This window comes from Macaca nemestrina, chromosome 9 (genome assembly GCF_043159975.1).
Source record: "Macaca nemestrina isolate mMacNem1 chromosome 9, mMacNem.hap1, whole genome shotgun sequence".
Classification (NCBI taxonomy): domain Eukaryota; kingdom Metazoa; phylum Chordata; class Mammalia; order Primates; family Cercopithecidae; genus Macaca; species Macaca nemestrina.
Genome location: NC_092133.1, coordinates 80,439,206 through 80,727,563, shown reverse-complemented (window position 1 = coordinate 80,727,563; position 288,358 = coordinate 80,439,206). Strand labels below are relative to the sequence as shown.

At 39.3% G+C, this 288,358-nt stretch overlaps 1 protein-coding gene and 3 pseudogenes across 12 annotated transcripts; 1 reads left to right on the top strand and 3 right to left on the bottom strand.

Moving 5' to 3' along the window:
* Window positions 1-60,408: 60,408 nt before the first annotated feature.
* LOC105495992 (coiled-coil serine rich protein 2) lies at window positions 60,409-245,165 on the bottom strand. 12 transcript variants are annotated; one of them, XM_011766009.3, is made up of 12 exons: window positions 244,945-245,165; window positions 201,024-202,479; window positions 199,676-199,872; window positions 146,010-146,100; window positions 138,027-138,189; window positions 125,956-126,151; window positions 105,921-106,004; window positions 98,818-98,904; window positions 91,592-91,681; window positions 75,028-75,160; window positions 67,525-67,564; window positions 60,409-61,360 (listed from the first exon to the last, which is right to left on the bottom strand). In XM_011766009.3, exons 2-12 carry the CDS (start codon window positions 202,438-202,440, stop codon window positions 61,297-61,299), a joined length of 2,562 nt encoding a protein of 853 aa, XP_011764311.1. In that variant the 5' UTR covers window positions 202,441-202,479; window positions 244,945-245,165; the 3' UTR covers window positions 60,409-61,296. The 12 variants fall into 12 exon arrangements, with proteins under 12 accessions (XP_011764311.1, XP_024653133.1, XP_011764314.1 ...); XM_024797365.2 differs by having other exon boundaries at window positions 75,076-75,160; XM_011766012.2 differs by lacking the exon at window positions 67,525-67,564 and having other exon boundaries at window positions 75,076-75,160.
* On the top strand, window positions 99,072-99,625 carry LOC105495991 (large ribosomal subunit protein eL29-like; annotated as a pseudogene).
* LOC139356289 (transportin-1 pseudogene) lies at window positions 171,808-173,527 on the bottom strand (annotated as a pseudogene).
* On the bottom strand, window positions 173,535-187,394 carry LOC139356290 (transportin-1 pseudogene; annotated as a pseudogene).
* Window positions 245,166-288,358: the final 43,193 nt, after the last annotated feature.

The following is a 288,358-nucleotide window of genomic DNA, read 5'->3' as shown; positions in this document are numbered from 1 at the left end:
AAACATAGAATGTCTGTCCATTCATTTAGGTTTTATTTAGTTTATTTCAACAATATTCTGTAGTTTTTAGTGTAGAAGTCTTGTGCTTTATTGTGAAAATCATTCCTTAGTGTTATGTTATTTTTGATGTTATTATAAATGAAAATTTTAAATTTCATTTTTTGATTATTCATTCCTAGCACATAGAACTACAATTGAGGCCAGGTGCAGTGGCTTATGCCTGTAATGCCAGCATGTTGGGAGGTGAGAAAGAAAGATTGCTTGAGCTCAGGAGTCTGAGACTAGCCTGGGCAACATAGAGAGATCTCATCTCTAGTGAAACAAAAAAAAAATGTTTTCAATTAGCCAGGCATGGTGTCACACACCTGTAATCCCAGCTACTTGGGAGGCTGAGCAGAAGGATAAGTTGAGCCTGGGAGATAGAGGCTGCAGTGAGCTATGATCATGCCACTACCCTTCAGCCTGGGTGACACAGTGAAACCTCACCTAAAAAAAAACAAAAAGAAATACAGTTGACTTTTTTTTTTTTTTTTTTTTTTTTTGAGACAGAGTCACTCTCTGTCGCCCAGGCTGGAGTGCAGTGGCGCGACCTCAGTTCATTGCAAGCTCTGCTTCCCAGGTTCACACCATTCTCCTGCCTCAACCTCCCAAGTAGCTGGGATTACAGGTGCCTGCCACCATGTCCAGTTAATTTTTTGTATTTTTAATAGAGATGGGGTTTCACTGTATTAGCCAGGATGGTCTCGATCTCCTGACCTCGTGATCCACCCGCCTTGGCCTCCCAAAGTGCTGGGATTACAGGCGTGAGCCACCATGCCTGGCCTACAGTTGACTTTCATACATTAATCTTGCAATATATTAATCCTGCAATAATTCTGAACTTATTAGTTCCAACAGCTCTGTGTGTATGGATTACTTAAGATTTTCTATATACAAGATTATGGCATCTGCATTTATAGTTTTACTTATTTCTTTCCAGACTGGATGCCGTTTAGTTTATTTTCTTGCCTAATCCACTGGCATGATCCTGCAGCACAATGTTCGATAGGTGTTATAAGAGCAAACTTCCTTGTCTTGTTACTGATCTTAGTGAGAAAGCATCCAGTATATCACTATTCAGTGTGATGTCAGTTGTTGGATTTTTGTCAATGCCCTTTATTATTCTAAGAAAGTTCCTTTCTATTGCTACTTTGTTTTCTATATGTCATAAAATAGTGAAATGATTTTGTGAGATTTTGTGAAATGATTTTTCTATGTCTATTAATATCACCATGGCTTTAAAATTCTATTCACATGTTTTATTACATAGACTGATTTTTTTAAAAATGTTAAACCAACCTTGCATTCCTAGGATACATCCCACTTGGTCATGGCATATAATCCTTTTTAAATATTCCTGGATTTGGTTTAACAGTATTATATGGAAGTTTTTTGCATCTATACTCGTAAAAGACATTAATTTGTAGCCTTCTTTTCCTATGCTGTCTCTTTTTGGTTTGGATATAAGGGTTATGCTGGCCTCATAGAATGAGTTGGGAAGTTTTCTATCCTCTTTTATTTTTTGGAAGAGTTCATGAAGAATTTGTATTTGTTTAAACATTTGGTTGGATTAAACACTGAAGCCATCTTCAGTATGCCTTCTACTAAAATAAAAATAGTTTTCATATTTAAAATTACACAGTGTAGGCCAGGTGTGGTGGCTTATGCCTGTAATCCCAGCACTTTGGGAGGCCAAGATGGGTGGATCACGAGGTCGGGAGATCGAGACCATCCTCACTAACACAATGAAACCTCGTCTCTACTAAAAATACACAAAAATTAGCTGGGCGTGGTGGTGGGCACCTGTAGTCCCAGCTACTTGGGAGGCTGAGGCAGGAAAATGGTGTGAACCTGGGAGGCGGAGCTTGGAGTGAGCGGAGATCGCACCACTGCACTCCAGCCTGGGACAGAGCAAGACTCCATCTCAAAATAAATAAAATAAAATAAAATAAAATAACACAATGTAGAAATTCTAAGCTAATTTTAAAAGATTGATAAATAAATGCTCAGATGTGTTTACAAAACTGTATTCAGTCACTGTGTACCTCTCACCTCCCAATATCTTCATTTGTAGGTATAAATTAATAGCTATGATTCTAAGTTGGTAATTTATACTTACGTTCATTGGCTGGAGTTACTATGTGAATATTCCACTCAGCTAAGAGAAAGAAGGGAGGAAAAAATGGAGGAAAATGGAGAAGAAAAGGGAAGAGAGTGGGGAAGGTGAGAAGGGGGAAGGGGGAAAAAAAAGAATCAAATTGTTAGAGGTCATGCTGTTGTTAAGTACCTGCCTGTAAATCAGATCCCAGCAAACCCTCGCTTCTTTCACTCTGGTCCTGTGTTGACACAGTGTCATCCCCTGTGGAAATCTATAGCTATTATAAACTACCAGCTCTTCTCTTCACACTTAAGAGTAAAACCCATTTTCTAGAAGAAGATCTTATAACTGATGCTGCCTTTTTCATCAAACAAATGGTGTGGCTGGCGTCTCACCAAATTGTCAGTGTGATAAAGTGGAAAGAGTCTTGGGGTCAGAAGATCTAAGCTCTGAACAAGATTCTTTCTCCAAAGTTAGGAAACCATTGCATATCACCTTTCCTTTCCAGGTCTCAGTTTTCTCATCATTAACATGACAGGTTGAGCCACACTGGCTATAAAGTAACTTTCGTGATGCTGCATCTGGGGACAGTCCTTCTGTGTCACTGCAGAAATAGTCCTCAGGAGGTAATTTGTTCCATGGTTATAAGAAGGGCCCTTGGAGTCAAAGACACCTGAATTCCAATTCTGGCTCCACATTTTATTGGCTGTGTCACCTTGGAAAGTCTATTAATGCTCTACGAGCTTCAGTTTTCTCATATGTAAAACAGGGGGCATTTAAAAATACCTCCTTTATAGGGTTCTTTTATAGATTCAGTGAGGTAATTTGTTGTGCCAGTAAAAAGTAGGCACTGGAAAAATGTTAGCAACATTGTTAGGTGCTAGGCCCTTTGCTGAAGCTACATAAATAAACAAGACAGGGCCTGCTTTTGAAGAGCTCCCACTCCAACAAAAAAGACAGAAATCGACACAGAAAAGTTTCAAAACAACATAAAGTGTTCTACAACAGAGGTTTGTGTAATAGGTGAAAGATGCTATGGGAACACAGAGGTTAGATCTTGAGGGAGGGAGGGAAGATTTCACAGAGAAGATAACATCCCAGGTGTGCCGTGAAGGATAAGTAGGAAAAAGCCCATGGGAAGAAAGAAGTGAAAAGACATTCTAGATGGAGAGGGCATCCTATGCACAGTCACAGAGGCCTGGAGCAGCAGGAGTGTTTTAAAGAAGAAATAATGTAGTGTGGCTCCAGTTTTAGATAGAAAGAGAAAGATGGTGAGAGATGAAAATGGAGAGAGCAGTATGAGCCAATATGAGGAGGGCCTCGTTAAAAGGTAGAATTTAATTCTGTTTGCAATGAACAGCCCACAAGGGAGGGCCATGGTGAGTGTTGTGTTTGGGGAAGATAGTTTGGAACTGTGGCAGCCTGTGGGTGGTCTATGGGGAGAAGGTTAATAGAAGGAAGGAAAAGAACAGAAGGGAAGTGCTCCCATATGAGGGTGGGTTGTCTGCCACGGCAGTGGAGAAATTGTGGGTAAAAGCATTAAAAGTCCAAGGCCTCCTTCTTCCAGAATCCTCAGTCACCAGTGCTCCAAATGGGATGCTTCTGTTCTACACGGCAGCCCTGGGGAGAAAGGCAATAGGAAATAGTCATTGTTTGAGTGCCATCTATATTCCAGGCACTCACTCACAGAAGCATCATCTGCTGGCTAAGTATAGAAATTCACTACCAGGACACTCCACAGTAACAATAGCTATAGGCGAGATCACTGATGAATGCTAAAAACTAGTGAGAAAAACTTTCGGAAGAAATAAGATATTTGAAGAACCTCAAAGTATCTCCACCAAGATATTTATTAGTTACCCTGATGGTTTTAACATGTGTCCAGAAATTATTCGGTACTCTTCTCTTCAGGAGGTTGGAATTTAATTCTCCTTCTTTTGAGTGTGGACTGGACTTAATGACTTACTTCTAAAGACTAGAATATGGAAAAGGTAAAACAGAGGAAACTGGGAGACATCACCTTAATCAAATGATCTAGGTTAACATAACACATAATAAGTCATGTTGATATCATATACCCTGCAATATGATAAGATAGGAAGGACACTTCACTTCTCATGTATTCATAACTGCAGATTCATCACGAAAGAATGTCAGATGAATTCAAATTCGAGGCCATTCTACAAACTAATTGACCAGTACACTCTAAAAAGTGTCAAGATCATGCAAGTCAAGGAAAGTCTGAAAACAGTCGTAGGTTGGAGCAGGTTAAGGAGACCTGATTAGACCAGTACACTCTAAAAAGTGCCAAGATCAGCCAGGCGTGGTAGCTCATGCCTGTAATCCCAGAACTTTGGGAGGCCGAGGTGGACGGATCCCCTGAAGTCAAGAGTTCGAGACCAGCCTGGTCAACTTGGTGAAACCCTGTCTCTACTAAAAATACAAAAATTATCTGGGCGTGGTGGCACGTGCCTGTAGTCCCGGCTACTCAGGAGGATGAGGCAGGAGAATCGTTTGAATTTGGGAGGCAGAGATTGCAGTGAGCCAAGATCGTGCCATTGCACTCCAGCCTGGGCAACAAGGCAAGACTCTGTCTCAAAAATAAATAAATAAATAAATAAATAAATAAATAAATAAATAAATAAATAAATTTTTTAAAGTGCCAAGATCATGCAACTCAAGGAAAGTCTGAAAACAGTCATAGGTTGGAGGAGACTAAGGAGACTTGACAACTGAAGGCAAAGCAATATCTTTGATTGGATCCTGGAACAGAAAAACAAAACAAAACAAAACAAAAAACGCTAGTGGATAAACTGGGGAAATCCAAATAAAGTCTGTAATGGGTGACTAACTGTCCTGGTTTGCTGGGACTGAGGGGATCCTGAGGCATGGAACTTTCAGTTTGGGGGACTGTTTTTTGTTTGTTTTTGTTTTTGTTTTTTTTGAAACAGAATCTTGCTCTGTCATCCGGGCTTAAGTGCAGTGGCACGATCTCAGCTCACTGCAACCCCCGGCTCCCAGGTTCAAACAGTTCTCATGCCTCAGCCTCCGGAGTAGTTGGGACTACAGGCACACGCTACCAAGCCTGGCCTTCAGTTTTAAAATCAAAAGAGCCCAGTTTGTCTGGAACTGAAGGCTTTCCTAGGATGCAAGGTTTTCAGTGCTAAAAATAAAAAAGAAAGTCCCAGGAAAACCTGGATGAGTTGGTTACCCTAGTAATACAGTATTACAATTGTACCAACGTTCATTTCTTAGCTTTAGCTAACATACCATGGTTGTGTAAGACGTCAACATTTGGAGAAGCTGAAAGAATGTTTACAAGAATACTTTGTATCCTCCTTCTAACTCTTCAGTAAATCTAAAATGAGTTCAAAGTGAAACAAAACAATTGAACTAATTTTAAAAAGTGAGGCTGGTGTGAGAATAAATATAAGTATCCTAGTATCTTCACTTTTCATGGCAAAGAGTTGTCAGATGCAGGCAAGCCTCAAGAAGGGACCAGAGATGGAAAAGTCTGGAACTAGACTCCCCTCTGTCTCTCCAGGCTGCAGGAGCAGATCCCACTCCTCTCCCAGCCCTTTGTCTCTCAGCAGCCCTGCTTCAGTCTTCTGGCCACACAGCTTTCTCTTTCTCCATGCACATAGCTGTGCAGCTCTCCATGACATTTGGTCCCAGCCTCGGCACTCAGCAAGTAAAGCCTCCAAGTCTCACTGTAAATTCCAAGTTGAGCAAAGCTGGGTCTTGTGCTCAGCTCTGACCCCGATCACTGATAGCCAGAGTGTGGGTGATACAGTCTGTGCCCTTCCATCTGCAGAGTCTAAGGAGGTGGGTAATAGGACAGGTAAATGGGTCATCAGAATAGTAATGTTCATAGTGGTAAGATGTGGGAAAAAAAAAAAACACAAATAATGTTAAAGAACAAATAATGTTTGTATTGAGCATCTTAGTGTTGCCTCACGTAAGCAAAGCCATTTTGTAAACAAAAATAAATTTAAGGGGCATACCCATTAATGGTCAAGTCAAATACCAACAGCTGCCGTTCCCTGCCTGAGTCACATGCAGACTCCCATGCAAGACCCTCCACTAGCCCCCTCCTCTCCAGTCTCAGGGACCCTTTCCCTCTGCTTCCAAGTGGCAGAGGAGGGGTGGCCTCCTACTTCCTCTATTTTCTTTCTAGTCTTACTATGATATAAATTCTGTATCTTGCCTTACTCAGGTCTGCCCTTTTAAATCTTAAAAGCCTGTTTGAGGAATCAAATAACTGAAATCTGACTATTTCTTGTCATTTTCCTTCCTACTTATCTTACTTAGCCTGAAGATTATGTGAGCGTCTTGATTGACTACAATCAAGGAACTGGGGAGGGGAAGCATTAAGAGTAATTTTTTGAATTGGACATGCCAAACGTGTGCCTGAAAACATGTTTAATGTGAGGAAAACCTGCAACAGACCTACATGTTTTAAGTGTGTTTAGAGGTGGTTCCATCTCGGAGAGAAAAAATAAATATATTTTGTAATCCCCAGTTACTTCTCTCAAAAGATACAATATCTTTGCCTCTATTCCTTAAGTTTTTTCTTTTCCTTCACAACCAGACAGTCAACTGGTTCAAGCCCAGTGAGCGTCTGATTCTGAAATAAGATTTATTACTTTCAGCATGCCTAACAATTTCCATCTTTAACTCTATTGCTTTAAATTTATGAAACTTACACTTCATATCTGCACTTTCATTTTTTCCATCTTTCCTTCATTTTTATAAAACAGAGACAAAATGCCACCAAATGTTTAAGCAACTGCATAAAGGTGCACCCGACAAATAAGGTATGCTGTGGCCAAAACTGGACTGTTTGCCAGTGGGCAGTGCTAGAAGCACCTGTCGAAAGGGTCATTCATCAGTTGATGAGCAGATGTGTACATTCGATAACACATGGTTTCTTCCCCTTATGTACTGTATTAGATAAGCTTAATTTCATAAAAGTTTTATGCACTCATTGTAAAAAACTAAACAGAGTTGTGTGAAGAACAAGTTAATTCTCCAGCCCTCCCCCATGGCCCTCCATACCCAGTGCCATACATGGAGATAACCAATGTTCGTTGCTTGGTGTGTTTCTATCCACGCTTTTCTCTTTATAAACATAAATGTATGTAAATATATGTACACAAACATTTTGTGCTTTGTTGTGTTATTTTTAATCTCAATGGATTCATACTATGAACATTATCTTGCTTTTTTAGCCACTGGCATATAATGGACAGCCTTTTAGACCTCCATATAGAAATCTAATTAATTTTACCTTATGCACAATATTTCACATTATGGATGCATCATAATTTATTTATCCATTCCTCAAGATGAACCTTCAGATTAGTTCTGGTTTTTTGACACCACTATAAATTGCCTCATCTATTTACAGAAAAAATAATGACCTATTATTTCCGTGAGAATGATGGCCCAAACTGATTTTACTAAATCAAAGGATTTGTGTGTTATTTATATCACTAGACATCCCATATTAGTTTCCCAAAGGTTATAGAAATTCACACTTCCACCAGCAATGTTTCAAAGTGCTTATTTCTCACTACCATGGGTGTTGTTACTACAGGGGTGAAGAGAATTTTGCTCTCCCTCTGAAGGTTTGAGTCTGCTGAAATGAACTGAAAATAGATCAACAGGAGAAAAGGCTTATAAATGTATTAATATGCATAAGCACAGAAGCCATACAAAATATGAGTCTCAAAGAAGAGCCAGATGGTTGAGGCTTAAATACCTTCTTCTTAGGGGAGAGAAAGATGGGTGATGTAGGCAATGTTGAAGGGGTAGTAAATGATTTTCAAAGGAAAGGAATGGGTCCAAAGAGCAGAGAGTAGTTTTTAAATGATTGTTTTAGGAAATTGAATGGGACTGACAAGTTGTGGGAAGGTGAGGGGTAGAATTGCACTGCGAACTAAGGTCATCTAATTATGCAGATGAACTCTTTTAAGGCAATCTCAGAGATGCCCTCAAAAAAAAGATGAAAAGTCTGTCTGGGTATGGTGATGACGTTTAGTCTTTCCTCTTCTCTGGTGGTTAATCTTTCCTCTTCTCTGGTGGTTAATCTTTCCTGGTTATTTAATAAGATTCCTAGGGAGGGGGATTAAGATAATTCCATTTCTTTTGGAGAGAAGTTTCTTCAGTCAGATAAGGAAATTCCAGAGAGCCTCTCCCTGCACTTTGGGGACAGGGGAGAAACAAAAGAAGATTAGAAAATCCTCGGTTCTGAAGCAGCTTCTAAGATCTTTCAATTTATTTTAATTCAAAGTGCTCAGCATGCCAAAGCACCATACCTTTGGGTGTTGTTTTCTGAGCATCAACATTATCAATTGTTTTAACATTTGCCAATTTAATGAGTGAACAATGAAATCTCATCCTTTTCATTTGCATTTACCTGCTTCATTAGTGAGATTAAGCATCTCTTCAAACGTTAATTAGCTAATGCTGTGAATTGTCTCTTCCTAGTCTTAGCCAGGTGTTTTTTCTCCTGTTGAGTTGTCTTTTTCTTCCTGTATTAGTTTTCTATTGCTACCATAATACATTACCATAAACTCAGCAGCTTAAACAAAACAAACTTATGTTCTAGAGATCAGAAGTCCAAAATCGGTCTCAACTGGACTAAAATCAAGGTTGCAGCCAGATTGTGTTTCTTTCTGAGCATTCTAGGGCAGAACTTGTTTCCTTGCTTTGTCCAGCTCTTCAAAGCTACCCACATTCTTTGGTTTAGACCTTCTCATCATCTTCAAAGTCAGCAATAACAGGGCAAGTCCTTCTCACACTACTGTCTCTTTTGTTCTCTGCAGCCAGAAAGGCTGTTGCACTTAAGGTTACATTAGATTGAGCCCACCAGGATAATCCAGGATAAAAAATCCTGCATCTCAGAGCCCATTAATCACATCTGCAAAGCCTTATTCATAGGTCCAGGGGATTAGGGCATGGACGTCTCGGGGGCTGTAACTCTGTCTAATACACCGATCAATGTATGGAAGCACTTTTTTAAAAAAATATAATCTCGTTGGCATAAATGTTGCATACATTCTTTAACCTACTATTTGATCTTTCATATTGTTTATGACTCTACCCTTTTTACCATGACATCTGCTCTCTTCAGACTTGCAAATAACTTTACATTTTACCTTTCTTGTTGTGGCTGTGTACTTTTGAGACAAAAACAGTTTCCTGAATTTCCTAACTTAAAGCATATGTAGCATGAAGAGCCAGAATCACAATGTCAGTGATTTTCACACCCTCACCAGGTGTCTGATGGCCAATTTAGGTGACAATTGGAATTAATCCTGACAATGGGGTCATTTGGGTAGACTTGGATTAATCTGAATACCTTGGACTCTCAAATTCTTCTGAGTCATCCTTTACCAATAGAAGTCTCCCATGTCCCCTCAGTTTTGACATGCATAGCTCTGCCTTGCTTCAAGACCCTAAGCAAGGCAGGGTCTTTCTGTGTTACCAGAAAGGGGTCTTAATCCAGACCCCAAAAGAGGGTTCTTGGATCTCACACAAGAAAGAATTCAGAGCAAGCCCATAGAGTGAAGTGAAAGCAAGTTTATTGAGAAAGTAAAGGAATAAATGGGTGACTACTTCACAGGCAGAGCAGCACCGAGGGCTACTGGTTAACTATTTTTATAGTTACTTCTTGATTATATGCTAAACAAGGGATGGATTATTCATGAGTTTTCCAGGAAATGGGCAGGCAATTCCTGGGACTAAGGGGTCCTCCCCTTGTCAGACCGTACAAGGTAACTCCTAGACATTACCATGGCATTTGTGAACTGTCGTGGTGCTAGTGGGAGTGTCTTTTAATGTGCTAAAGACACACTAAATTATAATGCTATGAGCATTATAATTACCATATAATGAGCAGTGAGGATGACCAGAGGTCAATTTCATCGCCATCTTGGTTTTGGTGGGTTTTGGTTGGCTTCTTTACTGCATCCTGTTTTATCAGCAGGGTCTTTTTGACCTGTATCTTGTGCTGACCTCCTATCTCATTCTAACCTATCTCAGGAGGTTAGAATGCTTAACTTCCTGGATATGCAGCCCTGAAGACCTCATCCTTATTTTGACCAGCTCTTCTTCAAGATGGAGTCGTTCTGATTTGATTGCCTCTGACAATTATCTTACCTGCAATCAACAGGATCATAATTGTGAAAGGAGTCTCATTCTCCAGCCCCCACCACTCCTTCTTGCTAGAAAACCCATAATTAGGATCAGATCTCAGCCTAACCTGGGGGTATGGATATAAATATGACATTAAAAAGGACCTAACACCCTGAATTCCAATCTTCTGCTAATTTATAACAGCAAATACTTACGGATTATTTATGGAAGGGATACTAAGGGAACTAGACCAGGGAAGAAAGAACATAATTGTGATCCCAGACTAATATACCCATATAATTACTCTAACTAGACATTCTATTGCAATATATTAGATAAAGCAGCGGCTCTGTTAGACTTCAAGACTGGTAGCCTAAACTGTGGATTCAGTGATGGCCTGTATTAAATCAAGTGGAAGTGCTAAGATATTTTGGCATAATTTTCTTGGAGAAAATAACTCAAAGATTAGAAACATAGGAATGTTGCAGTGGATTTACATGTGTGATCTACTCATGCATAACCTAAATACGTCTCCCAGGAGACACAGAGAAACTTTATTTAATGAGGCATTAAGAAATATATTTATGGCCAGTCACCGTGGCTCATGCCTGTAATCCCAGCACTTTGGGAGGCCAAGGTGGGCAGATCACCTGAGGTCAGGAGTTCGAGACCAGCCTGGCCAAGATGAGAAACCCTGTCTCTACTAAAAATACAAAAATTATCCAGGCTTGGTGGCGGGTACCTATAGTCCCAGCTACTTGGGAGGCTGAGGCAAGAGAATAGCTAGAATCCGGGAGGCAGAGGTTGCAGTGAGCTGAGATCACACCACTGCACTCCAGCCTGGGCAACAAGAGCAAGACTCTGTCTCAAAAAAAAAAAAAAAAGGAGAAGAAGGAGAAGAAAGAAGGAGAAGACAGAAGGAGAAGAAAGAAGGAGAAGAAAGAAGGAGAAGAAGGAGGAGGAGGAGGAGGAGGAAGGAAGAAGAAGAAGAAGAGGAAGAGGAGGAAGAAGAAGAAGAAAAAGAAGAAGAAGAAGAAGAAGAAGAAGAAGAAGAAGAAGAAGAAGAAGAAGAAGAAGAAGAAGAAGAATCATTAGGAACACCAGCATCATTATCAAAGCTTAGTAGTGGCTGTCCTCCACTGGCCAGGGGTGACATTAGTTGATATTGCGACAGAAATGGAATCCTTTCTTTCAGTAGAGGTGGGGTATATTGCAGTGTTTCTCAGACACTAACATGCATCAGAATCACCTGGAGACTTGTAAAAACAGATTGCTGGGCCCCACTTGCAAAGTTTCTTATTCGGGAAGTCTGGGTGGGGTCCGAGAATTTGCACTTCTAACAAATCACCAGGTGATGCTGATGTTGTTGGCTTAGAGCCCACAACTTGAACCAGAGAGCATACTTGAAAGGAATAGAGGAAGCAGAGGCACTCAACCACAGAGATAAGGGAGGCGCAGGTACAGTAACTGGCAGCAGATTTAAATTATTTCAAAATGTTTTAACCCATGCAGATAACCGTCAGTGGTCAAATCATCTTACTGTTCCTGTGACTGAAATAGACTGGGAGACTACCAAAGTCCTATTTTTTTCTGTTCAGTTAATCAATAAACAAAAAAACAAAGATTAGGTCTGGTGACAGCACAAAGATTCCTGGCCTCTTATCCAATTCTCAGCATTTTGCTACTTCACCGACGTGGAGCTGCTTGACTGAAAGGGAATCCAGCTCCCATGTGGCAGAGTCCTAGGACACTGCCACAAGTGTGCATAGTAATTCCTCCTTCATACCCGCCATGGGACCTGCAGGCACAGGGCTGATGGTGCGTGGAGAAGGGACTGCTCGGGCTTGTCAGAGATCACTGGGACATTGGCTCTAATTGGACAGTAACCCCCAAGGACTTAAAACACCACTGCAGTTCAACTGTCGAACTGGGGGTTTTGGAAGACAGGTGATACAGAGAGCTTCTGCCTCAGTCCATTTTCACTGTTGGCCAGTGTCCATAAACCCGCTCTGTAGAAGTTTACCCAGTTACTGAATACAAAATACATGCTTTCAGTTCTCACCATGTGGAGCTCTGCTGGTTTAAAGCCCATAATTACTAAGGAAGAAATCTTTCTACCAGAGGTCACTGCAAGTTGAAACTTCCGCTTGGCAATTTTGAGCTCCACATGCCACTGAGTTAGCGAGCAACAAAGGAGACTGCACAGGCTGGGTTCCCTGCTCCTAATTATCAAAGAGAAATGGGGCTGCTGATACCCAATAGGGACAAGGGGGAGAATGTCTGAAACAATGGAATATATGTTTATTTATATATTTTTATATGTATTATATATTATTTATATATACACACATATAAATAAAATAATTGCCAACTAAAAATTTTGCAGCCATCATAAAAGTCTTTTATGTCCTTCAAAATAAAGACGAAATAGATACTATTTTTCAGATAATAAAAAACCTAACAGACCCTTGTTGAAACACTAAACACTAAAGGAAAATGAAGCAGAAGAAAAACAATTCTAGATGGAATCATAGATTTCCAGAAAGAAAGTAAAAGCATTAGAAAGAATATTATAAACACATACACACACACAAATACGCACACAGATCTAAATGAACACTGACTGTATGAAACAGCAATAATTATGATGTCATGTGGGGTTTAAAAACAGACATGCAATTTTTAAGATACGTGAGAATAAATAGTACAAAAGGCAAGAGATACATGAAGTACTTGAAAGCCCTTGAATTACCAGAGTGTGGAAGATCATTTTTACTAGGATTTAATAAGTCAAGAATGCCTACTGGAATCTAAGGTAACCATTTTTTTAAAACTGCAAAAAAGATAAGCCTATCAAACTAATAGAGAAGAATGGAACAAATAAAAACTATTTGATGAATCTATAAGAAAGCAAGAAAGGAAAGAGAAAGAAATATAGAGCAGGTGGGGCCAATAAAAAAAGTAAATAAGGCCGGGCGCGGTGGCTCAAGCCTGTAATCCCAGCACTTTGGGAGGCCGAGGCGGGTGGATCACGAGGTCAGGAGATCGAGACCATCCTGGCTAACATGGTGAAACCCCGTCTCTACTAAAAATACAAAAAACTAGCCGGGCGAGGTGGCGGGCGCCTGTGGTCCCAGCTACTCGGAGGCTGAGGCAGGAGAATGGCGTAAACCCGGGAGGCGGAGCTTGCAGTGAGCTGAGATCCGGCCACTGCACTCCAGCCTGGGTGACACAGCGAGACTCCGTCTCAAAAAAAAAAAAAAAGTAAATAAGATAGATTTAAACTCAAATATATTAGTAATTATATTTAAAACAAATTAAATATTCCAATTAAGAGGTAAAGGTTATTATTTGGATTAAAACTCAACTATTATATACTTTTTTACAAGAGATACACACAAAATATGTGGATATTAAAAAGATGAAAGTAAAAGAAAAAAAAGTACCATGCAAACCCTAACTTAAAGAAAGCTGGTATGACCGCAGCAATTAATACCAGACAAATTCACGCCTGTTAATACCAGCACTTTGGGAGGCCAAGATGGGCGGATCCCGAGGTCAGGAGATCCAGAGCATCCTGGCTAATACGGTGAAACCTCGTCTCTACTAAAAATACAAAAAAATTAGCCATGCGTAGCGGCGGGCGCCTGTAGTCCCAGCTACCCGGGAGGCTGAGGCAGGAGAAAGCGTGAACACAGGAGGCGGAGCTTGTAGTGAGCCCAGATCGCGCCACTGCACTCCAGCCTGGGTGAGACAGCTAGACTCCAGCCTGGGTGAGACAGCTAGACTCCGTCTCAAAAAAAAAAAAAAAAAAATCAGACAAAATGAACTTTAGTCACACCTGTAATCCCAGCACTTTGGGAGGCCGAGGCAGGCGGATCACGAAGTCAGGAGATCGAGACCATCCTGGCTAACACGTTGAAACCCCGTCTCTACTAAAAAAAATACAAAAAATCAGCTGGGCGTGGTGGCGGGAGCCTGTAGTCCCAGCTACTCGGGAGGCTGAGGCAGGAGAAAGGCGTCAGCCCGGGAAGCGGAGCTTGCAGTGAGCGGAGATCGCGCCACCGCACTCCAGCCTGGGCGACAGAGCGAGACTCCATCTCAAAGAAAAAAAAGAAAAAATGAACCTTGGGACCCACAAGTGATAATGTGGGGTATTTCATAATTATCAAAAAATCAACAAGCAGTACAATTGAAAAAATATATATTTGTATGCGCCTAATGGTATGCATCAAAATAAATAATTTAGTAATTAACAAACCTAAAAGAAAAAAAATGAGTCCATAACTGTAGTGTGAAATTTTTAATATACTTCTCTCCATAACTGAAAGAGTAAATAAACAAAAATTTTTAAATGAGAATACTTAAACAATCTGTTTAGTATACATTACCTGACATATATAAGATACAATAACCTAAACTGCAAAGTATACCATTACTTTCAAATGCATGTAGAAAATTTACCAAAATCTGGCCAGGCACGGTGGCTCATGCCTGTAATCCCAGCACTTTGGGAGACCAAGGCAGGTGGATCACCTGAGGTCAGGAGTTCGAGACCAGCCTGACCAACATGGTGAAACCCCACCTCTACTAAAAATACAAAAATTAGCTGGGCGTGGTGGCACATGCCTGTAATCCCAGCTACCCAGGAGCCTGAGGCAGGAGAATTGCTTGAACCTGGGAGGCAGAGGTTGCAGCGAGCCAAGATCGTACAATTGCACTCTAGCCTGGGCAACAAGAGCTAAACTCCGTCTCGACAAAAAAAAAAAGAAAAGAAAATTTACCAAAATCAGTCATATACTAACTCACAAAGCAAATACCAACAATTTTTAAGAAATTAAAATCTTCCAAAGTATATTCCTTAACTGTAATGGAAATAAACTAGAAATCACTTTTTTAAAAAAGCTAACTAGAAAATTTCCAGATGTTTAGAAGTTAGGCAGTATAATTCTATATAGTACATAAGTGAAAGAAAAAGTTACAAAGGAAATTAGAAAACATCTGGAACTGAATGGCAATGAAAACATGACATATCAAAATTTATGGGATTCAGTTAAAGTTATGAATAGAGGAAACTGTTTACCATTAAGTGAACATATGAGAAAAGATGAAATGCCAAAAGTCAAGGCTCTAAACATCCATCTCAAGAAGTTAGAAAAAGAACTGCAAATTAAACTCAAAGTGGAAGAAAATAATAAAGATAAGAACAGAAATTAATAAAGTGGAAAACAAATGTAGAACAGAGAAAAATCAAGAAAGCCAGAGTTCAAAATCAAGGCTTGCCCTTTGAACACTTGAATGAGATTTGTAAATTTATAAATCACTGGAAAAAATTAATCATTAAAAAAAGAAGGTGCAAGAAACTACTATCAGGAATGGAAAGGGGGATTAAAAAGAAAATTAAGTGAAAATAATGTATAATCTGTTGTTGGTACATTCACATATTTAGATAAAAAAATGAATTTATAAGAAAAAAAAGAAATAGAAATTTGAATTGTACTATAAATTTTAAAGAAATTAAACCCATATCTGAAAACCTTTTATCAAAAGATTTAGGCTTAGATAACTACATTGGTGAATTTTTCCAGATATTTAAAGAAAAATAATGCCAGTCACACCCAAACTTTTCCAGAGAACAACAACTGGGAAACACTTCCCTACTTGTTCTATGTAGAAGTATAATCTTATATTCCAAACCCTGACAAGGTTATTATAAGAAAAGAAAATCACAAGCCAATCTCTCTTAAAACAGAATTGAAAGCATTACAAATCTAGCAATTTATAAAAATAATAACACATCACAACCCTAGATGTGCATATTCCAAGACAGGGAACTTAACATTTAAAACTCAATTAATTTAATGTACCACATAAATAGAATAAGGGAGAAAAATCACATGATCTTTTTAATAAGCAAAGATAAATCACTTGATAAATTGTATATGTATTCATAATAAAATCTTTTAGCAAAGTCGAATTAGAAGGGGACCTTCTTCATCTATTAATTTATAGATACAAGAAACCTACAACCAACATCACACCTAACAGTAAAATCCTAAAAGCTTTTCCCCTAAGATTAAAAATAAGACAAAAATGACTGGGAGTAATGGTGCATGCCTGTAATACAAACTACTTGGGAAGCTAAGGCAGGAAAACTGCTTGAACCCATGAGGCGGGGGTTGAAGTGAGCCAAGATTGCACCACTGCACTCCAGCCTGGGTAACAGAGCAAGAATACATCTCAAAAAAAAAGAAAAAAAGAAAAAGAAATAAGACAAAAACACTTGCTATCACCACTTCTATTCAACATTATACTTGAGATTCTAACTAGTGCAATTAAACAAGAACAATAAATGAAAGATTTAAGAATTGGAAAGAAAGACATAAAACGTAACAGATGACTACATAGTACACAATAGAAAACACACAAAAACTTGTAGACAAACTGTTAGAATTAATAAGCAAACTTAGCAAAATCACTGGAATAAAGCAGTGGTAGCTTTAGATTCTAACAAACAAGTACAGAAAAAAATTTAATATTCCAATTATAATACTGTAAATTTAAAAACTGGAGAATAAATCTAACAAAGAAGGTACAAGAATGCTACACAGAAAACTATACAACATTTTGAAAAATTGAAAATGATGTAAATAAATGGAGAGATATACCATATTCATGAAGTGGAAGAGAATACTATACAGATGTTAATTTCTCCTGAAATTAACCTATAGGTTCAATGCAATTCCTATCACAATATCAGCAGGGTTTTCCAATTTGGCTTAGAAATTTATGAGCTGATTTTAAAATGTATATGGAAATGCAAAAGACCAAGAAAAGTGAAAACCCTCTTAAAGATTTTATAAAAATCTTGGGAAGACTTAGGAAGAAGAACCAGGAAGATCTTTGAAAGAAAAACTGTGTGGCTGATATGAGCTCCTCAATATCAAGACTTAAAAGCCAAAATAATTAAAGCAGTAATTAAGTCAATGAAATGGAAAATGGAGTCCAGAAATAAAACCCACAATACAACTACTTGGTTTATAACAAAGGTAATATTGCATATCAGAGGAGAATATGATGGTCTTTTAATAAACATGGTGCTGGGTCAACTAGATAAACATTTGGAAAAATTATTGGATCTTATCTTCTGCTTTATACCATCCACAAAGAAATCAAACATGCAGATTGCAGATTTAAAAAGAAACAGTCTGGACACGATGGCTCATGCCTGTAATCCCAACACTTTGGTGGGCCAAAGCAGGAGAATCACTTGAGCCCAGAAGTTTGAGACAAGCTGCGGCAACATAAGGAGACACCATCTCTACAAAATCAAATTTTTTTTTTCCAAAATGGAGTCTTGCTCTGTCACTCAGGCTGGAGTGCAGTGGCACAATCTCAGCTCATTGCAACCTCCACCTCCTAGGTTCACTCAATTCTCTGCCTCAACCTCCCGTGTAGCTGGGATTATAGGCACACACCACCACACCCAGCTAATTTTTGCATTTTTAGTACAGACAGGTTTCACCATGTTGGCCTGGCTGGTCTCAAACTCCTGACCTCATGATCCACCTGCCTCGGCCTTCCAAAGTGCTGGGATTACAGGCGTGAGTCACTGTGCCTGGCCAAAAAAAATTTTTTTAATTAGCAGGGCATGGTGGTATATGCCTGTAGTTCCAGCTACTTGGGAGACTGAGGCAGGAAGATCACCTGACCTTGGCAAGTAGAGGCTGCGATGTACTGTGATCGCACCATTGCACTCCAGCCTGGGTGACAGAGCAAGACCCTGTCTCAAAAATTAAAATTAAAATTAAATATAAACAAAAATTAAAAGAAACACAAAACAATAAGATCCTAGAAGATAATGTAAGATAATTTTTTTTTATTATTGTAGGATAAAAAGAGATTAACTAAACAGGACCCCAAAGGCACCAGCAATAAAGGAAGTAATTGCTAAATTAGACCTGATTAAACCTGGGAACTGCTGTACTCCAAAAAATACCATTAAGAGAATCAAAAACAAGTCACAGAATGAGAGAACTTTTGCTATATGTGTACACACACACACACGTATGTGTATGTAGCAAAAGTTACAATACAATAAATATTATATATGTATAATTTTACAATGGCTTAAATCCAGAATATATAAATATCTCCTACAAGTCAATAGGAATAACACAGATAATGCAATAGAAAAATGAGACACTTGAACAAGTACTTCACAAGAAAGTATAGAAAAAATGGCTAATAAACATATTAAAATGTGTTCAATTTTATTAGTCTTTAAAAAATTATATATTAAAGCCACAATGAAATACCATTTTACACCCATGAGAATGTCTAAATTTAAAAAGGTTGGCAATACTAAGCATTGTTTAGTATAGCAATTGGAACTCTCATATATGTTAAATAAAATATGGTTCAACAGAACCACACTGATATGGTTTAGGTCTGTGTCCTCACCTAAATCTCATGTTGAATTGTAATCCTAGTGTTGAAGGAGGGGCCTGGTGGGAGATGATTGAATCATGGGGGTCAGACTTCACCCTTGCTGTTTTTATGATAGTGAGTTCTCACTGGTTGTTTGAAAGTGTGTAGTACCTCCCCCTTCACTCTCTCTCTTCCTCCTTCTCCTTCTATGTAGATGTGCTTGCTTCCCTTTCATTTCCACCATGATTGTAAGTTTCCTAAGGCCTCCTCAGCCATGCTTCCTATACAGCCCATGGAAATGTGAGTCAATTAAACCTATTTTCTTACTTTATTACCCAGTTTAAGCTATTTCTTTATAGCAATGCAAGAATGGACTGACACACACACAATGGAATACCACTTGACTTTTTAAAAAGAATGAAGCATTTACATGTGCTTGCACAGAAAAAATCCCAATTCATGTTTTTAAATGAATAGAGCAAAAGGATTAAATAGTATATTTCTCTTATGTATTAAAAAGGAAAGGATACAAGTGTGTAAATATTTACATATATTAATACACTATAATTATATAAACCTGTTATGGAAATACACACAAAAACTGTTAGTAGTGGCTAGTTTTAAGGGATAGTACTGAAAATAGAAGAAGGCTGTTACCTTTTATAGTGTTAAATTTACCATGTGTATTTATTTATGGTGATTCATGTATGTAAACCACACAGATATACACAATATACATATACACAAACACATGTACACATTCATGGAGATGTTTCTTGCTTTAATGTCTATACTTTCTTAAAAGGTTTCTATATACTTTTTAAATTTTGGCAGACACTTATAAAAAATAATGACTTGCGTTTTGGAATATTGATCTAATGTCCTACTTCTGGCAATGATTAGATAATAGTCCAATCCACCTCTAAGGACAGGCTTAATTCAGGGCAATAAAACATTTCCTCCCATTTGGGAGCTTAGCCCTGTTTTAAGCAGGTGATCAAACTAACTGCAGAGTGGAGAGTCAAAGCAAGAGTCTAGTTCTGTGGGAATGAGGGTTCAGTTTATAAACTCTGGTCATCTGTGGTTTGTTCAAGCAATTCACACACTATTCATCTTATAAATAATAGAGGTAAACTGGAGAATACAGATCATTGCCCACCACTTAGTACTTCTCTCGTTTTGCTTTTAATCTTTTTCCTGATTCATCCCAGTCCTTCCTAGTTCCTGATTCTGAGTTCACTTTATCTTTCTCTCTGCTTTCTCCTGACTTTTACAACTTTAATAAAGTCTTGTTTTTTAGCTTGTCCTTCTATAAGTACTTTGGTTCATTCTACTTTTAGTTGCATTCTATAGGTAACCATCTCTACTCATTAGGATCCATTTACATTTTATAGTATTTGTATTTGGTCATTACCAAGCCAAGCTGTACAGGCAGGAGAGTTTTGGTACTAATTATATCCAGGCCAAAGTTTGCTTTGTCATAGACCACAGCAATCCCTAGTCTGCTCACAGGAGAGCCTTGAGTAAAGGAATACAAGAACCTAGCATTTGCAGCCAGTTGAACAGACAAAAGGAATAGTGACTATTGATTAATTCTACCATCCATACTTTCATCCATTATATTACTTGGGGAAAAAAAGAAAGAAAATTATCTTGAATTTATATATGACACAATAGTATTCCTTAATAATTGAAGAGACTCATTTTAAAAGTACTGTTATGATGAATTCAAGTGAATGTGATTTGGTGACTGGATACAAGGCAATTATACAAAGATCACCATACTGGTTTGTTGTCATTGTGCTGGTTGTTGTTTTTCCTGTAGCAGTCAGAAATTTTTTTTTTTTCTTTGAGATGGAGTCTTGCTCTGTTTCCCAGGCTGGAGTGCAGAGGTGTGATCTCGGCTCACTGCAAGCTCCACCTCCTGGGTTCACACCATCCTCCTGCCTCAGCCTCCCGAGTAGCTGGGACTACAGGCACCTGCCACCACGCCTAGCTAATTTTTTTGTATTTTTTTACTAGCGACGAGATTTCACCATGTTAGCCAGGATGGTCTCAATCTCCTGACCTCGTGATCCGCCCGCCTTGGCCTCCCAAAGTGCTGGGATCACAGGTGTGAGCCAACGCGCCTGGCCCAGAATTCTTAAATGTAAACAAATAAGTCAAGCTATTTTAAACAGAAATAAAATGTGTTAAAAGATAGGAAAACTCTGGAAGGACCAGAAAATCAGGCCTGGCATTTCGTTAGAGAAAGGCCCCCAAATTACTCCACAGAGCTGGAACAGTGGAGTCACCATGGCCATCCTCCCTGGGCAGAGACGTTGCAGCTTGCCTCGTTGACCCAATGGATGTAAAGCACTGTCTGTCACAATGAGAAAATCTGCCTCTGCAGGCTTCACGTATCTGTCTCAAACCATGCCAGAATGCTTTGGTACGTCTTTCCATGTTAATAGCTTCTGAATCAAAGTCTGGAAAAGTATAACTAAGTGGCAAAGCCAGAGTCAAATGCCTAAGTTTCAGCTACAAGGGAGGCTAGGAAATTTCCATGGAGGAGATAGTCTTTACCTCTCACCATGATACATAAAGTGGGAAATTCCTCAAGCACAGGAAATATGTCCAATGCTTCTGGATGACCAAAGAGAATGAGAAATGTCTACTGTAGTTCACTCCTTTAACTGTCCAACACAGCATAGACCTTCTTCTATACTTAATCTTCCCAATCACACAACAATAATGGTCTCATCTGAAATAATAAAACTATTTACCCCAGAAAAATGTACTCATGTTCCTTAAAGCAAAGCCTTATTGGGTATTTTACCCAGCTCCGTATCTAGGCTCACTGTGTAATGCCCATTCCTTTTCTAGTTCTATATAGTGATATTCTGTATACAATATCCTACATAAAATCACATCAAAAAGAAGATGGATAAAAAATATAATTAAAACATATTATCATATGTATGACACACCAAGGAAAAAATGCCTATATTTAAACTTGCAAATAATAACATGCTTCTACCTAATGTAATGCAACTAGTACAAAGGTGTACTAACTAGTACAAAGGTGTACAAACCCTCTCCCTGAAAAGGGAAGGCCCAGAGACCATAAGTTCCTGTATCCACGTTTGAGTGATACTTACTCTTCATGTTATTTAATTACAATTATATTGTGCTCTCCTGGGTAGCCAAAAGTGATAAGGTAAACTCCAACTAACACACATAACATAAGCCAGTAGAGGGGGAAGAAAGGGGAAATCAATTAATATATTAAAATACATGCATATCAAGATGAGGAAGACTATATATAGACATCATAATCCTCATTTCTTCAACTAGATATGAGGCCATATTTAGTGATTAAAATTTTCCATTACCCATCCCATAATCTTTTTGTCTTCACCAGCCTTTAGCTGACCATGGTTTTTTTTCCTAGGTGTTTCCCAGGCTGGCTTAACTCTGTCCAGCAGTATTTAGCAAGTGTCAGAGAACGCTTGCTGGAAAAGAAGCCCTCAGTGTGAAGCTGAGCAGGTAGAATGTGGGAGACCAGTGCCACCTGCTGCTGACACCTGTCCATCCCATACTCAGGCCTTCTCAAAGCCCAGCTCCTTCTGTCCTACAAATACCTGGAGGGACCCCTAGAATAGGGTGAGGTCTGGTGACCACATGTGATGGCTCTACAGAGAAGAAAATGGGTCTGCCTGATTTGTTCCCAGAACCCAGTGCAATGCTTGACTAGTAGTTAGAAGGCAAGGTGAGGTTTGGGTCGAAAGCATGGATCTGGAGCCGTACAAATCTAGATACGAAGACAATCTCTGATTCTTTGTGAGCTCTGTGATCTTGGCCAAACTTCTTAATGTCTCTGAGCCTCAGCTCTTTGTAAAATAGGAATTAAAATGGCAACTCCTTTATAGAGCTGCTCTCATGATTAAGTGAGATAACGCACACAAGTGTTCAGCATGGTTCTGGGACGCAGTGAATGTTCAATATATTCAGTTAATATTATTTCTTTTTACGGCTATGAGCACAAAATAATTATTTTTAATGAATAAATTTACCTATATTCAGGGAACCTGGAGTCCCTAGCTCAGGTTAAGTGAAGTGCCAGAGTCTGTCCCCAGCCTCTGACAATTTTGTTTTGTTCCTGGAAAGAGGTCTGGGGCTGAAGAGGGATCCTGCCCCAAAGCCCTACCTGTTGTCCTGGGCCCAGGCTACCTCCTCTGAGCTTCTGCATGTCCTGTACTTGGCAATGTTTGGGGTCTGCCTTAGAGGTAAGCATGCCTCTAGGAACAGGGAGCTACCACTGGCTCAATTACTAATCTGACCACCACCTAGAGGCTCAGGCTATTGGGCCCCACTTCCCACCCCTAGGTTTCCCTGTCCCAACCTTGGCTGAGATGTAGAGTCAGACCAGATGCCACCTTCTGCCCCTGTTCTGTACGGACAGATGGCCGCCCTCTCTATACGGGTGTTTCTTACCTCAGTATTAGCATACCTGAGGGCTAGGCAGGTACGGAAGGAAATAGACTGATTCACTGAAAATCCGTTTGCTATGGCCAATGTGTAAATGATTGAGCTACCAAATTATTGAGAATTGATTTTTGTTTTAGTTTCAGTGTCACTTTCTTACAGGTATTTAACCACAAAGCAGCCTGCCCAGGCTTGAAATCCTTGTCTATTTCACGGTTCAAAGGCAGAGCACTTCTTAAGTGGACATCGTTTAACTGTGAACAGTTGGACTTTCTTGTAGATTCCACTTCCTATCTTATTTACTTTTAGGGACATCTGCCTTACTCTTTGCTTAGCTTCTGAGTCTACTTCTACATGTGTTTCTTGCTCTGACAGCAAACTGTCTGCGGCCACCCAGCCTACATATGGTTAAGGGTTGGACAGTGTTCAGGGAATTGGCCATTCAGTAATTTGATGATTCAGCAAACGGAATTTCAGCAAATTAACTCTTGGTGAGTTGGCTTTTGGCAAATTAGCCATTCAATAAATTGGTTTTCTTTGAATTGACCTTGATACATAGGCAATCTAAGTTCCCAGGTAAAAGAATAGAATACTAACTGGTAGCAAAGAAAGAAAGAAAGAGTCACATATTTCTTGTACTCTAAAGGAATTAGGACTCACTAACTCTTAATCACTGTGTGTACCAGCAAGTGGCACACACAGATGTGCAATCTTTTAACAAAGCATGCAGTGGCCACATTACAGCAGCCAGAGTCTGTCTGAAATGATCCAGAAGTCCAGGAAGAAAAGGAGAGGGACTGAGGCCACTTTTTGCCTTGCCACCTAGAAAAAAGAGACTGTGGAAGCCTGAATCCACTCAAGAGTTGGTTGCTGGGGAAAAAAAAAAAAAAAAAAACCTGATTGAGAATCAAATTCAGTGGCTTCACCCTAGACGGCGGGGTCTAATGTTTACAATGTTTGCAAGCTGATAAATGCTGAGCACTTTCCACGCACAAGCACCACCCTAAGTGCTTGCATCAACCTGAAGATAGGTACTGTTATTATCATCCCCACAACACAGATGAGAAAACCAAAGAACAGTGAAGGAACTGACTTCGGTGTCACACAGCTAATGCATGGTGGAACCAGCACTTAAATCTCACGCTGAAGCCACACTTTCCTCTGATGGTAGTCAAAGCTTGGTTTCAGCTCAGAGGGAGGGCTGAGAACCGTGGCATCAGGGCCACAGTCCAACAGTGTGGCACAAAGCCATAGCCCAGGAGTAGGAATAGGAGACCAGAAGGGAAAATGAGGGGAGAGAAAAACAGAAAATGAAAGGTACTGAGCTCCTCCTCTGTGCTAAAAATCGAGGTCACTGCTTTCTTCCCATTAGTCCTAATACTTAGGCAAGATTCCTGTTGCAGAAAGGGGAAACCGAAGCCCAGAGTCAGGGCCCACAGCTGGAAAGTGGTGGAGCCAGGTTTAGCATTCAAATAGGCTTGACTGTAAAGGCTACAGAAAGTGGGCTGAAATGTGAGGCTACACACACTGAGAAAACAGGTGATGGGAAAATGAAAGTATTGGGCATTGAAGGTAAGCGAGGCCAGGTTCCCTCAGAAGAGTGACTTCTTTTCCCAGAAGCAACGAGGAAAAGTCAATTGACCCTGGAAGTATTTCCCAAGGAATAGCAGGATGTTCTAGAGAGAGCCGCAGCCATCTGGAAGATGCCAGGCACTTGCAGCCGTCTAATAAACCCCCTCCCAGCTGTCAAACACAGCCCACTGAGGCATTTAATTTGGCAGAGCAAACATTGGTTATCAGTTAGAATGCTTATCAAATGTCAATTAGCATTCTGTCATAATTGATGTCTAATTAACATACCGTCGTATGTTGTTAGGAGCCAATTAAATGCCTAAACAGTCCTTTCTATTTTATTGCATCAACAAGACAGTAATTGTACATTTCTCAGTTCAGTAACTTTGGAGTTAATTTTATGGTAAGCCTTTTGGAATATAGAAACCCAGAGAGAATTCTCAGGCAGATATTTAATCGATGTGCTGCTTTGATGTTGCTAAAGTTTACCTTATGTTCACTACTTTCCTGAGAAATCAAATTATTCATTTCTAGAAAGGTCAGACTCCACAAGGTGTCGGTGCCACGCTCAGGCAAACATGTACGACAGGAATGAGCTGGACAGGCTGGGGAGGGAAGGGACCGAAGCGTGGCCTCAGCTGTCCTCCCTCTCTGCCAGCCCGAGTGTCTCTGGGAAAGGGCTTGCTAAATGCCTGGGACTTACAGTTAGCAGAATATGGACTCCAAGGTACCCAGGGTGGGGATGTGTACACGGCTGAGTCTCAGGCCCTGCATGCAGAGGACATAATAGGTATGTACATTTCTCAGTTCCATTTGGAGAGGGACCCTGGCACTCTGCCGTCTGTACCCCATGGAAGAGGAACAATAACTAAGTGGGAATTGGAAGCAGAAATCCCCAAAAGCTTAGCAGAGAGGAAATGATTGAGGCACATATCCTGAAGTCTAAGAGACAAGGTTTCAACCTTGGCCACAGAAAGGTGTACTACTTATTAAGTAATTGTCTTTCAGCTCCAAACCCGCGCTTCTATCTCAGCTCAGTGACGCTGAGGATAGGATGCTGCAAACCACATTTCTGCTTTGCCTGTTGGACTTTACCAGTAGGGGGCACTTCAGGGAGACTGGGGAGCGGGAGGATGGAGCAGAACTTGCTCCTTCCCACTGGCTTCTGCTCCTAGGAGCATCACCCCAGCAATGTTTCTTCACCCCAGCAAAGGCAGCTCCTTCCTGTAGCAGCAGCTGGATTCATTCTGCAGTTTTTTTCATCCCATCTACCTTCCCACCCATTGCAGAAACCCAAGCACCGGCCATCGCTCCCTACTGGATCTGAGTTCCAGTTCCAGGGGGCTTTGCCCAAGCCTTGAGTTTAATAATTCCATTCTCTTCCCTTATTCCTCCAGCCTTAGGTGTGAGTGCTGCTTCCTGCAGTCACCACGTCTGTGGTACTTTAGAGTCTGTTTTATGTCCTTTCAGTTATGGAGTTCACAACTTTATGCCTAGTAAACAATCTTTATATTAAATACTCTCTGCTCAAATAACTGCTGTGGTTCTGACTCCCCAGGGGACCCTGACTGATATTGAAGGAAGGACTAGAACCAGAAGGAGGCCTTGCAGAGGGCTACAGGAAACACACTTGTACCAAAAGGAGAAGAACAAACTAGGGGTGAGGGATGGAGGGAAGCGGAGGCGTGCAGGTGAGGAAGCTCACCTGCATTGGGCATTGGGGGAGAGTTACCCTTTAGGGTCAGAACCCAGCTCTGCTCTGTGCTCTCTGTGAAACCTAGGGCAAGTCGCTCCGCCTCTGTCTGCCCACTTTCCTCATTTGTAGAATGGAGATGATACATACATTTGCTACCTCATAAATTTGCTTTGTATATTTGATGATGGTTTCCATGAAAGCGTCTGACCGAGTGCCTGGCAAAGAAATGCTCAGATGTTGCCATGACCATCATGAGAGGCTGATGGGAAAAAGGAGGGTAGGAGAACTCACAGAAAGGGAAGTTACTTGCTCACCTTGGACTCTCACTGGGAAGCATCATAGAGTCCCTTTAGACACAGCTCCTCTGGAGAGCGGGGAGGTGATCCCACCAGCTGTAGCTTCTGAAGTTGCCAACAGGGACTTGTTTTATAAATGAGCCAAAGATGGCCTCTGTACATTAGCCCATAGGTTGCTTATTTCTGCACTGCAGGCTGAGATCTGTTAGCTCAAAAGCATGCCAGCACCCAACTAAAATTTTTGCACATCCAATTATTTTTAAAATAGCTCAAACAAGCAATTTTTTATCCATTTAGAGACTGCTAGCTTTGCAAACCTCCCCCCATCTCACCCAACAGCTGTCACCTCTTGATAAGATAGGGTCTTGCAATTATAAGGCACCAAACTGCTAAGGCCCTTCAGAGCTCTGGGCTCAGAGACTCCCCGCTTTGAGGCTGGATAATCATTTTCTACCCTTTTGAAACATCATGTTTACTATGAACTAAATTATTGCATTATTTGGGTATATTTCAGCAATTTAATATTGTCTGCTGATATATCCACTTCTATACCAGTACCATATTCTTTCAATTATTGTCCCTTTATAATAGAGTACCATATTCTTTCTATTATTGTCCCTTTATAATAGGTTTTAATATCTGAAGCAAGGTTTAATATCTGGAAATTTTTCATATCAAGATTTCAGTGGCTATTCTTCTATGTTCATTATTTTAGATAAATTTTTAAAATGATTAGATTAAATGTTTAAAAAAAGATAATATTTGTCTCTTAATATTTTACTTGAATGAATGCTATTTCTAGATAAACTCAAAGAGAATTGCCACCTTGATAATGTCAATTGTTCTGGTCCCTTCATCCATTTCTTAGGTAAATCACTATTGAGGCCAGGCACAGTGGCTCACACCTGTAATCCCAGCATTTTGGGAGGCCAAGGCAGGCATATCATCTTAGGTCAGGAGTTCAAGACCAGCCTGGTCAACATGATGAAACTCCATCTCTACTAAAAGTGCAAACATTAGCTGGGCATGGTGGCAGTCACCTCTAGTCCCAGCTATTTGGGAGGCTGAGGCAGGAGAATTGCTTGAACTCAGGAGGCGGAGGTTGCAGTGAGCCGAGAGCACGCCATTACACTCCAGCCTGGGCAACAGAGCAACACTCCATCTCCAAATAAATAAATGAATAAATCACTATTGAGGCCTCCTAAGTGCCAGGTACATTGTAGGTGCTGAGACACTGGCCAGCGTCAGCTATGATTGCTGGCCTCTCAAAGCTTTTTGTAAACTGTATTTATTTAAAAAATCATTCACAGGTAGGTAAGAGTTGTATTCTGGCCACAGAGTGGCTGCACGTGGTGCTTGGTAATGAAGGACGTGATGAGGCCTGAATTGGGCTCCACACTTCTCCCAGGCAGTGCTTGAGGGGGAGCTGTTAGTGTGTGTTCCCTGAGAGCACCCAGGGCTGCCTCAGCCAGCAAGTGCATGTTCAAATGGAGACGGCCTGGGAGCCTGTTTAATGATTCAGAACAGGAGCAAGATTTGGAGAAATTGGAAATTAAATGTCTAAATCTGAGTCCTGAGGATTGTGGCTAATGGGCTCACCTTGGGAAGGGGATTGGGATCCTGGCATTTTGTAGAAGTGACCAGATTTCTTACTGCCTTCCAGAGATCTCAGGGCTGCCTCTTGAAGAACTGTTGGCAACAAAGTCAGCAAGGCTTAGAGACTCTTTATGGAGGGTGGAGCCCAGAAAGGGTCCACTAGACTCAGCAGCGCCCTCCCCATCGGCCACCTCCCTGTCCTGTCTGGCTGTCACTACTCTCTATCTGCTCAGACCTAGTGCCTAGGTCCCTGGCAGATCCATCTCCTAAGCAGTCCTGTGCTCATGTAGGTCACCCCCAGGGGCCAGTCAGAACAGTTTCACCGGCTCCAGAGGGCTTGTCTTCTTCATTTCTCCCTTTTCCAGTAAAAATGTATCAAGGGCCGGCCGGTGTCTGGCACTGAGAAAGATTCAGGAATGTACTGATGGATAAGACAAGGTTGTGTATAACAAACAAAGGAGTTGGCTCCAGGGCACAGACAGACCAACAACCCGTTAATTAGGAAAACAAGCAATTTGTGGAAGAGAAAACTTGGATGACCAACAAGCATATGAAAAAAGGCTTGGCCCCATCAGTCACTGGGCAAATACAAACGAACCAAAATATGACTTCATTTTCTCATAGTCAGATTGAACGTGGAGAAAACTCAAGTAATGTTTATTCATGTTTTGTTGTTGATTTTAAGACACGGTCTCACTATGTTGCCCAGGTTGAAATGCAGTCGTACGATCATGGCTCACTGCAGTCTCAACCTCCTGGGCTCCAGGAATCCTCCTGGCTCTAATTCCCGAGTAGCTAGGAAGGCACTTCGGAAGACACCTGGCCTTGACAATGTTTTTAAAGCTGAGGATGCACAGATCCTACATAAAGCCAACAATTCCACCACTAGTGTACCTGCTGATAGATTCTTGCTTTGGCAACAGGAGATACAGGCAAGAACATTCACTGCCGAAGGTGTACAATGTTGAAAAGTCAGAAACAAATGTACTCACCAGGAGGGAAAAGGGTAAGTAACCATGGTTTATTCTTACAATCAAAAGCACTCCATTGTAGTACAAATGAACAAAACATATTTACAGATTAACACGAATAGTTCTCAGAGTGTGAAATCGAATAGAGATTTAACTCAACTTCAGAAACCTGGGAGTAGAGGGGAAGGGAATGGGGGTATTGGGGCTTTAGTTGTATTGTTTTAATATTTTATTTCTTCCAAGAGAGAGACAAAGGTAAAACAAATGTGGCAAGCTGTTATCTATCAGATCTGGGTGGTGAACACATATTTTTAATGTTTGAAAATGTTTCATAATAAAAAAACAGAAAATAATATTTTGGCTGGGCACAGTGGCTCATGCCCGTAATCCCAACACTTCGAGAGGCCAAGGTGGGAGGATTGCTTGAGGACAGGAGTTTGAGACCGGCCTGGGAAACATAGCAAGATCCCACCTCTACAAAAATTCTTTTTTTTTTTTTTTTTTTGAGACAGAGTCTCGCTCTGTAGCCTAGGCTGGAGTGCAGTGGCATGATCTTGGTTCACTGTAATCTCCACCTCCTGGGTTCAAACGATTATCTGCCTCAGACTCCTGAGTAGCTGAGACTACAGGTGCCCGCCACTATGCCCAGCTAATTTTTTTGTATTTTTTAATGGAGACGGGGTTTCACCATGTTGGTTAGACTAGTCTTGAACTCCTGACTTCAGGTGATCTGCCCGCCTTGGCCTCCCAAAGTGCTGAGATTACAGGCATGAGCCACTGTGCCCGGCCAAAAATAATCTTTTTTAAAAAAGTAGCTGGGTGTGGCAGCACACCCCTATAGTCCCAGCTACTCAGGAGGCTGAGGCAAGAGGGTCCCTTGAGCCCAAGAGGTCAAGGCTGCAGTGAGCCAGGATCGCACCACTGCACTCCAGCCTGGGTGACAGACTGAGATCCTGTCTCTAAGAAAAATAAAGAATACTTTAAAACACAGTCCTCCAGGAGCTCCCAGCCTCCTAGGGTCATGAGATAACAATGTGATAAAGAGTTTTACAGGGAGTCAGACCATAGACAAATGCCTGGAAGAACTTGGGGAAAGCATCACAGAAGGGATAGGACAATTTGGGTCCTGAGGGATCCATAGGAGTTTTTTGGTTGTAGGAGGAAAGTCCGGGCCTCTTGGGCAGATGCTCATGTAAAGCAGAAGGATGGAAAAGCATGCTGTTTGGGGGACCGGGATGGGTTGGAGAGGCAGCTGGGGTGGGAGAGTGGAGGCCTAACCAGGAAGGCTCTGAGCCACACTAAAGACTTCCTCCTATGGGACGCTGGGAGAGGAGCGGTATGCGCAGTTTCTCTGTTCCTCGCTTCCCAGACAACAATGATTCAAGAAGGAAAAACAAACAAACAAAAAAACGTGAGCCCAAAAGAAGCTGAGTATGATTCACTGGACTCCTGGCAATGGCTTACAAAAGACCATTGCCTGCAGACCACATGACTCAGGTGGAATCCACAGCCCAGGCCTGGGCAGTCAGAGTATTGCTTCTCAACTGATGTGGTTTTAGAGATGAACACATGGCCCAATCTAAGTCACAGGTAAGGAGCAACACCTTTACTGGGTTTCCTAGAAAGGGACTCTCCCTCTCCCCCTGGAGCCTAACAGGATGTGACTGTCCTGCCAGGGGTAGGAGCCTGAGACCAGACCTGACGTGGAGGAGACAGGAGCGCAAAGAAGGATCAAAAGAAATGGCATCCGTACAGCTTCTTTCAAACCCAAATCAGCCACACCTGAACTCCTCCCGCTTTATCAAGTTTGGATCTGGTTCTCCATCATCTACTTCAGTTAATCTCATGACTTTATCCCTTGTCCAGCTTAGAGTCAGTTTCCCTATCTTCAACTTTGGGCCCCTTAAAGCATGGTCTGCCTCCTCCCAGGCTGATGACCTGAGCTTTGTATCTATCTCAAAGACCCTCCTTGGATAACCCTGGGAGGCTGGCTCGTAGGCAGAGAGGAGAGGAGGTGAGAGACACAGCTTCAAAGACTGTGGGAGCAGGGCAAGGAGGGTTCAGAGAGGGGTACAAATACCGCCTTCTCCCCAAAGCATACAAGTCATCCACCGTTTGTTCAGTCCACGTATTGAACGGGGCCTTCCACAGTGGCTGCATTGCAGCAGGCGTATTTAACATCACCTTTGTCAATCTGTGACAGACATTTCTGCATTCTCTTCTCATCGCCATTAACATAGAAATAGCTCCATAATGACACCAGGCCTTCTCGAGCACTGCTCTCTGCTTATCTCATTATAAATGAAGCTATCTTGTTATGTGGGTAAACTGGAAACGGGAACGTTTTGTATCAGATGTCACGGGGCAATTCTCCCTCATTATTCCATCACGCCAAGAGAACTTGGAGCGGCTGCTGAAATCTGCTCCTGTTTTTGAGCTTTAGGAGCAACATTTTAGAAGAGAAGCAGCTCAGATGTCAGCTGCAGTGAGTCCTATGGGGTCTGTGAGGGGCATATTTCCTAAGAACTCCCTGGTATTGTCTTTGCACAAAGCAATGCCCCAGAAAGACACAGGGCAGTAAAGACTGGGGAGGACTGGAGAGGGGGAGGGGTCCAGGCCTGACCAGAAACCCCACCCACCCAGTCAACCACTGGGTTCAGCTTTGCAGCAAGGGAGGAAGAGGGGGCCGCAGTAGCCAAAGCCCAGCTGGAGCGCCCCGTGACCTGTGGAGGGCTGCTAATGGGTAAAAGTAGAGGCAGAGGCTTGCCAATCTGTCTGTTCGCTCCTTTTCCAGAGTTCTAATTGGGAATCTTCATGGAATGCGACCTGTCCATCACAACTCAGCCCACTGTTCATATAATGGTTTTTCCCGGCTGGTGGCTAATTGCTTTAGAATACCTGTGCTGGGCCCCCGGGTCACCATCCACTGTGTTTTATGGCTCTTGGAAAGGAAACCACTTTATCAGTTGTGTAAACTCGAGGCAAATCAGGATCCTTAGAACATGCTGTTGTACCTGAGCTACAGGGAAGGAAAGCTATGATGCGTGGAAACACTGATGTAACTGGCGGTGGGGTCTTCATGGCTTTGAATGAGACAAGACAGCAGCTCCAGCCTCACCCAACAGAGTAAAGGAAAGAAAATCAGAATCTATCAGGGGGTGTCGATTGTTCCCTAAGTGGAAGCTACAAAATTTGGAGACAATTAATAAGAACGTTGGTATATCAAGTTGGGCCCCTCTACCAAGTCTTTGCAGAATTCCATCCCAGGGTGACGCTGGGTAGCAGCCTGACCCTTCACCTTGTCCTGGTGGTGCAGGGCATTTGTCTGAACTCTGACTGAAGACAGTGTCCTCCCCTGCCTACACACATACACCACACACACACACACACACACACACACACAGCATATACACCATACACACCATACAAGCTCTTAGGAAGACAGACAGCTCTGTGGCTTGCACAATTTTCAAGATAACATTGTCTCAGTGATATCATTTGTATCATGGAATTGGGCATAAGTCATTCAGGCCTGACCGAGAAAAGGACGTTGGTCAGTCAGCTTTGCTGGACAACCTCCACAAGCTCTCAGTGGCATATGACAATAAGCGCTAATTCCCATGCTTGTAAGCCTGGCCCACTGAAGACCACTGACTGCTTGTGGAGGCTGGGCTCAGCAGGGCAGCTCTGCTTCAAGCTGTGGGACTGTAGGACTTGGCTCCCCACTGCAGGCTGGGTTCAGGCCTGCTCTGTGTGTGTTTATTATGGGGTCCAGGATGAAAGGGCAGCAGCTACCAGGAGGAAACGCTTCTCATTTAGGTTCAAACCGTGGAGTGAGGGAATGCAAAGCCAATCTCTCAAGCGCATCGCAAAGCCTCTGCTAACCCTATGACTGCTAATATTCCATTAGCCAAAGTCATCTATCCAAACCCAAAGTCAAGGACCTGGAAGCCTGCTCTGCACGGCCGGAGGCCATGGTGAGGGTGAGTGTGGGATCCTATTCCCCCTATGCCCATCCAGATGTGCAGCCTGCCTGGGGGTGCTGAGCAGTGTTTGGGGACCATGGCCTGTGGGAAGTAGGCCAAGCCTTTCTACCTGAGCAGGGACAGCAGAGATTCCCGGCTCTGTCAATCAATGCCCAGCTAAAGACAGGAAATTGGAGCTGAGTGACACCCAGAGGTTCGGAGAGGAAATGACACGTGGAAAGCCTGGCCCTTAAGTCCAGCCTTTGCCCTGAGGGGTGGGAGCCCATAGGCCTTCCAGCTGGGTGCCCTCAGGAGAGGCCTGGAGAATGGAGGGGAGAACACTTTGTAGTCATCTGGACCTGCCTGCAGCCCCGGTCACCTGGCTGAACCTGGGCAGGGCCGGGCCAGGCTCTTCTTGGAGGCCCCTGAAGACAGGTGCCCTGCACCACGTGGACAGGACCGAGGCTCGGGAATCTCTTGCTTCCCACGGCAACTTTTCCCTCTGGAAAACGGGCGAGACAGAAACGTGTTGCACGGAAGCACCTGGAACGCCGCGCGCCCACGCTTCTGGCCTTGGCTGGGGGCGCCGTCGGGGGTCCCACCCCTCATTCCGAGGGAGACCCCCAGGACCCCCGCGCCCTCCCTCTCCCCCGAGCTTGATTAGGACTTGGTGCCGCCAGGTCGCGGGAATCTTCATCGCCTCTGCAGCCCTGGAGGAGGGCGCCGTTTCCACCCCTCACCACAGGCTGCAGCCGCAGGCCAGGACGCTTAGCTGGCCCTGCTGGGGGGTCCTGGCAGACAAAGTCGTCAAGCGGATCTCCAAGCGCAGCTAAGTTGCCCCTCAGATGCTCAGGCAGGGTCGAGGGACCCGGCCCTGGGATCCCGCGACCCTAACAGGCCGCGGAGCCAGCCTGACCCAGCTCTGGTGAAGCGGTTCCGGAGCGGGAGCCGCGCGACCTCGCGTGGCCATGCCTGGGAACGCAGGTCCTGGAAACTGGCTGCCCGGGGCTCAGGACCGGCTGCCAAGACCCCAAGGAAGGAAACATCTGGAGGCAGGAGGCGAAGTGAGAGAGGCCCCGGGAGCCCCTCGACAGGCCTCACTCACGCTCTGCATGTTGGAAGGCCCTTGACAGAACAGAATCTTTTATGATGGCCAGAGATGCATCCCCTTTGAAAGGAGGGCTGCCAGGTAGCACAGCCCTGCATCCTGTTTCCCCTGGAGACTCACTGAGCACCTAGTCACTCCACGTCTTTGCTCTTCCTTGAGAGCTCTAGCTTGAGCCCGGTGCGAGGCTCCTCCAAGGCTGCCTTGAAGATTTGGGGGCAACCTAAGAGACATAGCCCAGGGTAACAGGAAACAAGACAGTAACAGACAACTAAGTCTTATTCCACAGGAGATGGGGCGTGCCCATCATGAGCCAGCCACCCTGAAAGGCTCTGAAGCTATGTCCTTTGCACGCTACAGGAGGCTTTTGAATTCGACCACCAAAATTCTGACTTACCAAAGGGCAAACCCCACAGTGAGTATTCTGCTCAGCAAGGGGCTTTTGGGTTCCTTCCCTGCTTTAAGCCCAGGAAGAGACCTCACACACTTTATTATTTATTTATTTATTTATTTATTTATTTATTTTGAGATGGAGTCTCACACTCTTGCCCAGGCTAGAGTGTAGTGGTGCCATCTCGGCTCACTGCAAGCTCCGTCCCCCGAAGTTCACGCCATTCTCTTGCCTCAGCCTCCCAAGTAGCTGGGACTACAGGCGCCTGCCACCACGCCCGGCTAATTTTTTTGTATTTTTAATAGAGATGGGGTTTCACCGTGTTAGCCAGGATGGTCTCGATCTCCTGACCTTTTGATCCGCCCACCTCGGCCTCCCAAAGTGCTGGGGTTACAGGCATGAGCCACCGCGCCTGGCGGAGACCTTACATACTTCTTGCTCCCCAACCCTATGCACCTCTGACGTGAGAACTCACATTTAAGGAGGAGTTACTGTGTGGGAGGCACACACACCATTCTGATCATTTGGGTGGGCACTGGTCCTACCCAATTTCATTCAAGAATTGGAGTGTGACTGATGTGGTTTGGCTGTGTCATCACCCAAATGTCATCTTGAATTCTCAGGTGTTGTGGGAGAGACCTGGTGGGAGGTCTCTCACGGGGGCAGGTCTTTCCCGTGCTGTTCTTGTGATAGCGAGTAAGTCTCGTGAGATCTGATGGCTTTAAAAACAGGAGTCTCCCTGCACAAGCTCTGTTCTCTTGTCTACCACCATGTGAGACCTGCCTTTCACCTCCTGCCATGATTGTGAGGCCCCCAGCCATGTGGAACTGTAAGTCCATTAAATCTCTTTCTTTTGTAAATTGCCCAGTCTCAGGTATCTCTTTATCACCAGCATGAAAATGGACTCATACAGTGACCTTAGAGGTACTAAGAGTAAACTGGAAACTTTGAAGAAGTTTATCCAGGCAGGTTGCCTTCACATTTTGGCCAGCTGCCTGGGAGCTTGATGCCGTCTTTTGGATTTAGCCCAAGATTCTCAAACTTGTGATCAATTATACTCCAAGGAATCCATAAAGGAATTTTGCTTTATTTAGTCATTGCATGGAGCATGGTGCACTGGGATATGTTGACAGTCATTTGATGTGATTGTGAGTTTGTTATTGATATAATTGGTGCAGCCAGAGAAAAGCAGCTAAAACTTCTGCAAAATTGACTCATAATGTTGTAACACATAATATGGGGGAAAAAGCAGAATCACAGTAATGACTGGGGACTTCTAGTTCCCATGTGCTTGAAGATGTGTGTGCTTGGGATTTTGATAATTTACAAAGCTTTACGCCCTCATCTCCCTGCTTTCCAGCCTTTTTAAGATCTGAAAGGAAATTTGCAAATTGGCTTCTGAAAGCTACAACTGATACATCAGCAAATCAGAGCTGGCCTTGGCGTGTGAAGTCCAAATCCTGGGACCCAGACCTGGACCCCAGTGATGGAAGGAGCACCACATACCTGGAGACCAAATAATCCTTTTCAAAAGAGACACCCACTTCAGGTGCAGGGTTGGTTTTCTACTTCTGAAAAACAAACTTGCCTTGCCCCGCCCCTCCTTTCCCATTATTGACAACAGCCCAACCCCAATCCCCCCGCCTGCTGACACACAGAGAATGTGTCCCAACTGGCAGAGCAAAGTTGTTTGGGGCCACTGAACACTTTACCCAAATTCAATTCTAAGCCAACCTGCATCTAGAAGACCAAGACAAGTGTTCTCCCCACGATAACACAAAAGATTCTTAGGGTTTTGGGGCATTGCACATGGTGACCAGAGTGCCTCGTCCACCTCTCTCCGGAGCCAGGTAGAAAGAGAAATACTCTCTCTAGAATATTCCTTCTATCTCTAGACTAGAAAGAAATACAGTGCCAGCCACATACGCAATTTTAAATTTTTTTAAAGTCACATTTTATAATGTGCAAAGAAATAAGTAAAATTAATTTTAACAACTTCTTTTTTATTAATCCAGCATGAAATAATTTATTTCAAGATGTAATGAGTATAACGATTATTGATGAGACATTTTACCTTTTTTATATGAAATCTGCTGTGGATTTTATATTTCCAGGGCATCTCAGTTCACACCAGCTGCAATTCAAGTGCTCAGGAGCCACACGTGACCTGTGACTGCCTTATTGGACAGCGCAGGTCTGGAGTGCATCTCTGGATCTCATGGAACAACAGAGCACCATCACTGCCACCACCCAAAGTCCAAACCAAGGGGCCAGGCCCTCAGCGCTGCCTTCGAAACATAACTGAACCAAAACTACCATAAATGTGGGTGGTGCCTGGGCCCAAAAGACCTAGTGGATAGCACTTGCTGAAGCCTCCATGGGGCATTCTCATCCCAGGAATGACTGCTTGGGGAAAGACTGAGCCAGGGCCCCTATCTAAACAGGCATACCTGTTCCATCAGGACCCTTGGTTGGCTTTTCCAGGTAAATGAATGTCCACAGGAGGGCACCTACAACATCTTTAGTGCCATTGTTGTTGAATTAAAAATGAAGTCCAAGGCTGGTCTGGTGATGGATTAATTGACTTTTTATTGTGCAATAAGCAATGGGACACACATTTCATTCTTAGCCTTGGCTGCCAGGAAACTCAGAGCCAAGTCGACTCTCAGTTAAAAGCTATTGCCTCGGTTATTCCTCCATTATGATATCGTTGTTATCCTTTCACTTCTACTTTAATACTTTGAGGATTTCACAGGGTTTCCGCCTTCTGAAACTTTAAGCAACTGTACATCATTTTTAGAAATGGGCAGAAAAGGAAGTTTTCAGATTTTACCACTAGATGGGAGCATTGTACAATAGACTACCGCATTCAGCCTCCCGCTGGCCCTCCCCACTACCACTCCGGCCTATTCCACTACTTTAATAACTCTACGATTTTGGGCCATTGACCTTTAACACTCTGAGCCTCTGTTTTATCAAGTGAAAAAGGAAATGCTATTGTGAAAATGAACTGAGATGAAATATAGCTGGAGATGCAGAAGTAGCCTTGTGATTAAGTACATGGATTCTGATGCAGATGACTTGGTTTCAAATTCTATTTTGCCATTTAATTGCTGTAAGTGCAGGGAAGGTATCTAAGTTCAAGCCTTAGCTTCTCCTCTGTAAAACAGTGAGGCCAGTGCCTGCTTCTTAAGAATGTTGCAAGAATTTGAGGGCAGGGGTCTAAGCTCATAAGCGCATAAAGCGCTTAGAACAATGCCTGGCCACACAGAACATCAAGAGTTAGTAGCAACCATCGTTATCATCATCAACCCATAAAGCACCCACCACAGCACATGGCACTCACGCTTTTAGACCCCCGTGTGACACTCATGTGCCTGTTGGTCTATGAGATGTTGGAAATGAGGCCTCCACGTGGGCTCTTGTTTGCGCCAAGGTGGGAGAACTGACTCCCGGCCCTGGTGCTCTTTGGGGTCAGAAACTGGGTGGGGAGGGAGGGATGTGGTAGGTGTACTGGGAAGAAAGATGTCTCAGAGCAGCTTGTGCTATGGGGAAGGCTTGCGGGAAGTGGGCTGGAGAGGTGAACAAATCTCTTTACGAATGTCATTGTGCAGTGTATTTGGATCCCGTCCCCATTTTTGACAAAGCAAGTGAAGAGTTGACACTATTGTGAACTTTTGGCTCCCAGGCTGTGTTTTAGTTTTTCCACTGCACCCTGCGTCAACACTAAACAAGAGTGGTCCTTCATTTATAATGGCTGCATTTATAAAGCACTCAACAAATATTATTACTGTTGAGTGTGAGAGAACACTCAATAAACATCACATATTATTACGTGACCAGGCTTCTGCATTCCACACCCAACTGGGGGTATAACCCTGGGTTTTCTCCAGCGCGGTCTCCACCTGCAGGACCATAGAAACCCTCAAACTCCCTGTTGTTTCCTTTGAGACTCGCTGTATTTTCTGTTTCCAAGAACAAAAATGATTTTGTTGGATTTAAATATTACAGCAAAAGAAACTCAGATTTGGAAAGCAAAATTAAAATTATAGTATTGAATATTCTTTCTTTAAACTCCACCCCCTCAGATATTCTAATCAACCCTCTGAAGGCAGCTTAACCTTCCCTGAAGCGCCTTGGTTCCATGAGAAGTGATTCCCCCTCAACCTCCATCTCTAAATCTCTTCCTGTGTTAAAAAATCAGTATTAGACATGAGGCCCTGCCTCAGTTTGGGAAGGATATGTCTAAACACCACAGGCCCTACAGTCTGGCATACTCAGCTTCCCAAACCTTCTGTGCTGTATTTCTGAGATTCCCACTGCTTCACTCCCTGATAAGGAATAATGTAAGACTAACTTTATTAAAACAATTTGGGGTCACCATGTGGGGCCCAGATAGTCATCTTTTGCTACAAAGTGTGTTTGGAGGAATAAGGTAGGAATCAGACACAAAATCTTCAGCAGGGCTCTCAGAACTAGGGGTCCCAAATTAGAGGGTACAGAGACCTGGGGCCATGCCCCCTGGCCACGGGAGCCTGTGATGGACATCTGACAGCGAGCACAGGCTTTGCCTTCCCACCCCCTCAAAGTTGGAAGGCAGCTGTGGCTCATTGCTGCTATCCTCCTGGGCCACCACAGGTCACAGCACAGGTCTATGGCCATAGGGAGTCAATCTCTTGGGGGTTCCAGCTTCAGTAGCATCAGCCTCGAGAGAAAAGTGGGGCTATGCAATCAGGTAAGTACAAGGTGGGGAACAAAGGCATCCACATTGAGAAAGGAAAAGTAATACTCTCTATTGTAGATGACAAGCTCCTGTATGCAGAAAATCCCATGGAACCCATAAAAGCACGATCAGGACTAATAAAAAGATCTATTAGTCTGCTTTTATGCTGCTGAAAGAGACATACCAAAGACTGGGTAATTTATAAAGGAAAAGAAGTTTAATGGACTCACAGTTTCACATGGCTGGGGAGGCCTCACAATCATGGTGGAAGGTGAAAGGCACTTCTTATGTGGTAGCAGGCAAGAAAGAGAATGAGCAGGGGAACTCCCCTTTATAAAACCATCAGATATCGTGAGACTTATTCACTACCACAAGAACAGCACAGGAAAGACCTGCCCCCATGATTCAATTACCTCCCACTGGGTCCTTCCCATAACATGTGGGAATTTTGGGAGCTACAATTCAAACTGAGATTTGGGTGAGGATACAGCCTAACCATATAATTCCACTCCTGGCCCCTCCCAAATCTCATGTCCTCACATTTCAAAACATATGCCTTCCCAACAGTCCCCCAAAGTCTGTTTTCATCATCATTAACTCAAAAGTCCACAGTCCAAAGTCTCATTTAAGACAAGGCAAGTCACTTCCACCTTATAAGCCTGTAAAATCAAAAGCAAGTTAGATACTTCCTAGTTACAATGGGGTTACAGGCCCTGGGCAAATAAACCCACTCCAAATGGAAGAAATTGGCCAAAACAAAGGGGCCACGGGCCCCATGCAAGTCCGAAACCCAATAGGGAAGTCATTAAACTTTAAAGTTCCAAAATGATCTCCTTTGACTCCATGTCTCACATCCAGGTCATGCTGACACAAGAGGTGGGCTCCCATGGCCTTGCACAGCTCTGCCCCTGAGGCTTTGCAGGATACAGCACCTCTTCTGGCTGCTTTCACAGGCTAGCATTGAGTGTCTGAGGCTTTTCCAGTTGCATGGTGCAAGTCGTTGGTGGATCTACCATTCTGGGGTCTGGAGGACGGTGGCCCTCTTTTTACAGCTGCACTAGGTGGTGATCCAGTAGGAACTCTGTGTGAGGGCTCCACCCCACATTTCCCTTCTGCACTGCCCTCGCAGAGGTTCTCCAGGAGGGCTCCACCCCTGCAGCAAACTTTTGCCTGGAGATCCAGGTGTTTCCATACATCCTCTGAAATCTAGGCAGAAGTTCACAAACCTCAATTCTTGACTTCTGTGCACCTGCAGGCTCAACACCATGTGGAAGCTGCTAAGGCTTGGGGCTTGCACCGTTTGAAGTCACGGCCCGAGCTGTACCCTGGCACCTTTTAGCCACAGCTGGAGCAGCTGGGATGCAGGGCACCAAGTCCCGGAGTTGCACACAGCACAAGGGCCCTGGACCCAGCCCAGGAAACCATTTTTCCCTCCTATGTCTCTGGCCTGTGATGGGAGAGGTTGCCTTGAAGTCTCTGACATGCCTTGGAGACATTTTCCCCAGTGTCTTGGTGATTACCACTGGACTCCTTGTTACTTATCCAAATTTCTGCTGCCGGCTTGAATTTCTCCCCAGAAAATGGGTTTTTCTTTTCTATCACGTCATCAAGCTGCAAATTTTCCAAATGTTTGTGCTCTGCTTCCTCTTGAACACTTTCCTGCTTCAAAATTTCTTCCACCATGGCTGGGTGCAGTGCCTCATGTCTGTAATCCCAGCAGTTTGGGAGGCTGAGGCAGGCGGATCACCTAAGGTTGGGAGTTTGAGACCATCCTAACCAACACGGAGAAACCCCATCTCTACTAAAAATACAAAATTAGCCGGGCATGGTGATGCATGCCTGTAATCCCGGCTACTCAGGAGGCTGAAGAAGGAGAATTGCTTGAACCTGGGAGGCAGAGGTTGCAGTGAGCCAAGATTGCGCCATTGCACTCCAGCCTGGGCAACAGGAGTGAAACTCCGCTTCAAAAAAAAAAAGAGAGAACGAAATTTCTTCCACCAGATATCCTAAATCATCTCTCTCAAATTCAAAGTTCCACAGATCTCTAGGGCAGGGGCAAAATGCTGCCAATCTCTTTGTATAGCAAGAATGACCTTTACTCCAGTTCCCAACAAGTTCCTCATCTCCATCTGAGACCACCTCAGCCTGGACCTTATTGTCCATATCATTATAAGCATTTTGGTCAAAGCCATTCAACAAGTCTCTAGGAAGTTCCAAACTTTCCCACATTTTCCTATCTTCTTCTGAGCCCTCCAAACTGTTTCAAGTTCTGCCTGTTACTCACTTCCAAAGTCGCTTCCACATTTTCAGATATCTTTACAGCAGCACCCCACTCTCAGTACCAATTTACTGTATTAGTCTGTTTTCATGCTGCTGATCAAGACACACCCCAAACTGGGTAATTTATATTAATGGACTCACAGTTCCACATGCCTGAGGAAGCCTCACAATCATGGCAGAAGGTGAAAGGCACATCTTACATGGTGGCAGACAAGAGAGAGAATGATCAGGGAAACTCCCCTTTGTAAAACCATAGATCGCGTGAGACTTATTCACCACCATGAAAACAGCACAGGAAAGATCTGCTCCCATGATTCAATTACCTCCCATTGGGTCCCTCCCACAACACATGAGATTTATGGGAGCTAAAATTTAAGATGAGATTTGGGTGGGGACACAGCCAAACCATATCATAAGCACAGTAAGTCTCAGTATACAGGATCAATATACAAAAACCAATTGCACTTCTATGTATAAACAATGAACAATCTGAAAAAGATATTAAGGATACAATTCCTTGCACAAAACAGCAACAAAAAATAAAATACTTAGGAATTAATTTATCAAAAGAAGTATAAGATTTTTACACTGAAAATTATAAAACATTGCTGAGGCAAATTAAGAAAAAAATCTAAATAATTTTAGAGACATTTCATGTTCATGGATTGGAAAATTCAATGTTGACAAGATGACTATTCCCAAACTGAATAGATTCCATGCAATTCCTATCAAAATTCCAGGATGCATTTTTGCAGAACTTGATAATATGATCCTAAAATTTACATGGAATTATGAAAGACCATGAATAGCCACATAAATTTTGAAAAAGAAGAGCAAATTTGGAGGACTTTAATTTCCTAACCTCAAAACTTACTGTAAAGCTATAATACAATTATGAAGACAATGTGATCTGGCATGAGAACAGATGTATAGATCCATAGAACAGAGCTGACCATCCAGAAAATAAATTCTTTTATTTACAGTCAATTTACTTTCAACAAAAGTGCCAAAAGAGCTCCTTGGGTAAAGAATAGCCCTATTAACCAATGGTGGTGAGACAATTTGGTATCCACATGCAAGAAGACGAGCTTTAACCCCCACCTCATGCCATACACAAAAACTAACTTAAAATGGATCACAGACTTACATGTAAGAGCTAAAACAATATGACTTTTAGAAGAATGACATAGGAGAAAACCCTCAAGGCCTTGGGCAAGGCAAAAATTTCTTAGATATAACACAAAAGCAAAAAACAAAAGAAAAAACTTGACAAATTTGACTTCATCAAAATCAAAAAACTCTTGTGCCCTAAAAGACATAGACAAGCAACAGACTGAGCAAATATTTGCAAAACACATATCTGATAGTGACTTGTATCTAGAATATACAAAGAATGCTCATACTTGATAAGCAAGCCTATCAAAAACCATGGACAAAGATTTAAATGGATATTTCATCAAAGAAGGTATATGAATGGCTAATAAGCAAAGCACATGAAAAGATGCTCATTGTATTAGTCATTAGGAAAACACAAAGCAAAAGCACAATGAGACACCATTTCACATGCAGTACAATGGCTATAATACAATATACAGTAACAAATATCAAGAATGTGAAGAAATGGGAACACTTATACATTGCTGCTAGGGACATAAAATGGTGAAGCCACCTTGAAAAACAGTTTGGCAGTTTCTTAACAAGTTATGCATAAATTTTTCATATGATCCAGCAAATTGTACTCTTAGGTATCTACCCAAGAGAAACGAAAATATATTGAAATGGCCTTGTTGTCTGGGGTGCCACCTGAAGTTCTTTGTCTCACAGCCGAGGAAATCAAGGACACGTACATGCCAAGGGTGAGGTTACAGCAGAAGTTTAATAAGGGAAAGAAAGAGAGGAAGCTCTCTGCCACCGAGAGGGGTCCTGAGAAAGGGTTGCTGTTTCACAGTTGAATACAGAGGCTTTTAAAAGAAACTAATGAGGGCTACCTGTCTCATTTGCATAAGGCATGAATTTCTGGTAGCTCCACGCCATCCTCCTGAGAGACAGGACTACCTGGATTTCCTAGGCCGCCTAAGAATCCCTAAGCCTAGCTGGGAAGGTGACCACATCCACCTTTAAACAAGGGACTTGCAACTTAGCTCACATCCCACCAGTCAGGTAGTAAAGAGAGCTCACTAAAATGCTGATTAGGCAAAAACAGAAGGTAAAGAAATAGCCAATCATCTACCACCTGAGAGCACAGGGGGAGGGACAGTGATCAGGATATAAACCCAGGCATTCGAGCTGGCAATGGCTACCCTCTTTGGGTTTGCTCCTTTTGTATGGGGGCTCTGTTTTCACTCTATTAAATCTTGCTACTGCACATTGTTTGGGCCCATGTTTGCTACGGCTTGAGCTGAGCTTTCACTCGCCATCCATCATTGCTGTTTGCTGCTGTCACAGACCTGCCGCTGACTTCCACCCCTCCAGATCTGGCAGGGTGTCCACTGTGCTCCTGATCCAGCGAGGTGCCCATTGCTGCTCCCTACTGGGCTAAAGGTTTGCCATTGTTCCTGCATGGTTAAGTGCCTGGGTTTGTCCTAATTGAACTGAACACTAGTCGCTGGGTTCCATGGTTCTCTTCCATGACCCACGGCTTTTAATAGAGCCATAACATTCACTGCATGGCTCAAGATTCCATTCCTTGGAATCCATGAGGCCAAGAACCCCAGATTAGAGAACAAGAGGCTTGCTGCCATCTTGGAAGTGGCCTGCCACCATCTTGGGAGCTCTGGGAGCAACGACCCCCCTGGTAACATTTTGGCAACCACATAAGGACCTCCAAAGTGGTAAGTAATATTGGACCACTTTTGCTTGCTATTCTGTACTATCCTTCCTTAGAAATGGAGGAAAATACTGGGCACCCATCAGCCAGTTAAAAATGATTAGCATGGCCATGGGACTTAAGACTCAGACATGAGGCTGTCTGGGGTAGGGCTTTCTAACAACCCCCAACCCTTCTGAGTTGGGAGCGTTGGTCTGCCTAGAACCAGCTTCCACTTTCAATTTCCCTGGGAAAGCCAAGGGCCAACTAGAGGCAGAAAACTGTCATTTCAAACTCCCGGCATTAGCCGGTTGAGATCATGGCACAGCCAGAAGTCTCTGTTCAATAGTTGCCCATGCGTGCGCCCCTACCTTTCCTTCTGACCCATACCTCCTGGGTCCTGACCACGACTTTCTTGAAAGTGTAGCCCCAAAATTCTCCTTACTTCTGAATCTACTTCCTCCGATCCCTGCCTCCTAGGTACTAATGGTTCAGACTTTCATTTCCTCTAGCAAGTTGTATTTCCAAAGGGATCTAAGCAAGCTGTACTCTGCATCCTTAGGCCCCTGGGCTATGAACCCAGAGAGTCATGTCCCTGGTGTCCCTCCCAATTTAGGCACACAGCTCTTGACATGGGCAGTTATGTGGGACCCATTCCCCACCACCCTTGCCAGGGCCCCATGTTTGTAAAGGGCTAGGAGAAAAGAGAGAGAAAAAGAGAGAGACAGAGGGGAGAGAAAGAGAGAAAGACAAAGAGGGAGTCAAAGAGAGAAAGAAGTAGTAAAGAAAAAAGTGTGCCCTATCCCTTTAAAAGCCAGGGTACATTCAAAACCTATAATTGATCACTGAAGGTCTTCTCCGTGACCCTATAACACTCCAACACTACCTTGTTGTCAGTGAAAACAAGAGCATAGCCTGAAAACACTGAGACCACTGACAACCCGTTGCCTTCCTATCAAAAATCCTTAACCCAGTAACCCACGGATGGCCCAAATGCATTCAATCTGTAGTGGCAACTCCTTTGCTAACAGAAGAAAGTAGAAAAATAACTTTTAGGGGAAACCTCATTGTGACACAACTCACCAGTTCAGAATTATCCTAAGTCAAAAAAGCAAAAAGGTAACTTACTACCTCAAATCTTAAAGTATGGGGCTATTCTGTTAGAAAAAAGGTGATTTAACATTAACCACTGAAAATTCCCTTAACCCAGCAGATTTCCTAACAGGAGATTTAAATCTTAATTACTCTACAAAGGTCTGACCAGACCTAGGAGGAACTCCCTTCAGTATGAGGATTCCATACTTCCTCCCAGGTGATCGAGGAAAAAAAAAAAAAAACCACAATGAGTATTCAGTAATTGATAGGGAGACTCTTGTGGAAGCAGAGTTAGGAGAATTGCCTAATAATTGGTCTGCTCAAACGTTAGAGCTGTTTGCACTCAGTTAAGCCTTAAAGTACTTACAGAATTAAAAAAACTCTATCTCAATCCTGACTCAAAATGTTACCTACACCCTCTCTGAAATGAATTTGCACAAGAACTGTTGTTTATGGGAATGCATCTTGATGGGGCATCTGGGTTGTTATGAAATACTCAGGAACCCAACCCAGCTCTAGGACTCACCCCTGAGACCAAAGGCAATGTTGGGCATGCTGGTAAAGGACTACTAGAATGCAGCAGCTCAGACCCCTTTCTCTGTGGTCAAGAAAAGTGGGAAAAGGGATGCAGGACTGCTACATCGGTGAGCGTAACTAATCCGATAAGCAGAGGTCCATGGGTGGTTACGCACCCTGGAAAGGAATAAGCATTAGGACCATAGAGGGTGCTGACATCCCTATTTTTTTGTTGTTGTGGTTGTTTGTTTTTTGTTTTCAGATGGGAAACATTCCCCCCAAGGCAAAAACGCCCCTAAGATGTATTCTGGAGAATTCGGCCCAGTCAGAGTGTATGTACCTTTTTCCCTGTCAGGCTTGAAGCAAATTAAAATAGACCTAGGTAAATTATCAGATAACCCTGATGGCTATATTGATGTTTTGTAAGGGTTAGGACAATCCTTTAATCTGACATGGAGAGATACAATGTTACTGCTGGATCAGACACTAACCCCAAATGAGAGAAGTGCCACCATAACTGCAGCCCAAGAGTTTGGTGATCTCTGGTATCTCAGTCAGGTCAATGATAGGATGACAACAGAGGAAAGAGAACAATTCTCCACAGGCCAGCAGGCAGTTCCCAGTGTAGACCCTCATTGGGATGCAGAATCAGAACATGGAGATTGGTGCCGCAGACATTTACTAACTTGCGTGCTAAAAGGACTAAGGAAAACTAGGAAGAAGCCTATAAATTATTCCATGATGTCCACTATAACACAGGGAAAGGAAGAAAATCCTGCAGCCTTTCTGGAGAGACTGAGGGAGGCATTGAGGAAGCATACCTCTCTGTTACCTGACTCTATTGAAGGCCAACTAATCTTAAAGGATAAGTTTATCACTCAGTCAGCTGCAGACATTTAAAAAAAACTTCAAAAGTCTGCCTTAGGCCTGGAGCAAAACTTAGAAACCCTATTGAACTTGGCAATCTCGGTTTTTTATAATAGAGATCAGAAAGAACAGGCAGAACTGGACAAACGAGATTAAAAAAAAGGCTACCACTTTAGTCATGGCCCTCAGGCAAGCAGACTTTGGAGGCTCTGGAACACAGAAAGGCTGGGAAAATTGAATGCCTAATAGGGCTTGCTTCCAGTGCAGTCTACAAGGACACTTTAAAAAAGATTGTCTGAATAGAAATAAGCCGCCCCCTCACCCATGCCCCTTATGTCACTGGAAGGCCCACTGCCCCAGGAGACAAAGTTCTTGTGAGTCAGAAGCCACTAACCAGATGATCCAGCAGCAGGACTGAGGGTGCCCAGGGCAAGTGCCAGCCCATGCCATCACCCTCACAGAGCCCCAGGTATGCTTTACCATTAAGGGCCAGGAGGTAAACTGTCTCCTGGACACTGGCGTGGCCTTCTCAGTCTTACTCTCCTGTCCTGGACAACTGTCCTCTAGATCTGTCACTATCCAAGGGGTCCTAGGACAGGCAGTCACTAGATACTTCTCCCAGCCACTAAGTTGTGACTGGGGAACTTTACTCTTTTCACATGCCTTTCTAATTATGCCTGAAAGCCCCACTGCCTTGTCAGGGAGAGACATCCTAGCAAAAGCAGGGGCCATTATACACTAGAATTAGAAGGAAAAATGGTAAATATATATACAGACTCTAAGTATGCTTACCTAGTCCTCCATGCCCATGCAGCATATGGAGAGAAAGGGCATTCCTAACTTCCGAGGGAACACCTATCAAACATCAGGAAGCCATTAGGAGATTATTATTGGCTGTACAGAAACCTAAAGAGGTGGCAGTCTTACACTGCCAGGGTCATCAGAAAGGAAAGGAAAGGGAAATAGAAGGGAACCGCCAAGTAGATATTGAAGCCAAAAGAGTCATAAGGTGGGACCCTCCATTAGAAATGCTTATAGAAGGACACCTAGTATGGGGTAATCCCCTCTGAGAACCCAAGCCCCAGTACTCAGTAGAAGAAATAGAATGGGGAACCTCATGAGGACATCGTTTCCTCCCCTCAGGATGGCTAGACATGGAAGAAGGAAAAATACTTTTGCCTGCAGCTAACCAGTGGAAATTACTTAAAATCCTTTACCAAAGCTTTCACTTAGGCATTGATAGCACCCATCAGATGGCCAAATTATTATTTACTGGACCAGGCCTTTTCAAAACTATCAAGTAGATAGTCAGGGCCTGTGAAGTGTGCCAAAGAAATAATCCCCTGCACTTCAGGTCATACATTTCAATCCCTGTATCTTTAACCTTCTTGTTAAGTTTGTCTCTTCCAGAATCAAAGCTGTAAAACTATAAATCGTTCTTCAAATGGAACTCCAGATGCAGTCCATAACTAAGATCTACTGTGGACCCCTGGACTGGCCTGCTAGCCCATGCTCCAATGTTAATGACATCAAAGACACCTCTCCTGAGGAAATCTCAACTGCACAACCCCTACTATGCCCCAATTCAGCAGGAAGCAGTTAGAGCGGTCGTCAGCCAACCTCCCCAACAGCACTTGGGTTTTCTTGTTGAGAGCAGGGACTGAGAGACAGGACTAGCTGGATTTCCTAGGCCAACTAAGAATACCTAAGCCTAGCTGGGAAGGTGACTACATCCACCTTTAAACAAGGGGCTTGCAGCTTAACTCACACTCGACCTATTGACCTATCAGGTAGTAAAGAGAGCTCACTAAAATGCTAATTAGGCAAAACAGAAAGTAAAGAAATAGCCAATCTTCTGTCGCCTAAGAGCACAGCAGGAGGGACAATGATTGGGATATAAACCCAGGCATTCGAGCTGGCAACAGCTACCCCCTTTGGGTCCCCTCCCTTTGTATGGGAGCTCTGTATTCACTCTTAAATCTTGCAACTGCACACTGTTTTGGTCCATGTTTGTTACGGCTCAAGCTGAGCTTTTGCTGTTTGCTGCTGTCGCAGACCCGCTGCTGACTTCCACCCCTCTGGATCTGGCAGGGTGTCCACTGTGCTCCTGATCCAGTGAGGCGCCCATTGCCACTCCTGATCGGGCTAAAGGCTTGCCATTGTTCCTCCAAGGCTAAGTGCCTGGGTTTGTCCTAATCAAACTGAACACTAGTTGCTGGGTTCCATGGTTCTCTTTCATGACCCACAGCTTTTAATAGAGCTATAACACTCATGGCATGGCCCAAGATTCCATTCCTTGGAATCTGTGAGGCCAAGAACTCTAGGTCAGAAAACAAGAGGCTTGCCGCCATCTTGAGAGCTCTGGGAGCAAGGAGCCCCCAGTAATACTCGTAGTGTGCATGTGGGTCCTTAGCTTGAGTTACTCTGCATTGCTTTGTTCCCCTTACTGTGCATGTGTCAGGGGACAGAATTTTCCATTGCAGGCATATCTAGGCAAATCTCCTGTGTAGCCGCTTTTATTTGTGAGGCTGTGGGCATGTCTCAGGCAAGCCCCACTGTGCAAGGTCCCTTATCTGTGCCTGCAGGCTGTTCTTTTGTCTGAAAGAACTCAACCCAGGACCCTCCCTTAACTGCCTGCCTGATGGGTTTCTTCCTTCCTCCTCTCTCAATATGTCTGAAGACTTACACATAAATGTTGCTAGCAGTAGTATTCATAACTGCCAAAAATTAGAAACAATGTAAATGTCCATAAACTGGTGAATGAATAGACAAAATAAGGTATACCCATATAATGGAATATTATTCAACAATAAAAAAAGATGTGATTCCTGCTGTGATTTTTGGTGAACTTCAAAATCGTTATGCTAAGTGGAAGAAAGCAGACACAAGAGAATACATCCGATATTATTTTATTTATGTGAAAAGTACAGGAAAAGCAAATAAATAGAGACAATAAGTAGATGATGCTTGATTTAATCAAGAGGGGGCAGAGATTAACACTTGGGGTAATGGAAATATTCTAACATTCTAAATGGCAAAGGTTGCACACCTGGTAAACTTACTAAAAAATCTTTTTTTTTTTTTTTTTTTTTTTGAGACAGGGTCTCACTTTGTCACCCAGGCTGGAGTGCAGTGGTGTGATCACGGCTCACTTGACCTCCTGGGCTCAGGTGATCCTCCCACCTCAGGCTCTCAAGTAGCTGAGACCACAGGTGCATGTCACCCCATGCTCAGCTAATTTTTTTATTATAAAAAATCTTTAAATTGTATACTTGGATAGATAAATTATATATGCAAAATGTGCTTCAATAAAGTAATGACTCTTCAAGAAAACAAACAAAAAACAGTAAAATGAGACCACACATCTTTTGAAAACTAACCTACTTAAAAAAAAAATGGTTTGGTGAGCACAGTGGCTCATGCCTGTAACCTCAGTATTTTGGGAGGCCAAAGTGGGTGGATCACCTGAGGTCAGGAGTACAAAACCAGCCTGACCAACATGGTAAAACCTCTGTCTCTACAGAAAAAAAAAAAAAAAAAATAGCCAGCAGTGGTGGCGGGTGCCTACAATCCCAGCTACTCAGGAGGCGGAGGCAGGAGAATCGCTTGAATCCCGGAGGCGGAGGTTGCAGTGAGTCAAGATCGCGCCACTGCACTCAAGCCTGGGTGATAGAGAGACACTCCATCTCAAAAAACATAATTATAAACATTTAAAAAATGGCTTATCTTCTCACCAGTGGCTGTTGAGTGGGGATGGGGATGGGGTGGCTTACACTGCCTGACACCTTATGTGAAGATGCATCTTCAAAAGTAATTTATAATGTGTACTGCAAAGGACTGAGGGAAACTGGGCAAAATTCTTTTGACTGTTGGGAATACTCAGAAGCGGGAGAGACCACAGACAGCACGGATTAAAAGAAGCTAAGAAGAGTGTTCCCATCTTGCCTGCCCTGAGGCAGAAGAGGATAAAAAGCAGCTTCCCCCACAGCCCAAATCCCTGTGCATAGAGCCTGACCTGGCCAGCACAAGTCTCTGCACTCCCCTCCAGTCTGGCAGAGGCAGACAGTGAAGGTACACGGTGCATAAGCACTTGCCTTTGATGTTCTGAACTTGTCACAAGGCGGGGGGTTGGGAGGGGGTGAGGGGAGGGCAATATTCAGAAGAAAGGAAAAAATATATATATTTTTTTTCTTCAGGCAGAGGAAATGGTCACATAACTTTGCAGTTAAAAGTTACTAGAAAAGTGGTGATGAAGTGTGGTTACAGAAAATTAAATATTGATACAAAGAGAAAAATTGTTGTTGTGGGAAAAATTTTCTTTGTACAAAAGAAGCTTGGATTTTAACACAGTTGCTTGCTTTAGGATTCCTTTTCCTATTTTTTTCATGCAGTCTTGTGTTCTATTCCTTAAGGAAGGAAGCTCTGACCAGGCCTTGTGCTCCTGAGAGCTGGGCAACTGGACTCTAGTAGGCTTTCTAGTAGGTCACTTCAACCAGAGTAGCATTTGCTTAGCTTTAAGGAAACCATAAGTAAATGTTATAATTAAAGGTTAGGGTCTCCTTCCATGACTTGAAACCAGTGAGCAGAATTAGATGGCCTGTTCGTTAGCTCATCCCAGCCTGGGAGGCAGGAGGCAGCAGAGCAGTGGCTGAACAAACCAGAGGAATCCTCAATCCTGTAACTAGCGTGTGGGGCAAAGCCCTGGGATCTGTCTGTTCTGGTTTCCAGCACCATCGAGCCATGCTATAAAAATGTGTCCAATGCAATTTGCATTCGGTCACACTATGCACTAAGGTCCAGTTAATATACTAAGAGTTGACATCCCACAGCAAACAGCCCTCATGCAGCAGGACACTGGAAAGGACTTGTCAGTCTATAAAGATTTTGTTTAGGGCACTCCTATTGGGGATGGTGTAGATGGAACTGATGACTAATAAGAAAATACTACACAAAGAACACAGAGAAGGGTCGACGTAAGTAAGGATGAATCTCTCCAAGCTTCCATACTAAGGGAACAAACTATTCAGGTTTGGGAGAAATAGATTTTGTCACTGACAGTGGATGGATCCTGATTCATAAGGTAATGTGTTCCCAACCCCAATTACCAGAACAAAAAGGAGTAAAACAATAATGCAGTCATACTAGTTTTGAGGTCAGGGAGATAGGCCATTTGCTATGTCTTTGCATAAGTGACTTAAAATTTTCTGAAACATCATCCCATGATGACCAAGACCACTCATTAATCTGTGGCAAGAGAGATTAACTATTGGATGCCTATCTGCCAGGTGCTTTACAAATGTTGCCTGGGCAACAGAAATGACCCTGCTATTAAACACACACACAGACATACACAGGCACTTTCTGATTATAAGAGCATAGTCTCACCATTTTTAAAAAACAGAAAATGTGTAAAAAGATAAAAAATAAAATGGCCAATAATTCAGCCACCATTAAGAAGTTATTCTTTTATATAGGTATTTATAAGCATATATGTATTGATATTATACTACATTCATGGGTTTGTAATTTTGCTTTTGTCCTCAGTTGTAATATGAATATTTTGAATAAATACTGTTATAATGTAAATATTTTGAGTAAATATTCCCCAGGAGCATTAGCTGACTGTGGCATCATCTTGTCATACAAATAATTTAATCATTCTCCTACTGTCAGACATTTTTTTTCCAGTGCTCCACTCTTTCAAACAGTTCTTTGCATATAAAGGTATGTAAGTAGCATGTCATTCTGTTTTGCATCTCTTTGACTAATAGCAAAAATCATTGATTTGTACTTTTGTGGTTGGTTTGTTCTGTGACTTCAATAATGCTTCTTGTAATATTCACAAACAGTTCTAAGTCCATGGTCTCGACCTTTGCTTCCCCCTTGAACTCTTCAGGAGCTGTTTAAGGCAGGAAAGCACTGTGTGCTCTGCTTGCCTTCCCTCAGCTGAAATTCTTCTTAGAGTGAGAGTAGTCAGACCAAGGACCAGGGTTCTGAGTGCCCAGGTCTGGCCCAAACCCTTTCCCAAACACCTCCTATGAGCTCTGTCTAGTCCTGAATCTTTGAACCTGGTGGAGGTGGCCCCTGGCAGCAGGGAGTTTACAGCATCTGTGTTTGCATCTCAGCAAAACTGGAACACAATTTAAGAAACCATTTGCATTAACAATTCATCACAGGTCCTATTACTTTTGTTTTTCATTGCAATTCACATTTGCATTTGACCTACTATAAATGCAAAACCTCAGCTAAAACTTGTGAAAATTTTTTAAATTCCTGATAATTCGAAGTATTTTGAACTGATACGTGCTTAAAAAGGTCTCAGGTTCGTTGAAGGTATCGTTACCACTACAGATTATGTGATAGTGGCCTAATTTTTATTTAACTGTAATTAAAAAGAAATCCTAACACACATGCACATTTGTCAAGGATGAATGGTTTTGAAAGCGAGTTCACCTGTGGTCCCAAACGTCTCCTTCCTGCCCAGTGGCTCTCTTACAGTGCTTTGTTTGGGATCCCTCTTGTCATGTTGCAGTTTGATCTCTTCGGTTGCAGGGTCTCTGTCTCATCCACCTCCTGCCACAAGATCGAAACCAGGGCTGTGCACAAAACAAGCATTTCAACCATGTTTCTTGTGGGGAGTAGTTACCTTTCACTTTAGTAGACTGACATTTGAGATACACTTTTGCTGCAGAAAGCATTTGTTCTGTAATCAGTTAAAATATTAGCAAAGAAGGATTATTCATATTCAAAATGGGTGTCTGAATGAATTCATGTGAGGATTAAGGAGTGGGTTGTTTTGAGATCTGGAAAACAGCAATATCATTTTTCAGGTTGAGAAACCAGAGAAGAGACTGTGAGGAACTGTTTCTTCCTCTCTGATTTTTGCACGGGAAAGATGCTAATCTGAGGGCTGTATGTATGGGTGGGTGGGTGGGAGGATTCATCAATGAGGAAAAGGCTTCTCTGGATGACCTAAATTCCTCCTTAGAGACTCCATGGCAAGAAATGGTAGGAAACCAGCAACAACATGAATGAAACTGGAGTTCATTATGTGAAATAAGCCACACACAGGAAGACAAACGTTGCACATTCTCACTCATGTGGAAGATAAAAAAGAAATGATCTAACAGTGGTAGAGAGTAGAATAGTGGTTACCAAAGGCTGGAAAGGGTGGTGGGGAGGCGGGATAACGAGGGGATGGTTAATGGGTACAAAAATACAGTTCAAAGGAATAAGACCTGGTGTTCAGTAGCACAGTACGGTGACTATAGTTAACAATAATTTATTGTATATTTCAAAATAACCACAAGAGTAGATTTGAAATATTCCTAGCATAAAGAAATAATAAATGTTTGAGGTAATGGATATCCCAATTACACGGATTTATTATAATGTATGCTTGTATCAAAATAACAAGTATTTCATAAATATGTATAATTATATATCCATAACAATTAAAAATAAAAATTTAAATAGAAACTGAAAACGTCAAGTAGACCATATTATATTTGACCTATCCAAGAGAATGGGATGGAAGGAAAAGCCTGGACATGAATTTGAATGTTAGACTTCAGAAAGCAACATCTTACGGGTTGAGGTTCTAAAAGGGACGGTGGTCTTACGATAGTTGAGAAGTCTTAAAATTAAATTCTAAGAACCTAAGGTAGAAAGCAGAGTATTAATAGAGGCTAAAGAGGGAGTTCATTCTTGGATAAAATGATAATAAAAGGCCAGGTTTTCTAGGGAAATGAAGGCATGCAACCAAACAAGAATAAATATAATATAGAATCCAAGATGAGAATAGTGCAAGGGAGTTAAAGCCCAGAATGAAATGAAACTGAAGAGGAAAAGTCAAAGGAGATGGGTAGGTTCAAAGGAAGATAATAATCAGGGAATGCAAGGGAAGGGCTCAGCGCTGCAATGGATGGGATGACGTTAAAAATCCCCTAGGGTTCCTAAGCTCCATGAGGCAGAACCTGTATCGTTATCTTTGTACACCCTGCAACCAGCACAGCGAGTGACACAGATAAGACATCCCACCAAACTGACTTAAACCAAGTTAACAAAGGAGGTCAATTCTTTTCTTTAGCTCATGCTTGTCTTTTCTGTAGGGATAAAATATTTTCAAAATGGAAAATGTGCAATCAACAGCATAAATGAACAAACTGAAATGACTACACTTGACAAAATTAAAAGGGAAAATTTTTAGTGTAAGAAAATATTTGCTAATGATAGATGCAGAAGGCAGATAAGGGGGAGGGTTCCCAGAGAATCTCCAACCAGCCTGTGCACTGGGAGAACTAGGTGGGGCCATGGGAAGTTCCAGCCTTGGGCAGGTGGGAGGAGCCTGAGCTCTTCAGCTCACAGGTGTGGTGGCATGGAATCAATCTGTGAGATGGGGGCCTGTTAACAGAATCCCCCCTTGCTTTGCTGAGATTTTTTTTCCTTTTTGCCCAATGAATTCCATTCCCCACACACTTCAATGTGTCCGCGTGTCTAAATGTTCCTGGTCCTGACACAAGAATCCTGATTTAGCTCATCTAAGGAGCAAAATTCTGCAACACTAACAACTCAGATGGCCTTAAAGTTCATACAGGTGTCTTAAGAGGTAATAAATGCTATTATCAAACTTACTATTAATGAAATTTCCCTCCTTTCCCAGAATTCATGTAACCATTTTGGATTAATAACATCACTGCATCAACTTTTTTGTATCTTATTACATACTAGGACTATTGCATCTTTATGACTAAACTGTAAAACTGAAAAAATACGTATTCCTTATTCCTTTTGTTCCTAAAAATTATGTAACATTTCACTAAACACCTTTCTTGCCTCAAGCTATTTTGTATACTGCTTAAAAACAGTAAGACAAAATAATTAAAATTACAAGTGTTTTCTTCCTTGTACAGCATTCTAAATCTAAGGTGCTACTGTTTCTTGAAATGTCCATTAACCATTATCCCAATATTCTAAGATAAAGCAGATATTTTATTACAATGGAAACAAAACTACTAGATCACTTACAGAATTTGTGAAGACACAACAAAATACTGATCAACTCCTGCTCAGTCAGGGCTTGGGGTGTGAAGATGTGTGTGAAGAAGGCAGCATGTAAAATAAAGTGTCAGAGTTGGGAAAAACATAAGCAAATGAACAGTACCTTAGATCTTTGTGGGAAAAAGATATCAAAGAAAAAGTAAACTATGGGAGTCAATGTTGAGAAAGACAAGAGAACTTTGATAATTATGAACTTTATTTTTATTTACTATGCCAACATTTTCAGGAGACACTTTACATCTGTTTTTTAGAATTCATTTTACAAGCAAATTCTAATATACAGTTTGTACTCTAAACTGACTTTTAAAATCAATAGGAAAAACAATACTGCAGATATTATTTTTGCTCTTTGTTAGTAATGACTTAGAGACCTTACATTCTCAGGGTATTATTTTGTTAAGTAAATGCTTTACCAAGGAGAAAGTGGGTGAGCTTATTCCCAACAAGATTAAAACATGTATCTTCAGTTAATGACACAGTTGTAGATTGGTGCCCACCATCAGAATCATTTAATCAAAAGTATTCTCTCAAATTGCTGCAGCAAAAAACTTAAAGGGAGATGTGAAAGATCATTAGAAAACATAATTCAAGCATGAGAATTTAAAAAGTAACAAGGCCGTCATCCCCAAGGAAAAACATCAGGTAGTACAGCTATAATTAATTTTCAAATGTGTGCATAAGCATGCAAACATAACGCCCAAACGAATTATAAACACAAAAACTACTGTGTAAGATGGAAAGTAAATTGAAATGGTGCTGCAGTCTTATTGATCTTAATTGCAAGCCTGTTCGGTGATTTCAAAGTACATCCCCAGTACCCTAGAGACCAGGAAACCAGTATGACAACTCTGCTCAGAAACCAAGAATGCACCCCTGTGTCTGTAACACCATTTATGCTATAGGAACATTTGGAAGTGACAGCTGTAGGGGCATCACGCGCTCTTTGATGTACTGAGAAAAAAGTAAAATACTTATCAGGACAATGGAACATTCAAAGAAAACTTAGTGCTTTAATGGGAAAAGTGACATGCTGGGAATATAGTTCTGTGAACAGCTGTACTGATATCTTCAAACAGCAACAATTACAAATTTATTTCAACAAAGCCATACCCAACAGGAGGCATTTCGATATTTCAGGCACAACTCCAAGCAATTAAGCTCATTTAAAGTGCAAATCTGATATTTTCTTTCATATTCAGATTTTTACTTGTTAAAGTACTTAGTAAATTCTAATATATATATAAATACAATGAACAGTAGCCTATATGCCTGAAAATATTGCACAAATAAAAATGAGACTCCAAAAGAAAAATGTTAGCTGGTCTGTTATTGGAAACAGTCTAAATGACATAACTCTATAATCCTTTAATGCCTTAAAATCATCTGCACCTGTACCAATAAACTCCTTAGGCCAAGCTTTCTTTTAAAAATTTGATATGCATCCCATTAACAGCCAAATATCGAAGTCTGAATACTAATTTCCTCTTTTACAAATGTGAAACTTAACATAGCCTATAAAATTTCTTCCTCAGGACTTAGAATTCATATACTGTAACTATTTTCATTGATATCACTAGAACTAAGACAATAAATGGTTTGTGTTCCTGTGGAGGAGGATTTGGCACAGAGTTGATTTACATTAATAGAAGCAATAAACACAGATCAAGCCAAATCTAAGATGATCTTTGATTATTCAGTAGAGTTACATCCTCACTTCCATTTCAGACTTAACATTTACTAAGGAGCAGACAAGCATGATATTCTTGCAGTTTTTAAGGAAAACTGCAGGTAAATACTTTATGTCATGCAAGCATCCTAGATTTGTTTTCTCTTAATATAGTATGCTTCATAAATATACGAGGAGCCTATCTTCGAAAAGATTAAGACTCAACAAAGGTACAGAAAAGTTGAGCTAATTGGTTAACATTTCTGCAAATCCAACAGGGAAGAAAAAAATAGAGAAAAATGGAATAAATGCATGGAGGAAAAAATGGAGAAAAATAAATGAGTGGAGTCAACATTTTTATGTAATGGACAATAAAGACATTTCCCTCAGACTAGGGAGTTAAAAATAAATTTAAAAATTTAGAACTTTTCCCTTAAGGATAAGGCCAGCTCGTAAATAATGTTTCATAAGGGTCTAAACCAACTTCTAAATAAACCAAAAACCACTAAGTCACGGTATGTTTTACTTTAGGGAAATACAGTATGATTCACATATTTGCAACATGTGAGAATGGTTTTCTTTCTCCTTCAAAATGATAGACTACGTATGCCCACTTACAACTGCAGCCATCATGGGTCAACTCCATAAACAAATAAGTGCTTTGCTGATTTGCCTGACTCTAACAGTATCCGGACTACGTGAAGAATGTTCTGAACTTCACTGCTTCTCCATCAGAAGTGCTGGTACATAAGAATAAGATACTAGATTTGTGTTGCTCACCTCTTACCAAATCCAAGAATGGTTTCCATCCAGTGAATGGCAAATTCATCTGATAGGTAAGGGAATAATGGGTCAAAATGGTAGCAAACACTTCTTTCAAATTTCTACTAAAAGACTTGCTGTTGTTTTTCTTAGAAAGGGGCAATTTCATCAACATACATCTTTTAAAGGAACCTCTAGAAATTTGAGCGACTTTTTGGCCATAATCCTGTTTGATACATTTTTGGTCAGCTGCTCAAAACAAACATTCTCCTTGTAAGGTTATCTATCTGAAAGATACTAATTCATTTAAAGCAGCTGCAGGTCAACAACCTAAAGATGACATGATTTGGGAGAAGAGGAAGGCAGACTTACTGAACTGACAAGTGGCCGAAAGCATAATTAGGTTCGTGCACATGGTAGCATGGAGGTTCCACACCTACCTTCTACAGTGTATTAAAATAAGAATATTGTCTTTGAAATACCTTCTAGCACCTTTTTAATAAAACAAAATTTCCCATCTTCAATTCTATTTTTTTCCAAAATCTACCTTTAAAAAATTGTCTTTCAAAAATACACCATAGATGAGGTGTAGGAGTTGAGGTCAGGAGTTCGAGACCAGCCTGACCAACAAGGTGAAACGTCATCTCTACTAAAAATACAAGAAAATTAGCCAGGCATGGTGGCGCATGCCTGTAGTCCCAGCTACTTGGGAGGCTGAGGCAAAAGAATCGCTTGAACCCGGGAGGCAGAGGTTGCAGTGAGCCGAGATGCGCCACTGCATTCTAGCCTGGGCGATGGAGCAAGACTCTGTCTCAAGAAACAAACAAAAAAACCCGAAAAATCACAGAAAAGGGAAACCTAGGAGACTGGGGAGGGTGGGGGGAATATTATGAACTCCAGCTTTCTCAAGATAGTCTTATTTAAATTTATTTTTCTCAAAATATTTTAACTTGTTTTGCTATAGAAAATAGTTTAAAATCCCTATATATGGTATATTTATATCCCATCAAAGTTTTGTGCAAATGTTTCAAGTTCATTATTTCAGTCTTCAGATATTAGCAGAAAATCAATAAATATAAATATTACAATTAAAGACATAATGCTGTGGAACCTTAAAATGGCTATCATGGATCCATAAGCCCAAGGGTTCAAAACTGAATTATCAGCAAAACTCTAGCACCAACATATGTTACAAATGAATACATCTTTAGGTACAGGTTTCAAGATGTACCTCAAGCTCTCCAAAATTTACCCAGTAACAAATACAAATATAAATGGTATGTGTGTGTACATGTGTGTGTGCGCGCGCACCGCATGTGTCTGTAAAACAAGATGTAAAGGAATATATAACTGATTTGTATGTAATAAGAAACATTTTCAGCCTGGGGAATTTGGGAAATGAATCAATAGTAACATTAGCTGGCTGACCCTGGCAAGTAAAAACAAAACTTACATAGACTTTCCATTAAAAGCCTAATCTCCTTTATTCATCACAAAGCTTTTGCATAGACCTTTTAAATATACAAAACACTGGCCAGAACTCTGCTTACAGACTACCATCTTCCATTATCACCATATCTTTAGTTAAAATAGTAGCCATATTCACAGGAGAGACAAGTGAAAAGGGGTGAGGTTCTGACAACCACAATAAATACAGATCTTAACAGGACTAAACCAGCAAAGCACATTTCTTGCCTGCTCAGTAAAATATTATGAATTGTCTGACATGGAGAGGGATGGATAACATGATTCGGGCCTTTAGCAGGCCTCTGAAATGGGTAAGCAAACTTTCGTGTTTACCTGAGATAATTATGCTCAAATGGCATGTACTTCAACCAGAATATAAAATGAAGGAGCCAAACTAGTAGAAGCTTCCACATTTTAATTTAAGATTTGCAGGCTTTCAATGGAACCTCCACCATGGTAGCAAGCTGCACATAAAGCTATTACAGAACAGATTGTTTTTAAGAAACAAATTGGCAGGTGATGGCTATGTACTTAATGTATCTTTGGTTTAGGAAGACGAGAATATCGATTAGAGGCCAAACAATCCCCAGAATGCAAATTGCCATTTGGATTCTGCATGATTTCTTTTCGTTGTGTTAGTGGCCTTGGTATGCTTGTCTTGGCCTGGAAGCTTTGAGGCTCTAGTTGGGGGCTGTTTGTTTGTTTTTGTTTGAAAGAGCCTGAGGGGGGGCGGAGCTTAGATGCTTTCAGATTCTGATTATTTGCAAGATTTGTTTGACTAGATGTTGGCTGAAGTTTTGCTGAATTACATGTTGCGACTATTGGTGACTTTTTACAAGTGGAAGTCCTACTTGGAGATGATTCAGAAACTGGAGGCGGTACCAAAGAACTCAATATGGATGGCTTTAAAAGCTGCAAGGACTTGGGCTGAGACACATAACCCACTGGCGGAGACTGATTTCTTCCAACTCTCTTAGCCTGGTCTACTGTACTTGACTGGGGAGGTGTCTGAAGAGAAGTGGGTATAAACTGCATGTCACTAATTTGATTGTTTGCCAAATGATAAGGCTCTTGAGCATTTACAGTAATGTTTAAGTTTGCTTCAGAAGGTGTACTCTTAGCCACATCCATTGTTAATTGTGGGCCTGATGAAAAAGGCTGCTGTTCCAAACCATAGTTGCTTTCTTGTTGCAAGACTTGTGTAAAGCTTTCTTCCAGATGCGCAACACCCTGATGCATGTCTTGGATTGCGCATTCACTGTGGGCCTCGATATGTTGTGGCTTTATTAGTTTTCCCTGGGTGTGGTCTGTGGGTCTGGGAAGGCTGCTGGAAGGCTGTAGTACTTGAGGCTGTTAAAATTAAAAACAACATTAGCAACAAGTTATTTTAGAAATTCCACCCAGATTTAATATAAATACCAATTAGGCTATGTTGGTACTTATTATGGCTTTAATATGGAAAATATGTGGAGTTTCTTTTAATTAAAAAATGAACTGCAATATTCAAGCAAATTAGACACACACAAGAGTGATAATGCAAACAAAAAATGATACAGGCAGTAAACACTGAACAAGATCCAAAATTAAATGAGAAAAAGAAAACATTAAAATACTAATTTATTATAGAAAAATTCCTGCCATAATAGATTCGTTAGGTATTTTAAAACCTTAGAGCTTGACAGAATGATTCTATAGCTTTTGGTTTAACCTCCACAAAGCATTCAGGTGTTAACTGTGACCTTCAGAATACTACTTACACTAAAGTTAAAAAAAAAGTTGTATACCACATTAACAAGTGTTCTTCTGTCAAGAATGAAAATTACCAGCAGATAACAAGATTTAGAGTAAATACTATATTCTCAGTTTATGTGAAATTCTATATATTTAACAAATATAGGTCAAGATATTTAGCTAATGCTAATCTCCTTTTAATATTCTTGTTGAAAAGTTTCCAAATAAAATGTTTTAGAGTTTATTTGGTCTGTCTCACTGCTATTATGGCTGACATGTGAAAAACAGATGTACTCTAATCAAAAGTAAACATTCATTTACTCGAATTTAGAATAATCAGCCTTTTGAATGATGGCTCAGACTAAAACAAATGTGAAGTTGTCTTTGACCGGAACTAAAGAACAGAAGCCTGCGACAACAAGGTTCTTACGGTCTATATGCCTCACACGTACTTCCCTGAAGCTCATTGTGTAGTTACGTTTCAAAAAAAATCAGAGGAACTATGCAATTTCCACGACTTGGTGGTATCTAGTAAAAAATACAAATCTTAAAACTATCTTTCAATGGCCCAAATAGTTAAAATACATGGGGCAGGGCCTACCAGGCCTGTCCTGATGCAGTGGTATTTGCTACAAATGCATAAACTCTCTTTCAATCTCTCTTCTGTCTCCTCTCTCTTCTCTCCTCTCTCTCTCTCTCTCTCTCTCTCTCTCTCACACACACACACACACACACACACACACACACACACACTTTCTTTAAATAACGTGGGCCAAAATGTCAAAGACTTTGGCAAAGGGCTTTACAACGTGAACTTCAAAGGGCCATTTCTCACTAATAACTTTTTTTTTGCTAAGCTAATCCATGAATAAATCTACATATTAGCTCTAATTTCCCCAACAGAAGGGGCGGATCTATTTATACTGCATCATTTGTGTTTTTTCAGTTCTTCCACCTCCCTGACCAGCACTGGACAATGGCTGCCCAGGATCAGCAGCCAGGGATTAGATTATGGCTGGATTGGGAGTGACTGAGGGCAAGGCTCATCAACTCATGGAGGATGATTGGCTGTGATGGCATACGGCTGACTTGCCATTAAAAAAAAAAAATCAAGACAGTGACTACTCAAAATTAATCTGTACAGAAATATGTCACATTAAATCATATCGCAGAATGTTTGAAATAAACAAGACAGCTCAATTGCTGCCTCAAGCTAAATATCCCAGACTTTAAAGTCACTGGGTATTTTCACAGTACATCAACACAAAAATTAATAAACTGTCCCGCAAAACAGAAGATACTAAAATCACCACATAATTAAATCAACAGATTCTCCCTGGGGTTCCCTAGACAAAAATAACTGTGCCAAAGTGATCAAAAACCTTGAAAGATTAGTGAAAAAATAGAGCAGGACCATATTAAACAAACGAAAATCTACCAAAGGGAATAAAAAGTAATCAGGAAGGAGGCATCATCAACTGGTTGGTTGAATGGGGATTTGTTTTCCCTTTTCACCCTCAAACATGGTAAGATATTCTAGTGCCAAGTTAAAAATCTTAAAGCAATTTAAGACTTCTGAAAATATCAGTGACAATTTTGGACTTTACTGTAATATGTCTACTGCCAATAAGAAAAAAAGGTATAAACGTGTGCTATCAGTGAAAAGCATAAAAAGATGATTTTTCAATTAAGACAGGTAATAAACTGATTATTAAGACAACCAACCTCCAGAAATGCCCAGGAAAGGGCCACTGTGAACTATAAATTTGTACTGTTTTGTACTCACCACTTGTACTGTTTTGATTACTCACAGTACTCAACTGACCACTGCTTATCAGAGAAATAAATGGAAATACAGCAGAGTCAGAAAGACCAAGCTATTAGTATTAAATGCAATAAAGCTTCATATCAAATATTAATGAATTAGAAAACAGCCAGTTTTTAAAGAATAACAAAATGTTGAGTCAACTGAGAGGAATTTAACAGTTTTATAAATAAATGTCTAAACTACAAGTTAGACATATATACTACTAGTGAATTACATTAACTAAATCAGTGGTTTCCATTGCTAAATAAAATTTTATATTTTTATTAAAAATTAATTTTGGTGGCATGATATAATTTCCCAAATCAATGTCTTATTTTATTATTTATTTGGTAACTATATTTGGAAGATCAATTCCACTACTGTAAAAACAAAAAGTCTCTTTCACGAGGAATAAGAAACACCTATAATGTGAGGAATAAGGAAACAACTTGCTCCTGATATGTGGAAGACTACATGGAAGTGGCTACCCACTAAAGACTGGATTGCCGCTAATTACACCTGCTAGCAAGTTGAACAACAAGCTACCTCTCAACCTCTAGCAAGCAAGGCAGAGATGTGTTCTGATGGCTTGTTGTTACAATTTCCCCAAATTCTAAACATTCAACTGTGTTAATATAAATGCCAGATATTAATTCATCTTGCCCACATCCACTACTACTTCTATGGCCATTAAAAAGATGCCCTCAGACATTTTTAGAGTGTAAATATAAAAAGATTGCATATCCTCACGGATAATATAAATAGGAATGAATATCAAAAACTATACACTTTTTAAATGTTTATTATGTATCATGTACTGTACCAGAAGTGAGAAAATCTGGAGCTGAACAAAACTTTGTTCCTGTGCTTGAGGAGCTTAGTGAGGGAGACAATAAGGTAAAGGAATGATGCGATCATGTCTTAAGCACAACAACATATGGGAACAAAAAGAAAACATGCCTGCCTGGAGAGGTCACAGGAGGCATACCAGAATGGTGAACAATCTGCCCTGAGTTTTAACAGGGTGAACAGGAGTTTATCAAGTAAACAAGAAGGAAAGAATATTCTGTGTAGTGAGCTAGTACATGTCAAACACAAAGGCAAAAAAAGACCATGCCATGTTCCAGTCACTTCAAATTTTAGACTGAATTTGAAAGGCTAGTGCAAAAGCATAGCTAAGGGCCAGCTCCTAAGGGACTCATGTCAGGCTAAGTAGCTATGACTTTGTGTTGTAGATGATGGGAGATGTGGATGAATTTTAAGCAGAGGAATCAGAATATCTAATGTGTGTGTTTTAGAATGATCACTCCAGCGGAACCAGTGAGGAATGTAACCAGTGGGGATGAAATTGTTAGAAAAACCATATCATAAGCTTTTTGGCATAAAATCTGGAGAGGACTGAAAAAGATGTGAAGGTGGGACTGGCAAGATGAGGTATTGGCTTGTATACAAAAAAGGCCTTTGGGGAGGCTGTCCACTAATCCGTGGATTTCATTGCCTCAGAAGCCCACAAAACCTAGAGGGCAAAAGGAATCCCCCCACTACTGGGGGACTTCAGGAAAGATCTCGTATCTTAACTACTCCCTGTAGTCACAAATGAGTAAAACTTTAATCCTGAAACTTGTGGAGGAGTTGGTTACTGAAGCATCAAAACGAGGACCTATCCCCAGACTTACAGAGCTAAGTGCCTCTAACTGAACTCAGCAACTTCAAGTCTTACTTTAATTAGATATGTAAACTTCAGCACACCATTCTGATAATTCTCAGATTAAAGAGTTCCATGCGTCAAGGTCAAGAATGTCAGCAATAGGCACTACAGGGTGGTTGTGCAAAAGGCTTGGTAGACATCTTTAATAATAATCGTAAATGTCTATTTTAGGCTGCTTTACAAAGATAAGCAGAGACTTGGAGCTCCTTACAGGCATGTACTATGCTTTATTCATTTTTTGTTATAGCTGGTATTTCTAGTATTTGGCACAAAGTAGGGATTAAATATATATTTGCTAGATAAATAAATAAGTGAATAAATATTAGTGGTATATTCAAGAATTACTTATTTGGCCAAGAATTACCAAACTGATTTAGGTCAATGATGAAGCATTAATGCTTAAATAAAAACTGGTTTCAAAAAATAAACACTGATGAAAAATAATCTGATAGGAAAAACCCATTGTTCCCTCCAAATAAGTCTGTGATTAGCTTAATGATTCATGTTTAGAAGGATAGCAGGAAATACTGACTGCATGTTATATGCAAGTACCTCTCATAATGACCTTTTAAAAGCTTAGCCACTAACTGTTTTTTATCTGAAGACTAGAAATAGGTTGGGAAAAGTGTCTTAACAAGCATTCAGCTACTAGAAAATTCTAATAATTAAATATGATTACATATGTAAAACATTTAGCATAGGACTTCCTAGCACATACTATGTGCTCAATAAATTTCATCTATGATTATTAAAGGATGTAAGAATGATGAGTTCAAGCCATAGCTATTTTGTAACTGGGTCTTCGAAACAAAAGTAAGTTCTTTAGCAATATAATAATAAACTAGAATATGAGGTTTCTAGGATTCAAAAACATATTTCAATAATGTCAACACTATCTATATGTTCTGAATCCATATCAAGCATATTTGATATGACATAGAAGTCAAGGCTCTTTAATTGCCTTCCTGGAGATAAGAACCAGAGCAAAGACATGCAAGTTTAGAGAGAACTTTCCAATGGCTCTACAAAGGTGGTGGTACAACACAATATTGAATCACTTAGCTTTTAGAATCAGGCTGATCTGAGTTTGAATCCTGGATCTATCACCTATAGATCTATCACTGAGGCGAGATATTGGGTAAAAATAATCCCACTACCCTGAAATGGAATTTCATAATTTACAAAATGAGGGTAATATCAGTATATATACTTCATGGAATTGTTGCAAATAATAACCAGTAACAGTACAATGCCTGACACATAAACACCTGAGAAATGTTACACTCTGGGCTCTTAGAGAACAGTGTTCCCTTCTTCCCAAGGGTATAGATCCAAACTCTTGAGTTTGCATGCATGATCTCTAGTTATCATGAGACTCCTAGGTGAAACATACTGTTCTTTTCTTTCTATAAATGAGTAAACTGGGGTCAAAAAATGTTAACATGTTCAAATTCAAACATTTTGGCAAATGGCAAAGCCAGAATTTGAACCATCAGAGAATTTCTTAAAATACAGCTCTAAAATTTAATATTCTGTGCAATTTGATTAGTTTTGATGAGTTCACAGGCTTTCAGAATATGCAATATAACCAGATGATTATTTTAATATATTTCAAAACACTACAGGCAGATGTAATACCAATATTAGGGAACAAACTTTCCTGGATAATGTCCTATTTCCTTCTTAGATGATCTAGCCTACCCAGGATAACTTTCAGACACTATACTCAAGCCACACTATGGAACAGTATATCTGGAAAGAGGTGATTCCACAGTGACCTATTGGGGGAAACATAATGAACATGAAAAAAGGCATAGTAGTACCCACCAATGAGCAAAACAGTTCACCTTTACTGTTCTACAACACTTCAAAGATCTACAGCATTAGCATACGGAAAGGCACTCACGCCAGTTTTTGAAAGCATTCTTGTTCTAGGGTTATTAGCAAAAGATGGCAGCTAAAATGTCGTCCTGATGGAGTAAAAATATGTCAAAGTGTACCAAGTAGAAAGCAGGAAATGTTCCAAAGTGTAATAATGCTACTGCATGACAGACAGAATTTAGCTAATTTTTCCCGGGTACATACAAGTTTATTGTTATTATTAAATACATTTTAACCATAAAAAGGAAGGTGGAAATAGAGCCATCTGTAACATGCCTGTACTTTCATGCAGGCTCTGACATGCATATCATGCAAACTGGAAAGAAAAAAAACCAAAAAAGTGATTATGGGGAAGGTGGTAGGAAAAAATCCGAAATTGTACTGTACCACGCTTTGTCAGAGAAGTAATGGACTAACTTCTCAACTCCTTGCCAATGGCATAATGGGAGAGCAGAGACAAGAAAAAGACAGGACAATGGCATCAGAGACCACACACAACACCAAGGATTGCCATGACTGGGTGGCAGCCACAAGTATTTGCTTTGCTATTCTTGTGTTTTCCTAGGCATTATTCATTGTTTCATTTAATATATTTGTACATAACAAAAACATTAGATTTATACTTTCTTACTAATTTGTGAGTTAGTACAAATACTCATAAACTCAGAAAGGCATGTGTAAAACTTCTCACACTTAAGAGAAATCACTTGAAGACTCTTACCAAACAAAATATCGAAAATAATTCTGATAAAATTTAATATTCATACTCCAAATACTTAAAAATTTTTAGTCCCAAGTAACCCCTTATGAAGGAGATAGAAATTAATTTTTAAATAATTTGAGAGGCTTCTGCATATTATAAAATTAAATAAGATTAAGTATGTGTTAGATTTATTTATTTATTTATTTATTTTTGAGATGGAGTCTTGCACTGTTCCCTGGGCTGGAGTGCAGTAGTGCAATCTTGGCTCACTGCAACCTCCACCTCCCAGGTTCAAGTGATTCTCTTTGCCTTAGTCTCCCAAGTAGCTGGGATTACAGGCACCTGCCAGCATGCCCAGCTAATTTTTTTGTATTTTTAGTAGAGATGGGGTTTCGCTATGTTGGCCAGACTGGTCTCGAACTCCTCACCTTGTGATCCACCTGCCTTGGCCTCCCAAAGTGCTGGGATCACAGGCATGAGCCATCACGCCCGGCCAGTTTAGTTTTATTACTGCCATTGCATTAAGGACCACTAAAGGTATAATCTGATCTTAATCTGAATATGATGCAAATTATAAGTGAGGCTCTGCACATCAGTATAGAAATACTTAACTGTATCCCTAATACTGTATTACAACTAGATTTAAAGATTTTTGTTTTAGAGATCACATGAAGCCAATCACAGCTTCCAGTGCTTTTTGGGAAACAGGAATGCTCTTATTCCTCTGTATCTCAAAATGGTGCCTCTAGACCTCAGAAAACTGAGATAGCAGATTGATAATATAAATTGTTTATATATAATTTCTGAAATAAAGAGTTCAATGGCTTTTCTAAGTTGATGACTAATTAATCGTTTTTTGGTTTTTTGTTTTGTTTTTTTTTTTTTTGAGACGGAGTCTCGCTCTGTCGCCCGGGCTGGAGTGCAGTGGTCGGATCTCAGCTCACTGCAAGCTCCGCCTCCCGGGTTTACGCCATTCTCCTGCCTCAGCCTCCCAAGTAACTGGGACTACAGGCGCCCGCCACCTCGCCCGGCTAGTTTTTTGTATTTTTTAGTAGAGACGGGATTTCACCGGGTTAGCCAGGATGGTCTGGATCTCCTGACCTCGTGATCCACCCGTCTCGGCCTCCCAAAGTGCTGGGATTACAGGCTTGAGCCACCGCGCCCGGCCGTTTTTTTTTTTTTTTTTTTTTTAAAGTATCACAGTGATTAAGAGGGACTTAAGCATTTACTACAGAGGCACGATCACTTTTAGATGATTAATTTCGTGGGTCTACATCTCAAAGACACAGAATCCATTAACATCTACCTCTCAGACGATGTAGAGTAGTTCAGGAAAAAAAACCTAAATGGCATCATAATAGTATAGTTCAATTGATGTGACCAACAGACACAGTATATTTATCCAGAGTACAAGAATACTGTAAGCATTATGGCACAGGAAAAAAGACTGGCTAAAAAAATCTCACAAGCTGCAAAGCAGATTGTAATAAAATGCTTTATACAGAAAACACTAATGCTGCATTTCTCATAATTCCAAGAAACTAACCCATGCCTATGTTTGTGGAAGGCCTATTGGACCATGAGTTAGATGCACATTTCTAGTCAATTAACCAATGACTATACTAGATAGTCCTTGAAATTGGCTGCAAAAAGGTAGAAAATACCATATTCGATGTTAACCATATTTAAATTAAAAATGAGCATACACAAAATTGAATTAGTAAAGTTTTTTTACTGAGTTACTCAGTTTGCATTTCATTCAACAATATTTTATTTTTATGAAAAGTCACTCCCAGAGCTAATTTCTAAGGAAGCTGAAGCTATTCTTATGTATAAAATTGATTACAGACACATATTGGAGTCAATCAGATTAAGCCTTGTTAATTTATACATTATGAGCATGTTTGACAATTCAACAATTGTCAAATACACATTTGACACATCAAGTGGCCTTCGAAAGTTCATATCCTTTAATTAAATGATATCCTTCCAGGAAGTCTATCTAAGAAAAGAAAGACACTGACACTGATTTATACACAAAGATAAAATGCTTACCAATATTCCTCTCAGTAACTAGAAACAACATTAATGCCCAATAGAAAAAAATCTAATTTAGAATATATCCATATAACACATTATCAAGTGGCCATTAAAATGTTAATTTCAAGGAATATTTACCATATAAAAATGTGTGTATATATATAAAATGATACTATGTGAAAAAAGCAGAATGACTGAAAATACATAAATTCAACTTTATAACATAATATTTAAAAGACTGAAAGGAAATATACCAAAATGTTTCTTCTAATTCCTCCATAGTGAGTCACTACATTACTATTATAAATAGGACAAATGTACATTTTGAAGCAAGAGTCATTGTATTTACAAAAAATATTTAAGGTTCAGACTCTGGAAGTAGAACAGAATTATGGTTTGTTCACTTACCCTGAGAAAATTACTACATCATTTATTGATTTATTATTTATTTGCATCTTCCTTATTATAAAATTAGAATAATAGCTCTGACTCTGAGTTGTTGTGAGAATCAAATAATTTAAATGAAATGCTCAGAAAAGTACTTAAGACATTAAAAAACATAATAGGTATTCAATTAATATTAGTCTTTTCCCCTTTCTTAAAATGTATGGCTAAATTTTAAAAAATATACATAAGAGTTTCCTATAGGAATATTTGTGAAAGTGTAATTTTTAAGTAGCTCTTAGAAAGATTATCCAACTGTATGAATTTTAAAAGAACAATTCTCCAGCCAAAAGGACTAAAAGAATAAGGATAGTGAATTACTACAGTGAGACAGCGCAGTCGAGGATAAGCAGGGAAATGGCAAAAGTGGGCATTCAGTAAGATCAACATTTTGACTGAACTGAGGAAAAGCTGACTCTGACAAAGGGCTCATTAGCCACTTAAGCCACTCTATTAATATTCAACAACAAAAATTTTTTCCTGCCATAGACAATTCTTAGGAGGCACCACTTAAAAATGGTATTTCTGCAAAATAAAAAAAGCTTTACTATGATTATACACACAAAATCTATGCACATTAAATTATCTACACTTCTTAGCCTTCATATTTAAAGTTAGTATATTAAAACCTAAATGCTGATATTTATATGGGCAAAGCAGACCAATGCTTTTTTAACTGCAGGTTGCTAGCAACATTTAAAAAAATAGAATAGAGAGAAAAAATATGAGAGGATCAAATGGTTTAAGAGAAAGTATTGTCCCATGAATCTTTTATCCAAATTTTAAATATACATACACAGTGAATCGGGTTGTAAATACATACTTTCTCTCAGTAAATACATACTGGGCTGTCATGTAAAATAAATTTATAATCACTGCATGTCAAAAATGTTTGTGAAACACCCCCTGAAATTTGTAAGAGAAAGAAGATGTGACACAATATAAATTTGTCATTCTTAATAAAATTATGGTGGACACAACACTACATCAAGAAACTATCAGGCTATTACGACACATATAGATGCATTTACATAATTTTTGTTGTTTTAAAATAACTTTTTCCCTTCCCACTAAGTCACTGCACATGGAAGGTAAAAATAAATAAGATTTCTAAATTTAGCAAGCAAGATACTAAAGAGCAAGTTTTAAAAGCTTAGTGAGACACAATAAGAAATAAGTATTATTTCAAAACATACTTTTTGAAAAGTCGAGTATTCCGGTAAGTACGTGCTCTGGCAAGAAATGCTATTTGGAATTACCAGGAAGGCTTTCTACTTGCCAAAAGCAATTATTTTTATTAAATTTTCCTACTTTGAAGTAGGTTATTTATTATTCCCAATTTTACACAGTTGGAAATTAGAGTAGAAAGACTACACCAATGCCTGTTAAGTGAATTTGTACAAAAGCTCAAATCCCTACTAACAGTAGGAAAGACCTAAACGTAGATATTTTCTGCTAACCTAGAGAAAATTTAATTTGAAATAAAAAAGTATCATGAAGTAGAGACTAGTAATATACTTAAGAAATGTAAGTCAAAATTTCCTAAGAAAAATAATAAAGACCAGAAATTTCCATTTATCTCTATTTTCCTATATATTTTTTCTTTTCTTTTTTTCTTTTTTTTTTGAGACGGAGTCTCGCTCTGTGGCCCAGGCTGGAGTGCAGTGGTGCGATCTTGGCTCGCTCTGCTAATTTTTTGTATTTTCAGTAGAGACAGGGTTTCACCGTGTTAGCCAGGATGGTCTTGATCTCATGACCTTGTGATCTGCCCGCCTCGGCCCCACAAAGTGCTGGGATTTCAGGTGTGAGCCACCGTGCCTGGTCTATTTTCCTATATTCTTAAACACAGTATAAACACTGCTGTCCCCTACAGCTTTCTAGAGTGACAAGGGCTAAATACTCCCTGTAAACATTATCTCCCTCTGAATATTTAGCATGGACTATCTTCATACTAGAAGGTCTACTATACTCCTGTAACTTAAAAAACAAACAGATTGCTCTTACTGAAGACTCACAGCCAAGCTTTACCTGGCCTCCACATTTAGAAGATAAAGGGAGTTCGGGCCGGGCACAGTGTTCACGCCTGTAATCCCAGCACTTTGGGAGGCTGAGCCGGGTAGATCACAAGGTCAGGAGTTCGAGATGACCACCCTGGCTAACATGATGAAACCCTGACTCTACTAAAAATACAAAAAATAAGCTGGGTGTGGTGGCAGGTGCCTGTAGTCCCAGCTACTCGGGAGGCTGAGGCAGGAGAATGGCATGAACCCGGGAGGTGGAGCTTGCAGTAAGCCAAGATCTCACCACTGCACTCCAGCCTGGGAGACAGAGCAAGACTCTGTTTCAAAAAAAAAAAAAAAAAAAAAAGTCACCAAAGAACTTTTTAATGAAACATTGTAATGGAGAAATTTCTCAACTATCTTCCATTACTTAAGTACAATTAACCTCTCCAAACATGAGTACTAGGACCCACATATTGACTAAATGTGGAGACAAGTATCATCTGATTATAAGTTTAGTGTAGGAAAAGATCTGTTTCAAAACCCTCTGGAAAACCACTAGATTTATTCTAATAATTTCATACCTTTCTTTTCTATATTTTATAACTAAAAAAACCCCCTTTATTAGTAAACTGCTTTAGTTGTTCTCAGGGTGAATTCAAAATAGAGTAGTAGTTTAGAGCATATTTCCCCTCTAAAGGAACCTTTCAAGGTCATTAACAGTATTAAAAGGCTGTGAACAGGCCCTCTGGCCATTATTTCACATAAACAGGGTCCTACAAGTCTCAAAGATCAAATCCTAGGGCCAGTGCTTTCAGATGCATAGGCCGTGAGAACCTACTCAGGAAAAGACTCCTATACACACACAAACACACACACACACACACATATATATATATATTTTTTTTTTTTTTTTTTCCTAGATGACTAATACATCCAAACTCTGGGGAATCAAAACTTTCTTTTTGTTAATCTGAAGATGCAGAGAAAGAAGGTTTGATCTAGAGAAGTTAAAAAAAAAAAAAAAAGCAGATCTTACTAGTATTGCAGGAATTGTAGGATAATGCTGCTTCACAGCTGGAAACAAAAAGGAAAGCTCTGAACCCAAGAAGGAAGGAGAAGAAGCACTTGAAAATGGAGAGCCACTGACTCAAGGAAAAGATAAGAAAATTCTAATGCTATACAAATAAACCAATGAAATGGGTGTTTCTGATAAACATGTTTTTAAAAGTAAAGCAGAAACTCTATTTGTAATACAGAATAATTAATCCCAAACTTCAACTCTGTATTACAGCTAGCGAAGGAGAAAGGGGGAGGAACATGGTGACAAAAAAGAATACAGGCTAAAAGGGTGCTTGAGTAAGTACACAGGTGGGTGTGTCAATCTGAGGGGAAATCTCAAACCTTGCTGTTTACTGACCACAAGCCTAAGAACATATTATAATTTGTTATATCTGCCCTTTGAAATTTCAGATGACTTGACTAGCATTTTAGTATGATTCTTTTTGTGTTAGGATTATTTAAACAGAGGAGAAAAGAAAGCAACTTACGTGAAGACCAGAGAAGTAAAAAGGAGGAGTTACTGAGGTGGTGGAAGATAGAAAAGGAGGACAAAAAAACTCCTTTTCTCATTGCTTCCAGTAAACAAATGAACTTGCTACTAAATAACATCATATAAAAGTCTACAGGAACTATTTTTCTTTAAAACAAAAAGTACAGAAGGGAAGGAGAGATGTAGCAGCCAAAAAATAAACTTCATGCCTTCTCTGGAATTCATGTCGATACCTCATACTTTTGGCTAATTCAAGAAATAAAATTTTCTTTAAATAAATCACATTCCTAATTACTTAAAATTTCCTCATTTACACCTTTGATACTTCACATGGAAATGGATAATGAAAAAACCGAATGAATCACAAATCAGGAAAAATCCTTAGAGAAGGCATAAAAGTATCTCTGATTGACTGTATTTATATTTCGTTTTCATTAATAATAGCTTTTTATGGGTGACTTTTCAAAAAAGATAAAATATAACCAACTTACCAGGCATACTTAAGTACATAAAACAAAATAACCCACACTGTTTTGGAAAAGAGATTTAATGTAAACAAAAATTTTAAGGTCAAACAGTAACTAAATCATTAGAAATGTTAGTAAACCATGCATATTCAAAAGCCATTTCTTCTGTGCTGATAAGCTGATAGATTACAAAAAACATCTTAGTTGTTTTAAACCACTTTTAGAAAAAACAATTAGAAATATATTTATTTTAGATGACAGTGAAATGCAATCCAAGCCCTTAATTAGGAAATATTATTTAAAGAAATGTGCAATGGTCTAGTAAGCCTGCTCCCTACACATTATGCATCTGTCCATCATACCATTGTAGATCGCATGTACACTTTTTAAAACAATTAGATAACACAACAATTTTTATTCACATATTTCAAGGTTTGAAAATGCATTAAAGACAGATGCATGTCAGTAGGTCTAGGGTCACTGGCAATAGGTTTAAACAGTATTAGAATGAAATTAACCTCAGACAGCTTCCATAAGGCTCTAAGTAGAGGTCTGTTTACATGCAGTAAAAGGAAATGTTAAGAGAGGAGACCACAGAGAGTGCTGCTTTAGCAGACACCTGCAGAGCACTCAGGATAGAAAAGGAGGTGCTGGGGAGGAACAGGTCATGCAGAAGGGAAGTACCATGAAGGGGAAGCCAGAGCAGGATAGGAGTGAGAGACACAGACTCACTCTGTCTGCGGTGCGGTGGAACAGTCCGTGGGATCCCCTGGAAGGAGCCCTGCCAAGGAGAGAAGGAGGGAGCAGAATACCCACCCTGTGCAGAGAGAGATGGGGTAGGGAGGTATAATAAAAAAGGGAACCAAAAAATAGAGAAACCAAGTCATACTTTGTTTTATTTTTAAATAACACAGAGCAATAGTGTTAACGAGAAGACAGATGTCATTTTTTAAAATACAGGCAGCTCAAATTACTAAAAACACATCATAATCCAAACCCAGTTATTTTTAATATTTTTAAAAATTATTTTCCTCTAATATTTGTAGTACAATGTACAAGAAATAATATATTCTTTCTGGTATACATTACATTTATCATCATATATCTCTTGTTAAAGTAGCAGATTCCAGTCTTCTGCAGAAAAGGAAGGAATTTAAAGGGGGAGATAGATTTTAGGTGTTAAACACACAGAAAATGCAACAATTTGTGAATCAGGAAATACAAAAAAATCATCATCTAAAAATTTTTATTTCAGCTGGGTGCAGTGGGCTCACACATGTAATCCCAGAACTTTGGGAGGGCGAGGCGGGTGGATCACGAGGTCAGGAGTTGAAGACCAGCCCGACCAAAATGGTGAAACCCCATCTCTACTGAAAATACAAACATTAGTCACGTGTGGTGGCAGCTGCCTGTAATCCCAGTTACTCGGGAGGCTAAGGCAGGAGAATCGCCTGAACATTGGAGGTGGAGGTTGCAGTGAGCCAAGATCACACCACTGCATTCCAACCTGGGTGACAGAGCAAGACCCCGTCTCAAAAAAAAAAAAAAAAAAAAAAAAAAAATTTCTTCTGAAATCACAAGTTTTCAGAGGATTAGCAGGTAAAAAAAAAAGAACATTAGCTAAAGTTAGCAAAAGCGACACAGCATTAAAAAAGATTTAGGATGTTGTAATGTGACATGCAGGCCACAGGTTACGTGGGCATGCTTTTTAATTTGAATAACTTGTGGCTTCTTAGCTTTACTTATTTTAATCACAGATTATCAGAACTATGATACTCTCGAAATGTCATTTACTTCAATTTCCTCACTTTACAGCAAAGTTTCTTCAAGAAAGGAACTGTTCAATGTTATACAAAGGGAACCATATTGGGTCTTATGTCCCTAGCCTCCTCACTGACTGAAACATATGCACAAATAAAACTACTGAAACACTATTAAAATATCATCAACGAAAATCAGCCTACAAATCATCATCATACCCAGTTAAATCTGCAAAAGAAATTATGTATATTTTTTCAGACCAATTAATCTGACTTAAAAATAAAGTATTAAAAATTACTGATAATAGTTTATCAGTGTTTACAGATCTTATGAACAGTTTGAAATGAAAAAATTTTTCTCACTTTCCGTATCAACATTCTTTGACTCAGGCATAATCAGATACTTCTTTAAATTTAAGGGTGATCCCACATTGTTCAATATAAAACAGAAACATAAAAGATCCATTTTCTATGTTGATGAAGGGAAACAACAGCTACAAAAACTAAATTAACAATCTTTAGGATAGTCTAATAAATAAAAATTTTATCTTTTGAAATTATCACATATATATATTTTTGCTAATTTGGCAAAAACAGCTTAGAAAATATTGAATAAGCTGATGACCTCAGATGCTCTCCATAGATACTACCTGCTGTTCTGCTGTTTGTGAAATGTTTTGGTTCAAAGGCTTTATACTAAACAGATTCTCAACCAAATCTTCCCTATGCGTTTTGCAGAACCAAGCTTCTACCCACTGTACTACTAAGTAAAGAAACTTTCAGATGGGAACATCATAGACATGCTTAAGAAAACAGTCATAGACTCCTTCATCAAGCAGGTATGTTTACCTTTGCAGGTCTGTGGAAATAGCACTGACCTGGGAGTCAGGGAAACTGTTTTTTTCCTTGCATCTTTCCCAAGCCTCATAACCCTGAGAAAATTACTGATTTCTGGGCCTCAGTTTTCTCATTTGTCAGATGCAGAGGTTGGACTGGTTCATCTCGAAGAACCCTCTTACTTTTAGTTCCTATAATTTAGCTACTCATATCTGTACCCATCTCCACTCCAGCAATTTTATAACTCTATTTTTAATTTTGTAACTCTATATGGCATTTAAAGCAATCAACTTTGCATTAAATTGTCTCTCCTGCTAGATCATTAATTCCTGAAATAATTTAGGTGAAAGTATCTGTCACAGTACCTATAACTTGGCAGGAGTTTTAAAAGATATTCGATGTCCGACCTTCTATAGCCTAAAACTCCCCCAGCATATAGCAGACACTAAGTAACTACTGAATTAAACAAAATTACATTAATTAATTGTGTTTATCTAGAGATGCAGTTGTAGATCTGTCAATCCTGGCCACACGCTATAACCACCTAAGAAATTTTAAAAACAAAAACAATGATATCTATCTTCATTTCCCCAAGACCAACAAATCATAATCTCTGGCATAGGTCTGAGTATGAGAAGGGAAAGACAACTTTGTGAAATAAATATATAAACAGCGCTGCCTGCCACTGCCAAGGGGCACCCATCTATTAGCTTATCGAACAGTTGTATGCCATCTGAGCTTATGCCCAGAAAGATAAAGAATGTTACTCATTTTATTTCTGCCACCTACAATGCTTCCTCCACTTCTCTACCCATCTGTCAAACACCCATGCAGCCCCCTTAGGCTCTTTCAAACCCATTTCCTAAAAGCTTCTCCTGATCCTACCTAAATTAATTATGATCATTCTTGTTTATAAACACCCACAGCAATTGGTGGAATCTTTCTTCCTCTTTTTCTTCACTTTGATTTGCGTATCTTAAAAATTCTTCTACTAAATATAACCACCCTGAGAATAACAGCTCTCTTACTTTTCTTGGTGTCAACTACTTAGCTTCTTTCAATTTACTTATACAGAGTAGAAATAACATACTCTGATCAGCATTTAATAGAAGAGGGAATTCCAGTTTCAAGGAAAGATGGAGTAGAAATACTTCTCCCTTTTCCTGCTGTCAAATACAGCTAAAAACCTTGGGCACTACATATAAAACTCAATACTCCGAAAGGTAGAGAGAAAAAGTGAGACCAGCTTGGGACCCAAGGAAAAATACAGTGATTTTCTTTTTGCCTAATGTATCCTAAAATGAGTGATAGAAGCTAGCACCTGCAAATGCCAAGGAACACACAAAACAATTAAGAAAGTCTGCATGCACTCTCTAGTCAAAGGATCAGGAAAGAGGTAGCCTAGCAATGCAGAAAACTTGTATTCAGTAATCTACCTAACACCACAGAAAAACCTGTGGCCCCAGCCCCCATTCCCATCAGAAAGGGAGGGCTGGGAAGGCCTGGCGTGGTGGCTCACGCCTGTAATCCCAGCACTTTAGGAGGCGGGCGGATCACGAGGTCAGGAGATGGACACCATCCTGGCTAACATGGTGAAACGCTGTCTCTACTAAAAATACAAAAAGTTAGCCGGGCATGGTGGCAGGTGCGTGTAGTCCCAGCTACTCGGGAGGCTGAGGCAGGAGAATGGCATGAACTCAGGAGGCGGAGCTTGCAGTGAGCCGAGATCATGCCACTGTACTCCAGCCTGGGCGACAGAGGGAGACTCCGTCTCAAAAAACAAACAAACAAAAAAAAAAACAGAAAGGGAGGACTGGGGAGTGTAGGCCTCCACCCTTGCATGGCTGTGACATTTTCTTATGTACTTCTTAAAATATGCATAGAAAATATTTAAGAAACTTATAAATGGAGGAGGAAAAGGGACTTAAAGGGATATAAGGTTTCTACATGTAGTAGACTATATATAGTTAAATATAAATGTGTGTGTGTGTGAAATATAATGCCTAGAGTAACAACCAAAACATTATTATAAAGACATAAACTCAAAACACTATATATAAATAAAAATGGAATTATTTTAAAAAGTAACTAATATACAGAAAAGAAAAAGAAAGTAGAAATAAAGAAAAAAGAAAACAAAAATAAATAAAATGGCAGACTTACATAGCAAAAATTACATTAAATATAAAGGGCTGAAATACACCATTAAAAGACAGATTGGTAGATAGATCACGGCCTAACTATATGCAGATTACAGGAAATTCATGTTATGTATAAATATATATATATATTTTTTAAAGTAAAAGATGAAAAAGATATACCACGCCAAAAAAAAAAAAAAATCAAAAGAAATTTGGTGTGCTTATATTACTATCAAATAGACTTCAGAGCAAAAAGAATACCCACATACAGAAAAAGACCTCACAAAATGATAAAAAGGTCAATCTACCAAGAAGACACAGTGATCCTAACAGTACACCAAACTGCAGAAATGTACAGTACTTGAAGCAAAATCTCATAAAATTGAATCGCCAAATCTACAATTACAATTGGAGAGCTCAATACCCCATCCCAACAACTGATAAAAGTAACTAGACAAGAAAATCAGCAATGATATATAAAACTCAAGGACACCACTAACAGCACCTAGTCAATGTTTACAGAATATTCTATCCAACAATAGCAAAAAGCAATCTTTTCAAGCATCCACACAACATTTACCAAGACAGACCACAGTTTGGGCCACAAGACAAGCCACAACAAAGTTAAAATAACTGAAATTATACAGAATGTGTTCTCTGACCACAATGGGATCAAATTAGAAATCAACAATAGAAAGATGACAAGAATATGTCCAAACACTTGGATACTAAAATTCACACCCCTAAGTTATCCATGGGTCAGTCAGAGAGGAAGTCTCAAGGGAAAAAAAAACAAAAAAACAAAACAAAAAAACAAACCATATCGAACTGAATGAAAAGAAAATACATAATGTATAGAAACAGTTGAAAAAATATATAATATGTAGGAAACAGCTGAAGTAGAGACAGAAAAGGGAAAAAAAAATCTTCAATAAGCTAAACTGATGTCTTAAGAAACCAGAGAAAATAAGACCAAAATAAACCCAAAGTAAGAAGAAAGAAAAAAAAATGAGGATAGCAGAAATCAGCAGTTCTGTGGTGTAACCATTCTTTTGCTTCTTTTCTTCTCTAATAAACTCATTTTCACTTTACTCTGTGGACTCACCCAAGATTTCCTGTGTGAGATCCAAGAACCTTCTCTTGGGGTCTGGATTACCCTTTCCGGTAATATATTCCATAATGAACCATGAACAGACAATACTTTGGTCTTCCAAATATCACCTTTTGTCAGGACTCAGAGTTATGAGTGGCTTTCACCACATAGCTGCTTTATGACTGCGCTCCACTCTACCTTGACTACAAGAGACCCTACAAATTAGGAAGGAATATCATTACCCCTATTAAGCCAAAAGATACCACAGAAGATCGATCTTGGTTGCTCTACAACTTTTAGGATTAAGGGTCCCCTTGTAAAGGGGAGAGGGAAATAGAGGCATCCGAATCAGAGCAATTCCATCTTGAACAAGGGCTAGGTAAAATGAGGATAAGACCAGCAGGACTACATTCCCAGGAGGTTAGGCATTCTCAGTCACCGGATGAGTCACTGGATGAGGAGGCTGGCATTAAGATAAACAGTTCACAAAGACCCTGCCGATAAAACATGATGCAGTAAAGAAGCTGGCCAAAACCCACCACAACCAATATGGCAATGAAAGTGACCTCTGGTCATCCTTACTGCTCATTATATGCTAATTATAATACATTAGCATGCCAAAAGACACTCCCATCAGCACCATGACAATTCACAAATGTCATCAGAATGTCCAGAAGTTACCCTACATCATGGGTCCCCAAGCCCTGGGCCACAGACCAGTACCAATTCATGGGCTATTAGCAACCTGGCAACACAGCAGGAGGTGAGCAGCAGGAGGCGAGTGAGTTGAAGCTTCATCTGTATTTACAGCTACTCCCCACTGCTTGCATTGTCACCTGAACTCTGCCTCCAGTAAGATCAGCAGCAGCATCAGATTCTCATAGAAGCAGGAACTTTATTGTGAACTGCACATGCGAGAAATCTAGATTGCTTGCTCCTTATGATAATCTAATGCCTGATAATCTGTCACTGTCTGCCATCACCCCTAGATGGGACCATCTAGTTGTATAAAAATAAGCTCAGGGCTCCCCCTGATTCTACATTATGGTGAGTTCTATAATTATTTCATTATATATTACAATGTAATCATAATAGAAATAAAGTGCACAATAAATGTAATGTACTTGAATCATCCTTAAACCATCCACACCCCTCCAACAACCCTCTCCCCGTCTGGAAAAGTTGTCTTCCACGAAACCAGTCCCTGATGTCAGAAAGGTTGGGGACTGCTGCACTATATAATTTAAAAGAAAGAGAAACCCAAAGTTTTGGGAAATTCTCGTTCCTTTCCCAGAAAACTCATGAATAATCCTTGCTTAGCATATGACTGAGAAAAAAAACCATTAAAAAGAGCCAACCAGCAGCCCTCAGGGCTCTGTCTATGGAGTAACAATTCTTTTGTTTCTTTACTTCTCTAATAAACTTACTTTCACTATAAAAAGAGCAGGCTCCTTGAAATTGAACATAGAAAAATAGAGAAAATCAAGGAAACAAAATGTTGGTTCTTTAAAAGATCTGTAAAATTGACAAACCACTAGCAAGAGTGACAAAGAAAGAGAAGGTAAATTACCAAAATCAGAATGAAACAAGGAAAATCACTATAGACCCTCCAGCCATTAAGGTAATAAAGGAATATTATGAACAACTTTACAGTCATAAATTTGACAACTGAGAAAAAGGGCCAATTCCTCAAAACCACAAACTATCAAAATTCATCCAAGATGAAAGAAGTCATTTGAATAGGTCAATAACTATTAAGGAAGTTGAATTTATAACTTTAAAAACTCCCAAAATAGAAATCTCCAGGCCCAGATAATTTTACTGATAAATTCTACTAAACGTTTAAAGAAGAATTAATCATTAATTCTGGCCGGGCGCGGTGGCTCAAGCCTGTAATCCCAGCACTTTGGGAGGCCGAGAAGGGTGGATCACGAGGTCAGGAGATCGAGACCATCCTGGCTAACACGGTGAAACCCCGTCTCTACTAAAAAATACAAAAAACTAGCCGGGCGAGTTGGCGGGCGCCTGTAGTCCCAGCTACTTGGGAGGCTGAGGCAGGAGAATGGCGTAAACCCAGGAGGCAGTGAGCTGAGATCCGGCCACTGCACTCCAGCCTGGGTGACAGAGCGAGACTCCATCTCAAAAAAAAAAAAAAAAAAAAAAAAAAAAAAAAAAATCATTAATTCTACACAATCTCTTCCATAAAGCAGATGAGGAGAAAACACCTTCCAAAGTATTTATGAGGTCAGATTTAACTTAATACAAAGCAGACAAAGACAATACAACAAAAGAAAAATAAAGAATAAAAAGCATTAACCCCCAGAATACAGATGAAAAAATCTTTAACAAAATACTATTAACTAGAATTCAGGAATATATAAAAAGAACTACATACCATGACTAAAGGGGTTTATTTCAGGCCTATGAGATTAGTTCAGTATTAGAAAATCAATCAGTGCAATCAATAGGCTAAAGAAGAAAACTCATAGGTTCGTAGCAATGACCAAAACAAGAGTAACAAAATCCAACTCACATTCATGATAAAAACTCTTAGCAATCTAGGAATAGAGGGAAACTACTTCAACTTGATAAAAACCATCTCCCAAATATCGAGAGCTAACATCTACTTAAAGGTGAAAGACTGAATGCTTTTTCCCCTTAGATTAGGAAAAAGGCAAGAATCCCCATTCTCATAATTCTTATTCAACACAGTAATGAAAATCCAAGCTGGTGACATAATGCAAAGAAAGGAAATAAAAGACATCAGATCAAAAAGTGAGAACACTGTTACTATTTATAGATGACATAATGGTCAACATAGAAAACCCCAGACTACAGGCCGTGCACGGTGTCTCACGCCTGTAATCCTAGAACTTTGGGAGGCCGAGGCGGGTGGATCACGAAGTCAGGAAATCGAGACCATCCTGGCTAACATGGTGAAACTCCGTCTCTACTAAAAAACACAAAAATTAGCTGGGCGTGGTGGCGGGCGCCTGTAGTCCCAGCTACTCGGGAGGCTGAGGCAGGAGAATGGCGTGAACCCGGGAGGCGGAGCTTGCAGTGAGCCGAGATTGCGCCACTGCACTCCAGCCTGGGCGACACAGCTAGACTCCGTCTCCGGGGGCACGGTGGGGGGAGACCCAAAACTACAGAAAAACTCTCAAAACTAGTAAGTGAGATTACTAAATTCACAAAATTCAAGGTCAATATACAGAAATCGATTTTATTTATTTATTTATTTATTTATTTTGCAAGGGAGTCTTGCTCTGTTGCCCAGGCTGGAGTGTAGTGGCACGATCTTGGCTCACTGCAAGCTCTGCCTCCCAGGTTTACGCCATTCTCTTTCCTCAGCTTCCCGAGTAGCTGGAACTACAGGCACCCGCCACCACACCCGGCTAATTTTTTCTATTTTTAGTAGAGATAGGGTTTCACCGTGTTAGCCAGGATGGTCTAGATCTCCTGACCTTGTGATCTGCCCGCCTCAGCCTCCCAAAGTGCTGGGATTACAGGCATGAGCCACCCCGCCGGCCCAGAAATCAATTTTATTTCTAAGTACCAGCAATCAGCACAGGGAAAGTGAAATTTAACAGTATCACTTATAACCACCCCCAAACATGAAAAAGAAAGAAATGTAAGAAAGCACGTAGTGAACTGTGTTCTGAAAACTGAAAAATGCTGATTAAAGAAATCAAAAAGGTTTAAATTAGTGGAGAGACATACTGTATTCATAAATTGGGAGAATCAACATCTTTACTATTTATTTAAACAGTTTATTTAAACTGTGGTACATCCATATCATGGAATAGTACTCAGCAATAAAAAGAAACAAACTACTGATGCACACAACTACCTGAATGGATCTCCAGGGTGCTATGCTAGTTTTAAAAAGCCAAGCTCCAAAGCTCAACACTGTAAGATAGTATTTATATAAAATCTGAAAATAACAAAATTATAAAGACGTAAAACAGATTTAGTGGTTGCCAGAGGCTAGGAATGGAGAGAAAGTGAGAATGGTTATGAATGTAGAGGTACCACACAAGGGAAAATGCTGTGGTAGTACAATAGTTGTATACCTTAAATATGATGATCGTTACTACACAAGTTATAAAATGGCACAGAAGTGCACATGCATGCACACACACACCATCACTAATGCCAATTTCCTGGTTTTGGTACTGTACTATAATTATGTAAAATGTAACTACTGTGGAAAACTGGTTGAAAGATAAAAAAGATCTCTCTACATTTTTTGCAACTTCTTATCACTCTTTTGTAATCACACTATGGGCAAACTGCTTCTTCTAATGGATACTATAGACAAAGTTTTCAAAAATGCGTTACATAGTTCTGGTATCTGGTATTGAAAAATACAGATTTAGATACCTGTAAACTTATAACCAATAAACCACTCAATTGCTATAATAACTATATTTAATTTGTTTGTATCCTTAAGAAACAATTCTGTTTTTTCGGTTATTGGTTTAACCTGTATCCATGAAAGAAAGTAACACAACTAATGTTTAAAAAAAATAGAAGAAATGAACAAAAGAATTCTTGTCATAAATTCTGCATGCCACACAATGTCTCAGCAACATAGATGGCTCCTGTCAACATTCAGATCATCAAAACACAGGCTGTATTCCATGGCCAATGTCTAATATTGAGTAAACACTGAATAATTTAAAAATAACTGTATGACCAGATCATAAATATTACTTATTTAAACACCAATGTATATATGATTTTCTCTAAAAATACTTTTAGCAGCATTTAAAAATATAAGTAATAGTGAATACAAATAAAAGACCTTAAAGAAGTAATTCCCTCTGGAACACACACACACACACACACACACACACACACACACACACACGCACTCACATGCAACGTCTCTCCAGAGAAATAATGAGCTCATTTAAATTTAAAATCAGGACATTTGGCTGGGCACGGTGGGTGGCTCATGCCTGTGGCTGCAGCACTTTGGGAGGCCGAGGTGGGCAGATCACCTGAGGTCAGGAGTTCAAGACCAGCCTGGCCAATATGGTGGAACCTGGTCTTTACTAAAAATACAGAAATTAGCCAGGTGTGGTGGGATGCACCTGTGGTACCAGCTACTTGGGAGGCTGTGGTGGGAGAATCTCTTGATCAGGGAGGCGGATGTTGCAGTGAGCCAAGATCACACCACTGACTCCAGCCTGGGCAACAGAGTAAGATTCCATCTCAAAAAAAAAAAAAAAAAGAAAAGAAAAAGAAAAAAAATTGACATTTTTGCCACATAAAAATTAATCAGTAATGTTGCCCACTTCCAAATCAGGAAAGATTACGGTCTGAGAAAATGGATTTGGGGGAGATTATTCATAAGATAAATCGTTTGCCTGCATTGTCTTTTGGTTAGCATTCCATCCCATCTCTCAGTCAAGAAAAAATAGAGCGGAGTTCTTTGCTAATAAATTTCCATGGTTGCTAGAAACTAGGTAAAATCTGTCTCCTTTGGAAATCATAAACATTTGATGTGATTTTTATGATGTAACTGTGATAGTTTTCTGCTTTTACTTTTTCTATTTTATAAATATTTATGATGGGAAAATACTTGACTCGGTAAATCTGAGGCCCAAAAACCTAATTCTTTTTTTTTGAGACAGAGTTTCACTCTTGTTGCCCAGGCTGGAGTGCAATGGTGCAATCTCAGCTCAACGCAACCTCCACCACCTGGGTTCAAGTGATTCTCCTGCCTCAGCCTCCTGAGTAGCTGGGATTGTAGGCATGCACCACCATGCCTGGCTAATTTTTGTATTTTTAGTAGAGACAGGATTTCTCCATGTTGGTCAGGCTGGTCTCAAACTCCCAACATCCGGCGATCCACCCACCTTGGCCTCCCAAAGTGCTGGGACCAAAAACCTAATTCCAAGCACAAAAAGGATGGTTGACAATGCTGACCATATTCCAATTGCTGAACTTATATAAATTACATATGCATATCTTTTATACATACCATAACACGGATTAATCTTTCAGTACTATAATTCCAACAGATCACTTTTAATGTATATAAAATCATCTTTTCTTGCCTCTTTGCTATATATAACAGAGTTAGTTCTTAAAAATATGAGAGAAAATTGGCATTAGATCAAATTGTGCCCATTCAGAATTTTAACTAGTAGGCACCTTTTCACACTGATACCAATACAACGGTCTGTGTATTCATACACTCAATTTTCAGAGTAATCCAGGTCAGGTCATTACATGACAGGCCAGGTAGATCCTTTGGGTCTACCCTGTTCTCCCTGCTTAGAGATTCAAGGGGTAAGTAATAAGGCATTTGAAGGTATGAGTCCAGAAATGTTTTTTTCCTAATATTTTGGCTTCTCTGGTTAACTTGAGGTGTTCAAACAAATGGCTTACAAAAGGTACATATCATAAGATTCTACAATTTACTTAATGTGCAAAATATTCATATTTTTAAATACTGATGTTAAATGCTTTTACAACAGTATTGGAAATACATAAAAATAAATTCAGTTCAAGATAATGCTAATTTTTAAGAATATGCTTGTACATGGATCCATACACTATGTTTAAAAATGGTTTCGTAAGTCTTTATGTTTAAAATGAATCTTGATTTCTCGCATAACCAACATCCGCCAGCAGTATTCACAGTAACATCAACTATTTTCATTTGAGTGATTAGGCACCTTCCATATTGTTATTCTTCTTTTTGTGCTACTCATTTCATCATTGTAGCTTGGTATTTTGCCCCTCAGATGAGGGAAAAAAAATTGCCCCACTTTCCTCTGGAGGTATCATTTTCTGCTCTTACAGCTCATTCTTATCTCTTTTCCCTCTTTTTTCTCCACCTAAATCTGAACTCCATCTTTTTTATTTTCCTTCATTTCTTCTGAAAATTGCTTTTACTGACTTGCCCTTTACTTATTGTTCTAGGTGGCTTTCCATATCCATGTAAGTAGATATCATTAGGTCTAGGGCTGCTTTGTCCAAAATGATGTCAATTAGCTACATGTGACTATTTACATTTAAATTAATTACAACTAAAGAAAATGAAAAATTTTCTTCCTTAATTGTATTAGCCACATTTTCAAGTGCTCAACAGTCACATGTAGCTACAGGTACTACAACGGACAGCACAGAAAGTTGTATAGGACTGTGCCGCTCTAGAGTAGGGCATTCTCAATTCTGGAATATGACTTATGGCTGCCCTCTTTTTATAATGCAAGGCTCAGGGGAGTTTATAACACTATATTATTGCTGTCCCAAGTAGAAGATAGATCCCTTACTCCAGTAAGAAGTGTTTCACACTGTGGTCCTCAGTGCTGAAAACACTGTTCTTAAAAACTTATACTTGAAAACATCCTGTATTATGCCTACAGCATGGCTTAGGCAGTTCCCAATAGTAGTAGAAACCTTTGTCTTGCCCTAAATGAAGAGGACCCACAGGTGACTACTAATGTTCTCTTGCTGGGTTTAGTCTCACAAAAAACAACCAATCCAAACTCAAACAGTTTTTCTCTTTATCAGTACAGCTCTAACACCAAAAGCACCTGTAGCATGAAAGCCAAATTTTACTACAGGCAGAAAAAAACTCCTAAAATTCTGAGGATCGATACATATAAAATCAATACACAAAAGGTGAGGTTGAATATATGCAGAAAATAGCATGATAAAATGGTTTTTAGGCCAGGAAGAAGAAAGAATTTGTAAGATAAGAAACACTAACAGGAATGGTCATTATATAAATAGTTGGGAGTGGCTTCCCAGTACCATCTGAAATGACGGTGTGGGGCACAGGGGGTAGCCCTCCTGCCCTTCTATTTCCTCTTTTGTGGAGGGAAATATCAGGGGCTTTTTAAAATATATATATATATAACCTAATGACATCAAATACTTGAATCATACAACTAACATCATGGCCACCAAGCCACTTTCTGATCATACTTTGTTGGTGGTAGTATAAGCCTGTATAAACCTTTCAGAAAAAAAAAAAAAAACTGTAGTAATTTATTTCAAGAACCTTACAAAGACCATCCAGTAAAGGAATTAACTCCTTAACTTGATTAAAGGTAATGCATTCTTCATTTTGGTTTAGCAAAAAATCAAACCAAATAATAATAGCAGCCATCATTACCACTACCTATGTAGGTTAAAATGCCACATATACAACAAATTCCATCTAAATAGATATGACAGATGGCACATACACATATACACACATCACCAAAAAAGGCTGGAAGACCATATATGAAATGTTAACAATGACTGTCATTGGCTTGTATGAGTTAAGTATGTTAAATTTTTCTTAAGTTGTTTTGCTTCTCTATTTTCTATATTTCCTATAGAATAAATATATTGTTATCTCTCAATAAAAATAGACAGGAAAGGAAAAATCCACTTTAGAGTACTTCTCTTTTAAACATATATTTTTTGGCCTCATGTTATTCATAAAGTATCCTTAGTATTCTATTTTTTCATTCTTTTAGTGAGAGGTATTGAATTTTATTATTTCTATTGAGAAAATGACTTATGTAATTTAATATGTCAAAAGATTTCTTCATACTCACATTAGATTGAACCTAACTTGGTTGTAGAGGAGTTTTCTTTTACACTGTTACTGAAACTATGCCTTTTCAACCAAAAATCCTTTTTTCTCAGTAACTTAAAATACAAGTATGTATGTGGTCAGGCATGGTGGCTCATGTCTGTAATCCCAGCATTTGGGGAGGCTGAGGCAAAATGATCACTTGAGCCCAGGAGTGTGAGACCCCTGTCTCTACAAAAAATAAAAAAATTAGCCAGGCATGGTGGTACACACCTGTGGTCCCAGCTACTTGGAAGGCTGAGGCAGGAGGATCACTTGAGCCCAGGAGGTCAAGGCTACAGTGGACCATAACCGCACCATTGCACTCTAGCCTGGGTGATAGAGCAAGATCCTGTCTCAAAATAAATTAAATAATTTTTAAAATACAAGTATGTTTTTATGGATTATCACAGTGTACTGCTAAGTCTTCTACGATGCAGTGCAAACCTGAGCACCTGTTTTTTTCCTCTCAGGGAAGTAAGTCCTTATTATGATCTCTCACTAAGATTAAGCCTCTGTCCTCCCTTCCCAGAGCTATGATTCTTTTCTCTTCTCTATTCCTTCTAGCCCACTCACCTCCTGCAACCATTCAAAAGAAAAGCAACTAAAATAAGACTGCTGTATACAAGTTGTATAAACACTTGCTCAAGTCACTTCTGCATCTTAGCTTCTTTACATGCAGAAAAAGAGTGTGCTTACTATCATTTAAGCATACCAGAGGTTTCTACAAGCATCTTGAGGGATGGAACTGTATCTTCTTTATATTTACACATCCAAATTAATACAGTGCCTGGCCTGAAGTAGGCACATAAATATCTGCTGAATGAGTAAATGCATATCTTTTCTTCCTTTCCCCTGTTCTACTATTATATTTCTTCTTATTATTTCCTGTTGATTCTCTACTTCAGAGATCTTATTTGCAGCCATTAAGTGATACCAAAATCCCCTTGGAAAAATCTCAATACATTCAAATTTTTGCTCTGCTGCTGTTGGCAGCAAACCACTCTCCTTCAAAGGCTCTTCAATGTGCTTTTGGAGAAAAGAACCTAGAACTAGCAGTCAAGAGTCTTAAGTTGTAGTACTAGCTCAGCCACTTTTTAATTATGGAAACTTTGCTACACCAGTTTATCTCCCTAGCTTTTGCTACCTTAGCTACAAAACAAAGGTATTTGGCCAGATGATTCCTATAGTAACAGATAACAGGGAAAGCTGAAGTCTGAGTTTGTTAGGTGTGCTAGGCTGAAAAATGGATCTTCACTTGACCTAAGATCATAGTAAAACTAACTCAAGAATACATTCCAGAACGAGTTACTTTTGTCTGATGAGGAGGAAGACTAACATCCAGTTTCCAGAACAGTGAGGTTGAAGGAGCCAGAGGTGGTATAAAGATTTCCATGAGGATGGCAAAATGGAACTTATCACGCTTAACAGAATCACCAATCTTCTTAGTAGCACAGTTAGAAGACATAACATCCCTATGGGTTAAATGGAGACACCTGGAAAGCCCAAACTTCCATCTAGAAGCAAGGGGCATGGTCTTCTATTAAACAACTGTCTGCAAACAGATGAGCTTCCACCGCCTTTGACATTAAAAAATATTACATCATCTTTGTCTGTTGGTGTCTTTTGCTTTCCACGATTCAAACACAACCTTCATTTTCTTCACCAAGCTCCTTGATTCTTTCAACTAGATTTCCCACATCCTTTGAACCTTATAGACTTACACAGCACTTTACCTACATCAATGTATTCCCAATTTCTTTAAGAAGTACTTATAAACGGAGGAATCCTTCTTTGTCTGTGTATTTCCTTCCCTAATTCCCCACTTCTAGTTCGAAACCCAAATATCTGGGATGAGAGAGGATCATCAAACTTTTGTTGAATAGATTAACTCCTACAATCGTATCTTATAAGAGCACACAAAAAAAATACTTGTTATATGAAAAGAAACAAAACTCTTTTATAAACTTTAAAGGCTTATGGCTAAGCTTTACAAACTAAATTGCTGATTATATTAGCCATTACATTTCTCTGTTCCTTTGTGTTACTAGAATTCCACTCCTAAATATAAGGCAAAAGAAGAGTCAAGGCTGACTTATTAGGCAATCTCTTAATAAGAAATGTCTATTACCTGGCCCCAAACAATAGGAGAATGACTAACGTCCATATGATAATTCTCTGGCTCACGCATATCCTGAACTGAGTTCTCAAGAACTCAAATTAAATGATAGAGTATTTTTAGCACTAAACATGCTTTGAGATACAACATTTCTGAAAAACAAATAAGCACGGAACACACAGGTACTTTCTATTTAAAGTAAACCATTCCCTAGTTCTGCCTAAAACAAAACTTTTATTGTCTGTATCTTTGTGCATTTATATTTCCTAACACCCTCGACATCTGAGTAATTATAATAAACACATTTAAAAAGTTTTAACAAAAAAGGAATATGCTACATCATATATTTTCTAAGTGTCATATGCTGCTAAAGTAGGATGACTGCATACAGGACTGCTGCTTCCTTTAAGGCATGTGGAACTACTCTCACAAATACATGCAATAAGAGGAGAGTAGACACACAAATAAAATGAACCATAGTGTTCAGAATGAAAAAGCTATTAAATGCACATTCACTTACATAAGACACACAAGAGAAGCTTTAGGAAAGCACATAAACACCTAAGAGACAAGCAAAAATAAATTACCTACAACAAAATTAACAGCCATGACAGATTCAAAATTATTAGAGATTGCTGTAAAAAGAGTGAAATAAAACCTCAAAATAGCAAATGACCGGAGAGGAGGCTAAGAGCACATGTTACTTACAGGAATTCGTCTCCAGGGTGTTTGGGTATATTTATCAGCATAAGTGCATTTTTCCTCTTTACATTTTTGGTGGCAGATATGCTGAGTTGCCTAAACAAAAACACAAATTTTTACATTGGTTTAATTCTGCATATACACACCAAGACACACAAGAGAAGCTTTAGGAAAACACATAAACACCTAAGAGACAAGCAAAAATAAATTACCTAAAAAAAAAGTAACAGCTATGACAGGAGGTAATCAGGGCTCTTTTAGGGGGTATGCAACCAAATCAACAAAAAAGTCACACATGGCAAAATAGTTCTGGCTACTTTTTTTGAAAAAAAAAAAACGTTATCAACAGCAAACATTAAGGTCTATTAAGTGGTCTCTCATCTTATTCAGGGAGTGGGTTTGAGAGTCAGCCTCAATTCTAACCTTATAAGGTTAGAATTTTGAATAATCTAAATTACCCTTGGCAATCTCTTATATTGTCCATAAAACATACAATATATGATTTTATGTAAATCAATATATAGAGTTAAGTATATGGATGTAGAACATATAGGAATATTCAGTATATAAAGAATACAACTGCAGAATTTACAGTATTTCCCTAAACTGTCATGGTACTACAGTCACTAAAGCTCAGTTTCTTAAATGCATTTTTTATGGGACTCTGCTGGACACTGAATACCACCAGTCCACTTGTCAGGATGTCTGTTCTCATGTGCCGTCTGATGAAGCCTCTTTCATGATGTGTTGACTTTACTGGACTGAAATATTTTGAAGAGTGTCAGCCCTTTGACAAGATCCATCTGACCATTTCTGTTCACAAATGATTTCTCCACACGATTCCACTCAAAGCACACTCATTTACATAACACAAAGTAACTTTCTCAAATAATCATCACTTTCAAAAAACATCATTAAAATATTGATAAAGAGAATCCTCCTGGCCAGGCACAGTGGCTCACACCTGTAATTCCAGCACTTTGGGAGGCGGAGGCAGGTGGATCACGAGGTCAGGAGATCGAGACTATCCTGGCTAACGTGGTGAAACCCCGTCTCCACTAAAAATACAAAAAATTTGCTGAGCATGGTGGCGGGCGCCTGTAGTCCTAGCTACTTGGGAGGCTGAGGCAGGAGAATGGCATGAATCCGGAAGCGGAGCGCGCAGTAAGCCGAGATCACACCACTGCACTCCAGCCTGGGCAACAGAGTGAGACACCATCTCAAAAAAAAAAAAAAAAAAAAAAAAAAGAGAATTCTCCCTTAGTGAAAATCTAGAAAATAACCACATTATTTGTTAAACAACCTCTCTGGAGGTAGACATACTTTCTCATAGGAAACTAAAAAATTCTTGATTATTGCATCAGGTTAAAATGAGACATTTCTACTTTAATAATATTTACCCATATTCAAAATTTTTCTTAACTGCAATCAGATCATTCCAATTTCCTCATACAAAATAAAATCTAAAAACAAAAATGTCTATCATAGAGACATATTTTCCATTCCTATGAGACAGTCACTGAAACAAAATTCAATATAGGCCGGGTACAGTAGCTCACACCTGTACTCCCAGTACTTTGGGAGGCTGTGGCTGGCGGACTGCTTGGGCCCAGGAGTTCCAGACCAGCCAGGGCAACATGGTAAAACCCTGTATCTACAAAAAACACACAACAAAAACAGTCAGGCATGGTAGCATGTGCCTGTAGTCCCAACTACCTAGGAGGTTGAGGGAAGGATCACCTGAGCTCAGGAGGTCGAGGCCACAGTGTGCTAAGACTGCATCACCACACTCCATCTTGGGTGACAGAGTGAGATGCTAACTCCAAAATAACCCCCTAAATTCAATATATAATTGAGTCAACTTACAGTCTCTTGGAATTCACTGTAATAGGATCAACTTTTAACATATATGAGGGGTATATGATGAACAGAAAGGTAACTTAAAAACACTATTGAAATGAAAGCACTTTACTTATTCCATCCTATTGCAATTCCAGAAATCCAGGTGCTCCTTGATTTATGATGGGGTCACACCTGGATAAACTCAAATATTGCTAAAAACGCACTTTTGACTTGGGATTATTTTCAACCTATGATGGGTTTATCAGGACATAATTCTGTCATAAGTTGAGGAGCTTACTGAATGAGTATCACTTTTGTACCATCATATAATCAAAAACTCCTAAGTAGTGGACTGTCTATAATTTATTTTCTGTTCTATATGCTAACACATGAAAAATAATATTTGGCAAATATAAGAGTTTTCCAAAATTTGGAAAGTCTAGTTTCTAGTGGCACGTCAACATATATAAAATGACTTAACAAATCATTTTCTCACCATCTGCCTTCTTTATTGCTGAGAGACTGTACAGATGCTCACCTTCTATTTGGTCGCATATTTGGGGAAATGTGTCCTAATCTCTTACCCCAAGGAGCTAGATCTTAATTAGTCTGAACCAATGTGATTAATCCCATTCTTCTATGCTTAGGAAGGGACAAGTAACTCAAATCTAGCCAATCAAATAGGAAAGTCGAGGGTATCCGAGAAAGGGTTTGTTGATTTTAAAAACAGACACTGGAGATAATAGGCCCTTAACCTATCCTTGGGTATTACTGTGTGAGAATGTGACACACAGAGCAACAGACATCTTGTGACCATGAATGGACAGCCAAGAGGATTCCAAAAAAATCCATCTGGAACCTAATCAATCATTAGCCAAATGACCAATAAGAAACCATGGAAATGGATGGGACCGATACAATTTCTTGTTGAGTTTACAGCTGTTTTTATTTTTAAAATTACTTTTAGTTAGGAACTTTTACTTGGAACTTAAAACATCATAAGGTATGCACTGATTTACACTGAATGATTTAGGGCTTATATAAGAGTTGCTATTCATCATGTATCCACGGACCAGGCATTAGGTAGTTTACATATGTAGTTCTATCACAACGTAACTATCATAACCCTATATGGTCAGTACTACTTTTTTTTTTGAGATGGAGTCCTGCTCCACTGCCCAGGCTGGAGTGCAGTGGCATGCGATCTTGGCTCACTGCAACCTCGGCCTCACGGGTTCAAATAATTCTCCTGTTTCAGCCTCCCGAGTAGCTGGGACTACAGGTGTACGCCACCATGCCCAGCTAATTTTTATATTTTTAGTAGAGACAGGGTTTCACCATGTTGGCCAGGCTGGTCTCGAACTCCTGACCTCAGGTGATCTGCCTGCCTTTGCCTCCCAAAGCACTGGGATTATAGGTATGAGCCACTGTGCCCGGCCCAGTACTACTTTTATTATCCTCATTTACAGAAGGGGCCTAGGAGAGATTATAGAACTCCCTTCAGAGAACGTGGCTATTAAGTTTCAAAGTCAGGATCTGAACTCAGGTCTGTCTTGGCATTTCAAATATACGATGCTGCTAGCCCACTTAACGTGAGTTCCACTGTCTACGTGTCTCCATAAAGGAAACTCTACACTAGCAATTTCCCAAGATTATTCTGAAGAGTCAATGAGAAATGTATCTGTACTATTATTTAACTATGATATTGCAGTAAAGATAAACAGGCACTCTTAGAATTTTTAAATAAGGTTTGAATAGTTTAACTTCTATGCCTTTCAGTTAATTCTCAAAGCAGTGCAATCTGATTTTAAATCAGCATATTTTGAATACAACACTTTATAATGTCAATGTATTTTTATGAAGGTTTGCATGCAAACATAGGTTGGAGTTGAATGTATATATTTTTAAAAGATAAAAAAGCATAGAAGGCTATAACTGAAAGGGAACTTGGAAATCACCTAGACAAACCTTCATATTTTGGATAAAGAAAGTACTAGAGAGAGGTGATGGAAACTGTCAGTGCCATTACCTAATTAATATTAGAAACAAGTCCTTTAACTCATAGTCTATGATTCTTCTGATTTTTATTCTTATATTAAGAATAGAAACGTAAAAAAAATTAAAAATTTTTAAAATAGGTGATTTTAATTTGATAATGTGAAAAATGCTGTTACTTATCTTTGTTTTCAAATGGTTTGTATCTGTTAAAACTCTATTGGTTTGAACAAGTGACTTTCTCAAGTTCTATAACTAAACTTGATACTATTAAAATCTTTGAGTAATTTCTAATTTTCTACTATAAGAAGGATACTTGGCCACCTAAAACTAAGGCATTCACTTTACAGAGATCACTGCTTGCAGTGAGAAGCAGTGTATCTTTTCTAATCCTCTAAATTTACGTTGAGAAAACCACACTAACATTAGTCTTTACATGAACTGTAAAGAAAATATCAGAGTTCTCCTGGTACGGGGCCACAGCTCCTCTGCAATTTGTAAACACACTAATGAGATTCTAAGGTGTTTACAGAGGGAATTTCTAGCTGAATATACCACAGCTTCCCAAGCAATCCATGGGAAAACTATGCACACCACCTCGAAAAACAGGTGGCAGGCTCTTTTACGATAAATATGATTTCTAGGTTGAATATATTGTGTACAGAGAATTTCAAGGTACCTACTGATAAAGATTAATGCTTTCACTTTTCTTTCTTTAGGATGCTCTTCAATATTTCTTGAATCTTTCTAAAAATTATTTTCAAGGTGAGATACTGTTCAGGACAACTGGTGCAGTCTCTTCAACAAATCAACACACACACACACACACACACACACACACACACACACGAATGGTTCTAAATTAAAAGAGACTTAAGGGATATAACCAGTTGTGCATAGTCCTAGACTGAATTTTAGTTTAGGGACATCAAAGTACAGGATGTTTTTGGAACAACTGAGAAAATCTTAGTATGGACTAGATATTAGAAGATGTTAAGGAATTACTATTAATTGCTTAGAGATGGTAATATAATTTGAGCTATGAAGAGACCTGTTCTTACTTTTTTAAAGATACAATCTGAGGTTAAAAGAAAGAATATGTTATCAAAACTTCACAGCATAAAAAGATTCATCTTTCATTATTTATCATATGTCCATATAAAGTGACCTTTTTCACAAATCTTCGTCTTAAATTTACTTTTCTAATTTTACTACTGCAATCCTAATATTTTTGATGAGAATAATTTTATTCTGTCTCCCCCAATCTTTTATTTTACTTTTTAGACAGAGTCTCACTCTGTCACCCAGGCTGAAGTGCAGTGGCACGCTCTTGGCTCACTGCAACCTCTGCCTCCTGGGTTCAAGTGACTCTTCTGCCTCAGCCTCCCAAGTAGCTGGGGACTACAGGCGTGAACCACCACACCCAGCTAATTTTTTTTTATTTTTAGTAGAGACAGGGTTTCACCATGTTGGCCAAGCTGGTCTTGAACTTCTGACCTCAAGCAATCCATCCACTTAGGCCTCCCAAAGTGCTGGGATTACAGGAGTGAGCTACCATGTCCAGCCTCCCCTAGTCTTTTACGTTCAGCCTTATTGTGCCATTTTCCTTTAGCTAAATTTATTTTATACAAAGCAAGTTACTGGATTTTGCTTTAGATCCTCAAGGGAAGTCTCTCCAAGGCATAAGACTATTTGCAATTACTATTATATTTGTTATATTTGGTCTAATTTCTTTTACTTTAGTTTTGTGCTGTTTTTAAGTTTTCCTTATTTTTCTACTATGTCTTTTTTTTTTAATTTTAACTTTTGCAAGATACTTTACTCCAACTTACTAATAGTTACTTTAAAGCATGTCATAAACATTATTATAATTTATCTAAGTATATTTTTAAAAATTAAAAATGTAGAATATTCATTTGTAGAAGATAAAAAATTCAGTACTTCTAACTTCCTTCAGCATATTCTTTACCTTCTTCCTCAAACTTATTTAATCTGAATATTTTCCAAAATTAATAGCAACTTAAAAATTTAAAATTAAAAATAATTTTTAATTTCAGAAAAATTAAGGATTTGTAAATGCAAAGAAATCCCAACATTAGAATGATATGTAATTTACACTAGGTAAAATGGGCAGTAAGTTTTCTCCAACTAGTGGCTCAAAAGTTTATACCACTTAGTTTCCATTTCACTGCTCATTCATTTTAATCTTTATCTCCTTATTCTTGAGTTATTTTTCAATGTACCCCTCAAATATCTGAAATGTATTAACTGGGTAGCATATCTGTCAAGACATTAAAGGTCAGAATTTACCTTTGCATATAAATAAAAACTTGCTTGGATATAAAATAAGAGGTTCATAACCTCTTCTCTGAATTGTACAAGACACAATATCCTGTGCTCTGTAATATATTTTTGCAAAAATCGAAGCTTACATAATTTCCTTTGTTGTCTTTTTTCCTCTCCCTGAAAGTTGATTGGGTTCTTGTCTTTGGCTTTGAACACAAACACTAGGCCTTATTATTTGCCTGTTTAATTTTGTATGTGACAGGACTTCAATTTGCAATATTATGCTATTTTTTATTCAGATTCATAAATTTTCTTTCTTTAATCATAATATTTGATTTGTCTGCTCTATTTATTCATGAAATAGATCTCTGTGAGCTGACCCCAGTGGTTCAGAGCTCAGTATATCCTTTATATTTTCAGTGAGATTAATATTTCACCAAATTGCTTTGTTAGACCAAAATGTGCTCTTGACTCACAACAAAGATTTCCTTTTGACTGCTGTGATTTTTAGGCCATTATTTTCTTCTTATCATGGTCTTTTATATACAAACTAAATAATAATTAAATTCAATACACCATATTGTTTTCAAATGAGACTAATATTTGAAATTGCACAATTATTAGATTATAAAGATTCAAACATGACTCTGATGGATCATTCAACATCATCCATAGGAAATAAACATTTTCTTGGAATACCCTTCAATCTGACAGTTATGCAGCTACCTAAATCTGAAGACCCAGGCTAATTCTCCTCACAGAGAGAGAAAATATCCTGTTCTCAACTCACTAGTACTTGTTTCTTTAAATATATCTGAAGAAAAGCTATTTACCCTTCTATCAATAAAATGAATGCAAATTGGTGAATTTTAAATACCCAAAACTGAGGTCACTGAATCAATGAAGAACTTTCCAAACCAAATACTTAATATTTAGATTAAAAGTTAAAACACACACATTAATTACAGTGAATATAATCTAAAAATAATATAAAAGTGCAACTTTGAGAGCCAAAAATAAAGCTAAACTCTAATTCTGGCTCAGAGTTTTATGAAAAACACATTTCACCCAGTTTGAAAAGTCTCTACACATTACACGACAATACTTACAAGCTGAAGTTCTAATAGTTGGATCTTTTCATCTTTTTTCTTTATTTCCTCTTTAAGTTGTTTTATTTCATTTAATAAATCTTCAGTCTGAAATATTAAAACATTTTTAGATGAGGTATTTAAAATACCATAATGAGAAGCATGAAATCAATGATGAAGACACAGTAATGAATGAACCATCTGGTCATTTAGGGGGGAAATCCTCTTTTTAAAAAAAACACAAGATTTCATCCAATAATGAAGTCTGGCTTCCGGTTCTAGGCGCTTCGGGAGCCGCGGCTAAAGGTGCAGACATGGCCAAGTCCAAGAACCACACCACACACAACCAGTCCCGAAAATGGCACAGAAATGGTATCAAGAAACCCCGATCACAAAGATACGAATCTCTCGGGGGGTGGACCCCAAGTTCCTGAGGAACATGAGCTTTGCCAAGAAGCACAACAAGAAGGGCCTAAAGAAGATGCAGGCCAACAATGCCAAGGCCATGAGTGCACGTGCCGAGGCTGTCAAGGCCCTCGTAAAGCCCAAGGAGGTTAAGCCCAAGATCCCAAAGGGTGTCAGCCGCAAGCTTGATCGACTTGCCTACATTGCCCACCCCAAGCTTGGGAAGCGTGCTCGTGCTCGCATTGCCAAGGGGCTCCAGCTGTGCCGGGCAAAGGCCAAGGCCAAGGCCAAGGATCAAACCAAGGCCCAGGCTGCAGCTCCAGCTTCAATTCCAGCTCAGGCTCCCAAAGGTGCCCAGGCCACTACAAAGGCTACAGAGTAGGTATCTCTGTCTGCCAACGTGAGGACAGAAGGACTGGTGCGACCCCCCACCCCCACCTCTGGGCTGCCATGTGCATGGGGCTGGGGTCCTCCTGTGCTTTTTGTACAAATAAACCTGAGGCAGGATTTGTTAGCCTCTATGATCCTGGGAAAAAAAAAAAAAAATGAAGTCTGACATGTTGACAATGAGCAACAGTAGCAGCAACAGTTAGCATTTATTGAGCACTTATTAGATGTTAAAAACTAAGCACTTTCAGGTATTTAAGCATTTGATTCTACCCACACTCCTGAGGTAGGTGCTGTAATCCTTTTTTTACATATAAGAAAACTGGGACATAGGTCACAGAGTTAAAAAAAAAAAATCGCATACAAAAAAGCAACTTTAGCTAGACTTCAAGAGATACATAAAACTAGCCTGTGAAAGAAAACAAAGGGCATGAGAAGCAGAGGCAACAGAATAATTAAAGGCACAGAGGCATTTCATGGCTGGTTTAGAAATCAGCAAAAAAGATAAATGTGCCTGAAGGATAACAAGGAAGATTCTTTGTCCATGAGTTACTTTTTGAGGAGTCCCTCCTGAATCAAAGAGAGAACACCTTGTCAATTGGATCTATAAGAAATGCCTAATACTATTAAATGGAAACCTACTGTCAAGTTAAGCAGGAATTCAGTTACATTTCCAAAGTGTTAATCATTACTCTATAGTTAGTCCATGTTGTTTGTGTATCATTATTCAGTTATCCAAAAGAGAAAGTAATATAAGCAAGGAAATTCAAATATAGATGTGAATAATATCTTTCCAGAGGGAAAAACAAGTAAGCAAATAATTAGACTGTGTTACAACAAGCAAAGAATGTCATCCCCTTTAGATACATTGGGAACAAAACCATATATTCTCTTTAACAAAGAGATCAGAAATAGACATTTTACAAAGGTTTGATCATATCACATAAGCATCCCAAACAATGTGGAAGATTTTTAAAATGCTATTATGTATACTATAATTGAAAAAGACTTTATTACATACAAAAAATAATCTTCACTTGAATTTTAAGTTTAGGAATTATAAAAATTCATAAAGATAAAAAAGATGTATTGCAGATCATGAAAGACACATTTTTAAGAATACATTTAGAAGGACACATTTCTAAGTTATGTAGCAAATACAGCTATTCAAAAGAAATTATTTATATTTAATTATATAACATTTTAAAGCATCTTAACAATTAACATTAGTTAAAAGCTATTGAAAAATCCATGCAAATATGACAGAGGATTTATATCTCAAGTATATTAAGAGCCTGTCCAAACATTTAAGATCATTTTTAGGTCTCAACAGACACACAGCCAGTTCTCACAAATACACATATAAATGGTAAAATGTTGTATTTAACTTGTTGAATAAAGTATTGTTTTATAAATATTAAGTTAGTGGTGAAATACCCAATGTAATTAACCAGACTACAGAAAAAATGGCACATCATTAGACACAGCAGTTAACCTTTTTGGACAAAGCTGTATTTTTAAGAGCCATCAAAATACCTGCACTCTGATTCAGTTATCCCATTCCTAGGAATCTATGTGAAAGAATTGATCCTAAGTAAGAGAAAACCTGTAACAAGGTGTTATCTGAAAGTTAACAAGTTTACAATTGTCCTATAGGAGGATAACTGGAATAAAATGTAGCAACTTGATGGAACACTATACAGCCATCATTCATGCAGTCACCAGTAGGTTCTGACAGTGTTACACAAGAAATGGACCCAAAAATGAAACCAACAAACAATGTGCTAAGAACATTAATAGCCAGCATGTATATAGCACTTGCTATATGGCAGGCACTGCTCTAAGGATTTTTTTTCCCACCAAAACCATTTCGTTGTTTTAATTTTATTTTTAATTGACATAACACTGTACATATTCATGGTTTACAAAGTAATGTTTTGATACATATAATGTATAGTGATTAGATCGGGCCAATTAGCATTTCCACCATCTCAAACATTGATCATCTCTTTGCATTGGGAACACTGACTGATTTTATACATAAAGATAGGCAAAGAAGTGACATCACACATTAGGAATGAGGGACTACAGTGGAGTTCCAAAGGATAAGCACAAGATTCAGAAGACAGAGGAGTGTGGTAGGCTTGAAATTTTAGTTAAAGGATTCTAAGTGTCACACAATAATACAAAGGTGAGGGCAAGCATAGCACATCTGGAGAATCATAAGCAGTGTCGCTGTTGCACTTAGGCTCTGATGAATGGTGAGGAGCAACTGGCTAGTAAACTAGGCAAGGGCCAGATCACAGACAGCCATGACTATCACGCATGGCCTTAGCTAGGTAGTGACAGATTTGCATTTGAGATGGCTTTGACAGGTGTTTAGAGGACAAATTTTAACAACAGCAACAAAACTGAGCTAGGCACTTATGAAAATATTATAATAATCCAAATAAGAGTAGAAGCGTGACCCAATAGAGTGATCATACAGATGAAAAAGGAGAGAAGAAATCAAAATTTTGAGATTTTGGCAATTCACTGCATGTGAGAAAAGAACAGAGGAGCATTCAAGGGTGACACTGTATTTCTAGCTTGAGTGACATGGTGAATAGCTGTGCCAACAAAGGAAATGGCGAATACGGAAGAACAACAAGTATGTCCAAAGAGGAGTATGTGTGAGCTTTAAATATATTGTTAGATGGGTGGGTGGGGGGTAGGAGGGAGGTGGGGGCATGGCGGAGTCAGAAGAGATCTTGAGGTTTCTTCAGTTCAGTATGTCAAAGCACTGTATGTTGGGGTACTGGCTTCTGAGCTCAACAGTCATCAATTTTTTCATTAAATAAATAAAATGTTTAAGACATCTCACATACAAATACACACACACACATATATGGGGGGGGGGGTGAGAGAGAGAGAGACTGTGTTAGAGGTACTTATGGGTGGGACACACAATAGAAGTGTGTCCAATGGGCAATTGGATTACCAAGCATGAAAGAGAGGCGTTTTACATGTTATCCATATGTGTCATATTTGAAATTATGAGAGTAAGAAGTTCAAAGAGGACTGGACTAAAGATATAAATTTAACATTTAAAGAAGAGGAGAAAACTACAGGAAAAAATGTTGAAAGGTATGAGGGATTCCAGAGAGAAGTGACACAAAAGCCAAAGGAGAAAGTTTTTAAAACAAAGGTCATGTCAAACGTCTACAGCATTGAAATGGTAGATATTTTCATTGTTCCAAGTTTTCACACTAACTGGAAAGGAGTTTAAAGGGAGTCAAGGAAAAGTGTATTTGATTTACTGAAATTAAGTGAAATATACACATTTACAAATGAATAATGACAAGAAAGTAAAGGAATCACACTCAAGACAGATGAGAGAGGAGGAAGAGATGCAGTTAGGTCATTAAGCAGCAGCGGAAGACAAGAGTTAAGAACACAGAAGAAGAGCTGGTATTACATAGCACAGTGGGCATTTTTATCCTGTAACTGGAACAAAGGAGTAAGAATGAGACAAATATAAGTAAGTTAGAAGGCAAGATGGAGGCCGGGCACAGTGGCTCACACCTGTAATCCCAGCACTTTGGAGGCCAAGGCAGGCAGATCACCAGGTCAGGAGATTGAGACCATCCTGACTAACACAGTGAAACCCTGTCTCTACTAAAAATACAAAAAAAAAAAAAAAAAAAAATTAAAAAAAAAAAAAATTAGCCAAGCATGGCGGCGTGCACCTGTAGTCCCAGCCACTCGGGAGGCTGAGGCAGGAGAATGGCATGAACCCGGGAGGTGGAGCTTGCAGTGAACCCAGATCACGCCGCTGCACTCCAGCCTGGGCGACAGAGCGAGACTCCGTCTCAAAAAAAAAAAAAAAAAAAAAAAAAAAGGCAAGCAGGCAGGAAACATAAGATATTTACTGGATGAACAAACATAAGGCTACCTGCAGAGGTTGAGATAGCTGAGCATGGAGCTTCATAGGGCTATTTGAAAGAGCTCATTAAGGGAATGGGAGAGGGATCTGTCCTGAGATATATAAAAGGACAGATTAGAGGCATGGTAAGTCCAATGGAGACTTTAGATCCAAAAATTTTAATGGCACAAGATGCAGTATTTGTGTCATTTGAAACTGCACTGCTAAATCATTTTGGATGAAAGGTGACATAGTTGGGGATTTGCTGATGAGAATGCAAAAGAGACCAGAATACTGAAGAAAAGAGACAGTATGACCTGTTGCATCTCAGCTTAAATAAGACTAGGAATAATCTGCCTGGAAGGAAATGGAGCAGGGACAAGAAATAAATACTGTGTAACAAAATGTCTATCATATAACATTAAATATTTAGATGAACTAGACAGGAACACTGAAAAAAAGTAAAGATACCAATTGTGTAAAAATGTTGGAATTAAATTTTTTTCTTTAAAACATAATTTCTTGTTTGGGTGTGGTGGCTCATGCCTGTAATCCCAACACTTTGGGAGGCCGAGGTGGGTGGATTACCTGAGGTCAGGAGTTTGAGACCAGCCTGGACAACATGGTGAAACCCCATCTCTACTAAAAATACAAAAAATTAGCTGAGCATGGTGGCAGATGCCTGGAATCCCAGCTACTTGGGAAACTGAGGCAGCAGAATCACTTGAACCCGGGAGGCCGAGGTTGCAGTGAGCCAAGATCACGTCACTAGGCCGGGCGCGGTGGCTCAAGCCTGTAATCCCAGCACTTTGGGAGGCTGAAACGGGCGGATCACGAGGTCAGGAGATCGAGACCATCCTGGCTAACATGGTGAAACCCCGTCTCTACTAAAAAATACAAAAAATTAGCCGGGCGAGGTGGCAGGTGCCTGTAGTCCCAGTTACTCGGGAGGCTGAGGCAGGAGAATGGCGTGAACCCGGGAGGCGGAGCTTGCAGTGAGCTGAGATCCCGCCACTGCACTCCAGCCTGGGTGACAGAGCGAGACTTCGTCTCAAAAAAAAAGAAAAAAAAAGATCACGTCACTGCATTCCAGCCTGGGTGGCAGAGCAAGACTTCATCTAAAAAAATAATAATAAAATAAAATAAAAAATAAAATCTTTATATGTAAAAAACTTTTTCACACACACACACAAAATTCAGGAAAGAGGTCAACTTTGCTTTTAAAATGTCAGTGACAAATTCACAATTTTTTTTTCTAAACTGGGAGGTCATCAGAGATTACGTAAGTCAATGGTTCTCAACTGAGTGTTGAGAAAGAGATGGCCTGCTGTGAACCTGCGGACTTAATGTATTATACTGACAGCAGGATGAAAGCTCGGGGTTGGGAAGTAATTCGGGAAAGGACAGGTAGTCAACAAGTTGAAAAGCCAAGATGAGAGAACAAGATTGACTACTGTACTATACTCTTATGATTTTGATTGCTTTACATATAATCTTCTTCCCAATAAATCACTCTGCAACCTATGAGAAAATAATGCTTTTCTGTCCCACTAATTCCAGGCCTGGCCCCTTGAATTGTTTTGAAAGTGTGATATGTGCCACATCCAAGCAGAATTCACATGTGATCCTATCAAAGTTCTCTTCTCATGAGCATAATAACATCTCCCACAATAGGGACTGATCCTTCATTATGGATCCCAGAATAAAGAAGACACATGAAGCAGAGTCCCAGCTGATCTACAGCCAATATGTAAGTGAAATGTAAATTTCATTATTATAAGCCACCATTACTTTCAGGTTGTTACTGCAGATGACTAGCAAACACTAATAAGTGTACTCTGAAAATGGGATGTAAAAGCTAACTATAACTTGACTTGAAAACATTAAGTTAACCAAGAATCTCTGTGTGTGCTTAAGAAATAAATATGTACTTAAATAGTTGCAAATAGTTGCAAAATAAAAGAGCTTTCTTCAACTAAACATAGACATAAAGATAGTAAGACTTATAAAAAAACACTTTCACAAAAATACATCTGTATTCTGTATTTTTAAACATGAAAAAAGATAGATTAATCTCATTTTTGGTATATTTCTTCAATTTTAGGATTTATATATGAGAAGTACCTATAACCATTTTAACTTTTATTCATACTCATATTTTAAAAACTCAATTATTTATCATTATGAGCAATATATTTTTTTAAAATCCTGCAACAGTAGTAATAAAGGGACAAATCATTATCCGACTGATAAATTCAAATTAAAGCACCACAGAGATATCATTTCAACTAAACAATGCAGCAAAAGTTAAGAACAAACCTGATGCTGTAGGTATTAATACATTTATTATTGTTTTCATTGTCATGGTATCATTATTTTAGTATTTAAAAAGAATTTTGAAAAATCCAGCATGACTACATAGTCATACCTTATATACTTTATCACCATCTTCTGGTTCCGGACTGGACGGCAATGATAGTTGAATATCATGCAATGAACCACTTCCATCATGCTGTCAGAAAGAAGGGAAGAAAAACACTCGATTAATACAGTAATTGTGGACATTCAGTTCAACCTGAATTTGCCCAGACCAAATGCTAGCATGGTGAAGAACAAATGGGAGATAAAATTTTAGAAATCTTCTTTTCCCCTATATATCCTGGTAGAAGGAAATGTGGAAGAAGAAAAAAGGGAGCTACAGCAAGAATAATCTGTGGAAGTAAATAACGGATACTATATAAGCAGTTGAAATAGAGAACCATTAAACACATGAGAAATTTCCTAAAGAATTTTAAGACTGTTTCACCTAAGAAAAATGTAAAACAAAAGTCAACTGAATCTGTTTTGGTTTAGACATGTTTTGAGTACTAGGAGCCATAAACAATAATATTAAATAACTCAATAAGGCTTAGCAGCAAAAATAACTGAATTAAAAATACTAGCTACATGAGGATATATATCTCATAACTCCATGTATATGAAGTCTGAGAAAAGGCAAAACTATGGTGTTAGAAATCAGAAGAATGATGGTAGACTAAAGGGAAGGGGGTTACTGACTAAGAAGGAGTATTAGGGAACCTAGTAGGAAGCTGGAAATGTTCTATGTCCTGAGTGTATGGTAGTTAAACATACATATGAAAAGCTTGTGCTGTACACTTAAGATTGGTACACCTTAACCACTTTACTGGATGTATATCATGCCTCAAAAAAAGGTTGAAATAAAGATTTTTGTTCTAAAACATTATAAAGAAAATAAGATGACAATATTAAGTTCCACCGTTTGCTGAAGTGGTTTAGTAATAAGAAACCACATGCTCAATGGTTCAGAAAGACAGCCTCAAGAAAAATGAACCAGTGAAGAATACAACTGGATGATGTGCTACCTTGATCAGGGCTGAGCCCCTGACCAAGGCAGTACAACTGAGGTTCAACACCTTATTTGTTCATATGACTCCTGGCTGCCTCAGTAAACCTAGTGACTGAATAGCAACCTTCAAGGAACATAACATCGCAATCTTCCTCAGATATATCTTTTCTGGTTCTTCCATGCCATGAATAATGTCTACAACAGGGGAGGTGAGCATGTAGGTTATTTTCTTCTTAACTTATTGTACTGTATACGCACTGACACAGAATCTCTAGGGAGGGGCCCAGAATTTCTAAATGTGTATTTAGGGAAGTTCAAAAGGTAATGCTGATTGACAGTCAAGAGTAAGTGTTTGTCAAATTTCCAGGACAGATAAATTACTTTTCTATGGTGGTGTCAAATGGACATTAAGACTTTGATCTAAGAACACAGGCAACATTCTAATGAATAGCAATATTCTCAGAACACGTTTTTTAAAATTAAGAAATAAAGAAAGTAAAGTTAGTTTTACAGGACTCATCTCAGTAAAAAGTTCATCTTTGTTATTACTGCCTAGACATATAAAAGCATGGCCAGTCCTACCTACAAGTATATTTGAGAAGACAGAGAAACTATAAAATTTGAATTATTTCCAAATATCTAAATGTCTTCTTCCCAACTGCAATGCAGGAACCCCAAGGAATGTGAGACAACATAAGCACATACTGCTTTGCATTAGATGCAGGTGCACTTGTGGGAAGTGTACAGCAGAATAGAAAAAAATAAAACAACAGCATTTAGGATAGAGGAAAAAAGAGAAGTCATACAAAACAGAAAATACCAGGGAGGTCACAAAATACCAAGAACTGAGTAAAGTAACTCCATAAAGCTGTTTGTAAATTAATCAGTTCATCCCTGAGCAGCACTTGCTTGGATCTGATCCTAAACAGTACACAGCAAAGACTCTGAAAAACAACCTAAGATCACTTCCCAGATCCCAGACTAGCCTCTGGTAGATTTATACTCAGAACAGATCTGGAAAGCATGGCAAAAGCTTTGAAAACAGAGCTGGCATTAAAACCATAATCAAGACAGCTAGCTGTACCTTGTAGCCTAAACTCAACCACATTGTTTGCCTGTTTAAAAACAAAATAAAGATTTAAAGAAGATCAGGAATCTCATTATACAATGTTCAAATATCTAATATATAACCCAAAATGACTCAACATCTAAACAAAGGAGAAAATGTCAACTCACAAAGGAAAAGACAATCAAAAAACGCCAACACCAAAAGACACAGAAGTTAGAATTGGAAGATATTTTAACGGTGCTGTTACTAAAATTCTCCAAAAGAGTGAACTCTTGAAGGGACTACAAAGAGGAAATCTCAGGAAAAAAAACAAAAAAACAACAGAATATAAAAAGTACAAACAAATGGAAATTTTAGACCTGAAAAGAGTCAAAAACCAAAATTTTAAAATGCACTATTGATGGGCTAAATACTACCATTTCAAAGAGTGATCAACAAAAATTATCCAATCTGAATGATGAAGAGAAACAAGATTGGTCAAAAAAAATTCACAGAGCCTGCTAAGGAACATATGGGAACAATAACAAAAGAGGTAACGTTTCTGCCACTGAAGTCACAGAAGCATAGGGGTGGGCAGAAAAAAATATTTCAAGAAATAATGGATAAACACACCTCAAATTTGGTGAAAGACACAAACCTACAGATTTGAGAAGCCAAATTTCAAAGAACAAAAAATACACCAAACACATGCTCTCTGAATATAAGAGAATTTAAGTATAAACTAATAACAGAAAGATAATCTCCATACACTTGAAAAGTAGACAACCTTCTAAATCATCCTTGGGTCAAAGAAGAAGTCTCAAGAAAAACAAGAAAATATTGTGAATTGAAGGAAAATAACAGACACAACATAGAGAAATGAAAACACATGCTCACATGAAAATCTGTAAGCAAATGTTTACAGCAGCTTTATTGGTAACTGCAAAAAAATTAGAAAGCAACATAAATACCCTTCAGCTGGCAAATGAATAAGCAAACTGGTAGCATTAAAATAGAACACTAACTGCAATATACAGAAACAAATTACTAATACATGGTACAGCATAAATGAATTTTTCAAGTTGCATTATGTTAAGTAAAAAAAGCCAGACTCAAAGGCTATATATTATACTCAAAAGGCTATATCATATCCATTTATATGACAACCTTTTCATATCAGTGGTTGCCAGGAGCTAGCAGTGGGTGTAGAAATTGACTTTAAAAGAAAATAAGGAATTCTGGGAGGTGACTGTAATAGCTGCACAACTGTCTGTTAAAGTTCATAAAACTGTACACCGAATTCATGCAGGTAGCGGTCTGTGCTTGATTCGAGGGCTCAGCATGGCATTTCCTGTTCTCTCCCCGTGTGGCTGCAGCTCGGGCCTTTGGTTTGACCCAGCCCGACTTAGGCTTTGGAAGAGCTACAGAAAATCTCTAGAAGAAGCAAAGGTGTTGCTGGAGAAGGATACTAGGAAAAGAGTACACGATGCCCTTACAGGTGAAAAATCCAAAATTGAGACAGAAATCCAGAACAAGATGCAACAGAAATCATAGAAGAAAGCAGAACTTCTTGATAATGAAAAGCCAGCTGCTGTAGTTGATCCTGTTACAACGGGACATACAGTGAAAACCAGTAATTATGGATGGGATCAGTCAGATAAGTCTGTGAAAATCCACATTACCTTAACTGGAGTTCATCAAGTTCCCACTGAGAATGTGCAGGTGCATTTCACAGCGAGGTCATTTGATCTTTTGGTAAAGAATCTAAGTGGGAAGAGTTACTCTATGATTGTGAACAATCTCCTGAAACACATTTCTGTGGAAGGTAGTTCAAAAAAAGTCAAGACTGATACAGTTCTCATTTTATGCAGAAAGGAAGTGGAAAAGGCTGGGTGTGGTGGCTCACGCCTGTAATCCCAGCACTTCGGGAGGCTGAGGCAGGCGGATCACCTGAGGTCAGGAGTTTGAGACCAGCCAGGCCAACATGGCAAAACCTCGTCTCTACTAAAAGTACAAAAATTAGCCGTATGTGATGGCAGGCACCTATAATCCCAGCTACTTGGGAGGCTGAGGCAGGAGAATCACTTGAACCCTGGAGGTGGAGGTTGCAGTGAGCCAAGATTGCGCCACTGCACCCCAACCTAGGTGACAGAGTAAGACTCTCAAAAAATAAAAATAAAAATAAAAAAAGAAGAGAAAGAAAGTGGAAAACACAATGTGGGAGGGATTACCTGGCTCAGGTTGAAAAAGAGTGCTGTTCTTACACTGCTAATAAAGACACCTGGGACTGGGTAATTTATAAAGAAAAAGAGGTTTAATGGACTCACAGTTGCACGTGGCTGGGAAGCCTCATAATCACGGCGGAAGGAGAAGCACAGGCATGTCTTACATGGCGGCAGGCAAGACAGCATGTGTGGGGGAAATGCCCTTCATAAAATCATCAGATCTCATGAGACTTATTCACTATCATGAGAACAGCATGGGAAAAACCCTTTCCCCCGTGATTCAATTACCTCTCACCAGGTCCATCCCACAACACATGGGGATTATGTGAAAAAAAAAAAAAAAAATCAATTACAAGGAGAAACCCTCCTATGACACTGAAACAGATGCTAGAGAGGGATTGATGAATATTCTAAAGAAAATATATGGAGAAGGAGATAATGATATGAAGCAAATCATTAATAAAGTCTGGGTGTAACCAAGAGAGAAGCACATCAAAGGAGACAGAATTTTGAGACTTAGAAGTCCTTCTGGGAACTGTATTATGGAAATACAGATGTTGCCAAAAAGGAAATATTGGTGAGCTGCATATATAAATTTGACAGCTATTTACATAGCCTTCTTCTAAGTAAAGGCAATGAATTCATCATTTCCTATGAGAGGATTTATTTAAATAAAATACGTGTATTAAACTGTCAAAAAAATCTGTACACCAAAAGGATGAATTTTACTGTATATATTACATCTCAATAGAAATGCATTAGCTTGAATGATGTCCCCCCTAGAAATTCATGCCCATCCATAACCTGTGAATATGACCTTACTTGAAAATAGGCCTTTACAATGTAATCAGAGAAGGTCATGTGAAGATGGAAGTAGAGACTGGAGAGATGCATTTACAAACCAAGGAATGCCAAGGATTGCTGGTAACCACTAGAAGGTAGAAGAAACGCAAGTTTCTCTTACAGAGCCTTCAGACAGAGCAAATCCCTGATGACAACGCCTTGATTTTGGATTTCTAGCCTCCAGAACTATGACGGAATAAACTTCTATTGATGTAAGCCTCCAAGGTGTGGTAATTTGCTTTGGCAGCTCTAAAAACCTAAGATAAGATTTGATCAAAAACAGCTAAAAGCAAACCAAAAGGAGAGAAAAACACCAGATAAATCTCAACAATCGCACCCACAAAAAGCTGAAATAGCAATATTATTATAACACGAGAAGCAGGGTAGCATTACCGAAGGAAAGTATTAAAAAAGATAAACAAAGAATTCTAATTAGTAATCAGAGGACCAATCTGCCAAGAAGATGTACCAGTCATAAACATGTATATATACCTGATACAATAGCCTGAAAATGTAACAAAAACAGACATTAAAAGGAGAAATTGAGACATGTGTAATTATAGCAGGAGATTAACACTACTATGAGAAATTCACACATCAAAGGCAAAAATTTAGTAAGGATAAACAAGATATATATAGTACAATTAACAAGCCTAATATAATAGATATACTGCTGCCTAAGATACAGAAAGCATATATTCTATTCAAACAAACAGAACCATCATAAAAACAGACCACACTGTTGGCTAGAGATTAACAAACTATGGCTCACACGACAAATCTGGCCAGTTGTCTCTTTTTACTACAGTTAAGAATGCTTTCACATTTCTAAATGGTTGCATTTGAGATGTTTTATCTACATAATAGCCTCAATTTTGTGTCTTGCCCAAAATGGCTAAAATATTTACTATGTGATCTTCTAAACAAAAGTTTTCCAAACCCTGTTCTAGCCCACAAAGAAAATATTAACACCTTCCAAAGAATTTATATCATAGAAATATACTGTTCTGATCAATTAAAAAATTAGAAATTAGACATAAATTAAGTGAAAGCCCCACATACCAAGTTATTATTTTTGAAAACTGAAAAAAAAATGAAATAAAATAAATGCATAGGATAGCCCAAGACAACTAAGAGTTACTAGTGTTTAAGGTATTAACATGCTTCAAAAAATTCTGCTCCTTTTTATTAAACACTCTAGCAGTCCAGAATTTAGGAGATCAAAAAGAGAAAAAGCTATTATTTCCATTAAAGCACAAGAGCCTTAAAGATTAGGAATATAACAATAACTGAATCAAATTAGTTACCCCCCTAATAACTCTGACACTAACCAATGGTTACTACTCTCTATTAATCCATGACTAGAATGAAAGTGCTCAGGCCAAAATTAGGAAACATTTGGTGGGGGCGGTGTCGGAGGGAATCATAAAATAGAAAACATACTCTTTCTAAAAAATACTGAAGAAATAACTTCATGCATTCAATTTTCATGTTTCACATTATACATACTAAAGAGCTAACATTTATTGACTAGTGCTGAGTACTGTTCCAAGTGTTTTGCATAAACATATTTAATAAATGCATAGAAGCAAAAATCGTACAAAAAATCCATAGCAACTGAACAAAAAATAAGTAATTCATAGTTAACCGACTGTCTAGGAATTCTGGGCTGCTTTACTAGGTGAAATGTTTTAGCAGTTTCTACAGGTTCTAGTTAGAATTTCTTAACTCTAAATGCAATTAGGATGCTAATATATTATCAGCATTTTATTAAAGACGGATAAACCTTCCTCTATTGTAAAAGCATTAGAGGACTATTGTCAGCAAACCATCTTCCATTCTTCTTTTTTGACACATCACAACAGTAAATTTTTGTTCTAGTACTGTAATTCTTCCACATGTTAACTTGCTGAAAACCCTGTAACAAACTCCTTCTTACCCAGGTGATTCTTCCATGAGTTTGCAAAAACTGAGATCTTCCTATGAGTTCCAGAGCAGCTGCAATGGACATGGATACTTGAAATGACTAACAAAAATGTTTGGCAGCACTGACAAGTCCCTACTAACAAGCATCATCAGTGATGTCAACAAAGCTGCCTTGTGTTTCAGATATGCTACAACATAATCACAAGAGGCACCCATAATCACAAGAGGAAAGGGAGCAGAGGAAGAGGAGAAAGATGTTTTCTTTCTTTTCTTTTCAAAAGTTTGTTTTTCTTTTTTAAATACAAAGGTATATGGATGAACAATCACATCACATCACACAGTCCAGAATGTACACTAAAAATAACTTTTGAGTAATAATGTAAAATTCAACAGTGGGATTTAAAATCTACTAATTCAAGCTACATTTGAGAGGATTTTAAAAACAGAGACTTACAAAATACCATTTTTTAATAAGTGCTTTAGAGGTGAAGTGATCCTCACAGATGGTCAGGGCAAAGACACTTAGAAATAAAAAACATATCTATCTGGCATCCAAGTTAACTGGAATGTTGTTATACATAAATAGAACCTTTATAATATTCTAAGCAAACAGTATTTACAAATTTTTTTCTGTTTACATTTTTTATTGAACCTACATACTTACGTATCTGTTACATCTGTACATATCTGAACCCAGATATCCCTTCCTGTAGGTTTGTTTTGGCACTTAAAGATATTCCTAATTTCTACTATTTTTCTACATTTGATTTTTTAAAAATATCCAACTCCTCAAGCCATCTGTGTTCTGCTACAGTATAAGAAACTAATTTTTCCTAAACTAATAAATTTTCCTCAGTAACTTTTGCAAAAAATCTTTCTATATGCAGGTGGACGTAATGGTACATGCCTGTAGTCCCAGCTACTTGGGAGGCCAAAGCAGGTGAATCATTTGAAGCCAGAAGTTTGAGGTTGCAGTACTTAATGATCACACCTGTGAATAGTCACTGCACTCCACATTGGCAACATAGCAAGACCCTGTTCTTTAAAAACAAAAACAAAAACAAAAAAATCTTTCTATATCCAATTATTTTTTACTAAATACTTCAGCACATATTTCTATGTTTCCTATTCTCTTTCATTGCTCTAAGAGTCTATTTGTGTCAGTATTATATCCTCCTCAAAAGGGTTTTTTCCCCTTTCTCCTTTTCAATGTACACAAATCTTATCCTTTGGTGTTTCCAATTTTGGAGTCATTTTGATGAATTCCAAAAACAAAGCTGTTGTGATTTTGGCTGCAATTGTATTAAATCTATAAATCGTACTGAGAATAACTGTAGATACACACCATACACTCAAATTGTGTTTTATACAATCTTTATACAACACACAATTTATTACACACTCAGATTGTATCTTACACAATCTTTTTACAACATCTAATTTGTTACCCTTTGCAACACATCATTCTTGTAATTATTTAATTTAATACATGTATATTCCCCTAGACTATAAGCTAGCTATCTTGATTACTACTTTAATATACCTGTAGCATTTATAATATTTAGTCTTCCCATAGAACATAAATGGTTTCCACAAAGTTTCTCAGGTTTATAAAGCACCGTAAATGTCTCTCAGTAAATTTACTGCTAATTTAATGTTTTATTTATACAGTGATAGCTGCCTTATTTACTACTGAAGTCCCAGCTCTATGATTTATTGGCCTTGGAGTATTGTTTATCTACTAGAATAGAGTTTTATATTTTGGGGCGTGGGGTGGGGACATGATCCACAATAAAAATACATTTTATAACACAACCAAGTTCATATATACATGAATAGGTATGTATTTACATGTGTATGCATATATCCATGTGTATAATATAGGGAGATATACATATATCTCTCTCACTAAAAACAAATTTCATGAAAAAGTATTTGTCCTTATTACATATTATGTCCTCTGATAGTTTTATACTGTTTTACTTCATTACCAAAAATTCTAATCATGATGAAAATTCATTTTAAGACCCACTAACCAGTTTTAACTTATAGTTTTCAGAACAATGTACTGGGTACAGGTTAAAAACTGTGTCCTCTTTATTTTTCTCTTGGATCCTTGGTACTGACAGAATAATAATAACTAAACAAACGCAGGTATTGAAGTAAATAAAATTAGCTTTCTGGGGAGCTACATAAAATTGTAAGCAATTAAAAACCCTTGACTTTTATGTTACGGTAGCTGCTATTATTAACTGCTAACGTGCATTAACTGTATTACATGTATCAGGTTATGTTGATACATCAGCATACTATGCTTAGCATTTTAGAATACTATCAGCATAATATGCTTAGCATTTTAAGATACTATGCATGATACTGTGTTAGCATTTTAATGTGTTTTTTGCTTGTTTGTTTGTTTGTTTTGTTTTTGAGATGGAGTTTTGTTCTTGTTGCCCAGGCTGGAGTGCAATGGCGCGATTTCAGCTAACCGCAACCTCCGCTTCCTGGGTTCAAGCAATTCTCCTGTCTCAGCCTCGTGATCATTACAGGCATGCACCACCACGCTCGGCTAATTTTGTATTTTTAGTAGAGACGGGGTTTCTCCATGTTGATCAAGCTGGTCTCGAACTCCCAACCACAGGTGATCTGCCCACCTCGGCCTCCCAAAGTGCTGGGATTATACAGGCGTGAGCCACTGCGCTCGGCCCTACGTTAGCATTTTATGGGAATTACCTCATGCATTCTTCACAAAATTCCTGAAGTAAGAGCTATTACAATCTCTATTATCTCTTCTAGGAAACTGCAGGACAGAGAGTTTAAACAACTTTTCCAAGATTGTACAAGTAGGAAAATTTGCCTGAACCCAAACTCCACCTTGGAATTGTCTATTCTGATTTTTTTCTTGAGACAGACTCTTACTCTGTTGCCCAGGCTAGAGTGCAGTGGTATGATCTTGGCTCACTGCAACCTCTGCCTCCCGTGTTCAAGTGATCCTCCTGCCTCAGCCTCCTGAGTAGCTGGGACTACAGGCACATGCCACCATGCCTGGCTAACTTTTGTATTTTTAGTAGAGATGGGGTTTCGCCATTTTGGCCAGGCTGGTCTTGAACTCCTGAACCCAGGTGATCCACCTGTCTTTGCCTCCTAAAGTGCTGGGACTACAGGCATGAGCCACCGAGCCTGGCCTGATTTTTCTTAATTACACTTATTCCTATTAACTTTCATCATTGAAATGTAGAGATTCAACATGATCCCAATTATCCCACAACTAAAAACAACTTGAATGTCTATCAACAGAAAAATTGATAAAAGTAAAATTGTGGTACATATATGTAGAATGGAGTGCTGTTCAGCAATAAAAAGAAATGAACTACTGATACTAGCAAAACATAGATGAATATCAAAACCATTAAGATGAGTAAAAAATTCAGAAACAAAAAGAGTACACATCATATGGTTCCATTTTGATGAAATTCTAAGAAAGATAAAACTTTAGAACCAAAAGCAAAATAGTGGTTGCCTGGGCCGGGTTTGAGAAATAACTGACTGCAAAGGGAAATGAAGGAACTTTATCACCTACAGAAATGGTCTATATCTTGAAAGTGGTGGTAATTACACAATTGCATATCTTCATCAAAACAAACTATACACTTAAAATGGGTGCAGTTTATTTGAATGTACATTCTGTCTCAATAAAGTTGATACTTTTTAAAAAAATTATCCTCTTCACCTTCCTATCCCTTTCTTAACAAGCCATTAGGTAAGACACGGCAAAATAGGTTTCCACCCCAAAAGCCCAGCAGGAAATTTCAGAGCCTAAGCAGGTTGAAAGAGCATGTCTCCACAGGGAGGCAGCTTACCAATATATGTCATATCCCAAAAGGAGTAAAAACAGCATCCATGAGGGGTGGGGAAACAGCTTGATATTAGAGTCAAACTTAAGTGGAAAGAATAGAGTGTATGTGCATAATCAGCAGCCTGGCATGGGCTATCAAAGTCAAAGCAGAGTGAGGTGGATATCCACACACAGGATGGCCTGGCAAAGGTTGCCAGAGCTCAGGCATGATAATGAGTAAAGGGCCCAATCCCAGGTTTCAGACCCAAAATGGGTAAGGAGGGAATCCATGTGTAGACTCAACTGACGTGCAGTGTCAGAGGCCAAGCAGAGTGAGAAGGTGTCCATCTGGAGATGGAGATTGGCATGGAATATCAGAGCCTAATGGGCTGACAAGGAGTCAGAACTGGAGTAGTATGAGAAAAGGGTACACGGAAGAGTGGGAGCAGCCATGCACGGGGATTCAGAATCTCAGCAGGATAACAAAAATAGCCGGGTGTGGTGGTGCATACCTATAGTCCCAGCTACTTGGGAGGATTGGTTGAGCCCAGGAAGTCGAGGCTGCAGTAAGCCGACACTGCGCCACTGCCCAGCCTGCGTGACAGAGCAACACTCTGTCGCAAAAAAACAAAACAAAACAAAACAAAGCAAAACAAAAACAAAACAAAAGAATGAACTCTTCATACTTTAAGCCCTGAATCCACTGATCATCCACAGATAAAAACAAATAAAAGTGGACCTCTATCTCATACCTTAAATGCACCAAAATCAATTCCAAGTTATTTGAGATTTAATTGTGAAGGTCAAAATTCTTAATTTTTTAGAAAAGAACAGAATATTTTTATGACTTCAGAGCAAGAAAGGATTTTCAAACAAGGATTTCTAAAAGTACAAACCACAAAGAAAAAGTCTGATAAATTCACTATATTAAAAACTAAGAACTTTTTTTCATCAAAGGATATCACAGAGTGAAAAAGCAGTCTACACAACGGAAGATAATATTTGCAACACATACAACCAACAAAGTACTTGCATCTAGAATATACAAAAATCTCTCTCTCTCATACACACAAAAGACACGATCAGGCAACAAACATTCCATAAACATACAAAAAGGTTCAACTTTATTAGTCAGGGAAATGCAAATTAAAACCACAATTAAATGTCACTATATTCTATCCACATGACAAAAATTCATAAGTTGGATAATATCAAGTTTGTATACATGTGAAACAAAGAAAAACAATATCTACTACTTGAGGGGAGTAAAAAAGATTGAACTACTTTGGAAAACAGTTTGGATTTTCTAGGGTAAAAGACTTCCATGCTTCAGGACTCAGAAATTCCAATTCTGATTAGATACTCCAGAGCAACTTTCTCATGGTTGTACCAGGAAAATGTTCATAGGAATATTATTTGTCAGAGTCAAAAAAAAACCAAAAAACAAAAAACTGGAAACAAACAAAATGGACATCAACAGTAAAACAGACAAAGACATTACGGTTTGTTCATAGATTGGAGCACCAATAGAGAAATGAAAATTAATGAAGTAGAGCCAAACATGAATGAACCTTCAAAAAATGTTGAATGAAAGAAGTCTTAGGGGAATTATAATTCCATTTATATAAAGTTCAAAAAGAGGCAAACCTTATATTCATGGAAATACAAACACAGATGGTAAAAATGAGAGGGAAAACTCTAGGTTCTGGAAAGGAAAGGTACTGCAATCAGGAAAGAGCACACAGGAAGCTTATTAATGTCTTATTTCTTAATCTGGGTGGTCAAGAGTACTAGCTCCTTCACATTCTAAGTTAAACTGAACCCTTATGTTGCATATATTCTTATTATGAATATTTCATAAACTCCTTTTTTCTTGGAGTGATGAGAAAAATATGGGAATAGGGAAACATGCATGCTCTGGCTCTTCTTTGGTTCTTTGTTACCACGTGGCAATCATTCAATCGCCTCTTAGCTCTTGGTAAACCCCACTTAGGATGATGCCACTTCTAATATTCCATCACCTACCACTGCCACTACCCGCACTGCCCCCACACACAGTGAACCAGAGAATTATGTGAGGGAAAAATTATTGGTTTTATTCTCAACGTTGGAGGGGAGGGAATAATGAAACGAAACATTTATATATCACATGTGACAGTTCATAAAACACTATTATATACTCCTTTATTTTTATCCCCCAAACAAGCATCCTGAAGTAGACATAACATAAATCATAGGAATCAAATATTCTGCAATGTAAATAAAATGTTAGGAAGAAGTATCAGCATGCCTTTCCATTACTCCATCTTAAATTCTTCATTTCTTATTGCAAGGTCAAAACAGATACGGAATGTGATAAGAGCAAACAAAAAATAATGAAAAGAAATGAGATGGGGAAAGAGTGGGTGGGTATAACTACTTCAGAAAATCTTTGTAGTATCTACTAAAGCTGAATATTTACCTAACTTATAACTAACCCAGCAATCCCACTTATATATACAATAAATACAATAAAATAGAAATACAATAAAATACATTATATTGTATTTAATATTGTATATAATGTATTATAAATACAATAAAAATGCATACATATGTTCACCAAAAGACACATACGAGAATACAGCACCAACACTGTTCATAATAAACAACAAAAAACGAAACCTGTCCAAATATCTATTATAAAACAAATGAAATAAACTGCTATATTAACACCATGGAATACTCTACAGCAATGAGAATGATGCAGAAAATGGATGACTTATGAATATAATCTTAAGCGAAAGAAGCCAGATGTAAAACAAGTATATCCTATATTATTTCATTTCATTTCAAAGTTCAAATACAGACAAATTCATCTATATTTTCAGAAATCCATTGGCCACCATGAGAATGGGCAGAGGCTTCTGTTCTGGTAATGTTTCATTTCTTGCTAGATGCTGGCTACACAGGTATTTTCAGTTTCTGAAAATTTATTAAGATAAATACTTATTAATTATACCCTTTTCTATATGTATATTATGCTTTGATAAGAAGTTTTTGAAACAGGGTATAGAGACTTAAAGAGACAAGATATCACAAAAATTTATCTTTTCATCATGTCCCCACATTCTTCATGTCAGGATCAAAATTCTTATTCAAAACTTCTAAATCAGGCAATAAACTATACAGAGGTATTAAGCTAAAATAATTCAAAAGCCCTGAGTTTAAAATGCATTCTACATTAATACGCAACTGGGTGACCTTGCAAAACACAGTCAAATTTCGGTCTCAGTTTTCTGACCATTAAAATGGAATTACTACTATCGTCCTTCTTATCCTATAATGATGTTGTGATGAGTAGTATGAGGTACCCAAAAGAGATGTTTAAACTATAAAGTAACCTTAATTTGAGTAACAAGTAAAAAAAAAAAAGTAACAAATAAAAAATAGATCAAAGGCCAAATATAATGGTTTACAATTTTTAAAATTTTGTGTGCAGTGAGAACTTTTTTCAAGTGAACTCTTAAACAGTACTATCTAATAAAACAAAGGTTCCTTTGCTTGGGTTTGGCTAAGGCGACACAGAATGATGGTAGAATTAGTGTTGTAGGTTACCTTCACACTCTCTTCTCCCTGCTGTCCCACAAGGTATCTTCTAGAACACGACTATGTGCAACAGGCCTTGGAGTCATATAGATCAGGGTAAAAAAAAAAATCCTGGTTTTATTACTGATTAGTTTTCTGAGCCTCACCCCTTTCAATTATGAGGGTGAAGCCAATCTCACATACTTTTCAGACTAGAGATAATGTATATCAGAGAACCTAGAAGAATGTCCAAATAAATTTAATGACTTTAGCCTAAAATCTGGTTGTGTGCAACAGCCTCCTAAATATTATGACTTAAGTCACTCCCTCTGCTATTCACTTTCTACAAATCCCTTACAGTAATTTTTTTAAAAAATAACAATTTGGCCAAGTCACTTGTCTGGCTTACTACTACCAACAGAACAATGCCCCAGCTACCTTTATGGCACACAAGGTCCTTGACAACCTGCTCTAAATCTATTTCTTCTGCCTCTTCTCTAGCATCCTACATTACTATTATTATTATTATTATACTTTAACTTCTGGGATACATGTGCAGAACGTGCAGGTTTGTTACATTGGTATACACGTGCCATAGTGGTTTGCTACACCTATCGACCTGTCGTCTATGTTAGGTATTTCTCCTAACGCTATCCTCCCCTACCCACCCCACCACTGACAGGCCCTGCTGTGTGATGTTCCCCTCCCTGTGTCCATGTGTTCTCATTTTTCAACTCCCACTTATGAGTAAGAACATGCAGTGTTTGGTTTTCTGTTCCTGTATCAGCTTGCTAAGAATGATGGTTTCCAGCTTCATCCATGTCCCTGCAAAGGACATGAACTCATCCTTTTCTGTGGCTGCATAGCATTCCATGGTGTATATATGCCACATTTTCTTCATCCAGTCTATCATTGATGGGCATTTGGGTTGGTTCCAAGTCTTTGCTATTGTGAACAGTGCTGCAATAAACATGTGTGCATGTGTCTCTATAGCAAAATGATTAATAATCCTTTGGGTATATAACCAGTAATGGGATTGCTGGGTCAAATGGTATTTCTGGTTCTAGATCCTTGAGGAATCGTCACACTGTCTTCCACAATGGTTGAACTAATTTACACTCCCACAAACAGTGTAAAAGTGTTCCTATTTCTCCACATCCTCTCCAGCATCTGTTGTTTCCTGACTTTTTAATGATCGCCATTTTAACTGCCATGAGATGGTATCTCATTGTGGTTTTAATTTGCATTTCTCTAATGACCAGTGATGATGAAGTTTTTTTCAAATGTTTTTTGGCTGCATAATTGTCTTCTTTTGAGAAGTGTCTGTTCATATCCTTTGCATACTTTTTGATTTTTTTTAATTGTAAATCTGTTTAAATTCCTTGTAGATTCTGGATATTAGACCTTTGTCAGATGGATAGATTGCAAAAATTTTCTCCCCTTCTGTAGGTTGCCTGTTCACTCTGATGGTAGTTTCTCTTGCTGTGCAGAAGCTCTTTAATTGGATCCCATTTGTCAATTTTGGCTTTTGCTGCCATCGCTTTTGGTGTTTGAGTCATGAAGTCTTTGCCCACATCTATGTCCTGAATGGTATTTCCTAGGTTTTCTTCTAGAGTTTTATGGTTTTAGGTCTTATAATTAAGTCTTTAATCCATCTTGAGTTAATTTTTGTGTAAGGTGTAAGGAAGGGGTCCCGTTTCAGTTTTCTGCCTATGGCTAGCCAGTTTTCCCAACTCCATTTATTAAATAGGGAATTCTTTCCTCATTTCTTGTTTTTGTTAGGTTTGTCAAAGGTCAGATGGTTGTAAATACGTGTAAATGTAAATGTGTGGCATTATTTCTGTTCTGTTCCATTTGTTTATATATCTGTTTTGGTACCAGTACCGCGCTGTTTTGGTTACTGTAGCCTTGTAGTATAGTTTGGAGTCAGGTAGCGTGAGCATCCTATATTTTTAACATATTCAGTTAATTAACTGATCACTGGTAAGACACTTACCTTTTAAAAAACCCTTTTTTCCCCCCAGAAACAATAATGTGTGGAGAATTAGAAATGAGAAAACACAGATTTTTTAAAAACACACAAAAAAGAAATTACATCCTCACCATCCAGGAATCATCACTAGTAACACCTTAGAGCATACCCCTCTGGAGAAACATACAGATGTAAATATAGATAGATAAATGATCATAACGTACATATAGCCTTATAACCTACTTTTTTCAGTCAACAATCTCCCCTTTCCATTTTAGTAAATTTCCATCTCATCTAATATACAGACCATATTCAAATTTTCCCAACTAATCCAAAAAGTCCTTTATAGCTGATCTGTCCAAATCAATATACAATTCACAATTTCACACTGTATCTACTTGTTCTTTACATTTCTTTTAATGTAGCACCATCACCTTCCCCCACCATCTTTTTAGGACAATGAGAAGCCAAAGAGATCTCACTGCTTTTCCTACTGAATGTCCAACCTTCTGAATTTATCTTCTTCTCATTCTTTTATCACCCATTTTGCCAGATAGAGAAAAGCATACATTTATGACCCCTTACGGTTAAAAATGTGGGAATGAATTTAAAGTCTGTGTAAGAAACGAACATTTTCCCAGTATTCTACTTTATTCCCAACATAAAATCAGGTTTCTTCTTTGGATAAATTACAACCACCTCAGAAGGAAAAACCCTTCACTCAGTAGATGCTGAGGGTCCACTGATATCCATAGAATGCACAAAGTAAAACCAGCCAGTTGACAAGCCTGGCCCATGTACAAAGTCCTGAATAAACAACAAAGAATCATTATAAATTTGAAGAAATATTCCAAAAGAAAGAGAAATCAAAATAAGCATAAAGAACAAAATGACCATTTAAAAAGAGAAAGAATACAGGGAATCAAAGAATTCTCAACAAAATGAAACAGAACAAACAGAAACTCTCTACTTACCATAGTTCCTGAAAAAACAGTTGAATGATATGAATAAGGAACAGCATATACGAAAGTTCTTGGAAATTGAAAATATGATTGCCAAGATAAACAGTTAAATAAAATAGAGAGCTGGAATATCAAGTTGAGAAAATACACCAGGAAACATAACCAAACCCAAAGAAAAAGAAAAATGTATAAGAAAAAATAAAAAGGTGAGGAGATTCAATTCAGAAATTCTAGTTTCTGATTACTAAAGATTCCAGAAAGATAACAGAGAAAATAAAGGAAACAGAATAATCATAAAAATAACAAGAAAATTTCACACTACATTAATCTCCAAAGAGCCTAATAACTGCCAAAACATTAAGTGGAAAACAACCAACCAACTACAACAAAACTCAAATCTAAGGACATCACTGTGAAACTGCAGAATGCTAGAAATAAAAGATTAAAAGTATCCCAGAGATAAAAACAAGCAAAACACAACGTACAATGGATCAGAATGTAGTAGACCATTCAATGGCTAAATAAGATCCTAGAAAAGCAATCCCCTCAAATTTCTAAGGGAAAACTCTCTTCTATTGCAACAAAACTATTTCACACCAATGAAACTTATTAATATCAATCATATGTGAGACCAGAATAAAGAGATTTTCAGTAATGAAGTAACCAAAACAGTATGCCATTCATTAATCCTCTCTTAGGAAGTAAAGATATATTCCAGCAAAGTGAGAGAATAAACTAGGAAGAAAGAAGACATGGCTATAGAAAGAATGGATTCAGTCCCAGATTATGGAAAAAGTAAGTCCCTGCATGACAGCTCTAGAGAAGCTTTGGACAGTAACCTGTTCAGATGAGAACAGGTTGACTGAGGTGGGGAGGGGGCCAGACATACTGTTTTTTCATTAAGCCTTTGAATAGTGTATGAATTTTTTTTTGAAAAGTATATATACGTATCACATTGATTTTTTTAATTCAGTCACATTAGAAACAAATTTAAAGAGGCAATGACACGAAATTTTGAACTCAGTCATCTTTAAACTTCTATTAGCATTTGGGAAATTTTAAAGATGACCTAAAAAGATTTTACAATTTTCTTCTCATACAATTTTTCTTCTCATAATTGTCATCACATAACAAAAAATAGGGTCAATTTTATCCGTGTGTAGTACCTAAGATTTCAGAGGCCATAATGACAGAAAAGAACCATTTACAACTTTACACAAAGAACCTCAAAAAACACTTTTTTATTTTTATAGTACCAATCATTGGTTACCAATTCACCGACTACTACTTGAATTATGCTACTTCTTTCATTATTAGAGGTGGCCTGGTCTTATTAGCTGATATTTAGTCATGCTTCATGATTCAGGACAAAACACCCAAACACAAAAGATGGTACGTGGTATAGCTAGTACAATGACTGGCTCACAGTGGATATTTGACATATTTTACCTATTTCCCACCATTCCCTACCACCTCTCCCCTTAGACACTAAAACTCCTAACCAAAAAATCATCTCCCCAGACCAGCCAGCAGAAAAACACTATATACCAATGTCTATTTTCTAGTTACAGTTAAACTAGGCTGTGAGCTCAATGTCTGGATAATTCAATGATATAATTTATTTCTGCCTCAAGAGAAGTTGAACAATCCCATATCCAAAAAGGATTCTCTACTCTTTTGTTCTTTAGTACAGAAAAGTTTCTTTTCAAAACAGTAGTCAAATATCCACAAGAATGGAGAGGAGTAGTACAGAAAATCCCTGAGTAAGAGAAAACAATTTACCTGACTTTAATAGAATATTTACATTAACCATCATTTCTAACACAGGAGCCAAATTTCACTTCAACTAGCCTTTCATGTCCACATACCACATGTTTTGTTTTGATGGCCACCAGGAATTCTAAGACAGAAAGCAAACTGAGCAGCAGAGAGAAGTCAGGCTGTTCTTTCTTAATTGTAGTTTTAAGCTAAAGTTGGCTATTGTACAAAGTACTAATACAGATTTAAAACCAAATGAAAAGTATCTATGACTTAAAATTAGTATTTTATTCCTTGATTTTCTGCTTTGCATCTGACCTTGTCTGTAAGTGCTAAATGCTTAAACAAACTAAATGCTACTGAATCAGATGCCAGGATCCGACATCGTTATCCTGTGACTTTGGACAAGTGAACTTTGGACAAGTGACCAAGTGACAGCACTGCTATGAGTCTAGATTTCCTCAGAAAAAAAAAAAAAAGAGAGAGAGAAGATTAAACGTGAAGATCCCAACAAAAACTGAATTATATGACTACCATTATGTAAAGCAAAAATTGTTGTTTCTTATTTGTCACTTATTTCAAATCATAGTAGCAGCCCCTGAATACTGAATAACTACTCTGTTTCAGGCATTGGATTAGCCGATTTACAACTACTATTTCTAATTCTCTCAACAATCTTACAATGTAGTTATTATGAAAATAAAGAAACAGAAGCAGAGATTGCCTTACCAAATATCATACAACTCGTGAATACCAGGGACTGTGTAATGAGACCCTCATGCAATATCCCACAGGTTTTTTTCCACAAAACTTTCTATTATATACTATTTACAAGCATTATTCTACAGAAACCTAAAAAAACATTAGGAACCCAAGTAACTATTTAAAAAAAAAAAAACTAAAGTCAATCCATTTTGCAATTCAAAATATCAGAGCTGGAAATGTTCATTATGTACTCACCTGATGCAGGAGACGTTTCAGTTTGAGTAACTGAGTTTTTACAGCAGTGCAATCCTGAACCATGTGCCGAAGGGTCATCTCATCCAGTATCACTGTATTTTCTGGTACATCAACAAACATCTTCTGAGCCTGGAAAAAGGGCATTCCTCCATAGCTTTCAAAATGACCCAAAGGAGATTCTCTATAGGGAGAGCCTCTGGAAGGGAAGAAGGTGGAGGGAAAAGATACACAATACAATTTCAGAAAGAAATAAGGATAATGAAATTATTGCAGTGATTATTACAAATCACTTATCATTATCACCAAGCCTCTGACTTGCACTCACCTCAGTCACTGATATGTTTCCACAAAAGGTGCAGTCAGCTCTAGTTTATTAAAACAATTATCTTCTGTATCCCCCATCCTGTGTGTATTTTACATACTGGAAGAATAAACCTTCTTTAGGAACTGGGATAGAAACAAAATCCTCTGGAAAGACTTTATCTGAAAAAATTAAACTTATTCTTCCTTTTCTGCAATGACTGTTGTTCATCAGTTTTTAACTTTGTTTAATCTCTTAAATTGCACACCTTTTTTAGCCCCATAACAATGCTACCAACATTAACTCTCAATTTGTATACATCCTTGGACTCCCATTTCTTGAAAGTCCCAACAGGCAGTTAAGACGAATTTTTTGTTTTTATATTACTAATAAAGCATGTTTTCCAATAAAGGTTATTTAAGCTTTTGTAAAAGTTTTATATATACAGCGTATTTCCTAATCTTACAGTGCATTAAAAAAATCTACTCTCGGTAAAACCTCGTCCCTACTAAAAATACAAAAAATTAGCCAAGTGTGGTGGCACGTGCCTGTAATCCTAGTTACTTGGGAGGCTAATGCAGGAGAATGCCTTGAACCCAGGAGGTGCAGGTTGCAGTGAGCCGAGATCGCACCACTACACTCCAGCCTGGGCAACAGAGCTAGACTCTGTCTCAAAAAAAAAAAAAAAAAAAAAAACTACTCTAAAATTTTTTACATTTCCCTTCAGTTTCATACAATAACATACATGCCAAATAAGGAAAAAAAAGTAATGTGTTTCATGGGAGTAAAAAGCAAAATATTTTAACCAAAGTATTTTAACCAGAAGTCATAGTTACAGCAATATAAAATGGCTACTTTAATTCCAGTTGGTTCTTAAATTGTGACAAGAACCTTCTTTTTTTTTTTTTGAGATGGAGTCTCGCTCAGTCACCCAGGCTGGAGTGAAATGGTGTGATCTTGGCTCATTGTAACCTCTGTCTCCAGCGTTCAAGCAATTCTCCTGCCTCAACCTCCCAAGTAGCTGGGATTAAAGGCACCTGCCATCATGCCTGGCTAATTTTTGTATTTTTGTAGAGACGGGATTTCACCATGTTGACCAGGCTGGTCTTGAACTCCTGATCTCAGGTGATCCACCTGCTTTGGCCTGCCAAAGTGCTGGGATTACAGGCGTGAGCCACTATGCCCAGCCGAGAACTTCTAATATATGTGAAATCGCACTTGCTGTATCGCAAATACACACACACACACACACACACACACACACACACACAGAGTAGAGACAGGGGTTGCTCAGGCTGGTCTTGAACTTCTAGCAAAATTTCAATATATAAGACACTGAAAAAATATTATCTCCAATATAATGGCTATTTTAAAATGAAGATTAAAGTTAAATTCATAATGCATTAAATGTGCAAAAATTCCAATGCATTAAATTTCAACCATATTGGAAACATAGAAATACGGTTTCTACCAAATTTTCTAGCTTTTAACAAATATTCCCAAATCTCTGAATTCTCAAATATTCAGTATGAGGTAGAGTTTTACCAGATTATTTTTCTCTGAAACTACTTCTCATTAAGTACTTCAGGCCCGACTTTCTTTTAACCCAAGAAAAAGATTTTTAGAAATTTTCAAACTGTTGATCTTATGATGCCACAGACAGCCTGGATCCTATTTATTCTTCAACTTCTTCCCTCACCACACCTGCCTCTCTCAGAGTGACTTCTTAATTCCTACCTAATTACCTGAGATTCCCAAAGCATGCTACAATCTCACCTCCAAACCCACAGCCTCTGAGCAGTCTTTGCCAGTCTCTCCATTCTGCCCTCCACTGTGCGCACTTGACCTAGATAATTCCTCTTCATCTTAAATTAGCTGACACTACTTCAGAGAACATTTCCTTAAATCCCCTAAGGCAGGACTTGGTACTTCCATAGGTGGTTTTATAGAGACCTGTACTGTGTCCCATTATAGTATTTATTACAATATACTTTGTTTGCAATTCAGCCCAAATTATAAACTCCATGATGGAATGAACTGTGTACTCTTTTCCTTTGCATCTGAGTTTTTGGTTTTTTAGTTTTTTTTTTGTTTTGTTTTCGTATTTTTGCACTGAATGCGTAAGAACCACATATTTTAACCACTAGAATTTTTTTAAAGCTTGTATCTCCATGATTCTAAAATTCTGTAGCTGTCACATGACAAAAGCACTGCTTTAGAATTATAATCTGAATAGTTAATAATAAAATTAAAAGGTACTTCTTATTTTGCCAAGTGAGAGAGAGAGATTAGAAAGGGAATATACTAAAGGAGACTGGTCTGCAGGCTACACCATGAGAATCAGGTATGGAATATGGACATACATTGACATAAATGTGATCCAAATGCATGGAATTAAAAAATTTAAAATGTTTTAAGGAAGAGTAGTCTTGTTCATTGACACCAAGAACTGACATCTAGAAAAGCCACAATAGCCAGCTCTCACCTCAGATTTCAGTTTAAATCATATCTGACAGTAATTAGCTACTGAAAATATTTATTATCTTTGGGCCATAGTTTCTTTAACTCTCAATGTTCTCTACTGCTCATTGAACAAAGTTTATATGCCTTAGGTTCCATTTCAAACACCTCCACCATAAGATTCAAAATTAATCCTGTTATTTTTTCCTAGTACTGAAATGCTACTTTCTTCAGAAGCCCTTCCTGATCCCCTCAACTAGATAAAACTATCATTTTATGATCCTTAATTTGTTTCACAGCATCAACTAAAGAAACCTATACACTTTTCAACTCCAATTGGATTGTAAGTCCTTTGAAAACAGAGCCATATCTTACTCATTTTAATATTATCTGCATAGATCATTTGAGTCCAAATTCAGCTGCTACTTACTAGCTACACAACACACAGGGCAAGTTACCAAATCCCTCTATGCTTCATTTCCTAAACTATAAAATGGGCATAATAACAATACTTGTCTCCTTAGGTTAGTATAAGACTTAAATGAGGTAATATATGTTAATATATGTGCTTGGACTAATACATAATATATAGTAAATATTAATAAAAATGACTTACTATCATATTATTATTAATAGTTTCCAACCTCTTTATCTTGAGACATTTCTTCAAATAGAAGTATCAAAAGAATACTACAATGAACAACAATATACCCTTCACCTATATTTACTGTTAAAATACTGACACATTTGCTTTGCATCTATGTATTTGTTGCTAAACCATCTGACAATAAGTTAAAAGTGACATAAAATCCTACTGGGAGAAACAAATGAAGTTTTCTGGGCAAAAAATGAATATAACAGAGAAATCTTAGAGACAGAAAGAGGCAAAGATGGAACAGAAAACAAATATATAACAGGGATTATTTTCAGAAAATAAAAGGAGACTATGAAGATAGGAGGGAGCGGGAACACAGGACAGAAAGATAATGAAGATTTTAATCTCAGAATTTGAGATTTCAGATACTGAGAAGATGATGCAGTTTCCACATAAAAAAATAAATCTTAGAATGGGAGGTAAAATCACTTTCTAAGACTAAAGACACAAATCCAGGGGCAAATGTGTAAGAAGGGTGAGAAAAAATAAGAGATGAAGGGGGAATTACTGGCCATAATTCCCCACATTAAGTTTATAAATTTGTACTTCTGTATAAATTTTAACATTCATGAATTTCTAACAGAAAACTCTGGTAGTGAAAGCAACACAAAGAGTGCAAAGCTGCTGTAGCATGAACACACTAGAATGCTAGTAGCCATGTGTTAATGAAGTGAGATCTTATGTGGCCAGTCAGAGCCCAGACAGGCAGGTAAATATGAAGACATGAACCATTAGAGATATGGGCGAAGGCAAAAATGAGTCCAGTGGTTTCAAAGGCATGAGAAATGAAAGTTCACTGTCTCCAATATTATTTAACCTTGTTCTTTAAGTGTTGCCAATAAAATCAATAAGATAAATATAAAAAAAGGTGTAAACTAGAGAAAAGAATCTTGAAGAGATAACCTTCTTTACCCACTTAAACTGAATTCACATACAGTTCCAGAACCTGATACTAAACCCACAAGCATAAAAATCATTGTTGCATAATTATTTACTGCAGTTTTAAAGGAATTTCTCTAAATTCTATGGCTACACCCATATACTTACAAATAACTTTATTCTTCCCACTCCCAACAGAACTTCTTGATTACTAAGATGTGTGATTTTGTGCTAATCTAAAAGTTCATGATTCATAGGTGAGACTAGCAAGTGCAGATGTTTGTATGTGTGTGTGTGTGTACGTGTGTGGGGTGGGGAGACTTTTCTTCTTCATTTCTTATGTAACCTGAGTCACAGTTTTGTTTTCATAAAATCATTAGTGTTTCGTGACCATTAATAAAAACTTTATACTAAAAGTTAAATGTACAGATTTTTATGTTTGTGGTAATATTATAACACAATCCCAATCAAAATTTCAGCAAGTTATTTTAAGGATATTGGCAAGGTGATTCTAAATTTTTTATTAGAACAGGCAAAAGACCCAAAACATCCAAAACAATATTGAAGAAGAAGAAAGTCGAAGGACTAACACTACTCAACTTCAAGGCTTACTATACAAAGCTACAGTCATCAAAATGGCATGTGTGGTATTGGCAAAAGAACTGACATATCAACTGAATACAACAGACAGTTCAGAAATAGACCCACATATATATAGTCAATTGATCTTTGACAAAGGAGCAAAGACAGTTCAAAACAGAGTATAAAAGATAGTCTTTTCAACAAATGAGACTAGAACAACTGGACATCCACAAACAAAAAGAATGACATTAAATCTTTCACAAAAATTAAGTCAAAATGGATCAAAGACCTAAATGCAAAATGCAAAACTATAAAATTCCTATAATATGAAAAGGGAGAAAATCTAGGTGACCTTGGATTTGGCAATGAGTCTTTTGGATATAATATGAAAAGTACAACCCAAGAAAGAAAATACGGATGTTGGAAACGTTAAAACTTTTTGAAAATCTGTCCTGCAAAAAGTACTATCAAGAGAATAAGTCACAGACTGGAAGAAATCATTTGCAAAACATGTATCTGATAAAGGATTGGTATCCAAAATACACAAAGAACTCTTAAAACTCAACAAGAGAATAAATAACCCAATTTTAAAATGGGCAAATAGCTAGAGGCCATTATTCTAAGCGAATTAATGCTGGACGAGAAAACCAAATACCACAAGTTCCCACTTATAAATGGGAGCTAAACATTGTACTCATAGACCTAACAATGGTAACATAGACACTGGGGACTACTAGACAGGGGAGGGAAAGAAGAGCAAGGGCTGAAAAATTGTTGGGTACTATGCTCACTACCTGGGTGATGGGATCATCTGTATCCCAAATCTCAGTACCACACAATATATCCATGTATATGTGACACAAACCTGCACATATAGCAACTGAATCTAAAGTCAAAGTTGAAATTATAAAAAAATAAAAATGAGCAAAGATCTGAACAGACACATCACCAAAGATGATACACAGATGGCAAATAAGCATGTCAGAAAATGTTCAGTATCATTTATCATTAGGGAACTGCAAATTAAAACAACACTGAAATACCACTACATACCTAATAGTTAATGTTCAAAACACAGAACCAAATGCTGATAAGGATATGGAGCAGCAACAGAAGCTCTCATTCATCGCTGGTGGAAATGCAAAAGGGTAAAGCAACTTTGGAAGACAGTTTGGCAGTTTCTTACCAAATTAAACATATGCTTCCCATATGACCCAGCAATAGTGCTTCTTGATATTTACCAAAATGAGGTAAAAAATGTACGCCCATGCAAAAATCTGTATATAAATGTTTATAGCAGTTGTATTAGTAATTGTTAAAACTTAGAAGCAACCAAGATGTTTTTCAGTAAGTAAATGAATAAACAAACTGTAGTACAGCCATACAATGAAATATTATTCAGTAATGTTTTTTGAGACAGAGTCTCTCTCTGTTGTCCAGGCTGGAGAGTGAGGTGATCTCAGCTCACTGCAGCCTCAACCTCCTGGGTTCAAGTGATCCCCCCACCTCAGCCTCCCGAGTACATGGGACTATAGACACATGCCACCACACCCAGCTAATTTTTTTGATTTTTTTGTCAAGACGAGGACTCAATATGTGCCCAGGCTTTTTCTGAACTCCTGAGCGCAGGCTATCCTCCAGCCTTGGCCTCTCAAAGTGCTGTGACTGCAGGCATAAGCCACTGCACCTAGCCAGTTTTTTTGTTTTTTGTTTTTAATGAGATATCAAGCCACAAAAATATGTAGAGGAACCTTACATGTATTTTGGTAAGTGAAAGAAGTCAATCTGAAAAGACTATCTACTATCTGATTACAGCTCTCTGACATTCTGGAAAAGGCAAAACTGTAGAAACAGCAAAAAGATCAGTATTTACCAGAAGTTCAGCAAAAGAAGGGAGGGATGAGTAAGTGGAGCACACAGAATCTGAAGGGTAGTGAAACTATTCTGTATGATACTGAAATGGTATGGCATTATACATTTGTCAAGGCCCATAGAATATACAAAACAGAGTGAACCCTAATATAAACTATGCATTTTAGTAAATAATAAAATATCAATATTGACTCATCAATTATAATACAATCATGCAAGATGTTAATCATAGGAGAAACTGTATCTAACGGAAGGTGAGAAAGCATATGAGAACTCTATTTTTGCTCAATTTTTCTGTAAACCCAAAGCTGCTCTAAAAATATAAAATCTATTAGTTTAAAAAAAAAGAACGAAAGAAAAATAAAGCATGACAAATGAAGAGAAACAATGCCAGAATGACAGAGATTTCTAAAACTCCATTCCTCCATTAAAGCACTAAGAACACTGGCAAATTTATCAAAATCAACTTTTTCAGAACTCTAGAAGTCAGCCAAATGCTTACGACAACTAAGGAGCATTTAATCAATAAAAACTGCTGAATCTCAGAGAAACAGCAAGCTCTGTGGCATTTTAATTTATCCAATAGCCACACCCATCTCCCTACCTTGGCGGTAGCCTGAGAACCAAAAGCATTCCAACAAGCATGGCAGCTGTGAAATCCAGCAATCACTAGAGATTGGGGGACAAAATGGGTTTAGAACTCTCCAAAAAGCACCACTTCCAAAGAACTGCTATGATCTGATCTCTCTGGCAGCTCCCTAGAAAAAGCCCATTCTCAGGAGTTGGTTTGAGCTGATTCAAAGCTTGTTCATTAATTCCCTTATCCCTAGTGCACTGCTTAAAATCTCAGCTGCCTGAAATGGCAATATCAATTGGGACAAACAAGAAGCTGACCAAAAATCATAAAAGGAAAACCTGAGGAAAGAAACGTCCACAAGACGCTTTGAAATGCTCCAATATAGTCCTGGGAATAGAGAAGAACATATACATGTATAGGCTGTAGATGTACATGCCAAGGAAATACCAGAGAATTCCCTAATCTTCCACCTTTGGCTGACTTTGAAACTGAACAAGCAGGAAGTGAAGGCCAAGGCAGAGCTGCAAACTACTTCCGGGGACTGCAGGTGTGCCTAAGTTGCAAACTACTTACAGGAGTTGTAGGTGTGCCTAAGCAAACACAAAGAGCGCCCTGATGGAGGGCGGGAGACTTATTAGTACGAGGCATTCAATGAAATCTCCTTCCAACCATTAGCTGACCACTAATCAAACCAAGCAAAGACTTCAAATATTTTTTTAAAATACAGACTTTTTACAGAATCTGTCTAGAAAAGTCAGTAAACAACCACAAAAAAACAACAACAAATTCTGGCCAGGGAGAAATCTGATTTAAGTAGTTTTCACATTATTTGTATTGATTTTTTCAAATTTTTTGTGACAAGCAAGGAATGATGCTCATACATTCCCTTAGTTAAGTGGCCACAGTGAACTGAGGAGGGGCAGAAAGAATGTAACTAATGACCAAACATGTCCCAAATTTGATGAAAAACTTTAATCTGCATATCTAGGAGGCTCAACAAACTACAGATATGATAAACTAAAAGAGGGGTATATTACAATTTAACTGTTGAAAGCCAAAGAAAAAGTGAAAATCCTTAATGCAGAAAAAAAAGCCAGTGGGGGTCGGGGGGACTCATCACGTGGAAGACATGCTCAATAACATTAACAGCTGATTTCTCATCAGAAAGCATGGGGGTTGAAATATTACAAGGAACACTGCCAACCAAGAAGTCTACATTTGGCAAAACTATCCTTCAAAATAAAAGAGAAATTAAGACATTCCCAGATAAACAAAAGCAGAGAATTTACTGCTAACACACCTTCCCTACAAGATACAGTGAAGTTAGAGACTTGAACAACTCACTTTCAATAATGGATAGAACAATTAGAGATATATGAGAAAGTAGAAGATTTAAACAACATTATAAACCAACAAGACCAAAAAGACATCTACAGAATATCTATAAAAATTAAATTAGCAATCAAAAAAAACTGCCACAAAGAAAAGCCCAGGCCCAAATAACTTCACTGGTCAATACTACAAAACACTCAAAGAAGAATTCACAGAAATCCTTCACAAACTCTTCCCAAAAGTAGAAGTGAAAGGAATACTTCCCAATTCAATCTGTGTGGTCCTGATATCAAAACAAGACAAGGATATCTCAAGAAGAAAAACAAAACTACAGACCAATATTTTTTAAGAATACATATACACACACACAAAAAAAATCTTCAACAAAATACTAGCAAACTGAGTCACACAACATACCAACATACCAGCACAACACACAACATACCAAATAATTATATACCATGACCAAGTAGACTTTTGCCAAGAAATGCAAGGTTGGTTCAATATCTGAAAAAGTCAGTGTATTACTCCACATTAGTAGAACGAAAGCGGAAAAAAAAGATTATCTCTATAGACACAGAAAAAGTAACTGACAAAATCCAATACCCTTTCATAATAAAAACACTCAACTATCCATAAATGGAAGGGAACTTCAAACTGATAGAAAGTCTCTTTTAAAATCCACAGCTAACATCACATTAACAGTAAAATATTTAAAATATTTATTTTCCCTCTAATATCAGAAACAAGACACACCTATTGGCTTTCACCACTTCTACTCAACAGAGGTTGCAGCCATAGCAATTATGCAAAAGATAAAAAGAAATTCATCCAAAATGGAAAGGAAAAGGTAAAAACTATTTGCAGATAACGTATCTTGTTCACAGAAAATCCTACAGCTGGGGTCCCCAAACCCCTAGCCAGGGACCAGTACCAGTCTGCAGTCTGTTAAGAACTAGGCCGCACAGCAGGAGGTGAGCAGAGGGCAGGCATGCAAGCATTACTGCTTATCTGACAGGAGCTCCACTTCTTGTCATATCAGTGGCAGCATTAGATTCTCATGGGAGCACGAACCCTCTTGTGAGCTGCGCATGCAAGGGATCTAGGTTGAACACGCTTTATGAGAATCTAACTAATGCCTGCTGATTTGAGGCGGAAGAGTTTCATCCCAATCCCAAAACCATCCCCCAACCTCCCACCTGTGGCCTGTGGAAAATCTGTCTTCCAGGAGACTGGTCCTTGGTGCCAAAAAGGTTGGAGACCACTGTCTACAGGACTAAGCAAACAGAGGGTTAAATGACTTGTACATGAACACTGCAGCCACTCAGGACTGCAGTAAAGCTTATAACAAAGAGGGAAAGTGGGCCAAGGGCCAAGCCTTTTTGTAAGCTCCAGGTAGGAACCAGTGAAGAGGAGTTTCACTGAAGAGGGTGACTGGAAAATAAGAATCTTCGGTGTAAAAATGTTCCTGGGGAAGTAGTACATTTGGGAAAGAGCTAGGTTTCAGTTATGATTAGAAGAATGTAGGTGAAGAGATGAAGAATGTGAGTGTGCTAGGATATGCGAGAATTCCAGATAGCATATCAAAAGGTGTAGAAAAAAAGGAGGTCTAGGCGGAAAAGAAAAGAGGAAGATTAGACCAGGTAAAAAGACAGAGGAGTATTACGATGAGAACATGAGTGGATGTATTAGTTCTCAACCACCAGTCTTCCAATACCCCTGAGTAAAGGATAAGGCATGATCCTACAACTAATGACAATAATAATGGGAGTTAAGGGACAGAAGAAAGCGAAGCAATACTCAGGAAGTTTTAGAATGGAAAAAGGTCTTTTGCACATGCAATATTGAAAAGGCCCTGGGGCTAGTACACCCAAACCTTTCTAATATCAAGGCACAGAGAGAGATTAATAGTTTTAAGTTATGCTGGGGTAAGGCTCGTCTTGGAGGAGGTTTCTTTCTGTACCACCCATCCCATAACTTGCTCAGGTGGATCTGGGTGTCTCAAACCCAGCACCAACACCCCAAAGATTGAGAGTTTCAATGAACTGATCAATCTATATCCATTCACAACAAACCACTATACCTCAGCCCAATTGTTGGGAAGTTCTGTGCTAAGTCAGTCAAATTAGCAACCCCTAAGAATGCTGTACATTTTTCTCTCCTCAGTAAGAACCACTTGTGTGCATGATCCACACCATAGTCCCTTAAAATAAACTAAGTATAAGGGATTTGTGATCACGTTTTGGAAAATGGCTACATATTATATCTTTTACCACCTTTTGCAAAATCACAGTACTATATTTATACACAAAAGCACAATGGAGTCCGCCATTTAAAAAATATTTATAATCTATTCATTCTCACACTCATTTGACCGGGGACCCTCTCTTTTTCTACAACTGTTGACATCCAAGGAACAGTTGTTTGAAAATGTTGCTTAACTTTTCTGACAAACTAATTCAGGAAAAAAACACACCCTTTAACTTATGCATACTGTGTATGTTGTAATAAATTGAATTTTATTCTTTGCTTTCACTGCAAAGAATCTTAGAATCAATGTTTTCCCTCACTTTAGGAACTATACAACACCATGTTTTTCTTCCATTATTTCTTTAAACCAGTTGAACTATTTGTATTGTAAATGTGCTCCAAAATGACCTGAAATCCCTGTGGAATGAGATAAGAAAGTGAAAAGGAAAAACTAATAACTTCCATGAGTGCCTACTGTAAACCAGACACTACTCTAGGCACTTTTACCCCTGATTCTCAAACACTGAGAGAGATATTATTAATTATGTTTTAAAGATAGTAAAGTGGAGATGGTTTAAATAAATTATCTAAGCTTGCAAAGCTAATCTGTGCCAGGTCAGGTTTTGATCCCAGGTTTCAGTGACTACGGAGCCTCATTACAAAATAAGATCTGATCAATTTAAAGACTATCTTCTACTTTGAAAAAGAAAAGACTAAACAGTACCTTCAGCACTAAACAGTACCTTCCTCTGTTTTTAATGGTACTTGTGGAATTTTTAAATTTTAACTTATTACATGAGCAAAAGACGACCAATCACTTGGCACTAATTTTAAATATTATTTGGAAAAACTATAAATTTAACAAAATTAACATTTCATCATTTCCAAATGAGAGCTAGAAAATCATACCATAACTTGAAGTCCAAAAAGCAGATATACATAAAGTATTTATATTTATGATAAAACTAATGAAAAAACATTTGGGTCAAAAAGAACAAATTAGACATATTATTCCAATTAGTACCACATAAAACTTGAGTGCTTTTTGGTGCCTCTAAAAACAAACCAGATAAAAACAGGTTTTTTGAGGGTTGTGGAAAAGGGAGAATTATAATTCAAAATCAGAGGACAGCAAATAAAATCTAAGTTAGGACAGTACTTACCTGCTCAAGTCACTTTTTCCATGGTGATGATAGTGGTCAGGGTGGCTGAGATGGTAATGCTCCTGTCCACTCCACCTCTGGGGTGGCCTTTTCCAAAAACCTTCCTGAGGCTGCCGAACATTTCTGTCTGGTCGGTCAAAGCGGTTCATATTGTCACACTCCACTAGACAGATTCAAAAGAAAAAGACTATAAACATGTACATACTCCATAAAAGTTAACTCTTATAGCTTGATAAATAAACGTTGCTGAAAATATAAAAATAATATTCTAAAAATACCAGCCATTTATGTTAATCACAATATCAAGATTTCTAAAAGCATAACCAGTTCTTCTGGTGAAAACTGAACTTAATATCATTAAAAATGAAGTAAATTATAAAACTTTTATATCACAGTCATGTAAACAATTAACTGCCACACTGTTTTAAAACAGGCAAATTATCCTGGAAATCAACATTATACATCTAAACACTCATAATCAGTTTTAGGTGGTTTTTATCACTGTCACAAGTTGGCTCTGATTTCAGAATGAAAATGACAGGAAACAGTAGATTTTTAAGAGAATTCATTCCTATAAATGACTGCTACAATTAATTTTCATTGATTTCCAGAAGCACAAATTAACTTTTCATCACAAACAAATCACACTTTTAAAATTAAGCTCACATTTTCAGAAAGAAAGACGCTTCAATCTGCCTGCAATAGGAGCTTGTTCTAAAGTCTAAAATGCCACTGAAAACAAAGCCAGTACTTTGCAGCAACAAACAGTACACTCCCTTAAATCCAAATACCACAAAAACACGAAAAGAATCTCTTTGAAACACCCCAAGCTTCTTCACTTACCCAAATACTTTTTCCTCACATATCTGAGCACTCACTAAGAGAGTTACTTTGCACAAGGGAGACATTGTGTTACCGACTGCCTACTCAGACATAGTTGCACCCAAGGCACTGCTGAACAGGCCTTCCTTCCTGCTCAACTCCCAGCCCTCCCTGTGGGAAGCAAGCCCAGTTTGCCCTGTGACTCCATCTTCACTCAGTGCTTACATAGCTACTGACTTAGGACGGTTACTAAAAATACTGCTAAACACTAACCCAAGCCACAGAACAGGAAAGGTTTCTCTAGTCTGAGAACTACTACATGAGAAAGTTCAAGTCCTGCATGTTCAGAATTCCTTGTAATAAAAAGCTATAAAAATCAACATAATCCCCATTTAAAAAAACAAAAACAAAAACAAAACCTCGCTTATTTAAATTACTGTTTCACTGAACCAAAAACTTGAATTTGAAACATGACGAGTGTTTCATTACAGTATACGGGATAAAAACAAACTTTGGCATTCCAAAAAAGGATATTGTAGTTTGAAAAGTACAGATGTTCAGTTCTCATATATACTGAATTCATTTTAATGTATTTCTTCGAAATGTGTAACAATTTACACACATTTTTTAAAGGACACTGAAATTTTGTTTATATTCACTAGAATCACCTTAAGAAGAAATATACATTTAATAATGTGAAAAAAAATTTTTTTCATGTTTTAAAAGAAACCTTACATTTGAACTTATTTCAATTTGTTGTCATCTTACAGGAATAAACCAAGTTTTTTTTTTTTTTTTTTTTAAGTTCACTTATAGAAAACTTCACAAATAAAGGCATGGTGACCATTATGTCCAAAAATGTCAGAAGTAGAAAATAAGATAGCAAAAGAAAATTTAAAATAATCATCTCGAGAAGGTTTTTCTTTTTGTTTGATGAGACAGGGTCTCAATCTGTCACCCAGGCTAAAGTATAGTGGTGCAATCATAGCTCACTGTAACCCCAAACTCCTGAGCTCAAGTGATCCTTCCGCCTCAACCTCCAGACCAGCTAGGACTACAGGCATGAGAGGCCATGCACAGTCTTTTGTTTTTGTTTTTTTTTTAAGAGATGGGGTCTTGCTATACTGCCCAGGCTGGTCTCAAAATCCTGGCCTCAAGGGATTCTTCCACCTCACCTTCCCAAAGTGCTGGGCTTACCGGCCTGAATCACCATGCCCAGGCTTCAAGATTTAAAATTGCTTTTAGCTTAGTGCCTTTAGAAACATCATATATAAATTCGTATTTGTATTATATTCATAGATTCAGTCAAGACCCAGTTAAGTATTTCTACATGGTATTAAAATGTTTCTTTAGTTTAAGTAACTCTATATAATGAAGGGATAATCTACATTTAACTGTTCCGAATTCATATTTTTCCTCAATTTAGGCAAGAGAAATTCCACTCACTCCCAAAGCAAGAAACATTGTCAAAAAAACAACTTGATAGGTTATTCGAATGGTATCAACACTGTCCACACAGAGGACGAAGCAAGCAAATCGCGTGAATAGGCCAGGAGATGGGTTAAATATTGTGAGCAATTACAATGTAGAAACTGATGTGGTGCTTTCGTATTTGCTAAAAGTTGTAGGTTCCACATACAGACTCCAAATTGAGGAATCTTTATTGAAACTTGAACTCAAACATGGGCATAATGGCAAGTAAGCACTGGAAGCAAACATTTGCCATAACCACAAAAGACTAATGTTCAAACTGAGACAAAGTGGGCTTAAGCTCTAGAGAAATGACTGCTCCAAGATTCTGCAGAAAGTATCACGTTTAACTTCTCAAGGCATCCATCAATCACGTGTTATATATTTTAAAATGCTGCTAAAAAGATAATGTGGAACAACACTGCTGGTGGTTTCTTAGAAAAGATTAAAGATTTTGAGATGAAATCTAGCTCTGTCACTCAAGCTGGAGTGCAGTGGCATGATCTTTCCTCACTGCGGCCTCCACCTCCCAGGTTCAAGGTATTCTCCTGCCTCAGCCTCCCGAGTAACTGAGATTACAGGCACGCATCACCAAGCCCGTCTAATTTTTTCTATTTTTACTAGAGAAAGGGTTTCACCGTGCTGGCCAGGCTGGTCTTGAACCCCTGACCTCAAGTGATCCACATGCCTTGCCCTCCCAAGTGCTGGGATTACATGCGTGAGCCACCACCCCTGACGCAGAGACTGATAAATTTAAATTTAAAACAGAACAGGTAAGATTAAGAAAGAAAATGAGTCCCTCTGAATGTGTGTAATGCCATAGGGAATGATGGTGGCTTGTGGCAAACTAAAGAAAAAACTGGTGAACCTGAAGGCATCCCAGTTCAAAAATTCAATGTGCTGATCACAACCAGATGCAGATGCAGGCGAGACTGGGCCCTAACTATGAGTTGAGAACCCCTGCTAGAGAAAAATACAGGCCTTCTGAAGGAAGTCTTTAGCATGAGATAAGAAACAAAGAAGAAAAAAGTGTGATTAGCAAAGTACTCTGAGGGGGAAGTCAAGCACCAAATTTTCTGTTTTACCCTTAAGCTCAAAAATAAATTTCTCTAAATATTAAAGGACAACCTGACAAGTGTTTTATTGATACAGGCACTAAAATATCAACCTTAGACCCCACAACTGTTAGCTTACACTCAGGGTCACCAAAACACTCACGTGTGGATTTCTCCATTGGGGATCAGAACATGATACTACAAAGTGTGGCATTTTGGCAAGATGAGTATTTTGAACTAAGGGAAACTGGAAATGCCTCAGAGGCAAGGTCTTTCTGATCTTCCTATCCTCTTGTTTCCTGCCCTTCTTCCTTCTCCAAAGTGAGTTACAGAAACCAGAATTCCTCTCCCCAAGGCAGGTCACAGAAACTAAAAATCCTCTCCCTCAAAGGAAGCCCTAAAACCTAGAAAGATCACTCACTCTCTTTTCCTTTCTTCCTTGAAGACCCTCATTCCAGAGGGGTTCTGCACCATATGTGGGAGGCAGGAATACTACAGAGAATCCAAGAAGAATCTGAACAGACAGTCCTTGCTGGGTCACCCTCCCTGCCCTCAGTCTATCACCATTAGATCATAACCTTTTGTCCAATCACATTTCTATACAGCTGTCCATTCTTTATCAAGCCTAAGCATAAAATCAGAGTTTTCCCTGGGTCTTTGGGTCTTCATTTCTGAAGAATCCCATGTCATGTACAATTTTGATTAAATAAATGTGTTACACTTTTTTGTTAACTTGTCTTTTGTTATAGGTATGTCAGCCATGACCCTTATGATGGTTGAGAAAAAGTATCGTATTTTTCTGCCCCTACATTCTCTGACATGGTATGGCTCTGTGTCCCCACCCATATCTCACCTTGAATTGCAATAATCCCCATGTATCAAGGGCAGGACCAGGTGGAAATAACTGAATCATGGGGGCAGTTTCCTCCATGATGTTCTTGTGATAGTGAGTTCTCATGAGATCTCATTGTTTTATAAGGGGCTTTTCCCCCTTTGCTCAGCACTTCTCTCTCCTGCTGTCATGTGAAGAAGGACGTGTTTGCTCCCCCTTCCACCATGACTGTAAGTTTCCTGCGGTCTCCCCAGCCATGCAAAACTGTAAGTCAACTAAACCTCTTTCCTGTATAAATTACCCAGTCTTGGGCAGTTCTTTATGGCAGCATGAGAATGGATTAATACAATCTCCAAAAACTTTCCTCCAATAACAGTCTCTAAATCCTAGCCCACAAATGTCCAGAAAACATTTGACCAACATTCTCTCCTTCTTTGTGTGACTACATATATCACTTAGTAGGGAAAGATTAACTGCACAAATGCATTCACCGGAACAAAGAGTCTCCTCATGGCTTCTTCCATGAAATGACAATTTAACAACTGTCATTCATAATGAGGTCACAGCAAACTTGTATCCAAATTAAAGATTTCAGTGAGGTGCCACTCTTCTGTGGGCCAAAACTCCACTGGTACTGGTAGAATTAGGGGCACTGAAACCATTCGTTATGGTTCACAGTGAGCAATCTAACTTTTTTTTTGGAGATGGAGTCTCGCTCTGTCGCCCAGGCTGGAGTACAGTGGCACGATCTCAGCTCACTGCAATCTCTGCCTCCCAGGTTTAAGCAATTCTCCTGCCTCAGTATCCCAAGTAGCTGGGACTACAGGCGTGTGCCTCCACGCTCAGCTAATTTTTTTCTATTTTTAGTAGAGATTGGGTTTCAACATGTTAGCCAGGATGGTCTCAATCTCCTGACCTCGTGATCTGCCCGCCTCAGCCTCCCAAAGAGCTGGGATTACAGGCGTGAGTCACCACGCCTAGCCCCAGTCTAAATGTTTATCAAACCTGCATAATATAATCAACAACCAGAACCTATAAAGGACTAAAACCTGTAGTGGAAAGCATATTATAAGACTCCCTAAACCTCTACCAGTCCCTGTAACATTCTCATCTTCCCAGCCAAAAAACTGTAATGGATGTGTATAGTCATTTGGGACTTAAGAGTCATAAAAACAATAATTTCCCACTTTCCTATAGTACCAAACCTAGATATTATTTTATCTTTGGTGCCTCAGGAGGCTACATATTTTAGATCCATGTTCTTACATGCTTTCTTTAATGTTCCTTTACTCGAAATAGCCAATAGTTGTTTGCCTTCTTCTAGAAAAATCTAAAGTACTGTTTACGTGGGATGTTTCCAAGAGTTCCCTCCTACTTTTCACAAGTCCCCAATCAAGACCTCAAAGACTAAATTTCCCTGCGATTGTAGTTTTATCTAATATTTGGGTAACTTTCTGTTGTCTGCTAAAGATAAGGCAGGCTCTAAGATGCTTTCTCTCTGCTTCCACTCAGAAAGGGCATAAAGTTTCCAAGAGAAGTTGTTATAATTCTGTCAAAGTAAAATGCATTACCTAGCATGTGATTTATTCCGAGGAAGTAAATCCCTCACTCCTCACTACCAGCCCTAAAAATTACCATTAAATTTCCCAGATCATCAAGTCTCATTATTCTTCCCCTATAACTTTCCAATGGTTTATGTTTTTCCTCTGTGTTCTACAATATTTTTCTACTTGATCTTTCAAGTCACTAATTTGGATTCAATAGCAGTGATGCTTTCTGTCATTTACTGAATAAACTGTTCTGTTGGGAAATCTTGTCTTTTAACTCCAGAAAAAAATTGTGCTGCAATTCCATCTAAGTGATTATCTCCTTGGACTACTCTAATTCCCAGGGTTCTGTCATTTTCCTTGTTCTTCCTCAGTGTTACCTGTGATTTTTTTCTTTTTCAGCACTAGAACTCAGCTGTTTGCCAGAGCATACTAAGCGACAGCAGAACCACAAAAAGGTATAACAATCTCTATCGCTGTGAGAGAGTAGTGGATATTGTCCTCACCTTCTCATTCTCTCCTTACGGAATTATACATGCAATGTCCTCTATCATGTGCAGAGCCTTCATTATGAAGAATACACTTCCCAGTCCCAAATGTGCTAGGTTTGGCCATGTCACCTGCTTTGGCCAAAAGAATGTGCTTAGAAATAAGTGTCTTCTGTAAATGAAAGTGGTTGTCAGGTTAGCTCCAGGGGTCTGGGTGTTTTTCTTTTTTATTTTATTTCATTTATTTTTATTTTATTTTATTTTATTTTTTGAGGAGGGAGGTGATTTTATTTTAATTTTATGGGCTCCTTTCTCCCTTTTTTTGGTGATCTAATTGCATTGGTTAAAAGCTGCTAAGCAGTTCTTTAGAATACGCTTTCTAACCAAATCTAACCTTATTTAGACAATGCAGATGGACAAGCTTGGATTGTTTGAACTAAAATGGGAACACTAAACAACTATCAAACCCTCACTAATAACACTGTGGCTTTGCTGTCAAGTGTAGATTCCCCACTTCAAAAAATCTTGTGACCATTTGGTATGGTTTATCTGGAAACTTTTGTAAATCTTATGTTTTAGTAAAATATTTTTTGTTATTCTAAAAAAAAAAAAAGTGCTAGCTCTTAGCTAAGACTTTAAGAGACATAATATGCATGTTTCTGCTCATCCTGTTGCATTTCTGCTGTCATGAGAACAACCTGCCCCAAAGTGGTCCTCGTCTCAAAATGAAGAAACATGGAATAGACCTCAAGCCAGTCCCATAGCCTCAGCTTCCCAGCTAATCCTTAGATCCATAAATTAGAAAAATAAATGTTTATTTTGAAAGCAACTGAGATTTTGAGAATGCCATACAGCATTCCGGCAGGAAAAATAAAAGCCTCACCAGTATGACAAATAGAAGCTGGTAGTAAAGCAGTAAAGCAGGCTACTAACACTCCAGTGAAGCATTAGGACAGATACCTCACCTCTCTGAAATATTCCTTGCATTTTTCTAGCACCATGGATAAAAGGATCCCACTCACCATTTTTACTTTATTTCTAGCCCATAGAGGCCTGTGAGACCAGGCAAATGTTGATTGACAGGAAATTCTCAGATTCCTAAGGGCAGCCCTCTCCCCAGGAGTATCCCCATTTCAACCTTTGCCCCCAGGGCTTTTTTATGCTGGTTTCTGATTCTCCAACAGTCCTTAAGATAAAAAAAATCCTACAAGTGCTATGTCATTGGAGCAAAAAGAACCTAAGTCCCCTCTCCCATATGGATTATCTAAAGCCTCACCCCAGCAGTTACTGGGATCTAGAGAGAAAGACAGACTAGAATTGGGAGTAAAATGTACAGAATGATCCATTCAGAAGGTCATCACTTTCCAGAATTAATCTTTATAAAATATTTATCAAATTAAGATATTATAGTGTTTCACAAGTCAGATGGTATGTTTCTGTAAATACATTTCTTCCTCAAATCAATACGAGATAAAGGGAGGAAAAACTGGGTACATACACAGAAAAAGAAAAGACAACTCTTATCTGCAACTTACTTTATGGTATAAAATGTTATTGGATCATAGAGAATTATATCTAAGACTTACAAAATCAGGTTTTAAATATTTAAGTTAGTTTGCAAATGAACCTATTTTATATCACTTAAGACTGATTCTCAGTCTGAAAGGCTCCATTAAGATTACGAAGTCTGCAAGCAACAAATATCAAATTGGCTACAGTCAAGTAGCTCAAGTATATACCTCTGAAGGTTCAATATTGTTTCAACTTACCATTTTCAAGAGGTGCATCCTCAGGCAGATCCACATCAAGCATAAGATCATCATCCTCAAGGTCACATGATTCAAGATTATTCAAAATATCCTGTGAACAAAAGCAGTAAAAAATATACTATAATCTAGCTCTAAGGATATGTACAACCATTATTTTTAGAAATTGAACTATATGATATACTGAATTTGCTCATTATCTGCACTGAAAGAATAGAATAAAACAGGTTTTAAATTTTTTTAAATAAAAATAGATTCAACTAGTTTAAGCTATTTCTAACATCCTTCTCCTAGTCTTCCTCCCTCCTAGTCTTCCTCCCCAACAGATTTTTATTTACATATTAAAAAACTTTAAGTCCATGTTTTTAACATCTTCCCTGGTAACATATTGAAGAATCAAAAATAGTAAAGAATCACCCAAAAGTTATTCATAATTGGTATAAGAGGTGAGAGGCTATGTTTTATTATGTCCAGGGATGGGACCACTTACATAAATAATAAAATAAGTCTTTAATAATGTGGTTATTCCATTTCCTTTACTGTGCCAAACTTACCTCCTGCTACCATTAAGCACTCTGTCACCTCCTTGGCTGGACTCAATTTATTCTTTTTCTATGATAGTACTAGACTATTCAAACTGGCATACGCAGTCCCTGCTGGCTTTTATTTGCAATCTTACCAGCTATTATCACTTCTTAGAAAAGAAGTGTTTTATTTTCAAAGACTATTGTGCTGAAGCCTAAAGAACTGAATAAACAAAAACTAAGGTCAAGGTAATAAACTCAGTTTGACCTATAGCCCACTGGTGAGTCCTTACAATCCAAGAATGAATCCAAATATCATAAGACCTTTCCTTAGTATATACAAGTAAAAAGATCAAAAGTCCAACAAACTTTTAAAAGACTGAGACATCATGGTCATAAAAAACTCTTATAGAAGGGAAATATCTACTTTATTACAGACAATATGAATAAAATTAAAACTGTTTCCTATGTTGGGTGTTCCATGCAAATATGTTCAATTTTGTGTTGGCCCCTCCAAAAGTAACTAGAAAAATTATCTGAAAAACAAAATCTCTGGAAATTTTTTTTTTCATTTTAAAAAACTCTTGCAGAATGTTTGACATGCAATTAAACTGTACACATTTAAAGCAAACAGGAGAGAGTGCCAAGATGGCCAATTAGAAGCAGCTATAGTCTATGGCACTCATGGAGAGGAATGAAAGCAGCGAGTGAATTCACCACCTTCAACTGAAATATCCAGGTTCTCACATTGGGACTGACTAGACAAATAGTTTCACCCACAGAGAATGAAGAAAAGCAGGGTGGGGCAACAGTCCACCTGGGACCCATGTGGAGCCAAAGGAACTCCCAACCTCAGCCAAGGGAAATGGTGAGTGATTGTGCAATCCCACCTGGGGAAACCACACTTCTCCCACAGGTCTTTGCAACCAGCAGAACAGGAGATCCTCTCATAAGACCATGTCACCAATACACAGAGCAGTGTGGAGTCCAGGTAGGGCAGCAGTTCGGGCACACACAGAGATGCAAGAGTTTTGCATATTCCACCCCTGGGATTCCCGGCAAGGCAGATCTGTCCCTACATACCACTAGGAGTGTGGCTGAATCCAAGGATCCAAGCAGCGTCGTTCTGCAGGCCCCACTTGCACGGCACCTTACAAGTTAAGACCCACTGACTTGGAATTCCAGCCAGCCAGCAATGACAGGCCAGAGTCTGCCTGAGAAGGACTGAGTTTCCAGGAGCAGGGGCAGCCACCATCTCTGCCGTCTGGTCAACTCAGCTGATCCAGTCTGCTGGCTCCGGAGAGTCCAGATAGTCCAAACAAGGAAGGGTCCCCCACAATGCAGCACAGTTGTGCTACCAAAAAGCAGCCAGACTGCTTCTTTAAGTAGGTCCCTGATCCTGTTTCTCCCGAATGGATGAGACCACCCAACAGGGTCTCCAGCCACCTCCTACAGGTGCATCCTTCAGGCTGCCAACAGGTCAGTAACCCCTGGAATGGAGTTTCCAGAGGAAGGATCAGGTTGCCATCTTTGCTGTTTCATAGCCTTCACTGGTGATACCTCCAGGTAAGAAAAAAACTGAGGCAACTAGGGTCTGAAGAGGAATGCCAGCAAACCCCAGCAGCCCTTTGGAGGAGTAGCCTGACTGTTAAAAGGAAAACAAACAGAAAACAACAGCAATAAAAACATCAACAAAAAAGACCCCACAAAAATCCCATTCAAAGGTCAGCAACCTCAAAGATCGAAAGTAGATAAGCCCACAAATATGAGAAAGAATCAGTGCAAAAACGCTGAAAACTCAAAAGGCCAGAGTGCCTCATCTCCTGCAAATGACCACAACACCTCTCCAGCAAGGGCACAGAACTGGGCTGAGGATGAGATGGCTGAACTGACACAGTAGGCTTCAGAAGGTGAGTAACAACAAACTTTGCTGAGCTAAAGGAGCATGTTGTAACCTAATGCAAAGCAGCTCCGAATGATAAAACAACACAGAAGCTGATAGTCAAAATAGCCAGTTGAGAGAGGAACATAACTGACCTGATGGAGCTGAAAATCACAACATGAGAACTTCCCAATGTAATCACCAGTATCAATAGCACAACAGACCAAGCAGAGGAAAGAATCTCAGAGCTTAACGACCATCTTGCTGAAATAAAACAAGCAGACAAAATTAGAGAAAAAAGAATGAAAATAAATGAAAAAAATCTCTGAAAAATATGCAATTATGTAAAGAGACCAAACCTATAACTGATTGGGATACCTGAAAGAGATGGGGAGAATGGAACCAACTTGGGAAACATACTTCAGGATATCATCCAGAAGAACTTCCCCCAGGTAGCAAGACAGGCCAACATTCAAATTCAGGAACTGCAGAGAACCCCAATAAGATATTCCATGAGAAGATCAACCCCAAGACACATAATCATCAGATTCTCAAGGTCGAAAAGAAAAAAAAAAATGTTAAGGGCAGCCAGAGAGAAAGACCAGGTCACCCACAAAGGAAAGCCAATCAGACTAATAGCAGACCTCTCAGTGGAAACCCTACAAGCCAGGAAGAGGTTGGGGAACAATAGACAACATTCTTAAAGAAAATAATTTCCAACCCAGAATTTCATATCCAGCCAAACTAAGCTTCATAAGCAAAGGAGTCTGCTTTGCAAGAGCTCCTGAAGGAAACACTAAATACAGAAAGGAAAAACCATTACCAGCCACTACAAAAGCACACTGAAGTACACAAACAAGTAACACGATGAAGCAACCACATAAACAAGTCTGCAAAATAACCAGCTAGCATCATGATGACAAGATCAAATTTACACACAATACTAACCTTAAATGTAAATGGGCTAAATGCCCCAATTAAAAGACACAGAATGGCAATCTAAATAATTAGCCAAAATCCACTGGTATGCTGTCTTCAAAAGACCCATCTTGCATACAGAGACACACATAGGCTCAAAATAAAGGGAGGGAGGAATATTTACCAAGCAAATGGAAAACATAAAAAAGCAGAGGTTTCACTCCTGGTTTCTGACAAAATAGACTTTAAACCAAGAAAGATCAAAAAAGACACAGAAGGGCATTACATAATGGTAAAAGGTTCAATTCAACAAGAAGACCTAACTATCCTAAATATATATGCAGCCAAAATAGGAGTACCCAGATTCAGAAAGCAAGTTTTTAGAGACCTACAAAGAGATGCAGACTCCCACACAATAACAGTGGGAGACATTAACACCCCAGTGACAATATTAGAAAGATCATTGAGACAGAAAATTAACAAAGATATTCAGGACCTGCACTCAGATCTGGATCAAGTAGACCTGATAGATATATACAGGACTCTCCACCCAAAAACAACAGAATATGCATTCTTCTCATGGCCACAGGGCACTTACTCTAAAATTGATCACATAATCAAAAGTAAAACGCTCCTCAGCAAATGCAAAAGAACTGAAATCATAACAGTGTCTCGGACCATAGTTCAACCAAATTAGAACTCAAGATTGAGAAATTCACTCAAAACTACACAACTACATGGAAATTGAACAACCTTCTCCTGAATGACTCTTGAGAAAATAATGAGAGTAAGGCAGAAATCAAGAAGTTCTTTGAAAGTAAGGAGAACAAAAAGAAAACATACCACAATCTCTGGGATGCAGTTAAAGCAGTGTTAAGAGGGAAATTTATAGCACTAAATGCCCACATCAAAAAGCTAAAAAGATCTCAAGTTAACAACCTAACATCACAACTAAAAGGACTAGAGAACAAAGAGCAAACCAACCCCAAAGTGAGCAAAACACAAGAAATAACCAAGATCAGAGCTAAACTGAAGAAGATGGAGACACAGAAATCCCTTCCCAAAAAAAAAAAAAAAAAATGAACGAATCCAGGAACAGTTTTTTGAAAAAGTTAATAGACAACTAGCTAGACTAATAAGAAGAAAAGAGAGAAGAATCAAATAAACATAATCAGAAATGATAAGGGGAATATCACCACTGACCCCACAGAAATAGAAACAATCATCAGAGAATACTATAAATACCTCTATGCACATAAACTAGAAAATCTAGAAGAAACAGATAAATTCCTGGACGCATACACCCTTTTTGGGAGAAAAGTTGAGTAGTTGAGAGAGAAGCTGAGGCAGGGCTTGCAAGTCTGCTGGACTTGCTGGTTCCTTGCTTCTAGCACTCCCATTATCTCAAGTAGCCATATGTTTCTCGTTCACTTAATACACCATTTCCTTTCAACCCCCACATCCTCACCACCTGTGTCTTTGTTTGAGCACCAATAAATAGCATGGGCTCCCAAGATCGGGGCCTTCACAGCCTCCACACTCACAATGGACCCCTGGTCCCACTTCCTCTCTCAAACTATCTTTGTCTCATCCCTTTGGCTCCACTGGACTTCATCATCCCAACGACCTGTTATTGGGTCTGATCACCCCAACAAGCCTCCCAAGACTGAATCAGGAAGAAACTGATTCCCTGAACAGACCAATAACGAGTTCTAAAATTGAGCCAGTAATAAATATCCCACCAACCAAAAACAAAGCCCAAGACCAGATAGATTCACATCTGAATTCTATCAGAGGTACACAAAGAAGAGCTGCTATCAGTTCTACTTAAACTATTCAAAAAAATTTAAAAGGAGGGACTCCTCCCTAACTCGTTGTATGAGGTCACCATCATCCTGACACCAAAATCTGGCAGAAATATAACAAAAAAGGAAAACTTTAGGCCAATATCCTTGACGAACATAAATGCAAAGATCTTTAACAAAATACTGGCAAACAGAATGCAGCAGCACATCAAAAAGCTTGTCCACCATGATCAAGTAGACTTCATGCCTGGGATGCAGGGCCTGTTTCAACATATGCAAATCAATAAATGTGATTCATCACATAAACAAAACTAAAGACAAAAACCACATGACTATCTCAATAGATACAGAAAAGACCCTTGACAAAATTCAACATCTCTTCATGTTAAAAACACTCAATAAACTAGGTAGTGAAGGAACATACCTCAAAATAATAAGAGCCATATATGACAACCCACAACCAATATCATATTGAAAGGGCAAAAGCTGGGAGGCATTCCCCTTGAAAATCGGCACAAGAGAAGGATGCCCTCTCTCACCACTCCTATTCAACGTAGTATTGAAAGTTCTGGCCAGGGCAATCAGTCAAGAGAAAGAAATAAAAGGTATTCAAATGGGAAGAGAAGAAGTCAAACTGTCTTTGTTTGCAGATGACATAATTATATATTTAGAAAAACCCCATCATCTCAGCCCCAAAGCTTCTTAAGCTGATAAGCAACTTCAGCAAAGTCTCAGGATACAAAATCCCTGTGCAAAAATGGCTAGCATTCCTAAACACCAACAACAGGCAAGCTGGGAGCCAAATCATGAATGAACTCCCATTCATAAATTGCCGCAAAAAGAATAGAATACCTACGTATTAATACAGCTAACGATGGAAGTAAAGAACCTCTTCAAGGAGAACTACAAACCACTGCTCAACAAAATCAGAGCGGAAACAAACAAATGGAAAATCATTCCATGCTCATGGATGGGAAAAATCAATATCATGAAAATGGCCATACTGCCGAAGCAAATTTACAGATTCAATGCTATTCCCATTAAACTACCATTGACATTCTTCACAGAATTAGAAAAAAACTATTTTAAAATTCATATGGAACAAAAAAAGAGCCCAGCCAAGACAATCCTAAGCAAAAAGAATTAAATATATAGGCACCCAATACAGGAGCACCCATATTCTGCTGGCATCATGCTACCTCACTTTATATACAAGGCTACAGTAACCAAAACAGCATGGTATTGGTGTAAGAATAGATACATAGACCAATGGAGCAGAATAGAGAACTCAGAAATAAGACTGCACACTTATAACCACATAATCTTCAACAAACCTCACAGAAACAAGCAATAGAGAAAGGACATCCTATTTAATAAATGGTGCTGGAAGAACTGGCTGGTCATACGCAGAAAATTGAAACTGGACTCCTTCCTTACACCATACACAAAAGTTAAGTCACGATGGATTAAAGACTTAAATGTAAAACCCAAAACTATAAAAACCTTAGAAGAAAATCTAGGCAATATCATTCAGATAAAGATTTAGGCACGGACAAATATTTCATGACGAGAATGCCAAAAGCATTACAGCAAAAGCAAAAATTGACAAATGGGATCTAATTAAGAGCTTCTGTACAGCAAAGGAAACTATCACAAGGGTGAACAGACAACCTATGAAATGGGAGAAAAATTTTTGCAATCTATCCATCTGACAAAGGTCTAGTCACTAGACTCTACAAGAAACTTAAGCAAATTTATTAGAAAAAAAGCAAACAATCCCAATAAAACATGGGCAAAGGACATGAACAGACACTTCTCAAAAGAAGACATACATGCGGCCAACAAACATGAAGAAAAAGCTCAACATCAATGATCCTTAGAGAAATGCAAATAAAAACCAAAATGAGATACCATCTCACGCCAGTCAGAATGGCTATTATTGAAAAGTCAAAAAGCAACAGATGCTGGCATGGCTGTGGAGAAAAAGGAACACTTTTACACTGTTGGTGGAAGTATAAATTAGTTCAACCATTGTGGTAGATGGTGTGGTGATTCTTCAAAGACCTAGGGGCAGACATGCCATTTGACCCAGCAATCCCATTGCTGGATATATACTTGAAGAAATATAAATAATTCTATTATATAAGGATATATGCGTGCATATGTTCATTGCAGCACTATTCACAGTAGCAGAGACATGGAATCAACCTAAATTCCCATCAATGACAGACCAGATAAATAAACTGTGGTACATATACACCATGGAATACTATGCAACCACAAAATGGAACAAGTACTTTGCAGGGATATGGTTAGAGCTGGCAGACATTATCCTCATCAAACTAACGCAGGAACAGAAAACCAAACACCGCATGTTCTCACTTACATGTGGGAGCTGAATGATGGGAACACATGGACACACTGCAGGGAACAACATGCACTGGGGCCTAGCAGAGGGCAGAGGGTGGGTGGAGGGATTGGATCAGGAAGAAAAACTAATGGATGCTGGGCTTAATACCTGGATGATAGAATGATCTGTGCAACAAACCACCATGGCACACGTTTACATGTGTAAGAAACCTGCATGTCCTGCACACTTATCCCTAAACTTAATAAAAGTTAACTTAAATAAAAGTCGAAAAAACTAAACTGATAAATGTTAACATTATAGTCATGGTATGGAAACACCATCGAAATCAAGACAACAAACATATACATTAACTCCAAAATGTTCCTCATGCTTCTTCACAAATGTTTTCCCCCATTTGAACATAGTTCTTTGTTAATGAACTAGATGTTAACTGTTTAAAAAAAAAGCAAGCAGCAGTTATCTAAAACAGCATGTACAGAATTACCCATTTTATGAAAATAAAAACACTGTAATATACATAGAAAATAGTTGGAAAGAAACCAAAACACAAATTAACTTTTGGAAATCTCATATTTCCAAAGTGGCTAATGTGATTAATGCCTGTATTCTTAGCACTTTGGGAGGTTGAGGCAGAAGGATTGCTTGAGCCCAGGAGTTTGAGACCAGCCTAGGCAACATAGGGAGATCCCATCTCTACAAAAAAAAACACATTTTTTCTTTAAATAAATAGGCCGGGCACGGTGGCTCATCCCTGTAATCCCAGCACTTTGGGAGGCCACAGTGGGCAGATCACCTGAGGTCAGGAATTCAAGACCACCCTGGCCAACATGGTGAAACTCCATCTCTATTAAAAATACAAAACTTAGCCAGGCGTTGTGGCAGGCACCTGTAATTCCAGCTACTGGGGAGGCTGAGGCAGGAGAAATGCTTGAACCCGGGAGGTGGAGGTTGCAGTGAGCCGAGATCGCACTACTGCACTCCAGCCCAGGTGACAGAGGGAGACTCTGTCTCAAAAAATATAAATAAATAAACATAATAAAATAAAATAAATAGAAGAAATGAGTTTTATTCTTGTTTGGTTTAGAGTACTTATGTTTTCTCATTTATCACAATAAGCATTATGATATAAGTAACTTTATTCCCCCCAAAATCATACCCTCTCAAGAAACATTTGGCTGTTTGTGTATGTATGTCTGAGTATGTGTGAAACAAGACAGTGTTGGGTACCCTGGGCCAGATCTGACAATTAAGGCCACGGCAAAGAATCCAAAGCAATATAGCATTGTGCTCTAAGTCCAGAGCAGGGCCTGCGGAGCAGCACTGAATCAGTAAAAGGAGAACTGTTACCACTGTTAAAAAGATGCCAAACTTTTAATAACCAACTAAATCCTACGTTTTATGTGATTTTCTGTACCTTTCATTTTATAATGAATGGTTAAAACATATAGCCTCAAAGAATGGGAGTGAGTCTACTCTAATTAATGTAAAGGTGACAGAATAATTATGTCACTCTACGAAGTTACTAAAAAAGCCCAGTTGAAAAGGAAGGGGGAAGAGGAACACGAAAGGAAAGAAGGAAGGAAGGAAGAGAGGTAAAAAAACGGAGGGAGAGAGAGGAAAAGAAGAAAACTATCCATATATAAATAAATCCTTATTTATGATGTTTCAAACATTCATCTCATTAGATAAAAATCCACTCTGTAAAATGAGGGAGAAGAAAAGAAGCAGATTACATATGCACAATATGACTACAATTTTAACGCTGAAAAATACATTCAAATATCTGGCAGGTGATAAACTGAAGGACAATTACAATCTTCCAATATGTGAGAACATAAGCACATACTTACGTTTTTTATATATATTTTTTTACTTTTCTGTAATAATAAATTTTTCCTTTATGTAAAAAGGACATAGGGCTTTTATAGTAAGTAAAACTTCATGTTGTATTAAGTCCTGGCACCACTGGGAAGTTCTAATCACACAAAACCAACCTGCATGTGGGAACCTTCAACCCAGCTCATTCACTAACCACGACAAATATCAGTGCCACCCGCCCCTCCCCTCCATGTAAACCATTGTGAGCCAGTGTGGGTGACTGCCCTGTTCTCCCCAGAAAGTCTCATTTTGTGAGTTAAGTCTTTTCAAACACTTTTGGTACATGTGTGGTACCATCATTCTTGGCAGCCAGCCAATTTGGGGGGCTAGGCATTGATCCAGAAAACATATTCTCAGTAATTTACAAATAACACTACTAATATATGCAAAGCACTAATCTGGGTACAGGATATGCCCAGGTAAACAAAACGAAAGAGTTTTAAAAAGTGACAAATTGAGATTTGCACTAGGGAAGTATTATTCTGGCTGCAGTGTATAGAATGGATTTAAGTCAGACAGAAAACCAGGTTTGTCGCTATTGCAGAATCCATGTGGCATATGACAGTGGCCTGATATTAATCAGTGTCAGTGAGAACAAATAAGCAGCAGTTATGAAACATACTGAGGAGTTAGACTCTATAGGATGAAAGTTAACTGAGAAGTAAGCAAGAAGCCATGGATGACTCCTTAGTTCCTGGCTTGAGAAACAAATGTATGATGCTTATTAACTGAAATAAAGCATAAAAAAGGAAGGCCAACCCCAACAAAGCTGGAAAAGATTAAACAAATAAATAAAACAAATGATGGAAGCAAAACAAAAAAAAAGGAAAGTCAACCTCAATAAAGCTGGAAAAGATTAAATAGATAAAACAATAACAGAAGCAAAACTAAAAAGGAAGGCCAGATCTGGAAGAATGTAAAAGAATATATAGTTTTGAAACCCAATTATTTTGATGTGCATGCTGCATCTTTTAGAAGACAAATTCAAATGACAACTGAATATAGCGGTCTAGAGTTAAGTAAAGAGATTTGAATTGTGGGAGTTGTTACCAAATAGATGACAACCAGAAGATGTTGAACAGTAAGTTTGACAAAACACCGTAGAGTAAGATTACTGAATTCTAACATCTGCTTTAGGCAATTCTTCCCTTGCCCATCTTTTGGGGAGGTCTATGTTTAACATCAGATTTTGAGAGGAGTGACATCACAGATATCACTAGAATTAGAGTAAGGGTTCAGGTAACGGGAGAAAGAAAAATTAACTTACTCTAACTTTTCTTCACCAGCTTAGAAATCATCTGCACAGGGTAGAAACTGCATTTTTACAGGAAAAGAGGAAACCATGTAGTGCAGAAATTGGTTAATGTGGGAAGGAGTTTCTATTCCCTGTTTGTTGTGGCAGCCTCTTTCTCTAACTGGCAGTCCTGCACTTATTGGGAGCCAACATCCATATAGACCTGTTCTCCTTAGTAGACCATTAAAATGCAATCATTAATTGGGAGTATGACAATGAAAACCCAAATGTGTATATTCTCTGGCTTCCAGAGGCTTCCCACAAGACTGACTGAAATTAAAACTCTGAGCACATATGAGCAGGTTTACCATAGAACTTCCTTGGACTTTGAGAACACACTTCTATTCAAATAGAATGAACAGTGAGATGGTGGGTTGGTGCTTCCTTCACACATTTCTCCTTCATTATAAATGTTTCTAACAAATGACACCATCATTAGTTTAATTATACTATAAAATTAATTTTGGGGGCTATACAGTTTATAAATTTTAAAGCACAAATAGATGTGTAAACACCAACGCAATTAGGATGCAGAACAGTTTCTTCACCCTCAAAGAAGTCCCTCATACTATCCAGTTATAGTTACACCCTCCTCCCATCCATAACCTCTGTCAAACGCTGATCGGTTCTCCATCCCCATAGTTTCGTCTTTCAAGAATATCAAATAAATGGAATCATATAGCATGCAACATTTTGAGAATGACTTCATTCACTCAGCATAATGCCTTTAAGGTTCACTGGTTTCTTTTTACTGCTGAGTAGTATTCCATTACAAATGTACGGTTTGTGTATCAATTTACTAACTGAAGGATATTTCGATTCTTTCTAGTTTTTAGCTACTATACATGAAGTTATCATAAGCATGCATGTACAAGTTTTTGTGTGAATATAAGTTCTCATTTCTCTATGGTAAATACCCAGGAGTAGGACTGCTAGATGATACAGTGAGTGTTTATTTACTTCTTAAGAAACTGCTAGGTCATTTTCCAGAGTTGTTGTAACATTTCACATATCAATCAGCAATGAATGAGACTTCTAGTTGCTCCGCATCCTCAACAACCCTTAGTTACTGTCAGTCATCTTTATTTTAGCTCTTCTAATAGGTGTGCAATCGTGTCTCAGCATGGCCTGAATTTGCTAATGATGTTGAACAAAGTTTTACATGTTTATGTGCCACTCATATCCTTTTTGGTAAAGTATCTATTCAGGTCTCTTATACATTTTTTGATTTGGGTTGTCTACTTACTTATTGTTGACTTTTAAGAGTTCTTTATACATTCTGGATAAAAGTCTTTTGACAGATACGTGAGTCACAAATATTTTCTCCTAGTCTGTAATTTAACTTTTTAGTGTTTCTTGACAGTATCTTTGGTAGAACAAAGGTTTTTAATTTAATGTAATCCAGTTAATTTTTTATGGATCATGCTTTTGGCATAATTTCTAATAACTTTTCCCCTAATCTCCAGGCCATAGTATTTTAAAATGTTTTCTTACAGTTTTACAATTCACAATTACATCAAAGGTCCATTTTGGAATAATTTTTGTATAAGATGTAAAATTTTAGTCGAAGTTCAATTTTTGTTTTTTAATATATGAACGATCAAATGGTTCCAACAACATTTGTTGAAAGATTTCTCCACTGAGTTTCTTTTAAATCTTTGTCAAAGATCCACAGGCCATCTTTATGTGGTTCCATTTCTTTTCTGGAGTCTCTATTATGTTCCACTGGTTTAACTGACTGTCTCTTTGCCAATGTTACAGTGTCCTGATTGCTGTAGCTTTAAAATGGGTTAGTACAATTCCTCCAGCTTTGTTCTGCTTTTTCCAACAAAACAGATTGGTACTCCTGCTGGGATTTTGATTACTATTTCATCACTTTGGGATTGAGTAATGTCTTCACTACACTAAGCCTTCCAGTCCATGAACACCACATTACTTTATGTATTTATGTAGGTCATATTTTATCTAGATCTTCTTTAATTTCTTTCATAAGCTCCCCATACTCTTCAGTATAGACTTTGTTAGATTTATACATAAGTGTTTTTATAGATGTTATAAACAACGTTGTTATATTTACTCAAGTTTATAACTAGTCATTGATGATACAGAGAAATAAGAATTGTGTGCATTGACTTTATATCTTACAACATTGCTAAACTCATTTATTACTTATAGGAATCTTGTTTTTTTAAGTCAAACTTTTAAAAAAAATTGCCTTTTGAGGACAATGATTCAATTGGAACAGAACACATATTTAGTAGTTCAATAGCTAACTGGACAAACATGCTCAACTGTGGTGGCCCACGAGGTTTGTCCTAAACAAGCACTAATTCCATTTAGTGTGAAACAAAATCAAGCAGCTTGAGCTCCACATCCAGTTTGTCCCAGTGGCATCTGATTGCTTCCTGTCCACTCAGTTTTAAGTAGTTGCATAACTAATCCTGTCAATATTAAACCACACTTAAAATCAAGAAAATGGGAGTAATAAGTCAAAGGACTAAGAAGACCCCTTAAACAACCTTGTTAGTAAGCTGAGAATACTCCAACCTGCTTCCCCATCAACAAAAGAAACTGGAGGGGTTAAGTTTGTTTCAAAGGGGTTGGCATGGTGAAATTATAGTCATTTGATACTGAGGATCAAGGAATGGAGCCCTGTGTGTATCCTGTGGATTTCAGGGGAGTTTAATGAAATCAGAACAGAGGTGGCTCCTTGTGTGCCCACAGGATGTGACCCTTTAGCATCTGGCTACAGAGCAACCCAGGTAATGAATGTTAAATTTAAAGCTAGTCTTACTCCCTCGTGATCTGGTCCAGAAAGTCAAGATGGCAACCCTATTTTCAAAGACCGTTGGTTTAGAAATGAATTCAAGGTGTATTCCCTCTCTAAATCAGTAACTTCTGAATTATTTTCCATACTCTGAACAAAGACAAACTGTCTCCCATTTGTTATCTTCTAGAACACAAAGAGGCTTTTTCCAGCCCAATTTATTTAGCTTGGAGCATTTATATATATTTTATCCAGCTGAACTATTTTAATTTCCACCAGAAATACATGAAATGTTGTTTCTTGGCATTTTCACTAGCATTTGGTATTATCACAGTTTTTTATATTAGTCATTCTATAGGTGTATAGAATGTGATTTTAATTTGCAATTTCCTAAGGGTTAATTATGATGAATGTCTTTCCATGTCCTTATTTCCCATCCATATCTCCTCTTTGGTGAAATGTCAAAAGTCTTTTACTCCTTTTCTAATTAAATTGCTGGTATTTTGTATTGTTCAACTTGAGAGTTTGTTAGATATTTTGGATATGAGAACTCTGTCAGATATGTGGTTTGCAAAGTTTTTCTCCCACTCTGTAGCTTGTTTTCATCCTCTTAATAGAGTTTTCTGCAATGTAAACATTAATTTTAATGTGGACCAATTTGTCAATTTCTTTCTTATGGATTATGTTTTTAATATCAAAGAACTCTGTGCTTAGCCCTAGTTCCTAATGATTTTCTTCTATATTTCTTTTCAAGTTTCATAGTTCACATTTTATACGATCAATGATCCATTTTGAATTAATTTTAATAGGTGGTGAGAGGTTTAGTTTGAGATTTATTTTGTTTTACTTTGTTTTACCTATGGATATCCAATTGTTTCAGTACTATTTGTTAAAACTGCCTCTAAACATTTTTCAGGCTGGGCGTGGTGGCTCACGCCTGTAATCCCAGCACTTTGGGAGGCCGAGGCGGGCGGATCATGAGGTCAGGAGATTGAAACCATCCTGGCTAACACGGTGAAACCCCATCTCTACTAAAAATACAAAAAATTGGCTGGGCGTGGTGGCGGGCGCCTGTAGTCCCAGCTACTCGGAAGGCAGAGACAGGAGAATGGCATGAACCCAGGAGGTGGAGCTTGCAGTGAGCCGAGATCGCACCACTGCACTCCAGCTTGGGTTACAGAGCGAGACTGTCTCAAAAAAAAAAAAAAAAAAAATTTTTCAAAACTCACTTGGGCATATCTGTGTAGGTCTACTTCAGGGTTCTCTATTCTGTTCCATTGATCTATGTGTCTATGCTTCTGCCAATACCACACTCTCTTGATTACTGTAACTATTAAGTCTTTACATCAGGTAGAGTAATTCTTGCCACTTTATTCTTATTTTTCAAAATTGTGTAAGCGACTCTAGTTCCCTTGCTTTTTTATATAAATTTTAGAATAAGCCTGTCTATATCTACAAAAATTTATTTCTAGGGTTTTGATGAAAAAAAAATGCATTAAGTCTTTACAAATTTAGGAAGAACTGACATCTTAACTATGTTGAGTCTTCCATGCAGAGAATGCCATCTGAAAATAAAAATCCCTTTTCTTTCTTTCTCTTGGCTTATTACACTGGCTGAACTTCATGAACTACATTGAATAAGAGTGGTGAGAATGGACATATTTGTCTTGTTCTCGAATTTAGGAGAAAAGCATTTAATCTTTCTTCATTAAGTATTAACGTAATGTTAGCTGTAGGTTTTTTGAAGATGTCAAATTCTTTTCTATTAGTTTGGCAAAGGTCATTAATTGATGTTTTATTTTGCTAAATGAAATTTATTTTCTCCACCAATTGTTAGGATTTGTTTTCCCATAAAACTGTTAACATGATAGATTATACTGATCGATTTTCAACCTTGCGTTCCTAGAATAAGCCCATTTGGCAAATAGTGTTTTGTTTTTGTTTTGTTTCATTGTTTTACATGTTGGTTTCAATTTGCTAACGTTATATTTTTGTTTTGTTTTGTTTTTACACGTTAGTTTCAATATGCTGACATTATGTGAAGACTTTTAAGATTATCTTTATTTTGAATAAAACTCTTCAAGTTTCTCTGTCAACACAGGCTGGGGGCTACCGTTACCAGCAGCCACCAGGGACCCAGACAAAAGAGTGCTCACATGGTATTCACTTGCATGGGTCCCTTCAGGGCAGGCATTGCAGTTACGGGTCAGATTGTAGACAAGGCTTCAATGAAACAAATACAATGTGAAAATTTAAGACTTTTTAAGTACTTACAGACCCTGAAGCATACAGTGAATGCCTTGAGGCCACATGCAGAGCACAGGCTGGTAGAGAGAAAAAGAGAGTTTGGCAACTAGTATTATTGGGAAATAGGGTGTGGTCACTTTAAGTTCATCAGCAAATATAATAAATGAATGGTCCATTTAATGCAAGCTGCAGGAAAGAGAAAGCTGTCTGCTAGGCAGGAGTCATGCCTCTCAATTCTTACCTCTGGCCATTTGGGTGTAGTATAGAAATGGAAACCATGTCAAGGGTGACTATGGCCTGCCTCTGCCTCTGGCACTAGAAAGCGAAATCTGCATTTGAAATGGCTACTGAAGCCACATAAAATTACAAGCACGCACTACGATCTTAATGAGGGATATTGGCCTATAGTTTCCTTTTCATATAATGTGTTTGTCCGGTTTTAGTATGAGGTTATTGCTGGATTTGTAAAATAAATAGGGGATATCTTTCCTTTTTCTTCTACTTTTTGGAAAAGTCTATGTGGAATTACTGTTACTTCTTCATTAATTGTTTGGTAAAATTGGCCAGTGAAACCATGTGGACAAGATCTTTTTTGGAATTTTTTTTTTTCCACAGAGTAAATTCTTTAATGGTTACAGGGCTATTCAAATTATCTATTTCAACTTGAGTGAAGTTTAATAGTTTGTGCTTTTAAGAAATTGGTCCACTCAAGTAGTAAAAATGTATGTGCTTAAGAGTTTCTCATAGTTTTCTCTCATTATATTTTTAATTCTGTGGAGTCTGTAGCAGTACCTTTTTCCTTCAACTCTGCAATCTTTCACTATGCTTCTGCCAGTCTTGCTAAATGTTTATCAATTTTATTGATCTTTTCAAAGACCACCTTTCAATTTCATTGCTTTTTTTCAATTACTTTTGGGCTTTTAATTCCATTAATCTCTGTTTTCCTTATTATTTCCTTCCTTCTACTTGATTTGGAATTAATTTGATTTTTTACTAGTTTCTTAAGGTACAAGCTTTGATTATCAATTTGAGACCCTTCTTTTCTAATGCAAGTATTCATCACTGTAAATTTCCTTCTAAGCACTGTTTTAGTTACATTGTACAAATTTTGATAAAATATATTTTCATTCTCATTCAGTTCAAGCAATCTGTCCACCTCAGCTTCCCAAAGAACTAAGATTATAGGCATGAGACATGGCACCTGGCTACAGACGGTATTTATTTATTTATTTATTTAAGAGACAGAGTTTCACTTCTGTTGCCCAGGCTGGAGTGCAGTGGCGCGATCTCCACTCATTGCAATGGCCACCTCCCTGGTTAAAGCAATTCTCCTGCCTCAGCATCCCAAGTAGCTTGAATTACAGGTGCCCACCACCATGCCTGGCTAATTTTTGTATTTTTAGTAGATATGAGGATTCGCCATGCTGGCCAAGCTGGTCTCAAACTCCTGACCTCAGGTGATCCACCCACCGCAGCCTCCCAAAGTGCTGGGATTACAGGCAAGCGCCACTGCGCCTGGTCTCAAATGGCACTTTTAAAGTGGTAAAAGAAAAAAACTGTCAACCGATGGCAAAAGAATTAAGTCAGATCATTACCTCACACCATATACAAAAACACAAAATGGACCAATGGCCTAAATCTAAGAACTAAAATCATATAACGCTCAGAAAGAAAAAAAAAAGAGGCTGGGTGAGGTGGCTCACTCTGTAATTCTAGCACTTTGGGAGGCCAAGGCAGGCGGATTGCTTGAGTCCAGGAGTTCAAGACCAGCCTGGGCAACATAGCAAAACCCCGTCTTTTTTAAAAAACAAACAAAACAAAAACATAAGGATAAATCTTTGTGACTTTTACTTTGGACTGGCAATGAATTCTTCAATATGACATTAAGAGCATAAGCAATGACAACAACAAAAATAGATAAAAATTGGACTTCATAAAAATTAAAAACTTGTATATCAAAGGACATTATCAAGAAGCCTACAGAATGGGAGAAAATATTTGCAATTCACACATTTGATAAGAATCTAGTACCAAGAAACTCTTACAATTCAACAACAAAAACACAAACAGCCCGGTTAAATGGGCAAAGGACTTGAAAAAACATTTCTCTAAAGATATACAAATATACAATAAACACACAAAAAAGTTCAACCTCATTTGAGAATAAGCAAATCAAAAGCACAATAAAATACCACTTAACGCCCAGTAAGATGGTTACTTAAAGAAAAAAAGAGAAAAAGAAAATAACAGTGAATATATTTGAAATTTCCATAAAGGGTTAAGTGATTGCCTGGTTTAAAAATAAGCTCTATGAAATCTCTCAAAAAAAAAAAAAAAAAAAAAAAGGCCAAAAAAGGTAAAAGAATAAAGGTTTAAAAAATAAATGAAAACAAAGAGAAAATTTTAAAAGTCTCAACAGAGATATAACAGCCAATTATTAGAAGTTCTAGAAAAGGGGCACAGAAACAATGGAAGGGATATAATAATTAAATATGAACATTTTCCAGATTTAAAAGAATAATAGAACAACTTCTCCATTTAGGAAGGGTTAAAAAATGTCATTATCTTATTTAAAATTACTAACTGGTAGGTAACCAAAACATATTTAGTGAAAATAAATAAATCCAGACTAACACTCATCCCCAGTAACTTCTAATCCAGTGTTCCTAACTCCCACTATCATTGTGACACCCAAAAATTCCTACCCCGAGAGATTTCAGGTATAGTATTGCTACAAAACTGTTTCTGGAAGTGTGGGAAATACGTATACACCATGGAATACTACTCAGTCATAAAAAAAGAATGAGCTCATGTCTTTTGCAGCAACATGGAACTAGAGGGTATTATTATAAGTGAAATAACTCAGAAACATAAAGTCACATACCACATGCTCTCACTTATAAGTGGGAGCTAAACAACGGGTACAGCTGGACATACAGAGTGGAATAACAGCCATTGGAGACTACAAAAGGTGGGAGGATGGGAAGGAGGTGAGGGTTGAGAATTTACCAATAGTTACAATGATCACTATTCAGGTGATGGGTATGCTAAAAGCCTAGATTTCACCACTACACAATATACACATGTAAAAAATCTGCATCTGTATTCCCAAAATACATAAAAATTAAATTTAAAAAATCTTTCTGGAAAATAGGATGAGACTGTGACTGTAACTCTCTGTAAAACTCAAATGGCCAGATGTGGTAAGAGTGACCGACTTTAAACAAGCTTACAAAACATCACCAGAATACAGGCAATGTACAGATGAAACTTCCTTAAAATATATTGGTTCCCTGATCAAGAAAACAGAACAGGGCTCTGTGAATATGTCTACATAAATTCTTCACTTAAGAATACCCTATGAAACAAAATCATTACTTTAAAAAAAAAAAAAAGTATATTCATCATTATTGGTATACTTCAGCTATAGTTCAATTCTTTACAAATTTTTCTTCTGTTCTCAATAAATGACCTTAGATTTTTCTCTATCCTTCCCTGGAACAAACCTACCTTAAGACCCAGGAACTTTAAAAATAAACAGGTATAAATTCAAAATCTGGGAAATAAAGAGGAAGAAATTAGTAGGAAAGCACGTAGCTCCTTTCAAAAGGCACAAATAAATACTGTTTCATTTTGGGGTCTCGAAACTGAAATTATGGCTTCTCATTAAATATTTTAAGAATTCTACTACAATAAAAACAGGAGTTCCAGAGAAATGAAATAATTTTCCTGATAAGCAGAATAATCCCTGTAAATACGATACCTTACATGGCAAAGAGGGAATTATGGTTGCCAGTCAGCTGACCTTAAAACAGGAGTATTATCCTGGATTATCTGAGGGGGCCGAATGTATAATAATCACTCAGAATGGAAGAGGGAGGCAGAAGAGAGACAGAAGGAGAATGGTCAAAGAGGTGCGGTGTTGCTGGGTTTGCAGACAGAGGAAGGAAGTCATGAACCAAAGGCAGTTTTTAGAAGCTGGAAAAGATAGGGAAATGGATTCTTCCCTCAAGTCTCCAGGAAGGCACTTAGCCCTGCTGACATCTTGATTTTAGCCTGCAGAGACATGTGTCTGACTTGTAAGCTAGAGGATAGTAAGATAACAAATAGTGTGTTGTTTTAAGCCATTGTATTTGTGGTAATTTGTTATAGCAGCCAGAGAAAACGTACACACCCTGTTTCTCAAATGCTATAATTAGGCTTATTTGTTTCTACTGTTTTAGAGTCATTCCTATTCTTACCGCATTCATTTTCCATAATTTAAATATTTGTTCCTTCCTTTCTGTGATGCCTCACAGAAGGCTGAAACAGAAGAAACAGACCACTACAGAAGCACATGAGCGCCTGAAAAAGGAGAAGAGTCAGGTGTGTCTGGTGAGACTTCTAATGGTTGCAGTCATGTAATATGTTCCGTAGACCTCAGCAGTAAGCTCAAATCAAGTTTTGATTGACTGGACTTTACTTAAGCCTTTTAAAATTTACTTTTTTACTTCAGCCTTCACAGGTTTCAGATGAGTAATTTTAGCTATACTGATTACAAATGGGTGGCAGATTTCAGTTAACATATATATTTAATAAATCAAAATGCCAAGTGCATTAGTGGTATGTGTAGTCCTTTTGTTAGAGAGAAAATGAATGTATTGAGTGACCTCAATTCCTTTAGCAGTCAGAATTTCCTTATTTTAGGTTCAATTTTCTGTCCTCAAATCAGTCAAGTTACAGTGCATCCATGAGTGCCCATTTAACCTGAGAACAACCCCATCACACTTTTGCATATTACATCAAGTGAAGTTTCAGTAACATTTTTGAAAAGCTTTTCTTTTTGTTCCATTTTACTGCAGAATTTCATATCTTAAGAATATTATACTTTGGGGGAGGTGGTAGTAAAAATATCATAGGATGATTTTATGAGTAGATTATGGTAATACCAGAGATTTATTAATCAATGCACTTAAGATTTACCAGTTAGGTTTTAGGTAAGAGTAGAAAGTGACTGAAATGTTCTAGGAAAATAGAATAACATGCGTAACAACTATCATACAGTAATACTGACTAGTATTTTTATATGCAGAAGTTTCTAAACAACTGAATAGGAGCTGGTATGGACACAAATAAGGTGGTAGATGTGTTTTTTATCTAAATTACAAAAATAATAATGCTATACACTAGCATAGTCATTATGGCAGTTTATAATTGTAAAATATTGGAAACAATCTTGATGCCCATTGTTGGGACAGTAATTGAATAAACAATGCACAGTCTACAAAATAAGTAGTATACAGTGGTACAAAAAGAATAAGGGCAATCTTGGCCAGATGCAGTGACTCACGCCTGTAATCCCAGCACTTTGGAAGGCCAAGATGGGTTGATCACTTAAGCCCAGGAGTTCGAGACCAGCCTTGGCAACATGGTGAAAACCCATCTCTACCAAAAACACAAAAATTAGCCAGTCTCGTAACCCAGTCTCAAAATAAATAAATACATACATAGGCTAAAATTTTAAAAATAAAATATTTTTTAAAAAAGAAGAAAAGGGAAGATCTCTTCGAAGTAATATGAAATAAATGAGTATTTACTTTAAATAAACCATGATGTGGGCAGAACCCAAAATGAAATACAAATAGCAACAAATGAACCTAAAAGTATTACAAATGAACAATCGCACTGAAAGGATTGAGAACTAAAAGAACTAACATAAGTAAACTTGGAAAACAGTACTTATTGTATTCTGTAAGGTTAAGGTTAAAAAAAAAAAGAATGCTAAGCAAATATTATAAGTTAGTAAATCTTTTTCATAGGGTGTTAAGTTAGCAATTCTGAAACTCTGTGTGTATATAATACAGTATAAATATAGTATATAGTATATAATATACTATAAATATATACTATAACATATCTATAACTATGTATAAATATATACTGTAATCCTTATACACACACACACACACACAGTGTTGAATAACTAAGTAAATATATTGTGATTGAGAAACCAATTTTCTCACTTTCTGAGAAAAGACTTAAAAATAAGAAGAAAGGCTAGAACAAATTCTGTAGCATTTGATTGGAGTCAAAGGTATCCGTGTGAACTCTTGGTCTTTAATATATATATGGAAATGGATACAGAAATAAATATAGAAGAGAAGTGTGTGTGTATACATATAATTGTCAGTTCTGTCTGCCACAATAACTAAAAGCAATTACACCTCAGTAGCAACAAACACACCTAGCCCCCAGATCTTGGTTTCTAAATCTCATTCTCCAATAAAAATCTTCCTTGGAGACATGATGACTCAAGGGCTGGGGCAGGGAAAATACAAGATAAGCCTGGAATATTTTGTGGTCATATGAGACACTACTTATTCAGCTACGGCTGAAATCTGGGTTTCCCAGTGGTTGGTCTAATGTTCTCATGTTATTTTCTCCTTCACCATATACTAAAATGTAGAAAGAGGTTCCACAGACCAACTTTCCTATCTGTGTCTCCATGCAACCCAACTTAAGCTACCAAGCTGGCAGCTTCTGCTAATACAGGTTGTCTGACTCCCAAGACCAGGAAAGGGATAAAAGATTGCGGAAGTACCACATAAATGCCACTAGAAATTGAAGAGCCTGAAGGCAATACTTTTAATCACCTGTGACAATAAAACAGAATAGCCTAAATTGAAAACTATTTAATTACTAATTCAGGCTACAATAGCAACTTCAACAACTCCTAAAATTCATTCAATTAGTGAAAGACTCTAGCTTCAGTGTCCTCATTAACTATAACAATTTTATAATAGCTACTTGATCTAAATCGCAGAATTCAATATTTTCTCCAAAAATATTACTCATTATACATCTACTCTATGCCAGGTACAATGCTGGGTAAAAGTAACATATTACACTCTGTTCTTTTTTTTTGTTAAGACAGGGTCTCGCTGTGTCACCCAGGCTGGAGTGCAGTGGTGCAATCATGGCTTATTGCAGCCTCAACCTCCTGGACTCAAGTGATCGTCCCACCTCAGCTTCCCAAGTAGCTGGAACCGCAGGCATATGCCACCATGCTCAGCTAATTTTCAGTGTTTTGTACAGATGGGGTCTTGCTACATCACTCAGTCTGGTCTCAAATTCCTGGGCTCAAGCAATCCTACCACCTCAGCCTCACAAAGTGTTGGAATTACAGGCATGATCCACCACATCCCGCCTATTCTCTGTTTATTAACAAATTACTTTTAAGTTCACTGACTTTTTCTCTGCAACACAGGCTTTGATCAAGAAGGAGTTTAGATAATCCAATAACTTCATTTTTATGAGAAAAATTGTTCAGAAAAGAAGTACTCTCTCTGTTCATGGTCTTATACATAGATGGGAAGTGTGTATGAAGATCTGATACAGAAGTATTTATAATATTTAATGTTATATTTAATGTTATATCTTTCTTATTTTAAAAATCTGATTTGTAAATATCATTTGTCCTTTCAGTTTGAGATACTGAATTTTCCTTCCTTTCCACCACCTTACTTCCCTGGGGTCATTTCCAACTACCCTCTACCCCACACCCTATACTCTTAGCAATGCTGATATTCCTCTCTCACACATCATGATTTTGCGATACATTCATGCTGTACATGCTGTTCCCTATGCTAAAACGCTCACCATCTAATTTCCTTGGCCAATTGGTAAAACTTGCATTCATTCTTCAACACTCAACTCAGAAGTAACTTCCTCTTCAAAAGCTTCTGAATGACCCCCCAACACACACACACACAGACACAGACACACACACACACACACACACACACACACTTTCCTTTTGTTATTTCAAGAGCACATGCATACCAATCATTTATAAATTCATACTATGATCATGTTTTTATAATTTATCTGCCTATCAAACAAGATTTTGAACTAATTAAGGACAAGGACAGCCTTATCCACCTCAGTGTCCTCAGAAATTAAGAGTATGCCTGGAGCGTAGTAGAAGCTCAAGAATTGTTGAACTGAACTTCATATTGTAATGTACTTAATCTATAAGAAACATTAATACTGAAGAAAAATATAATTATGTTTAAAGAATCGCAACAACTACATTTCATAAATTTAAACTTTTCTTCACACATAAAAGTTATATTAATAGGACAAAAAGATCTATACTGATAATTAAATGTACATGGAAAATTCACTACTGGAGGTGGAGTATCTCCTTTCTATTCGTTCAAATTTTGTAACTCAATGTCAAAGCATACCTGAAAGTATCAGTATCAGTTTGAGATTTCTATTTACCTACATTAGGACCATCTCAACTTTATACAAGCTGTCCCTCCACTACCACATCTATGCTAGCATCACATTTTTAGTTACTTGCAGCTTGCTATTATGACACGTGATACCTTAGAAACTTACTTTGTAAATAGGTTATGTCATAATGTGTATAGAAAACTAAGTGAAAAGTATTAAACAGTACCTTTAATTTTTTAAGGGTTAACTTAACAAGGATTTATTCACAGGAATACATGTAAGTAGAGAAAAATAACAGAAAAGCTAAACAAATGAAATGAAGAGGATCCAAACCAACTTTCACTCTATAGCTTTTAACTTGCAACCTGTGTGCATATATCTACAGCACAGAGGGCCACCAACATGCACCAAAATATAGTATAGGAACCCTGCCTTACACTCATTAACTTAAACATATCTTTAAGATCACACTTTGAACAACAAAAAAGGAAGCTTAGAAGGCAGTATGTTGAGTGGGAATAAACACTGAAATACAGCAATCATTTTTCAATTTCTACAACTGTCTTTATGTGCCAACTAACATTTATGTAGTCTTTTACAGATCTTTTACCACGTAATTTAAATGTTAGAAGTTTTGATAAAATCATGAGTAGTATATAACCATGCGGAAAGCACATCACACTGACAGCACAGAGACAAAGAGTTTGCACAGGTATATCAGCTTTCCACATTGCGCAGGTCACACACAATGCAGTATCAATCTTATTCCTAACAGATCCTAAAAAAGATATTTCAAGGACTAGCTGTAAACTACAGTACTTTATATATCTATATTCTTAATAAAAATAAAACCCACAAATCTTAAAAGGTAACTTTAAATGCAGTGTTACACTAAATGGGTAAACTGCATCGCAAATTTCTGCAACATAGGTAAATGAATACCAATCTCACTCTATATGATGCAAGCATGCTACTTTCCCACTAATTTAAATTACTTTCAACCACTATGAGCCAGAATGCATGCCTGAACCTTAAACTACACTTTAAAAAATAACATATTGGCCTAGAAATTAAATCTAATGAAGTACAACCATCAAATTATATCCACTACATTAATGTTAAATGCAAAATTAAGATATCATCTTTAGTTTGATATATCAAACCCCATTTATTTCACCCTCTGTGCCCACCCTAAAAAAGGTAAAAGGAGTGACTCATTTGGCATTTCACAGAGTGCTTCATTGTTTATGTTTGTTTTGTTTTATTTCCAACTTTTTTGGGGTACCTTAAATTGTAACTTCCAAGAACCTGCTTCTACTACAGGAAGGCAAGCTGATTTTAACTATATTAGTTCTGTTTGTGTAGTTCTTCATCAACATGCAAAACAAGGCCCCATCACATGGGAAAACTTGGATTAAAAAAAAAAAAACTTTAAATTAAAAAAGAAAAAAGCTTCTTTACTATTTGTAGCTCCCATTCTTAGGTTTCCTTTATTGTGCGCTGTAAAATTGTTCCTCTTTCTTGTCCCCATCCATCATTTATATGGTTCCTGTTTTGGTACAATTCTCCATAATATTCCACAATGTGCTGTTTTGTGAGTAGACTGAACAGATTTTTTTTTTTTCTTCTTCAAATCCATGGCGGAGTTGTAACTGGAGACATATTTCCACCCACAAAGGCTCTAGATGTTAAAACGTTTTCCAACATCGACTTAATACAGTGACAGCAACACCTCCCTCCTGCCCCTCTCAGTACGGTGGGGACTGTAGTGTATTGCCTACTGGTTTACCCTTTCCTGCGTAAAGGGTAGCATTTTCCCTGAGGGCAGAGGCTCCCTCATAGTCTCCAAGACTGAAGGACCCCAAATTTTGGGACTGCAGCTTAAGTGTATTAGATTAAACACCATAAACAGCTGCAAGATGCTCTTTTTAAGAGAAGAGGAAACTGGTTAGAGAAATGCCTCCAATTTTATTGCCAACTTGATTTTTAAATCCATGAAGGATCTCACAGAACATGTCTCTGAGATCATCTTTTGGGTTAATCCATGATGTAACAGCATCACACAAAAAAATATCTAAAATCTTGGATTACACCACTGGGATTCACAATGATCATGGTACAAATTCCACGGAATGCTGAATCCTTTTCCTCATTGTCTCTTATGTTTCTCAGAGAGGTGCACCAGGGTCTTCATACTGCTGTAGCATCGGGGCCACCTCTTGAAGACACACGTAACCAAGACGGCCAATCGTTATTGCTGTATTCTCTAACAATGTCTTTGGTGTGTTGGGTCTGCTAATGATTTCTACAAGCTGGTGCAACACCATAGGAATATAAGGCCGCATCTCTATACCCATTTGAATGGAGATTTCTCCAGCTGCCCATGTGGCATTGCTGCAGACTGAAAAGAATTCTGGATTTGGCTTGGTTCCCAATATTGGCATGAAATCAGCTATACAAGGCTGAACATGCTAAAAGTAAGCTTTTGTGAGGTCACCTAAAGGGGCAAAAGAACTCTGTCGAACTTCTAGCATTTTATCCTGCATTCACTGATACATTCGTGTTAGGATGTTACTTCAGGTTACCAGCTGTTCAATGTTGCCTCCAAGTCCTTCAGCCAGGCCACTCAGTAGATCAAGAGCCACTATCATAAAATCTTTACCTGGAGCTTCATATTGATCTGGATGCGCAATGTTTAGCACGGCTCGTGCAAGAGTCTTCCTCATTGTCTCTTACACAGGTTCACAGTACGGAAGAAAGCCAGACTGCAGTGCTGTGGCAACTGAAGATAGGCACTCAGGTAAAGGGAAGAGATCCTTATCTTCATCATTTAACATGTTCCATTTCTGGGTCAGTGGAGGCATTAGCATCTCAATATATTCTAGTTTGTTTGAATGATGTCCTACTGAATCAGCTAATGTTCGTAAGGCATTGTAAAGCATGAGTAGGTTCTTATGCTGGTATTTACTAAATGCAAAGACCAGGGTATCAAGTATATAAGCAAAGTGAGGAACAAGTTCTGTACAAGCCTCCTCTTCCAGGGTAGCAAAGGCACTGTCAGCAGCTTCTTGTACTCTCTTGTTGCTATCCAGGATGCGCTTTAGCAGTTGTCATTAATGGCTTCAGGTACATGTCTGGTGACTGGCTGACTACCCAGTATGCATAGTGGCTAAGAGTCCAGCATGTTATGGAATGTACAAGAGTCATTTTATCAGTGAAGCATTGAATAAAGTGAGGAACAAGCTCGGGCAAGTATGGAATAATGCCCTGCATGCAACCCTCAGCAATTGCTCCTAAAACCAAGATGCCTGATTCTTTAACAACCCATTCATGACGAAAAAGTAATTCTTTCAAAAGGGGTGGAATATGTGGCAGCAGTTCATCATGATACACATTTGCAAGAACACCTAGGGCAGCAGCAGAACATTTTCTTAGATTCCAGTCAGAAATTGTATCATCATCATCAATTTCATCATCATCATCTTCCTCTTCAATTCCATCTTCATCATATTGCTGAGCCATTGTCCTTGATCAGTGAAAACATGGCCATATATCTTGAGTCTTACATAGAACATACTCAACTATATTATACATGTGAGGCAACAGGCGATCCATTCGAACTTCAAATAATCACAAGTACTTGGCACACATGTTTCCGTGCCTCTGGTTCTTCATCACCAGCCAATGCAAAGAGATTCTCAATAAAAGAATCAATGTGCAACATTAGAGCTTGGGTCCTATTGATGATAAACTGATTGACACGTGCAACAGCGTGAGACCTTATTTCTGGACTACTGTGCTTTAAGAACTATAAAAATTTGGGAATCATGATGTTGAAAGGATGATCTAAATCATAACTACCTAAAATCTCAGCAGAATCTTCACAAATCTTCTGAAGGGTGCCAAATGCTCCCTCATGGGTGTTGTAATCTTCAGCATACAGGCTACAGAGTTTTGGTAAGAGGTCAGGCCAATTCTGTAATTCTCCCTTGGAGGCTAGAGTTGTGATCACAATACTAACGGTGGCTCTAATCAGAGGAGAGGAGTCACCAATATTATTTAAACATTCACTTTTAATAAAAGTCTGTTATACCATATGGGAAGTTCTTAAAGTGTACTTTCACATTATTCTTCAAGATGAGATCTTGTGGGCTCATCTTCAGATTTTAATTTTGTAAGAACAAAAATCAAGTAGTTGTTAAAGTCTGAATATTTATTAAGTTGTTCCAGTTTTTGTTGCACGGTTCTCTGGATGGTGGTGTCTGGGGACTGGGACTCCTTTAACAGCTGCAGGATTTGCTGAAGCCTGTGCTTGTCAGGTTTCCACTCATACTCCATCTTAGTTTGCTGGGGTGCCCCGAAGGAAGTCTCGAATGGCAAAATCCAGCGGAACTGCTCCTGGCAGCCCGGCTGCCAACATCTGTTTCTGCTGCTGCTGCCGTCACAGCCACCCAGCGCCAGTACCTTTAATTTAAATGTTTCTATTTATTTTCAATTAAAAGGCAATATTTATCACATGTCATCATGACACCCATTTCAGCAACTATTTATTTTGTCCTTATTTGGTGCCAGAAACTTATAGGAGAGATAAGGAGATAATAAAGTATCAACTATACATTCAGGAACATGTAGTAGTAACTAGAGATTAAAAGTGACTAGACAGACTGAAATAAAAGTGAGAACAGATTATGAAAAGAAAAAAGCCAAAGTGTAGATATGACATAGAAGGAAAGGGAAAGCCACAAGAAAAGTAACAAGTCAAACTGGTGACAAAATAATTTGGCAAAATGAATCAAAGCAGAAACACTAGCTATAACTTCTAAAGGTAGGGAGGTGATGTTTTTCATCACTACAGTCAATCAATAATGGAATTTGGTCAACTGTACCCTCTAAACCCATTTTCAAAACTACCCACCCCTCCAGAACTCCACTTTTGCCACCACAATGTTATAAGCTACTACCACCGCTCACTTGAATATTAGCTTCCATGATCCTGTCTAGCTCCCCTCTAATTCAATCTTCATACAGAGCATTTTAAAAATGTAAACTGAACTAAATTTTTTGGAGTTTAAAATTCTCCAACTGCTTGCCTTCAATTTCTAAGGCAAAGATCCAAATCCTTCAAGCTCTGTACTGACAGCCTCTTCTCCTGCCACTTCTTTCCTCTGAGTCAGTGCTCAGGATATCCTGGCCTTCTCATAGTTCCTCATACACTCCACAATCCCTCCCGCCCTTTCCTAAAGCATTCAACATTCTTCCAGCCGTAGCAAATAGAAAGCAATTTTTAAAAGCAAGCTGAACATAAATGAATGAACCAAAAAGAAACATATAAAGAAAACCCTCCATATACTGCCTTTTCTCCTTTTGTTTGTTCTCAGACTCTACTATAGTTTGGTACAGAGATAAAAACAAGTGTGGAAGCAGATAATCTGAACGTTTGGTTTTCAAAAAAGGTTTCTCCAACAAGAGTCCAAGTGAACCATTCTCCAAAAGGGAGTCTTTTGGTAACAGACAGAAAACAGAGAACAGTGCTAAACAGGTTCTTCTTTACCTTAAAGGAGAAACCCAGTATAAATCTATGGTGGCAGTAAAAACAATGACTTGGGAGTCAGTTGTTCCAATTTTTAATTACTCTGTACTGCTAGAGTGACTATGTGACTTTACCTTTCTAGGCCTCAGTATATTTATGAAATAAATGGATAAGACTAAATAATCTCTATGACCTTGATTCTATAGCATCTAATTTTTCTGCTTATAAAATATACTACAGCTTTGCCAAACAGTAAAAGTCCAAGTGAATGGAAGAACAGAGGTCTACATGCTTTTCTAGAGCATCCAGGGGAACACAGCCTTGCCCCAGTGGGACACATTTTGGACTTGAGCTTCAAAATGGTAAGACAGATGCTATTTTAAACTACTAACTGTGGTAATATGTCACAGCAATGAGAGAAAACTAATACATCAACAGATTTACAAATGTGTTTTTTATTCAGCCTGACCCTAATTACAAAAAAAAAAAAAAAAAAGTCCTGGATACCTAGAACCCTTAATGAGATTCTTTTAAAGGACAGTAAACTCTTTATCTCTACAAATACACCACAAACACAGTATCATATGTGCTATTCTTTTCTAAATAAACAATGTTCTTCCCTTTTCAAATAATTTTGAAATAGATGCTTCTTGAATCTTTAGGATTGAGCTGATCTCAGGATTCTTACAAATCCTTCCAACATTAGTTGCTGTGCACTTTCACGACTGATTATAATTAAACACTATCACATAAACTGACCATTAAGATAATCTAATTCGGATTCCCTAAAAATCAGAGTTTACACCAAATTTTTGAAATATTGTTTGAAAAAAATGAAGCTTTCAGCTTTCTGCACACTTCTAATTCCAAGCTTCCATATTAATCACACTAAATGATCCAGATCCTATAAAGCTTATTACACACAGAAGCATTTTTCATGATTTTTTAATGTCATTCATTTTAATAATAAAGCAGATTCATGCCTGGCCAGGCACAGTGGCTCACGCCTGTAATCCCAGCACTTTGGGAGGCCAAAGCAGGTGGATCTCCACTAAAAAGACAAAAATTAGCCGGGCATGGTGGTGTGTGCCTGTAATCCCAGCTACTCAAAGAATCACTTGAACCCAAGAGGCAGAAGTTGCAGTGAGTTGAGATCAAGATCGCGCCACCGCACTCCAGCATGGGTGACAGAGCAGGACTCCATAAAAAAGAAAAAACAAACCAAAACAAAACAGATACATGTTAAGTCTTAGAATATTTATACTGCATCTGTATTATTAAGATGTCCCAGATCATCTCCATAAATCATCCTTCAAATAATCCATGCATTAATGGTGTAGAGGTTTCAGAGCCCAAGTAGGATGAGAAAGACGTCAATGTGGAAAAGGATATGGTGGCAGAAGTGAAATGGGTTACAAAGAATGAAGTTAATCAAATAAGAACAGTCATGCACCATATGACAACATTTTGGTCAATGACTGACTGCATATAAAACTGGTCCCTTAAGATTATAATGGAGCTGAAAAATTCCTATTGCCTAGTAACATAATGATGTCGTAACTGTCATAACATCATAGAGCGGTGCATTACCTTTTCTATATTTAGATATGCTTAGATACACAAATATCATTATTGTTATAATTGCCTACAGTATTCAATAAGGTAACATGCTATACAGGTTTGTATCCTAAGAGCAATAGGCTAATACCACATAGCCTAGGTATATAGTAGGCTACAACATCTAAGTTTGTGTAAGTACATTCTATGATGCTTGCACAACAATGGAATTACCTAACACATTTCTCAGAATGTATCTCCATTGTTAAATAATACGTAACTGTAAATATTTTAAGTATAATAATGGAAGTCAGGTTTATCACCATCAGAGACGGAGGTTGCAAATATAGAAAGGGAAAAAACTAGAATTGAATCCTGTGGTGTTAGGATGGAATTGGTGGTATTAGTGTGAATTCATGGTTTTCAAAATATATAAATAATGTGGACATAAATATTGATACATGTGTGTGCAGGTATATATGTATATATATATATTCCCCAGCTCTCATCACTGAAGATGTCTGTAAGCAGCAACTTTTCAATAGCAGTGAACACATCTAGCCCCTAAAACTTGGCTCCGAAACAGCATTTCCTAATAAAAAGAACAAGTGCTCTAGGAGAAATCACTCATTCCAGGCCTAGGGCAGAAAAAAATGAAAGATGAGACTAAATTATCTTGTACAAAAGAGCAAGGGAGTGTTCAAAGAATTATGAGAGATAGAAGAAAAAAGCACAGGAGTCTGTTTGAAGGAGCACTCACTGGCCAGGAGACTGAAGAGACTAAAGTACATGATAAAATCAACGTGTCATTCTAACATGGATCTTTTTACTATAGAAGATATTATTGCCTTCAGTTTTTGGCTCAGAAGAGGCCAAGGTGTAACTCTCTTTGGTTGTACCAAATCCAGGTTCATCTGACACCAGCTGCCTCCACCATGCTGCTGAAGTTCCACCCCAATGAGATCAAAGTTGTGTATCTGAGGTGTACCAAGGTAAAGTCTACGCCATGTCTGCACTGGCCCCCAAGATCGGCGCCCAGGGTCTGCCTCCAAAAAAGGTTGGTGATAATATTGCCAAGGCAACCAGTACCTGGAAGGGTCTGAGAATTACAGTGAAACTGACTATTCAGAATAGACACGCCCAGATTGATGTGGCACCTTCTCCTTCTGCACTGATCATCAAAGCCCTCAAGGAACCGCCAGGAGACAGAAAGAAACAGGAAAATATTAAACAAGGTGAAAATATCACTTTTGATGAGACTGTCAACATTGCTCGACAGATGGGGCACCGATCTTTAGCCAGAGAACTCTCTGGAACCATTAAAGAGATCCTGGGGACTGCCTAGTCGATGGGCTGCAATGCTGATGGCCGTCACCCTCATGACATCGTAGATGACATAAACAGTGGTGTGGCAGAATGGCCAGCTAGTTAAGAAGCACAAAGGAAAATATTTCAATAAAGGATCATTTGACAACTAAAAAAAAAAAAAGAAAAGATATTATTGGTCAGATGGAGGAACTTGAATGGGGTCTGAGGATTTGGTGGTAGTAATCTATTCATGTTAATTTCATGATGCAGATGGTTATTCTGTGATTATACAGGAAAATGTTCTTGTTTCCAAGAAATATACATTAAAGCAGGAGTCTCTAACCCCTGGGCCATGGACTAGTACCAGTCTATGGCCAGTTAAGAACTGGGTTGCATAGCAAAAGGTGAGCAGCAAGCAAGTCAGCATTACTGCCTGAGCTCCACCTCCTGTCAGATCACCAGCAGCAATAGACTCTCATAGGAGAGTGAACCCTATTGTGTACTGTGCACATGAAGGATCTAGGTTGCACATACTTTATGAGAATCTAATGCCTGATGATCTGAGGTGGAAGGGTTTCACCCTAAAACTATCTCCCTCTGCACTCCAGTCCACAGAAAAACTGTCTTCCACAAAACCAGTCCCTGGTGGCAGAAAGTTTGGGAATTACTGTATTAAAGTATCTGAAGGCCATAGGGCTTCAGGTAGGAAGATTATGTTTAAATGGCTCAAGGGGGTGGGGGGAGTCATTTGTACTTTTTGCTGTCACTTTTTAATAGATACAAGAACACTAGTTTCTGCATCACTTTGTAGAGACCATCAACACCACCTCCCCAACCCTTCCCACCACTTCATGAGTATTAATGAATGGGGAAAATAACACTCTACAGTGGCCTCAGTAGAAAAGATTTTAAAAAGGCTATTTATTCACAGTAAAAGGACAAATGTAAACAAGGCAAAGTCCAGCCATGAAATAACCTTATGGATGACAAACCAAAATTTGAGACTTTATTCTAACCCAAAGCAATAGAATCTAAACATACATAACTAAGAAGAAACTTAATACTGATGCAGGATGTATGATAAAACCTGAGTTAAAGGGGCATAAGCATCAGAAAATGAGAATTTTACTAAAGAAAAGTACAGGCCAGGCACGCTGTAATCCCAGCACTTTGGGAGGCCAAGGCGGGCAGATCACGAGGTCAGGAGTTCGAGACCAGCCTGGCCAGCATGGTGAAACCCCGTCTCTACAAAAAATTAGCCAGGCATGGTGGCATGTGCCTGTAATCCCAGCTACTCAGGAGACTGAGGCGGGAGAATTGCTTGAACCCTGGAGGCGGAAGTTGCTGTGAGCCGAGATCATGCCACTGCACTCCAGGTTGGGTGAAGAGCAAGACTCCGTCTCAAAAAAAACAAAAGAAAAGTCCAATCCTTGTCTTCAAAATTACTTCAGTGCAGGTATGAAGATCAATACAAAGTAGTATACTACAAACTGAAATACAGTGCCAAACATAGGAGGCAGCAACTGATTAGAAGTAGGAAGGAAGGAGTAATTAATTCTAACTGGAAAGAACCATTTATCGAGTACCTACACACACTGTCAGTATCACAGCACAGAAAGATGAAAAGAGGCTGTCCTCAAGATGTAACAGGAAGGAGAAAGGCAGAAAACAAAACCAGTGTGTGATTTAAAGTGCTATAGGGTCTCAACATTGAACAGTTAACCCTTAGATGGAGGGGAGAAAATAAAAGCCTGAATACAGCCTTAAAGGAGGAATAGATGGGAGCATTAAGAAAAATATAAACAATTTCAAATGGTCTTAGCCCGGGAATGTAGGCAAGGTAGCAGTAGTATGAAAAAGGCCCTGAACACGGATACAGGTATTTTTTTAGATTTTAGATTCATGATGTGTGAGTTTACTCCATGAACACGTTGCATAGTGGTGAGGTTTGGGCTTCTAGAAACCCATCACCCAAACAGTGAACACTGTACCCAATAGGTAATTTTTCAACTCTTATCCGCCATCCATCCTCCCCACTTCTGAAGTCCCCAATGTCTATTATTTCCATGTTTACATCCATGTGTACCCACTGTTTAGCTCCTACTTACGAGTGAGAACATGCAGTATATGATATCCTGTTTCTGAGTTATTATACTTAGAATAATGGCCTCCAGCTTTGTCCATGTTGCTACAAAGGATACAGCTTCATTCTTCTATTTTTTCTTTTTCTCTGGAGAAAGAGTCTTGCTCTGTTGCCCAGGCTGGAGTGCAGTGACATGATCTCAGCTCAGGTCATTGCAGCCTCTGCCCGGGTTTGAGTGATTCTTGTGCCTCAGCCTCCCAAGTAGCTGGAATCGCAGGCATGTGCCACCATGCCTGGCTAATTTTTATAGTTTTAGTAGAGACGGGGTTTAGCCATGTTGGCCAAGCTGGTCTTGAACTCCTGGTCTCAAGTGATCCACCTGCCTCAGCCTCCCAAACTGCTGGGATTACAGGCATGAGCCACCAGGCCCAGTCTCAGTTTCATTCTTTTTTATGGTCGCATAGTATTCCATGGTGTATATACACCACATTTTCTTTATCCTATCAACTACTAATGGACACTTAAGTTGATTCCATGACTTTGCTACGATGAGTTCATGACTTTGCTACTTTGATAATTTACATTTATCATGATAAACATACAAGTGCAGATATCATTTCGATACAGTAACTTCTTTTCCTCTGGGTAGATGTCCAGCAGTGGGACTGCTGGATCAAATGGTAATTCTATTTTTAGTTATTTCCTAAATTTCTGTACTGTTTTCCACAGAGGTTGTACTAATTCTCAGTTTTCATTCCCACCAACAGTGTTATAATTATTCCCCTTTTCTCCCCATCCTCACCAACATATGTTATTTTTTAACTTTTTAATAATAGCCATTCTGACTGGTGTGAGATGGCATCTCACTGTGGTTTTGATTTGCATCTCTCTAATGATTAGTGATGTTAAGCTTTTTTTTTACGTTTGTTGGCTGCTTGTATGTCTTCTATTGAGACATGTCTGTTCATATCCTTTGTCCATTTTTTTAATGGAGTTATACATTTTTTTCTTGTTGAGTTCCTTGTAAATTCTGAATATGGTCACTTTTCAGATGCATGGCTTGGAAATATTTTCTCACGTTCTGTAGGTTGTCTGTTTATTCTGTTGTTTCCTCCACTGTGCAGCAGCTTAATAAAGTCCCATTTGTCTTTGTTTTTGCTGCATTTATTTTTGAGGTCTTACTCATAAATCTTTTCCCTAAACCAATGTCCAGAAGAGTTTTTCCTAGGTTTTTTTCATGGATTTTTATAATTTTCGGTCTCACATTTAAGCCTTTAATCCATCTTGAGTTAATTTTTGTGCATAGTGAGAGACAGGGGTGCAGTTTCATTCTTCTGCACATGGCTAGCCAATTTGCCAAGCACCATTTATTGAATAGGGTGTCCTTTCCCTGTTATTTTTGTTAGTTCTGTTGAAGTTCAGTCAGATGTATGTATGTGGCTTTACTTCTTGGTTCTCTATTCTGTTCCATTAATCAGTGTGTCTATTTTTATACCAGTACCATGCTGTTTTGCTTACCACAGCTTTGTAGTATAGTTTGAAGTCAGGTAATGTGATGCCTCCGGCTTTGTTGTTTGCTTAGGATTGTTTTGGCTGTTTGGGGTGCTTTTTGGTTCCACATGAATTTTAGGATTGTTTTTTCTAATTCTGTGAAAAGTGATGTTGGTAATTTGATGGGAATTGCCTTGAATCTGTAGATTATTTTGAGTAGTATGGTCATTTTAATGATATTCTTCTAATCCATAAGAATGAAATGTTTCAATTTGTTTGTATCATTTATGATTTATTTCATCAGTGTTTTGTACTTCTCCTTGTAAAGGTCTTTCACCTCCTTGGTTAAATGTATTCCTGGGGGGGGGGGGGTGTGTGTATGTGTGTGTGTGTGTCTCTACTATAAATTGATTTCAGCTCTCAATTTGGTTCTATTTGAGCACTGATGGTGTATGGAAATACCACTAATTTTTGTATATTAATTTGGTATCCTGAAACTTTACTGAAGTTATCAATTCTAAAAGTCTTTTGGAGGAATCTTTAGGGTTTTCTAAGTACAAGATAATATGAACAAACAGATAATTACTTCTTCTTTTATAATTTTGATGGCTTTTACTTCTTTCTCTTGCCTGTTTGCTCTGGCTAAGACTATGCTGACAGGAGTGATGGGAGTGGATATCCTTGTCTTGTTCCAGCTCTTAGGGGAAATGCTTTCAACTTTTGCCTATTCAGTATGATGTTGGCTATGGGTTTATCATATGGGGCTCCTATTATTTTCAGGTATGTTCCTTTGATGCCTAGTTTGCTGAGGGTTTTTATCATGAAGGGATGCTGGATTTTATCAAATGTTTTTTCTTCATCTATTGAGATGAACATATGGATTTTGTTTTTAATCTGTTTATGTGGTGAATCACATTTATTGATGTGCGCATGATGAACCATCTTTGCATTCCTAAAATAAAACCCACTTGATCACGATGAGTTATCTTTTTGCATTTGCTGTTTGATTTTGTTTGCCAGTATTTTGTTGAAGAGTTTTGCATGTGTGTTCATCAAGGATACTGGCCAGCAGTTTTCTTCTTTTGTTGTGTCCATGCCAGATTTGGGTACCAGGATGATATTGGTTTCATACAATGAGTTAAGAAGGAATTCCTCCTCTTCCTCCTTAATTTTTTGGAATAGTTTCAGTAAGACTGATGCCAGCTCTCTTGTATGCCTGGTAAAATTCGACTGTGAATCTGTCTGGTCCTGGGCTTTTGTAGTTGGTAGCTTTTTTTAATGATGATTCAGTTTCATTATTCATTATTTTTATTTCTTACTGGATCAATCTTGGGATGTTATGTTTGCAGGAATTTGTCCATTTCCTCTAGGTTTTCTAGTTTGTGCACATACAGATGTTCATAGTAGTCTCTGGTGATCTTTTGTATTTCCATGGTATCAGCTGTAAAATCACCTTTATCATTTCTGATCATGCTTATTTGAATATTTTTTTCTTGGCTAATCTAGCTGGCAGCCTGTCAATTTTGTTTATCCTTACAAAGAACCAAGTTTTCATTTCACTGATCATTTTTATGATTTTTAAATTTCAATTTCATTTAGTTCTGCTCTGATCTTTGTTATTCAGATACAGATTTAAAGCAACAGCAATATGATCTCACCAGAGTTTAATGAAAACAGTTTGAAAGTAGTATAATACTGTTAAATAAAGTAAAAAACTAGCAAAATGTAGAGAAGGTGCAACCACCTGAGATAGTACATGTGAATATACATTAGAAAGATTAAAGCATCTCGGCCAGGTACGGTGGCTCACGCTTGTAATCCCAGCACTTTGGGAGGCTGAGGTGGGCGGATCTTGAGGTCAGGAGATAACTAACCTTAAGGTCAAGATAACTAATCTTGAGGTCAGAAGATACCTCAAAGATAGCTCCTTGAGGTCAGGAGCTAACATGGTGAAACCCCGTTTTTACTAAAAAAAACACAAAAAATTAGCCAGGTGTGGTGGCAGGCACCTATAGTCCCAGCTACACGGGAGGCTGAGGCAGGAGAATGGCGTGAACCTGAGCTCGCAGTGAGCCAAGATCGCACTACTGCACTCCAGTCTGGGTGAGAGAGAGAGATGTCGTCTCAAACAGGAAAAAAAAAAAAGATTAAAGCATCTCTGGTCTCTTCCTTAGAGTAAAATAACCCAAGCTAAGTAAAATGTCACAGATAGAAAATTAGAGAGCAATTTAAAACTTCCTAAATTCATTCTAATACTCAAAACCAAATAAGGCAAATAAAAGCCAGGTTTGATCTTTTTATACTCTTCTTCTGTATTTTTGGACTAGAGAAATTCCGAATTTCAGTGCAAATAATCTGGGGAACCCATATACCCACACAAACACTGCTAAGAATATTATGACATTCAGCAGACATTTGAATCTCAATAAAGTCTAGCTACATCAATCACAAGGTAGAAACTCAAATCTAGACAGCTCTCCCCTTAGTAAAACACAGATAAAGAAATGTAAATAAAATGTGTTAGCCTCATGAAAATGAAGGCATAACTACTTGTTGGTGTGACAAAAGCATTCAAGTAAGTTTTTGAATCTACCTTTTAAAGTGAACAAGAATCTCATTTAAATAAGGAGTTAAACTTGCTCACTATGTGAAGATAAGGCAAGACTGATAAAACGAAAATAAGGCCAGATACTTTCAGTGATGATCTGATTCAAACACTTCTTTGGGCCTCCTATAAAAATCATTCCAAAAATAAAGGCCCTCCATGTGATGATTTAAAATTATCACCTCCTAAATATTTTAGTGTTAGAAAATCAATCATAATGACATTGTAGTTCAACTATTCTTCAATAAGAGCTCTCATATTGGTCATAGCATTGCTGCAAAGAAGATTCTGAGTAGGGCTCACTGTGTTTACAAGAGAAAAAAATGTTTTTGCCTAAGATTGTCTACATACAATGATTATAATATTTATCAGAAAATGCTATATTTAATCTTCAAGAAAGTTAAATATCAGTTAAAAGTTTATTGAGTTCAAAAATTCTGATTTATCCTGAGCAGATATAAGGCTAAAAATCAAGAACACTAGACTGAGAGTGTAACAAGTAGTAAACTACTTCCCAACCTATCTGTGCCAATTTACTCAACTCCTCTAGAATTCATCCTAGTCTGAAACCAAAGGTAGTAAGTAGTCCATAACTATTTCAAAGGATTAATATAAAAGATGATGAGCAAAAAAAGATGCTATCATGAAGTAAACAAAGATAACTTCATATCAGTACCTGTGTCAGGAGTCCCCAAGCCCACTCCCAAGATAGACAATTCACTAAGAGGAGTCAAAGGATTCAGCATACAGTAATATTAACAACTAAGATTTATTCCAGCAGAAGGATACAAAGCAAATTTAAAAAGTAAAAGGCACATGGGGCAAAATCAGGAGTAAGCACCCAAGACTCCTCTCTCAATGGAGTTACACAGGATGTGATGTGCTTAACTACTCCAGCAACCAGTTGTGACAATACATGCAAAGAGTACAAAGTCTTGTCCACGATGAATGTTCTTTTTTTTTCTTTTGTTTCTTTTTTTGAGAAAGTCTTGCTCTGTCACCCAGGCTGGAGTGCAATGGCATGATCTTGGCTCACTGCAACCTCTGCCGCCCGGGTTCAAGCAATTCTCCCATCTCAGCCTCCCGAGTAGCTGGGACTACAGGCAGGCGCTACCACGCCCGGCTAATTTTTGTATTTTTAGTAGAAACAGGATTTCACCATATTGGTCAAGCTGGTCTTGAACTCCTGACCTCAGGTGATCCACCGGCCTCAGCCTCCCAAAGTGCTGGGATTACAGGCATGAGTCATTGCACCCAGCCCACCATGGATATTCTTAAGAAACTCAGCGCCCAAGGTTTCACTGGGGGATGGTCTTGTGGGTACCCTCTGCCTCACACATACCAAAATTCTATACTCCCAGAAGGAAAGCAGGTGTTCAGCATAAATCACATTATCTGTGCAAACAGTTTAGGCACAGCAAACCTACTGCGCTCTTATCATTTATGAAAAGTTTTATAGCACTGTAAGGAACTCTTTACCAGCCAAGGGCCAAACTTTCAAGTGGGTTATCTAAGAAGTAGCAATCTTAGACCTGTGACATTAACTCTTTTCTGCATAGTACCCCAAATATATTGTGGAAGAATATTAATGAGTGTAAATTATTGTGCCTAATACCAACTTCAGATAGACTGAAGTCTTAAATGTAAAACAAAACAATTAGAAAACAAAATAACAAGCACCTGTTGAGCTCTTGTTATATCCCTGGCATTAAAAAGTACTTTATATATATGACCTCATTTAATGTTCATAGTAATCCCATGAGTTAGCCAGAGATGATACTCAAAATACTCAACAACCAGTATCACAAGGGAATCACATGACTGTCATACCATTCAGGCATAGACTTCCTAACATCAGCCCTGGAGGTGGGTACAATTATCATCCACATTTTTTAAAAAGGAACACAGAGAGGCCGGGCATAGTGGCTCACGCCTGTAATCCCAGCACTTTGGGAGGCCGAGGAGGGCAGATCATGAGGTCAGGAGATCGAGACTATCCTGCCTAACACGGTGAAACTCTGTCTCTACTAAAAATAGAAAAAAATTTGCCTGGCATGGTGGCGGGCACCTGTAATCCCAGCTACTCAGAAGGCTGAGGCAGGAGAATGGCATGAACCCAGGAAGGCGCAGCTTGCAGTGAGCCGAGATCGCGCCACTGCACTCCAGCCTGGGTGACAGAGCTAGACTCTGTCTCCAAGAAAAAGAAAAAAAAAAAAGGAACACAGAGAATCCAAGGAGACATAGCTAGTACATGACAGAGGTGGAGTTTTACTTAGCTTGTTCTGGAGCCCTGGCTCTTAATCATTATGCCATAACACCTCTCTATAAACAAAATACCTGTACGGCCTTAGGATGGGAAAGGGTGTCTTACACACACACGCATACATGAGCATGTGAAGCAAAAACCATGAAGAAAAACATTACTAAATTTAATTGTCAAAATTGAAAACTATGAATGGTAAAAAGATACAAAAAACAAAACGGAAGCCATAGGCTCAGAGAAGATTATCTGCAACACATTTAACAAGAATTAAATTCCAACCACATAAAAAAACTTTTCCATATCAATAAGAAAAATGGCAAAACACGGCCGGGCGCGGTGGCTCAGGCCTGTAATCCCAGCACTTTGGGAGGCCGAGACGGGCGGATCACGAGGTCAGGAGATTGAGACCATCCTGGCTAACACAGTGAAACCCCGTCTCTACTAAAAAAAATACAGAAAACTAGCCGGGCGAGGTGGCGGGCGCCTGTAGTCCCAGCTACTCGGGAGGCTGAGGCAGGAGAATGGAGTAAACCCGGGAGGCGGAGCTTGCAGTGAGCTGAGATCCGGCCACTGCACTCCAGCCTGGGCGGCAGAGCAAGACTCCGTCTCAAAAAAAAAAAAAAAGAAAAGAAAAGAAAAAAGAAAAATGGCAAAACCCAATTGAAAAATCAGTGAAGAATAAATTTACATAAAAGGAAATGAAACAGCCAGTAAAATATGTGAAAAAAGTGACAAAATCAATAATGGTGTAAATGTAAATTGAAATTATGTATCATCTCACACTCACCAAACTGATTAAAATGTTGAAGTCAGATGACGACTTATGGGGTTCAGATGAGGACTGACAGAAATTCTCACCCTCTACTGGAAGGCATACACTGGTAGGACCCTTTTAGGGAGAAGTTTGATAATACCGTTAAAGTTGAAAATACACTATTCCTAGTTTTATATCTTAGGAATGCTATTGCTAGGTTTATATCCTAAAGAAACTGACTTATGTGATCAAAGAGAACTGAATCCGAACGTTCACTGCTACACCATGTAGACATTAGTATTAGCAATAAAGAATAACTGAAAAGTAGATTAGCAGGGGAACAGAGAAAAATCCTGGTATATTCAAATGACAGAATATTATGAAGTAATAAATATGAATTAGAACTACACATATACACACAAAAAAAGAATGAGTTAAAAAAAGAACCTGTAGAATATTATGTATCACTTACCTAAGGTATAAAACACATACAAAATCATACTGTATATTGTTCATGGATATATAAATGCATTAAGGAAAATGGCCTATACAACATGCCTTAGAATTCATAATTTTAAAACAAGGCATGTAAAGTGAAACCAACTGCTATATTTACTACTAGGGTGTTTATGGAATGCATTCTTTCCCAAATAATACAGGTTTCTCTTTATGAGAATTCATTCATATGCCAGAGAAGGGAGAAAGGCTAAAAATCAATTATCTAGTTTCCATGTCAAAAACTTTGGAAAAGAAAAAACAAATTAAACTAAAGAAAAGTAGAAGGGAGCCGGGCGGGGTGGCTCAAGCCTGTAATCCCAGCACTTTGGGAGGCCGAGACGGGCGGATCACGAGGTCAGGAGATCGAGACCATCCTGGCTAACAAGGTGAAACCCCGTCTCTACTAAAAAATACAAAAAAATTAGCCGGGCGAGGTGGCGGGCGCCTGTAGTCCCAGCTACTCGGGAGGCTGAGGCAGGAGAATGGCCTGAACCCAGGAGGCGGAGCTTGCAGTGAGCTGAGATCCGGCCACTGCACTCCAACCTGGGCGACAGAGCAAGACTCCATCTCAAAAAAAAAAAAAAAAAAAGAAAAGTAGAAGGGATTTTAAAACGTCCTGGGGGCAGAGCAAGATGGCCTAATAGGAACAGCTCCAGTCTCCAGCTCCCAGGGCGATTGACACAGAACATGGGTGACTTCTGCATTTTCAACTGAGGTACAGGGTTCATCTCACTAGGGAGTGTCGGACAATCGGTGCTGGTCAGCTGCTGCAGCCCGACCAGTGAGAGCTGAAGCAGGGCGAGGAATCCCCTCACCTGAGAAGTGCAAGGGGGAAGGGAATCCCTTTTCCTAGCCAGGGGAACTGAGACACACAACACCTGGAAAATCGGTTAACTCCTACCCCAATACTGCACTTTACCAAGGGTCTTAGCAAACGGCGCATAAGGAGATTATATCCCACACCTGGCCGGGAGGGTCCCACGCCCACAAAGCCTCCCTCATTGCTAGCACAGCAGTCCTCGATCTAACTGCAAGGCAGCAGCGAGGCTGGGGGAGGGGCGACCACCATTGCTGAGGCTTAAGTAGGTAAACAAAGCCTCTGGGAAGCTCAAACTGGGTGGAGCCCACAGCAGCTCAAGGAGGCCTGCCTGTCTCTGTAGACTCCACCTCTGGGGACAGGGCACAGCTAAACAAAAAGCAGCAGAAACCTCTACAGATGCAAACGACCCTGTCTGACAGCTTTGTAGAGAGCAGTGGATCTCCCAACACAGAGGTTGAGATCTGAGAACGGACAGACCACCTGCTCAAGTCGGTCCCTGACCCCTGAGTAGCCTAACTGGGAGACATCCCCCCACTAGGTGCTGACCGACACCCCACACCTCACGCGGCAGGGTACACCCCTGAGACGAAGCTTCCAAAGCAAGAATCAGACAGGTACATGCGCTGTTCAGCAATATTCTATCTTCTGCAGCCTCTGCTGCTGATACCCAGGCAAAAAGGGTCTGGAGTGGACCTCAGGCAATCTCCAACAGACTTACAGCTGAGGGTCCTGACTGTTGGAAGGAAAACTAACAAACAGGAAGGACACCCACACCAAAACCTCATCAGTACGTCACCATCATCAAAGACCAAAGGCACATAAAACCACAAGGATGGGGAAAAAGCAGGGCAGAAAAGCTGGAAATTCAAAAAATAAGAGCACATCTTCCCTTCCAAAGGAACGCAGCTCATCGCCAGCAACAGATCAAAGCTGGACGGAGAATGACTTTGACAAGCTGAGAGAAGAAGGCTTCAGTCCATCAAACTTCTCAGAGCTAAAGGAGGAACTACGTACCCAGCGCAAAGAAACTAAAAATCTTGAAAAAAGAATGGAAGAATGGATAACTAGAATAATCAATGCAGAGAAGGCCATAAATGAACTGACAGAGATAAAAACCATGACACCAGAAATACATGACAAATGCACAAGCTTCAGTAACCGACTCGATCAACTGGAAGAAAGAGTATCAGCGATTGAAGATCAAATGAATGAAATGAAGCAAGAAGTCTAAAGAAAAAGGAGGAAAAAGAAATGAACAAAGCCTGCAAGAAGTATGGGACTATGTGAAAAGACCAAATCTACGTCTGATTCGGGTGCCTGAAAGTGAGGGGGAAAATGGAACCAAATTGGAAAACACTCTCCAGGATATCATCCAGGAGAACTTCCCCAACCTAGTAAGGCAAGCCAACATTCAAATTCAGGAAATACAGAGAACACCACAAAGATACTCCTCGAGAAGAGCAACTCCAAGACACATAATTGTCAGATTCACCGAAGTTGAAATGAAGGAAAAACTGTTAAGGGCAGCCAGAGAGAAAGGTCAGGTTACCCACAAAGGGAAGCCCATCAGACTAACAGCAGATCTCTCGGCAGAAACTCTACAAGCCAGAAGAGAGTGGGGGCCAATATTCAACATTCTTAAAGAAAATAATTTTAAGGCCGGGCGCGGTGGCTCACGCCTGTAATCCCAGCACTTTGGGAGGCCGAGGCGGGCGGATCACAAGGTCAGGAGATCGAGACCACGGTGAAACCCCGTCTCTACTAAAAATACAAAAAATTAGCCAGGCGCGGTTGTGGGCGCCTGTAGTCCCAGCTACTCGGGAGGCTGAGGCAGGAGAATGGCGTGAACCCGGGAGGCGGAGCTTGCAGTGAGCCGAGATCGCGCCACTGCACTCCAGCCTGGGCGACAGAGCGAGACTCCGTCTCAAAAAAAAAAAAAAAAAAAAAAAAAAAGAAAATAATTTTAAACCCAGAATTTCATATCCAGCCAAACTAAGTTTCATAAGTGAAGGAGAAATAAAATCCTTCACAGACAAGCAAATGCTTAGAGATTTTGTCACCACCAGGCCTGCCCTACAACAGAGCCTGAAGGAAGTACTAAACATGGAAAGGAACAACCAGTACCAGCCATTGCAAAAACATGCCAAAATGTAAAGACCATCGATGTTAGGAAGAAACTGCATCAACTAACGAGCAAAATAACCAGCTAATATCATAATGACAGGATCAAGTTCACACATAACAATATTTACCTTAAATGTAAATGGACTAAATGGTCCAATTAAAAGACACAGACTGGCAAATTAGATAAAGAGTCAAGACCCATCAGTTTGCTGTATTCAGGAGACCCATCTCACATGCAGAGACACACATAGGCTCAAAATAAAGGGATGGAGGAAGATCTACCAAGCAAATGGAGAACAAAAAAAAGCAGGGGTTGCAATCCTAGTCTCTGATAAAACAGACTTTAAACCATCAAAGATCAAAAGAGACAAAGAAGGCCATTATATAATGGTAAAGGGATCAATTCAACAGGAAGAGCTAACTATCCTAAATATATATGCACCCAACATAGGAGCACCCAGATTCATAAAGCAAGTCCTTAGAGACTTACAAAGAGACTTAGACTCCCATACAATAATAATGGGAGACTTTAACACCCCACTGTCAGCATTAGACAGATCAACGAGACAGAAAGCTAACAAGGATATCCAGGAATTGAATTCAACTCTGCACCAAGCAGACCTAATAGACATCTACAGAACTCTCCACCCCATCAACAGAATATACATTCTTCCTAGCACCACATCGCACTTATTCCAAAGTTGACCACATAACTGGAAGTAAAGCACTCCTCAGCAAATGTACAAGAACAGAAAGTATAACAAACTGTCTCTCAGACCACAGTGCAATCAAACTAGAACTCAGGACTAAGAAACTCACTCAAAACCACTCAATTACATGGAAACTGAACAACCTGCTCCTGAATGACTACTGGGTACATAACGAAATGAAGGCAGAAATAAAGATGTCCTTTGAAACCAATGAGAACAAAGATACAACATACCAGAATCTCTGGGACACATTTAAAGCAGTGTGTAGAGGGAAATTTATAGCATTAAATGCCCAGACGAGAAAGCTGGAAAGATCTAAAATTGACACCCTAACATCACAATTAAAAGAACTAGAGAAGCAAGAGCAAACACATTCAAAAGCTAGCAGAAGGCATGAAACAACTAAGATCAGAGCAGAACTAAAGGAGACAGAGACACAAAAAACCCTCCAAAAAATCAATGACTCCAGGAGTTGGTTTTCTGAAAAGATCAACAAAATTGATAGACTGCTAGCAAGACTAATAAAGAAGAAAAGAGAGAAGAATCAAATAGACGCAATAAAAAATGATAAAGGGGATATCACCAACGACCTCACAGAAATACAAACTACCATCAGAGAATACTATAAACACCTCTACGCAAATAAACTAGAAAATCTAGAAGAAATGGATAATTTCCTGGACACTTACACTCTCCCAAGTCTAAACCAGGAAGAAGCTGAATCCCTGAATAGACCAATAGCAGGCTCTGAAATTGAGGCAATAATTAATAGCCTACCAACCAACAAAAGTCCAGGACCAGATGGATTCACAGCTGAATTCTACCAGAGGTACAAGGAGGAGCTCGTACCATTCCTTCTGAAACTATTCCAATCAATAGAAAAAGAGGGAATCCTCCCTAATTCATTTTATGAGGCCAACATCATCCTGATACCAAAGCCTGGCAGAGACACAACAAAAAAAGAGAATTTTAGACCAATATCCCTGATGAACATCGATGCAAAAATCCTCAACAAAATACTGGCAAACCTAATCCAGCAGCACATCAAAAAGCTTATCCACCATGATCAAGTGGGCTTCATCCCTGGGATGCAAGGTTGGTTCAACATACGCAAATCAATAAACGTAATCCAGCATATAAACAGAACCAAAGACAAAAACCACACGATTATCTCAATAGATGCAGAAAAGGCCTTTGACAAAATTCAACAGCCCTTCATGCTAAAAACTCTCAATAAACTAGGTATTGATGGAATGTATCTCAAAATCATAAGAGCTATTTATGAGAAACCTACAGCCAATATCATACTGAATGGGCAAAAACTGGAAGCATTCCCTTTGAAAACTGGCACAAGACAGGGATGCCCTCTCTCACCACTCCTATTCAACATAGTGTTGGAAGTTCTGGCTAGGGCAATCAGGCAAGAGAAAGAATTCAAGGGTATTCAGTTAGGAAAAGAAGAAGTCAAATTGTCCCTGTTTGCAGATGACATGATTGTATATTTAGAAAACCGAATCATCTCAGCCCAAAATCTCATTAAGCTGATAAGAAACTTCAGCAAAGTCTCAGGATACAAAATTAATGTGCAAAAATCACAAGCATTCTTATACACCAGTAACAGACAAACAGAGAGCCAAATCATGAATGAACTTCCATTCACAATTGCTTCAAAGAGAATAAACTACCTAGGAATCCAACTTAAAAGGGATGTAAATGACCTCTTCAAGGAGAACTACAAACCATTGCTCAGTGAAATAAAAGAGGACACAAACAAATGGAAGAACATGCCATGCTCATGGATAGGAAGAATCAATATCATGAAAATGGCCATACTGCCCAAGGTAATTTATAGATTCAATGCCATCCCCATCAAGCTACCAATGAGTTTCTTCACAGAATTGGAAAAAACTGCTTCAAAGTTCATATGGAACCAAAAAAGAGCCCACATTGCCAAGACAATCCTAAGTCAAAAGAACAAAGCTGGAGGCATCACGCTACCCGACTTCAAACTATACTACAAGGCTACAGTAACCAAAACAGCATGGTACTGGCACCAAACCAGAGATATAGACCAATGGAACAGAACAGAGTCCTCAGAAATAATACCACACAACTACAGCCATCTTATCTTTGACAAACCTCAGAAAAATAAGAAATGGGGAAAGGATTCCCTATTTAATAAATGGTGCTGGGAAAATTGGCTAGCCATAAGTAGAAAGCTGAAACTGGATCCTTTCCTTACTCCTTATACGAAAATTAATTCAAGATGGATTAGAGACTTAAATGTTAGACCTAATACCATAAAAACCCTAGAAGAAAACCTAGGTAATACCATTCAGGTATAGGCATGGGCAAGGACTTCATGTCTGAAACACCAAAAGCAACGGTAACAAAAGCTGAAATTGACAAATAGGATCTAATTAAACTAAAGAGCTTCTGCACAGCAAAAGAAACTACCATCAGAGTGAACAGGCAACCTACAGAATGGGAGAACATTTTGGCAATCTACTCATCTGACAAAGGGCTAATACCCAGAACCTACAAAGAACTCAAACAAATTTACAAGAAAAAAACAAACAACCCCATCAAAAAGTGGGCAAAGGATATGAACAGACATTTCTCAAAAGAAGACATGCACACAGCCAACAGACACATGAAAAAATGCTCATCATCACTGGCCATCACAGAAATGCAAATCAAAACCACAATGAGATACCATCTTATGCCAGTTAGAATGGCAATCATTAAAAAGTCAGGAAACAACAGGTGCTGGAGAGGATGTGGAGAAATAGGAACACTTTTACACTGTTGGTGGGATTGTAAACTAGTTCAACCATTATGGAAAACAGTATGGCGATTCCTCAAGGATCTAGAACTAGAAGTACCATATGACCCAGCCATCCCATTACTGGGTATATACCCAAAGGATTATAAATCATGCTGCTATAAAGACACATGCACACGTATGTTTATTGCGGCACTATTCACAATAGCAAAGACTTGGAATCAACCCAAATGTCCATCAGTGACAGACTGGATTAAGAAAATGTGGTACATATACACCATGGAATACTATGCAGCCATAAAAAAGGATGAGTTTGTGTCCTTTGTAGGGACATGGATGCAGCTGGAAACCATCATTCTCAGCAAACTATCGCAAGAACAGAAAACCAAACACCGCATGTTCTCACTCATAAGTGGGAACTGAACAATGAACAATGAGATCACCTGGACTCGAGAAGGGGAACATCATACACCAGGGCCTATTATGGGGAAGGGGTAGCGGGGAGAGGGAAGGTATTGCATTGGAAGTTATAACTGATGTAAACGACGAGTTGACGGGTGCTGACGAGTTGATGGGTGCAGCACACCAACATGGCACAAGTATACATATGTAACAAACCTGCACGTTGTGCACATGTACCCTAGAACTTAAAGTATAATAATAAAAATAAATAAATAAATAAATTTTAAAAAAATAAGAAAAGTAGAAGGAAGCAAATAAAGATATAAACCAAAATCAATAAAAACAGAAAATAAGCACAATATGGAAAAATCAGCAAAGCCCAAATTTGGTTCTTGGAAATGAAGAAAAAGAAAGGAAACACCAATTACCAGTATCAGGAATGAAAAGCAGACGTCCTTATAAGACCCTAAAGATGTTTTAAAAAGGATAATCCTAGTCAACTTTCACCAACAAATGACAAGTTTAGATGAAATGGACAAATTTTCAAAAACCAACATACAAATTTTAATATGCCAGTATCTAAAAATTAAAACTGTTACTAAAAACTTTCTCATAAAGAAAACTCCAGTTCCAGAAGGCTGAATTCTTGCAAATTCTTTTACATACCTAAGGAATAAGCACATTAGTTGTACACAAATTCTTTCAAAGGACAGAAAAATAAGAAAACACTTCTCAACTCATTATAAAGTCAGCATGATCTTGATCCAAAACATGGCAACATCATCAGAAAGAAAAACAAGAAAATTACAGAGCAGAACAATCTTACTCATGAACATACATGTAAAAACAGAGACTATTAGCAGAGCTGGGTATGGTGGCATGCACCTGTAGTCCCAGCTACTTGGGAGACTGTGGGGGGAGGATTACTTCAGCCCAGGAGTTCAAGGCCAGCCTGGACAATATAGCAAGACCCCATCTCTTTTCTAAAAATTAATTTTCAGGCCAGGCGCAGTGGCTCATGCCAGTAATCCCACTATTTTGGGAGGCTGAGGCAGGCAGATCGCCTGAGGTCAGGAGTTCGAGACCAGCCTGGCCAACATGGTGAAACCCTGACTCTACTAAAAATACAAAATTTAGCCAGGCATGGTGGCAGGCACCTGTAATCTCAGCTACTTGGGAGGCTGAGGCAGAAGAAACGCTTGAACCTGGGAGGCAGAGGCTGCAGTGAGCCAAGATCACACCATTGCACTCCAGCCTGGGTGATAAGAACGAGACTTCATCTCAAAAAAAAAAAAAAAAAAAAATTAATTTTTAAAAATAATTTTAAAATTTAAAAATTAGAAAATCTAGTTTAACTACATTTGAAAAGATAATACATCATGACCAAGTGAATGTATTCTAAGAATGGAAAGGTAGTTTACTATTTGAAAATCAAGCCATGCAATCTAGCACACTAACACAAAAAAAATTTCATTATCTCAACAGATGTAGAGAAAGCATTTGGTAAAACTTAATATTCATTCGCAACAAAAATTCAGCAAACAAAATAAAAGACAGTTTCCATATTCTGATTAAACTCCCTCTCAGCTCCCAAAAACTTTAATGGTGAACTATTAAGGCTTTCTCTCTGAAATTCTATCACCATTTCAATTCAACATTATGTTGGTGGTCCTAACTCGTGTAATAGGGCAAGCGCTGGGATGGTGAGACAACTTTGCAAATGGTATGATTATATAGTGTATATACCAGTTCCAAAACCATCCACAGGCAAATTACTGTAACTAGTAGATGAATTTACAAGGTTATTAGAAAAGTCAACAAACAAAAATCAGGTGTATTTGTATATACAACAAAAACTCATAAAATTATAAAAATGGTACCACTTACAGTGTCAAAATCAAATATGTGTAACATTTTGCAGAAAAGTACAAAACATTAGCAAGAAGTATTTCTAAAGTATGAAATTAATGGAGGACTATATCTCCATCATAAATATGTCAATTCTCTCCAAACTCATCTATAAATTCAATGCAATCCCATTCAAAATCCCTGCAGGTCCTTTCTGGAAACTGACAAGCTCAATCTAATATTTAATTGGAAATACAAAAGACTAAGAAGAGCTATGGAAATCTTGGGAAAAAACAAAGCTGGAAGACTTACCCTACCAGGCAGCAAAATTTATTTTAAAGCTACAAAAATGAAAATAACATATAACTGACAAAATAAACAAATATTTGTCTATGCAATATTTATATATGCAGTCATTCATTTATGACAAAGATGACCCTGAAATACAGTGGGGGAAAGATGATTTTAAGATACATCACATATGTATAATCATCCATACACACACATCCATATTACCAAAATTCTCCGGCCTGTCTGCAGAAAAATTGTGCATTTTACTGTATGTAATTTAGACCTCTGCATAATACTGGTAGCGTTTAAACAAATAAATAACCAGGATTCTAGACTGGTGTTATGAAAAGCAATCAGTCTACAAACTATTTGTTGGGATCCCTGACATGAATAGCAGATTGCACCAGAATGTATATGAACACACTGTTTCTTTCAAAAAGGAAGACTTACTAGAAAAACAATCTCAGCAGAAATGAACAGTGGGTGGAATTAAACTGTGTTAGAAGTGACACAGTTGATGTATATTCTAGTGAAAGCTCCTTATCTTGACCTGGACTGGAAGAAGCAGTGTTGCAGAGACCAAGAAAAGTGAGAATAAGCTAAAGGTCTTTGGGGGTTAAGTAAGAGATACTACTTTGAACCACTTTAGGGGGAAAAAAAAAAAGAAAGAAACAAAAAAAAAGCAAGACAATTTAAATAAAAATAGTAAGATGGCAGAGTAAATAAAGTCCAAGTATAACAATAAACGCAAACATAAAAGGATTAAACTCACTAGTCAAAAGAAAAACTGAAAATTTTAAAATAATAAACTATTTGCTATATATAAAAAAGACTGATAGTAAAAGAAGGGAAAATACACAAATAAAACTGGTAAGATATATTAATATTTGGAAAAAAAGAAGTCTGAAAACAAAAAGCGTAATTAGAGATACAGAAGATCACTAAGTAATGATGGAAAGTCCAATTCACCAAAAAAAAAAAAAAAAAAAAAAAAAACACATTTTGAACAGGTACATGCCTAAAATTTATACAAAACAAAAAATTCACATAACTTCAGAGCAAAAATGGTAAATCCAACATCACTGTAGAAGAACTCAACACACTGTTCTCAACTTTTGCCATCAATTTTCTATCCTTTCTCAGACTTTATCTTCTCCTTAGATCAGAAGAGAAAGACAGAAACACCATCTTGTTCCAAAGCACAGAATGAATGTTTTTGTTGCTTCCCATACCATATACAGAAACCTACTGAACAAGGAGGAAACTCAGGGATCTTAAGGACTAACAGTCAATCCAGATGCAGTCTGCAATATTTTAGAGAAAGCTATTTTGGGATTAGTTACAGGAACAATGAACTGAAGATGGTTAGCCTCTAAAAACTGTCAGGTACTAAGTGGTTTATTGCTGCCATCTGCTGGACACCATGTTCATTTGCACTTCAATCATATTTGCCTTAAAACGCCTAGTAAGATAGCATGTAAGGTCTTAAACTGTTATCTTTTCTGAGCCTCCTTTATCTAATGAAGTGAAGACACTGTCTCTAAATTAAATGTTTGCATGCAAGGTGTTGATAGACATTAAAAAAATGTTTGTGCAATTTAAGCCTCTGGTAACAACGGCTTAAGTAAAAGGTTTACAGGAGTATAGAAAATTACACTGCCTGAAATCCACTTGGAATTTAATATATCCACAAAGACTACCAATTTTCCCATACAACTACTGGAAAATAATATTTTATATACTGAATAACTGCAATGAGTCACTTCAAACATACCAGTTACAGTTTACCCATACGGTATATTATCCACATTACTTGCCATGTTTCTTAAAATTTACACATATAAATTCATGGCAGGTCTTCTAACACTTGCTCATACCTGGTTCCCTTGCCTTCCAGGCACACACGAAGATTACACTTCCCAACCCTTTAGTACTTAGGTGGGACCACATGATTAGTTCTGGTCAACAGATCATGAATGGAAGTGCCAAGTGTTGCCTGCAGGCCAATGCAAGTAATAATATGTGTGAGACACTCTGGCACTCTCTTCCTCTGCCATAGTGACAAGAAGGGACCTCAAAAGATGGTCAAGCCCCAAAGTCAAAGCAGTTTAGATCACTAAAGACAGCTGCCCTAGAGAGCTGTCCAGACCCACAACAGACTTCCTAAGAGTAAAAAAATATACTGGTATTATCCCATTCAGAGCTGGCACTTCAATGTTACCTCAGTATAGCATAGACCAAGGTTTCTCAACAGCAGCACTACTGCCATCTTAGGCTAGATAATTCATTGTGGTCTCTGTCTTGTGCACTGTGGGATGTTAAACAACATCCCTGGCATCTACCCACTAGATGCCAAGAAGCACTCATCAATATGACAGACAAAACCACCTCTAGTCATTGACCTCCTCCCCCCATCTTTGAGAACCACTGGCATAGATTAACCTACTAATATGCACATATGTATGATGAATATGTATGTACACATGTTGAGTATATTTACGTCAAATGTCATACATTCTCCATGCTTTATTTCACATTAGAGTCAGATATTTTATAGGCTCTTAACAAATATGAATTCCCATTTCTCAAAGCAGTAAAGTTAATTCATAAATGTTTTAAAAAATCAATCATATCACAAGTCTCTCTATAATAGGGTAAACAAAATATTCCAAGAGTATATAAATCCATACATACTATGCTGTTCATTTCAGAGGACTCATAGCTCCCAACCGGATGGACATTTCCAATGGGTTCCAAGCCTTCTTCATCCCACATGTATGTTCCATCAGAGCTATCAGATGGAGATAGTTCAAACGAAGAACCAGCTCTGTAGTCTGTATCTGGTGAAACCAAATTATTCCCAGAAGTATGTTTTGTACATTCACTCCTGTCTTCAAGAGAAAAAAGGTTATTGAGTCACAAAAATATAATTGTTTCTCATGTCCTAAAAATATAACTGCTAATAATCTGGAATGTCATAGCCAAAAAGCTGGCTCAAAAAAAGCACTCATAACTGCAGCACTTTCTATATCCTAAGCAGTAAAACATCAAGAGGCAAAATCTTTAAAATAACCTACTGAAATAATTTCTAATAGATGAAAAGAAAATTCATTTAGTCATCTTTCACTTCTGTAATATTTCCAAAAATGTAAATAAACCTTCATATTCCTATAATATTTCCCAAGATACTTAAACACTGGCCAGGAAACTCCTTTTCCTCTGTGTATACTATTTAACTTCAGAGATTAAATAATGTAGGGTACTCATAATTGCCTCCCTAAAAGGAAATAAACTTGTTCCGGTAGTCTCTTTTAGAAGACCTATAGATAATCAAGGGTTTGTACATGCATCTCTATGCATGCTCTAGTCCCCTCATTATACCACATGTCTATGTCTAATCCCTTTAGTTGTTCTTTATTCAGGTATATGGGTGTACAAATACCAAATACATTTTCTCCAGCATTTAGTAACAGGATAATCAAACATAAGAGGAAATGTTTACCAGGTATTATTTCACTTTCTTCAGTTTAATAAATAAATAAACCTCTCTCAGGAAGCGCATCTACAAAAATTGCTAAACAAGAAAAATTTCCTAAGATAAAAAAATCCATCAGATTAGACATAACCTATATTATCTAATTTCCCCTTTGGTACAGCTTTACTCTTAACAAATAGCAATGAAATGCTACCCTAAGAGAAGAGATGGTTTGTTTAATGGCATACCACGCTGGTTGAGGTAAGTAGGGGAAAAGTCATTTAGAAGCACTGTCTATACTAAGCAGGAATAGGCTGTGTATAATAGCCAAAGAACAACAAATGTTATAATTAATAACAACAAATGTTACTAATATTGTCTTGGATAGGGTGAAAAATGGGGTATGGAAGTCACAGGAAAATAAATGTTGCCCCACCCCAATTTTGTCTAGATCCATCCCTCCGTGAAACTGATAATATCTTGAAATCTATCTGAAGATAATCCTAAATATAAGTTCAGTTATATTACCTAAAATAAAGCAAAAAACTTAAGGTTAGTAATATTTACCAGAGACACTTATATCTATCCATTCATCAGTTTTACTGAAGACTTTTTCATTTTCCTTGGGGGAATCAAATATATCCTGTGGTGGCACATTTTCATGTTTTTCTTCTTTGAGACACATTTCCTCTGGAGTTATTCTAGTTCTATTGGAGTCTTCTATATCTATAAAATCATCACTAAAGTCTTCACTTAAATCATTCTTATCAGAAGATGACAAAGACGACAAGGAAATGTCATCCACATCATCACTCAGGTATCTAATTTTAGCATCATGTTTCACAGTCTGGTTGTTTTTTGTTCTATAACTTTCATTTTCAATCAGTTCTTGGTCCTTATTAGTAGCTCTGTCCTTAGCCAAAACTGTAGCATCTTCCTCTACACATGTGTCAGCAGGTGAGTTTTTATTTCCATCAACTGTGATAGTCCCAGAAAATGGAGATCGGCTAGATTTCAGTAGAGAGGGATGAACCATTCTATAACCTAAAGTAGAAGTTACACCGGGGCCATTTGGTAAAGCCAACTTCTTTCCACCAGCAGCATAAGGCCTATTAAATCCATACCCCAAATGTTCATTCCCATTGAGTACTTCAGACTGCCGGGAATTTCTTGTTAGCATACTTGACCGTAGAGGCACTCTAATGGATAGCTGTTGATTCTGATAAGGCTTTGTAAGATCCACAGCTCTATTAAAGGAATGTGATCTGGTTATAGATGAAGGTGGAAGGAATGAATTCTGAATGGAATGTGAAAAACTCTGTGATCTTACCATTTTTTCACAATTAACAGATTTACTACTGTCTGGGGATTGAGCTAAGCTTTCTCCAGAACTGCTTCTGGTGGCACAGGAGTTTGCTCTAGGCCTTTGCATGCTACCAGCCGACCGGTTTCCATAAAATCCATTCAACTGTGATTTTGGAGTATTGACCGAAGAATATGAAGTCCTTCCTAATAATGTGCCTTTGGTGAATTTACCCAAATTTGATGGTCCAGAAAAAGACTTTTGGTTTAACTCCTCTGTAGATGACACAAACATAGTGGATGGCTTTGCTAACTTTGATGTGAATAAAGAAACACTTTTCAAACCTCCCTTCATCCCATTTTTATCAAATATTCCTTGAGTAGGAACATGTTTTCCAGGATCAATTATTTTATCATGTGAATTTTGAGTATTGTTAGGCTCTCCAGCACCTTGTGCACAAGGTTGATATTTATTTGCTTTTCTCCAATTAAATGAATGAGATGATGGACAATCAGAGCCATTATTTTTGATGTAACTTTTGACATTACTATTCTTGGAAGTTCCTAATAAATTAACAGGTGTCCCATTTGGCATCGGCTGCAATGTACTTCTTACAGATTTTGTTCCATACTTTGGCAACTTGGAACCCAAAAACGTCTTGATTTGTGTTTTTTCTTCCATGAGCTATAAGGTGCATTTGTTCTTAAAAGCTGACAGAATCTGTGAAGAGAAAAAAGCAGCACATTAAACATTCCTAAATAAGGATAATTATATGAATTATTACATAATATGATACTTACACTTTTATATGCAGAAAAGCCCAAAAGTTACTCATGATTCCTACAGAACTCCTGGCAAATACTGAATGCACTAATTAAATTAATAACTTTATGTTGGAAGAAAATAAAGAACATTTTTATAAACTTTTATAAACATATGCTATGAATGACAGCAAAATCCAGAAATAATAAAATTAAACTACCAAATTTGACATTGTAAAAAATAATACTTTCAGAGTACTTCTTCCCATTTTCCAATTCAAATAATTTTTTTGTTTTGGGTAAAAGTCTCTCCTTTAAAAATAAGAACATACGGAAAGCCACAGCCAGTGCACTCAGGCAAGAGAATGAAATAATGGGCATTCAGAACGGAAAAGAAGAAGTCAAACTATCTCCGTTTGCCAATGATATGATTATATATCTAGAAAATTCTACGAACTCCTCCAAAAGATTCCTAGATTTGATAAATCCAGTAAAGTATAGGTTGCAAAATCAAAGTACACAAATCAGTAGCACACCAACAATGACTAAGCTGAGAATCAAGAACTCAATCCCTTTGACCATAGCTGCAAAAAAATAAAATAAAATACCTAGGAGTACACTTAACCAAGGAAGTAAAAGATCTCTACAAGGAGAAGTGTAAAACACTTCAGAAAGAAATCACAGACAATGCAAACGAATGGAAATACATCCCACACTCATGCATTAGAGGAATCCATATCATGAAAATGACCATGCTGCCCAAAGCAGTCCACAGATTCAGTGCAATTTGTATCAAAATACCAACATCATTTTTCACAGAATTAGACAAAACAATCCTAAAATTCATATGGAACCAAAAAGCAATCTTAAACAAAAAACCAAATCTGGAGGCATCACATTACTCACCTTCGAATTATACTACAAGGCTACTATAGTAACAAAAACAGCATGGTACTAGTATAAAAGTACATTCATAGAGCAAAGGAACAGAGTAGAGAACCCAGAAATAAAGCCAAATACAATCAACTGACCTTTGACAAAGCATACATAATGAAAATTGGGAAAAGAACACCTTATTCAACAAATGTTGCCAGGAAAACTGGATAGCCACATGTAGAAGAATGAAATTGGATCCCTATCTCTTACCATATACAAAAATCAACCCAAGACGGATTTAAGACTTAAATCTAAGGCATGAAACCATAAAAATGCTAGAAGAAAACCTAGGAAAAACTCTTATGGATATCAGTCTAGGCAAAGAATTTATGACTAAGACACCAAAAGCAAATGCAACAAAAAAAATAAATGGGACCTAATTAACTAAAAAGCTTCTGCTCAGCAAAAAATAAACAGAGTAAACAGCCCACAGAATAGGAGAAAATATTTGCAAACTATTCATCTAACAAAAGATTAATATCCAGAATCTATAAGGAACTCCAACTAATCTGCAAGGAAAAAAATAATCCCATCAAAAAGTGGACAAATGACATCAATAAACATTTTTCCAAAAGAAGGTATACAATGACCAAGAAACATGAAAAAAATGCTCAACATCACTAATCATCAGGGACATGCAAATTAAAACCACAATGAGGTATCACTTTATCCCAGCCAGAATGGCTATTAAAAAGCCAAAAAACAATAGATATTGGCATAGATGTGACGAAAAGGGAACATTTAGGTACTGCTGGTGGCAATGCAAATTAATTATCACCTCTATGGGAAACAGTATGGAGATTTCTCAAAGAACTAAATCTACCATTTGATCCAGCAATCTCACCACTGGGTATCTACCCAAAGGAAAACTGTATAAAAATTAAAAAAAAAAAAAATTTTAAACCTGCATATGTATGTTTATCACAGAAAAATTCACAATTGCCAGATGTGGAACCAAACTAAGTACCCACCAACCGATGAGTGAATTAAGAAAATACACCATGGAATACTACTCAGCCATAAAAAAGAATGAAATAATATCTTCTGAAGCAATGTGGATAGAGATAGAGGCCATTATTCTGAAGTAATTCAGGAATGAAAAACCAAACACCATATGTTCTTACTTATAATTGGGAACTAAGTTATGGGTATGCAAAGGCATACAGAGAGGTAGAATGGACACTGGAAACTCAGAAGGGGGGATGATGTGAGAGATTTTTTAAAACTACACAATGTAGTAGGGTGCTACACACTATTCGGGTGGCATGTGCACTAAAATCTCAGACTTCACCACTACACAATTCATTCATGCAGCCAAAAATCACCTGTTCCCAAAGCCCGTGAAATAAAAGGTAATTAAAGAATATATTTTTTAAAAAATACATGATTTTATAAAAGCTAGAAGACATTTGAAAAACCTTAATTACTAAAGCCATGAGAAGTATGTAGGTGAACAATATAATGGCATCAAACAATTCTTTTGGTATTAAGGGTTGAGTAATAAGCTGTCATTTTAGACAACTATCTCCAAAGAATTTCCATCTGGTAACATAAATACAAATGACAGTGCCAGGGTGAGAAGTGTAAAGATTTAATAAAGCTGATTTGTCCATTAATCTCAATTTTACACAATTTTTATTTTATTTTATTTTATTGAGACAGGATCTTGCTCTGTCACCCAGGCTGGAGTGCAGTGGCACGATCATGGCTCACTGCAGCCTCCCCCTCCCTGGCTCAAGTGATCCTTCCACCTTAGCCTCTCAAGTAGCTGGGACTAAAGGCACACAGCATTACACACAGCTAATTTTTTAAAAAAATTTTTTGTAGAGACGAGTTTCGCTATATTCCCTAGGCTGGTCTCGAACTCCTACCCTCAAGTGCTCCTCTTGCCTTGGCCTCAAGTGATCCTCCCACCTTGGCCTCCCAAAGTGCTGGGATCAGAGGCATAAGCCACCGTGCAAAGCTTGTATTTATTTTAAATATAACACAAAACTACAAAAATGAAAAGGTTCAATACACACAAAAGAGCATAAAACTAGAAACCACTAATGTCTTCTATGAGTAACTTTTTAATGAATCATGATATATCATGTGATGAGATTATAAAGATGAGCCAGACATATTAAAATGTTTGTTCTAATATTAACAAATATATGGTCACAATATGTTCACTGTAATTATATAAGAATTCTGTAAAAACACTAACAAGCGAAAATGCAACTTTAAAAATGCCTTAGGGATACTGATTTTTTAATATAGTGTATGACACTGTATTTTTTTTTTAAGAGACATGGTCTTGCTCTGTCACCCAGCTAGAGTGCAGTGGTGCAATCACAGATCACTGCAGCCTCAAACTCCTGGGCTCAAGCGATCTTCCTACCTCAGCCTTCCAAGCAGCTAGGACTGACTATAGGTGCACACCACCATGGCCAGCTAATTTATTTTTACTTTTTATAGAGGTGGAGGCCTTGCTATATTGCCCAGGCTGGTCTGGGATTCCTGGGCTCAAGCAATCTTCCCACCTTGGCTTCTCAAAGTGTTGAGATTACAGGCATAAGCCACTGCACCCAGCTAAATTTTTAAAATTTTTGTTGTAATTGTTGTTGAGATGGAGTCTCTCTCTGTCACCCAGGCTGGAATGCAATGGCATGATCTCGGCTCACTGCAACCTCTACCTAATGGGTTCAAGCAATTCTCCTGCTTCAGCCTCCTGAGTAGCTGGGATTATAGATGCCCGCCATCATGCCAGACTAATTTTTTCTATTTTTTAGTAGAGACAGGATTTCACCATGTTGGCCAGGCTGATCTCAAACTCTTGACCTCAGGTGATCCACTCATCTCGGCCTCCCAGAATGCTGGGATTACAGGCACGAGCCACCGCACCAGACCAATTTTTTTAATTTTTAAAACAACTGATTCCAAGTCAACCCTGGCCTAAGAAGTAGAGTTCCTATCACACATGTTATTAATTATGTCAAAAGTAAATATTTAGAAAATCACACAAATGTCCAAGTATAGAGTGAAAAAAGACTAAAGAATGTCCTGTTACCAAGAACTAATAAAAGATATAAATATATAAATATATATATATTTGTGTGCATGTGATTTTTTAGCGGAAAACCCACCACCAACATAGTGTAATACAAAAAGCTATTTAAACTAAGAACCTATAAACTTTAAAAAGTGGTGGACAGAAAAAAATTCTGTATGGTACAGTATGACTAGCCTGATTACTGCCTGGAAGCAGTAGTGAGAAAGAAATGTGAACTAAAAAACTTGAAAAGTTTAAGAAACACCTCTAGTTTGGAAAGAAAAATTTGATTTGTCATGCCCTAGAAAAGTTGAGGAAAAATATCCTGAGCACGGAGGCTTCAAAACCTAGGCAGAGGCATCATCAGATCTGCCAACTTCTAAGGCCCTATACTGAGTTGAGGGAAGGATCTGAAGCCCATAGAAAGGTACTATACCCTCAGCAGTATGAAATGAGACACGTATAGGACATTTAACACAATCTAAGGAGATGGGAAAGCATAGGGCCACAGAAGGGCAAAAGCAAAGTACTTGACCTAGGTATCCAAATTAAGCCTGAGCAAGACAAAAAGAAATGGCCATACAATCATATAAACAGTTTCTTGTAACACAGAACAACCTAATAAGAACATGCATCTAATGAAACAAAAGCCCAAAGATGAAAAGACAAAACAGGTAAATTGAAAAAAAGGCTTCAGCATTAAGGAAACCAATTAAGAAGAACAATGAATTTGAAAAAAAAAAAAAAAAAACAAAGCAAGAAAAAGAACCAAAGACTTAAACAAATGGCAAGGAGAAAAATCTTAAGGTAACAAGAGCATATTAAGGAGGTTGAGGTGGGTGGATAACTTGAGACCAGGAGTGCGAGACCAGCCTGGACAACATGGAGAAACCTCATCTCTACAAAAACTACAAGAATTAGCCAGCCATGGTGGTGCACACCTGTTGTCCCAGCTACTCAGGAGGCTAAAGTGGGAAGATCAACTGAGCCCACGAGGTCGAGGCTGCAGTGAGCTGTGATCAAGCCACTGCACACCAGCCTGGCTGAAAGAGTGAGACCCTGTATCAAAAAAAAAAAAAAAAAAAAAGTATTGAGGAGGAAAAAAAAGACAAAGATATCAAAAGAATGAGAAAGAAAATGTAGGACAAAGGCTAAACAGAAAGATAATTAGTATCTCTGAAGTAGAATAACTAATTAAATGGAAGATGAAAGGCAGGAGGACATAATAGAAAATATCCCTAAAATAAAGGTGAAAAAAATCTATAGAAGGAAAGAAAAAATATACCAAATCACAGATGCAAATACATATCCTAGTTAAGTTAATGAAATATCAAGGATAAAGAAATAATTCTCCAGAAATACAAGTAGAGAAAAAACTCACCTTTAAAAATGTTTTTAAACTTGGAATATACAAAGGAAATAACTGGATATCCTTCCAAAGAAATGCTGGAGCCTCTAGGGATAATTTAATCCTATAGGAATCACATTAATTTTACCTTTAAAATGTATTCTAAATTCACCACTTCCATTCCACAATCTTAGTTCTTATGCTCATCATTTCTTCCTGTACTATTACCAAGGATTCCTACATCTATGTCAAGATTCCAACCTTACTTCTATTCAAACTGTCAGCATTTATCTTCTTAAAGCACAGACCTGGATCACGTCATTCTACTGATTAAAAACCATCTGTGAGACTAGGAACAACAAAATAAAACCCAAAACTCATTGTACAGGGAGCAAGCTACGCTATTTGGTTCTACCTTATCCTTGTTATATACTTAAGTCAAGATATGTTACTTGTCATTCCCCAAAATCCATCCAATATTTTCTATCTTCTATGCCTTTGCTAAAGACCACTTGGAAGATTCTATCCTCAAAGTTCAAAATCACCACATCCACCAACATTTCCAGTTAAAATTAATCTTACATCACTCTCTATTCTCTTCACAGCAATAATATAGCTGAGTTTGTCTTCTAATTGTGTGTATGTCTATTTGACCCACAGGAAAGTAAACCTGCTGAGAACATAAACTAAGTCTTATATACTGTACTTTGAGGTCAGCTACAGGAATACAAATTTAACAGATCCTAAACTTGTAAGTAAATGCATAATCTCTTAATGCAGATTAATTTAACAGTAAGGAAAGACTAAAAAAGAACTTTGTTTTGTGGACCTGTGATTGACTGGTAATAGCTCCCTTGGGCAATATGTTGAAAAAGATTCTGAGGCCAGGCACAGTGGCTCATGCCTGTAATCTCAACAGTTTGGGAAGCTGAGGCGAGGGGATCGCTTGAGCTCAGGAGTTGAAGACCATACTGAGCAACATAGTGAGACCTCATCTCCACTAAAAATTTAACATTAACGTTTTTAAAAAACAAAAGGATGCTGAGGTCAAATCTAGCTTCAAACCTGAAGTAGTGACATGATCAAGCAGCAATGTTTGCCAGGAGCAGAGCAAGGGACAGTGGCAGTATCCATGCCAGACAACTGTCTTCCTCATTTTTTGATAATGGTCTTTTCCACAAAACACCTACAACCACTTTTGGTATAAACATAAGAAAACTGGTATTGATATTACATATTAGGGTCATTTTGCAAATCAATAAATAATACATGTTAAAGACTAAAGAGCCTGTGAATCAGAAAGGCTTTAACATTTTCCTGCCTGTCACAAGTAGACCACAGAAAGAAAATCACACTCTTTCCCTTCTCTGTGTCTCTATTTTCCTGCCTAAGATGAGGGTAATACATGTTACCTCCCAAGAGCATCTTCAGTATTAATAACTTAGAGGCATAAGATGAGCCCAAAAGACAGACACACTGTTACTAGTGTTTGTGGTTCCACCACTTTGTGGGAGAAAAGAATAATGTTAGAACCTGAATGTGCTATTCTCTATAAAGAATATTGATTTCTAAATGTACAAATAATTGCAACACAAATGACATCAATCATCTTGAACTTTTGGTCTTAAGATAAACTAGTCTGACAGCTCCAGTATGAAGTTTACGTTATGAATATTATCACTTCATTTGTTGATGAGATACCTTCTGTCTTTAAATGTTCATGAAAATTTCGCTTATATTTGCTTATAATTTTGAAATAAAATAAAATAGACATTGTGAGTCTGCTTCATTTTGGTAGCCAAGCTGTCTTTGATGCACTTTACCTAATCTGTAATCGGTTAGGTGTCTAAAAAATCCATTCATTAACAATTTGAAAAAATATATGTTGCCTACCTCATCTAATGATATAATCTTCTCTGAGACACTTTAATGCCATCTGTGAGCTTTAATTTAATGGTGAACTAGACTAATATCTGAAACAGTGCTTGAAAATGTCAGATTTTTTTTAGTTTAAGAATAATTTTTTAAAGTATAGCACATTTACAGTATTGGTATTTCATATTTTAAAATTTTTTTTTCAGGCCAGGTGGCCTGAAAAATTAGGCTCACACCTGTAATCCCAGCACTCTGGGCAGCCAAAGCAGGCAGATCACCTGAGGTCAGGAGTTCAAGCCCAGCCTGGCCAATATGGTGAAACCCTGTCTCTGCCAAAAATACAAAATTAGCCAGGTGTGGTGGCGCACACCTGTAATCTGAGCTACTCAGGAGGCTGAGGCACAAGAATCATTTGAACCCAGGAGGCAGAGGTTGCAGTGAGCCGAGATCGCACCACTGTACTCCAGCCTGAACAAAAGAGCGAGACTCCATCTCAAGAAAAAAAAAAAAAAATTTCAAAAATACTTATAAATGCCTTTTTTAAAAACCATAAAACAAGTTTCTCACTTTTAAAAGGAATCCAAAACTGAATAAGGGAAAAGCAGCAGCAAATATGATTAAGCACTTACATGATACGTACCATGCTTACCACTTCATCCTTTTTGTTTAATCTTTATAATCTTTATAGGCTAGTAGATGTCTTCCCATCTTAAATAGCTAAAACCAAGATTCAGAGAGGCTAATATACTTGTCCCAAAGTCACAAATTCATAAACTGTCAAAGAGGATTCGGGTTCAAGTTCACCTGATTCCAGGGCCAATGAAAACTGCCTTCATGACAAAGAAATGAAATACAGTCAGTGGGCCACACAATGATGTTACAGTCAGTGATTTACAACGATGGTCCCAAGAGATTATAATGGAGCTGAAAAATTCCTATAGCCTAGTGACATGGTAGCCATTGTAACATTGTAATGCAATTACTTTATTTTTTACATATTTATTGTATCCTGTTTGTACAGTGTTTATAAAGTCTATACTAGTGTGCAATGATGTCTTAGGCCTTCACATTCACTCCCCACTCACTCACCAACTCATCCAGAGCAACTTTCAGTTCTGCAAGCTCCATTCAAGTGCCCTATACAGGTATACCACCATTTTTTCTCTTTTATATAATATTTCTATTGTACCTTTTCTATGTTTAGATAACTTTAGATAAACAATTCCTTACCGTTGTGTTACAACTGCCTACAGTATTCAATACAGTAATATGCTGTACAGGTTTGTAGCCTACGAGCAAGATAGTATACCATATAGCCTTGGTGTATAGTAGGCTATACCATCTGCGTCTGTGTAAGTATACTCTCTGATGTTCGCGGAACAACAATGGCCTAAGGAGGCATTTCTCAGAACAGATCCCCTTCGTTAAGCGATGCATACCTGTATTCTAAGAAGCTTACTGACAGCAAGGGACAAGAATGAAGGAAGGGACTGAATGGCTAATGTCAGAGGAGAAGCATAAAGACGGCAAAGGACCTAGGTATTAATTACAGAAATTTAGCAGAACAGTAAGAGCTGTCACTTTTTCAAACTCCTTTCATATCCATTACCTCATCATCTGAGGAACCACCCACTCACTGTCTTTTTCTAGTTTTTCAAATAGTTTTTTAGAAGGTATAAATTGTCTGCATTTTAGGGGTTTAAACAGACATAAACTCACTACTAAGTACAAGAGCAATTAACTGAACAACAGTACTCATGACTACACACGTATAAGCAGTTACTTCTGAAATTGGCTTTCACGTTCAGACAACTAGATTAGAATTTAAAGTGATTTTTTTTAACCTTGTGTTACTCAACTACTTCTTTCATACCCCCTTTTCCCATTTTTTCCTGGCTGTCATCTGTGGCATAAGCTTACTCAAAGGCTTGATTATAGCAATTAAATAAGCGGCCAGGCATGGTGGCTCATGCCTGTAATCCAAGCACTTTGGGAGGCCGAGGCGGGAGGATCACCTGAGGTCAGGAGTTTGAGACCAGCCTGGCCAACATGGTAAAACCCCATCTCTACTAAAAATAAAAAATAAAAAAAATTTAAAAATTAGCTGGACATGGTGGCAGGTGCCTGTAATTCTAGCTACTTGCGAGGCTGAGGCTAGAGCATCACTTGAACCCTAGAAACAGAGAGTTGCAGTGACCGGAGATTGTGCCATTGCACTTCAGCCTAGGTGACAAGAGTGAAACTCCATCTCTAAAATAAAATAAAATACCAATTAGATAAGCAAAAATGACAACTTTAGCCAAAGTAAAGGTTTAAAACAGTGCACTTACTTCCAGATTCTTCAAGATTTTAAAGAGGACATGCCATGCTCAACACAAAGGCTCTTTATTGTATCAACATGACCTTTCTGTGCTCCAGCTACAACTTCATTTTCACTCACATAAATGGAGTTCAAAGTAACTTGTAAAAGTTAGGCTCACAAGGAATTTGTGTTTTAAGAACATTAAATAAGGTTATTACGCAGATCCAATGTGTATTACTTCCTGAAATTTAAATTTAAAAGAACAAAAATACTAACAAGTAAAGAGGAACGAGAAGTTCCCCTGGCCAAACCATAAAACTTTCTCCCTCCAAATTTTACCAGTTGGTACGGGAACACAAAACTCAAATACCTGTGGGGCATGCAAATGTCATTAATGTGCAGAAAGCTAGGAAAAGATGACACATGCCAAACTACATGAATACTGACCCATATAATGCCTTTTAAAATAGTAGACAAGTATAACAATTAAGTACAGACATTTCGCAAACACTAGGTCAAATCACAAGCAAACATTTAATATTTCAGTCTATATAGGATTTGCTTGAGCAAAGTTCCCTAAATTAAATTAAATGGGCAGTAGGGACAAAGCCATAGGAGGTCCAGCATCAGGAATAAGAGTAACAGGAGTAACATTAACACGGATGGAAGACTACTAGGCCATAAATTCACTAATGGCACATACTGGGTTTGATTCACCAGAATACATTACTGAAGTCCAAGCTTGCTCAGTATACGACAAACAGTAAATACCTAAACACGAAACATTTTGTAAAGATCTACATACATTAGAATTATAGTTTCATAGAAAAATGTTAGTGAGGCCAGGCAGGAGAATCACTTGAATCCAAGAGGCAGTGGTTGTGGTGAGGTGAGATCGCACCATTGCACTCTAGCCTGGGCAACAAGAGCGAAACTCCATCTCAAAAAAAAAAAGAAAAATGTTAGTGGTAGTTTCCACATACTAGACTACAACATGGTAATGAAGACCTAATTATTGCTATACACAACAATACAGAAAAACTAACAGGCTCCTTTAAACAAGAGAATCCAGAGACTTGAAGATAAATATAGTGTGATTCCATTTATATGAAGGTCAGATTTCCATTTTCGATGTAAAAAGCTGCAATTAATTTCACTCCTATCTAAAACCCTGGAAGAGCCAGATAAGCTTCAAAATCATAACCTTTCATAAGCCCATCAGAAAGCTGATACTGTAAGGCAACCAAGTAAACCCAATTCCAAAGGGAGACAAGCCCCTCCAAGGAGAGATGGGACATTTAACAGTTTCACTTTTGGCTGAGCATAAGAGACAGAAATGACCACCACAAAAAGGAGTAATAAGCTAACATTTTAACGTCTGCTTAAAAGCCAAATGTGGACTAGCACAACAGCAGGCTCCTCCTCCTAGTACTCAAGAGAAACATATGAGAAAGCCCCCTCTTTTTTTTTTTTTTTTTTTTTTTTTTTTTTGAGACGGAGTCTCGCTCTGTCGCCCAGGCTGGAGTGCAGTGGCGCGATCTCGGCTCACTGCAAGCTCCGCCTCCCGGGTTCACGCCATTCTCCTGCCTCAGCCTCCCGAGTAGCTGGGACTACAGGCGCCCACAACCGCGCCCGGCTAATTTTTTGTATTTTTAGTAGAGACGGGGTTTCACCGTGGTCTCGATCTCCTGACCTTGTGATCCGCCCGCCTCGGCCTCCCAAAGTGCTGGGATTACAGGCGTGAGCCACCGTGCCCGGCCGAGAAAGCCCCCTCTTAATGGCACAGGCATGCAGGAGGTGATCAAAGGCTGCACTGAAACAAACACAAAGCCTCTCACTTCCCTGCCTCCTTCTGTCCTCTGAAGCAAAAGCCTTAAACTGCTGGGGAAGCCTTAAACTGCAGCAAGACTTCTCACCCAGGGGCACAGGAAAAAATCCAGTGCATCTGGGGGAAACAGAATGTGAGAAATGTTCAGTTGATCGACTTATGTGAGAGTAAGGTCAAGAACTGATTAAACTAATTATGATAATATGCGTTAGAATACAACAGTGGTTCCACAGTGCTTGTATGTATCAGAATCACCGGGTAGACTTCATTAAAACAAGATCTCTGGACTCCACTCCCAGAGTTTCTGAATCAACATATCTAAGGTAAGGCCTTAGGAAAAAGTACTTTTTACAAGTTTCCAGGTGATGTTGATTCTGCCGACCTGGAGTTCATATGTTGAAAATCCCCGGGACAGAGATTAACTCTGCAAGAGGGGGCTAACTGAAAAGGGGTTGACTGAGATGTTGGCAACTTGATCTGGACGGTGTAAAATTCACTAAGAGTACATCATTTAAGATTTACGTATTTTGGCCGGGCACAGTGGCTCACACCTGTAATTCTCAGCACTTTGGGAAGCCGAGGCAGGCGGATCCCAAGGTCAGGAGATAGACCATCCTGGCTAACGCGGTAAAACCCCATCTCTACTCAAAATACAAAAAATTAGCCAGGTGTGGTGGCACATGCCTATAGTCCCAGCTACTCTGGAGGCTGAGGCAGGAGAATGGCATGAACCCGGGAGGCAGGGAGGCTGAGGCAGGAGAACAGCATGAACCCGGGAGGCGGAGCTTGCAGTGAGCTGAGATCGCACCACTGCACTCCAGCCTGGGTAGAAAAAAAAAAAAAAAAGACTTATGTATTTTATAGTATGCAAGTTATACTTCATTTTTTAAAACTTCTCTTAAAAAATTAAAAGCCTCAAACTACTTCTAATCCTATAAAGAGTAAAAATAAGCCTTACTGTGAAGACAACTTACTCTACAAATTGATAAAAGAATTAAGCATGTATCCTCTTCCTGTATTTCAAAGTAATCAAAAAACTGACAGAAAATCTTCTTTATAGAAGAACCACAACTAATAAATATAAAAAAAAATGATGGAATCACAAAGTAAGAAAATCTGAAACACTCCATCAAATATCAAAACACCCCTCAAGAAAGGGAGTGTGACAGCTAAAACTGAAACTATTAAAAGGTGAGTGGTAAGTAACACTAGGGGTGAATTATGCTGTTTTCTCTAAACATTATGTTTGAAAGCATCCATATGTAATTTCCATTTAAAAAAGTAAACCCCGGCTGGGCACGGTGGCTCATGCCTGTAATCCTAGCACTTTAGGTGGTCGAGACAGGTAATCACCTGAGGTCAGGAGTTCCAGACCAGCCTGGCCAACATGGTGAAACCACATCTCTACTAAAAATACAAAAATTAGCTGGGTGTGGTGGTGGGTGCCTATAATCCCAGCTACTTGGGAGGCTGAGGCAGGAGAATCACTTGAACTCGGGAGAGAGAAGTTGCAGGGAGCTGAGATTGCACCACTGCACTCCAGCCTGGACAACAGAGTGAGACTCCATCTCAGAAAATAAAATAAAATAAAATAAAAATAAAAAAGTAAACCCCAAATAAGGACACTTTCATTAGGGAAAGAGGTATGAAATAAATTTCGGCACATTCCACATTATCCTCCTTCTCTTGGCATTCATTTTCATTTTCTCTCTCAGGAGCACCTGCATACTCCTATTCAGAGAACTCCCAAACCCTGGATCTCTACATTTAACTCCTCCTACAAAAGACAAAGGACTCTTGAATTAGCAAAAGCATAAACTTCTAACTAACCTGACCAAGGCTGATCAGCAGTATCAGTAACACCTAGAAACTTCTTAAAAATAGATTTTCTAAGGTCTTACCTTAGATATAGTGTTCAGCAATTCTGTAGAGCCCAGAGATCTTGTTTTAATGAAGTCTTCCAGGTGATTCTGATACACACAAATACTGCGGAACCACTGCTCTATTCTAACCCCTATTATCATAATTAGTTTAACCTGTTCTTGACCCGACCCTCACATAAATCAACTAAACATTTTTTACATTCCATTCTGTTTCCCCCAGATACAATGGACCCTTCAGAACTGCAGGTGCACCAGGGTCCCCTCCCAGTTCCACAACTGTATAAAACACTATTGGTACAATAATGCCTGAATTAACTCATCTTTGGGGAATTAAGTAATCCTTTGGACATAAAGCACTTTTTAAAAAGAAAAAAAAAGTTGGGAAAAAAAAAGTGTATGTCCTGAAAATTAGATGTTCCTGGCCTTGAGTCATTTCCAATGGGAGAAGGTTACAGGAATCTTTCTGAAGAGCAAACTTCACAAAGCAAAGCAGGGTCCTAGGACCAGGAGACAGTAAATGCCTAGGTTCACAGGTCCCACACACAGAAACTCCTCTACTTTCAACTCATAAGCTTCTGTACATATGACCAAAGCAACCAACCGAAATAAAAGTTTCTCAGCAATGCCTGACACCAAAGGAAGATGTTAGCAATTGTTTACAAAAAGAATTTATGAACAGCCTTTCAGAACTTAAACTATTTGTAAATAAATGAATTTCTGTACCTGAAAAGAGTGGAGATGGTGGAGGAGGGAATAGTAGAGGCAATCACATTACATGTTTATGTCTGTGTATTATATATATACATATATATGTGTATATATATATAAAGATAGGGTCTCACTGTCACCCAAGCTGGCGTGCAGTGGTGGTATCACAGCTCACTGCAGTCTCAACTCCTGGGCTCAGGTGATCTGCCCACCTTGGCCTCCCAACATATATATAATATATTTGAATTTAGACAAAGTAAAATTACTTTCCAGAGCTAGAGGAACATTAATGGTGTAAGTGATTCCACCCATCATTCCACTCTATAAAAATATACTTACAAAGTGAACGTATAGGAAAAGACATGAATCTCTTTCTCCCTCAGTAAGTCTCAGTTTACACATGCTTGGCACAGTATGAGCAAATTTTCAAGAGTGAGATACTACTATCTGAAAATGGGTATTTTTTTGCAGAAGCCAACTCTCATAACTAACCAACTCTTTGGTACTCAACCAAAGCTGCAAGAAAAGATAACCAGGTTAAACTTAAGTCACCACATGGTTTCTCAAGGGCAATTTCAACTATACGAGATTTTTAAACTCCATGCTAACTTTAGACCCTAACTTCACCCAAAATGTCCTATTTCGTAGTTATCTATGTCTTCCAAACCACTGTAGGCAGGGGAAAACAGAGGTGAGCAACTCAAGAGGCATGTGTGTTCTTTACTGTCAAGGTGGCTAAATTCCACCTAATGGGAAAGGAAAAAACTCATACTTAAAATCATGCGTTAAACCACATTCTCTTCTTCAACAGAACTACTATATGCTTTCCATAACACCATTATGTTACCCATAAAAGCATTATTTGCCTACTAAACATTTACTGAACATCCATTATGTGCCAGCAACTGCACAAGTTATTGTGGATACAGTTGTCACAGACAGATATGAACCTTGCACTCCTACAGCTAATGGCCTAGCAAAGACTAGACATTTAAAAACACAAAAATATGGCCAGGTGCAGTGGCTCATGCCTGTAATTCCAGCACTTTGGGAGACTGAGGCAGGCAAATCACGAGGTCAGGAGATCAAGACCATCCTGGCTAACACAGTGAAACAAACCCCATCTCTACTAAAAATACAAAAAAATTAGCCGGGCTTGGTGGTGGGTGCCTGTAGTCCCAGCTACTCAGGAGGCAGAGGCAGGAGAATGGCGTGAACCCGAGAGGTGGAGCTTGCAGTGAGCCGAGATCGCGCCACTGCACTCCAGCCTGGGCAACAGAGCGAGACTCTGTCTCAAAAAAAAAAAAAAAAAACTACACACAAAAATATAATTAATGTCATAAAAAAGAAGTATGAGGACATATACTGGGAAGCAAGTCCAATGCAGGGAAAAGGAAGCTAGGGATTTTTCAAGGTTTCTATGGACGGTGTAGCTAGTCATCAGCCCCAATTATTCGACTAATTTGTAAAGGTTTATGCCTGATTTGTTGGGAGTTCTGAGACTCACAGATCCCACAAGACCATGGTCTCACCAACAAGTGTTTACATATATAGTCTTGTGTTTGAAATGCACTACCCCTCACCCTTCACACATTCTTCATGGTATCAAACCACCTTTGCAGAAGCCAAACCCACCAGCCTCAGATGTGGGCTCTTGTTTCTTGTCAACACACCAAGTAATGCCACTCAGACCACTCAAAGTTTATTTTCCATCCACTGGAGGCCAAGTTCTTTGAGAACACAGACTGACTTTCATTCATCTGCTGCCTCAGTCAAGCCCTAAGACATAGGCTGGCACCTAACTGGCTTTTTACAAATGTAGGTTAAAAGCAAGAATAAACAGTATATTCCTTAATAGTGTCTTGCTAGGTATTTTACTAATTTTTACCTCAAATTTACATTATCAACACATCTATATATATACACACACACACACACACACACACACACACACGCGCATAAAGCAAAACAGTTTATCACACAATTGGCAGTATATTTCAATTAATATCTGAGGCCCTATAGAACTGGTTTATAAGCTCCTACTTATAGGTTCCTGTTTACATAAGTAAAACAGGTACTAACACTGATACTGATTTTTTTTCCACCTCTCCACAAACTACACTGAGTTACTAACCCTAATGAAGAAACCTAATCTCTTCCCTGATAGTTTCCTTCTTAATAATGTATTCTAATTTAGAATCTCAATCTCTACGCATATCCACGACACCTACTTCTTTCATTTTTTTGAAGAAGGAACTTAAAACTTTTGGCATAAAATATATTTTTTAAAAAATACTAAATTACAAAAGAAATGGAGTACAGCACAGTTTTAATCTCAGTATGACTGTGCTCTTTAAATGCTGACTCCCTATATGATTTAGTTACAAAATGTTTTAGATAATTGCTCACATAACTCTTAATAGCAACTAGGACACCCATACCTTAACATTTTTTAAAAGTAAAAATCCTTAAAATAGTTAACAGTGTTTAACCAATCCCCAGAGTACTGACACTGAGAATCTGCTTGATTTGCCAAATACCAAAGTGACTAAAGTTAGGTGCAATGTTTGCATCTATAAATTAATTATAATGACCATCAAATATCTTATTGTGCTTAGGACTAATACAACTCAACTTCTTCCTTTGTAGAGAGGGCACACTTAATCCACTGCAAACCTCTACCTCAGATTAATACAACACTTTTTTCTTTTTTTTTTTTTTTTTGAGACAGAGTTTTGCTCTTGTCGCCCAGGCTGGAGTGCAATGGCATGATCTCGACTCACCGCAACCTCCGCCTCCTGGGTTCAAGTGATTCTCCTGCCTTAGCCTCCCAAGTTACTAGGATTACAGGCGCCTGCCACCATGCCCAGCTAACTTTTGTATTTTTAGTCCAGACAGGGTTTCACCATGTTGGTCAGGCTGGTCTCAAACTCGTGACCTCAGGTGATCCACCCGCCTCAGCTTCCCAAAGTGCTAGGATTACAGGTGTGAGCCACGGTGCCCAGCCACAACACTTTTTTATTAAGTGACTATAAGACAAGATCCTGAAAAGTAAAGAAGGTACATACAGTACTTGCCATAAGCAGCTTATGATCTGGTAAAGGAAGAAATGCTGTTATTACAGCAATGACTTAAAACTCATTCAGTCATTAAACATTTATTGAAAGCCTATTATCAATAAGGCTGTGAGATAGAGGTTGTGGATACAATAAGACCTTCCAATATAAGGGAAAAGACATGTAGACAAGAGAAGGGGAATGAAGTACTATAACTGCTAGAGCAGAGTATATGGGGTAGCACATGGGGGAACAAAAAAGAAAGTGCTTAACTGGGAGAGAGGGATAACATAAATGGTTTCATAGAGGAGGCAATGCTTGAGCTGAGTCTCAAAAGATAAATAGTAAATAGAAATACAGACACTGAATGTGAAAAAACAATATAGCCTAAGAGCATAAACAGAAGCATGGAACCAGCATGACACATTCAGAAAATTGTTGTTGACTGAACAATGGTAGCGAACAGGGTTTCAGAAATGCATAAGAAGAAAGGAAGAATAGGGGAAAAATACAGCCTACAGAGTGGTTTATGTGCCATACTAAGAAGTTTGGACTTTATTATGGGCAATTAGGAAACTAAAGGGTTTTAAACCATAAAAAAAAAAAAAAGATCTCACCTGAATTTTGAAAAGTCACTTTAAGTATGGAGGAGATGGGTTAAGAAGGGGAGATGGGTTAAGGCGTTACAACATGAGAAAGACAACAAAGATTGTAGCAAAAAGGTGCAAAAGATATCAGCAATATTAAATCTAAAGAATTTTGTCACAATAATGGGCACAAAATGAGAGCATAATACTTAGCTAACAAATGGATGAGTGATTGATTAGATGTGGGAGATGAAAGAGCTCAAAATTCTGGGCTTGTCTGACTAGACATGATCTTTTTACCCAGACATAATGTTTGCCTTTCATTGAGGGCAAACATTATGTCTGCAGAAAAAGATCACAAACTTAGCACGTCAAGCTAACTTGGAGGTGCATTTCTAGAGAGCATACACCAGGGTGTTTACTGGTCAAAGGAGTCTGAAATGCAAGGGCAAAATCTGAAAGGGAGACGATGATTTGGGAATTATCAGCACAGGAATGATGGTCAGATTTTCCACCAAAAATAAGTGAGGTCACCTGGAGAAGATGTACAACAAGGAGAGAAAGGTATCACCGACACTTAAAAAAATGGATAGGAGGAAGGGTCGGGGGTAGTGCAAAGAACATATGATCCAAGGGTAAAGAAAAGAACTAAAAAAGTAATTTGAAAGAAACTTTGAAGATAACAAGCAGTAGTGTCAAATTCCACATATAAGTAAACTAAAAACTAAAAAGAATAATTGGGCTTGGTAGTTTACAAATTTGGTCACCTTTGCCAAAGCAGTTTCAGGAGACAAGATGAGGTACACAAACCTGACTACAACAGGTTCAAGAATAAAGAGATAAACCATCAGGAAACATAACCTATTCTTTCAAACACACCCTATTTTTAAAAAAAAACAAAAAAACAGGCCGGGCGCGGTGGCTCACGCCTGTAATCCCAGCACTTTGGGAGGCCGAGGCGGGCGGATCACAAGGTCAGGAGATCGAGACCACGGTGAAACCCCGTCTCTACTAAAAAAAAATACAAAAAATTAGCCGGGCGCGGTTGTGGGCGCCTGTAGTCCCAGCTACTCAGGAGGCTGAGGCAGGAGAATGGCGTGAACCCGGGAGGCGGAGCTTGCAGTGAGCCGAGATCGCGCCACTGCACTCCAGCCTGGGCGACAGAGCGAGACTCCGTCTCAAAAAAAAAAAAAAAAAAAAACTAAAAAACTAAAAAAAACAGTAACTTGAGACAATATAGAGGCAATCTTCTTTGTTTTTTGTTTGAGACAGAGTCTCCCTCTGTCTCCCACCCAGGCAGGAGTGAAGTGGTGCAAACACAGCTCACTGCAGCCTCAACCTCCTGGGCTCAAGCAAGCCTCCCACCTCAGCCTTCCCAGTAGCTGGGACTATAGGTGTGTGCCACCACACCTGACTAATTTTTGTAAAGAATGGGTTTCCGCCACAATGTCCAGACTGGTCTCGAACTCCAGAGCTCAAGTAATCCACCCACCTCAGCCTCCCAAAGTGTTGGGATTACATGCATGAGCCACCATGCCTGGCCTGGGTTTGTTTATTTTATTTTGTACCCTCTTTTCTGCAGGAAAAGAGCTCAAAGAGGAGGTTAAAAATAAAGAAAATGGCAGGTACAAAATTTGGAACAAGATCCCACCATGAGATCAAAGTGGGCTCCCAGTACCATCAGGAGACTGAAAATGCTACAGGGGAAAACACGGCAGAAGTTCTGGTTTACAGCTAATCCCTGAAGAAAGTGGCAGCTTGATGGGAATGGTAAACATTGTGCCTACGGTAGCCAGGCTAATTGCAGGCCCCATTCACCCACCTAAGTCAGGATTGGCTAAACCTGAAGGGTGTGGAAATCGTACCTGCAGCTGAACGGGGCTGGAGGAAGCAGGGACTAGATCGTACTAAGCGTTATGAGCAAACTCAACCAATAAAAGCATACAGAACATGAGCAAAACAAGTAATTTCAAAAACATAAGCATAATGAAAATATCTACAACATATACTCAATAGCCTAATTAAAGACTCATTTTTTTTTAATACTCAGCATCTAGCACAGAGCCTGGCATACAACAGATGTTAGTGCATACAAATGAATAATGTCCCGGGGCTTGCTCAGCTGCTATCTCAAGAGACAGGAACACCTGTGGAAGACAGGCTATACGGGATCTCCATGACCGAGACAAGAAAGTGTCCTTCCTATGCAACCAGAGGGTGGAAAGGCTTAACCATCCCTGCTGAAAACAAAAGAGGAGAACATGACTGTAAGGGCCCTTAGATGATAACTAATTGTTACCAAGCAGGTGTATGCGTAGCACTGTGCTATTCACTTATAAGAATTATATCTTAGGCTGGGTGCAGTGGCTCACCCCTGTAATCCCAGCACTTTGGGAGGCCAAGGCAGGTGGATCACCTGAGGTCAGGAGTTTGAGACCAGCCTGGCCAACATGGTAAAACCCTGTCTCTACTAAAAATACGAAAATTAGCCAGGAGTGGGGGCACGTGCCTGTAATCCCAGCTACTCAGGAAGCTGACGCATGAGAGTCAATTGAACCTAAAAGGCAGAGGTTGCAGTGAACCAAGATTGTACCACTGCAATCCAGCCTGGGTGACAGAGACTCTGTCTCCAAAAATAAAAATAAAAAAAAAGAACTATCATATCTTAACCTTAACTTCTTACCTTAACAACTACTATATAGGTATATTTATTCTGATTTCCCAGATGAAGAAATAGCCTCAGAGAAGTTAAGTAATTTGTCCAAGTTCATAGAGAGAGTCAGGAAATCAGGACCACTGAACCTGTCAGTGGCACTTAATATGGTAAGAGGTGGTGGTGGTAGTAGTGGTGGTGGTGGCAGCAGCAGCGGTGGTGGTGGTGAGAGGTACCCTTTGAAATATAAAGACACTACCAACAAACTTTTACATATACAGAAACCTTGCCCACTCACCGAGAAGACTGCTCCCCTCATTCTTCCTACTCCCTGAGTGAGTCTCCAATAACTAGCAGGCCTGAGGAGACACTGCCACCTAATGGCCAGTGCCATGAACTATTGTCTTGTGGCCCTGTTCCCACACCTCACCTTGATTCCTCTACCTTCAGGATTGAGCTGCAAAAGGATTGCATGCACACAAATCACCTTTTTTTTTTTTTTTTTTTTGAGACAGAGTCTTGTTCTGTCGCCAGGCTGGAGTGCAGTGACACAATCTTGGCTCACTGCAACCTCTGCCTCCTGAGTTCAAGCAATTCTGCGTCAGCCTCCGGAATAGCTGGGACTACAGGTGTGTACCATCACACCCAACTAATATTTTTTTATATTTTTAGTAGAGACAGGGTTTCACTGTGTTGGCCAGGATGGTCTTGATCTCCTGATCTCATGATCCGCCTGCTTCGGCCTCCCAAAGCGCTGGGATTACAGGCGTGAGCCACCGTGGCAGACCTACAAGTCACCATTTTGCCTACCTTGCTGTCATGAGTGATCCATCCCACACAATCTCTTATTTTGGCACTATCCAAAGAACACTGTACCAAAAGAAATGTTCTCCACCTGCCCTTACCCAATACATATATCTGCCCTGTCAATACAGTAGCCACTAGCCAAACGTGGCTATTATTATAATGTGATAAGGCCACAAAACAAGCATTCTTAAACTACATTAAAAGAAATACAGTCTTAATGCAGACTACTGAAATATCACTTAATTCTAGTTGGAATGACATTTCCAAGCATTATATTTTCTCCTTTCTTATTAAACTAATTATAAAATACTCTGTATTTTAAAACTTCCGGGCCAGGCATGGTAGCTCATGCCTATAGTCCAAGCTACTTGGGAGGCTACAGTGGGAGGATCACTTAAGCCCAGGAGTTCGAGTCCAGCCTGGGTAACACAGTGAAACCCAGTCTCTTAAATAAAGTCAGGCACGGTGGCTCACACCTGTAATCCCAGCACTTTGGGGCTTTGGGAGGCCAAGGTGAGCGGCTCACGTGAGGCCTGGCCACCAGGGCGAAACCTCATCTCTACTAAAAATACACAAATTAGCCAGGCATGGTGGCAGATGCCTGTAATCCCAGCTACTCTGGACATTGAGGCATGAGAATCGCTTGAACCTAGGAAGCAGTGATCCGAGATCACGCCACTGCACTCCAGCCAGGGTGACAGAGTGAGACTCTGTCTCAAAGAAAAAAGAAAAAAAAAAAAAAACTTCTCCCTATAATTCTACCTCCCTAACACAACTGTACAACTATTCTCATTACTTCATGTACCCTTCTAAATTTCATCTACACACACAGAGTCAGCTATATTATCTAGATACAATTTAATGTTCTACTTTTAAAACATCACTGTTTTATAAATATATCCCACAGTTCTACAGTTATATTTGTTATTTTAAGGGCCACAATATAGTACATGGAATTAATGTGCTATAAATCATTTAATCACAGACGACGACCCAAAGATTATAAATATCTATTATCCTTCATTACACCACTTTTAGAGCTACCCTGGCAAAAGGGACACAAAGGAGGTAAGGGTAAAGAAACACGTCACATGATGAAAAGCTGAAGCACTTATAAATGGTTTAGCCTAACAAAGCCAAGAGTACACGTGACGGTTGCTGTCAAATAGTTTAAGATACTATATGTAGGGTCAAAATAGTTTAAGTTGTGACAAAGGGGCAGAACTAGGACCAATGAATAGAAGTAAGAAAAGGGCAGTTTTCAGCCCAAAAAAGTAAAACTTTTCAAACTGTCAAAATATTCAACAAAGTAAACTACATAAAACACTAAGCTGTCCATTTGTGAAAGCATTAAAAAATAAGCTAGATAAGCAGTTGACAGATAGTGCAGACTCTTAAATTGGTGGGAGGTAAGACTAGATAACCTCTCAGGTTTCCTTTCACTCAAATATTCAAATATTTATTAATCACCTGCTATAACCCTAGCAATGTGCTAGGTATATAAAAGTATACAAAACAGACCTGGTCCCTGTGCTTTTTGCACTTACAACCTAGTGTAGGAAATAGAGAAAAAGAAAAAAAATTAAATAATTACAAATCATAAGTGCTATAAAGGAAAACGATGAAATGCTTTAGGAAAAATAACAAACTAGGCATCAAGTAAGGCCTCTCTCAGGGAGAATATTTTAAAGTTGTGGACTAAAGAAGAGTTAAGCTATGCAGAGACCGCTCTGGCGCAGTGGAAAACCACTAAATGTATAAACTGGAGGGTGATGTGATCTGATTTACTTCCTTTTATTATTGCTACTTTTTGGAGATGCAGTCACGCTCTGTCACCAAGGCTGGAGTGCAGTGGCATAATCTCGGCTCACTGCAACCTCCACTTCCCAGGTTCAAGCGATTCTCCTGCCTCAGCCTCCCAAGTAGCTGGGATTACAGGTGCCGCCACCACGCCTGGCTAATTTTTGTATTTTTAATAGAGATGGGGTTTCACCATGTTAGCCAGGCTGGTCTTGAACTCCAGACCTCAGGTGATCCGCCTGCCTCAGCCTCACAAAGTGCTGGGATTACAGGCATGAGCCACTGCACCTGGCCGATCTGATTTACATTTCTAAAAGATCATTCTGGCTGTTATGTGGAGAATGAATAGGAAAGAAGAAAATGTAGAAGCAGGAAAAAAATCAGGTGGGAAACTAGGTAGGAGTTCAGATGAGAAACGATGATAGACTAGGCTGGTTGAAGTAGATGGAGAGAGAGGTATATACAAGTTTCTTTCTTTCTTTTTTTTTGAAACAAGGTCTCTCTCTGTCATCCAGAATGGAGTACAATGGGGTGATCATAGTTCACTGCAGCCTTGACCTCCTGGGCTCAAGCAATCCTCTTAGCTCAGCCTCCCTAATAGCTGGGATCACAGGCACACACCACCACCGCCAGCTAACTTTTTAATTTTTGTAGATGGGCGGTGTCTCACTATGTTGCCCAGGCTGGTCTTGAACTCCTGAGCTCAAGTGATCCTCCTGCCTCCCCAAGTGCTGGGATTATAGGCGAGAACCACTGTACCCAGCCAAAAGATGGGTTTCAAGATACATAGGGGAGACAGAAACTGCAGGACTCAGTGATGGGTTAAACTCAAAGGATAAAGTTAAAAGAGAAACCAAGTAAGCTTCAGGTTTCCGGCTTGAACAATTAATGGGACTGTGCTGTCATTTTCTAAGATAGGAAAGTTTGGGGGAGGCATGGATGTGGATCAAAACAGGAATCTAACTTTAAGTCACTATGATTGTCTTTAGACTCTTAATAGAAAGTTTCTACTAAAAATTACTCATGACTCATTCTTTGCTCTTTAAAAAGCAGTCTGTGGAAGGGGAAATACTATAAAGGTGACTGGGCCAATTGAAAAATAAAATTGGAATACAAATGGTAGATTAAACTATTGCATCAATGTTAAATTTAGTAAAGTCCATACTGTGCAAATTTTTTTTTAAATCCCTATGATTGGGAAATACATGTTGAAGTATTTAGGAGGTAAAGGGCCATAATATGCATATAAACATATATATACATATTCATTATATACATATGTATGAAAGACAGCAAATGATAAAATGGCACAAAATATTAACAACAGGTAAATCTGGATAAAGAGTAGATATTCTTTGTACTATTCTTGGTCTTGCAACATTTCTCTGAGTATAAAATTATTACCAAAAAAACCCAAAACTTTTTTTAAAACAGTCCCAGATTTCTCTTATTCATGCCAAATAATTCAAATATGTATCTCCTCAACCCACTCCATCATGTCTCATCCATTACCTAGAGTAGTGACCCCATCAGAGAGACAAGGAATATACACAACTTACTCTATATAAAGAAATGGCGTAAGAAGTGAGGATTGCCAAGAGGCTTCTTGCAATCTTCCATCTCCCATGAAGTAGCATGTTCCTAACTGTGCTCTCTGAAATGTACTCTGTCCTGATCTGTAACAGATGGCTGGATGATAGACTCCTTTCAGTTCTGGATCTACTCTTCTCATGTAATATTTAGCAACAAATCTATCAAATTAGCATGCTCATGTGATACCTGAAGATTAGATGTTCCTCCTACAAATGCCCATGGTTTAGCTGGGTATTCCTAGCTATAGCAATTATTACACTATTTTATTTTTAAGATCATGTTTTCCTGTGTTCTACTTTCTCCACTAGACTGAGAGCTCCTTGAAGACAAGGAGCACAAAATATTCATTTATTTATTTTAATTCCTAAAGATTATTCTAATACATGGCCAGGTGCAGTGGCTCACGCCTGTAATCTCAGCACTTTGGGAGGCCAAGGTGGGTGGATCATCTGAGGTCAGGAGTTCAAGACCAGCCTGACCAACACAGAGAAACCCTGTCTTTACTAAAAGTACAAAATTAGCCAGGCATGGTGGTGCATGCCTGTAATCCCAGCTACTCAGGAGGCTGAGGCAGAAGAATCGCTTGAACCCGGGAGGCAGAGTTTGCAGTGAGCCGAGATTGCGACATTGCACTCTAGCCTGGGCAACAAGAGTAAAACTTGAGAGTTTCAACAAAGATTATTCTAATACATAAAAGAGTCTCAAAAACGATTATTCTAATACATAAAAAGACACTTAATAAAAGCTATTGGGTGAAGAAATAAATATCACTGAAAAATCTTTCATATCTTTACTAAACGTTACTTTTTTTGCCCTTGGATATAGCAGTATGTATAGAGTCTTACTCTAATTCAATAGCGAAGGAGACATAACTTCTAGCGGTTGCTGATAAACAAGTGAAAATGCCTATGACCTTATACACAATCCCAAAATCTTGTTTACTTCAATAATTATCATTATAATTTCATAAAATATGACCAATAAAAAGTAAAATATCTTGGGCCTGAGTCTCAACCACACCTTAAAATTAAAGTACATTATATTTAACCAATAGTACAAACAGTCAATACAACGCAAGGAACACTTCAGTGACAAGAAAACACGTCATAGTCTAGAGAGAACTTTATTCTCTGTTATCAAATAATCTAAAATTATGTAAGGTAAGAACACTGAATTGAGTAAACAAATTAAAATCTAATCATTTTACTGGGAAAGGGCAGTTTTTCAAATGCTATAACGAAACTTGCCAAATAGAAGAGTATTCAACCAGAATGTACATAAAGTACTCAAAAAAAAAAACTGTGTAAATAGACATGTATCTTTATCCAAAAATGATTATATGGTAATACTTCAAAATGTCCCAGAACCAAATGTCAAAATACCAAATGCTTTTAAAGTATGTTTCTGAATTGTATTAAGAGGAGGAAAATACAATGTTTCTTACTCAGCTATGTATTCTGTCCGTATTCTTGCTGTCAATTCCCCTAGTTCCCTTAAGATCTCCCCAACTCATGGAATAAAATGCACATGACAATCTGCAATAGTTCTCAAACCCGTCCTGTCCTCTCCTCATTTCTTAATCTAGAATCTTACTAGCCAGTATTCTAGCACAGGCCTACTTAATTTTCTGCCTTCAGTTTCTTCCCCTTCAATCCATTTTTTACACTGTTCCTGAGGTTAATATTCTAAATTCTAATTCTGATCATGTCACTCTTCAATTTTAAAATCCTTCAATAAGTCTCTAAAGTACAAATACCTAAAAACAGCAGCTTATATTTATTAAGTACTTGTGTGCCAGGTACCAATGTTACCTAATTTAAACCTCACAACAATCCTACAGTGTAGATATTTTTATTATTCTCATTTTGCACATTTAAGGAAATTGAAACTTAGGGAAATCACATATAGATGCACAGTTAATGAGTGCATGCAGCTAAAATTACCCAAGCCTTCAAATTGCGGCTTTGGTATTCCTTTACAGCTGCTCCCTCTTGCCACTAACCAACAAAGCCTGCCTTCCAACCAGACCAAACCACCTAAGGATCTGTAACCATAAGATGCTCTTTCAGGACTCCTTACCAGAGTGCACATTACTCCCTTGACTCAAAATGCTACTTGTCCACCAGGGGAATTCTCTGCAAAGCGTTCCTCCTTTCTTTCCCACCTTCCCTACGGAAAATCCCCTGGACAGAATAACATAAGCCAAAATGATATACACATCCCACTATCAACTTCAAAATGCTACAATACAGAGTACTCAGATAGATTTTCCAAGGTGACGTCCATGTGACAATCTAGTGCCAGCCTCATAAACCCCTAAATTCATCAGAAAGTAAAGATCAACTATAAAGAAACATATATTCAAAAGATAACATCGAAAAAGAAAAAAATAAAGCGACAGCAAAAACAAACAAAAAAAATGTTCTAAATACTTTTGTAAAATATTCACAAAATATAAATTCAGTTATTTTGAAATACGTGCAAAATACATTTAGAATAAGGGGATCTTAAGTTTTAAAGTAGAAAATAATGCAAATTTGGACTTTTCTTTAATGGCACAAGTAAGACAAATCCTAAGATCTACTATTAGCAAACCAAAAAAAATGTCGAGACTAAAGGGCTCTTCTATGACTACGTCTGGGGTCAAAAAAGAATTCTTCAATACTAAACAGCTTGTGCTTATGAAACATATTAAATGATGCAGAGGTACAGTGATTATGTTACCACATCTTAAGCATCAGCATATTATGTCAGTATCTTCCAGGAACATGAAACAGTGATATCAGGAGTTTCTCCTGGGTATTAACTGACAATTAAACAGCATCTTCACAGTACTACTCAACTATATTAGGTTACAATTCCACACACTAATACTCAAATTTTGTCTATTCCAGTCTCAAGATCTTCCTGTAGCTAATTGCTCCTATACTGTCATGTGAATAAATAAGCACCAAACGTTACCTGCAAACTTTTAAACTCTTTTCTAGCACATTAATAAAACATCTACAAGATCATTTCTGGCACATATCCCATCCAGAGCCCTGTTTCCATACAACCTTTCTTGCCTTTTCCTTGTAATACTAATACATCATCTTCTTAAACCTTAAATAAATTTTTTGTAAGAAGTAAAAATTACTTCATAACAATGTCATCTAATTGAGATATTTAGGAAATCGACCTTTAATGGATACAGAATAATCAGTCCGTGGTTAAAACACTATTCTTGGGTGGTCAACTCAAAACTGTATTTTGTGTTTGACATTTGGCTATAACCAAAATGCATTTCCTGAATACGTGTCATGTATAATACCCAGGACCAGGTAGAGTACTTACGCTGACGGGGCTTTTTATAGTGGTTTACTCTAGATATTAGACCTAGCCCAAGGAAACAGTAAAGAGAATGAAGAGAGAAGAGATACCTCATAAAGACTTGACAACAAATGGAAAATGAGAGATAAGAGAAGTCTGGATTACTCCCAGGTTTATACTTCGGGCAACTGAATGACTGGCAGTATCATTAACTAAGATGGGAAAATTAGCTGAATACATGAACAAGAGACAGTAAAGACAGCTGGAAAAGAATAGGTATGAAAGAGAAACATGGCCAGGCATAATGGCTTACACTTGTAATCCCACCACTTTGGGAGGCCAAGGTGGCCGGGTCACTGGAGGTCAGGAGTTTGAGATCAGCCTGGCCAACATGGTAAACCCCCGGATCCTACTAAAAATACAAAAATGAGCTGGGTGTAGTGGCAGGTGCCTGTAATCCCAGCTACTTGGGAGGCTGAAGCAGGAGAATTGCTTGAACCCACAAGGCAGAGGTTGCAGTGAGCAGAGATTGCACAACTGCACTGGGAGACAGAGCAAGACTCCATCTCAAAAAAAAAAAAAAAGAAAGAAAAGAAAAGAAAAGAGAAAGAGAAACAAGAAAGTGATGCTTTTGAAGGCAAAGAAAGTTCAAGAACATGGGCATGATGGTCTAAGGTTCACAGTGGATTTAACAATTAAGAACTATGTCAACAGATAGACATAGTTTCTGTAAATAGAGGAAGCAAAAGTAAAATGTTCTGGGGGAATGAGTACTACACAATCAAGGCAAAAAAAAAAAAGAATGTGTGAAGCATGTTTCAAACAGAATGTAGAAGAGTTTTGCTGGATGAAAGGTTCATGTAGCAGAAGACAAGAAAACGAAGTCTGAGTCAAGGGCTTTGAATTCTAGATTTTATTCTTGGAGTTTATTCTGTGAATAGGAGAAGGAAAGGCAAGTAACATCTTTTTTCCTTTATAAGACAATTTTCTCAACGCTTTCTGATGACACAGTACATGAGGAACTGGAATGACAAGAGTTAAGGCAGGAGAAGCTACTAAGAGGTCTTACAATTATCTAAACATAGTAATGAGGACCTGAAAGAGACTGGCAGTAGCCAAAGTAAAAAATAAGGAATATGTGAAAGAGATATTCTTTATTCCCAGGCTGCCTGTGATACTGTGATATGACATCATATCCCATATATAACATATACTTGGTCTCTGCCCCTGGTTCCTGACACATAACTCCTAAAACCCATGGAATCTCCAGAGTGATGAGTGAGTGTCTTTTGTATGCTGATGAGGACTGCTAGTTGGGGACCCCTAGTTAACCTCAGGATGGAAGCTGGTCACCAGAAAGACCAGAGCATGAGTACAGGTTGGGACTTTTTAGCCCCATCCCCCAACCTCCAGGGAGGGGAAGGGGACTGAAGGTTGAGTTAATCACCAATGGCCAATGATGTAAGCAATCATACCTATGTAATAAAACCTCCATAAAAGGCCAAAAGGACAGGGTTCAGAGAGCTGAATACGTGGACATACCTGGAGAGTGGTACACCCAGAGAGGGCAGAGAAGCTCCACGCCCGTTTCCATGAGCTACCCTATTCATCTCTTCCATCTGGCTGTTCATCTATATTTTTTGTAATATGCTGTTTAATAAATGGGCAAACATAAGTAAAGTGTTTCCCTAAGTTCTATGAGCTGCTCTAGCAAATTAACTGAACCCAAGAAGGGGGTCGTGGGAACCCCAATTTATGGCTGGTCACAGACACAGGTCACAACCTGGAGCATGCATCTGAAGTGGGAGTGGGGGACTGTCTTGTGGGACTGAGCCCTTATCCTCCAGGATTTAACACTATCTACAGGCAGACAGTGTCAGATTTGAACTAAATTACAGGACATCCAGCTGTTCTTCACTGGAGATTCTGGTGTCAGAATTGCTTGGTGTCCGGCAAAACAATCTCCATACATTTAGTTTAAGAGGTGCTGTGTGGCCAAGTGCTGTGTGGCTCACTCTTGTAATCCCAGCACTTTGAAAGGTCGAAGCAGGAGGATCACTTTAGGCTAGGAGTTTGAGACCAGCCCAGGCAAGAGAGCAAAACTCCGCCTCTTTAAAAAAAAAAAAAGAGTTACATAGGACAGGTACGGTGGCTTGTGCCTGTAATTCTAACACTTTGGGAGGCCAAGGTAGGAGGCTCCTAGAGGCCAGGAGTTTGAGACAAGCCTGGGCAACTTGGCAAAACCCCATATCTACATAAAAATGTTATAAAAAGAAAATTAGCTGGGCATGGTGGCACACGCTTGTAGTCCCAGCTACTCGGGAGGGCACATCACTTGAGCCCAGGAGGTTAAGGCTGCAGTGACCTATAATCAAGCCACTGCACTCCAGCGTGGGTGACAGAACAAGACATTGTCTCAAAAAAAAAAAAAAAAGGGGGTTATATTGAGTGGTATTTGAGAGTAGGAAAAAACACTGTTTTTTTCTTTTTTTTTTCTATGTTCTAATAGTGCCCTATATATTCACTATTACTATATTACCATACTCATCACATTGTACCATAATCATTTGCAGACGGGGACCTTCTGTTGTTCAGCCCCTTATTACTAACACTAACAAGTCAGGAACACAGGAAGTGGCTAAAAAAATGTTTGTTGGACTCAGTAACTCATCAGATGTAGAAGTAAGACCTACAGATACTACCGAGAAACCTAAATGACTTGTAAGATGGTGACAGAGAAAACACTAATGGAGAAGCCAAGAGGGGGATCAAGTTTAGGGGATGAGTTAGTTAGGGTAGAGGATGGTTAAGGTCAACATCCAAATAGAGATGTCAAAGAGGAAAAAAAAATAAAACCAGAAGAGGAAAAAATTCAGACAAAAATAAGAGATATTTAGAAAATAAATCAACAAGTCTCATTATTTGCTCATGAACAAAAATATTTAATAAATATGAATTCCTAACAGTTTAGGATATGACTGTCTTTAAGAACACTATTCAAATTGTTCATTTGTATATTCTGTACAAATTGAGGCGTAAATTCCCAACCAAATGGGTCAATCAAAACTGGGTTAACACTGAATAATTACTTGCATTCAATAAAAAAGTTATCGAGTGTCTATAAGTTGAGGGCAAGAGGAACCTGTCACGAAAACAAACAGTAAGATACAGCAAATACTATAACAAAATAACTGCATAATGTTAACAGGAACACAGGTAACAGAATATAACGAAGGACAGACGGAAGAGGCATAATGAACATATGTCTAGCAGCTTTCCTGGAAGAAGAGGCATCTATGTTAGCCTCTTAAAAAGATAAAGTGATGGCCGGGTACAGTGGCTCACATCTGTAATCCCAGCACTTTGGGGGCCAAGGCAGGTGGATTACTTGAGGTCAGGAACTCAAGACCAGCCTGGCCAACATAGTGAAACCCTGCCTGTGCTTAAAATATAAAAAATTAGCCGGGCGTGGTGGTACGCACCTGTAATCCCAGCTACTTGGGAGGCTGAGTCAGGAGAATTGTTTGAACCTGGGAGGCGGAGGCTGCTGTGAGCAGAGATTGTGCCTTTGCACTCCAGCCTGGGCAACAGAGCCAGACTCCGTCTCAATCAATCAATCAATCAATCAATCAATCAATCAATAAAAGATAAAGTGATTTAATGAGAAGACTGAGAAGATGAATGGTATTCTACAAAAAAAGAAATAGCGGCCGGGCATGGTCGCTCATGCCTGTAATCCCAGCACTTTGGGAGGCCAAGGCGGGCATATCACCTGAGGTTAGGAGTTCCAGACCAGCCTGACAAACATGGAGAAACCCCGTTTCTACTAGAAATACAAAACCAGCCAGGCGTGGTGGCGCATGCTTGTAATCCCCCGAGGCAGGATAATCGCTTGAACCTGGGAGGCATAGGTTGCAGTGAGCCAAGATCACGCGGTTGCACTCCAGCCTGGGCAACAAGAGTGAAACTCTGTCTCAAAAAATAAAAAATAAATAAATAAAAAAAAGTAATAGTATGTGCAAAAGCCAAGAGATGCCAAAGCATTTCTCATTTTCATGGAACCTCCTCTTGGAGGACTATCTGTATGCTAATAAAAAATCTGATCTTTATTCTATAGCCTTATGGTAAGAAACATCACATGTGCATTAGAATCCCCTAGGGAGGTTGGGCACAGTGGCTCACGTCTATAATCCCAGCACTTTGGGAGGCCAAGGTGGGAAAATGGCTTGACATTAGGAGTTTGAGACCAGCCTGGCCAACACAGCAAGACACCCTAGGGAGCACTCCAGATCCCCTAAAGCATGTGCAGGCAAAAGGTGGGTAAACAGGAGCGGAAAGGAAAGGAAAGGAAAGGAAAGGGAAAGGAAAAGGGAAAGGAAAGGAAACTAACTTCTGTAGAGAATAGGGAGACACAGAAGATTTTTTTAGCAAAAACACAACCTAGTCAGATCTGTGTTTCGGAAATCCGCAAGTCAGGGGCATGGATCAGTGGCTAAGGGAAGAAAATCTGGAGAAAGACCAATGAAGAGGGTTAAGAAGCAACTGCAATGATGCTCCAACACTAAATATTGACTACTACTTACTTAAACATAAATGAACCACGAAAAGGGGCATATAAAGTGCTATAACTGTACTATGTGCTTTCAACATAGTTTCTGAAATCTCAAACATCAACTCAATAATCATAAGCAATTACAGTAAAATGAGATCAGGTACATTAGAAAAAAAGGAGTGGTAGAGAAGAGTAGCCGTCAAAATTTCCCTGGAATAGTTGCTCATTTATTCTTCAATTTAACTTTTATTTTTAAAAAGGTAAAACTACCATAACAAACACGTTGCTAAATCAAAATTTCAAACCTACTACAAGGCAAGCACTGCACAAAACTGCAGTACAGTCCATCATGATGATGATGATGGAGCTTGAGCGCACAGATTAGGATAAAATTAATTTCATTTATGTTTCAACGACATAGATCCTGTATTTTTTTTCCTCTGTCGAAACATTTTGTTAACTACATATATTTGTATTGTGAAAGTAAAAACCTGGGACCCTAATTTCACTATGCCAAAGAAAAAAGTAAGCTGAAAGCTGAGTCACAAAAGAAGCTGCCTTTCCTTTTGTTTTTGTTGGGGGTTTTTTTTTTTTTTTTGAAGTGTTTTTTTTGGAGTTTCTCTCTTGTTGCCCAGGCTGGAGTGCAATGACACGATCTTGGCTCACCACAACCTCTGCCTACCAGGTTCAAGCAATTCTCCTGCCTCAACTCAGCTTCCCAAGTAGCTGGGATTACAGGCATGCGCCACCACGCCCAGCTAATTCTGTATTTTTAGTAGAGATGGGGTTTCACCATGTTGGTCATGCTGGTCTCCAACTCCTGACCTCAGGTGTTCTGCCTGCCCTGGCCTCCCAAAGTGCTGAGATTACAGGCTGAGCCAGCATGCCCAGCCCCCTTTCCTTTTGTTTCTAAGCTGATAGCTACCGATAAAAAGTTAAATATGTCCACGCTACAGATAAAAAGTTAAATATGTCCACGGGTAACTACTCAGTGTTCACCTTGTCTTATGTAAAGCGCCAATTTACTAACACTAAACAAATACATAACTGACTATTCCCCTATCTGCTCCTCTTCTTTCACAGCATGTGGATTCAGTAATGTGATAATACCCTCTCTCTTGCCCCTCCAGCCTGCTTTTTCCACTTAAATATTGAAGCCCTCAAAATCATCTTTGGAGAAAGACAGACTTGTCTCCCTGGCATGCATCCTTAACCTTGGTAAAATAAACTTTTAAATAGATTGAGACCTGTCTCAGATACTTTTTGGTTTACAGTATATAAATAAGAATACAAAAAAAGAAAAGCATCCATCTTTTAAAAAAGAATTCCTTGACTGGACATCCCCTCCAGCTACCACCTGTTATTTAGCTTCGCTTTATAGTAAACTCCTTGAGGAACTGTCTATCCCAGTAGTCTACAATTCCTTTCCTCCAATTCTCTCTTAAGCACACTCCAATCAAGTCTTCACTTCCACTACTAAACCAGAAACAACTTAAGGTCACCAATGATTTTCATACTGCTATATCTTAGTCCTCAATCTAACAGCTTCTGACATAGCTGATTACTCACTCGCTTCTTAAAACTTTCACTTGGCTTCATTGATACCACTCAGTCTTAATTGTCTTCCTTCTTTATGGGAGTGTTGCTTCTTGGTCTCCTCTGCTAGTTTCTCTCCCTCTGAAAACATTACAGGATCCCAAGGCTAACTTGTGGGACTTCTCCAGCCACACCCACTCCCTAAATTATTTTAATCCATTCTCATGGCATTACATACTATCTCTCTGCTAATAACTGGAAATTTATATATCTCTAACCCAGACCTCAGCTGTGAACTGCGGACTCGTGCATATCCAGCTCTCTTCACAATATCTCCACTTAGATTACTAACTTAAAATGTCCAAAATTGAACTCATTACTTCCCCTACTAAAACCCTGCTTCTTCTGTGCTCTTACCCTTCTCAGTAAATGTTAACTCCACTTGTCCAGCTGTTCAAGCCAAACTCACAGCCTACATTCAATCCATCATTAAATTGTTGGCTCTGCCTTCAAAATGTATACAAAATGTGAGCACTTCTCCCAATCCCGGCCTAAAATCATCATCTCCCACTTAGGATTACTGCTGCAGCCTGCTAAATAATCTTATTATGTGCTACCCCTGACATTCTCTACATAGCAGCTGAGAGTTCTACTTAAAACAAGTCAAAACTCTGGTGGCTCCCCACCTTTTAAAAACCAGTCTCACTGGCCTACAACGCCATATATGATCAGACATCCCCCCAACCCAACCCACATCTCTGACCTCATCATTTCCCCTCAATGCCTCCACTGGCCTACTTGCCACTCCTAGAACAGGTCAAGCAAGCTTCAGCCACAGGATCTTTGCATTCTAGATCTATCTTCATCAAGTACTCTCTCTCCTAATATCTGCATAGATCACATTCTCACTTCTTCAAGATCTCTGCTCAAATACTAGTTTTTATTACAGCCTTCCCTAACCACCTTAGATAAAACAGCAGCATCACCCTCACATGTTCTTTTCACCTTTTCCTGCTTTACTTTTCTCTACAGCAATACAACAGATGACATATTACACATATACTTATTTTCTGTATCTTGTCATTAGAATGTAAGCTCCACAAAGGCAGAAAATTTGTTTTGTTCACTGAACTATTCCTAGCAAGTGCTCAGAATACATTTCTTGAATGAATGAATGAATGAGAAAAATCCAGACTGAGGATCTATTCTCTAAGACAGGATTGAAGGAATTTAGAATGTAAATCATCTCAAGGTCTGGAAAAACATGACTGCAAGAAAGGCCACAACAATGGCCAAGTCTACAACTCTAGCTAGTACCAATAATAAATAAAGGTTGACAAGCCATACCATAATATTCCTAAAATGAGGAAAATATACCTGAGAAAAAATTTTAAATAAGGAAAAGAAATAAAACAAAAAGATGGCCATCCTTGCCTCCCCACCCCCAAAAAGAAACATCACCTGGATGTTTCCTATAAAGTGGCCTACCAACTCTGACCAAAATATCATCAAGTCCATTCTACAGACTTAAAGAGCTGTTATGAATAGTCCCTGTTTTTCTAAGCTAAGGTTTTCAGAGAAAATTATTATATAACTCCCAACCCTAACACTGGCTGCCAAGAGATAATGGTCAGAGAAAGCTCTCAAATTGCCCTAAAGCACTCAGGCTACAACGAAATATCATTAATATGATGACAACAACAATTCAAAGTACCTTCTGGAATCTGTCTTGCTTCTTTGTCCCTAGCGTATTTACTAGGGGCTTCCTCATCAAAGGTTTTGCTATCTTGATATGGGGGCAGTGTTGGGGAGGAGCGTAGGCAATTCAAAAAAACAGGACTGGAATTTAATTTTGCATTTTAAAGAAAAGCAGGGCCAGTTGTGGTGGCTCACACCTGTAATGCCAGCACTTTGGGAGGTAAAAGCAGGAGGATCAACTGAGTCCAGGAGTTTGAGCCCAGCCTGGGCAACGTGGGGAGACCCTGTCTCTATGAAAAATTTTAGAAATTAGCCAGGCATGGTGGTACATGCCTGTAGTCCCAGCTACAGGTTGAGTACAGGTTGGGAAGCCAAGGCAGGAGGATAGCTAGAGCCCAGGAGGTCAACGCTGCAGTGAGCCATAATGACACCACTGCACTCCTGCCTGGGTCCAGAGACCCTGTCTCAAAAAAAAAAAAAAAGAGAGAGAGAGAAGTAAAATGCTGGGGAACAGAAAACACTTGCTCAGATACAAGATGTCACTGGGCTTTTCAATACCAGGCACCAAAAGAGAGATCACAGAAGGACCAAAACCCTGAGATGCCCATCGTTCCTCAGCTAGAGCCATGCCTTGCATTTCTATTCCCACACACAGAACTCAAGATACAGGGTAGGAGACCATGCCAAAGGGAACAGCTGGGAGCAGTGATGGCAGGGAGGAGAGCAGTAACAACTATCATAACAAAGGGAAGGAAGGAGTAATCACTCATGCTTTTTCTCTTTTCTCCTTCCCACTGTCCTTACCAAGGACAGAAATCAGGTAGATGAAAACAGGACAAGGCAGAGAACAGAGGGTAAGGATGACCTGAAGCAAATGGTTGTAGAAAAAATCAAGAGCAAATTCCTTTACCAAGTAACTCTTTGAAAAACAGACATATGAAGTAAGTTAGGAGCTGACCAAGAAAATTTAAAACAAGCCCCTGTCTTACATAGCTATAAAGTACAAAGAAAACATAGATTCTTAATTATTCGGAATAATCTGTGGCATTTTTAAGACCAACAATCTTCAAAGATGATCCAACTACACTGAAACTAAGTTACTGATCAGTATGAAAAAGTAAACAGGTAAAAAACTTCAGGGCTCATGGATCCAACCTTTAAGAAACCTCTGGCTTTCCAATGGCTCCAAACCTTAATACAAGCAACCAAAAGTCTTTAAAGGTAGAGAAGTAACTCTAGGACATTCCCAAGCAATCAGCTCACCAGAGAAGAGCTAAAAACTCAAAGATTACACCTCACATACTGTGAATGGTCAATTCACTTAAAAAGAGAGGACTGTTCTCATTGGTTGATCTCAATAGGCTGAATCACACCCCAGCATCAGCACCTGTAGCAAGCAGAAGCCAGAAGCCAAAGAGACAGAAAGCCATCAGATACTCAGAGAAAACTTTAGTCAATAACAAAGGAAAGACAAGTTCACCCTATACAACCACAATCAGCTTATGACACTAGGGCACACCAACCACAACTGTTTGTAGCCTGAGGTGGCACCATTCTACATGCTCACATCTGTGCTAATACTTCCCTCCCCTCTGCTCCCTCCCTGATGGCTCTTCCCCCATCCTCCCTGACAGCTGTCATATTCTAGAGCTACTCTTCCTCCACCCACTCTTTCATTTTGGTAATCTGGTGTTTCCCAGTTCAGTCTCTCGACCTCTTTCTGTATTATCTCATCCTATATTCACTCATTCCTCTACTTAGTTCCTATCTTTGACAAGGACACAATCCAGTGGGGGAGACAGATATGTCACTAGAATTAGGTACAATACATCACAGTCAATGCTGTGAAAGAAATATAACAAAGTGCTGTGAGCACATATTCATCCGTCATTACCCTACTCGATGTCTTCCAAATCAATACTCTGCCTTCCCACTCTGTTGTATATCAGTTACTAAATCCTGTATCTTTCCAAAATATCCCGATCTCCACTTCCACCTCAAGGTTTAGGCTTCATTTCTCACATGACTATTTCAACCACTTCCTATTATAAACATAATTCAATATATAGCCACATTGTCACATAAGCAATCTCCCTAAAAGAGATAATATACCGTATCATCCCCTTGGTTTGCAACACTTAATCTTTCCAATGTCTAAGAAATGAAGTCCAAATCCTTGGCATGGAAAATAAGATAATACTTTTGAAATAGCATCTTTTAAAAGCAGGCTGACTGAGTTCCAGTTGCAATGCTTACCACCTATATTATCTTTGGCAGGTCACGTTCTCTAAATTTTCATATCCAAAAAATGAGGATACTAAAAGAATCTTCCTCCTAGGGCTGCTATGAGGATTAGGTAAGAAACTAACCAGCATAAAACCCAGCACTCAATGTTAACTACTATCCTGGGCTGTCTCATCCATCTAGAATGGGAGTAATCTACTCCACAATGGGAGGAGATTACTAAGGCTTCCTTTCATATATTTTAGAATGATTAACAATAAGAGTTAAAGACAACCTTCTGGTTAATATTGAACAGACAAAAATTTCAATTAACCAATATATTGCTGTCATAAAAGTTTTAGTTTATCTAAAACTTACCATAATTTATTAAAAACAAGTACACATTTTTATTAAAGTTAGGTTATTTTGTTCTGTTTTCCTATTTAAGTTCAGAAAAAAAGAATGGAAACATAATAATGTAGTTTTCTATAATATAAAATACACATAAATGAAATTTGATCTCAGTTGTATATTAACTTTCTAAATATATATACATAACAAAATGAACTCTAGAAGCTTAAGAAAATAAAAGTATGCATCAAACAGGTGCATGGCATTCATTCTCAAAAAACACAATCAAAAGACAAAAATCACTGACTTTTTTCTTTTATCTTTTTTCTTTTAAATAGAGATGGGGTCTCACTATGTTGCCTAGGCTGGTCTTGAACTCCTAGGCTCAAGCGATTCTCCCACCTCAGCCTCCCAAAGTGCTGAGATTACAGGTGTGATCCACCACACCCAGCCACACTGACTTTTAAAAATATAACACAGGGATTACCCTGTCTCTATTAAAAACACAAAAATTAGCCGGGCGTGGTGGCGCACGCCTGTAGTCCCAGCTATTCAGAAGGCTGAGGCAAGAGAATCGCTGGAACCCCGGAGGTGGAGGTTGCAGTGAGCCAAGATGGCACCACTGCACTCCAGCTTGACGACAGAGCAAGACTCTGTCTCAAAAAATATATATATATATATATGATATAAATTTAATAATATAAAACCTATAAAGCCTGCAATAAGAAAAAATAGATCAGAAATATTTTTCAAGAGATTAATATATTTATGATGTTAGTGCTAATGAAAATTGGTGAGAAGATTCCAGTAAATGTATGGACGATGGACAAATAAAGGAGAAAATAAAACCAGAAGAATACTGCATTTGCTTCTCTATTATGGACTATGATGTTAAACTGCAAGTAACCTTATCCTCATTTTTAAAAAACCAACTTTTAAAAGCAAAAACCTACAAAGTATGACAGAACTGGTCAACCAAACTCTACTGGAGTCAGTGTAAATCAGTATCTTTAGAAGTAAATCTGGTAATATCTTTCAAAATTAACAAAACCTTCATACCCTGACTTTGTAATCCTGCTCCTGGGCTTTAAGCCCAAAGGAAAGAAGCAAAATGATGAACAGCTATATACTAACTGCATTACCTGCAACATAGTAAACAATCTAGATGTCCAATTATTAAGAAATGTCATTGTAACACTGTATAATCACCTAAAGGTATAAAAACTATAGCAAAAATAAAACATCAAATATGAAAGCAAATATTAAACATTACATTTATGCTTTATCATATAAAATCACTTAGATATGACAAGAAATAAGAAGAAAAATTAAAAGTCTGCTTTGATTTTTAAAATTTATTTGACCATTCAGTTGTTTGCAAGATAAAAAGCCTTTTGGAATTGGTCAGGCCCACACCACTAAGTATGCATTTCAACTTTTTAGAGGCAGTCACAGTCATCAACTTTTTCCCCCAAAATCCTATCACATAGGAGTAAGACAGGCTCTTCTTGCAGACAAGCCATACAAGTAATTTTAGCCATGCTATTAGCCAGCTGCAACCTTCTTATATTAAAATCTCATTGTACCATCAAAACTTAATTGTATGTGAGCTCTCCATATGGTGATCCAGAAGCCACTTGTTATGGGGTATCTGGAGAGAGTTCCCCAGGCACTGAAGTTAAAACTATCTAGCTGAGAGGAATAGTGAAGGTTAGGTTTCTCCTATATCCCCAAATGAATTATCATGTTTCTCAGCCACAAGGGATCTGAGTCCCTATGAGTGGCAGCTATGGATTCAAAGAGGGAGAAAGTGCAAGCAGATTTGCACTCCCTCTGAAAAACTGGCAGCTCCTTCATTTCACCCCAAAGCACCATGGAGTAGTGAAAAACACACAATGAGGAGGTCAGGAGATATGAGATGTAGGTGAGCCTACGCAATCTCAAACAAGTTATTTGTCTTTTTAGGCTGAGTTGTTTAATGGTAAAATTTTTAAAGTTGAACCAAATAATCTGTTAATTCTTTCAAGTTCAATATTCTATTAATTTAATAGACCCTTTTTTCAGTACACATCCAAGTAGCTCACAACCCCCATTCAAATTGTAAAACAATTAAGATTTAGAATTAGGAGACTAGGGTCAAAAGACCTGGACTGTAATCCCTGCCGTTCCTTTCTACGTGCATGACTTTGCACCTCAAAATAAAGTTGTACGACCAATGAAGCAGCAATCCTTATTGGTCATGCCCTGTTTACTCCTGTATCATAAAACTTTTTTTTGTTGTTGTTGTTTTGGTTTTTTTTTTTAATAACTGGGGTTTCATTCCTAACCAGCCTATAATCCCAGCACTTTGGGAGGCCGAGGTGGGCGGATCACGAGGTCAGGAGTTCAAGACCCAACATAGTGAAACCTGTCTCTACTAAAAAAAAAATTAGCCAGGTGTGGTGATGTGTGCCTATAATTCCAGCTACTCAGGAGACTGAGGCAGGAGAATCGCTTGAACCCGGGAGGCGGAGGTTGCAGTGAGCCGAGATGAGCCCACTGCACTCCAGCGCAGGCGACAGTGCAAGACTCTGTACCAAAAAAAAAAAAAAAAAAAAAAAAAAGAAGCCCCAAAACCTGGTGGAGACAGACACATAAACAAATCACTAACTCCCAGCTGACACATACTAACTGCAGAGTGTACGAATCAGTCAAGACAAAAGGGATGAGATGAGATGTCTAGACAAGGCTCTGAAGTGATACTTTCATAAGGTCTTCAAGGGCAAGTTGTTTACTAGGCAGAGAATTCTCAACAAGGAACACTGAAAAACCACAGAGGAAGATGTCATCTTCAGAGAAGTGCAACAGTCTTATATAGAGAGGGCAAGCATAATGGTAGAAGATGACACTAGAATGTAGACAAATACTACTAATCATGAAGGACTTTGAATTTTATTGATATAGACTATGGAGAGTCACTGAAGGACTTGTAAATACGGATTCAAAGTCCCTTCCTCCAAACTACAGTCAAAGGAGTTGAGTCAAAGCAACAAAAAATGCAGGTCTGAATGTGGAAAGGTAGAATTTTTACAGAATTCTTAATGGAGACTTTCTGCTTGCTTTCAGGATGGCATCTAGTGCTTTCTTAACTATGGCTTATGCTGAAGTACGACAGTATGAATTATGGCTAAAGGGTTCAACAAAATGTGCATTTTTAACCTGAAGATTATTTGAAGCCAATGTTGTTTAGAACACAAACGAAAACAAAAAATAATAGTAACGAGCTTTCATAAATTAAGAGAAACAAACAGTAATAAAGTCCAAGAGGAAAAAGACTGATTTCAGGCAAACAGGAATATTTACATCTTTATCACATATGGATGATGGATAAGACATGTTTTGAACCTATCTTCTGCAGGACAGCATCTTAAGTTCCTTTTGGTTAAAGAGCAGCTGCCATCTCTAAAGTCTCTAGTCTAAAAGATGATGCTTTAAAAAAAAAGTCTAAAAGATGATGCTTTAAAAAAAAATTGGCCAAATTAATAGGTTCCGTTATATTTTAATGCTCAGGAGAAAAGGAATGCCTTTCCTATGGCTATTTTAAAAAGCTTAAACCTCAATTTCTCTCACCTATTGGAGTGAGCTACCAATACTAATCTGAGACCACAGCGTCCCTGCATCAGTCATTTCCACTCCGCTAAGGCCTTGTCTGGGAGCAGCCAGCCTCATTGGTCGGGGAGCCCACACAGATGAATATGCAATTATTGAAATGGAAACTTAAGCTTCGCCACCAAGGACCACCACAAAGGAGTCCTTTCATTCCTCCTTTTACTTTATCAAGAAAGTAGATGCATTATTTAAAACTGTATGAAAATACATGTCTAAAGAGAAGAGAGAAGATCTGAACCTACGGCAACGATGTGCCCCACCAAAGTTTCACCTCAGGATGTGTTTTAGGGTGTGTCTTTCATTTAGCCCTGCAATTAAAAAAAAAAATCGAACTCATTCGGGGAGCCCCGGTACTTTCCCCATCCACCCTCACACGCAACCAGGCTCCGAAATCACTGAGTGCCTCAGCCTCGCCCTGATTTCTCCTAAAAGGCGGCGGCGCCCGCGGCCCGAGGCCCCGCGCTGTCACAGCCGCAGGGAGGGCGCCCTCCGGCCTCCCAGATCCGCGCCCGCCCCGCGTCGGGCGGCTCGCGAGGGGCTAGAGAGGCTCACCCTGGAGGCCGGGAGACCAGAGGGTGTCACCGCCTCAGTCCGGGAGCCCGGGCCTCCGCCCCGCCCCGGACTGCGTGCCTGGTCTTGGGCTGCCCCCGGCGCCCGCCGCGACCCCGGTCCCGGCTCTGGCCCTGAGCCCGGATCTCACCGTGCGGAGGTCGCGCTGCCTCCTCGGCCGCGGCCAGGCTGCAGGCCGCCCAGCGACCTGCGGGCCCGAGGACGGAAGGTGAGGCGAAGGGCCGCCCGTCACATCTCCGCCAGCCCAGCCGCCTGAGCCGCAGCAATCAGCATCGCGTCCGCGGCCTGAGGGAGCGCCGGACTCCAAAGCCGCCGCGCCCCCTCCCTCGGCCGGCGCCCGCCCGGACTCCGCCCTCCAAGGCCCACGCACCGCGCGCGCGCAGCCCCGCCCCGCCGCGGGCCCGTGCGCAGGCGCGAGCCTCACGGGGCTACGGGGCCCGCCCCCACCGCCTGATCCAGCCTCAGCCCACCTCTGGCCCCGCCCCGCCCTCACGCGAGGCTTTCCTAAGCTCCGCCTCTGCTTCGGGCCCCGCCCCCTCCACTGACCTTGCCTGGCCGCCTCCTGACTCAGGTTTTTGCTCGGCCCAAGCAGTGACGCCAGTCTTGCGGCTGACCTCACCTCTAGCCGTCCCCTGGACTACATTTGCTGCTTGACCACTGTCAAACCTGACAGCTCCTCCTCCAGGATGTGAAAAGTGAGGAGTGATCTCAGTATTGGACATGACTGAACCACGCACCTGCCTACCGCATCAAAACACAGGATCTTGCTAAGGCTGAGAGGAAGGGCACCCCAAGTGCTGATCTGGTTTTCCTTTTTTTTTTTTGAAACAGGGTCTCGCCCTGTCACCCAGGTTGGAGTTCGGTGGCGCTATCACCGCCCACTTGCAGCCTCTTGGGCTCAAGTGATCCTCTCACCTCTGGCGTGCATCACCACGCCTCCGAAATAATTACAGCTAAGACCACACTAGTCAAAGTAAACTATCACATATTGACCCAAATACCCGGCTAATTTTTATTTTTTCCTTTTAGAGATGGGGAAAGTGGTCTTAAAGGCTGATCTCAAACTCCTGGGCTCAAGCAATCCTCCCACCTTGGCCTCCCAAAGTGCTGGGATTACAGGCGTGAGCCACAGCTCCTGGCCAACGTGGTTTCTTTGCCAGAAACCAGGTCTTTCTTCCCTTTGGGGCCTCCATCCCCCAGAGGCCATCTCTTCCCCTCTTCTTTTCCTCTACCACGGCCAATCCTGCCTCTGAGAGTCCTCAGCCTGGAAGACTTCAGGGCCTGGCCGGCTGTTTAAAGCTCTGGAGCTGCCCTTATCTAGTTGTAGACTTGCAGTTCTCTGAAATCTTTGTCGGCCCCAACAGCTGGATTGCAATAAATAACATTTCAAGGGAACTGCTTGAAAAATATCCCGTTCTTTCATGTCTCCAGATCAATGATACTCGAATGGAAAAAGTAGACGGAATGCCTGATTTGTATAACCACATTTCATTTAATAATATACTTTTATATTTAGAAAATAATGTCTTTTAAATGTCAATCTTAAAATATTTAATTTATTGGACAATAATGTGTGTGCTTAAAATGTTGAGAAAGACTAGGTCTAAATGCTGTGCAATTTCTCTTTGGATTAAGTGAGATTAAGAAAACAAACACCAGGCCGGGCACGGTGGCTCATGCCTGTAATCCCAGCACTTTGTGAGGCTGAGGTGGGATGATCACAAGGTCAGGAGTTCGACACCAGCCTGGCCGATATGGTGAAACCCCATCTCTACTAAAAATACAAACAAATTACCCGGGCATGGTGGCACATTCCTGTAATCCCAGCTACTCAGGAGGCTGAGGCAGGAGAATTGCTTGAACTTGGAAGGCAGAGGTTGCAGTGAGCTGTGATCACGCCATTGCACTCCAGCCTGGGAGACAGAGCATGACTCCGTCTCAAAAATACAATACAATACAATACAATACAATACAATACAATACAATACAATACAATACAATACAATACAATACAATACAGTACAATACAATACAATACATACACAGACCAGGCATGGTGGCTCACGACCTCAACACTTTGAGAGGCTGAGGCGAGAGGATCACTTGAGCCTAGGAGTTCAAGATCAGCCTGGGTAACATAGAAACCTAGTCTATGAAAAAAACAAAATTAACCAGGCTTAGTGGCATATGCCTGTAGTTCTGGCTATTCAAAAGACTGAGGCAGTAAGATTACTTGAGCCCAGGAGGTTGAGACTACAGTGAGCTATGATTATGTCACTTCACTCCAGCCTGAGTGACAGAGCAAGATCCTCTCTCAAAAAAAAAAAAAGGCTAGGAAAAAACTTTCCCATAATGCTAATACATGTACATACTTAGTAGAATCACAATGGCATTTTAGCGTATTTTCCTAATTTTATAAGCATCCTTGATATGTTTTATTTGTTTTCAGTTGATTTTCCTGGGTCTTTTCTTTCTTTTTTTTTTTTTTTTTTTGAGATGGAATCTTGCTCTGTCGCCCACACTGGAGTGCAGTGGCGAGATCTGGGCTCACTGCAGCAGCCTCCACCTCCCCAGGTTCATGCGCTTCTCTTGCCTCAGCCTTCCAAATAGCTGGGATTACAGGCATGTGTCACCACGCCCAGCTAATTTTTATATTTTTAGTAGAGACAGAATTTCACCATGTTGGCCACGATGGCCTCAAATCTTGACCTCAAGTGATCCTTCCGCTTCGGCCTCTCAAAGTGCTGGGATTACCAGTGTGAGCCACCGTGTCCGGCCTGTCCTTCCTCCATCTTCAAAACCAGCAAGAGTAGTTTGAGTCCTTCCCACATTGCATCACTCTGACCTCCTCTTCTGTCTCAGTCTTCTACTTTTAAAGACACGTGATTATGTTGGGTCCAACTGGATGCTCTAGAATAACAACCTTATTTTAAGGCCAGTTGATTAACAGCCTTAATTCTATCTGCAACCTAAATTCTCCTTTTTTGGCATCCTCTTGAGGTAAGAGAGAAACATTCTTTCAGGGGAAGTTTTAGGGTTCCATGACAAACAGCACAATGAAACAGTTGGTCAGAGCCCCAGTAGGAGATGATTCTGGAGACCATCCAAAAACAGACAAGTTGGGTGCAGTCCCACACACCTGTAATTCCAGCTACTTGTGAGGTTGAGTCTGGAGGATTGCCTGAGGCCAGGAATTCAAGCCCCACCTGGGCAACATAGCAAGACCCTGTCTCTAAGAAAAAAAAAATACAACATATAAGAATCTCTGATGAAATCTCCTGGCTAGGCATGGTGGCTCAAGCAAGAGCTTTGGGTGGCCAAGGCAGGAAGATAACTTGAGTTCAGGAGTTGTGACCGGCCTGGGCAACATGGTGAGAACCCCCCATCTCTACAAAAATAAAAATATAATAAAAGTTAGCTGGATGTGGTTTGTGGTGCACACTTGTAGTTCTGGCTACTCAGAAGGCTGAGGTGGGAGAATTGCTTGAACTCAGGAGTTTGAGGTTGCAGTGAGCTATGATTGCACCACTGCACTCCAACCTGGGTAACAGTGAGATCCCATCTGTAAATAAATAAGAATAAAAAAGAAATCTCCTTTCATCTCACAAATATTTACTGAGCATCCACAGACACTGTTCTGGATTAAGTCATGAATAAGGACAGGAGTCAATGGGACTGATTTTCTAGAAGAGACCACCAGTTCTTCACAGAAGGCAGTCTGATGATGGGAACTCTTGGCTCCCACAGTCACAGAAATTTTTCCTTCTTGGCCCTAATTTTGAAGGCTTTGCATGCCTTGATACCTTCTGGATCTAGAATCCAGCAACAAGGAGCATCTTTACCAGTAAAGGATGGAGTATCCAAGATCTGGCCTCCTGTAGAAAGCCTGCTTTTCAGCTGTGAAGATGACAAACAGGAGCAAAGTAGAATGAACTCCTTCTTTTCATTCCCTAAATTGCTTGGCAAGGCCCAGAAAGTGAAAAATAATGTATTAGTCAGAATTCCCTAGAGGGACAGAACTAATAAGATAGATGTATATATGAAAGGGAGTTTATTATGGAGTATTGACTCACACGATTGCAACATGAAGTCCCATCTGCAAGATGAGAAGCAAGGAAGCCAGTCCGAGTCCCAAAAGCCTCAAAAGTAGGGAAGGCGACAGTGCAGCCTTCAGTCTGTGGCCAAAGGTCCAAGAGCCCCCAGCAAATCGCTGGTGTAAGTCCAAGAGTCCAAAAGCTGAAGAACTTGGAATCTGATGTTTGAGGGCAGGAAGCATCCAGCACAGGAGAAAGATGAAGACCAGAAGACTCAGCAAGTCTAGTCCTTCCATCTTCTCCTGCCTGCCTTATTCTAGCTGTGCTGGCAGCTGATTAGATGGTACCTACCCACATTGAGGGTGGGTCTGCCTCTCCCAGCCCACTGACTCAAATGTTAATCTCCTTTGACAACACCCTCCCAGACATACCCAGGAACAGTACTTTGCATCCTTCAGTTCAATCAAGTTGACAATATTAACCACCACAAGTTCACCCCTTGTCAACCTTGAACCCATACACATCTCCTGAAATCATACATAATCTTCAAATAAAGATAATAATAAGGTCATAATTATGCCTAACAAAACAGCTATCCTTCATACAACCGGAAGTATACTAATCCTTAACCTAAATGCTATTTCATAAAGTTAACAACACTTAAATGCTGATATGAAGTCAATAAATCTTGTGTCACATGACAAAGGAAAAAGGAGATAAAATGAATATATTTTCTTAGTACAAGTGTACACATGCACAAATATGTTCTTAACAAAAGGAGGAGGAAATACTAATGACAATTACAGTCCTTGTTGCTGCAACTGGTCATGTGGTCGTAGCTGGTCTTGACGACTACCTTCTTCTACTATTCACTCTGTATTCCCCTTGCCCTAAGCAAGCACCTCAAAAGGGCATGGTTTTTTACCTGGTAGAGTGACCCAAACCTTCATTCCTGAAGGGTCTGGGCCATTTGTAGTCCTGCCTGAATTGAGTTGTTGTAGTTTCCCATTGACCTTAATCATAGGGCATGGTAATACTAAGAGACACCCTAATGGATCTCCTGTGTTCCATTCATACTCTTCCTTACCTCCATTGTGGAGTAGTAGACTGATGTCATCTTGATAGTATGGCTCAATCACCCCAACCAACACTGTAACTCCCTCTTAACCTGTTGACTTAGAGGTAGGAGGAGTCCAAAGTGGCCAGGTGGCAATCTTAACTTCCAGCTCAATGGAATCGTTGTGTCTCCTGGTGGCAGCATTCCTCCTTCTGGAACTAAGACCTCCAGGTCAGTAGGACGTAATGTCGCAGGAACAGGAAGCATAAATTTTGCTAGTAGGTCACTAGGGGTGATGATGGGTGGAGGTGATGTTGAGTGGTGCCACTTCCATTTCCACCCCTTGACTCCTGGATCCATGAATCCTCAAGGAGAATCCACAGGAGAAATAGTGTCATACATTGGACGCGGATTCAAGGTATACACAGTCTGCTAGAGAATTTTTTGCCAGCCCTTCAAAGTATTGTCACCTAGTTGGCATTGTAATTGTGACTTTCAAAGGCCATTCCACCATTTTATTAATTCAGCTGCTCCAGGATGATGGGGAACATGGCAAGGCCAGTGAATTCCATGAGCATGAGCCCACTGCTGCACTTCTTTAGCTGTAAAGTGAGTGCCTTTGTCAGAGGCAATGCTGTGTGGAGTAACATGATGCTGGATAAGGCATTCCATGAGTCCCACGGATGGTAATCTTGGCAAAAGCATTGTGTGCAGGATAGGCAAATCCATATCTGGATCAAGTGTCTATTCCAGTGAAGACAAAGTGCTGTCCTTTCCATGATGGAAGAGGTCCAATATTATCAACCTGCCAACAAGTAGCTGGCTGATCACCCCAAGGAATGGTGCTACATCAAAGGCTCAGTGTTGGTCTCTGCTGCTGGGAAATTGGGCACTTAATGGTAGCCGTAGCCAGGTCAGCCTTGGTGAGTGGAAGTCCATGTTGCTGAGCCCATTCATAACTTCCATCCCTATCACCATAGCCTCTTTGCCTGGCCACAGCAGGCACAATGCCTGTACCTTAGCATCCTTCCCTTCATCTCTTGTACAGAGCGTACAAAATAACAGCTTTAGATAAAATTCAGCCAACAGGTACATTTTATTTGGCCATGCCATGATTTTTAAAAATTGAATTCATTACCAAAAATTTAAAGTTGATGAATTTCACACATTTAAAAAATCCACATTTTCAGTTCTCTCCAATTGGCCAGAGTCATTCAAGGCCCTTTTGTCTACACTAACTCTATCCACTCATTTGCTTGCCTGGTTCCTGTAAGTATTGCAGTTTGCCATCCTGCTATAGAGGTTCCAGAGAGAGTATGGATTCTATGTGATTTAGCTTACAAATGCATGGAGCGTTCACATTGCTTCTATGTTTTCCTCTCCTGTAAAGGAAAAATTAAACTAACATGATTGTGAACCTGATATGCACTAGAGTTTTTTTTTTAATTGTTGTGGTAAAATACACATGAAGTTTACCCTCTTAACCAGTTTTAATTGTATAGCTCAGTAGTATTAAGTACACTCATGTTGCTGTGCAACCATCACCACCATCCGCCTCCAGAACTGTTCTCATCATGCAAAACTGAAACTCTATACCCATGAAACAACAATTCCCCATTCCCCTCTCCCCCATTCCCTGGGAACCACTGTTCTACTCTCTGTCTCTATGAATTTCATTACTCTGTGTGCCTCATATATGTGGAATCATACAGTGTTTGTCTTTTCATGTCTGGCTTATTTCACTTAGCAGAATGTCTTCAAGGTTCATTCATGTTGTAGGATGTGTCAGTATTTTTCTTTTTAAGGCTGAATAGCATTCCATTGGATGCATAAACCACATTTTTCTTATCTGTGCATCCGTTGGTGGACACTCAGGTATCTTCCTTCTTTTGGCTATCATGAACAATGCTACTATGAACGTGAGTGTGCAGGTATCTCTTCAAGACTGTGCTTTCCATTCTTTTGGTTATTTACTCAGAGGTGAAATTGCCAGATCATATGGTAATTCTTTTTTAAATTTTTGAGGAAATGTCATACTGATTTCTACAGCAGTGTGTGAATCCATTCTTGCATTGCTACAAAGAAATACCTGAGGCCAGGTGCAGTGGCTCCCGCCAGTAATCCTAACACTTTGGGAGGCTAAGGCAGGTGGATCACCTGAAGTCAGGAGTTCAAGACCAGCCTGGCCAACATGGTGAAACCCTGTCTCTATTAAAAATACAAAAAATTAGCTGGGCGTGGTGGCGGGTGCCTGTAATCCCAGCTACTCGGGAGGCTGAAGCATGAGAACCACTTGAACCCAGGAGGCGAAGGTTGCAGTGAGCCAAGATTGTGCCACTGCACTCTGGCCTGGGCGATAGAATGAGGCTCCATATCAAAAAAAAAAAAAAAAAAAAGAAAAGAAAAAGAAATAACTCGGGAGGCTGAGGCAGGAGAATGGCGTAAACCCAGGAGGCGGAGCTTGCAGTGAGCCGAGATCGCGCCACTGCACTCCAGCCTGGGGGACAGAGCAAGACTCCGTCTCAAAAAAAAAAAAAAAAAGAAAAAGAAATAAATACATGAGACTGGGTAATTTACAAAGTGGTTTAAGTGGCTCACAGTTCTGCAGGCTTTATAGGAAGCATGACACTGGCATCAGCTTGCCTTCTAAGGAGGCCTCAGGAGGCTTACAATCATGACAGAAGATGAAGGAGAAGCAGGTACATCACATGGCAAAAGCAGGAGCGAGAGAGAGAGTGGAGGGGAGGGATGCCACACACTTTAAATGACCAGATATCTTATGAACTCAGAGGAAGAGCTCACTTATCACCAGGGGGACGGCCAAACCATTCATGAGGGATCCATCCCCACGATCCAAACACCTCCCACCAGGCCCCACCTCCAGCATTGGGGATTAGAGTTCAACATGAGATTTGGCAGGGACATATATCAAACTATGTCAGTGACATAGGCAGACCTGCAAAAGCTAAGAAATACATTTTTCTTATGAGAATTAAATGAATTAAATATCATATAATAAGAAGCAACTGAAGTTAATCATGAATATTAACATGTAGGCTAACAATAGACCCTTAAAAGACTTAATTATTTAAAAATTCTAAGTATGACTGGTTTTATAGTTATAAATTTGATAATCTCAATGAAAGAAAAATTTCCCCTCAAAATTATCAAATTTAATTCAAGGTGGAAGAGATCTGGAATGCTTTTTTAAACTCTAAAAGAAACTATTGCCCAGGTGTGGTGGCTCACGCCTGTAATCACAGCACTTTGAGAGGCCAAGGCGGGTGGATTACCTGAGGTCAGGAGTTCAAGACCAGCCTGGCCAACATGGTGAAACTCCGTCTCTACTAAAAATACAAATTGAATATTTCAAAGAAAAACTAATTACCACAAGAAAACTGTGAATCTGAAAAACAACTTGTACTAAGAATACTTAAAGAACTCACCAAATTAATAATGAAAAGACAAACCAAATTTTGAAATGGGCAACAGTACTAAATATACACTTCACAAGAGAAGACACATAAATGAGCATAAGAAAAGGTGCTTAACATCATTAATCACCAAGTAAATGCACGTTAAAGTCCAATGACATCTCACTTCACATTAACATATAATTTGGCTAAGAATTTCAAAGGACTGACAACACCAAATGTTAGGAAGAATATGAAGCCCCTGGAACTCTCTCATATACTGCTGGTGAGAATTTAAAATGATAAAACTATTTTGAAGCTCACTCTGTTAGTTTTTCATAAAGTTAAACATGTCCTTGCTATGTGATCCAGCAACTTCAGTTTTAGGTATTTACTCAAGAGAAATAAAAACATATGTCCACAAAATGACTTAAGTGAGTATGTTCATAAAGGCCCAAACTGGAAATAATTACTTGTTTATGAACAGGTAAATGGATAAACAAATTGTGGTATACTCATACAAGAGAATAGTAGATCAGCATTTAAAAGGAATGAACCACTGATACATGCAACAGAAGCCAGACACTAAACAGTGCATACTGTATTATTTCATTTATATAAAATTCTACCACAGAAAAAAATTAGCCTGTGATGACAGAAATCAAAATGGTGGTTGCCTTGGGGGCAAATGGGAAGATGGTGAAGGAAAAGTTGCATGATAATATTTTCTGGTGTCCTGGAAATGCTCTATGTTTTGATCATCATGGTGGTTTCATTGGTGTATAAATTTGTCAAAATTCATTGAACCATTCAAACAAAAGCTGTGCATTTTAATATAATAACCTCAATTAAAGAATATTGTTTTGGCTGAGCATGATGGCTCATGCTGGTAATACCAGCCCTTTAGGAGGCCTAGGTGGGTGGATCGCTTGAGTCCAGGAGTTGGAGACAAGACTGGGCAACGTGGTGAAATCTTATCTCTACAAAAATTAGCCAGGCGTGATGGTGTGCACTTGTAGTCCCAGCTACTGGGGAGGTTGAGGTGGGAGGATTACTTGAGCCTGGGAGGTTGAGGCTGCAGTGAGCCATGATTGCACCACGGCACTCCAGCCTGGGCGACAGAGCAAGACCCGTCTCAAAAAAAAAAAAAAAAGAGTATTTTTTAAAGTCTATTATTTCCTCACTGGTTTAAGATGCTGCTTTGTCATGTATCACCTTTTCAAATTCAATTTAGTCTATTTTTGGATTTTAAATGTTCTCTATAATGAGCCATTATCAAATTTTTTTTTTTTTTTTTTTTGAGACGGAGTCTTGCTCTCTCACCCATGCTGGAGTGCAATGGCGTGATCTCAACTCACTGCAACCTCTGCCTTCCTGGGTTCAAGCGATTCTCCTACCTCAGCCTCCTGAGTAGCTGGGATTACAGGTGCATGCCACCACGCCCGGTTAATTTTTGTATTTTTAGTAGAGACGGGGTTTCACCATGTTGGTCAGGCTGGTCTCGAAATCCTGACCTCATGATTCACCCACCTCGGCCTCCCAAAGTGCTAGGATTACAGGCGTGAGCCAATTCGCCCAGCCTCAAAATGTTTTAAATATAGAAACTGAATAATATATTTTAATACCTGGTAAAGCTAGCCCCCAGTCTCACCCTTTTTAAATTTTTTTCCATGGGTTTGCTGGTTATTTTTGTTTCTCTGTTCTTCCAAATAAATTTTATAATCAACTTATCTAGTTCCAGGTGAAAAGGTAGATGGCATTTTTATTGGAATTGCTTTATATTTATTTATTTATTATATTTTTTGTAGAGACAATAGTCTCACTATGTTAATCAGGCTGGTCTTGAACTGTCCTCAAACAATCCTCCTGCCTCAGCCTCCCAAAGGACTAGGATTACAGGCATGAGCCTACCAAGCCTGCTTTGCATTTATAAATTAGTTTTATAATACGTCATATAAGACCTCATCTTTATAAGATTGAATATTCTTATCCAGCAACTTGGCATGTCTTTCTATTTTTTCAAATTCATTTTTGTGATTTCAGAATTATTTTGTAGCTTTCATCTTTTGGACATTATCTCTTATTTTTATGCCCGGTATTTTGTGTGCTGTAATAAGTAGGGTCTTGTTTTCCATTATGTTTTCTGTTTCTAGTTTGTGTGTATGCATGTCTTTGGTATTTATATGTTAATTTGATTGTAAACATTTGGTACTTTACTACATTATCTTGTTTGTATGAGTTTTCTCACCAATTCTCCAAGGTTTTCCAGACATAATCATGACCTCTGTAAATAGCATTTATTGGCTAATGCTGCCAACATTATGTTTTATGGCAGAGGCCATAGTGAAATCTTTGTTTTGTTCATTGCTTTAGCAGAAAAGCTACTAAGATGCTGACTTTTGGGCTATGATATCTTTTTTATCATGTTAAGGATATATCTATCAATTCCTAGTTTACTGAATGTCTTGTCTTAAAAAATACACAGACATTGAATTTGCTAAATGCCTTTTGTACATCTGTAGAGATGATCATATATTAATGAAACACTTTGCATTCTCAAATTTCAATTTGACATTGAGACACTGCATTCTTAAAATCAACCCCACTTGATCACAATGCATCATTTAATCTGCTGTTAGGGTCTATTTTAAGTTTTCTGAATTGAAATTCTTAAGGGAGAACTGTCTGTGGTTTTCTTTTATTGGAATAAAAGTCTTTGAAATTTATTCCAAACAAATCTGAAATGTATTGGAATAAAAACAATGCAATCTTTGTCAGGTTGGGGGATTAATAGTATAAGTGCTTCCTAAAATGAAATGTCCTGATATAGTTTAAGTAACAATGGAATTAGCAGATCCTTAAAGGTTATGTAGTTCTTTGTCATATCATGTGGCTTAGTGTTTCTTTGTTTTTGTGAAAGAACTTTTCAGCTTTTCATTTCCTCCTCAGAAAGTAGTTTGTTTAGACTCTCTGTTTCTACTGGTTTCAATTTTAGTAAGTTGTATTTGTCTAAAAAATACCCATTTCTTCTAGATTTTCATACTTACTTGCACAGAGTTGAAAAAAGTACTTTCTTCTTAAATTGCTTTCTGTTTTTTATGCTATTATTTCTATATTTATGTATTTGTATTTTCTCTCTTTAAAGCTTAAATTAGATAAGAGTTTGTGTATTTTTTGTGTTTTTCAAATACCTAGCTTTTAAATTTATTATCTTTACTCTTCCGTTTTCCAAATCATTATTTATAATTTTATCTTTATTAATTCCTTTTTGCTTCTCTTGGTTTACTTTGCCATTTTGTTTTCTATTTTGGAGATTAAATTTATTTATATTTATGCTTTCATTTTTGTTGCACCAGATACTTAAAGATCTAAATTTTCCTGTAATAACTGCTCTTTGGGAAAAATTCTCAAACCGTGTTTTTTCTCTGCTTTTACACCACCACAGCAATCGACAAATGTGTGAATTTTTCCCCCACCAACAAGCAGTGGACACCAGCTGCATATCCTCCAATTCCATTCTGATACTATCTACTTGGAGATAGCATCGGATCCCACAGGTTGAGGGCTCTCAGTCCTTAGAGTACTCTCCCTCCCTTTAAACACCCAGTGGCAAGTCCGAGACTCTGGACCTTCTGACTGATCGGCTTCAAGTTGGGGTTCCCAGCTGGGCATGGTGGCTCATGCCTGTAATCCCAACACTTTGGGAGCAGGAGGATCACTTGATGACAGGAGTTTGCCACCAGCCTGGGCAACATATTGAGATCCCATCTCTATTAAATAAAAAAAGTTGGGATTATTATGACCCTCTTTGGGTTTGATTAATTTGCTGGAGTGGCTCTTAGAACTCAAGGAAACACTTATATTTAGTGGTTTATTTTATTTTATTTATTTTTTTCCGAGATGGAGTCTTGCTCTGTCGCCCAGACTGGAGTGCAGTGGTGCAATCTCAACTCACTGCAACCTCCACCTCCCAGGTTTAAGCAATTCTCCTCCCTTAGCATCTGGAGTAGCTGGGATTACAGGCACAGACACCATGCCCAGCTAATTTTTGTATTTTTAGTAGAGACGGGGTTTCATCATGTTGACCAGGCTGGTCTCGAACTCCTGACCTCATGATCCACCCGCCTCGGCCTCCCAAAGTGCTGGCATTACAGGTGTGAGCCACCACGCCTGGCCTAATGGTTTATTTGAAAGGATCTAACAAAGGATACAGATGAAGAGATGCATAGGCAGAGGTAGGGGAGAAGGGGTGGGCCACTCCCAGAACCTTCCAGGTATTCAGCTACCTAGAACCTCTCTGAACTCAGGGCTCTTGGGTTTTCATGGAAGCTTCAGGACCTCAGCATTCTTCCCGCAGGGAATGGAGTGGAACCCTCTTTGGAATAAGGGCCTTAGGACCCACAGTCAGAAATGAGGAAAGATTAGAGTCCTGCCTTGGGGCAGGTGAAAGAAGGGCAGGAGAAGGTCAGAGAGATTCTCTTTCCTGAGACCCAACACACCCAACATTGTAACAGAAGACTAACAAAGGTTATGGGAGTTATGAGCCAGGAACTGTGGACAAAGAACAATATACATGTCATAACAACAAACACAGCTACTTTAGCATTATCACAGAGATTCTATGTCTTGTTTTTATTATTATTTTCAAGAAATTCAATAATTTTATTTTTTATTCTCCAAAGAGCTGCTTAAAAGAGTATTTTTAAATTACCAGGAAAAAGGAATTTTCAGATTAAAAAAAATCTGTCATTAATTTCTAGTTTTATTGCATTGTGATCAGAGAATGCAATTTTTAATTTTTTTTTTTTTTTTTTTTTTTTTTTTGAGACAGAGTCTCACTCTGTTGCCCAAGCTGGAGTGCAGTGGTGTGATCTCAGCTTACTGCAAGCTCTGCCTCCCAGGTTCACGCTATTCTCCTGCCTCAGTCTCCTGAGTAGCTGGGACTACAGGCTCCCGCCACCACACCAGGCTAAGTTTTTTGTATTTTTAGTAGAGACGGGGTTTCACCGTGTTAGCCAGGATGGTCTCGATCTCCTGACCTTGTGATCCGCCCACCTCGGCCTCCTAAAGTTCTGGGATTACAGGCATGAGCCACCGCCCCCGGCCGCAATTTTTAATTTCTATTGTATGGAATTTCTTAAGATTTTCTTGGTGGCCTAATATGTGGTCAATTTTCATGAATGTTTTATGTTCATTTGAAAAAGAAGGTAATTTTGTCTTCTATATATATATAGAATTCATTATTGTTTGGTAAGATCTGTTATTTTGCTCTCCCCATTTAACAACAAATAAGAAACCAAAATTGCAAGACACTAGAGAACAACCTGTAGCATAGAAGATAGAGACCCAGGCAAACAAACTGAAAGCACCTGGAAACTGCAAGAGGAAGAAAACTACCCCCCTTATGCTTCCTTCCTAAAAACTATAAATGATAAGTCCAGAGAAATCAGAAAAAATATTGCATCCATGAAACAAGAATAAATGTTATAAAAAACACAAAAGAGTCCTTCGAAATGAAAAAGATATAGCAGTGATGAAAACTCAATAGAAGGACTAGAAAATAAAGTTGAGGATATCTGCAAATGGGAGCAAACAGAAAAAGAGATTGAGAATAGGAGAAAAAGATGATCTTGAAAGCTTGCCAAATTCCTGGGGCACTAAGGGGAAGATCTTCACTGGCAGCTGAGCTGTGAGGAGGATTCGTGGTGGGACATGGACTTAAGGCCACACTGGGCGGGGCAGGCAGGAGACATGACCACCGCTGCAGACTCCTTTCCCACCACTGGGCCTGCCCTGCTGAGTTGCCTCTGGGTGCAGGACGCCCCTTCCCTGGTCTGATAACCCTCTTGGGCACTTGTCCGGAACCCCCTAAAGCCCCTTCCTCCATTCAGATCTATTCCAGGCCACAAAGCACAGGTGGGACCATTCACCAATGGCCAGGTTCCCAGCCTCAGGACCCAGAGACCTCGGCCCTGTTCCCTACTCCCAGTCATGCCTTAGGGTGCCAGCTCCAAATCTTTCTAGTACCACTCCTGCACACACTCATTTTGCCTCGTTTCTCTCATAATAAGGCTTAATGTCCTCTCAGGTAAAGCTTCTCAAAAAGAAGCTCTAAGTGTTAACGAAGAAAAAAGTGTCTTCCCTCTAAGTTAAGGAGCATACACTAGTCTTTAGAAACACAATGACCAATCTCTACTTCTATTGATGAGAGAAATGCCTTCATTCTTTCCAGCTGAGTCACTATTCTTGAAGGTGGACAGAAGGCTACTTGTTAAAGCAGCAATATGCGGGCTTCATTTTTATACCCTAGAATAAGACATGGAATTCCACGTGGCTCTTAAAACAAATGCAGTAAATATATGTGCAATGAGGTGGGAAACTACCAGGAAGTATCTTTGTTTTTTTTTTTTGAGACAGAGTGTCATTCTGTCGCCCAGGCTGGAGTGCAGTTGCGCCATGTCAGCTCACTGCAACCTCCGCCTCCCAGGTTCAAGCGATTCTCCTTCCTCAGCCTCCCGAGTAGCTGGGATTACAGGTGCCCGCCACCATGCCTGGCTGATTTTTATATTTTTAGTGGAGACGGGGTTTCACCATGTTGGCCAGTCTATCTTGAACTCCTAACCTCAAGTGATCCACCCATCTTGGCCTCCCAAAGTGCTGTGATTACAGGCATGAACCACCATCCCTGGAAACTACCAGAAAGTATATTTAAGTGAAAAAACAAGTTTCTCTGTGTCTGGGAAGAAACTTCCCAGGTGGTGGCACAGCCTCCCACCTTGCTGTAAATCCTGGCTCTGCCACTTGTCACTTCCATGTTGTGAGGCTTTGGGCAAGCTACTTTATTTTTCTGTCCCCCAGTTTTCATGTTTGTAAATGGAGAATAAATTAGGTTGCTAAGAAAATTAAGTGAGTTTACATATGTAAGCGTGGCACATAGGAAGTGCTAAATAACTGGATATTACAACATGCTCCCATTTATGTGAAAAATTTAAGGTGTTTCCAAGAAAAGGGCTCACTGTCCGATGCACATAGAAGACAATACTAGGGCACCAGCTTTTGAAAACATAAAACGCTTTATTGCAAGGTCACCCAGCAAGGAGCTGGAAGGCTGGACTCAGATCTGTTCCTCCCATCTGGGGGTTAGGTCAAACCACTTTTTTGTTGTTGTTGAGACAGGGTCTCACTAGGTTGCCCTGGCTGGAGTATAGTGATGCAATCACAGCTCACTGCAGCCTTCACCTCCCAGGCTTGAGCCATCCTCCCACCCCTGCCTCCCTAGTAGCTGGGACTATAGGCACACGCCACAACACCTGGCTAATTTTTAAATTTTTTGTAGAGACAAGATCTCACTATGTTGCTCAGACTGCTCTTGAACTCTGGGCCTCAAGTGATCCTCCTGTTTCGGCCTCCCAAAGTGCTGGGATTACAGGTATAAACCACTATGACCAGTCTAACATATATTTTTTAATTTTTTTTTTTTTTTTTTGAGACAGAGTTTTGCTCTCCATGCTGGAGTGCAATGGCATGATCTTGCCTCACTGAAACCTCCTCCTCCCAGGTTCAAGTGATTCTTCTGCCTCAGCCTTCCGAGTAGCTGGGATTACAGGCATGTGCCATCATGTCCAGGTAATTTTGTATTTTTAATAGAGATGGGGTTTCTCCACAAGGGCCATGCTGGTCTCGAACTCCCCACCTCAGGTGATCTGCCTGCCTTGGCTTCCCAAAGTGCTGGGATTACAGGTATGAGCCACTGTGCTCAGCGAGTAAATTTTTTTATACTAATAACAATATATTTTCATTTTATTATTATAATTTTTTTTTAAGAAACCCAGTCTATCAACATGAATTTTAAGAGGACACAATTCAGCCCGTAATGGTAGGAAAAGAGAAATTCCTTTATTTGACTATAAGTAATCTGGATTTTTTCCTGAGTATCTGCTGTTTTTTGTGAAAAAATAATTACAAAATATTAATCTATTTAAAACTTGGATACAGGTGATCTTTCGAATAATATCTTTTAAGAAGTCTTCAATCAGTGTTAGATAAAGAGGCCCAAGATCTCAATAGCTGCCTCCAGTTTTGCTTTTCTTTCTAAGATTGTGTCTAAATATATGGAGAGAGGTGGTAGCTTTCAATACCTTATGGCAGCATTTGGGAGAAGTTGTGCTCCTGCACTAGGAAAAAGTAGAGAGTTGACCCGCTGTTTTCGGGAAAATGGGGGTACCAAAAGTCCGTGGTAAGAAGTGAAGCCAGCTGGACTTTCTGGGTCCAATGGGGACTGGGAGAACTTTTCTATCTTACAAGAGGATTGTAAAACACACCAATCAGCATTCTGTGGCTAGCTAGAGATTTGTAAAATGCGCCAATCAGTGCTTTGTAAAAATGCACCAATCAGTGCTTTGTGGCTAGCTAGAGGTTTGTAAAATGGACCAATCAGCACTCCATAAAATGGACCAATCAGCGCTCTGCAAAATGGACCAATCAGTGTTCTGTAAAATGGACCAGTCAGCACTCTGTAAAATGGACCAATCAGCAGAATGTGGGCAGGGACAAATAAGGGAATAAAAGCCGGTCACCCCCCCGCCAGCCAGCAGAGTAACCAGGTAGCGTCCGCTTCTGTGATGTGGAAGGTTTGTTTTTCTGGTCTTCACCATAAATCTTGCTGCTGCTGACTCTTTGGGTTGGTGACATTTTATATTTTTGGCACAAATTCACTCTCTGTAGACCAGGCTGGAGTGCAGTGGTGTGATTTTGGTCACTGCTACCTCCGCCTCTCAGGTTCGAGTTCAAGGTATTCTCCTGCCTCAGCCTGCAGAGTAGCTGGGATTACAGGCACGCACTGCCATGCCCAGCTAATTTTTGTATTTTTTTTTTAGTAGAGACAGGGTTTCACCATGTTGTCAGGCTGACCTCGTGATCCACGCACCTCCGCCTCCCAAAGTGCTGGAGAAACCCCATCCATGCCATCTTTAAGAGCTGTAACACGCACCGGGAAGGTCCACGGCTCCATTCTTGAAGTCAGCAAGACCACGAACCACCGGAAGGAGCAAAGTCTGGACACAATGGGACCAGGTAATATTAAAACACACACACACACACACACACACACACACACACACTTATGGCAGCAGGGAAAAATTGGGGTCAGGTGGGATGTCCCCTACTGCCTTTGGGTGTTGAAGCAGTATCTCCTGCCTACCTTTCCAGGCAGAAGACTCTAGCCACAGTGACAAGAACCGGTTTTCTAGGCTTGTTCAAAGCTCAGTAGCTCTCCCTGGATGCTCAACCTCATTCTCAGCTCTTGCAAACACAGTGGACACCCTTCTGAGGTCTGTCTGCCAGCCAACTCCATCCCATATGGGAAGTTGGCCCAGTAATGGGCCAGGTAGGAAAGGGATGATGGATGATCCCCAGTCTAGGGTAACTGAGGACATTGTGGAGAGGACTCCCAGTAGAGGAGGCGGGGATTCCCAGTTGCCATGCGGAGGATATAGCGAATATAACTTATGTGAGCTGGCATCTGCCTCAGCCTGACATAGTGGATAAGGGCTCAGAAGCAGCTTCTCCAAGCAATATGGATACCCTAAGTCAGTTGGCAGCCCCTGAGCACTTCCTGCCCCATCGAGCTTAGAGCTGGGCCGGGGACCAGGAACCAGCAACCCAGAAAGCCTTCTCTCAAAAACTATGAAAATTGCCCTGGATCTTTAAGCTGGGTAAACATGCCATGCCCCGCCACCCAGTGGTTGTGTGAGTGATGAGGAGCCATCAGCATAGTGACCCAGTACCACCTCCCTCACTTCTTCCCAACTGGCTCCTATGCCAATTTTGCCTCCAATTTCCTTGGTACCTGGGGTCAGCTGTGGAGAGGATCCTCATCGCAGGCCTCTGGTCAGTAGCCAGTTCTTCCAACAGAGATCAGAAGAGGATGAGTGTCTCTGAGGAGTGAGTGGCCTGCTCATGTGGACAGAGGCTGGAGGTCTGTTCCCGCCACTGTGGGTCACCAGGTGTTAGGCTGAGGCTCTCTGCGCATGTAGGTTCTCATGGGGTCAGCTGGGTAACCAGGGCATATTAGAACCCAACCTCCTGAAAGAACAGTTCCAAAATCCTCTGTACCCCTCTGCTCCATTCTACCTGCACACACCACGCTACTCTCTCTGGCTCATGCACCAAGCAGGGTGGAAGTTTCAAGCTGAAATATCTCCTACTGGTTGGAAAGGCAGGAAATAAGAATAGCAGACACCTTTAAAATCAACGTCTGTAAATTAACCATTGCCATTGCTGGCAGCAGAGGTTCAAAAAATAAACATTAAAATCTATTTATTTTCTTTCTTTCTTTTTCCTTGTTTTTAAAGAGAGGAGGGCTTGCTCTGCTGCCCAGGCTAGAGGGCACTGGCATGAACATAGCTCACTGAAGTCTTGAACTCCTCCTGAGCTCAAGTGATTCTCTCTCCTCAGCGTCTGGAGTAGTTGGGATTGCAGGCATGCGCCACCATACCTGGCTAATTAAAAAAAATTTTTTTTGTGGAGACAGGGTCTCACTGTGTTTACCAGGCTGATCTCAAACTCCTGATCTCAAATTATCCTCCCACCTCAGCCTCCCTAAGTGCTGGGATTACGGGCATGAGCCATGGTGTCCAGCCTTAAAAATCTTATTTCTGAGTGGATGGTAGATCATTACTTAGGATAGGTAGAGATTTAAATTAAAAAAAAAAAAAAAAGCAAAATTGAACGTGATGGAAGCTGTGACTAGATCAGAATTTACTCTCCCCCATGGAAGTCATGATGGATGTGGTACAAGGTTAGTATGGACGTGGATTCCTTCAGGTTTTTTTTTTTTTTTTGCAGTCCCTCATTCCTAGACTCTGGCCCTTAACAAGGATTCTTTTCTTAACCAAATTTTACTGAAACTCTTTTTTTTTTTCTTGAGACAGGGTCTCGCTCCATCACCCAGGCTGGAGTGCATGGTGAGCTCACTACAGCCGTGGCCTCCTGGGCTCAAACAGTCCAACTACCTCAGCTTCCCAAGTAGCTGGAACTACAGGCATGTGCTAGCATGCCCAGCTAATTGAAAATATATATATTTTTGTAGAGACAGGGTTTTGCTCTGTTGCCTAGGCTGGTCTCAAACTGGTGACTCAAGCAGTCCTCCCACCTTGACCTCCCGAAGTGCTGGAATTATGGGGGTGAGCCACCGGGCCCAGCCCCTAAATTCTTTTTTAACCAAGTCTTAACTTTTGGACTTGTATGTTTGTCTCTGCATTGAATTAGAGGAGAAGAGGCTAAATTTTTAGGCAGTGGTAATTACACAACCTGCTAAGAGGGCCCCTGCTTGAAACTTACATGTATGATGAAGTTGTAACAAAATTGAGATGCTATGCAGCCCTGGGCCCTGAGAAGGATGATGACTATTTCTTGCGCAAAGTGACCCCTTGTTTATGTTAAAAGAGAAGCATACATATTAAGCAGGAAGGATTGCTGATTTGATATTGCTGATCTTGGTCCTAGTGGTATAAATGCCGTTTATCTGATACGGCTGGGAGGGTTTTGTGAGTCTGGGCTCCTTGCCAGGCACCAGCATGTCGTTGTTGAAAAGTCCTCAGACTCCCTTACAGGAAGAGCCATTTCCCTTTTCAGCTCAGCTGTTCTTTGGAGAAATGGAAAGTTCTGTAGGCTAGAATGGCTCATTCCTCTCCATCACTGGCAGGAAGGCCAGGGAGAGGCGTGCGGATGGTGCAAGTCCCTGAGGAGGGTGGACAAAGGGTACCTCTTGCTAGAAACTGCAGTACAGGGAGCAGAGGGCAGGTTTGGAGACACTCCCAGAATGGCCCAAGACATTTTTTTCCAAGGGTCAAAGCCAAAGAAAAGTGACAGTAATAACAAAAATGAGCAGCTCTCTGTGCACTGAAATGGAGCACTCTCCAAGCTATGATATCAATGGGGAAATGCCAGATACTAAGCAATCTGTATAGTATGCTCGATCTGTATAGAAGAAAAGAAATATGTGTATATACATAAATATTTATAAATTCACAGGTCTTCTCTGGGAAGATCCTCAAGAAACTGGTAACAATGGTTACTTTCACAGAGGAAGATTCCATTACTATGAGATGTGGGTGAAAGGGGACTTAATTTCTTCTGTACATATACCCTGTGTAGCTTTTCGATGCTGTACCATGTACATAAAATACCTATTCATAATAGAAAATCAATACAAATTAGAAAATAATAAGAAGAAAACACAACTGAAAAGTACCAGAATCAGTGGTTGAAGCAAGCAGGCTTGAGGGAGGAAAGAGCAGGCAGCGCTGAGAACCAAGAATGTGAGATGCAGAAAAGCCAGGAGTTTGGGACCACAGTGTGATGTGAATAAGCCAGGAGAGCAGATGGGTGAGTGAGCGTCAGAGAGCGGGAGCTATTCTCTGGGGCTGAGCATTCATGGGATAGGCGGATGGGAGCAGACAGTTAACCCCCACCATAACTCACTTAAAATGGTCCAGAAAAATTCAGTCTTGTAAAATGTATGAGATCATGTTATTGAGAGGCTAATGAAATGAAGGATGCAGGGCAGGTGTTGTAATTGTCTTTTTTTTTTTCTTTACATTATCTAGAATCATTAAGAAATGAGATTGCTTTAGAGAACCAAATTTTATCCTTTTTTCCAAAAAAAATATTTTTATTTATTTATTTATGTTTATACACAGGGTTTTGCTCTGTCACCCAGACTGGAGTACAGTGGCATAATCATAGCTCACTGTAAACTCAGCTTACTGGGCTCAAGTGATCCTCCTACCTCAGACTTCTGAGTAATGGAGACTACAGGTGCATGCTACCATGTCTGGTTAATGTTTTAAAAAACATTTTCATAGGCTAAGCGCAGTGATTCACACTTGTAATCTTAGCACTTTGGGAGATAGAGGTGGGAAGATCACTTGAGCTCAGGAGCTCAAGACCACACTGGGCAACATAGTAAGACCCCATCTCTAAAAAAATTAGAAAAATTAGCCAGGCGTGGTGGCACACCCTTAGTCAAGAAGACTGCCAGTTACAGGAGGATGAGGTGGAAAGTAGTGAGTCATGATTTTTTTTTTTTTTTTTTTTTTTTTTTTGTACAGACAAGATCTCACTCTGTTTCCCAGGCTGGTCTCAAATTTGTGGCCTCAAGTGGTGATCCTCCCGCTTCAGCTTCCCAAAGTGCTGAGATTATAGCCATGAGGCACTGTGCCTGATCAGGACAAGTATTTATAGCTGGGAGTTCCCCAAATCCATCCAGGTCCTGACTGCATTTGGTGCTATCTGTAACAAAGATTCTGTCCTCTACCAAACCTGAGCCAGGCTCCTCTGACCCCTCTTCTTGACTAGGTCCCCACCTTGGCCTCTGTCTTTGGACCACTTAGTCCAGCAAGATGCTGGACTGCTGAGTCAGTTTAGTGGAACTGCCGCACCTTGGTAGCTGATTACTCTCAATATCTGATCAAATTCCTCACTTCCCACCCCCAATTCACATTATTTATCATGCTGGCCTGCCTTCAGCAAACAAGAATCCTGTTGAGTCAAAAACAGAAGATAAAAAGGGCTGGTGAGGATATGAAGACAAGAAAATTCTTGTGCACTGCTGGTAGAAATGTAAGTTGGCACCACCATTATGGTAAATAGTATGGTAGTTTCTCAGAAAATTAAAAATAGAACTCCCATATAACTCAGCAACCCCACTTCTAGGTATTTATCTAAAGAAACTGAAATCAGGATCTCAAAGAGATACCTGCGCTCCCATGTTCATTGCAGCATTATTCACAATAGCCAAGCTATGGAAACAACCTACACATTTCCATATGAACAAATAAGGAAAATACAGTATAGATGCGTTATGGAATATTATTCAGCCTTATAAAAAGAAGAAAATACTGCCATTGGGACAACATGGATGTATCTGGAGGATATTATGCTAAATAAAATATGCCAGACACAGAAAGATAAATACTATCTGATCTACAACTTACATGTGGAATCTAAAAAACTCATAAAAACAGAAAGTAGAATGGTGATTTCCAGGTGCTGGATGAAGTGGGAAATGGGGAGGTGATGGTCAAAGGGTACAAAATTTCAGTTAAGAAAAATAAGTTCTGAAGATCCACTATACAGCAGATGCCTATAGTTAACAATACCGCATTGTATACTTAAAATTTTCTAGGACGGTGGCTCTTACATTAAGTGTTCTTACTACACACATACGTGCGTGCATACACACGCAAATAATAATAATAATAAAGGCAGCTGGAGGAAACTTTGGGAGGTGATGGATATGTTTATGATCTTGATGATAGTGATAGCTCCACGGCTGTGTATTCATCCCCAAACTCTGAGTTATATACATTATATATGTATAGCTTTTTTCATGCCTCAATAAAGTGGTTTTTCAAAAAAAAAAAAAAAAAAAGAGTTGGCCTAGCAGGAGTCCCCCTAGCTTTGATGTTCCCTCTGAGGAATTTTCCATCCACTAACTCCCATTTCACTCAGCTAAACATCCCATGTGTCCTTCTTGTATTTAGAATGGAGCTTGATCTCTCTCCTCCACACTGCAAAGCCCTCATTGCAGTAACTCCTCTTGAGAAAAGTCTTCCTACCATCCTTAACAAGTGTCTTAAGTAATTTTTCTTTAATACCTGCTCTTAGATGACTGCCTCAACTTAAATATGAGGGCAATGCTAGGTTCTGTGGCTGATTCAGACATCCAGGACAGAAGCAATAATCTCAGGTGTATTAGTTCATTTTCATGCTGCCATAAAACACTGCCCAAGACTGGGTAATTTATAAAGGAAAGAGGGTTCAGCATTTCTGGGGAGGCCTCAGGGAACTTACAATCATGGTGGAAGGCAAAGGGGAAGCAAGCACCTTCTTCATAAGGTAGCAGGAAGGAGAAGCGCCAAGAGAAGAGGGAAGAGCCCCTTATAAAACCATCAGATGCTGTGAGAACTCATTATCACCAGTGCAGCATGGGGGAAACTGGCCCTATGATTCAATTACCTCCACCTGGTCTCTCCCTTGACACATGGGGATTATGGGGATTATAATTCAAGATGAGATTTGGGTGGGGACACAAAGCCTAACCATGTCATCAGGAATCTCAAGGCTGGTTGGTATCGAGTTGATGGGGGAGAATGGGTCAGGAGAATCCCATGAAGTTGGTAGTCATGTTCTCTTCATTTCACTGCCCAATCTCTCCTCCTCTTAATATCCTCCTTCCTCTGTGGGAGATAAGAATTTTAGCTTGCCCCGTTTGAAAAGGAAGAGAGAGTTCAGAAGAGGAAAGAAAGCCCCAATCTCAATAGATCTAGATATGCATTGTCTCCAAATTCACATTTTTTATGGCTCAAACTACAGCCGGATTTTCATGTCTTTAGAAATTAAAAGACAGTGATAATACTACATGTTGAAGTAATGGATACAGTCAAGTCATATAAAAAGATAAGCCTCTAGGCTGGGTGCAGTGGCTCATGCCTGTAATCCTAGCACTTTGGGAGGCAGAGGCGGTTGGATCACCTGAGGTCAGGAGTTTGAGACCAGCCTGGCCAACATGGTTAAACTCCGTCTCTACTAAAACTACAAAAATTAGCTGGGCATGGTGGTGGGCACCTGTAATCCCAGCTACTTGGGAGGCTGAGGCAGGAGAACTGCTTGAATCCAGGAGGCAGAGTTTGCAGTGAGCTAAGATCACACCATTGCACTCTGGCCTGGGCAACAAAGCAAAAATTCCATCTCAAAAAAAGAAAAGAAAGAATAAGCTTCTAGCTTCAGATGTTTTATTATATAAGAAGAAAGATGTGAGGTGAAGGGATGGTGGAGGTGGGAGTGGCAGAGAAGTCCTCTACAGTAAAAACGGCACCTATGGCATGATCCCATGTATGTACAGTTACATACTTCTATGTGAGTGTGAAATATATCTTTAAAGTTCAAAATGATGAAAACAAAAGAAACCTTCCATTCAGGGTGTTAGGAAAAACAAGGAAAAGAATCTAAAAATGTAGAACATAGCTGTAGGAGACCAGAATATGCTACCCCAAAATATGACTGTAGGAAACCAGAATATACTGCACCAAATATGCTTCTTTGGCATAAGGATTATCTTGAGCTGATTATTTTCAGCAACAGTGGCCACAGGAGAAGCTCTGAAAGAGAGTATAAGTTACCCTTTGGTAAAGGAAATTTAAATTTATAGAGGAAATCTCCATTTGTAAGAGTGTCTTCTTCTCTGTACCAGGAAGAGAAGGGTGGCTCTGAATCAAAAGATACGCAGCCATAAAAAAGAGTGAAATCATGTTCTTTGCAGCAATGTGGATGCAGCTGGAGGCTATTACCTTAAGCAAATTAATGCAGAAACAGAAAACCAAATACTGCGCGTTTTCACTTGTAAGTGGGACCTAAACATTGGGTACTCATGGACATAAAGATAGCAACAACAGACACTGAGGACTACTGTGGGGTGGGGAGCACAAGGGTTGAAATAATATTAGGCACTCTGCTCAGTACCTGGGTGATGGGATCAATTGTCCCCCAAACCTCAGCATCATGCAACATACCCATCTAACAAAAATGCACCTATGCCCTTAATCTAAAATAGAAGTTGAAAAACTGAAAACAAAACGAAACAAAAAATCTAAAAATATACTTTTAAAAAATCACAAAAATACAAAAGTTAGCTGGTCATGGTAATGCGCACCTGTAGTCCCAGTCACTCAGGAGGCTGAGGCAGGAGAATCGCTTGAACCTGGGAGGTTGAAATTGCAATGAGCCAAGATCGCGCGACTGCACTCCAGCCCAGGCGACAGAGCAAGACTTGGTGTCAAGAAAATAAAAAATCACAACTCTTAATACTCTAATCCATGGAGAAGGCTCCAGCTTCAGTCTGCATAACCTCACCTGGTCACCTGGTTTTCTGGCTACCTTCCCATAACTTGCCTCCCTCACACCTTTCTTCCTTTGTTTTAGCTTAAAGTCATGTCTTTGGCGTCTCCCATCTATTTATTAGATATATATGTTAATAAACTTCTGCTTGTTAATCTTCCTTTTGGTACAGGATCCCAGAGAAAACCTAGAAGGGTAGAAGAAAAAAAATATAAAACATATAATAGGGTATTACATATAATTACCCTATATAATAAAGGTAACACAATTATTGAGTGAAAATAGGAAAAAAGTAAAATTAATAAGTAAAATCAAATAAAACAGCATAAACGAATAGATAAAATCTGGCAAATGTAATGAAAAAACACAATTACTATGTGTACCAGAGACATTTTGAAAACATTAAACTGTGTATTTTTAATATTCTATAAATTATATTCCCCAGAAGCCACTCTGCCATTATGGCCCTAGGGAAGGTGGCCAAATGTCAACCCCCCCCCCCACACACACATACAACAAAACAAGGTATTAACAATGGAGGAGTGACTTCCAGACAAGAGGGAAACAAAAGAAAGGCTCTCTGGTTCTGGGAGGAAAGTGAGGAGTAAGAAAGATGCGTAGGATGTCAGATAACTGTCCCTGCGTCTACCTCTCTACACATTCAGGTTTAATATTAAAATGGAAGAAGATGGCAGATAAAAATTACCTTGGAACAAAAGTCTGAAGTAAGGGGGGCGGGGAAGAGCTTGCGTTTCTCTTTCCAGTTGGTGCTTTGGAAAGACGCCTCTGAAAAGGAACCCTCACATCAACCTGGGGGAGAGGAGGCAGCATGGGATGTCCTCAGAGGGAGGGCTGCAGACAGCACTGCCCCCTTGCCCACTCTGGTTTCCCTTGTGGAAAGCCAGGAATCTAGGATATCTCTTAAGCTGTTGGTAATGTGTGGGGAGGCAGGTCGGTTGAGAGCCAGAGACCAGCCAAGGTACTACCTTGGTGAGAGCAAAGTGACTGCACAGCAAGGCCGTGGTGGAGATGTCGACGAGGGTACTCAAAGTGTGACTTTGGGACCTGCCTCACCTGGGAGCTTGTGAGAAGTGCAAACTCTCCATCCCACCTGAGACTTACTGATCAGGATCTGTGGGTGTGGTGCCTGGGAGTCTGTTTTCACAAACTTTCCAGGTGATTTGCATGCATGCTGAAATCTGAAAGTACCAGTCTGGACAGACTGGCCAGGAGGCTGATGACGAAATGGTCTAGGCATGGAGGGCTTGCAGGAGTTTGCACAGGGAGGCTTCCATGAGGCCAAAGTGCCTGCTCCACTCCATGGCCAGATGTGACAGGGCACACAGCTGGGAGGCCTGCTGAAGATACGCTGTTCTCCCCATGAGCCCAGATGCTGATTTCAGAAGTAGGAGACTGAATATTGACAGAATAATCAGAGACATAAACCAGACGAGATAGCTAAACTTTTAAATGGCACATCTAAGTTTTTCTCATTATTACACGCAGTGGAGACTGTCTTATGATCATTACAGAGAGAATGAAAAGCTATACTCTTTGGACCTGAGTAGACTGTGTCAACTTTTTATCTCAGAACACACATAAAACTTGGAATAATAACATGCTGTTTGTGATGGACAATGGGTACTGACAAAGAGTAATACAAACATGAAAAGGAATACCAGGCAGCCATTAAAAATTATTATTGACTTTTTTCTTAAATGGAAAAAGAAAACTATAAATGATCTATTCTTTTTTTTTATTGAGACAGTCTTGCTCTGTCGCCCAGGCTGGAGTGCAGTGGCATGATCTAGGCTCACTGCAAGCTCCGCCTCCCAGGTTCACACCATTCACCTGTCTCAGCCTCCCAAGTAGTTGGGACTACAGGCACCTGCCACCACATCCAGTTAATTGGAATATTACCCTTTTCCCCCAAAGGGGGAAATTTCAAATCTCTTTCCTTTGCGTGTGTATGTATACATATGTATACATATACATATACGTATATACACATACACACACAATATACACTATATACACACATAACTCCAAAGATCTATTCTTAACTGGTAAAAAGAAAACTACAAAACAGTATCACAAAACAAATTTTTGTAAGGAGTTATGTGTGTATATAGTGTATAAATACATGGTGTGTATATGTGTATATATGTGTGTGTATATATGTATACATACATATATATACACACACACGTGAAGGAAAGAGATTTGAAATATATACACCAAATATATTGTGGTTATCTTTGTCGGAAAAGGGTAATATTCCAAGTAGCTTTTGTGTTTTGTTTTTTGCTCATATGCATTGTCTATTTTTTTCTTTAATGAATATGATTTTTTGTGTGTGATTAAGTTTTACAAAATAAATTGTGTAAGGAGGTTTATTAAAGTGAGCTTTAGGAAAAAGAGACCCTGTATTTAAAATGAGGATGGCAGCCAGGAGCAGTCACTCACTCCTGTAAGCCCAGGACTTTGGGAGACAGAGGCAGGTGGGTCACGTCAGGTCAGGAGTTCGAGACAAGCCTGGCCAACATGGTGAAACCCTGTCTCTACTAAAAATACCAAAATTAGCCAGGCATAGTTGTGTGTGCCTGTAGTCCCAGCTAGCTACTGGGGAGGCTGAGGCAAGAGAATTGCTCGAACCCAGGAGGCAGAAGTTGAAGGGAACCAAGATCATGCACAGCACTGCAGCCTGGGCGACAGAGCGAGACTCTGTCTCAAAATAAATAAATACATAAAATAAAATAAGGATGGCTTCTTATTATTATTATTATTAGAGACAGCGTCTTACTCTGTCTCCCAAGCTGGAGTGCAGTGGCACAGTCATAGCTCACTGCAGCCTCGAACAGTTGAGCTCAAGGGATCCTCCTACCTCAGCCTCTTGAGTAGTTGGAATTTCAGGCACCAGCCACCTAATCTGGCTAGGATTGCTAAAAAATAGTAATAGCTAGAATGTATTATGTGCTTATTAAGCAGTGGGTCTTGCTCTGAGCACTTTGCAATATTTATAATTATAAATAAATACTTATTCATTTAAATCTCACAAGTGCCCTGTGAATTAGGTACTCTTATTACCTTATTTTATAGAGATAGAAGCTGAAGCTGTGTGTCCCCCCATGTCACATAGTTGGAAAGTGACAGAGCCAGGATTCTAGTTGAGAAAATAGGATTGATGCACCTGCACTCTTAGCCACCACAGTGTTGTGTTTTAGATATGCTGTTAACATGGTATAGCCACACAACGAGACCAGATAGCATTTACACCAAATTCCAAAAGATACGTATTGCATAAAAATGCCCGCAAGATAATGTTAAATGGAAAAAGTCATATACAGAGCTGTGTGAAACTGGAGAGTTGACCTGGCCTTCCCCAGTGAGGGCCAGCTGCTTCTCATATGTGGAAGCAGAGAGTAGGTTCTGACCCAGGGTTCGGGAGGGATCCTCTCTGGGGGTCCTTAGCATCAGGAGCTCTTTCCTGCTGGATGGCTGGAAGAGCATGACCTGCTGGGTGACTGGTCTCTGCCAGGTCACCTGGGCCTGGCTGCTGCTCGTCCTCCAAGGCAGCACAGGGATGGTAGGACAGTGCATGAGGCCCCTCTCCTCCAACCCCCTTGCTAGCCCCAGGGTACCTGCTTCCTACAGCAGCCACCCCAGAAGGCACATTTTCATTTTACAGATGGTTCGGGCAGTTTTTCTTTATAGGTGTATACATTTTTAGTAAAAGTTATACACAAACATTGCTAAGAGTACTAAGAGGATACATGATGATGAGATGGCGATGAAGATTATGATAAAGCACTGTGTTGTGCCACCTCTAACCATACCCTATCTCTCCCCAAGCGTACACTCATAGCTGTAGTTTATTAAATTTGGACATTGCTGCTTTACCTCCTATAGACCATGACTTAGCTCTCTTACATCTCCCTCCCCTCTCTTCATTCTCCTAATGTAGCTCTATTTCTATTTTTGGTCAAATCAATAAACAGAGGTTACTTTATTAGGTCCACATTGACAGTGTTCTTTGTAGAGCTAAGGAGGGCGTTTTGACCACATTGTCCTTCTTGTATAGCTGTGTCTTTCTTTTCTAATGTCCTAGCATTCTTTACTTTGGTTAGACAATAAACACAAAAACAAGGTCTCTGTGGTATCAGATACAGAGTTATCCTCCCCTCCCCGCACCCAGCCCAGGAGAAAAGCTCCCTTCCAATGGCCTGTGTCCCCCACTACAATCTGGGTTGTCCTGACATCATTCGGGGGCTTTGATTTGGGCAGTTGAGGAAGAAGATTTGCTTCATTGAGGGTAGTGATTAGCACTTCTCCCCAAAATCCAAAGGGATAGGGGACAGGTGCAGTGACTCACACCTGTAATCCCAGCACTTTGGGAGGCCAAGGCGGGCAGATGACGAGGTCTGGAGTTCGAGACCAGCCTGGCCAACATTGTGAAACCCCGTCTCTACTAAAGATACAAAAATTGGCTGGGTGTGGTGGCGTGTGCCTGTAATCTCAGCTACTCGGGAGGCTGAGGCACAAGAATCGCTTGAACCCAGGAGGCGGAGGTTGCAGTGAGCAGAGATTGTGCCATTGCACTCCAGCCTGGCGATAGAACGAGATTCCGTCTCAAGAAAAACAAACAAGACAAAGGGATGGCAATGGTCGATGGGCCCCTCACAGAGTTGTAACTGAGGACACGTCCCAGGTCCAGCCTTGCTGTGGTGATGCATTGTTCTTTAAACCTCCATTCCCTTTTGGGCAACAGAGGCCCCCTGTCTGAGCAACAGGATCTCCTGCCCCACTCCCATCTCTTTCTATGACTCCAGTGCCTTCCTCTAGTCTGAGTCTTTCATCCTGAGCAGCCCCCGGGCTTCAGCAGGTGGGCAGGAAGCCCCCCATTGAAGACATTCCCTATGCATCCTGGGATGGGAGGGACTTTGGTGCTCAGATACCAGGGGCCCAGGTGGACACTACCACTGGGTCAGCTTTTCTTGGCAACATCCCTCCCAGTGCAACCTTCGGGCTTTTCTGCCTCCTTAAATTATGCACCTGTTACATCAAGCATCACCACCCACATCTCCCAAGGACAAACACTAGTACCAATTGTCAGGGGCCATGCCCAAACCCACAATGAGGAAGGAGCCCTTTCCTTAACATCCTCCTAATTAGGAGCACGCCTCCGTTTTCCTGGGAGTCAGTACACCACATTGTTATGCTGCGCCTGTGTCCTGTTTGGCTTGCTTCCTGCCTTTTGGGGCCAGCCTGGAAAATAAAAAGCCACATTATGCTTCAAAGGAGGCTCCCTTGGTTACCCTGAGAGGGGCTGTGAAATGGCCTTTCCAAAAAGACCTTCATTTTGTTTTTAGGCAAGAGTCTTTGTTCTCCCAAGTCCTTCTGAAGGAAAGGGAGATAATAGCCAAGGATGTGTTACATGTTTCCTATTTTACATATATTGATGGGAAACAGGCTGAAAGAAAACATACCAGTATTTTACTAGTTGTTATCTCTGGATATGAATGTAGAAGCGATACTTTTTCTTTTTTATACTTTTCTGCATTTTTCTTTCTGATTTTATTGTTTTTGCTTATTTTCTTTTTTACCTTTCTCTCTTTCCCCTTCCTTCCTTCCTTCCTTATTTCTTTTCTTTTCTTTTCTTTCTTTCCTTTTTAGACAGAGTCTTGTTCTGTCACCCAGACTGGAGTGCAGTGGCACGATCTTGGCTCACTGCAATCTCTGCCACCTGGGTTCAAGCGATTCTTCTACCTCAGCTGCCCAAGTAGCTGGGATTATAGGCGTGCACCAATAAGTCCAGCTAGTTTTTGTATTTTTAGTAGAGATGGGGTTTTGCTATTTTAGCGAGGCTGGTCTTGAACTCCTGGCCTAAAGTGATTTGACCACCTTGGCCTCCCAAAGTCCTGTGATTACAGGCATGATTTACTGCATTTGGCCCACTTTTCTGCATTTTTCTAATTGCAGAAACTATATCTAATTTTTGAAACTATGTCTACCATCTGGCAGGGCACCATGGCTCGCACCTGTAATTTCAGCACTTTGGGAGGCAAAGATGGGCAGATCACTTGAGGTCAGGAGTTCGAGACCAGACTGACCAACGTGGTGAAAGTTCATCTCTACTAAAAATACAAAAAAATTAGCCAGGTGTGGTGGTGCATGCCTGTAGTCCCAGCTACTCAGGAGGCTGAGGCAGGAGAATTGTTTGAACACAGGAGGTGGAGGTTGCCGTGAGCCAAGATTGAGCCACTGCATTTCGTCCTGGGCGACAGAGGGAGGCTGAAAAAAAGAAAAAGAAAGAAAGAAAGAAAAAGAAAGAAAGAAAGAAGGAAAGAAAGAGAAAGAAGAGAGAGAAAGAGAAACTATATCCCCGTGAAATGCTATTTAACAAATGTTTTAAAAATATTTAAATATATATAACATAGCAGGAGTAAAAGAGGTCATCTTGAGTTTGAACTAGAATCATATCTATGTGGACACATCTGCCACTGGTGTGCTGGGAGCAGAGGTCTCCTTTGTGAGGATGGGCACCCCAGAATGTCAGAGATGGCTACTCACAGCTGTTTCCCCAGCACCTGCAGTAGGCACTCAAAACATGTTTTTAAAACACAGTAGTGAGTGAATGACGGGGGAGGAATTCCTGTAGGTTGAGCCTGATCCAATCAGGAACTTGGTTGGCACCAGGGAGGCAGGCAGACTAGGCGTCCCTCAGCTTTTGTCTCTCAGCCCAGCCTTTAATGTCCTGGGAGAACAGGATGTTGTAAGTAAAGACGGAAAGGCCATCATTATAACAACAAACAATCTTGCTTTTGAGCTGCACGAAGAATATGCATCACAGAAGGTAGGGAAAGTATGTTCACTGCCCTGCTTCCCTGTAGACCACCCACATTCTTTGACAAAGGGGACTTCTCTATGAAACAGAGGTGAAGCCCATTCCTTGGAGCTAAGGTGCTTGGTGAAGCAACAGTAGCAGCCAGCAGCTTAAACCTGGTTTTGAGCATGCTGGAAGCTGCTTCATTTTCACCACATAGGCACTGTTACAAAACTTCATTAGAGCACAAGACACTCTTAAAATTTTCTCCTTGTGGGGAGGATAGTGGCAGTTTCTGTCTGTGTTTCCCCCCACCCCCACTTGGTCAAGCCTAAAGCTTATTATTGAGCATCAGGAAGCAGAAGCACAATAGCAAGTGGGACTTTCCACTCCAGTCATCCTTGAGTATGAGGTCTGGAGCCTAATCCTTTCTTGTTCACTTGTACAGATTAACAATGCAATGCCCATATCGGTGTTCACAGCATTTTTGCCAAACCCCCAGCCTCTCTGGGACAGAGACCTTACTATTTGGTTCAGGTGACTACTTTCTTCACTCCTTGGTGATGTACCTGCATGAAATGTCCCCAGTTGTCATTGTTCGGCAGTCAGAAACTGAGGGAGGTGGATGTTCTCAGTCCAGTGGGTCTCTGGACATCAGTTGTCCACTTGAGGTACAGGAACAAATCTTTTTTTGTTGTTTGTTTTTAATTTTTTTGTTTTTTTGTTTTTTGAGACAGAGTTTTGCTCTTGTTGCCCAGCCTGGAGTGCAGAGACACAATCTCGGCTCACTGCAACATCCGCCTCCTGGGTTCAAGCAATTCTCCTGCCTCAACCTCCTGAGTAGCTGGGATTACAGGCGCCCACCACCACACCTGGCTAATTTTTTTTTTTTTTTTTTTTGAGACAGAGTCTCGCTCTGTCACCCAGGCTGGAGTGCAGTGGCCGGATCTCAGCTCACTGCAAGCTCCGCCTCCCGGGTTCACGCCATTCTCCTGCCTCAGCCTCCCAAGTAGCTGGGACTACCGGCGCCCGCCACCTCGCCCGGCTAGTTTTTTGTATTTTTTAGTAGAGGCGGGGTTTCACCGTGTTAGCCAGGATGGTCTCGATCTCCTGACCTCATGATCCGCCCGTCTCGGCCTCCCAAAGTGCTGGGATTACAGGCTTGAGCCACTGCGCCCGGCTGCTAATTTTTATATTATTAGTAGAGATGGGTTTTTGCCATGTTGGCCAGGCTGGTCTCGAACTTCTGACCTTGTGATCCACCCACCTCGGCCTCCGAAAGTGCTAGGATTACAGGTGTGAGCCACCACACCCGGCCCAGAAACAAATCTTTCTTACCTCATTTTTATCTCTAGGTTATGGAAAGGGGTGATGGGGGTGGGGGAGGATCCTCTGCATTGTATTCCCTAAAAATAGGATCAACTGGGGAGACTTGCGAGCATCCCTTGGAAGTGAAGGTGGACAGAACATATCTGTCTGGGTGTCCACATACTCTCTTCAGACCATGTGATGGCTAATTTTTCTTGTCAACTTGGCTAGGCAAAGGGGGCCAGTTGTTTGGTCAACTAGTCTGGATGCCGTTAGGAAGTTATTTTGTAGATGTGATTAACATTTACAATTGGGGGACTTTAAGTAAAGCAGATTACCCTCCATGATGTGGGTGGGCCTCAGCCAATCAGTTGAAGGCCTTAGGAGCAAAAGCTGCCTTGTCTGAGGAAGAAGTCATTCTGCCTCAAAACTGACATAGAAATCCAGTCTAGATTTCCAGCCCACTGGTCTGCCCTGAAGACTTTGGGTCCAAGATTACAGTTTCAATTCTTGTCTGAATTTATATCCAAGGGGCCTGCCCTAGATTTCAGACTTGCCAGCATCCAAAATTGCATGACTCAGTCCCTTAAAATAAATCTCAATCTCTCTCTTTCTTATTGTGTCTGTTTCTCTGAAGAACCCTGACTGAAATGGACAAAGCCTCTCTCATTGACCAAACTCTGAGCCCTCTTCTCAACTAGGCCTCCTCCATGGCCTGCTGAGCCCAGTTTTAGCAAAAAATTATCCTGAGGCAGTTTATTGAGAATCCCCCCTGCCCTTGATATCTAATCAGATCTCTCTCCCCTACCCCAAGTTCCCCATAGTAATTCTCTGTCCTCTCCCTCACTGGGCCCACTGCCTATAAATCCCCACTTGTCACTGTTTGTATTTGAAGCTGAGTTCCATCTCTCTCCCTGTCTCAGTCTGTTTGGGCTGCTGTAACAAAATATCATCAACTGGAAGGCTTATAAGCAACAGAAATTTATCTCTCAGTTCAGGACGCTCAGAAGCCCCTGGTCAGGACATCAGCAGATTCAGTGTCTGGTAAGGGCCAATTTTCTGGTTCATGGATGATGCTTCCTGGCTGTGTCCTCAGATGATGGAAGGGGTGAGGGGTCTCTCCCAATACCTCTTTTAGAAGAGCACTGATCTCGTTCATGAGGGCTCTGACCTATGACATAATCATCCCTCAAAGTGCCCACCTCCTAATTCCTTCATCTTGGAAGTGAAGTTTCAACTTACGAATTTGAGGGAGACACAGATATTGAGACCATAGCACTTCCCTATTGCGATACTGTTAAATAAACTGTCTTGCCATTTTTAACAAGTGTTTGGTAAATAATTTCTCTTTAATAATACAGACCCTATACCTAAGGCCAGTAACTATAAGGACTTTATAATACTCCGGAGTCAAACTCCATTTCTCATCTGGCTGCTGCCTGTGTTCCTACAGCAATCTGAAGTACTGAAGTCAAGAACAGCACATGGGCTTTGCAGCATCTGGGGTGTAGCAAGCCGGGTGAAGGGGGAAGACTGCCTTTTACTGTGTTCCACCAGAGGATACAGAATGGAGGGTGGCAGCTCTAAGGAATGGGAAAGCTTCTCAATCCCTTTGGTCTAAGTGGGAAAACAAAAGAGCTGGCAGCAATCTGGGGTGAGTTAGGGCCCAGGAGCTAAAGAGCAGGCCGGTTTCATGACAACGAGCTGCTTTTGTGTGTAGGATGTCTGTAGCAAGTTTATCTGCAAGACCCACAGGGACCTCAGCAATGACACATTGTGGGGTAGATTGGGAAGACAGATTAGGTAATCACAGAGCTGGAGCACCTCTCTGAGAACCAGCTGGGGCTCTGCAGGGGTGTGACAAGTGCTCATCCGGATGAGGAGCTCACAGAGACAACTGGCACATTAAACAGATTGCACTGTCGTCTTCCTGACAGCACATCCACAAAGGACCATGCTCAGCCGCCATCTTCAAGTGTGGGAGCAACTTCCCACCAAGCCCTGGGAAGAGGCCGCAAGATCCAGGTGGGGACCTAGCCTCAGACAAGTGTCCAGTAGTGGAAACTAGTCAGAAAGCAGGTCATGGGCAGGGACAACAGGGTGGAGAAGGAGAGGCCTGAGGCTTGGTGGGTACCCCAAAAGAGGCTTGGCTTGGTACAGATCATGAGTTAAGGTCCTCCTGTCTGGTAAGGAATGGTTCCAGATATGACTGAGGCTGCTGCTTCTGAGGAGTATCATGGAGACTCCAACAGGGAAGGCCTGGGGCTGAGAGGCCAAGTCTGTCCTGTCATTTCAGCTCCCCTTCAGGGAATATGGAGATACACTAAAGGAATGTCTCTCTTTTATTGTTGAAAATGTTCCCCTTTTCCTTCAGTGACCTGCATCACTGCACAGCAATAATAATCATAATAATAAAACTACCTAAAGTTTATTGAATAATTTCCTTAGGGAAAGTACATGACACACATAATTGCATGTAAACAACCCTATAGTTCCCATTTTAAAGCTGCAAAACCCGCCGGGCACAGTGGTTCATGCCTGTAATTCAAGCACTTTAGGAAGCCGAGATGAGTGTATAATGACGTCAGGAGTTCAAGACCAGCCTGGCCAACATGATGAAACCCCATCTCTACTAAAAATACAAAAATTAGCCTGGCATGGTGGTGGGTGCCTGTAATTCCAGCTACTCAGGAGGCTGAGGCAGAGAATTGCTGGAACCTGGGAGGTGGAGATTGCAGTGAGCCAAGATCACACCACTGCACTCCAGCCTGGGCAACAGAGTGAGACTCCATCTAATAAAAAACAAAAACAAAAAAATCCTGAGGCTTATGGAGTTAGTGCCCCCAAATAACACAGTGAAAACTTAATGCTAATGTAGACAATCTGAGTCAATACTTAACCACCATGTTATTATCTTAGCATAAAATCTCATTCTAAAGTATGCTGACCTGACCACATCTCAGGTATACTGAGATTACTGACAATAGCTTTAGGACCAAATGACCAGGAGCCTAAATTTGTCTCTGCTGTTTCCTGGCTGAGTGACCTCAATATGCACTGCTTATTGGCAATAAGAGTCAGATTCTTCATCTGTAAAATGAGGATGGCAATGTATGTAGTATGTAGTAATCATACAACATGATTACTTTCTGGTTTGAAACCCATCTTGAAGCCATGCCTGAGATGTGGTCAGGTGTCGGCCCCATTCTGTTCATTGGGACCTTACCACACACAAGGGGATCTCTAGGTTGGCATAGTCATTTCCTCAGGACATTACCAGCCTGAGTCCTCATCTTCTGGAACAGTCTCACTTTCTCCCACTGAGTAAGAATGTAGATATTTGTATTCTCTTTCTAGAAGCAAGAAGACCTCCTCTGAAGGGTGAAGAGGAGGTATGGAGACATCAGTATCACCTGGATTCAAAGAAGAGAACCGACCATCATAAATTAGAAAACAATTTGCATTACTGCTTCAAATACTCTTTAGGTTGATAGTCTACAGTGTTGTGGACCTTTTGGAAATAGTAGTTTCCAAAGTGTAAGGAGTTGGGCTTTGGAGTGAAAGATCTATAATTAAATTTTTTTCCCACTGCTGATTAGCTGGGTGGCCTTCAGCGAGTTACTTAAATTCTCTATGCCTCAGGTTCTTTGTCAGTAGGGAAAATGCTGCATGGGGTTGTGACTGAAAACAAAATGAGGCTTATAAAGCAACTATCCTGGTGATGAACACAGAATGCAAGTTCTATCAATGTCCATTCTTTTCTTCTTCATTGTTAAAAAGGTCTATATGTGTAAAGACAGCTCACATCAGGCTAGAAGGCCTTGGTTGATTGAAGTTGCATTTCATTTTAAGAGATTTCTTGTTCTTGGGGATCTCCAACTCTGCTAGAAAGCTGATGAGTGCACATGCTGCTGGTGGGCTTAAGTCAGAGCCCTTCTAAGGGGACCAGTGGGATCATGCAGCACTAGGACTAGGACAGCACCGGCTCCCCGGGTTTTCCTGTTCCAATTCTGTGGCACAACTTCTGGCCATGGTGCTGAAAGACACTTTTCTTGATTTCCTAACTACTTTCCCTTCTCTCCACTTCCTTCAGTCACAGAGTGGCTCATGGTCTTGTGGGCAGCCTGGGCTGACCCCTGGTGAGTCCCCATAGATAAGCTTCACAGCTCTTCACTGGAGTCTTTTGCCCAACATAGGAAGACGATGAATCGAGGTTGGAAAATAGGAGACAGGTCAGTTCCAACAATTTCTGATTCAGTTCATTCTAATGAACAGCTCAGAAAGGTAATAACAACACTGATAATTAATATTCATTTAGTCCCTACTGCTTTGCCTGTATTATTAAATTAAGTAATGATATCTTATAAGCAACTCTGGCCTGATATATAGTAAGTACTTATAACTGTTGTTTTGCTATTGTTATTTTCATTTAATTCTCTCAAATCTCTGATAAGCAGAAATTGCCATCCTCATTTTACAGATGAAGAATCTGACACTTATTGCCAATAAGCAGTACCTGTTGAGGTCACTCAGCCAGGAAACAGCAGAGGCAAAATTAGGCTCCTGGTCATTTGGTCCTAAAGCTATTGTCAAAACATTACACTACATCTGAAGATCCTTCTGGCCAACTAGGCAGAGGTATGATTACTTGACCCAATCTGTTTCTTCTGAGCTCAATTCAGTGGTGCTTTGGGGCTCATATAAGCTTGCAAGAACCAACTGTGGGCATTTCTTCCCAACTCTGTGTTGGTAGTATGATGTCAACCAGTGGGAATATTTGCACCACACAACTAGGTAAACACTGCAAATTAGGGCTTTCTAAATTTTTCTAGATATATGGCTTAGCAGTACTTAACTAGCCCAGATTATTAAAATAAGGCATGGGTAATATCAAGGACTATCATATATGCCTGTGGATTTTAGTCTATGGTTTTCTGACTACATATATACCATGAGAGAGAAATGGGATTCAACACAATTGGTGTTATTTTTTTCTGCATAGCAAATTACTCTGAAATTTAGTGGCTTAAACAACAATAAATATGTATTGTATCTCAGAGTTTATTCAGGCCAGGAATTTGGAAGAGATTTAGTTGGCTCTGTTTGGTGGTTCTGGCTTGAAGTCTCTTATGAAATAGAGGCAAAATGCCAGCTGGACCTCCAGTCACCTGAACAAAGTTGTGCCACTCACATGGTCGGCAAATTCATGGTGGCTGTTGTCAGGAAGCCTGAAGTCCTGATCACATGGACTTCACAGAGCGCCACTTGAATGTTTTCACAACTTGGCAGCAACCTTCTCCAGCGTGAATAATCTGAGAGAGCAAGGTAAAAGCTGCAATGTCTTTTATGAACATCAAATTCTACCATTTCCACAATATCCTACTGGTCACACATCAGCCCTATTCTATGCAAGAGATAACTACACAAGGGCATGAATAGCAGGAGATGAGAATCATTTGAGGAATCTTGAAAGCTGACTACCATGATTGTACAGAGAAATTGTGATTCCTTCATCCTTCAGGGCTGACAGCAAATAATTTTCTCCTAAATCCCATGCCACTTGCCTGATGGCTGTAGCGCAAAGGTTTTTCTAAGCAATGAAGAATGATGGCTATTGGATAAGAAAACAAATGACAGTGTCTACTCCAACATTATAGACTCCCCAGATAAGAAACTCTTCTTGTACTCACCATACAATTAGCCTGTACATGTTTGCTCCCAGCTTATTAACCAGAATAAATTCCTCTTGTGTCTTTTTTGCTTGGTTTGTACAAGCCATCTTTGTGTCTCTCTCATTGAATAGACAGCCTTTTCAGGGGGTGGGGCTGAGACCAAGAATTAATCTCTGGGCAGTGAGTAAGGGGGAAAATGAAGCTAATATGGAAAAGAAAGTTAGGTTCTTTGGCTCTGAGAAGATAAGGGCAGATGATGCCTCTATCCCAATTGGCCTGATCACAGGTGCATTATTCTGAAGCTGCTGCTCGCTGAGTTAATGTCCAGGCTAAAGGAGAATGTGTGTGACTGGCCTAAAGGCAATTGTCTTTGGAAGTATTTGAAACGTTTTCAGTACAGTGTACAGTGAAGGAAAGGAAAGAGGGGAAAGCAGTTTTACAACGAAAAGTGTTTATGATTATTAACATTTGATTTCTTCATAATTTAAATGGTGTAGTAAGTTCAAAAAAAGAAAAATATTGTTGCCTGGACTTAGCAGATTGCGTTTTTCACTCAAAACTTTAGTATGAAGAGCTCAGAATAGTAACTAGTTAACACATCTTCACCTTGTAAAAATGTTTGGATACAGCAAACACTACGAACTGTCATCCTTATTCCTTTTAACCTCCAAATTGAATGCATAAATCCACGGGTTCTCAAATAGAAAACATATTTTTCTTATAACTGAGATAGCTGAGTCTGGGATAAAATGCCTTGACTGTAGCATTTCTTATTAATTAGATTAATTGTTGGGTCCACCTGTAACGTGTGTTTTGTGTAGAAAATCACACCAAGCCCAAGGCGTGCCAGACTTACTTGAGCCATTCGTGATGGAATAACCAGACAAGCAGATTAAAGAACTACTCAGACAGTGGTATCTAGACTTCTGAAAGATACATGATGAATGCCTTATTACCACTAGGACAAAAGTGAGGAATGGAGGCTGGATATTTTAGAGAGAGTCATAATTGGTTTTGGTTGTCTTGAAGGGGTCCCAAATGACAATCTCTATTGACCTGAAATGAGTTTCCCTTTCTTCCTCCTAGAAGCTGTTAATATATTCTTGTCAAAATTCTTACCTGTAATAGTCAGGGTTTGATTAGAGAAGCAAACCACTGGGATATTACATATGCTAGTGATTTGTTAGTAGAATTTGACCTTACATAGGCTGGTAAGATATTTAACCACCTTAGAAGCTGGTTAAATAGTCTCAGTAGGGCTGTCATCTTCATATCTGTTGCTGAACCATGAAGTCCTCAGGGCAGGCTGGGAAGGGAAGGGAAGATGATTGCAAAGTGGAAGAGAGCAAGGACAAGCTGGAGGTGACAAGCATGAGCTGAAATGAACACAGAAGGACTGGAACCCATGTTACTATTGCACTGCCTCCAATTTTAAATATATGGTGTCTTGTAAATAAAGCTGGTGCTTTTCTTCATGCAGATGAACACATATCTTACCCATGAGTGGAGAAGCTGAAGTACAAATTCAGGGGAGAATGGAGCAGCTGCAAGCCTGGCTGGTGTCCCATGCCAATGAGGGGACCCAGTAGATAAGTAACAAGGTGCATGAGCTGCCTGGTGCCCTTGCATAGGCTTTTCAAGTGTTAGAAAAATGTCTCCATGCCTTGCAATTTGTCTCTTGTGGCCAAGCCTAACCGGAAACAAACAGGGAAGGGATTCTAGGAAACCTGCTTCCACCTAGGCAAGCTGATGTGTTACTAAGCCACTACACCACTTCGCAGGCTAAAGCATTAGGTTCCTGGTGCAAAGTCCTGCTATTCATTCTATCAGCTATCCATAAATCTGATGACTTCAGCATCCAATATCTGCGACTCTTGTTTCCTTGACGTCCTTATTACCAGTGAACTCCTTGTCCACTCTACCTCACCCATGACTTGCATAGTCATCCTTGACCTTGTGTCCGCTCCAAGATGGTCTGCCTTCATAGTCTAATTAGAATTTCATTCTCTCTGACTGCTCCTTTACAACCAGCTTGCATGCTCACATACCCACTCTGTGTTTTTACTTCATTAGGATTTCTAGTCTGTTGACTCTTTTGCTTTCATCCAAAGCATCCTCTTTCTCTTCATTATACTGCTCAGAAGGACTAGATTCTCAACACTGTCACTTTAATGGCCCCAAATCTTATCTTTTGTTTTTTTTCTCATGGTCATCAACAAAACCCCACCTCTGGATGAACCCAAATAGTTTCCTCTCAAGGCCTTACCTGAGCAGCCAAGAGGTGCTAGAGGAACTTCAACAACAGGACTATAGTCACCTACCTCAAATGATCATGGTTACTGTCCCAAGCTTCTCCTACTATACTCTCCAGTCAACTTATATTTTTATATGAAACAAAATCTATAATTTTATTAATTTATATATGGAAAAACAATTATAGATACACATGCAGCTGTAAGAAATAATACAGAGATCCAGACCGGGTGCGGTGGCTCATGCCTGCAATCCTAGCATTTTGGGAGGCCGAGGTGGGCGAATCACTTGAAGTCGGGAGATCGAGATCATCCTGGCCAATGGTAAAACCCCGTCTCTATTAAAAATACAAAAACTAGCCAAACGTGATGGTACGTGCCTGTAGTCCCAGCTACTTGGGATGCTGAGGCAGGAGAAAGGCCTGAATCCAGGAGGCAGAGGTTGCAGTGAGCCGAGATGGAACCATTGCACTTCAGCCTGGGTGACAGAGCAAAATTGTCTCAAAAAAAAAGGAAAGAAAAATAATACAGAGATCCTTTGCATAGCTTTCCCAGTTTCCTCCAGCGGTAATATTTTGCAGAATTATAGCATAATATGACAACAAGAATACTAACATTGATATAACTCACTGTTCTTATGCCAATTTCTATTTTTCTTGTCCTCATTTGTGTGTGTGTTTATAAATTCTATACAATTTTATCACCTGTGTAGGTTCGTGTATTCTTTATCGTAACAAAGATACTAAACAACTGTAACAGCACAAGGATTCGTCATGTATTCTTTTATAGTCACCCCCACCTTCCTCGCACCCCCGCCCCATCCCTAACTCCAGAAAAATCCTAATCTGTCTTCCATTTCTAAAATTTTGTCATTTCACAAATGTTATATAGATGGGCTCATTCAGTATGTAACCTTTTGTTACAGGGATTTTTTTCTCAGTATAAGTTTCTGGAGATTCATCCAGATAGTTGTGTACACCAAGAGTTCATTCTTTTTGATTACTGAATAGTATTCCATGTACATACATACTACAGCTTGTTTAATCATTCACCTTTTGAAGGAGAGCTATGTTTATTCCACTGTGGGGCAAAAAGCTGGGTATATCAACATTTGGGTATAGGTTTTTTGTGTGAACAAAAGCCTTCATTTCTCTGGAATAAATGTCCGGAGGTGTACTAGGTGGTATGGTAGTTGCACGTTCAGTTTTTAAGAAAACTACCAAGCTGTCTTTCAGAGTGGCTGTACCATTTTACATGCCCAGCAGCAATGTGTCAGTGGTGAATTTTCCGCAATTCTCACTGGCATTGATGTTGTCTCTGTATTTATTTATTTGTTTATAATGACGGGGTCTCACTATGTTGCCCAGGCTGGTCTCAAACTCCTGTGCTCAAGTCATCCTTCTGCTTCAGCCTCCTAAAATTTTGGGATTACAGGCATGAGCCAACATGTGTGGCCTGTTTTAAATTTCAGTCATTTTGATAGCTATGTGAGGTTATCTCATTCTGGTTTTCATTTGCATTTTCTTAGTGGGTAATAAGGTTGAACATCTTTTCATGTGCTTATTTGCCATCTGTATATTCTCTTCAGTACAATATCTCTACATATATTTGCCCACTTTGAGTTGCATTATTTTTTAACTGTTGAGTCTTGAGGTTCTTTATATACTCTAGACAGTAGCACTTTGTCAGACATCGTTTCCAAATATTTTCTTCCATTCTGGAGCTTTTCTTTTCATCATCATAACAGAGTCCTTTTGCAGATCGAAAGTTTTTAATTTTATGAAGAGAAATTTATCAGGTTTTCCTTTTATGACTTGTCCTTTTGATATCAATTCTAAGAACACTCTGCCTGGCCCTCTATTCTGTAGATTTTCTCCCAAGTTTTTTACTAAAAGTTGTATAGTTTTACATTTTATATCTATATCCGTGATCTATTTTGAGTTAATTTTTGTGTAAGATGTAGGACATATGTCAGGTTTCTTTTTGTTTGTTGTTTATTTGTTTTTGCCTGTGGATGTCCAATTGTATCATTCGTTGGAAGATTATCCTTCTGTTGAATTGCTTCTGCACCATTGTCAAAATCAGT

Bases quoted from the DNA above. Each gene is read 5' to 3' on its own strand.
- LOC105495992 (XM_011766007.2), bottom strand. From the start codon at position 202,440: ATGGAAGAAAAAACACAAATCAAGACGTTTTTGGGTTCCAAGTTGCCA. The intron at 199,873-201,023 runs GTAAATATTACT...TTTCTCTTGAAG, and splicing joins GATAGATATAAGTGTCTCTG to ACAGGAGTGAATGTACAAAA. The intron at 98,905-105,920 runs GTATGACTATGT...TTAATATTTCAG, and splicing joins ATGGTGATAAAGTATATAAG to ACTGAAGATTTATTAAATGA.